Below are 288,358 nucleotides of genomic sequence, written 5' to 3'. Positions count from 1 at the left end.
CAGAGTAAATAGGGACAAACTTTTTCCACTTGTAAAAGGATCATGAATAAGAGGGTATTGTTTGAAAGCGATATGCAAAACAAGTAACTGTAATGTGAGAAATAACACTTTCACTCAGTGTGTAGTTAAAATATCCAAAGATGTGGTGGATACTGTTTCAATTGAGGCATTCACGACAGAAGTAACATGGAGACTGGTGGGGAAAGGTCAGGAGAAGGACACTACATTATGATGCTCATTTGGAGAACCACTGTGGCTATGATGGCCCTCCTTCAAAAGCAGGAAAAATAAAATCATACTGACACTCATGGATTGTATGAAGGGTAAATCAGGTGTAACAAATTTGATAGCATTCTTTAAAGATGTAACAAGCAACATGGGTAACATGAATACTGTAGATGTAGTGTGTCTGGACTTCCAGATGGTATTTGATGAGAAGCCACACAAACTTAGTACAAAAACTAAGATCACATGAGGTTAGGGGTAATTTATTAGCTTGGATAAAAGATTGGCTAGCTAACAGAAAGCTGAGAGCAGGACTACTTTTTAAATTCTGATTGGCAATATATAACTAGTGGGGTGTCACAGGGTTTAGTCTTGAGCCTCAACTATTTACAAACCATATTAATGACTTGAATGCAGGGATAGAAAGTAGTATAACGGAGGTTGCAGATGATGCAAAAAAAAAAGGTGGGAAAGTAAATGGAAATTAAAAATTACAAAGTTTATAAATTGATATGGATAGATTATGTGCATGAGCCAAAATTTGGCAAATGAAGATTAATGTGGATAAGTGTGAGGTTATTCATTTTGGTCAGAGAAATAGAAAAGCAACTTATTATCTAAATGAAAACAAACTTCAGAGTTTTTTAGCACAGAGGAATCTGAGTGTCCTCAAACACGAATCACAGCTGTAGCAGGTAATAAGGAAGGCAAATGGAATTTGGGCATTTATTGCTAAAGGAATAGAGCGTAAAAGTAGGGAAGTACTATTGCAGCTGTACAAGGCATTGGTAAGACCACCCCCTGGAGGATTGCACACAGTTTTGATCCCTACTTGAGGAAGGATGTAATTGCATCGGATGCAGTTCTGAGGAGATACACTACATTGATTTTAGAGCTGAGAGATTTGTCTTATGAAGAGAGATTGAGTAATTTAGGCCTATACTCTTTGGACTTTATGAGAATGCCAGGAGGTATATCAGATGTTAAAGAGGATTGACAAAATTGACAGAGAAAATTTGTTTCCTCATGTGGGGCAATCTAGAACAAGAGATCATAGTTTTAGGATAAGGAGGAGCAGATTTAAAATAGAGCTGAGGAAAACTAACTTCTCTCAAATGGTCATGAATCTATGAAATTCACATTTCCAGAACTTGGTGGATGCTGGGACATTGAGTAAATTTAAGGAAGAGATAATTTGTGACAGATTGTAAGGTTGTGGAGGGCAGGCAGGGAAGTGAGACTGAGACTGAGATAAGATCAGCATGGTAGTATCAAATGGCAGTGCAAGCTCGTGGGGCTGAATTACTGACTTGCGCTAGTTCTTGTAATTTTACTCCATAACAGTTCTACACTTTCATGATAACATTCTAATGAGGTGCTCTGGCACACTTTATGATGCTAAATGTGCAATATAAAGACAAGTTTAATTTGTTTCTGCTATTGTTTGACTTAGATTTGCATTTTAAATCATCCTATCGCTTGACTTGTTCCAGCAGCCCAGCTCTAGGCTCAAGAAAGCATTGTGATGGCACCAAGACAGGAGATAATGGCAAGGCATTCAGTCCTTGCCAACTATTTTTGGGGACTGCCCCATTGCTGTCAGATGGCAAGCCTTAAAATTCAACATCATAAAGGTTAAAGAGAAACTCAGCTTGATTACCCAGTGCAATCTCATGGGCCATCTTGAATTTGGTTCACACTCAAAGTTGTGACAGTTCAATGCTCGCCATCATGTTTAAAGGGTGATTGGGAGTGAGCAATAAATGTTGACATTTCCAGGGATCCTATAATCCATGGATGAATAAACACAACGCTTACACCCCATTTTGGTGAAATTCATCTCATCTTGCTTAATAACAAGGCGAAACCTAATTTTTCTATTTTGAATTTAAATAGAAATTCAGCCACTAACATGCTGAAAATACCTACGCTCATCAAAATCGCTGCTGGCCCATCTGTAAAAACATCAAGCAATGCAGGCTCAGTCAGTGCTAACTCATTGTTTGGACACATCGATGGAGCATTAAGTCATTGCAGAGCTGGCTGAAGAATGATCCAGTATAAAGTAGGTCACTGCCTTATAAAAGTGTTTACATTTAATAACTGTCCAAAACATTTGCTTTATTGTATCCTTTTATTTATTATTAATAAAAATGAGCATTACAGAGCACCAGAGCAATGTATCCCAGATATCCTACTGCTTAATTTAAAATAAAATCTAACTATTTTTCCAAATTGTCAACACATTTTCATTGCTTCTGGTCATAGCTGACAGATTAGAATTGATAATGGTCAGTCATTTGCTGCCCTGATGAAAGGTATGCTACATTGAAACTCGGTTCTTGTCTTTTTCAGGGAATCATGATTAACACTCCTTCACTAGATCTCACATATTGACACTTGTGAAGTAGAATTTCCCAATGCATAATGCTCTGCTTTGTCCTGCTCTTTCTCATTGCTTTTCTTCCCAAGCATATTCCACTTGCTCTTCTAACTGGCCAATTCATACAAGGTGAGAGGAACAAGGAGTGAGGGGGTTGGGGACATGTTAATAACACATGCTAAAATAGCAATTTTAAAAAGGTAAAGCATCATGAAATGTTTCACAGAGTCATAATTTAACAAAAATTAACCATATAAGGAGATATTAGGACAGACGATAAAATGATTGCTCACTGATGCTGGATCAGATTTCTATCTCCAAGTGGAATCAAGAAACAAAATGCAAAACACTGCGCTGAAGTCTTTTTCTGGAAAAAAAAATTGTCCTCTGCTTTTCCAACCATTTTCATGTGGACTTTTCACAGCTCAGCAAGGTTGTTGTACAAAGCACACTTGCATGTCTTATGAGGTTGTGGTCCCCATTGTAATGGCCAGAGGAAATTGTGTTTTGCCCTGCACCCAGTTTTTGTTTGGTGGTGCCGGTCTTATAAGACCATCAGAATATTTGACATAGGAGCAGGTGTAAGCCATTCAGCCCATCAAAACTGCTTTGTCATTCAATGAGTTGATGGCTATCTGATCGTCTTCAAATCCACTTTCCCGCCTTATCTCCATAACCCTTGATTCTCCTTTCAATTAAAAATCTATCACAGCCTTAAATAGACTTAAAGGCCCCCCAACCTTGAAAGTTTTCTCTGTAAACAATTCCACAGATTCACTATACCCTGAGAAAAGAAATAACTCCTCATCCGATTGTTTGAAAATAAAAGCCAACATTTAATTTGCCTTCCTTGTCATCTGCTGAACATTTATGTCAAGATTAGGGTAGTGCTGGAAAAGCACAGAGGTCAGGCAGCATCCAAGAAGCAGGAAAATCGGCGTTTCGGGCAAAAGCCCTTCATCAGGTATCCTAATGAAGGGCTTTTGCCTGAAACGTCAATTTTCCTGCTCCTCAGATGCTGCCTGATCTGCTTTGCTTTTCCAGAACTACCCTAATCTTGACTCTAATCTCCAGCATCTGTAGTGCCCCCTTTCGTCTTGCTGAACATTTATGCTTACTTTTTGTAATTCTTGCGTGAAGATGCCACAAGATCCCTCCGAACTGCAGTTTTCTGCAGTCTTTCTCCAATTAAATAATATTCAGCTCCTCTATTCTTCCTGCCGAAAGTAGAAGCTCACATAATATTCCAAGTTCTGTCCATTTATTTAATCTGTCTGTAATCCCTGTAGCTTTGTGTGAGGCTTCACTAATGGCCTTCTCAGCTCTTTTTTTAAATCATCTACAAATTTGGTGATAGTACAATCATTTCCCTCATTGACGTGATTAATATATAGGAAACACCCAAACAAGGTCTCCTTTGAGAGGTCATGACTGGTATGAGGGTGGGATTAGCATGCCTGCTGCGAAGTCAAGAACATTGTGACAATATTTGTATGCAGTATTTTAACACTTTTGAGTATAATCCTTACATGCTGTATTATAATGTATTATTAATGCAAAACTTTATCAATGGGGTTGGTAAGGTAGTTAATTCAAAGTTTGTGCGAAGATTTGTAGCTCGGGTGCTCGTTGTGGTTCTGTTCGCCAAGCTGGAAGTTTTTGTTGCAAACGTTTCATCCCCTGGCTAGGCGACATCATCAGTGCTTGGGAGCCTCCTGCGAAGCGCTTCTTTGAACATCAACTAGCCACGAAACGACACGACCAGCTATTCTTAGTAGCCACACACGCAGACAACAAGCAACATGAATTCGACTGGGACAACACTACTATCATAGGGCAAGCCAAACAAAGAACAGCCAGGGAATTCCTAGAGGCATGGCATTCATCCACAAACTCCATCAATAAACACATCGACCTGGACCCAATATACCAACCACTACAGTGGACAGCTGAAACTGACAACCGGAAGCGGCAGGGACAGACCACTATAAACACCGGAGGAAACATCAAAGAAGCGCTTCGCAGGAGGCTCCCAAGCACTGATGATGTCGCCTAGCCAGGGGACGAAACGTTTGCAACAAAAACTTCCAGCTCGGCGAACAGAACCACAACAAGGTAGTTAATTGTTATAATGAACAGTGTTCTGTATTTATTATCAAATATTATGGTCCTTTTCCAATTGTCAAAAGTGCCAGAATACATGAAGAAATGTCAGTTTTAGGCAATGTCACGAGAAGGTTGCGTTATGACAGCTGCAGCCATTATGAATGTTTAGCTGGGTTTCAAATGTTGTAAATCACTTAACTGAGCAATTGGTCTATTGATTCAAGAATGATCAATGTCTCCACCATTGCTTTACCATTATCGTGGTGCTGATTAAAACAGTTAGAGACCATGCATGGTGCCCGAATAATCACCCTCCCCCACCCATCCCCACTTGTTAACCCGCACTCAGATAGTCCATAAAAGTCACCCAACAAGCAAAACTGTTAAGTCCTTTATATTAGTGCAGGAAAAGGAAGCTGTGTTCCTGAAGATACCATGTTACACAATCTGATACAAACAAGTACCAGCTCAGAATGTTGTACCATGCATACTTGAGAGATTAGGCTTTAGAAACATTTTTAATGTGGTAAATCACTGGCCATTTTAGGGCATTGGGATAGGATGCCATAGATGCCTTGCTCTGCTGCAAAGAACTTTTAATTTCAAGGATGTAGACTGCTGTAAAAGACAGATCAATAACTGTTTGTAGGAAGCCAAGATCACAACACATGTGACTGGATTGAAGAAAAATAATGAGTTCGCAATTGTGATCAAAATTGTGAGACCGTTGGGGGAGAGTGGCAACAAAGAGGGTTTAGGTACTCTGAGAATTTCTGGAGCTAAGGGTTCAAATGAACATTGCTGCTGCTCCTCTTCCACTTCCTGGCTCACTTCTTGCTGCCCAATTAGTACTAAGAGCTGCTTTTGTTTAGTGTTATGCACATTGCAATTTATTGCCAGAGTTTTGTCCAGAAGTCAGTAGCTAGTCAATGACTCACTGTCTTGGTTGTAAATAAGGCAGCAGAAGGAACTGATAAAGAATGAATGATCCATTGACAAATGCCAGGAAATCAGACAAAAACCAATGATCATAAACAAGTTAATAAGTTGCATATTCAGCAAATGATATCCCTTTCTAATGAGAACTTTGCCAGACTGGTGATAACATGCACACAGGGCAATTTTAGTTCAGCCTTTAGCTCCTTAGATTCTGCCTTGGATAGCCGAAATTGTAGATAATTCTGGCTTCATTCCAGCTGTAGGAAATGTGCAGTTTGCGTTCCTCCTAGCATATAGTACCTGGGTCACCATTCTAGTACAGTGGTGCACATCAGACTGTGGGATGTTGCCTACTTGAGTCTGGAGTGGCTTGCTTAGCATGAGAACCTTGCCAACCTTAGGCAGGATTGTCCATGCCCCAGTTTGGAGCTTTCCAATTGTGGCTGCAGTGGATGGCAGAGCTCAGTCACTGCCTCCTTGGTGACATGAAGGTGGCTCATAAATTCCTCCTCCCCAGTAATGTTGATCTATGAAATGTTCCTGCTGTGGTTATGGTCTTCAATGTTTTCCTTCTACCTCTTCTAAATGCTCTTGCTAACTCCTTTAGTTCCACGGGCAGATTTTTGGAAACTGTCTTCTCTTGCTGACTATAACTTGCTGCCAAAAATCAGACAAAGGTAGACCAGCAGAATTCAGAATTTACTGTGGAGTCAGCAACAATTTCCATAAAAAGACCTAAAGACTAATTTGCAGCCTTAGGAGAATATAGCAGCTAACCAATATGGCAGCAAACTTTTTAATGAGGACTCCTGTTTGCTTCTTGCTGACCATTTTGTTTGGGATTTTTTTTGCTTTTTTTTCCTTGTTTTGATCCATTATTTATTTATTGGTATTGCTTTGCGCTGTGTTATGTTTATTGAATGGCAAGTGACAGAGAGAGAGACCAATTTCACAAAATGGCCTTACAATCAGAATAGAAGCTTGTGACACCATGGATGTCTACAGAGCTATCTCGTCAAATAGCTCACTTCTGCCAGGGAATGAGTATATATGTGCCACCTGCCACTAGATGCCAATCTTCTGCCTGAAACATGGGCACACACAATCAAATTTCTATAAGCAACTTATGCTGGATGAAAAGTGGGGGGTGAAGATGGGAAGAGATTTTTACACGACTGTTGCTAAATATAAAGTCAAAGGAGAGTTGCTCTTTCCAAATCATTATTTTAAGTTATGCAACTCAAGACTTCACTGACTGTTTAAAATCCCACACTGTCTTTCACTGCATCAAGGCATGTGATCCAGTTTTTGTTTCTGCAATATATCTGCATGAAATCATGATTAGACTGTTTTAGGAGATGTGTGGATCCATTAATAATTAATGGCTTAGTAACCGGGATAAAAGACCGGGAGAACACATCATGCAAGCGTCATTTGACTTTTATCATTAAAACTGATTTCAGGTGATGTTTCCCATCTTTGTATCTTCCTCTCATATGTTTTTGGAATAAAATCAGCAATGATTTTCATGGATTTTATACACAGTTAATGCTCAAACAATATTCCACTTTCCAGAAATCTCAAAACAAAACCTCCAAGTCATCTCCTGGAAAGTGATTCTGTGCTTTTTTTCCTTTAAATTTCCACTTTCCTTTCACTCAAATATAGAGTAGGCTTGAAGGACCTCCTCTGCTTACAGACACCAGAACTGATTTCCATGACACACCTTTAATGCCCTTTCGGTTAGTGCCCTCTATCGCCTCCTGGGTGGCAGGGCCTGGCACGACATTAACCGGTTATGTGAGGTCTGGGAGCAAGAGCTAGGAATGGAGATCTCTTCTGAAACATGGGAGAACATATGGGAGAATGCACGAAAGATCTCAATCTGTAATAGGACATGCGCTACGCAGTTAAAAGTTCTGCACAGGGTTCATCTGGCACCAGACCATCTGGCGAAGTTTTAAAAAGGGGCATCTTCAATGTACCCCAAATGTAAAATAAGTGTAGGTATTCTTACCCATTGCTTCTGGATATGCCACAGGCTCCTTGTTTATTGGAGCACCATGACGGGAGAGATAGGGAGGGTAAGGAGGACTGAAGTCAAAGTAGACCCGATATCTCTTCTCTTAAGTCTACCGAATTTACTATCTTTAGATGGGCATGGGAAGAAACTATTTAAATTCTTGCATCCTGTGCATGGCAGAATATTCTGGCGAACTGAGTGTCTGACAACCCGCCAAGCTTGCTGGGATGGCAGAAATTAATTATGGAGCACATTCCCTTGGACTTGTTTACAAACATGGTGCACCACACAACAGACAATTTTTATAAGACATGGCAGCCCTACTTGAGTTATTTGGATATAGAATTGTCAGTTATCTTAACTAGAGTGTTTATTTAAACAGGATGGTTAGGTTTGTCAAGCTCTGGGCCCTGGAGGTGGGTCTCCTGAGTTAATATGGATATCTATACAATGCTCCTGTTCCTTTGTTTGGGAGCTTTGTGCCGAGCAAAGTTGTTCTGTATTCTGTATTTTGTTTGGGATTTTTTTTGCTTTTTTTTCCTTGTTTTGATCCATTATTTATTTATTTATTTATTTATTGGTATTGCTTTGCACTGTGTTATGTTTTGTTTTGTATTATAGGGTAGGTTAGTAGTTAGTAGACAGTAGTTGTATTGTAATTTGTGTTTTTTTTATTATACTGATAATTGTTGTTGATTGTATTTTTTCAATAATTTTATATGTTTGTAAAATTAAAACATTTGCTAATAAATATATTTACAAAACAAACCACATCAAGTTAGACCCCATCTACCCCCCTGAGAAAAAGAACAGGAAATGACATCACCACAGGAAATGACATTACTAACCCAAAGAAACCCAAACATATAATAGAAAGCAGGCATTATCAGCAGTGCTTCACCCGGAGGCCCACTGAAGATGTTACCTAGTATGGTGACAAAACGTCTGGAAATGAACCTTCCACCTCAGCAAGCAAACATACATCCAGAAAATGAGAATATTTTATCCAGTCACCCAAGATGACCAGTTAAATACCTTATTGTCATAGACAAAGGGGAACAGAGGTGAATAAATTATGATTGCTTTCCCCTTCTTAAGTTTGAGACTGCAAAGTATTATTTGGTTTACACCTTTTCCTTTTTACTCCTATACCCTACTGAAGTATGCCAAAGCTTGCCCTCCACCACCCCCCCCCCCCCCCCTCCCCACACACACACACATTGATTTTTGAAATAAACCCACAGCAAAGACCTTCAATAAACATCAGCTTGTATAATTCATCATAGGTGTGCTCTGTTTTACAGAGTGGACCCACTTGTTTGAAGTGATTTGATTTTGCCTATTGAACTCCAGATAACTATACATGGGTTTCTTTCAAGCACTCCTGAACTGCTGGTGATATGCCTCCAGGACCAGTGCATATGCAATGAGGATCATCGACTTTGTCTGCTCATCAAGAGACATTTCAGGGGCAAGCATGGATTAAAACTCTTGAGTTTTCCCTGAGAGTTTCCAACTGATATCTTTCTGGACCTGCAATTCCATTTCCAAAGCTGGAATCTCTCTCTCTCTCTCTCTCTCTGTCCTCAGACTCTCGCCATCCTGCTCTAGCTGGATGGCGAGATGTGGCTTGATTCCACCTCTAACCCTCCACCTAACTGTTCCAATTGTGAACTGAGGTCAAGATGCTCAAACATTCTGGAACATTCCAGTCCATTGGACTTTGCTACATCATTTTAATTGTTCATCCCTGGCAAACTCTTAACTGGACTATATTCGGGGGTATTAATGGTTCACTTATCAGATTCCCTTTAGAAGCACCTTTGCATCAAAATTTGCCATTGTTCTTGCGTTAGAACAAAAAGGGCTTGCTATGGTTCCTGTTTTCGTTTTGTGAATAATTTGAGCCATTAACTTTTCACTTTTTTTGGTTTCCAATCAATTTCTTTCCGTCAGTTCAGGTTTGTTTTAAAATTTGGGGCTCTAGCTATACTTTCATACTTTTGATCAACTTTTTTTTGTATTTTGACTCTTGGAGGTGGACTATTCTCAAACGTGAGCTTCTAGTTCTGTATTGGACAGGGGATGAATTTAAATTATGATTGTTTTCTCTCCTTAAAGCAAGAGGCAGCAAGGTACTGTATCATTGACTCTTTTCCCATTTTACTTTCACTCCTTACTGAGGTAGACCTAAGGGTGCTGCCACGTCTTAATTTTCCGATTCTAGTTTTTGAAATAATCCAATAACAATGGGATAAGCTCAATGATTAACTCGACTAAGAAAGGGGACTGCTTCCCTCCTCCATTCACACACACATGCAGTCCGCAAAATGAGGAAATCAGGATACAAGAGGTGATAGGTCATAAATTGCATGTTTTTGAAAATTCAAAGATATGAAAATATTATTCTATCTTAATTACAACTTCATACAGGTCAGTGTCTAATAATGCCCTCAGTGAGCTTGGCCCAGTAATATTTCTTCTTGAAGGCAAATTTTCACATCCTGCAGCGTGGTCAGGTTTGATAGTTGGACAAGGGGTCTAGTCATGGGTAATGTCATGTCTGGAGCAAGGGGAAGTCAGCATCTGCTGGCAGGGCAGGAAAAAATGTGTCTTGCAGCAGGAAAAGAAGGTCAGATCTGGCAGGAGGAAATCTCAGGGTTGTAGGGGTGTGGTTTTGGGTCTTGTGAATAGAGGAAGTTGTCATGTCCACTGGCAGTGGGGTAGTGCTGTTTTCTGAGAATAAGGAGAGGTGTCAGGTTGTGGGGGTTTTGTGTGTGTCAAGTCTGGTGGCAAAGGTTGTCATATCTTGTGGGGAGAAGCTGGTGCTATTGCAATAATCATGGGGGACTTCAATATACAGGTAGACTGGGAAAATCAGGTTGTTTGTAGATCTTAAGTAAAGGAATTTGTGAAATATCTAGGAGATAGGTTTTTTTGGAGCAGCTTGTGGTAAAGCCCACGAGACAACAGGCATTCTAGATTTGGTGATGTGTGAAGAGGCAAACATCATTAGGGAGCTCAAGGTGAAGGAGCCGCTAGGGGTAAATAGCCATAGTATAATAGAATCATAGAATCTCTACAATGTGGAAGTAGGCCATTTAGTCCATCAGGTCCACACTGACCCTCCGAGGAGCATCGCATCCAGACCCACCCCCACCCCTATCCCTGTAACCCTGCACTTCCTATGACTATTCCACATAACCTGCACATTCCCAATTTAGCATGGCCAATCCACTTAACCTGCACATCTTTGAATTGTGGGAGGAATCTGGAACATTCAGAGGAAAACCATGCAAATGCAGGGAGAATGTGCAAATGCCACACAGACAGTCATCCAAGGCTAGAATTGAACTGAGATCTCTGGTGCAGTGAAGCAGCAATGCTAAACACTGAGTCACCATGCCACCCACAGATGTGATAAAGTATGATGATGCGAATTCACCCTGCAGGGAGAGGGAGAAGCTGGCCAGAGTTGATTGGAAGGGGAGCTCAGCAAATCAAAGGAGATGAAAATCAAAGAAGACAATAGATCGGCAATGGCAGGAGCTTTTAGGGTAATTAAGGAGGCACAGCAAAATTTCATCCCAAGGAAGAAGGCAAGCATGGCTGACAAGGGAAGTTAGGGACATAAGATTAGTGGGAAGCCAGAGGATTCAGAAGTCTTCAAAAACTAGTAAAAGATAACTAAAAAAACATTAAGTGAGAAAAGATGAAATATGAGGGTAAGCTGGTAATATTAAAGAATATTGCAAGAGTGTTTTTAGACATTTTAAAAGTAATAGAGGTGATGGTGAACATTGGACTATTGGAAATGAGGCTGGAGAAGTAGCAATGGGGAATAAAAAAAGGTGGAGAAACTGAATAGGAGCTTTGCATTAGTTATCCAGCAGCATACCAAAACTTCAGGAGAGACAGGGATAGAGGTGAATGTAGTGACCATGACTATGGAGAAGCTACTAGAGAAGCTGAAATCTGTGGAACTCATTGTCACAGAAGGCTATGGAGGCTAGGTCATTGAGTATATTTATGATACAGATGGACATGTCGTTGATGTGTAAAGTAATCAAAGGTTACTGGGAGAATTCAGGAGATTAGGGTTGAGAAATCTATCAGTCGTGATTGACTGGCAGAACAGATTCAATGGGCCAATTGGGCTAAGTCTGCTCCTACATCATACAGTCTTATGGAGTCAAGTCAGGACCTGGGAGTTGTTGAGGCCCTGGGAGAGGTATATTTGGTGAAGTAAGTTACAGGTCAAGTTACAATTACACAAGAGTTAGACTAGGTATTTAATAGTTTAACTTTCCCTCTGTATCTACTTAACTTTAGCAGAACCCTCAAAATTCGTTGATTTCAATGGATACTTTAGGAAGGTTCCGGTTCCCTGCATAGGGGAATCTTCAATTTCCAGGATAATTCCTTCAGATCCTGCTGCCTTAGGCATTCCACAGTGTCTGCATGTGCAATGTCCATCTGTGCCTCACAAACAACTACCTGGCCACTGAAAAATCTTGGCCAAAGTATCTTCATAATAGTCTACAGAGGAAATAGATCTGCCACATACTGTAGAAGATTGAACAAAAAAAATTGGAAACTAAAAAGCACAAAACTGACTGTTGAAGAATGGATTGCCGTAAGATTAGGTGGTAACTTCAACCTGAGCTTTTTACACAGACCAATATGTTTATCTTTGAACTGAATTTTCAGAGCAGGATATTTCTGGCTGACTGTGGAACTTGACTTGCCAAGTATTCCCTATTATGACACTCCCTTGAGACTAGAGAGAGAAATACCTGTCATACATCACAAAGTGTCACTGTGACAAATCTTTATGACATTCATCAAAAGAAATTTTGCATACCAAACAGGATAACAATGTTTATGGGGAAACTAGTATTTATTTCAAGATACATTCATTAAATGTGACCATTTATGTTGCTTCTGTGTGATGGCTTAGGATCAAGTATTTGGAGATTGATGGATTTATTTGATCGTTCAACATGAGTTATATTTCAAATTTGATTTCAGTCTGTCTGCAAAGGAAATATTAGTTCAGTTGCCATATTGTCCTATTAACATGAACTAGCTTGGAAAAAAAACTTGAATTTTATAAAAGATCTTTCGTGACCAAAATGCTTTAAGCCTGTTAGTGTAGTTTTTTGAAGTTCTGTCAATGTTACTATGCAAAAGAAAGTATGCCCAACATGCATACAAAAGGTCCAATAATTAACAGCGAGAGTGTGTCATGCATTAATTATGTTAATGGAAGGATACATTTTGGCAACATCTGGGATTTACTTGGAATTGCGCCATGGAATATTTCATGTCCATTTGATATGCAAGACAGGGTCTTGATATAACGTCTCATTGAAAAACACTGCTCTCTCAGTTTCTGCATGAAGTGGAAAGCTAAAGGTAAGTACTTTACTGAAGTATTAATATAAACTGGAATGATTATTAGATCCCAAAGATCATCATATTTCAATGACAGATACATTAATAAAAACAAATTGTATATCAGCATTTTGCATGTTTTCAGGCTGACCATTTGGTTATTTCTCAATTTCAAGTAGATATTTTTTCTGACCACTCACACAAGCATAAATACAAGGTAAATGCAAAGGCAAATGATGAATCCAGCGTACTCATTTTAGATCATCCATTCAAAGAGATCATCCAACGTATAACTTGTTCAGAAATGGTTCCTGGTTTTGGTCTCTGCTATCTGCAAGTCCATTCTATGTATTGGTCGCTCTTTGTGAAGACAGTTCTGGCATCACTGACTCATTAATATTTTGTTTTTCACATGGTATTTTATTGGATATGCAGCATTTAAACAGGTTATTTGATCTAACAAACCCAAGTTGGCTTTTATGCTACTCAAGCCTCCTCCAAGCTTTCCTCATCAAAATCCATTATAACCCTCATCCCTTCTATTTCATATTGTTGTCCATGCTTTGGATACTTTAATCAGTTTATATATTAAAAACACTTAACCCAAAAAGTCTTGTCAAATGGTTTGTAGTTCAACTTGATTTTATTAGCAAAATATTCTTATTGAAAGTGAGCATTATCCAAATTCCCACAATATTTACTCTTTATCTAGCCCTATCCATCTAAGAAAAGATGTTATTCGCAATGATCCGTGTGTTTGAGCTGGGCTATTGGAATCATCTTCCTCTCTGATGTAGGGTTGGCACTCTTCGAAGAAGGTGGTTCTTGCAGGTGTTATGGACCAGGCCAGACCCTCTCAAACATTCCAAGAAAGCAGTCCAGACCCTAACTTTGCTCGTTATTTTAAGCAGGTGTAATGTGGATATTCCAGGTGTGATGCAGCTGGCCCAACCACTTAGTTTGAAACAAAACAGAATTTATTTGTAAGATTACCGAATGAAACACAAACAAAAGAGAACAGAATAGAGAATAACGTAATGGTTTGGAAATGCAATCGACTATATCACAACTTAATGGTACTATTCCAAATGCTTGCAACAATTCCCATAAACACCCCCTGGCAAGAAAGGTGAGTTCAAAGGGTCTTACAGGAGAGATATCAAAGAGAGAGGATATCAATATGGAGCTGTTTCTTTGACCAGCAGCCTCAAAAAAAACTGACTGATTGCTAAAACCAAACTAAAGTCAAACCAGAGTAAAGCCAAGCTGGGAAAACTGGCCACTCCCCTTTCATTGTCTTTTTTTAACTTGAAAGCCTTTTTCCTGAGGCGGTATCTGTTAGCTATAATCAAATTGGCCCTAAAACCCATCCAAACCAGATACATCAGAGCCTTTGCATTTATGACCCACCTGAAAAAGAAAGTCTGAGAACATACCAAAACCTTGTTAAAGAAGCAGTATCATCACACAGGGGAAGGCAAACCTTCTTCTGGGTCTTCCTGGGTTGTTGCATGCATTTCCGTCAGGAGTCTTACAGTAGGTCTTCATAGTGAGTCTTTGCTGAAGATGTGGCTTCCAGGTGTATGTTTTTATTTCCCACACCCCAGACATTCCAGAATATTCTGTAGCCTTTGGCCAATGGGGTCATGAGTTGGGATCAAATCATTTAATGGGATTGTACTAACACCTCACTGTGCCAACAGATATAAAGTGCATGTCCTCAGGTACTGATTAGAAATCAATCAATGCTTCTCTGATACAGTACAGTTGTAACTGGTTGCCCCTGAGCCTTTGTAACCCCGTTGACCTTGGTTTCCACTGTTATCTGTTACTGGAAGCTGCTATTCGATTCAGTTTAGCCAGTTCTGAGGAAGGGTCACCAGACCCGAAATGTTAACTTTGATTTCTCTTCACAGATGCTTCCAGAACCAGCTGAGCTTTTACAACAACTTCTGTTTTTGTTAGCCAATTTTCTGCTGGGCCCAATTTAGAATATCCAATTTTGGACCAGTAGTTGCTTGATCATAATAGCTTTGTCCTATTTCCTTAAATACCTCTATGTTTACTTGCATCACTCCTTTTGGCAGAGACTTTCACATTCTCATTACTCTTTCAATGAAGAGCTTTCTTCCAAATTCTTGATTGGATTTTTTTGATAGCTATCTTACAATTAATGGTCTCTGGTTATGAATATATTCCTTTGTCCTACTGTAATGATTTAGTTCTGAGTCAAGATTTTCTTCATAATTCATTATTATTCTTAACTTTTTAAGGATCCACTCAGTCTTCTTTCAAATTTAGTAAATCTAAGATCTAGATATTTGATTGTATCAGAAAAGAAGTTTAATGAAGGTCGGACGTACACTGTGCTCACTTTGATGATGTCCGAGGAAGCATGCAATATTTATTGTGTGAGCTAGTTATCATATAAGGCATGTAGCTAGCTCAGTCTGCATCATTCCCATTTTCAAGAGCTGCAAGTCATGTATCTTGATACCACTTTAAGGAGGCGAGTACCTGAAAGGTGATGAGCATTCTGAGGGCAGAACAAGAAAAATATACCTGGGTTTTCAAAAGACTGTTTTGGAGGTTACCAACAGGAGAGTAAGATTCAATCCTTCCCAGAGTTTAGAAAGTCCTGCAGACAATTTTGAAGATTTTCTTGGCTTTGTTAGTAGCAAATACTTGGGAATGTAGATCAATTGATATAAATGCTGCATTTTTGCAGAGACATCAGCTCAAAAGTGAAGCGTTTCTTCACTTTCCAAAAGAGATGCCAAACACAGTAGGGATGCTCTGGAAGATATAAACAAAGGCGTATAGGCTTAAATGGTGCATCTACAGTATGGTACTTCTCAGTAAGGGCTGTCTAATTAAAATTGGCCTGTTTTCAGTTAAAAGCAAATTCTGGTACCATGAGAGACAGATTTTGGGCATCTATATAATGTGTCCAAATTATTTTTTGTGGGGTGTGAGCAGTGAATTTGAAAATATTACCATAGATGAGCTGAAAGCGGAAGTCAAAATTGATGGTCAGACATCTGGGGCTTTGAAGTATATTAGTTTGGAAATCAGATAGAATGATCAAGTGCTACTTTGAACCAGAAATCTTACTCAGAAAGTGTTGATGCCAAAACAATTAGTCAAAGTAGTGTGTTACTAGAATATGCTGAATATTCTAAAACGAAAGAGAGATTGCAATATCTAATTGGGCAACTGAATTGTTGAGCATGCAAATGAGAACAAAGAACAAAGAGAACAAGGAACAGTACCGCACAGGAATAGGCCCTATGGCCCACCAAGGCTGCATCAACACATGCTGCCTTCTTAAACTAAAAACCCTTTGCCTCTACATAGTTCATATCCCTCTCTATTTCCTTCCTATTCATGTACCTGTTAAGATGCCTCTTAAACATAGCTATTGTATCTGCCTCCACAACATCCTCTGGCCGCACATTCTAGGCACTTACTACCCTCTGTATAAAACATTTGCCTCTCAAATTTCCTCAAACTTACCCTCTTTTACCTTAAACCTATGTCCCCTAGTAATTGACTCTGTTTAATCATTCTATCCATATCTCTCAAAATTCTGTAAATTTCTATCAGGTCACCCGTCATCCTTCGATGACAAGAAGCTAATTTAAAAGTGTGAAAATGGAGTATGACAATAAAAGTCCCAAGGTTGGAAAATATTGTTCAGGCAAAACTATTGAACAAAAATAAAACAAAGCTTTCCTTTTTAAAATTTCCATTGGTGCTAGATGCCATGAACATGAAACTTCCAGGGCTAAATTTTCTGAGGAATAGGATTCAGGGCTGTTTTTACTTTTGTCCTTGATATCAAACACAGTGACACTGCTTTTGATCAATTTCTTTTTCTAGCCTTGCATTTGGTGTTAATGTTAATATTATTATGAATTCATGGTGGAATGCAGCATTGTTGGATTGAAAGATCGTCAATGATTGGAAATTAAGGATTTTGATGACTGTGGCAGGATTGATGGTGTGACTGAACTCTTCAATGAGTTATCCTCTCAGCTATTTCCTGATATGTGTGATGCTTCACCAGCTGTTCCTCTTCATCAGACTGCTCCTCTTCCTCCAGTTGCTCATACTACATTTACTACTATCCAAACAGTGGAAAGGTCTGCTTCTTCATGACACAAAACATGCAGCAGATGATCACAGATCTGAATACAATTCACAAACCAACTCCTGAGTGGTCTGGAATATTATTTACTTGATGTTAGTTCTGCTGGTGGAATGGTTTTCATCCTTGTCACCCAGCTAACCAGTCTGTAACTTGATAGCCTAGATGGAATAAAGGCTCCTCAGGGAACTGATGCAAAATGAAGGAATCATGACAGCTTCCAGGAAGTAGGGCATGGACATAAATGTAGTATGGTATGCTGCCTGGAGTTGCAAATCAGATATACAATGGGTGAGTGAATTACCAGGGATTACCTGTCTGGCAATGCTCTAAGAGAATCTGCATTGTGGGTGATGCTCCATGCTCTGCATCATCCTATCCATGACAAAAAGAATACAACTGCTCTTCCAGGGGTGCAGAGCCCCAGGGATTTCCTTGATCCAGGAGTGGCCTACTAATTGTCAGATGTTGCTGATGTTACCTGCTGTACCTTGAAAGGTCATTGAAGTTAAGGGCCACAGTTGCCTTGACAACTACAGGCAGTGTTGATATGATGCTTGAATTGAGTCTCAACATCCTTTATTATATGTGCCTCTTACCTTGCTGCTTTAAAACACTGATAGAGAAGTTTGCCTGAGTATTCATTGTAGGCACCAATTCCTGTGCAATGCTGTGATGAAAGGCTGTGATGTTTATGTGAATGGATCTCTGAGATAAGCAATGACATAACAGTGTCCTCAGTGGTCATGTATTAGTACTGGAGTAAAAGGTTGAACCCTATAAGAAGGCTCCCGCTCCCTTCCAGTGTGTATATTGTGTATGTATTAACATAGATTAACAGCTACGAAGAAGACATGCCTGAGTCTGTATTAATTTCTGAGGAACCCACACAAGAGCATGATCAATCAAGTGTCACCCTCTTATTCCTACTGTCTGGTGTCTCCCCTCTATAATTTCAGATTAACTTGTTAGAACTTGATTAAATGCAGTGCAATCTTCTCAGTTAAAAATTATGGCCTAGACTTTTTGTTGGCCAGGCAGTAATTTCTCCGGCATGAGTAGGAAACGCATTGGGCGACCCTGCAAAATCCCAGTTGTAGTGCAATCCAAAAGAATTGCCCAGGACAATAAAATTTAAGTTGGACAGTCCCTCTACACCAAGGACTTTGGATGGTTCTGATTAAACTAAGCAAAATAGTTATTCACGAAAAGTTAGACTATTAAATATACCAAATACTTGCTCGCTGCAAGGCATCAGGGCACCTCCTGTGGATGACAAAGTACACAGATACCCCACCGATATAAGTCCCCTATCTACTGTGAGGGACCACATGATCAGACTGAATGAGTTAATGGTGAAAAAGAGATGGGGTCTAGGGGCCGATCTCACAAATATTTTAAACTGCGGGTAGCTAATTCACAGATACTGAAGAGTGAGGGTAGGTAGTCCTGAGTAACTATTTAACTGAGTCCATTTTTATTGCACACAATATAACTACACATTCCTCAGACCACTTCGAGCACCCAGACCCTGACATGACAGCCCTCCCCAGAGACCAATAACCCCTCACCCAGAAACCCCAACCCCCACCCCCACTATTAGATGCAAATCTATAGATTTCCCCCCCCCCTCCAATCCCAGTATGGAGACAACCCAACCCGACTTCCTTCCACGAGACCTAGCATCCTCCTTGCTGGGTCTGGACCCTGCAACAAGTGTAGTACTGAATATTAATACTGCATAATACCGTCCTCTGTAGACAGGTTAGGAGATAAGGGGTGGAGGGAGTTTGGTGTACAATGATGATGAAAAGGTTGGGGGAATATTTTGCCAGCAGTAGGGAAGGTGGGGGTGACCTCCTGCCCTCAGGTCAATTATATGGACAGTTATGGGCTTCCTTCCACTGCCATCTGGTGAACTTTTACTAGCAGCAGGTGGGAAGAGCTCTCAGCCACGTTGGGGGATCAGCAGATGAAACCTGGTCATGGCCTTCAGTTTGGACACATTTTGGCCCATGCTGGACCTCCTAGTGGCAATGGCCATCCATATGGCAAAGACACGAGTGACCCTCACCAACCCCAACCCCATTGTTGAGGCCTGCCTTACATCACGACTGGTTGTGGGAGGGGGAAAGCAGCAGTGACCTTCTATGGCACCATATTCTTTCAAAGGGTATATTATCAATGATCATCATTCACAGAGCTTTAAACCCCCCCACCCGAGCCCCACTCACCACCCACTACCCACCACCCACATTTGTATGGTGGGCCACAAGCTTCTGTGGGACATGTGGCTGTCCTTTAAAGAAATATCAGCCTCGGCAACAACTAAGTAGATGCCTCACTCCCTTAAAACGTAACCATTAGTTCCACAGCTCGCCATGGCGGAGTCATTCCTGGCTTTCAGTCCTATCAACTGGATCCTTGCCAAAAAATGTCTTTTAAATGAGTCAGGCATTCATTATGACTGCCAATGAAGCATCCCAATCCAATATGGTGAGTGGTGCATGTTCATCTCACATTTGGCTCCTTTCTCCTGCCAGCTACATTGAATGCTTATGCACCCATTCAGATGAACCAAAGGTGTGGCGCAAATGAATAGGTTTTCCAGTTTTTTTCCAAGACTCTTTCCAATATGCCAACTTGATGTAATTAAATATTGGATTCCTATCTGTAATTTGTTAAAATAAGTCACAAAGATGTTTGGAATGAATAGCAGTCAAGGATTTTCTGTCAGCACATGACCAAGTATGCTAAAATAGAGCACAGAAGGAGTTACACCTCAAGCTGTTTATGTGCAAGATGGCAAATTTGACTTTGTTGAACAGGTTTACAATTTTGATGAAGTTTAACAACAATGCAGGAAAAAAAATCACAGCTGCCATTGCTGAAAACAGAAATAGCACCCTCTTTAAGATATTTCAACATATCAACATTATTGCACTCAACTGGCATTGCGTTTTGGAATTCATAATTGAAGACATCTATAAAGTCTACTTAGCAAGACTTAATAGTAAGTCACCCTCCTCCCAAGAGTTATATGACTGTGTTCATCAATATACCTCTGAATATATCTCAATAGGAAAAGTTTGATGTTCAAGAATAACCTTAAAAAAGTATGTGAAGCTTTCACTCAAACTTTAAACTATTACATTCAGGGTACATTATTCAAAATGAATTGAGTAGTCCAGTAATATAGAAGATAGATGTATTAATCAACTAAATCATTTCATGTCAGAAAATTGACTCCTACCATCAATTTTTCAAACTGTAAGATACAGAGCTGAGTTAGATTATTTAATGTTAATTAGTGACAAGGCACTTTCTATTTGGAATGAAGCAGGAATCACTGCATCTTAAGATGCTCTTTTCCCAAGCCAACAGAAAGTAATAGAAAAATAACAGAAGGCTGGGAGAAAATACTTTAGAATGGTCAGTATTCTATACAATAACGATAAATACTGCTTGGCACAGTAGCTCAGTGGTTAGCACTGCTGCCTCATAGTGCCAAGACCAGGGTTCAATTCCTGCCTCCTGTGTGGAGTTTGCACATTCTCCCTGTCTCTGCATGGGTTTCCTCTGGGTGCTCCAGTTTCCTCCCACAATCCAAAGATGTGCACGTTCAGTGAATTAGCCATTCTAAATTGCCCACAGTGCTAGGTGGATTAGTCAGGGGTAAATGTAGGGGAATGGGTCTGGGTGGGTTGCTCTTTGGAGGGTTGGTGTGGACTTGTTGGGCTGAAAGGCCTGTTTCCGCACTGTAGGGAATCTAATCTAATCTAAAAAAAAGGTCTTAATTTAAAATAAGGAACTTGAACTGGATCAATCTTTAAAGGTCTGTTGCAATTGCAATTTGGTCCCCAAGGTCAGAGTTTCACAAACAGAAGCATTTGTAGTTAATATAAATAGTTATCTCCTAAGTAATCACTTAAGTGGCATTCCAGTTTACACCAGACAATCAGATACCAAACATGAAGTAAATATGAATTCCAATCTCCCAAGTCACTTCCAGCTTGCTGTTATGGAATTCAAAATGCAGGCACAAAACTGTTTAAAAGACCCAAGGAAAACCATTTCAATTACCCAACGCCACAACAATCTGCAAACCCTAATCAAAAAATAACATGTTGAAAGGTTGCTCTTTTTTATGGAGACACCTTCCTGTCTAAGATTTTAGTGAGATATTTTGTATTAATTTTAATCTATACATCAGTTGGTTAAATGCACTTGATAGAAATTGTGGCACTAGGACATTCAAATAAGTGTACCAATTTCAAGGATCCACTCTGTACTACATCCTCAGGAGAATTCATACTCTCAACAAACAGTATTTCAACTCCATCTCAAACATCAAAAACTGTAAGTACAACAAACTTTTATCTACCCACCTCCATAACCAGCGCTTCTCAAACATTCCAGAAGATTCCCCCGGCCTCTGGAACTGCTTGGACTCCGTTAGCCATGCGGCTGGTGCAGCTGCCACCCCCAGGCTGATTGATGATGTCACTTCCACCCCCATCATGGCCACTCTCACAATCACTTCCACCCCTCACAATTCCTCATACATCACACATGACATCACTTCCACCCCTCACATCATCGCTGATGTCACACACTCAGTGACTTCCGCCACACCTACTGCCGTGTCTGCCACCACTTCTGCCCCCACCAACACCACTCACCTGCATTCTGCAGACACGCCCCCCCCCACAAATCCCACTGTCACCATTCCTGGCCCCCAGACCCCTGAGGGGAGCAGCACCCCTGCTCATGACTCCACCCCCATTCCTCCCACCATCACACCCACTCCAGTTACTGGCTCCATCCCCACTCCCAACTCCACACCCTCACCAGGTCCCAGCTCCCAGCCCTGCCAAGTTTTCACCATCCCTCCAGACCTTCCCCTCACTGAGGACAAACAATCAGTCCTCAGCAAAGGACTCACCTTCATCCCCCTCCGCCCACGCATCAATGAATTTAATACACGCCATGACGTCGAACACTTCTTTCGCCGCCTCCGCCTCCGAGCTTACTTTCACAATCAGGACTCCTGTTCACCTTCTGAGGACCCCTTCGCCCACCTCCAACACACTGCATCCACCTGGACACCCCGCGCTGGCCTATTACCCGGCCTCGACCTCTTCATTTCCAACTGCCGCCGGGACATTAACCGCCTCAACCTGTCTACCCCCCTCCCCCACTCCAACCTCTCACCGTCACAACGCGCAGCCATCCAATCCCTCTGCTCCAATCCCAACCTCACCATTAAGCCAGCAGATAATGGGGGCACAGTGGTAGTCTGGCTCACTGACCTCTACACCGCTGAAGCCAAATGCCAACTTGAGGACACCTTTTCCTACCGCCCCCTTGACCATAACCCCACCCCCCATCACCAAACCATCATCTCCCAGACCATACCTCATCACCTCAGGGGATCTCCCATCCACAGCTTCCAACCTCATAGTCCAGGAACCCCGCACTGCCCGGTTCTACCTCCTTCCCAAGATTCACAAGCCTGACCACCCTGACCGACCCATTGTCTCAGCATGCTCCTGCCCCACTGAACTCATCTCTACCTACCTCGACACTATCCTAAGCCCCCTAGTCCAGGAACTCCCCACATATGTTCGAGACACCACCCATGCTCTCCACCTCCTCCAAGACTTCCGTTTTCCCGGCCCCCAACACCTCATCTTCACCATGGATATCTAATCCCTCACCACCTCCATCCGCCATGACCAGGGCCTCCAAGCCCTCCGTTTTTTCGTCCCCAACAGTACCCTTCCACCGACACTCTCATTCCTTTGGCGAACTGGTCCTCACGCTTAACAATTTCTCCTTCGAATCCTCCCACCTCCTCCAGACCAAAGGGGTAGCCATGGGCACACGTATGGGCCCCAGCTATGCCAGTCTCTTTGTTGGCTACGTATAACAGTCGATCTTCTGTAATTACACCGGCACCACTCCTCACCTCTTCCTCCGCTCCATTGATGACTGCATTGGCGCCACCTCATGCTCCCGCGAGGAGGTTGAGCAATTCATCAACTTCACCAACACATTCCACCCTGACCTTAAATTTACCTGGACCATCTCTGACACCTCCCTCCCCTTCCTGGACCTTTCCATCTCCATTAATGACGACCGACTTGACACTGACATTTTTTACAAACCCACTGACTCCCACAGCTACCTGGATTACACCCTTTCCCACCCTACCTCTTGCAAAAATGCCATCTTGTATTCCCAATTCCTCCGCCTCTGCCGGATCTGCTCCCAGGAGGACCAGTTCCACCACAGAACAGACCAGATGGCCTCCTTCTTTCAAGACCGCAATTTCCCTTCCCACGTGGTTAAGGATGCCCTCCAATGCATCTCGTCCACATCCCGCATCTCCGCCCTCAGACCCTACCCCTCCAACCGTAACAAGGACAGAATGCCCCTGGTGTTCACCTTCCACCCTACCAACCTTAGCATAAACCAAATCATCCGCCGACATTTCTGCCACCTCCAAAAAGACCCCACCACCAGGGATATATTCCCCTCCCCACCCCTTTCCGCCTTCCGCAAAGACCGTTCCTTCCGTGACTACCTGGTCAGGTCCACGCCCCCCCTACAACCCACCCTCCAATCCTGGCACCTTCCCCTGCCACCGCAGGAACTGAAAAACCTGCGCCCACACCTCCTCACGCACCTCCATCCAAGGCCCTAAAGGAGCCTTCCACATCCACAAAGTTTTACCTGCACATCCACTAATATTATTTATTGCATCCGTTGCTCCCGATGTGGTCTCCTCTACATTGGGGAGACTGGACACCTCCTAGCAGAGCGGTTTAGGGAACATCTCCGGGACACCCGCTTCAATCAACCAACACTGCCCTGTGGCCCAACATTCAACTCCCCCTCCTACTCTGCCGAGAACATGGAGGTCCTGGGCCTCCTTCACCACCGCTCCCTCACCACCAGATGCCTGGAGGAAGAATGCCTCATCTTCCGCCTCGGAACACTTCAACCCCAGGGCATCAATGTGGACTTCAACAGTTTCCTCATTTCCCCTTCCCCCACCTCACCCTAGTTCCAAACTTCCAGCTCAGCACTGTCCCCATGACTTGTCCTACCTGCCTATCTTCTTTTCCACCTATCCACTCCACCCTCCTCCCTGACCTATCACCTTCATCCTCTCCCCCACTCACCTATTGTACTCCATGCTACTTTCTCCCCACCCCCACCCTCCTCTAGCTTATCTCTCCACACTTCAAGCTCTCTGCCTTTATTCCTGATGAAGGGCTTTTGCCCGAAACGTCGATTTTGCTGCTCCTCGGATGCTGCCTGAACTGCTGTGCTCTTCCAGCACCACTAATCCAATTTCTGGCTAATACATTCTGCACCTATTGTCCTGCCATCTTAACTGTAGGCATTATGCCAAAACCTAGACTGCTAACTGTTAGCAAAAATATGTACTGGAAAGAAATATTCAAAAAATTTCAAGGTAACCATTGCCAGGAATTTCCTAAATCACATGTGGAATAAGTGTTCAACTGATAAAATTTCCTCTCATTTTCTATTTGCAGCAGTATCATAAATGCAATAATAGGAAATCTATGTGTAGAATATGCATTTCTGTACAAACTTATGCATCCAGCTGTGACTGTAAATTGTCATTAGAGATATTGTTTATTGTATAAGTAGCAGGTAGCAATAAGTAGCAATAAAAATTAGTCCAGCCATTTGACCTCTACCTATTGAGGTAAAGGCAATAAATTAGGTAGCGCTGACCTGATGCTGTGAGCTGGAATGGAGACATTTCCTGAATCAGATAAGGAAGATCCAAAACCCAACCAATATTCTGCCTCAGGCTTCTTTGAATTAGACCAGCAAACTGTGGATATTGCCTGCACGCAATGTTCTCCTCCCACATACCACCCTCCATGAACTTGTATTCAACATAAGCTTCCAATTTAGCCACAGCCCAGTATTAAAATTTAATTCTTGTGTTCAAAATCCTCGATGGTTTTGTCCTTTCCTACTTGCTTACCCTGGTTTGTAACCTTCCAATATACCTGCATCATCTTGTTCTGAGCTTTTGTGCGCACTTAATTTTCACAATTTCGACCGTGTTTTCACCTGCCTAGCACTTACAAGTAGCTAAGTCCCTTTCTAAATCTAAATGCATGGAGTCACATTTTGTTAAATAATGCTCCTGTGAAGTGCCTTAGCATGTTTTACTATGTTAAATGTATTTACTATTGTTGTTGTGTTGCTGTTGCTGCTGTTGCCCCTGCTATGGTTGTTCTTATCTGCAGCCAGCTCACCAATGATGCAGATTTAAATTCCACACTGCAGCAGCAGGAAAGCCATGAAAGGGATGTGAGGTGATCAGGTTGCAGAGGCAGTCAGAATGAGGAATTTATGGGAATAGGGGAGACCATCAGGATGATGGAGGTGAATGGCTAGGCCAGGCAATTGGCTCATGATCCTTCTGTCAACATTTAGGGAAATATGTTTCTTAATGCCTTTTCAGAGTCAGCCTCCATTAGCTGTCTTAACAATCACCGGTTAAGCCAAATTTGGGATGGGTACAGCACTCACAGAATAGGCACCTATTCTTCCATATTAGACCTGGAGCAATGTTTTTATGCCTGCACGTGTCCAGCATTAACAGATCAAGCTTTTTGATCTGCAATATACTCTTTACTCGGTGTCTCAATTAAACATATAGATGAATGAGGCCAGTTTTTCATATCTTTTGAAAAAAAGCAATTTCACTATGTTCTTCTTACACTTTTAATACCTATTGGAGCCATCAGGTAGGATATTGGTTTAACATTTTATCTCAGTACTGCATTGGTGTCTCAGTCTAAATATGTAAAGCTGTAGTGTGCATGAACCTTCTCACCTGCAGAAAAATAAAGAATCAAATATCTTATTTTGGCAATAGTATCGAAATACCACAACTTATAGCTCTTCTTCAAATTGTGTCTATATGGTCTTTACTACCACTTGAGTTGACAGTGGTTGCCTCAGTTTACTGGCTCATTAAAAGCTTCCACAGTACTGCTTGGAATCTTTCAGCTTCTCTGGGAGATGTTTTGCACTGTACCTTTCAGACTGACTACTTCATTGGCAGTGTATTAAATCAAGTCAGCTGGAGGTTTTAAATGTTGATGAACGTAAAGTAAAGAATCCCCACCTCACTTTCTGTGATTTTGACACCTATGGGCCAATGGGCTGAGGAATGGCAGGTGGAGTTTAATTTAGAAAAATGTGAGGTGCTGCATTTTGGAAAAGCAAATCAGAGCAGGACAAATACACTGAATGGTATGGTCCTAGGGAATGTTGTTGAACAAAGAGACCTTGGAGTGCAGGTTTATAGCTCCTTGAAAGCAGAGTCTCAGGTAGATAGGATAGTGAATAAGGTGTTTGGTATACTTTCCTTTATTGGTCAGAGCACTGAGTATAGGAGGTCACATTGCAGCTGTACAGGACATTGGTTAGGCCATTTTTGGAATATTGCATGCAATTCTGGTCTCCTTACTATCGGAAGGATGTAGTGAAACTTGAAAGGGTTCAGAAAAGATTTACAAGGATGTTGCCAGGGTTGGAGTATTTGAGCTGCAGGGAGAGGTTGAGTGGGCTAGGGCTGTTTTCCCTGGAGTGCTGAAGGCTAAGGGGTGATTTTATAAACCTTTATAGGTTTATAGGGGCATAGATAGGATAAATAGACAAGATTTTTCACTGGGATGGGTGAGTCCAGAACTAGAGGGTATAGGTTTAGGGTGAAAGAGGAAAGATTTAAAAGGGGCCTATGGGGCAACTTTTTCACTCAGAGGGTGGTACGTGTATGAATTGAGCTGCAAGAGGAAGTGGTGGAGGCTGGTACAAGTATAACATTTAAATGTAATCTGGATGGGTATATGAATAGGAAGGATTTAGAGGGATATGGGCCAAGTGCTGGCAAATGGGACAATAGGTTAGGATATCTGGTCGGCATGGACGAGTTGGACTGAAGGGTCTGTTTCTGTGCTGGTACATCTCTATGACTCAATGACTCTACAGACCTGTTAGCATTACATCAGTAATAGGGGAAAATGCTAGAATCCATTTTAATGGATTTGATAAATGAACACTTAGATAAATTGACCTGATTGGCATGGTCAGCATGGAATTGTGAACAGGAAATCATGTTTTATGAACCTAGAGTCATAGAATCACAGAGTCATTCAGCATGGAAACAGACCCTTCAGTCCAACTCATTTGAACAGTACATGAATAGGAAAGATTTAGAAGCATATGGGCCTCGTTTAGTTTGGGAATCTTAGTCAGCATGGAAAAGTTGGACCAAATGTCTTTTAAATGATGCAATTTTGAGGATGTTACTAACAAAATTGATAAAGGAAAGTGGTATACTTTAATTTTCTGAAGGTTTTTGAGAAAGTCTCCCGCCGGGGGTTGGTTTGCAAAATTAGAGCATGTGGGACAGGGGTTAATGTGCTGACATGCATTAAAGATGTGGATAGTTGGACCGAAGGGTCTGTGTCCATGCTGTATGACTCTTTGACTCTAATTTGAATCACTGGGTCATTCTTGCTTTGGTATGCTGTAACTAGTGGGATGCTGTGAGAATGCTTTGCCGGGACCCAGCTATTCACAATATATACCAATGATTTGAATGTGGGGGTGAAATGTAATATTTCTAAATTCACAGATGACACAAAGCTGTTTGGGAATGTATGCTGTGAGAAAGGTAGAATGTGGCTTTAATAGAATTTGGACAGACTGAGTGAGTGGGAAAGAATATGGTAGATGGAATATAATGTGGAAAACATGTGAGGTTCCCATTTTCTTGCTTGTCTAAGTGTGTCTAGTAACCACAAATATGAGGCTATCCACTTCTGGGAGGAACACTCATGCCGTGTGTTTCTTAAATGACAGACAATTGGTTCGGTGTAGATGTACAAAGGGTCTTGGATGCCCTCATCAATAACTCTCTCAATATCAGCAAAACAAAATAACTGATCATTGACTTCAGGAAGAAAGAAGGAGGATACACCCCTATCTACATCAACAGAGAGCAGTTGGAGAGGGTCGAGAGCATCAAATTCCTCGGTATGACGATAAACATCAATCTGTCATAGACCTCCTACGTATGCGTAATGGTCAAGAAAGCACAACAAGCTCCTCCTTCCTCAGGTGGCTTAGAAAATTTGGCACATCCATAAGGACCCTTGCCATTTTTCACAGAGGCACCATAGAAAGCATTCTCTTCGAGTGCATAATGGCCTGCTATGGCAACTGCTCTGTCTGGGACCATAGAAAACTACAGAAGGTTGTGTGCACAGCCCAGACCATCAGGAAGCCAACCTCCCATTCATGGATCCAGTTACATTTCCTGTTGCTGCAGGAAGACTGCCAACATCATCAAAAGACCTCTTCCACTCCAGTAATACTCTCTTCCATTAGGCAAAAGATGCAGAAGCTTGACCACATGTACCAACAGGTTCAAGGATAACTTCTTCCCTGCTGCTAATAGATGCTGAGTGGAACTCTCTTATTTCAATGTTGATCTTGCTTTGTGCACCTCCTGTGCAGTTGTAAACTTGTTATGCCTCGCTCTGTCTAAACATCCTATGATGGAAACGTCCTTGTTTGCTATGATCTGTTTGTACCTAGGTACATGTGACAACAATAAATCAAATCAAATCAAATCAAACACAGGTGCAGCAAGGCAAATGGAATATTAGCCTTCATTGCAAGAGGATTTGAATATAAGAGTAACAAAGCTTTGCTCTAACTGAATAGAACCTTGATTAGAAAATGTCTGGAACACTGTGCACATATTTGGTCTCCATTGCTTAGGAAAGATATTCCTGTCACAGAGAGAGTGCAATGAAGGTTCACCAAAGTTGTTCCTGGGTTAGCAGGCCTGACCTATGAAGGGTGAATGGTGAAAATGGGCTTGTATTCTCTACAATTTCCAGGAATGAGATATGATCCTTAAGGTGATAGACAGGGTCCATGCAGGTAAGATGTTTCCCCTGGTTCAGGAGTCTAGCATCAGGCTGCACAAATTCAGAATTTCTTAAATGGTAAGCAACTAAGCAGAGAAGATACTTAGGATCAAGATGAAAAGAAATTTTTTTTAGTCAGATGGTTATGAACTTTTGGAATTCTCTCCCCACGACAACAAGGCAAACTCAGTCATTGAGTGTGTTTAAAAGTAGAGATTGACACTTTTCTAAATGTCAGTAATGTTAAGGGATGTGGAGATAATATGGGAACAAGGCAATAATCTGCAACAATCATATTTGACACACAGTACAGGTTCAATGGGCTGAATGGTCTACTCCTACTTCCTATCTTGTAATGAGAACTAAATATTGGAAAGATGATTGCCAGAGGTATAATATTGATAATGTTTTTATGAAAGAACCCTGACCCAGAGATCATGAACTTGGCAATGCATGTAGATTGCATGGCTGCAAAATGGGCTCTGAGACATCAATGGTGTCACTGCATGAGGGAAATCTCCAAAGCCTTGTTCACAGGAGGGATAAGTTCGGAGTATCTTCTCAAGATCAGAATTGCAAGAGCAATGAGCACAGAGGTTTGCTACTGTAGCCAGATTCCCAATAGTGCAGGGAGTGATAGACAGTTCATGTGGCTCTGGGTGCTCCATATCACTGAGGAAATGCAACAGAATCTCAAAGGGTACTGTGTGCAGAGCATTTATAAGTGAATGTCTATTATCTCAGAGGCAGCTATAGTATTTTTATCCTTTGTCAGTCAGCCAGACCTGCTGTATTTGAATCATTATGACTAACCGACCGCTTCCTCAAAACCCAGATGATGTGCGACGATAGGCAGTGAGTTAAACAGGTGAATGCTCAATGTACTTGCATTAGCCCTGATACCTTCACTTAGTGGCAAAAAGCACTTGGTCCTCCATGACAAAGCAGAAGGTGGAGATATTTTGCCAATTGTTGTCACTGAAGACATGGTTGATGTTTTACATTAAGTAACTATTGTAGATAAGCACTGTATGCATACAATGAAAGCCATGCTGCCATGTGAAATAGGTTGGAGCAGTGACACACTGAAATAATGCTTCTGCTTCCTGGACTACAGTGGTGAAGTTCTGCAGCAGTCAACAGAGCAGACATCACTATTTGTAGTAATTTCCTGTATCCTGCACAATTGCCAACTTGAGGGTATAACAGTTGCCACAAGCTGTACAATAAGCAGCTGCATGATGTATGGATATGTAGAGGAGGAGGAGCAAAGAAAGAGAATAAGGAAATGAAACAGGTGCAAAAAGAAGAACCAATCTAGACAGTCACTTTCTGCCCACGGCCATCTGGGAAAAACTCATCTAGGTATTATACTGGAAACCAAACCTCCAATCCCCATTCAATAACATTTCCCTCTCTCACTGGGCCACAGTACAAATGATCACGACAAAATAAATGTGAGAAAGTAAATGTATAAATGGATTCATGTCATGCTATGGTATAAATTTATAAATGAAAGCATGTCATATCCTTATCTGAGGAAGGATGTTCTGGCTATGGAGGGACTGTGACACAGATTGATAAGACTGATTCCTGGCATGCCCGGACCGATGTATGAAGAGTAACTGGATCAGTTAGGATGATATACACAGGAACTTAAAAGAAGGGGAGGGGGTTATCTCATAGAAATTTATAAAATTCTAATAGGATTAGACACGGTAAATACAGAAAGAATGTTTCGAATGACTGGAAAGTCTAGAATCAGGTATCATTGTCTAATGATACAGGGTAGGCTATTTAGGGCTAAGATGGAGAAGTGTTTTCACCCAGAGAGTGATGAGCCTCTGGAATTCTCTTGCACAGAAAACGGTTGAGATCGAAACATTGAATGTTTTCAAGGAGGAGAAAAATCTAGTTCTAAGGGATAAAGGGAGCAAAGAGCATGGAGTTGGATGATCAGCTATGATCATATTGAATGGAGGAGCAGGCGTGAAGGGCCAATTCCTGCCCAACTTCTGTGTTTCTATATTGTAGAAACTATCCTTGTATAATTCTTTAGTGCCTGCATTCTGTGTGCATTTGCCTATCCATGTGTAGTTATGTGTTTGCAGCCTCAGCCATGGCAGTATGGCTGGTGGAAAATTGCTGACTGTCAGTGGAGGCAAGTATAACTGGCTTTGGAGGATAATATTTAGCTCAGCTGCAGTCATACTACACTCATAGACAATAGAAGTTTGGGAAGCTGTTGGTTAGGCATCAATGAAGGTACTGGTGCTGTGGCGGGGATAGGAGGACAAATGTTATCGCCTAATAATGCTAGCTTCCATGGAGTCAATATCATGGTCTTGGTGCTGCACCTCAACAATCCGGGTAGTCTGTTGGATGACAGCTTACAGGACTGCTGCAAGAGCCCATTTGCACGCTATAATCCATTGCCATGATTGCTGAAAGCTGACCTCATGTCAGAGTAATCTGAGCTTTCATTGCAGTACTCAGCCATTGTATGTCTTTTATTAGTGCTGCTTTGTAAGCTGGAACATCCAGCAGACACGGTATCATCATTGCATAAGGAGTTGGCCACCTTTTCCACACTGGAAAGGCTGAACTCTAAGTTCCATGCAAAATCCTATTCCAAGTTGGACATTGGCCGCAGACTTTCTGGCAGATTTTCTGAAGCCCTAAGCATTTTATTGTTTTTACCAACCACCTTGGTAGATTTCAACATCAATATGCTCATTTGAGTCCTCCTATATTCGACTCCAATCTGATCTCATTCTCAGGTGACATGACACCTCTCAGGCATGACCCACCATATCCAGTACCTCACCATTTGCAGATCCAGTCTCTAACCTGACCTCTAAACAGTGTCTGGGCTGTTAGCTGTGTGGGTGAGACTGAGTGACAGTGCTGTGCCTTCATCATCATTCTCATTTTAGAGTCCCTCCACTTGGGGCATCTGAAAAGAAGGGAACACAAAGGTAATATAGTTGTGAGGGCCAAGATTCACATGTGATTAACATGCTTACATCATTGGCAACTTGTATTTCACAAGGGATAGTGGGCTGAGAAGAAAGGTGGATATGAAATGGAGGATTAGGAAAGACAGCATCATCACCTTTGATGGTTTCAGCTCTGTCACTGACCATAGGCTCAGTAATGACAGCCCAAATAATGTCCTGCATTATTTCCTCCTCTGGATTAGGATATGAAGACAGATGTGTTCTTTCCAAGTTGTTCCTACTGCCTTCAGTTTTGTACCATCTTCAAGAGAGGAAGATGCATCAGTGTTTGTGGTGTAATATGTTTGATTGATGTGGCTGTCATAGTTGAATAAATGACAGTGTATGTAAGTTGTGAGATATGAAAGTGGAGCTTGCAGCAATGCTATATCTGTGAGGGTGAAGTGAAGCTTATGAGTTTCATTGTTTGAGGTTGTTCATAGGAATCATCATGAAATGGCAAGTTGAGATGTTTATTAAGTTAGTGATGCATTTTGCGGGCTATGATATTTGAAGATTCATTCATTGACCTTGACTGCTTGTGTCAGATCATTGAATCTCTTGCAGTTTTACAAGTCTTAGGTGCAGTCCTGGCACTGACTAGCATGACTATCTACTCTCGCTGACTTCAGAGCATATGTCTAGAAGACCTCCAGCCTATCTATGGGGACAGAACATTTATCCTACTTTCTAACTTATCCATGGATGAACTGTCACTAAGAGGTACAGTCTAGTTTTAAGCAGTGCTGACTAGTTTTAAGTTTTACTAGAAGTCACGTTAGTGAGCCCCTGCCAATGTGTGAAGCCAGTTAGCCAATTTTTAGTGCTGGTTAGAGACAATAATGATTCAGATGACAGAATATGCTATTATGTTTAAGGAGAGTGGGTAATTGCACATCGTGATCTCTGAGTCCAAATAAATCCATATTTGTTCAGGGCAGCAAATTTAACTTCATGGGTCAGAAGAAGAGACAAAATGGTTTAGCATTGAATACAAAGAGATAATTAAACCTCATTGACTTCTTAATTTCAGAGAAAACTTTTATAGGGATTTGGTAATGGTCTAGATGAATCATTGTTATTTGAAAACATGATCAGCATAAAGCAAAACTATTAGTTTAATGGGTGAAAAACAAACATGAATGGTGTGTTTATATATCTAAGTGTCAGCTGTTAAGAATAACAATGAGAAAATCTCAAATTTGAGCTTATTTAATGCCATGCCCTGCAGTGGACTGGAAAGGTTTTGCAATCAACTAGGCCACCCAGTCCTTCAATGTTTAGCTCATGTTACAAATAATAAGACAGTGCAGAATGATTTCAAGACTAGAATCATTTGCTTGGTATTTTCAATTCATTCCTAAAATTATAACTATTTTATGAGCCCAGAAGGTTATGCAGAATACCCTATGCTGAAAAATTGTTGACTTGAAATATCTGTACTAAGAGGAATGTTCATCTTTATTCCACAGGATTTCCAGAATTCATTGTTTTAAGGGCATTTAAGCAACTTTGTTTGTTTGAAATGTAATAACCTTTTCAGGAAACTATACTGAAATAGTGTCCAAAAAATGTGAGCATACAGTGCTTTCACAGGAAAGACAGAGGCTGAGGGGCGACTTGATGGAGGTCTACAAAATTATGAAAGGCATTGATAGGGTGGATAGTCAGGATGGAAAGGTCACCTACATCAGCATACAGATTTAAGGTGAGAGGGAAAAGGTTTGGGGGAGACGTGGAGGGAACATTTTTCACAGAGGGTGGTGGGTTCTTGGAACACACTGCCAGTGGAGGTGGTACCTTGCCAATACTTAAGGTGTATCTTGATAGACATATGAACAGGAGATGAACAGAGGGATAAAAACCTTGCATGGGCTATAAATAGCCGGTCTAAATAATGATTATGAATCAGTGCAGGCTTGGGAAGCTGAAGGGTCTCTTCCTATGCTGTATTGTATTCTATTCTATTATATTTTTAGTAATTAATCAATAATTTATGTTCAGTGACTTGAACTAATTTCAGTCCTTGAACTTCCAAAGCTGCCAACTAATCCACATGCTTTTGGTTGTCAGATGTTCTTATTTGTTATTGCCATGCAAGAACATTCAGGATGCTGGAACTTTGCCAAGTATAAAATATAATAGATTGTACAATTGTTCTGTGTCTGAAAGTCTATTAGCTTTGCAGACAAATAAGAGTCTGTGATAGGGTGTTGTGAATGAAACAATGTAGTAATTTGTCACTGGGTAATGTTATGGACCAGACCAAACTCTTTCAAAAGTATATTAACAAGACCCTAACTTTTTTCTTATTTTAGAGATAAGTGTAAGGTGTTGTGTTCCAGATGCAATCTGATTAGTCAAACTACAAAACATACTTTACACATATACTATAATTAAAATGCAGGCAAAATAAAAATAAAATAATTGGTTTAACTGTAACTCGAAATGCTTAACAAATTAATATATATTGGCTACACTACTATTAACTGTTCCAATGTAGTAACATCCCTTAACAAAGGCAAATTCAGTAAAATAGTTTATCTGACATGCAATTCTAACAGTAGGAAGAAAACCCCAGCTTTTAGCTGTAACAGAGAAAGGAATAAGAGCTTCCACATCCAGCTTCAAGACCCCAGCAACTAAAAGTAAAAAACATCCTGGTTCTATGGGAGCATGACTCCACTCATTCAAGCTGCTTCTATTGTTCTAACTTTTAAAAAATGCTCAAGGCCTCACAAGCTGTTTATTGGTTTTGGAGACCACAGTCCCATTCTTTCTTCATTAAAAAAAGGAGAAAATACACCTCTTAAAGCCATAGTATCATTAGAGTAAATTTTTCTCCAATATTATTCCCTCTGGGCTGATGGGTTTAATGAATCAGATACTATTAAAATATTGAATAAAGGCCATACATTGGATAAAGCAAGTCTCAAATTTTATTTATGTCAGTTCCTGATATTTCCATCAGGAATTTAATCTAGGATCTAAATAAAGAAGAAATATTTTATAAGAATTAGTTTAGTGAATTTTATAGTCTGTGATCCTTACTATAAAAGACCACACATTGATAGAATAATCTGCTCTTTTAGTATTCTAGATAACGAATGGCAGCGTTCAATCTTTCTCAAGGAAACCTATGAAAATAATTAGCATGTTTCTTATCTTTGGTCCGAAATGTTATGTTCAGTCTTAAACCATGAATGTTCCAAGATGGCAGTGGAGTAGGACTCCTGAGCCAAAACTCATCCACTCCGACCACTTTTCTTTCTTCGTTTCTCACCATTTTTCTTTTTTCTTAGTTGTTTTTCCTCTCAGCTTACCCTCCGGAGGGAGCTTTGTTATGGAGGCAGCGGGGGTGGGTGACGGTAGCAGCTGGGGGTCAGAGTGAGGAATTTGCCAGTTGGCCACGAGGTGGTTGGTGCGCCCAAGCAGAACCCTGGTGGTCAGCAACATTATGGAAGCAGCTAGAGTCCAGGAACGGCCAGAGTAACTCACTTCTTGACTCCTAAAAATCTGTCCACCATCTACAAGGCACAAGCTAGGAGTGTGATGGAATACTCCCCATTTGCCTGGATGAGTGCAGTGACAACAACATTTTAGAGGCTTGAAACCATCCAGGACAAAGCAGTCCACTTGATTGACATCACATCCACAAACATCCACTCCCTCCAACACTGATGAATAGTAGCAGAAGCAAATACAATTTACAAGATCTATTCTAACTCAGCAGGGGTTCTTGACAATATCTCCTGAACCCACAACTTCCACCTAGAAGTAATGCCACCATCTGCATGTTCCTTCTCAAAATATTCATCATCCTGACATGGAAATATATCACGGTCCCTTCAGTATCACTTGATCAAAATCCTGGAACTCCCTCCCTAATTGTGGGTCTAACAAAAGGGATGCAGCCATTCTAGAAGGCAGCTCACCACCACCTTCTCAAGTGAATTATGGATTGACAATAAATGCAATCCCAGTCAGCAACTGCCACATTCCAGGAATGCATAAAAACAATCAGGAATGTGACGGAATCCACTCCACTTATCTGGATGAGTAAAGCTCCAAAACTAAACATTCAAGCAACTTGATATTATCCAAGTCAAAGCAGTCCTTTGGATTGGCAACCACATATCATCTTAAACATTCACTCCCTCCACATTGGCATGCATAGGAAGCTGTATGTATCATCAACAAGATGCACTGCAGCAAATCACCAAGCCTCTTCCAATAGGACTTGTCAAAGCTGTAACCTCTGCTACTGAGAAGAACAAGGGCAACTGATACATCAGAGCACTACCGTCTGCAAACTCTCCGGGCAGCACTTAAAAGGCATCTGGATGGGTATATGAATAGGAAGAGTTTAAAGAGATATGGGCCAAGTACTGGCAAATGGGAATAGCTTAGGTTCGGATATCTGGTCAGCATGGACGGGTTGGATCGAAGAATCTGTTTCTGTGCTGTACATCTCTGTGACTCTGTGATCACACACCATTTCTAACTTGGAACTATATTGCCAACCCTTTACTGTTGCTGGGTCAAAGTCACAGAACTTACTTCCTCTTACCTCAATTTAACTGCTATTGGGGAAATGGCCCTTAATTTGCCTTTAAATTATGCTAATAGGCAGTCCCTCCACTAATAAAATGACATGGAGAGGTTCTTAAGGTGCAACGGAGTGTACCGACCTCTGACCTGGGAGGCCTAGGTTCGAGTCCTACCTGCTCCAGAGGTATGTAATAGAATCCCTGCACAGCTTGATTTTAAAAATGTTTCTTTGATAAAGGAAAATTACTAGATGGGAGGATCTTTATGGTGCTCCCTGTGATTCTGCTGCTGTCCTCTATCCTCTACCCATCGAGAGATCATCACCTGAAAGTTAGTAACATCTATGCAAAGGGTGAGACAGATTTGTGTTTTCTACCAGGTCTCTTCATGATATTGGAAATTTGTCACATTACTTAACACTTGCCCTTCCAATAATATATTACTGACATTCTGCATCATCGATCTTTGTTTCATTGAAATAGTTCTGAAATTCATTTCAGCAAAGCATTTCCTTGGCCTTTACATTTCTTTCAATTATGAATCAGGCTGTTTTTTTTCCTGTCTCCCAGCAGTAGCTACTTGGATGGAATTGTTTTGGAGAGTTCTATGGGAATACTTCAGTTCCAAAATTCCAATCTCTAATTTATTTTAAAAGAACTTATTAAGTGTTTGTGAAATAAAACATTCACCCAATTTGGTGTTATAATTCTTGGAAACACTAGCTCCCAAATGTATAACAAAGAACACGCTGTTTTATATAATGATCAGTGGCCTCAATTTATATTCTTTATTTATCAAACAAAAAGATTAACCTGATCAATCTTTAAGGAGAAAAATCTCACGATTAATGTAAGCTATAGTCTACAAACAAAAGTATTTCAGCAACATCATATAGTTCTACAATCATTCCAACAATCTTTTTTTTAATGTTTATAAATATGATATCCATGTCTTAGTATTGGCAAACACCCTGACATCTAAATAATTTGTTCCCTGAAGAATGTGCGTTGTTTTTATTGCGCATTGCTGTAAACTGTTGCTTCTGTCGAACTGGTAATTTGATTCCAGAAGCTACTGGTGCACCATACTACGTTGAAGTGTTTGCAAGATTCCTGCATGATGAACAGGCAATGGAGCTGTTGTAAGCAATGAGGTTGGTGAAAAATAGTTCATGTGCCTTTACTTTGAAGAAGCCTACTGTCAGAAAAGTTCAGAATTGTCTTTATGTTGCCCCTTTTCCTAGGGACTGCACATTAGATCTTAGCTTTGTTAGTTTTTGCACATAAATCTCTCACGATCAAAAGCTTAACAGGAGACGGTAGAGAAATTTCTACTGGCATGTTATATAATGATTATTGGAGCAAGGATGACAAAGAGACTTGTTCATTCATGGCTGCAACACTTGTTCTTTGTAACTTGTCTTTGTTTTTCCATTCAGCAACTTACTTGGAGCTACTGAAAAAGTAGGGATGAGGAAATTAGTGCTGGCAGATTGACAGGGGGCGTGGGGAGTTGAAGAAAGCTGACTGTTTCTCAGTTGAGGTTTCAAAGGTGTTTGCCTTTATCTGAGGAGCCAGCAAGCTCAGATCTCATGGTAGTTACACATAAACAAAACCGGTTGTTCTAGGCCTTAGCTGTTATGAGATGAAGGCCACCTTGATCCAAATAAACCAATTTTGCAATAGAGTAGCTAACCATCTCTCACAACATTGGCCTTTAGGTAGCAGCCAGAAGTAATAAAATAGACCATTAATAAGCATTACTGGGTATTGGATGATATGAAATATTGAAATGTAACAATGGAGAAAATAATAAAATAGCTTTAGACATTTCAGTTTGACTCTATTGTTTAATAAGATTTTCTTTGTGACTTCTGAGGCCTGGTTGAAGGAATGTGTTTATTTGGTGAGGTAAGACTCATAAGAACAAAAACATTGGAGCAGGTGTAGGCCATTCAGACCTGAGAACTACCTCTGCATTCAACAAGATCATGGCTGATCTGCCCCAGGACTTAATTCCTCTTTTGTGCCAGCTCCTCCTAGCCCTGAACTCCTTAATATTTCAAAAATCTATCTACTTTCTCCTTAAATACTTTCAGTGTCTAGCTTCCACAACTCTCTGGAGTACTGACTCTTCTGCTATAATGCAGTAATTGCTTTCTCGTGTGACCTCGCATTATATAAAATCATACAATAGAAATAACGGGGCCTATGGGAAAAACAGGGTTAAGAGCAGACCATCAAAGATATCAGTAAAAATCGAAACAAAAATAATAGTTAGCCGAACACAAATGATTGCACCGACTAAGTAAATGTTAAAATCATATATTTAATGAAATAATACAATAAGCTTAACACTTTGCCCTGAAAAACTGGAAGGTAACTTTAAAGAGTTTCTGAGTTTGCTGAGTTACAGTACTATATTACAACAGGGGCTGAGGATCATCATCACTTTCAGGTGTAGTTCTAGATGCAGGGTTACAATGAAAGAAAATATTTCATCCAGAGATGGATAGCTGTGGTGCATTGTTCTCAGACTGTTTCTTGGGGATTGGCTTAAAAAAAGGCATCTGGGCTTTGCTGCTTGTCATCTTTCTTCTTTCATGAAGGAGCTCTTCATAGGCTGCCAGATAAGACTTTATGCCATGAAGTACTATCCTGCTGCATTCTGCATTGTGGTCATTGTCTTCTAAGAGCTGCAAATACTTCTCAACTTCCCTCAGGATAGAAGACAAAACAGAAGTGACAAGTTCTCATGGTGCTGCATCCTGGACTTCACAATCTTCATCATGAGCTTCAATTTCCCCCACAGAAACAAGTTGTTGTAAATCAGTTTCCACTTCTTCAAATCCAATGTGTTTTGCAAGAGTGACACAATGTTCTTCAATTGCTGGAAGTGTCTCTAACAGTTCAACGCCTTTAAAATCATGAAGAAAATCTGGGAGAAGCTTCTGCCAAACTGCATGCAAGCAGTCCTTATTGACATCACCCCAGGCCTCCACAATGATATCAAGAGCATTGTTAATGTTAAAGCTCTTCCAAAATTGAAGAGCACTGTCTTCATTATCCCCCTCAGTAGCTGCAATCAGCTTCCTGAATATGTGTCTTAAGTAATAAACTATAAAAGCTGCTATTGCACCCTGGTCTATCGGTTGAATGAGAGTGGTTGTGTTTGGAGGCAGAAACAACACTTTGATGTTTTCAGAAAGCTCACCCGTGGTGGGAGGATGCCTTGGTGAATAAGGAGAATCTTGAGATCCAAGTTTCTTCTCCTGCAATAATTTCTAAAAACATACTCGAAAACAACAACAGTAAGGTCAGAAAAAATTTCATATTCATGGAAAGCATAGTGAGATTTGTGAAAAACAGGACCAAGAATTACTGAGTACAGCATTGTACCGTTCAGGAAGTACTTCACCACAAAACACGCGAGCTGACTGACCATGTGATGTCAATGCGAATCCAATCATCAGCTCCTGCGGCACCTAGTGCTGGGGATGGAATCACATATTAGCCAACGGGTGTTCGCATTTTCCCAATTAACCAGTCGCGTTACAGCCAAACGGCATTATAGGAGAACAGCTTGTACAGAATTCTAGACATTCACTACTCTCTGGGAGGAAAAAAAAACACATCGCATTTCAACTTTAAATGAGTGTTCTCTTATTCTGTAAATTTGTCCCCTACTTTCCCAAATGAAATGAAAATGTTCATCAAACTTAGGCAATGCTTTGACATATTTAAACAGACTCCCCACCAGGCCTTTGGCTACAATGGGATTGCTGTCCATCACTGTCTTCATCACTGCTCCTACTTTTTACCTCTAACTCTGCCATTTTAGCTCAACTTTCAGTTTTCAGTTACAGTTTAGTTTACGAAGTTTAAAAAGTCTCTCTTCCCTTCTTCTCCTTCTTTCTGCTTTTCTTCTGCTTTCAATCTTCACTCGAATTGTTTTCATTTCCTTTCATATTCACGCTGCTTCATTTGCAATTGAGTTTTAGCCATTTCCAAAGATTTTGATTGCATTTCTGACTATTGTAAATGTTGAGCTACTGCTATATTTGCCTCCCTTTTCCTCATCGGCAAAGGCAAAGGCAATTGGCATGTTTGCCAATGCTGAAAGCTTTTCCTTGCTCATTTTCTGTAAAGCTCCTGAAGTGACTTCTTCCACCCGCAGGAAACTCTTAGTGACTAAAAGAGCCATGACAACACAAGGCACAGCCTGTTTAAACCAACTGAATACATTAGCTGAAAAGAAAACTAACACGCATCACTCACCATCCTTGAATCCAACAATCCTAAACCCAACTTGACAAGACCACCCCAGATTGTTATGGACCAGACCAAAACCCCCTCAAATAATCAAGGAGATAGCCTAGGCCCTACCCTTTATCTTATTTAAAGGCAAGTGTAAGGCGTTCTCTTGTAGATGTAATTTGATTGGTTACACTCACTCCTGATGAAGGGCTTATGCCCGAAACATCAATTCTCATGCTCCTCGGATGCTACCTGACCTGCTCAGCTTTTCCAGTACCACACTCTCGACTTTGTTTACGCTATTCTGCCTGAAGGAAAACACAGTTTATTCTTACCCTAGAGTTAAAATACAAACAAAAGAAAGAAGATTGATATAATTTTAACTCTTTTGGAAAGCTTAATAGAATAGTAGATAATTTAACTACTAAACAACAACCCTTCCAATTTCATAATATCCCATTAACACACCCTTAGCAAAGACAAATTCAGTAAAATAGATTGTTTCATGTGCAATGTTTCTCCTGTGGAGGTGGAAAGAACATCAGGAGAAAATCCTGGCAGAATGAACTCTAGCTTTTAGCTGTAACAGAGAGAGGACTAATTGCTTCCACATCCATCTACAAGACCCTAGCAACTGCTGAAAGCTAAACCAAAACTCTAGTTCTGTCAGAACCTAATTGCATCCATTCATGTTGTTTCTATTGTTGAAACTTTTAAAGTGAACCAAAGGCCTCACAAGATACCTACTTTATTAACTTGGAGGAGATAGATTGTCACCAATGGTTCAAAACCTCTTAAAAAGAAGGACAAAATACACTTCTTAAAGCCATAGTATTGTCACAATATATTCACAAATCATCCATCATGTTCTGAATCTTGCAACATATGCCTGCAGTGCAAATTTTAAAAGAAATACACTTTTCTCCTTTTAGGTACATATGTGGAAAAGAGCAAAACTAGTGGAAGTCCAGCTTCAATTGGCTCACTGAGGATATCCTGAACTAGATACCTCTATCTGATCCACCCACAGCAATTTTATTGGTTTACATATTACCATGTTCTCAGCTAAGTTCTAAGTGAAAGTTCAGAAGTTAGTAGAATCCCTCTTCTAATTATTTTCAGAAGTAAAATGACACCAAGTCATAGTCCAATAGGTTTATTTGAAATCACAAGCTTTCAGAGTGCTGTGATTTCAAATAAATCTGTTAGACTATAACCTGGTGTTGTGTGACATCTGACTTTGTCCACCTGAGTCCAACACTAGCACCTTAACTCATGGCTAATAATTTTCCTCATTAGGACAGTCAGCATTTGCAAGAATTGTTGATTGCTTCACAGAAATGAGGACTTCTTTGGATTCTGCTGTGGGGTCTGTTATTCTGACCATATAATCAGGCTGCTTCTCAAGGTCTTCAGTATCAGTTCATCGAAATGTGTTTACATTGATACTGCCAAAAATTCATATTATACATCAGTACTTAATTCTCACAAAATGAGTTTTGATTGAATACCAAAAAGTTAAACCTGATATTCCCTGACTGACTATGTAGAATTCACTGCTGGTATATCTTGTCACATGCATTAATTCACTTCTAATCAGCTTTTTGAAAAACAATAGGAAGAAATCATTTAAATAAGTAAAAGTATGTGCTACTCATTATTTTGTTTTAGAAGGAAAATGCACACTTACAATGATTTTAATTATTTAACGTATTGCATCATTAGTGTTACAAAGGTGTAAGAGCGTACTGTATCTTTAAGAGATAGAGGAAGCTAGCAAGGGCTGACTGAAAGCACAGAGTCTCCTCAACAATTTAGAAATGTAACAATCGGTTGAAACAAATAGCTGGAGTTTCATTGCCATGGAACAAAAACAAATTCAAATTCAGCCAATCAGTTTATATTATGCCCCAGATACCAAAATTCAATTGAATCTGTATTTAATGTTTTAATGACATCAAACCAATTAAATGATCTGATGTTTTGGAGTCTAAAACTAGACATTTTAAACAGTTAGTGGGAGAACTGCCAAGAACTTCAACAAGTATAGACTGCTAGCCGAATTGCTTTCTGAAAGGTACCTGTCCATAAGAAATTTGTGCAGCAGAACACCAAAGTGGAAATAGAGAAAAATCTGCAGAGGAAAATCTACAAAGAAGAATGGACAAAGCTCACTGGTTTAGAAACTTGCTTTTTTTTTGTAAATCTTAATCGGGTTTTTTCTTTTATCAGACCAATATTGTAGAGTAGGAGGTAAAAGATAAGTTTAAGAGAAAGGAGTTCTAAATAGTTGTTTAATGTTCTCTTTTGGACTTAATAAATAAAACTGTTAATTTTACTTTAAATAGTGACCTGTGGGGTAGTTCTTTGCACCTCGAAATTTAACAGTGTGAGGTGAGCTTCTCTGTATGTCAGGTTTACCCCATGTCATAACATTAGTTTATAAGTAGAATTTACGCAGGATGAAAATAAAAGTAAACAGCATATGTTTAAAGAATGTACTTTGGACTTTAGTTGAGACAAGAATTGCTTGGTTTGATCCATCAAATTTAGCACCTTGCAACTTGTCTTCTCACCCTTTTTTTTTGCAGAGTCACAATCACCTGGAATGAAATGCCTGGTAGTTTATTGGAACCAGATTCAATTGTAATTTCCAAAAAGAATTCAGATAAATACTTGGAGGGAAAATGTTTACAGGCTATAGGAAAAGGACAGAAGGATGAGACTAATTAGATAACTTGTTCAGTGGATGTGATGGGTTGAATAGGTGAAATGTGGTGTTTACTTTGGGAAATCAATTTGGAATAAACAAAGCTGTCCAAACTGAAATTAATATTTTTATCAAAAGATACTGAAATTAGTCCACCTGATCAGTCATGAAGAAATCTTCAGCTCCTAGTGATTTACATCTGTAATGTAAGCATCGCATTTTTGAAATGAAAGGTATCATCTGCAATTATCAACTTGGAAACAATGAATTCAGACATGGGAAGACACAAACCAGCTACATTTCAGGGAGCCACTTTTGACAGAGCAAAGGAAGATTGATTTGCAACTGGAACCAGCTGGGAAATGTTCTGTCTCTGCTTATTGAGAACAAAGCACCTGGTGACCATACAAATTGTAGAAAAGTATCCTAACACCAAGAACGTAAAGAGATCTGAATCTGTTGAGGATACAAGTACCAATTAAACAATCATAGTCTTAGGTTTACATCGTTATATCTCAAGGACAGACTAAGGATGTAAACTGCAACTTATATTTCTTTTGAACTGGACACTTTTCTTATTTTTTAACTTTGTACTTGTGTATACCTGATATCCCATTTTTTGGCACTTAACAAATAATAAAATGGCCTATTCTTTCACTCCAGAAAATGTAGCAGTTGGCTACTATGGACAGTGGGTAATTGTATTTTTATTGAAGAGAGGTATATTCTTGATAACAGGAACATAAAGTTTTTGCTGGGGCCAATCATAGAGACTATTTACAAAATGTTTCAACTGGGCAACTATATGTAACTATCTTTCTTGAAAACTAGCACACATAGGTTAAAAGTACATTGAGCATGAAATAGTTAAATTCAAGAAACAAGAATTAGTTACGAATTGTCCTAAATGTGATCTCTGGTCAAAGTCACCTCACATACAAGCTCTTGGTTTGGAGGGAAGTAGGGTGGCTTCTTGGAATAGTTCCAGCTAGCTGAGCACACTTTTCTGGAGACAGTGGTGTAGATTCCAAATTTTCTTTTAAGAATTCTTCACTTGTGGTAGTGTGGTTTTTGGTAGGTTCCAATATCATAAAATTTGATGAAAGGGATTTCAGAAAAAAAGAGACAGGGCAAAATGTTTTGCTCCTGAGGTAAGTTATCTCAAATGCCACATGTTCCAATCTGAGCTAGTTCACCCACTAACTGGGTCATGCAATCTCTCTCTGTAAGTTTCAAACACTCCGTATCACCATCCAAGCAGCTTGTTTTCTGCAAATGCTACATTGTTGCTGCTATAACCACATCTTATTTCTCTACTCTCCTTTGAACAAAGTTCAGAGCAGTGCAGAAAAGCTACCAGAAATACTCAATCCATTTCCAAATGGATAAGTGTTTAAGGTGTATTTTGTCTGTGCTGCACTGAAATATATATGTTATATCTATGTATGTTTAACGTGCAAATGGCAATACTGTTCAATTGCACAGGTAATGAATAAGGATTCTTAGCAAAATATTTTTTGATACTTGAAGAAGGGAGAAAGCTAAAATATCGTCTTTTACAATTGAAGCACATCTGTCATATCCATTTAATTCATTAAAAGAAATTAATAGCCATAAAATCATGGAGTCGTACAGCATGGAAACAGACCCTTTGGTCCAATCAGTCCATGCCGAACATAATCCTAAACTAAACTAGTTTCATCTGCCTGCTCTTGGCCCATATCCCTCCAACCCTTTCCTAATCTTGTGCTTATCTAAGTGTCTTTTAAAGGTTTGACTGTGTCCATATCCACTAGTTCCTCAGGAAGTTCATTCCACACATGAACCACCCTCTTTGTAAATAACCTTATCTAAACCTCTCATGATTTTATAAATCTCTATAAGGTCACCTCTCATTTTCTTTGGCTCCAGTGAAAAAAGTCCTAGTCTATCCAGCCTTTCTTGAAAATTCAAACCTTCCATACTTAGCAACATCCTTGGTAAATTGCTTCTGAACCCTCTCTAGCTTAATCATATCCTTCTTATAACAGAGCAACTAGAACTGGACACTGTAATTCAGAAGAGGCCATACCAATGTCCTATCCAAACTCAATGTAACTTCCCAACTCCTAAACTCAAAGGACTGAGCAATGAAATGCCTTTTTAATTACCCTGTCTATATGTGATGCAAACCTCAAAGAATTATGTACCTAAGCCCCATGGTGCCTCACTATCCAAGGCCCTACCATTAATCTTCTTTATGGTGTTCATAAAGTCTGTTTGTTATGTGATTTACAAGAGTGTTTACATTCTGAAGTGGCAAACAATTCAATGCTTAGGATTAATGGTAAATCTGGAGGCAGATTTGGAAGCCTCTCCTGCAGCATGTCATCTGCTCTTAGCCACTAAGGTCAGTGAAGATAAACAAAGGTTCTTTGAGTAGCTTCACCTAACCACACAAACAGAGTAGCTTGAAAAGAGTGTGGGAAATGAAAATGTCACATTTGTAAGAGAGGGAAAATGAATTTAAGTTGAAAGCATTCCCCAAAAGATGGAAGATATGTCCTTTGGTAAATACAGTATAACTAAGAAAATATCCCCTTAAGAATGTCATTGAAAGAAAAAGGCAGGTCAAACAAGTGAGACCCTACAAACCAGTGCCAGAATAAGCTTGATAAATGAACAGTAGTTAATGAAAATATTTGGACATAGTTACATGCGTCTCCTTTGTTTTACAGTGCTGAAGAAACATTAACATGACATGCTCTACTGCTTGGGTGGAAGACGTTAAACCACGTTGAATTAGGTACATTAGTTATGGGCAATTTGATATTCAATACATTTCATAACATAACAAATGTGTATATTTCATCATGCTTGGTGGTCTTTAGAACAGGAGAATCTCTGAGCTATCAATCATCCCATTTTTTTAGATTAGATTAGATTACTTACAGTGTGGAAACAGGTCCTTCGGCCCAACAAGTCCACATCGCCCCGCCGAAGCGCAACCCACCCATACTCCTACATCTACTCCTTACCTAACACTACGGGCAATTTAGCATGGCCAATTCACCTGACCTGCATATCTTTGGACTGTGGGAGGAAACCGGAGCACCTGGAGGAAACCCACGCAGACACAGGGAGAATGTGCAAACTCCACACAGTCAGTCGCTTGAGGCGGAAATTGAACCCGGGTCTCTGGCGCTGTGAGGCAGCAGTGCTAACCACTGTGCCACCGTGCTGCCCACCTTTGTTTCATATTCTGCAATAACTTTCAAATAAGTATCCAGTAATTATTTTCTACATGTTATTTAGAATGTGATTAGCAGATAATTACAGAAAACAAATACATTTTTTAAAAAATGTTAATTTGGATTTAATGTTTAGCAATCCTTCAGCACCGATTAATGAACAAAATGTTTATGTATTGTTCCATTAAGGTCTATTCAGAATCTCCAGCTTCAATCCACACATAAATTGCTTGAGGAGGTATATAACCAAAGTGACCAATACATTTCCAAGCAAGATAGGGATACCTGGAAGGTGAGTAGGGAAAGCTTCCATGACAAACTTGTTGCTTACTTTCAAGGCCCAAAATTGGCCTTCTTCCTAATAATTCTTATGGAGTTTATCTGGTTTGATGTCATAAAGGAATGTGGCTGTTGATTGAGGCAGCTCATAGTACTCAGTGCCATGTTAATGATATTCAATCATGCATTGGAGAAATTGATGAGTGCATGACAGAAGGGTGATTTAGAAAGCATTCAATCATTTGAAGGACAAATTAAAAGCATTGGTCTTATTGTGTAATGTTGATAAGACATTGATAACATTTGCTAATGTAGAGGAATAATGAATAACATCCATTAATGTAAGAGAGGAATTGACTATATTAAAACAAGCAGTTATGCATTACCATAGAAAAACAAAAACACCTTTATGTTAGAAATAACCAAATAAAGACACATAGGAAAGAATTACAAATCATTTATTTTAAAAAATTATAACTTCCAGACAGAGATTACAAAAGTATGTTACTATAATAGAACAAGTTCAACAAGTTCATTAAAAATTGGAGCTTTTGCAAAGAAAAAAGTCATTTAATGAATTGTAATAACTAAAATCAAGCAGAATTGCAGTAAGTACAAATAATTCTGACAAAATGCACCTCCTTGAATAGTGTGAAAATAAAGTTTTGAATTGTGTCTAAAATGACAGACACCCATGGTCAATTCAGGATTTCAAAAACGTATTTTCTAGATCAATTGATCTAAGTCTTGGTTATTGCTGGCACTAATTTATACGCAAGATTGATGGAAAAATTTACATTGTGAATAAACTAGTAAATCTTTAAATGAATCCAAGTGGATCACAAAACACGAGCAAGGCCCAGAAACAGACAGAACAAACAGATTCTTGCATTCTTCAATGAAATGTAAATTAACAGAAGCATTCCTCTGGCAAGGAGTTATTCAGTCTCACTGTCCTGCAGAGTTTGGAGCCTCGTTTATTAGATTATGTGAAACGGTAAATTTTAATGGCTTTCCAAAAGATTTCATTCATACCCATTCTCAGTATTACTCCTGAAATCTTATGGAACCAATTTGAAATCCAGTCAATTTATGGAAAAATAACTTTATCTTGGAAAAATACAATCAGATGCATCAAACATTCCTGTTCTGCTATAAGAGATATTAGCCAAAGTTAAACTTTGATCAAAGATATTTATGAATGCACCTTATCGGAATTCTCTGCCTTAGATTGTAGGGGTAACCTTTCCAAATTTGGGAAATATAGTAGCAGAAAATGGAGATTGTATTTCTTTATTTCAGTTATCTCAGAAATGATTTATCAAAAGCTAAATAAAAAAGGCTTTCCCAAGGTCCACTACTTCATTTCTTTGTCAACCATGATATCCATTGCCATAAGCATCTCCATTCTCTCAACATACTATTGGGTTCTCATTGTTGTCAATGAGAAAAATCTCACATGCTATTTTCAGATATACTACCATTTTGCAGTAACATGCTATCTGTATTAGGTGGTTGCACATAATGAACTACTCTCTTATTTCACCAGTTTATCTCCTTGCTCTGGAGAAGACAGGTTTTAGTATAATAATGATGGTTAAATAGAGCTAAAGTATTTTACAAATAAAATCAAGCATGCAAAAACAAAAGAAAACATATCACCGCGTAAAATTGGTCAGTCTGCAGTAAGTCTTTTTCAGCTAAGACCTATATGTTAGAATGAATTTGATAAAATTAGTTGTCATAAATATTGCTCTATTCCAAAAACCAGAACAAATATTAAATTAAAGCAATTCTCTCGCATAACTTTATTTCACCTTTTCATGTAACTAATTTAATTAGTTGCATTCACTGATTTTTCATTGTCAATATTCTATATAAAGTACATTTTGTGGTCTGATTTCCCATTAATCCAAATTTAATGACATTACATTGTAGAAGCAGCCATAGAATACATTGACCTACTTTTGCTCCCAGTCGTAGAGTCATAGAGTCATAGAGATGTGCAACACAGAAACAGACCCTTTGGTCCAACTAGTCCCTGCCAACCAGATATCCCAACCTAATCTAGTTCCATTTGGCAGCACTTGGCCCATATCCCTCTAAACCCTTCCTATTCATATACCCCATCTTTTAAATGTTGCAGTTGTGCCCTTAAATGTTTTGTATTTACAATTTTATCCTCAAGGCTTACATTTCCACATTTCTGGAGTAGCCTTCTGGAGTTCTACTACGCAACTGTTCACCCCCTTCCCCAATACGCTTATCCACATTATATTTGGTGCTTAATGTAACTTGAATGTAAACGTTAAATAAAAACTGCCACGTTGCAATAGTGTTTGAACTCAGCTAGCTCTTGCCCAGTTATTTGTATGATTTAATTCAGACACTGCCACGCCTCATCCCTGATTGAAGAGTTGTAACTAACTAGGTTTTTATGCTCATACCAAAGTTAACAAAGATCCAGACAAAGAAAGAGCCAAACTGTCAGGCTGCATGGGCTACTATCCATGATCTCCAACTGTGATTATTTTAGCTATCATAAAACTGTTACTTGATATTTGCAAAGTCTTGATTAATCATGCAATCTATTAGATCTATACTCGGGAATGAAGTTTTGATTGGCACACGAATCTCCAGTATTTCTTGTTTTCTTTAAAGAAACAGTGAAACACAGCCATATTCCATCATTAAATATTACTCCATCCCAGTGCCCAAATAATCAGCTCTTCAGATTAGATATAGATATATATTTTAACTAAGGTTGTTTTAGACACTGGGAAAGACATCTGTTCCTAACCAAGCTGTAGACATGTATCCTTTTGGAGACTTTTAAATGGTTTCCTTCCAATAACAGCTATCAACATAAAATCCTGAGTACGTAAGTTTGCCAACATCAGTTTTAACATTAAGAACAAGGAAAGATTTCGTTATTTTAATCTTTTAATTGGTGATTGCATTCATAGTTCCATCCACACTAAGATGTAAATAACATACATTAAAACAAGGTTATGTATAAACACTAAAAAAGGCCAAATGATTTTCTGCCGCCATGTGGCAAAAAATTATGGTAAACATTTAAAGTTATGTCACATTTTAATATAGATTTTTTTCTGGTAGTGAATGACTTTGAGAGTTTCTTATGGTGTCAAATCATAAATCATTTCCCTGTCACATGTTAAGATTTCACTGTATATGTTTTGCTTCCTTATTGCAACAATACTGAACTATTTTCCTGCCCAACAGAGCAGAATCTGCAATAGGAAACTCAATTAACATTAAAAATACAATATGATGTCAAATATTCCTTCAGTTTGCTCTCACAACACGTGCCTTCACTTTGTAATTCAGACAACTGTATCTTCTCCTCTATTTGCCTTCAGTTGACATAGTCCTATATGCTGAATAAATTAACTTTACAGATGTATTGTTCAGCTTGCTAGGTGTCTGATTCTACATCCCCTTCTCTTCTTCTTTAGATACTTCATGATGTTAAAGCGTCATAAAAGTGGAATCTGTTGTTGTAATTCGATATCAGTGAAGGCCACCAGTACACTCAGTGTGACATTATCCTTGTATTACCCTATGGAAGATTGCAGGATTAAGCCATTTTGCTTGACCTTTGAACAATGATGGTTTCTGCTTTGTACAGTGGAAGAAACAGAGATGACAAGGCATGCTAAAAGTAAATTCACTTTGTTAATCATTATAGTGGACTGAGTGTGCATTTTTGGTTTTTCTTGTTGAATGTGCTTGCCTGTGTCCATCGTTTGTGTCTTATGAATATCTCTGCTTTGGTTGTGTCGGTGTAGAACTGCAATAAAGTAGCAGCGATGGCTACTGTCAAATTGTAAGGGTTACACAGAATGTAAGTTATTGCATCATAGAGTAATTGTGAGTGAACTGTATTAGTGCCATCATTATCTTGACTGTAGGCACTTTAGGAGGTCACTTTCAACAGTGTATTGGTTGGTGATAAAATACAGCTGCCAATTATTTGCTGACAACACAGGTAATGCAGAGACATAAACGGCCAGTGTTATGGAAGAGGAGATAAAAAATAATTCATGAGAAATTGGGGTACCTCATCACAAAATTAAGGCAAAACTATGTCAGACAAACTCTCTGAACTGGTGAAAATGGTGGATGTGCCCTAAAATCCTGTTCCTAAACCTGGATATTCCCATTTCCATGAGGGTGGGAATATAGTCAACTCAGATTTTATGTGTATGTGGTTCTCAGAGACAACTAACCATTTTAAAGGTCTGCTGTCTCCATTCAAATGCCATTTTGAAAACCCCAGTTGTATTGATCCGAGAGTGCACAGACAGACCAGCTTAAAGTAGGTCTCCTGTCAGTGAACCTTCTTTGGATGGCCAGAGTCAATAGTCCCAGGCCACCTTAGGGATGTAGGTCAGGTATCTTTTGAATGATACTGTGGTCAGGTGGCATTTTGGAAAGGGGTTCAGGGGCTTTTGGCATTTGGGAAACTTGGAGTCAGGTAATCTTTGAGGAGGGGTTGGGAAGTGATTAGAGATACTTTGGAATTGTTGACTGTCAAAAGGATTGTGTGTGATCCCCTTAGAGCTATCAAACCTGTAAAAGACTAAGCAATATTTATCAATATTTCAAGACTTGTCAAAAAATGTCAATTTTACTCTGACCAAATCTGTCAAGAACTGTCAACCTAACCAAGAACTGTCAAGTAATATCAATAAACATTAACCATGTCAAGAGGGAGAGATAGTGATGGTAGTGATAATTGGTGATGAGTAATAAATGCTTGTTTGCCAGAGACACCCAAGAATATATTTCAAAGGCTAGCAGTATGAGTTTCACAAATGCGACTGCTTTTCTTGACAGTGTAGTCTGCCATATAAACTTTAAGTAATTGAATTTTATTTCTTTCTCCCGTGTACCTTGGTTTGTGTGGACATGAGGCGCATCAGTATAGCATATGAAAGGGGTAAATGTGATAGAAAGAAATAGGCATAAAGTTACTAAGGGGATATGAGGAGCCGAAGGTTGTTTAGAGGGTATTAGGTTATATGAGTTGGCATAAATAGGGCATAAATAAGATGTGGAATTGAGGAAGTGTGAAAATGATGTGAGGTGTGAATGCTTTATTGTTTTATTGTAATTTTGAACACCGTGCCAGAGTCTCAAGGCAGATTTTCCATCCAGTCTGCTTCCATATTTGAAAATCTCCGCTTCCCAGTTTAGCCAAATTGACATCCAATCCTGCAGCATTCTCACCCCACCTCTGCACTGAAATAGAGAGTGCAGGTGATTATTTTTACAGGTCACTTTCACAAAGTTGGGAATTCTCTTACTTTTGCATACCTGACTTCGGAACAAAAGTCATAGCACATGATGATTACAAATCAAAATATTGCAGGTGCAGACAAACTAAAACAAAAGCACTTTAAGTTACCCAGCATGTCAGGCAGCTTCTGTGAGGACAGATAACAGAGATAGCTTTCATATAGGCCCATTCTCCACTGCAATCTCAACATTCATGTACTCACCAAATAGATTTAAAAAGCTTTCTAATCTTGGTACTATACAGTTTTTTAAAATTTTATCTCCAAAATTGCTTTCTCAGGAATAAGAAGCTGTATTTTCTTTGCAACCTCATTGGTTTTAGCAATAAGTTGTAGTTTTGTTCATTTCTCAGAAGTACCATTATTTCAATGGGAAAGTAAGTTAACTCAACGGGAAAAGAATAATAGTAATCCAGAATTTGCAAGCATGACACATTTCATAGAATACGCTGAATTGGGTTTTTTTCTCACCTTCCTTGTTTCCAATTATTTTTGCCTCACTGGTGGCTGGAAGTGGAAATTGGCAATGGCATACTGAGATCATTAAGATATCTAGAACTATGGAGAACCATGAATTGATTGCCTTTTTTAACCATTGAAATGTGAAAATAAAGAAAGAAACTGTGTGCTGTGACTAAAGATATGGAATTAGGTGAATTAGAAAGGTATGAAGTGAGGTGATCATGATTACATCATAAACGTGTAAAAATTATTCAGAAAATGGACACCATGTTTGAAAGGCAGCATGGGCAGCTTACCTTATCAAATGGACTCCAGAATGTCAGGTGACTTCTTTTCTGATTTTGATAAAGACAAGGATTATTTCATTTCTGAATATGTCTCTGGAAAGTCATTGGAATTTAAAGGTTTTCCTGGAGGATCTTCCATTGAAGAGACACTACTTGTAGACTGTACAGTTATTATTGTCTGGATGTTTACAGAAACGCTAATATTATAGTTGACTCAGACTTGGTGAGTGCATCTGAAATTTAATGAGGAAGTTGAAGTAACTCCAAATTGGCCAGTATCCCATCCTCAAGTCACCCTTTATTTACAGGCGGAGAGTCTTCAATGCTGATCCAGCTCCCTCAGAGCCAGCTCTCAGAGTGAACAGAACTTTGACACTTCTGTTCTTCTCTGTAAGCCAGGGATCCCTGATTAAACCAGGTGGACAGCTCCAATCAGGGAATTCATATTCTATGAGGTCCACCTGGTTAACCTCATTACAATCACAACAAAAGTGTGTGAAGGAATCATTTATTACAAGCTGCTGAGAATTATGTCCTTCATTTCCCACTGTGTGACAAGTACATGTATCATGAACACATTGTATGGACAATGGAGATACACTGATATGGTTATCACATCACACTTGTGATAGAAATACCTGTACGTACTGTATTAATGCACAAGGAATGGGCAGGGCAAGTCAGTATGGATAAAGATCTCAGAGGGAGACCATCTTGAATGACAAAAGAAAGAGCCTGCCTTGATAAGTGATCTCAGGCAGAGAAGTGGTACTAATTCATATTACCTCATATTATCTTCAATTTAGAAGCTTGGCCACAACTTTGATGGGAAAAGATGGAAACATCCAAACCCTATTGTCTGCAGTGAATTAAGTTGAGTCATTCAAACCTGCCATGTTTAAACCACCACCCTGAGGACTGGAAATTGAATTGACCTTTGTAAAGTAAGCTAAGTGTATGTTACATTGTTGTGTATATTGTCAGGAGTGGATCCTTGTTGAGATTACATTTCATATTTGTGAAAAATATACATTGATCTTTTCTTCTGATTTAAACGTGCAAAAAAGCCTAGTTCTTTAAAGTCTCAATACTCAATGGATTAAAACACTCCTTTAAAAATACATTTAGTTGCAGTCAGTCAAGAGGTGAGATAAAGGACAAATCATCTCTCCCCATCTGTAATAAGGAACAGAAAGAATGGATAAAGAAAGAAAGCAGAGAAAGTAAAAGTAAGGAAAAATTAAAAATCTAAACTTCAGTATTTAAGAAACCTATAAGAACAATGTACAGTCTTCAGGGAATGACAGTTCATGGAGATACAATCTGTTACTTTTAACTGAAGTTCCTGTCACTCAACTGTGCCATTCTATCTCTCCCTCAAATAATTCCAGTAATGTGCAATTCTGTAAATGGAAACCTAATGCTTTCCCCAAAATCACGTGGTTTTGATTGAATAAAATCCACATGATTTATATATGCTGTTGGTTTTCCAACAGCCACTTGGGACATCGGTGAAACCCTGAGTATTTGGTACCAGGTCAATTAGCAGAAATCCTGGACCTTCTCTAGCTTTTCCTTCCTTTCTATATGTTGGCTTTGGTCAATTCAGCTGCAATGGCCTGACTGTTGCATCAATGTTTTGGATAATTGACTGAATGAATGGCACATATCACCTGTGGCAGCTTAGAAGCAGCAAATGGTAAAATAAAGTTTGTGTTGATGCTGAACCTACACTAATCTGTATTCATCACCTTCCCATTCTCATTCAATCTTGCAGTTTCTCTAGCTGGCATAGTGCATATGTGTCTCGAATCTCTACTCAACTAATCAATAGCTATTCAGTTGCACCTTCTCTTACTGCAAGGAAGGACAACTCTTAATTCCAAGGAGAGGACCAAGAATGGGGTGGAATACCATTATTATAACCCTCACACATGCAAAACAAGATGTCCAAGAGCTCAACTCTAGGCAGTGGCAGGAGTATCAGGAAGATTAGAGTTGGTGGCTTATCAGGTTAGAGTTGCAACAAATTACTCTAACCCCTCATTCATCTCAACAATTTCAAGCTTCATTGTCAAGATGGTCACCTGCTCATATCCAAGTCCTCTGTGTCATCCTAATTGCTGTCATTTTAGTCTAGGTCCTTTCTGGCAATGAAGAGCTCTAGCAGGTGGCACCTCACAATGGGATACATTCCCCTGAGGATGCACTGCCACATGTTCCATCCCTCAAGCTGTCAGCTCAGACATTAGCAGTTTATATAGGTTAGATTGTGAGGAATTGGGGTGTATATGTGTTAAGCATGCAGAACCTATTGGTGGAATGGACATTTCAGGAGACAGTATACTGTACAACTTAGTCCTCTTCCTAAGCAAAGCACTGATAATGATGCAAGAGGCTCCAGCACCCAAAGCTCACTGAGCATGTGCATTTGAAGGGTGCAAACATGATACTAATTTTTTGGAGCATGTTGTAGGAGTATCGGAGATAGCAAACCTTTTAACAAATGCGCATGGATAGATAGTAGGAAAAGAATTAAAGTTTACTAATATGTATTACACCAGACTAAACCTATTTGGCACTTTGGTCTAACTCTGTGCTGCAGAGTCGGAGATGATGGCTCTGTAGAGTTTGGAAGGATTCAATGGTACATATGTTAAATGCTGTGTTTTCTTTGACAGAAACAAAAAGACTGCAGATGCTAAAATCCAAAGTTGACAAGCAGGAGGCTGGAAGGACACAGCAAGCCAGGCAGCATCAGGAGTTGAAGAAGTCAAACTTTTGGGTGTAACCCTTCTTTAGGACTGGGGATGGGTATAAGGGGAGCTGCAGATAAAGGTGGGGGGCGAACGAGTGAGGTGGAGAGGGGTGAACACAGATAGAGGGTGTCATTTGGTCGATGTGAGGAGTGAATCCAGTTGACGGCTGGAAGGAAGGGTTGACGGGAGGAATGGAAGGGAGGGGGCGGGGCTGGGAAGGGATTTTGGCTTGTAGGCCTTGAGGAATAAGATGGTTGCAAAGACAGCAATTGAGAAACATTATGTGGCTCTAGTAGCGAGTTTGTTTCATCGTGTGGTCAAAGAGCTGGAGAGCTGAAGAGGTCACTGAGCAGTGAGAAAAGGACTCCATTCCCAGCCCCTCCCCTACCCTTCCATTCCGTTCATTGACCCTTCTAGCCACCAACCGGATTCATTCCCCCAATCGACCAACCAAGCTGCACTCTCTACCTGTGTTCGCCTATCACTACCTCACCACCTTGCCCCCCCACCCCTTTTATCTGCAGCTGTCCCCACACCCACCCCCCACTTCTGAAGAAGGGTTATACCCAAAACGTTAACTTCTCCACCTCCTGATGCTGCCTGGCTTGCTGTGTTCTTCCAGTCTCCTGCCTGTCTACTGTAGTTTATTTGACAGCCATCAGCAAAGTACAGGGTCATTTCTGAACAGGCAGCAAGTTCTGGTACAGGAGTCTACAGCAAATATACAACAGCCTGATTAGAGAACTTCAGGTTCTGAGAGCACTGCTTTTCTCATGAGTCCATGAAAGTGATTTGGGCTTACTCACCTTGCATACTGAACGTGGTCTTTCACATTGCCTGTTACCATTTTTTGGGCCTAGCTGTTGCTACTACTGGTTGGTTTGAGTTGAGGAAGTTGGCCATGGAAGGAGGTTCTGCACCAAAGTCTAATCTGCCCTACATCTTAGGCTTGGTTTATTCCCTTTCATTTAGTTTTTAACCCTTATCAGCTCCAGTAACCTGGACTAGGCTTAGTAAAGTAATCCCAACTCTTCATTCAGATAAAATACATTATGACAGTCAAGTACAAGTGTGGCTTCCTTCTCAAGCGCCATCTCAAGTCTCTCTCTGATTGTTCTGCTCATGCCATTATTCCATCATCAGTTAACTCAATGATTGATTTACATTAACCCTTTACTTCACAATGATCCATAATCTTATCTCCCCTTCCTGTAGATCCTCCACCCTCAAAACACAACAGAAATAACAGTGCCCATCATAAGCAGATAACATTTACTTTTGTTGGTAAGCCAAAAAATAAATGAAAATGAAGCAACTGGAAATTGGCATCTTGCTTGCCATGGAACCGATAATCCAATATGCTGCACGTGAGTGCCCCTTTAACTGCTGTTTCAGAAACTCTGAGAGAATAACATTGCCTGCTTTATCAGGCAGGTTAGTCACTGAAACTTCTGTGATGTTTCAGGAAAAATGGCACACATTCTGACTGCGATATAGGCTACTGAACCTTCCAGCTCAGCGAGCAAACCTATATCCAATAGGCTACTGACTTTAAAAGTGCTACAAAATCCCCACTTGCCTGTGGCTGGTGCCTCTGCCAACTGTATGAAAGAAATATGGTTAACTTAGTGCCAAGTCAGCTCTGTCAGGGAAATAACATTAATTGTATTACCAAACTTCTAAACACTCACCCAGTCAGTTCTTGTTGAGTGAATAGTGTTAAAACCAAGATCCTGAAGCATTCAAAGGAAAGAAGTCACTAAAATCAGCAGGTCGTTAGGAAACACCCATGATGCTACACATTGCCTGTAATAAATTAAAGAGATTATCCACATTCTGTATGTATCCTTCAAACAAACATACATCTGTATCTTATTAGGAAAAGTTTCGATACAAGCTATTCTAGGTGAAGAATGTTTATTTTGTAATTTCATGAAAAAAGCCTTTCATTTTTGTGTGTGTGCCAAAACCAAAACTTAAGAGCTCAATCATTAACTTTAATTTGCAAGGTATCAAATTGTTTGGCCCCAGTTCAGGGCCTGGGAAGACTGGAAATTCCTTTTAGATTGTCAAACATGAATGTTGAGAAAAACACACCCAGTTCCTGAAATAAAAGCAAATTATCTTACTGCAGCTGTAACAGAAGAATTATTCTTCAATATTGGTCATTTTGAGAACTGGACCACTTGAATTTTGATATAATCCATAAGGAGATTTTAATTTAACAATAACATCTTCCTCTTTTATTATGTGGTAAGGGTGGTATCTCATGTCAATATTGGCTTTTCTGTCAAATATCAGTTGAGTAGTTTTAAAATAATCATTTTGATTGTGCCAGTTAAGTATTGTAACCCTGTCTATGGTCACCAATTTTCCATCCACCATTGTTATTTTTTTCCTCAATATAAGTGATTGTAAAGTAGAATAATATTTCTGTGTGGTAAAGAAAAGCAATGCTCCATTTAGAAGCCTATAGTAACTTATTTCTAAATGAATAATTTTAGCATTAAATGTAAATTAAGTGGTTCTGTATTCTCCTACTATAATCTATCAATGAAATGAAGGGCTGTATTTTGCTAAAAGATCAACTGATGTCAATTTCAGAAAGTTATATGGAGCATTTCTCTCCATGAACTCCAGCACATTCCCATTATGTATGCATCATTATGTACTCATATTAACATGTGATCACCAGCAATGGAAACACTGCCAGGACCTTCTGGGATACATTGAAAATGTAATTTTGAAGTGGTAATCAATATTATTAGTGAATCCATGACATAGCATGATGATGTATTGAGGCAGGTGCATGTCTGAAGTCAACCTCCTGGGATGAAGAATGCAGGTGGCTGCTGTCTATACAGCATGTCTTGAGATGTTGGAGAATTCTGGTGACCTGAAACTCAGAAGTGTGAGGAATGAGTTTAAACTGCCAGGTAGCAATTCTATGTTTTATTTTTGAACTTTGCTCTCTAGTTTCCACCGCCTGGGAAAATAACAAACTGCATATAAATTAGGTGAGATTAGGTAATTACGAGTTATTAGCACATGCAAGAAGGCCTTTCACTGCTTACTAACAGGATTCTTGTCTCATCATTGAATCTTTGGATAGAAAATCAGGCTACTTTTTCTTGACATTGAGAATCTCATTTTTCCAATGACACCTCAATTTCCATTGGCCGTGATGTTTAGGGCTGGGAAGAATCTACACATATTCATATGAGGCTGCAGATATACTTTAACAACATAACATAGGTTTATTACACAAAGGGAGAAATAAGCAAAGTGATATGTATATAGAAGACCATTCAAAAGATTGTAACAGAAAGATTAAAAAAATTCCAATCCTGTTTCCCAACCTGGTCTGTTATGGAGGATCAATCTCTACTTAACTGACTGCAATTTGTTTTACTTGAAGTGCAGAGACAATTTTACAATTCTTTTCCAAGTTTGCTGATATGAATCTTTCACAGTTGGCATGGCCTAAATTTTCTCAATTCTAAGCTCTTGAAGATTGCTTGTATTTTATTCCTGTAATGGGAATATGAGCATAACTGGCAAGGCCGGTATTTGTTGTCCATCCCTTGTCACCTTTAAACTATTTAAATATTTCTGAGGGCAGTTAAGAGTTAATCAACTTTCTGTGGGTCTGGAGTTGGACCAGGTAAGGACTTCAGACTTCTCTTCTTACAGGGCATTAATGCACCAGATAAGACCATTAAATGTAAAAGCAGACATAGGCCATTCAGCGCGTTGAGTCTACTCCATTTTCAAAGAGATCATGACTGATCTTATAATGGTCAACTCTGCTTTTCTGCCTTTTCCCCATCACCCTTGATTGCCCCTACTGATTAAACGTCTGTCTATCTCAGCACTGAAAATACATTAGTATGGGTCTCTGTATTGGTGGTTGAGTGATAAACCAACACATCACGATAATTTATATCCACACTCTTCTGGCTTGGAAGCTCCTTAGATGAAAAGGAGAATGGTTACTCTGAACTACTTCATACTCCTACGAGGAGAAACGGTTCAAAGTTTGAACTGAACTCTGAGTTCTTCTGAATGTGTTAATGCATTGACTCTCCTTTCATAAACCTAACAGTATGAACATTTTATTCATTAATATTTGAGAGGTTCTTCCAAGCACTGGACTGCAACTATATCCTTTCCTGGAACTGATGTAGTTAGGATACTAAGTCCAAATGACTTTCTGACCTGTTTAACTCTAATTTCAAATAATGCTGATTGCGGTAACATTGATCTTGTCTAGCACACATCCTGTGTGGTGTATTCTGTACGCCTTACTCTGTCAGAGATTTCTTTTCAGCCTTTTATCTGTATGTCCTTGCCAACAATGGTCTGCTTGTACTGCTTGAAAATAGAGCTTTTCAAATAATGTTGATCTTGCTTCATGCACCTTCTGTGCAGTGTAACCTGTCTGCCTTACTCTGTCTAAGCATCCTGTGATCTGTATGACTTTGCTTGCTATGATTTGCCAGCACTCTTTGCAAAAAAAGCTTTTCACTTGTCTTTGATAAATGTGATACAATAAATTAATGAATAAAGAGATCAACAACTGTACAGTGACCTACTGGATGAACAGAGGAAACAAGGAAGATCTTTACCATAGCGATCTTGGTGCCAATTTTTAGACCTTTACGCCTCAACCTTTCTAACTCTTTCTAACTTTTCTGCTTTTAAAAATACGTGTTGATGTGTGTTCTGTATTGCTTGAACCATCACATTTCAAATTTGGAGAAATGAGAACTCTATCTTCTTTAATTCTCTGAGGCTGCTAACACGTAAGAGATCATGACTCAGCTGATTCCAGACTGCTTCCTACTGGTTCTGTTATAGATTACACACTTATCTAGTTACAGCTGTAAAATGTTCCTTACTGAAACACACACAATGCTTTAATTCCTCTTTATAATGTATATTGGAAGTGGAGGAAGTTGAATAAATAGAAAGATTTTTGTAAGGACAGTGTTCATGCTTCCCCACAGCATGCATTTCCTACCAATGAACAGATTGCCCCACCTGAGGGTCAGAAGAAGCTATTTTGCAGTCAAATGGTAGGTCTCCAGAGCAGGAAGATGCAGTCAACAACCCAGCTGGCAGGAGCAGGGAGGAGTCAATCTCGAGAAATCCTGAGGATCCAATCCTAAAGGAGGAGGAGGGAATCTGATCCATATAATTTGATGGTTGCATTATTGTGCACCCTCACATTATAGAAAAATTGCACTTTAGAAACTGTGCTTAAAGTGTTGGGGATGTAATCGTTTTACAGCCAACAAACATTTTAAATGTTCACGTTTGAGAAACAGTGTCCCGAATTCGTCAATCACATTTCAGTAAATTCACGTTATTGAAACACGCATTATAGCAGGACAACCTGTATCTCTGTGACAGTGGAGGACAGTGGTGAGGAAAGTGATTTCCTTTGTGGTAGTCCAATCCATTGGAGGAAGTGTGGTTGATCTCCAACCCCAGAAGGAGCTCTGAATCTAAGAGCCTTTTTACGAGGAGAATGGAAGTGGCATGTAAATTTGAAGGTTGTGAGGAAGCACTTACGTTTTTCTCGGACCACAAGAACTGCTTTAATTGCACTTATACTTCCTTCATCTGTGTCCTCATTTCTCTTCAACTGCTGCATTTTCAAGAGGTGGTGAACCCATTCCCACTTCCGCCCTGTTTCCTACCTTCGAAGAAGCTTAAATTAGAGTCGGCACAGCATGTATCCAGCCTCCATTAAACCTAGATGTAGCTGATTTGGAGATGAATTGGTGTCAAGGTTCAAGTTTTAAATTTGTAACATTTGTCCCAACCCACCTGCTAGTGCCTCTAAAATTCAGTCCATTAGTTTAATCCACAACCAGCCCTATTCATTTCTGCATAAGGAATAATCAGCAATGCTCTGAAGAAAAGGGAAAATCAAAAAATCTGAAAAAAATTTTGTTGCAAACAATCCTTGTGTCCAGATTATAATCAACTGGAATTTGAGAAGAAAGATTGTCAAATCAGTGTCATAACTTCTGTAAAGGTAATAACTAATACTAATACATGTGACATTATAAATGGACAACTATCACAAATAAAAAGATAAAAAAATTAATATAGCTTACATAAGTAATCACATAACATTGAAATAAATTAAGATTAAATCAGAAGAGACGTAGAGTTTCATTAGATTGCACATTCCACATGCCCTAAGGTTGCAGAGTAACAATTACAGTGCTACATCATTTGCCAAATCAGTAGACTATGAACTAAACGAGGTCACTTGCAAGCTGCAAATTGATTTTGTCAGATCATGACCTTAAATTTCAATCACTATGAAATAAGGAGAAACCTGATCCTCAGCAGCAGGGGGTTCAAATTATAATGGGAGACTAAAGTGTGCTGCAACCTAGAAAATAGGCAAATAAGCAAGATCTCATAGAGTTATGTTAGATAATAATTAAAGAAGGCAACTCTGGAACATTTCCACAAACTAAATCTAGACAAGAAAATCCAGTTAAAATTAATGAAAGGAAAATTGAAGGTTATTCTTATTTAAACAGTAATCAACAAAAACACTTTCATGTGGAGTCTTGTGGCTGAAAACCTTGAAATGTTTATTAAAATCAATTAATGCAGCCATCGGGAGCATTACCTATTCTTTCTGGATGTTGGGCCAATGACTTTCCTCATCTTGTGATTTTATTTGGGGCCACTGCTTGTGCATAAGAGTAGCATCAAATGTTCATATATTGAAGAGAGAAGGCCATGTCCTCCAATCTCATCAGATACAGGTTTCTTCATACTAATGAGAAGCAATTTAAATGCTCTGACTGTGAGCACATATGATGTTACTATAGGCAAGAATTTTAGAAGAATGATTTAGGAGCAGCAATGATTTGATGAAATACCAGCAAACACATTCTGAGGAGGGGCCGTTCACCTGCACCATGTGTAGCAAGGGATTCACTGATTCATCCACACATCTGAGACACCAGTGAGGTCACGGGATTGTATTCTGCTGCTATTGCATCCAGAACTGAACTGTGTTCAGTTACTTCATTGGATGTGAAAAATCCCTTTAACTGAACTGGTGTTTAGTTGTTCAGGTATCAATCACATTAAATACACAGCTTGTTTCCCTGATTTCGCTCAGATCTTTAAATAAAATAGGTTGAATCATTGGTAAGGAGAAAGTTAATTAACAACTATTGTTAAACTTTTGGTAAAGGACATAAATGAAGAAATGAGTACCATAGACAACAGTGTAACCAAATGTATCATTTTGACAGCAGAAGGGTTAACTCTTAGATATTAAGAGTATGTACTATATCATAACATTATCAAAATGATAGCTTGATAGAAGGACATTGGGAACTGTTTGAAACATTCTTCTAAAATTCTCACCTATGGTAACATCATATGTTTTGGGACACTTTTGACATATGTCCATTGAATTGCAATTCAAAATCGGCACAATTTCTTTTGCATGATGCAGAGGCAAAAGGTGATTTTACATTTTAATATGTACTCTAAAAGAAGTTCATGCTGACAAAGGCAACTATTCACAAAAAAAATGATGTTTTTGGATCAAGTCCGAACAGATGTTAGCCGACAGCTTCCAAGGTACAAACTAAGTGCAAAGAATGTTATGACAGGAATGCTTTTCTAGTGAAATATAGAAATAGAGACCATGCTTGGCTGTACATTCTGCTTGTTAAGCCAAAAAAGAACCAAGAGTGAACCAAGCTATGGAAAGGAGAGAACTGAGATATTTAGCACGTACCTGGCCTAACTGCAAATTGAATTAGATCATGCATATATTGACATTTAATATGAATGAGAATGGTGACTGAAATGGTAAACAAGTTACACAAAGTTTAATCTGGGCTAAAATAGACAACCTCAGCTTGGCTGCTATTCTGAAGCACCATATTTGCCTCAATGTTGTTTTGCCAAAGGAGGAAGTAGATTAACTGAAATTCCCAATGGCCATCCAACCAATGATCACAATGAAAGTGTACAATGAATGTCAGAATAGTGAATGACCAGGTTGGATCACATTGCCATCTTTAATGAATGAGACACTTGCTATCCAGGTTTCCACATTCGCAATGTCAATTCTATGGAGTGGTAGAGGGCTGTAAATGTTCATGAAACAGTACTTCAGCAAAATTCAGTGACAATTAGAAGGGAAGCTACTGGAAGAGAAGTGAACATGGAACTAGAGATTTTTTAACAACACTTATGGGAGTGGGGACGGAGGATTCTGGACATGATCTGCCAACTGTGTTGAATGTGGGACAGGTCTGCTGGATCAGCTTGTCAGCAGGTCAGCTTGAACTCCATGTAGTACACGTACAAACGTCAGGCTTCCTGCTCATCTCCATGGTTACAGTATTCATCCCATTGCTAAATGCATTGTTGCATGGCTGCATGTTCAGCAAACAGTTAGCATCAATTAAGGTTAGCCAACCACTTTGGTAATTTCAGTGAAGCATACAAAACTCTTGCAGGGATCAGCAGAGAATATGCGGGAAGGATGTTTCCCCTGCCTGGTGAAGTGTGGAGGGAACGGGGGTAGTAATTCTAGAATTGGGCACAGTCTCACTGTAAGGTGTAGGCCACTTAGAACTGAGGTGAGGAAATGTATCTTCACTCAGAGTTGGTACATCTTGGGGACTCCCTACTCAGATGGCTGTGGAGCATAGGTATAAGCATATTCGTGACAGAGATGGATAGATTTTACACCCTTTGTTAAGGATAGTTGGGAAAATGGTTTTGAGGGAAAAGTTCAGTTTAGTTGAGTGGTGGAGCAGGCTCAACAAACTGAACACCCATTCCCTTCCCTATTTTTCATGTTCCTGTGTTCTTAAAGCCACCCTACACTTTTAAATGTATTGGCTGCATCTGGTGATAGAAATGATTAAGGAAGACATTCTAAGCTGGAAGAAGTTAGAGCACTGGAGCAGCATGCTAGTTGGAGGCCTCCCATGTACTCAAATACAGCACTGGAAACCTTGGCTAATTCACATTGCGAAAAAAGAGAAAGCTCAGCTTTCCACAGGTGCTCTGGCCTTGAGGACCTAAAATATAGTATTGGAAAATGCTGAATGACCTCACAGAAGTGGTCAAAGAAGGTGAATGCAGCTTGAAATGCCATTTCTGACCAAGTGCACAACCAACCTCCTACATTGCTCAATGCAATGTTTGCACATCACACACGCATCAGCACTTTGTACCATGCAGAACTAATGTTTAACATTTATATGCTCCATCTCAACCTCACAGATTTACTACTGCTCCAAGTTTCATACCCAACTCTCACAACCTCCACATAGTGCCAAGTATTTCATGATGACACAGTCACATTACCCAAACACATTGCAATACACTGCCTGACACATTTCCCTCCCTGTTGTTGGACAAGCTAACAGGTAACAAGAGGCAGCTCTGCAAAGCCAAAATTTGTAACCTTTAACTTAATATGTCTTTAGGCCAACATAATAGCATGGTCCTTCTTTACATTTCAATTTATCAAAAATATGAATCTACCAATCAATGCAGTGGGTGGGAAATCATACTGTGAAAGTGCTTACAAATACTCCCAGCACCACCCATGGGATAACTTTTACAGATGAGTGGAGAAATTCATTGCAATGTAACAAATTCATTCATTTAATTTTAATAAGTCGATGCATATTTTCGTGACATCCTTGAAAATTCAGACCATATCAAAACACATTCCAGCAACAACAATGAATGGACTTAGAACAAGCTAATTAAAATCAGTCCTCAGATAATCTGGTTCTTACACCATGCTTTTGGAATTCCAGTAAAGTTTTGAAATTATTTGCCAGAAGGTCAACAGAATATTTTATGAACAGAATGCTACAAAAATATTGCACTCTATTGCGATCATATTTCATAATTGCTACTGTTAACTAATTTATTTATTTCTGTACAAGTCTTTGCTACCAAGCCATACACTTATACTCATTATGGGAGATTCTCACTCTAACCCATTAAACAATATCTGATAAAATCAAGAACATTGTGTTTATTATGGCAACTGTTTGGGTTCCAGGTTCTTCAACAATTCGGGCCTGGTTTTGCAGTGAACCCTGCTTTTTCTTCAGCATCCAAAAGAATGCATGAATTTTAATGTCACTTCCTCATCTCCATCCGTGCCTGAACATAAAAAAATTTGCTGTTGTCTCTCATCTTCCAGACCTGGTTTCTTAAATCTCCCCCACTACCACCTAGTTCTTGTTTCACTTTTCCTGCAATATCATATTACCATAAGATCTTTGAATGAATATTTATGAGGGTCAATGTGACTATTTAAGTATTCCAGGGATAATACAAAATTCTTAAATGAAAGTCATCGATGTTGGAAATCTAAAATAAAAACAAAAAATTGTTAGAAATGTATTGCCGATCCACCAGCATTTATGAGAGAAAGAAAAAAGCATTGCAAAACTGCTGTAAACTGCTACATTTCTGTTTGCGTTTCATATTTTAATTCACAGCAAATTAGCAGAATCAAAGCATCAAGTGTGAACTTTCCAACAACAAATGAATGTTAATTTCCCGAAATTATTTTATTTCCAAGAACGCTGGTATGGTAAATGTTCCATTGTTTTTCAAATTAACACTCTTTGAAGTTATGCAATAAAAGTAAGTGTGTTCCAAATATAAAATATTTTCACTGATCAGCTCATGCAACTCTCTTGTTATTCAATTCTACTTGACGAAGGAGCACATTAAAAAGAAAACTACATATTATTGAAAACTCATTCTGTTCCACCAAACAATAATCAGAAATTTCAAACACAGAAAGTACAGTCTGTTTTAATTGGGACCAACTCCTAATGCTTGCAAAATACGATTAGTATTACAATGTGTCTTCTTGCAGATTTTCATGCATGATCCCTATAGCTTGTGCAGTGGGTGGAACATGTGGCATTGCTGCCTAATACTCCAACATATTTTAACATGGGGCATCAATTTAATATTAGATTAGATTAGATTACTTACAGTGTGGAAACAGGCCTTTCGGCCCAACAAGTCCACACCGCCCCGCCGAAGCGCAACCCACCCATACCCCTACATTTACCCCTTACCTAACACTACGGGAAATTTAGTATGGCCAATTCACCTAACCTGCACATCTTTGGACTGTGGGAGGAAACCGGAGCACCCGGAGGAAACCCACGCAGACACAGGGAGAACGTGCAAACTCCACACAGTCAGTCGCCTGAGGCGGGAATTGAACCCGGGTCTCTGGCGCTGTGAGACAGCAGTGCTAACCCTGTGCCGCCCACTGATTTTTATCGCAGATTTTTCTTGTTCAGTTTCAGGTTCATCTGGAAAACTTCCTTTAATAGTCTTACAGGACTCTGAGAGTGGTCTTCATTAGCTTTCTATATTATATCACCACATCCATGTATCATGGTTATCCTCAATTGCTTTCAGTCCCAGAAGATCATTGACTATTTCACATTGCCTGCTTTGATATTCTTCTGGTGCAGTAGAAAGGCCAAATAATTTGTTCTATATCCTTTCATTGGATGGAGTTATCTCTTACAGGGTCAATATTTGATGCTCATCCCTAATTGCAGGAAAGTAAAGCAGATTTTCTTACCTCTCAGGCACAGAGAAACTGAAGGGTCTTTATGACAAATGAGAATAGTTTCATAGTCATCATTACGCAGACTAGCTTTCAATTCCAGATTCACTAATTGAATTTAAAGTCTATCACCTGTCATAGTGAAATCTGAATCCAATGTCCTCAGAGTATTTGCTTGGATCTTTGGATTACTAGTTCAGTAAAACTACACCTTACCAAAAAACTCCATCTCCCAAACGGTGCCCAGAATTTAGTCAGAAAACTGCTGCTTATATCCAACTTCACTTGGTGTTTCCATCATTTGTACCCAGATGGTAAAGAGCTTGGCAAGCAGCAGCAAAATTTCTTCAATGGTTGGCAATGGGCTAGTGATATATTTTCAAACCTTCATGGAGGTCTTTTAGATCATCGCCCATTCTCAGCTTTCCAGGTCTTTTCACTGCTACCAATTTGCTAAGCCAGTCTGGAGAAGGTGCCACTTCCTTAATTACTACCAGCTTTCAAACTCCTCTATCTTGTCTTTTAGGCTGAACTCAAGGGCAGCTGGATCATTCCTTGCCAAATGCTGAATTGGTCTCACACTCTACACTCTGCTGATAATCATCAGGAAGACCTTCAGGACTGAGGAAAAGCATTTTGTAATTTGTTAGAATCTGATCAGCAGTTAATGGCTTGATACCGTGCAAAATCTCTTCTTGCACAGCTTTCGACTTGCCTCATTGAGATTAGGGCATTTTGCTCGGTGTTTACTTTCTAGAACTCTAGATGTTTACAGTTCCCATTGCATTGGCCTCTGATCTTAGATTTTTTTTGGGATGAGCATTTTCCATTATTTAACCTTACAATGACCTTCAATAAATTCATTTGTGGGTCACCACTTTAAACAAATTGACACAGGTCTGTGGAATCCATGATGTTGCACATAGCACCAGTGTCTTTTGTATACTGTGACTTGCCAAAGTCATGTGACTTCTGAGGTCATCTTGGGTAAAACAAATTATTGAGGCAGAATCTATTTTACCCACAACCTGGTCACGGTGTAAGGAATGTACATCTGAAATTGAGTTGGGTGTTTTGTGGCTTTTATACTACCAGCCATTTTAAGACACAGAAAAGAAGAATTGAAACTTGTCTGCAAATTTGTACAGAATATTCACTGCAGCATGAATCAATACAGCTTTGAAAAATTCTATATCTGCTTCCTTTCAAGGCAAATTTGAGATTTGAGAATGAAATGGAAACAAGTTCAGCAGGGAAGTGGAAATCGAAAGAACTTATCAGAGAGAAATATCAAGGTGCACAGCAATAGACAGCATGATGGAAAGACTAGGTGGTGGCAGAGTACAGTAGAAAGTAATACCATTTAAATCAGTGTCACTATGTACGTATGTGAATGCAAGGACTGCGATAAATATAACTGGTCAGTTATAAGCACAGATTGCCAAGCTGAACTGTGGTATTGTGACTGCAAGAGACCTGGCTCAAAGAAGGGCAGTGCTGGCTGTTAAATGTTCTTGGATACAGGGTGATCAAGAAAGCTAGGAAGGGAAAAAAAAGAGGGATGGTGGTATTGATTCAGGAGAGACCTGCAGTCCTGGAAAAATGTATACCCTGCAGGGAGTCTATCTGGCAACAGTTAAGAAGCAGTAAAGATGCAATGACATTACATTGATTTAATCCATAGGCCACCAGAAGTGGGAAAATAAGAAATGCAAGAAAATGCAAAAATCATTGAATAGATATAATCAGGAAATGTAACTGTACAAATATAGTCTGTGATAATATTCATGCATAAGACAGAGAGGGACAAAGAGCGTGTGCACACTGTAGGGAAGGATTATGTAGTATAGACAAGTAGGAAGGAAGGAAGGGGAACTGTCTCCTTGGGAGGTGCCCCTGATGAGCAAAGGTGACCTTCCAAAGATAGCAAATGGCATCATTACCATTGTTTTAAAAACTATTATTTTATAAAAAGCCTGCAGACCTTCAGGCATAGCAGGGTAATGTTGGCATCACTTGAGCTTTTAACATATGTGGGCTGGTGACTTTGGCACCTTACCACCCTCCATATTATGGAGGAGTGCTTGGGGGTGGGTGTGAAGATGGTGACTCCCCCATCTTGCATGCAGCCCTGACAAAAACACATCTGACAGAGGCATATAATATCCAGCACAAAGCAGAAATGTGCAGATGATGGGTATCAAGTAGAAAATACAGCTGAAAACCATACTAAATATAGAATGATGAGAGGGAAGGTGAGAGAGTAAATAAGAAAAGCAAGGACAGAGAATAAAAAGTTGAAAGGCAGCTAACAAAAAGGGTCAAAACGTATGGCGCTGGAAAAGCACAGAAGGTCAGGCAGCATCCAAGGAGCAGGAATGTCGACATTTCCGGCATAAACCCTTCATCAGGAATGTTGTTGTAGGGGTGGGGGGAATGGGGAAGGGGACTGAGAGATATATAGGATGGCAGTGCTGGGCTGGGGAAGGGGATGGTAGCAGGGGAGGCAATAGGTGGATGCAGATGGAGGGGGGTGATTGTGATAGTTCAGTGGGAAGGGTGGAGCAGACAGGTGGGAAGGAAGATGGGCAGGTGGGACAGTTCAAGAGGGCAGTGTCGAGTTGGAGGGTTCGATCTGCCGACCACATCTGCGGGAAGTGCACCCAACTCCAACTCCTTGAAAACCGTTAGGAAACTGGAGCTGGAGCTGGATGAACTACGGATCATCCGGGAGGCTGAGGGAGATATTGAGAGGATGTACAGGGAGGTGGTCACTCCTAAGACACAGGATAAGGACAGCTGGGTTACAGTCAGGGGGAGGAAAGGGAATCAACAGATAGGGCAGGGATCCCCTGTGGCCGTTCCCTTCAGCAATATGTATACAGTTTTGGACACTGCTGGTGGGGATGGCCTACCAGGGGAAGCCATAGTTGTCAGGTCCCTGGCACTGAACCTGGCACTATGGCTCAGAAGGGAAGGGGGAGAATAGAAAAGCGCTAGTGATAGGGGACTCAATAGTTAGACTGATTGACAGCAGATTTTGCGGTCAGGAACGGGACTCCCGGAAGGTATGTTGCCTCCCTAGTGCCAGGATCTGGGATGTTGCCGATCCGGTTTACAGGATTCTGAAGGGGAAGGGTGAGCAGCCAGAAATCGTGGAACATATTGGCACCAATGATACAGCCAGGTAAGGTACTGAAGATTTGAAAAGTGACTACAGAGAGCTAGGTCGGAAGCTGAAGAGCAGGACAAGTAGAGTAGTGATGTTGGGTTTGCTACTGGTGCCACGAGACAGTGAGATGAGGAACAGGCAGCGAGTGCAGCTTAACATGTGGCTGAGAGGCTGGTGCAGGATGGAGGGCTTCAGATACCTTGACCATTGGGATGCCCTCTGGGGAAGGTGGGACCTGTACATGAAGGACGGGTTGCACCTGAACTGGAGGGGCACTAATGTCCTGGGTGGGAGATTTGCTCATGTGTTTCGGGAGGGTGTAAACTAGCTTGGCAGGGGAGTGGAAATCAGAGCTACATATTTGAGAGGGGGACAGTTGTAGATGGGGCAGTCACAGATATAGTGAATCTATTGGAAAGGTTTTTCACGTGATGAAACAAAGGGATCAGTTAAAGTGAGTCTGCTTTAATGCAAGGAGTGTCCGAAATAAGACTGATGAACTTAGAGAAGGATCAGTACTTGGGACAATGATGTTGTGGCCATAACAGAGACGTGGGTTTCACAGGGGCATGAATGGTTCCTAGATATTCCAGGGTTTAGAACATTTAAAAAGAACAGGGAGGATGGAAAAAGAGAAGGGGGTGTAGCATTGCTAATCAGAGAGTGCATCACAGCTACAGAAACGAAGGTTGTTGAGGAAGGTTTGTCTACTGAGTCAGTATGTAGTAGCAGTACAGAGATCAGAAAACTCATGGCCGGCAGATTTTGTAAAAATGCAGATGTAGCTGGGTTGTTGTTATGGGTGATTTCAACTTTCCCAATATCAACTGGAACCTTCTTATGGTTTGGATGGAGCTGTTTTTGTCAGGTGTGTTCAGGAGGGTTTCCTTACTCAGTAAGTAGACAGGCCAACGAGGGGAGAGGCCATTTTGGATTTGGAGCTCAGCAATGAGCCAGGACAGGTGTCAGAGCTCGCAGTGGGAGAACACTTTGGTGACAGTGACCACAACTGCCTCACATTTACCATAGGGAAAGGAGCAGTCACTAAGTGAAGATATTTAATTGAAGAAAAGGAAATTATGACACTATCAGACAGGAGTTGGGAAGTACAGACTGGGAGCAATTGTTCCACAGAAAGGGCACAGCAGACATGTGGAGACTGTTTAAGGAGCAGTTATTGCGAGTGATGCATGAATTTGTTCCTGTGAGACAGGTAAGAAGGGGTAAGATTAAGGAGTCTTGGATGATGAGAACAGAGGAGCTTCTCATCAAAAGGAAGAAGGCAGCTTACATAAAGTGGAGGAAGCAAGGATCCACCACAGCTTTAGAAGATTACAGACTTACTAGAAAGGAGCTCAGAAATGGACAGAGGAGAGCAAGGAGGGAGCACAAAAAAGGCTTAACAGGAAGGATTAGGGAGAACTCAAAGGCATTTTACTCATACATGAGGAATAAGAGTATGATCAGGGATAGCGTAGGGAACGTGTACGTGGAGTCTGAGCAGATAGGGGAAGCCCTAAATGAGTTTTTTGCTTTGGCTTTCACTAAGGAAAGGGACGTTGTTGTGAATGAGAACTTTGAGATGCTGGGATACAGGCTTGACCAGATCAAGATTGATGAAGTTGATGTGCTGGAAACTTTGGCAAACATTAAGATGGATAAGTCCCCAGGGCCCAAACAGATTTATCCTAGGCTGCTCCGGGAAGCAAGAAAGGAGGTTGTTAAGCTGCTGACAAAAATCTTTGCTTCCTCACTCTCCACGGGAATCGTACCAGAGGTTTGGAAAGAAGTGAATGTTGTTCCTCTTTTCAAGAAGGGTAATAGGGAAATCCCTGGCAATAACAGACCAGTCAGTCTTACGTCTGTGGTCAGCAAAGTTTTGCAAAGGATTCTGAGGGTTAGGATTTATGAATATTTGGAAAAGCGTAGCATGATGAAAGACAGTCAGCATGGCTTTGTGAGGGGCAGGTCATGCCTCACAAATTTTATTGAGTTCTTTGAGGAGGTGACAAGACAGGTCAACGAAGGTCGAGCAGTGGATGTGGTGTATATGGACTTCAGCAAGGCATTTGATAAGGTTCCCCATGGTAGGCTCATTCATAAAGACAGGAGGTATGGGATACCGGGAGATTTGGCTGTCTGGATTCAGAATTGGTTGGCTGATAGAAGGCAGAGAGTGGTTGTAGATTGAAAGTATTCTGCCTGGAGGTCAGTGTTGAGTGGTGTCCCGCAGGGCTCTGTTCTTGGGTCTCTACTCTTTGTCGTTTTTATAACTGACTTGGATCAGGAGGTTATGGGATGGGTTAGTAAATTTGTAGATGACACAAAGGTTAGAGGTGTCGTCGATAGTATTGAGGGCTATTGCAGGCTGCAGCGTGACATAGACAGGATGCAGAGCTGGGCTGAGACATGGCAGATGGAGTTCAACCTTCATAAATGTGAAGTGATGCATTTTGGAAGGTCGAGCTGGGAAGTCATGTTGCAGCTGTACAGGACATTGGTTAGACCACTGTTGGAATATTTCATGCAATTCTGGTCTTCCTATCGGAAAGATGTTGTGAAACTTGAAAGGGTTCAGAAAAGATTTACAAAGATGTTGCCAGGGTTGGAGGATCTGAGCTACAGGGAGAGGTTGAATAGGGTGGTGTGTTTTCCCTGGAGCGTTGGCGGCTGAGGGGTGACTTTATAGAGGTTTATAAAATTATGAGAGGCATGGATAGGATAAACAGACAGGGTCTTTTCCCTGGAGTGGGGGAGTCCAGAACTACAGGGCATAGGTTTAGGGTGAAAGGGGAAAGATATAAAAGAGACCTAAGGGACAACTTTTTCACACAGAGGGTAGCATGTATATGGAATGAGCTGCCAGAGAAAATGATGGAGGCTGATACAACTGCAACATTTAAAAGGCATCTGGATGGGTATATGAATAGGAAGGGTTTGGAGGGATATGGGCTGGGTGCTGGCAGGTGGGACTAGATTGGGTTGGGATATCTGGTCGGTATGGACAGGTTGGTCGGAAGGGTCTGTTTCCATGCTGTACATCTCTATGACTCTGTGACTCTAAATGCAAACAAGCAAACTGAGGGAAATGACAATGTAAATCATTGGAAACACTAATTATCCAATTATCAAGACTTCCTTTGACTCAGGTGAAATGTCAGAGGACTGGAGAACTACAAATGTTACACCCTTGTTTAAAAAAACGTATAAAGTTAAGCTTACCAACTACAAGTCAATTATTTTAACCTTTGTAGTGGAGGGTGCTGGCAGGTGGGACTAGATTGGGTTGGGATATCTGGTCAGCATGGACGGGTTGGACCGAAGGGTCTGTTTCCATGCTGTACATCTCTATGACTTTGTGACTCTAAATAGTAATTTGCAACAAAATTAATAGTTGTATGGACAAAACCAGGTTAATTAAGAGAAACCAACAATGATTTCTGAAGAGAAATTCACTTTTAACTGATATGGATGTTGTTTGAGGAGGTCACTTTTGTCGCAACACAGAAAGGCAGATTATTAATGGTGGCAGTTTAGGAAAAGTTGAGGTGTAATGACACCTGGGTGTCATGGTGGAGCAGTTGCTGAAGGTTGGCATGCAGTTACAGTAGGAGGTGAGGAAGATTAATGGCATTCCGCCTTCAAAGTGAGAGGATTTGAATACTGGGTTAGGGATGTCTTGCTCCAATTATACAGGACCTTGGTGAGACCATACCTTGAGTATTGTGTGCAATTTTGGTCTGCTAATCTGAGGAAGGACATTCTTGCTGTTGAGGGAGTCCAGTAACTGTTTACCAGACTGATTCCCGGGATGGCAGGACTGACATATGACGAAAGACTGGATCAACAAGACTTGTACTCTCTGGAAATTAGAAGAATTAGAAGAGGGGATCTCATATAAGCATATAAAATCCTGATGGTATGGGACAGGCTAGATGCGGGATGAATGTTCGCAGTGTTGGAGAAGTCCAGAACTAGGGGTTACAGTCTAAGAATAAGGGGTAAGCCGTTCAGTACTGAGATAGTTGTGAACCTGTTGAATTCTCTCCCAAGGAACGCTGTTGGGCCAGTTGATATGTCTATTCAAGAGGGAGCTGGACGTGGGACTCCTGGCTAAAGGGCTCAAGGTGTTTGGAGAGAAAGTGGGAGAGGGATACTGAAATTGCAAGATCATATTGAATGGTGGTGCAGGACGGAAGGGCCAAATGGCCTACTCCTGCTCCTATTTTCTATATTTCTGTGTAACAGAGAAGTTTGATGAGGACAATACTGTTGAGGTAGTGTACATGGATTTCAAAAGGCTTTTGATATGGTGCCTCACAACAGATCTGTGAGCAAAGTTATAGCTCTTAGAATAAAAGAGACCCAGTAGCAACATGGTTACAAAATTATTTGAGCTACAGGAAGCAAAGAGTAATGATTAGTGGATATTTTCATGCCGGAGGAAGGTTTTTGTCGGAGTTTCCAGTTGTTGGGATGTGTGTGTGTGTATGTGTGTATACGCATAGTATAATGTAGAACTTCAAAAGAACATTTTCAGGTTGGTGGAATGGAAGGATGCACAGCAGATGAATTTTAATAGGCGAAAGTGAGGACTGCAGATGCTGGAGATTAGAGTCGAGAGTGTGGTGCTTGAAAAACACAGCAGTTCAGGCAGCAGCTGAGGAGCAGGAGAATCAACGTTTCATCAGGAATGAGGCTTGTGAACTGAGGGGGTAGAGAGATCAATGGGGGGGGTGGGGCTGGGGGGAAGGTAGCTGAGAGTGTGATAGTTAGATGGAGGTGGAGGTAAAGGTGATAGGTCGGAGGGGAGGGTGGATAGGTGGGAAGGAAGATGGACAGGTAGGACAGGTCATGAGGGCGGTGCCAAGTTAGATGGTTGGAACTGGGAGAAGGTGGGGGGGGAGGGGAAATGAGGAAACTGGTGAAATCCACATTGATGCCATGGGGTTGAAGGGTTCTGAGGTGGAAGATGAGGCGTTCTTCCTCCAGGTTAGGGAGTGACGGTGGAGGAGGCCCAGGACCTGCATGTTATTGGCGGAGTAGGAGGGAGAGTTGAAGTGTTCGGCCACTGGGCAATGGAGTCAGTTGGTGCGGGTGTCCTGGTGATGAATTTTAATGCAGAGAAATATGATTTACTTGGTAGGAAGAATATGGAGAGACAATATACATAAAAAATGGTACAACGCTAAAGTTGGTTCAGGGTCAGAGAGATCTGGTCTTTTTATGCATAAACTGAGGGCAACATGACAGCTTGAGAGAAGTTAATAAAGTATCCTGGATTTTTAACCTCAGCGAGTGTTTTACATCCAGTTCTGGGCACTGCACTAGAGGAATCATGCAAAGACATTAGTGAGGATGCAAGATTCATGACAGTGGTTCTTGAGATGAAAGACTTTAGTGATGAAGTTAAATTGTTTCCTTTAGTGAAGAAAAGGTTGAGGGGGTTTGTCTGGGATATTCAAAATCATGGGGGACAGAGTGAATAGGCAAGAACTGTTCCTACTTATGGAAACATCGAGAACATGAGGGCACAGATGTAAAGAAATTTGCAAAAGAAAAAAAATGTGATATGAGGAAAATCTTTTACAAGTGGTAATTAGTTATGATCTGGAATGCACTGCCTGAGGCTGTGGTAGCAGCAGCTTCAACTGAGACGTTCAAAAGGGAGTTCGACAGCAATCTGAAAGGGAAAAAAATGTTCATGGTTTAGGTGAGGGAGTGGCACAAAGTGCAATGCTCATTGAAGAGGCAGAGCAGACACAATAAGGCCAAGTGTTGCTGTCTTGTAAAAATTCAATGGTTTTGATTCCTCCAATCCTCCTGTAGGAAACTTGTAATTCCTACTGATTTAAACAAGAAATCAAAACAAATAAGACTAGCAACTCTGTACCACCAAATGATTCATAGCAAATCCATGATTAGCACTGTGGAAAGAGTTCTACAGGCTGTGTTGCACCCTGGACCTCAACTAAGAGGAGAAAAGCCAGTGTCATTAAATTTGGAAGATCCTATTTTCAACCCTTGATGAATGTTGTTATGAATGCTAAGCATTCAGCACTGAAGGTCAGGAAGAGGGGGAATATATTGATTCAGAGACTTCACTGAATTGCCTAGTCGAATCGTGAGAGATTATGCAACTGAAGGATGATTTAATCAAAGGTATAGGTGCAGTGTGGTCGTAATAGTGCTGAATTGAAAAGGGACCGGAAATGTCAGAGGAAAGCTGATCAAAGAACAGATTGATGGTAGACAAAAGAAGATATTATTTTTCTGGGTTAGAGTTTCTGGAGTTCCTTATCTTATAAGCTGCGGTCGATTCTACCAGATTTAAAGTAAATTGTATATTGTATAGCAGTTTGCATAACTCAAAATATTATTTGAAGTCTTTACTTTAGTTATGAAGCAAACAATAAAAACGCACTGGAGAATTCTATGACCTACATGTTTTTCTTTGGGTGACGGATGGAAATATCACAGCTTAATTGAAGTAATTTTGTTTAAAATGGAACATTACCCCCAGTTCTATCTGCTTGTTCCTAAACATCCTTAGCTGCAGATGATCTTTGATTATCAAATCAAAAATATACAAGCTGAACAAAATGGTTTATTTTATTTTGAGTATAAAAGGCCAGATGAATACATCATGTCAGAAAGATGGAATGCTTGTGCTTCAATCAGTTTTTAAAGATCTTCACAGACTGGAGAACATAGACTGAACAATGTAAATGTGGCTTTAAAAATTGGCAGAATAATAGTGCAGTACAGTAGGTGCCCAATAATATAGTTAGACATAAATTTGGCACCAAGTTCTCATTCTCAAGAATGCCATCAAGATGAAGATAGAGATCAAGAATTAATGTCTGAAAAAATTCTGGATTATTTACCCTGTCCACTCGACATGCTCTTGCACGAGTATAAAATAAGGACAGTCAGAGAGGAGCATTCTAAGCTACCTGACCGTCCTGCAGTTAGGGACAAGAGGCCAGGATTAGAAGACATAAAGAAGCTGGACATTTGTGAACTGTTGACAAATCCCTTGCTTAAATGAAAGTTTAAAACTATGTTCTTCTGAAAAGACTTAAGTCCTGATAATACATGGAAACAAATTGCCTTTAACTAAGATATTCTTTTAAAAAGGATACATATGTTTTTCTCAATGTGGAGGGTGCAGGTTTTGGACTGGGGTGGACAAGGTCAGAAGTCACATGACACCAGGTTATAGTCTAATAGATTTATTTGAAATCACAAGCTTTCAAAGCGCTGCTCCTTCATCTGGTAAAGTGAGGGGAAGTACACAGTCACAGAATGTACAGGCAGAGAGATGAAAAGGTTTTACAAATGGTGTGATTGGAGTGTCGACAGGGTGAATAACAAGTCTCTGTGGTGATCACCTTATATTTTTCTTTTATATTCTGCAACTTCAGGGATTTAGGTCTGTGTGCAATAATTACAGTAGAATTTAGTGCTCTCCCTGAAGTGAGTTTGGATGTGGGAAGAGAATATATTCGGGTGGGATGGTGCCAGAAATAGACCACGTTGCTTTCCTGCTTCTTTCCTGATTAAATCACCTGGACAGCCTTCTCATTTAATGAACAAAAGAGTCATTCATTACCCACTGAGGTATCTCTGATTGGCTGGTATCTCCTCCTAGGTGCAGGATTGCTCAAAATCAATCTGAATCAACAACATCTCACATGCAATTAATTGTTTCCGTCTTTAAAGATTAGATTAGATTCCCTACAGTGTGGAAACAGGCCATTTGCCCCAACAAATCCACTCCAACCCTCTGAAGAGTCACCCACAGAGACTCATTTCCCTCTGACTAATGAACCTAACACTACGGGCAATTTAGCATGGCCAATTAACCTGATTTGCACATCTTTGGACTGTGGGAGGGAACCAGAGTACCCGGAGGAAACCCACGCAGACACAACATGTAAAAGACTCCGAGGCTGGAATTGAACCCAGATCCCTGGTGCTGTGCGGCAGCAGTGCTAACCACTGTGCCACCATGCCACCTTTTAAGGTGGGGATGCACCCACAGTGCTGTTAGAAGGGGAGTCCCAGCATTGCAGGAATAGCAATATATTTCCAAGTCAGGATTGTGTGTGCCTTAGAGGGGAATTTGCATGTGCTGCTGTTCCCATGTATCAGCGGCCCTTCTCCTCTTAGGTAGAGGTACAGAATTTAGAAGGTATTCTTCATGTAGCCTTGGTGAGTTGCTGCAGTGTTGCACACACTCTTCCACAGTCCTTCAGTGGCAAAGGAGTGAGTATTGAATGTGACAGATGAGGTGCCAATCAAGCAGGCTGCTTTGTCCTGGATGGTATCAAGGTTCTTGTGAGAGATCTACTCATCCAGGCAAGTGGACAATATTCCATCATTCTCCTGACTTGGTCCTGGTAGATCTTGGATAGGCATTAGTGGATCAGTTAGGTGCCACAGAATTCATAACCTCTGACCTTCTAGTATAGCCATGGTGTAAGGCTCATTTAGTTCAGATTCCAGACAATGGCAAGCCTCCAGAATGTTGTTAATGAAGGATTCAGTGATGGTAATACCATTGAATATCTAAAGGCTATTGAAAATGAAAAGGAATAACATTAAGTGCTTTAGATATACAGCAAATCTGATACATCCTGTCAAGAAGGAACTGAAAAGCAAGATTAAAAATATTTAGATTTCAGTAAAAGACATATACTTAACCTGTCCTTTTACAATTGGTGAAGAAAATTTTATATATTTTTTGCATGTTGTGTGACAGATCCAACCTAGGCCTAACATTTTACAGCTAAACCTGTATGGAATTTCAAATAAAAAATCAAACGCTGATTTTGATAGTCTTAAGAAACGCTCTTCATCTGGGCAGTTTACAAATGTTTAGTCTGGGGTATTTACTACCTGTCACCCTCAAACATAACAGCTGATACTCAACCTGCCCATTTTTGAAGCATTTTGTAATTTATGATTAAACATTCCAGTGCGAGCTCTGCTGTAAGGCTGTTTTTTTTAAAACATTGAGCAAGAATAGAAGTCGATCTTCAGAGCAGCCAGATGCATTGAACTGTGCACTGTGTGGCCACTGGGCCAGAATTTTATGCCAAGTCATATATTTCTGATGGGACATTAGTGGAGTTACCTCTAACATGCTTGGATCAGATCATTTTGTCAAATATTTGACTGGACTCCTTAACACACTTCAAATAAGCTGTTTAATACTGTGATAAACACAAATGCATTAAACATGTATCTATTGCTCCGACAAGTAAGACTTTCTTAATATTTTCCTACTTAACTAAACATATTGAGTCAGCAAAACTGTACTTTAATTACAGTGGAAACATCTTTGGGTGCCTTTGGGAATATTTAATTAGAATTATAATCGGAAGAATGCATTACCTAATTTCTTAATTTGTGATGGAGCTATAAGAAATGAACATGACTTCTTTCCTAATGTGGAACTGTTTTGTTCATGCAATCAGTGTCACATACCATAGGACATTTAAAACAGCTTGGGATAGATTTTGTCACTATTGCTTGGGCAGAGTTGAGGGTAGAAATGAAAATTCACTGAAAAATGAAAATGAAGGGTCAATCTCATTTTCCTCACAGAAGTTGCTGAGTTCACCTTCAATTCAGTTTGATAGAAGGAAATAGGTGAATCCTATTATTTTGCTTGACTCTCTCCACCAGAGTTTGTTTCATATCAAAGCAATATTTAATATTCAGGATGGAAAAAGTTCAAAAGGAGGTAAGTTTCAGCTACTGAGGAAAAGATAGTAAATTTACTTTTATAAGTCCTACTGATAGGTTATAGGATGTGGAGTTGTACCGCTTGGAACAGAAGACATTGACAAGAAATCTGTCTGAGAAGGTATTCAAGATTATGACCAGCTTAGATAAGAAAAAGGATTCCCATTAACTGTATAGGCAGGTGTTGAGTATCAGGACTGTGTGTAGTCCTGGCTACAAGTTAATTCCCCTCCCCCTTCCTCAGTGGTTAGTACTGCTGCCTCACAGAGCCAGGGACCAGGATTCGATTCCACCTTCGGTCGATTGTCCAGATGGAGTTTGCACATTCCCCCAGTGTCTGCATCGATTTCCTCCGGGTGCTCTGGTTTCATTCTACTGTCTAAAGATGTGCAGGTTGGGTGGATTAGCCATCCTAAATTGTTGATAGTGTCCATGAATCGGAAATGCAGGATTATAGGGATAGGGTAGGGAGCGAAATGCTCTTTGGAGGATTGGTATGGATTCGATGGGCTGAATGGCCTGCTTCCATAGTGTATGGATTCTATAAAGGAAGAACAATCCACAAGAACAATAACTAAAGAATGCATGAAAGTGCAACATATCTTATGCACAAAAATGTCTATCCTCAGCTCCTCTTTAGGCTTGTCATTGGGAGAAATACAGGATGGGTCCTGACCCTTTCATTTGATATAATGATGGAATTGAAAGCAATATCTCCAAATTTGCAGATGACGCTAAGCAGGGCAGTGGTGTATTCTTTGAGGAGGATGCTAAGAGGCTGCAGGGTGACTTGGACAGGCTGGCTGAGTGGGCAAATAGTTGGTGAATGCAATATAATGTATATAAATGTGAAGTTATCCACTTTGGTCACAAAAACAGGAAGGCCAATTATTATCTGAATGGTGGCAGTTTAGGAAAAGGTGGGGTGTCATGGTGGAACAGTCGCTGAAGATTAGCATGCAGGTGCAGCAGGCAGTGAGGAAAGCTAATGGCATTCTGGCCTTCATAGCGAGAAGATTTGAGTATCAGAGTAAGGATGTCTTGTTGCAGCCACACCCTGAGTAATGTGTGCAGTTTTGGTCTCCTAGTCTGAGAAAGAACATTCTTGCGATTGAGGGAGTCCAGTGAAAGTTCACCAGATTGACCCCCGGGATGGCAGGACTGACATATGAAGAAATTCTGGGTCAACTGGGTTTGTACACATTGGAACTTAGAAGAATGAGGGAGGGGAATCTTACAGAAACATATAAAATCCTGATGGGACTGGACAGGCTCGAAGCGGGAAGAACGTTTCTGAGATTGGGGAAGTCTAGAATTAAGGGTTACAGTCTGAGAATAAGGGATAATCCATTCAAGACTGAGATGAGGAAGAATTTCTTTACTTAGAGAGTTGTGAATCTTTGGAATTCTCTCCCTCAGGAAGCTGTTGGGGCAAGTTGATTAGATGTATTCAAGAGGGAGCTGGATGTGGCCCTTGCGGCTAAAGTGATCAAGAGGAGTGGAGAGAAAGCAGGAATAGGATACTGAAATTGCATGATCTGCCATGATCAGATTGATTGGCAGTGCAGTCTCAAAAGGCCGCATGGCCTACTCCTGCTCGTATTTTGTATGTTTCTATGTAACATGGCAAATCTGCAACACTGTTTACTAAATAGATGATCTAAAGTGTGCCCTGTTCTTTATTATTGGTAATATACCAAATTTAGCTGTTTCAGTGCATCACATGCCTATTCATATCTAAGGAAGACTTCAAGATTCAGTATACAATTGAATGCTTCATTTGAGTCAATTTCTAAGAGCTTCGGACTTTCGGACTGAATCTTTAAATATTTGTTGGAGTTGTTACCATTTTGAGCCTCCTAGGATATTGTAAATATATTCATTCATGAGATATGTATGCTGTTTAGCCAGCATTTATTGTCCGTCCCTAATTGCCCAAAGGCAGCTGAGAGTCAGCTGCATTGCTGTAGGTCTGGAGTCACATGTTCACCAGACCTGTAAAGACAGCAGTTTCTTTCCTTAACGGACATTAGTGAACTAGATGGGTTTTTCCTGACAATCGGCAATGGTTTAATGTCATCAGTAGACACTTAATTCCAGATTCTTTATTGAATTCAACTTCACCATCCCTCCAGGTGGGATTCAAGCCTGAGTCCCCAGACCAATACCTGGGTGTCTAGATTAATATTACTAGTCCAACATCTCCCCAATTTAATAACAGTGTCCATTTAAGAGGCCCCTAACCACTGAGGCACAGCAGGAATGTTATGCAGAGAGGATGCTGAGTTTGTGTGGAAGAATGTACAACCAGCCATAAACGTTTGTTATGTTGCCTCTGGAGGACAGCCATTCATTATGGGCCAGGAAAGGCCGAAACACAAAGAGTGAAATGGCTGGAGGCAACAGCCATCACTTTCTCTCTGTTAACATTTTTTCATTCTGCAGGAAATTACAAGTTGAAACTTACAGAGGGCCTCAGTCAGAACTCACACGACACCAGGTTATACTCTGACAAGTTTATTTGAAATCCACAAAGTCCATACTTCACCTGACGAAGGAGCAGCACTCCAAAAGCTTGTGATTTCAAATAAACCTGTTGGACTATAACCTGGCATCGTGTGAGTTCTGACTTTATCCACTCTAGTCCAACACTTGCACCTCTACATCAGAGGAGCTCAGGCTAGACAATTTAGACCTTAAGATAGTAGTTTTAATTTATTTGTCATGACGCTCTGATTTCCTATGTTACATGAACATCCTGTCAGCTTCCAAGCTGCAGACATAAGCAATGCTGGCAAAATCTTATTTACACCAGCAAATTACTGCACATTGCTTGCCTGAGCTGAAATATTAACTTTGTTTCCCTTCTCAGATGCTGCTGAGTTTTTCCAGCAATATGTTTTCATCTTAGGTATGATTGGCTTCCCACTGCAGCTGTTGGGGTGTCATCATTGCATTGACACCATCTTTGGTAATAGAGAAACAGAAACACACTGAGGGACAGACACTACTGTCTTTTCCTGTTTATGCCCATCCCCAGACACTACCACCCACTACCTCTGCCTCCAAGTGGGCTCCAATTCCCAGGAACATTTCCCCATTATAACTCAACCTATTTGCACAACATATCATAAACTTAATAATAGCCAGGATGGACAGCACCTTCCATCCTTCAATTTATAGTATCTCTACTACTTGCATTACAGATGACATATTATTCATGGGACCAGACCTTTAATTGTAACTGATCACAAAATGCAGGGATTAGCACTCTGAGAAAGCCAACTTCAACATTGATATTGGTCCAAGGAAGAAAGTCCAGATAAACTCTATCATAGAGTTAGCTTTAACAAATACACTGCCAAATACGCTGAAGCTCACATTTATTTGTGAAAGTTAGTATCACACAGAAAGAAAGTTGTCGGACGTGTAAAGCACTTTCCATGACCTCTGGATGTCTAAAAGTACTTCACAGCCAATGATGTACTTTTGACATGTAGTCTCTGTTGTAGTGTAGGGAAATGCTAGAGATATTTTTTTGTCTGCTCTCACACTGAAACTTGTCAATGCCTCACTTACAGTCTGCTTCTTGGTAATCAGATAGCAAAGAAATGCTTTTGTCAAACCTGTTTAAAAAAAACCTCCAAGAATCCAAATATTGACCTAAATTATGTATTTGGAATCCTAGAAATAACTGTGGTATTTTCTTGAATCCCATTCAAAGTAAGCGAGTGTAGCTTCATTCTTGGTCACAATTCTAAATCCTTATTGGGATTCTTAATAAATAAAAGAGAGACTGATAATCCAAGTGAAAGCTATTGGAAAATCTATTCCATTTGAATATTATTTTGAATAACAATTTAATTACTTTTTTTTTTAAAGGGCAATGATACAGGAGTAATTACAGAACATTTACAGCACAAAATCAGGGCATTTGACTGAACAAGCTAAATGCCATTTTTTATGCCTCATGTTGATATCATCCATCTAACACAATCAACACATTCTTTGTTTCTGTCTCCCTCTCTCATGTGCTTATCAAGTTTGCTGAAATGGATTAATGCTATTTGCCTCAATCACTCCTTGCGTATACTACTTTCTAGTCACTGTGTGGATGGGGAAGTTTCCTCTCATCTCCCTATGGTATTTATTAGTGACTGATCGACCCTTGATCTGCTCTATCTCACAAATGAACACAACTTTGCTAAATCTACTCCTCCAAATCCTTTCAAAAATTTTAATTCCCCTGTCAGGTCAGCCCCCAGTTCATTCCCTTTTCTAGTGAAAGGAGGACCAGTGTGTTCAATTTTTCCTGAGACTTATCACCTCTTACCTCTGGCCTCATTCTGGGACATCATTTTAGCATGTTTTCCAGTACCTTAATATCCTGTTTATAATGTAAGACCAAATGTGTTTGCAATACTCCAACAGTAGTGTCCCTGAGATGTTATACAAGTTTAACATAACTATCTCCTTTTTTTGTCTTAGTCCTTTAGAAATGAACAATTATGTGGAAGCAATATTATATAGAATTGCTAATATTTAAGTGTGTTGTGTTTTAGTATAACAGTCTTTCATTCATGGGCCTGAAATTTAACACCATCCCACAACACGTTGGTGGAAGCTTCTTCTTTCTACTACTCTCAGGACACAATATAAACTTACCTTAAGTTGTCTTAATATATTTTTAAATAGGCAGATGCTCATTTTGTTGAACAATTTAATGAAAAATGACAATCTTGGTGATTTTTATTAATAATTTTTAAAAATGGGAATATACAGGGACAAAAGAGTTTACAGAGAGCTTTATGTTTCAAAAGACCAAACTTCAATTGGTCAGGAAATGTTTGCCACTGATGCTAAGTATCAAAATTGAAAACTGCCGAAGTCTAACTCCACTGCATACAAAAATAAGTTAGAAATATGTAAATTGTTAAATCTTAAAGTTTGCTTCCATATGGTCTGGTAATTCTAGACTGATGAGGCAAATTGTTTAAGAGATGAAGAGTTGAAGGCTTCGAGTTACGGTTTATAGTTTTCACTCAGTCTTTTGCTTCTCTACCAGATATTAGTAAACAGTTGAGCACAACTTGAATCAGTGGCTCAGTTGCCAGTGCAGTATTTAGTCTTGGTGAATTGAAGCCACACCTTAATGAAACAAGATTTCGACATTTGATTAAGCATGTCCCTTTTATGTTGGTGTTTTTGTTTAATCTTAAAAATTGCTGTCCTCTTTCAAGTATTTATTAAACCTCTACAATTGGTGACATGGCACATAGATTGTTGTTTGTGGGTTGTAAGTACTAACATTCCAAGGAAATTAGATCCGTGTTTTTATTATTTGTGATTAAAACATCCAAATATTTTAGACATGATTTGTCTCTTTAATATATGTATAGTAATTATATTATCCTTTAGGAACTGGAATTCTAGGAGAGAACTGTGTTTGAGCACACCACCAATCTGGCCTATTACTGGAAAATAACATAACCCACAGATGATTAAAGTTATATACTTGAGCAGATTATAATTCAAAGTGGGGAGGAAAATGAAGGAAATGCAGAGATCCATTGATATGATAGGGACTGTTTTCAAGGCTTGTAAAGACTAGCATGGAAGAGACTGGTGAGATGTGGGTGAGATGTAGAGGTAAGATTATATGCAAGCCTACCACATTGTGAATACGCTTCATGGTACTAACACTGGGGAGCTTTCAGAAGAGTTGCTGGAATTTTTCAAGTGCATTGAGCAAGAAAGATGTTATGAATAGCTGTCAGGTTAAATATATTGTGTAAGTAATTTAAAGGATTAACTGACATCACAAGATCAACTCCACACACCAGGACATAAATGATTATTATTGGAAGGAACTAATTGGTTCCAAATTCGGTACAAGGCCCTGTTCAAATTGAGAACTAACTTCTGTATAGCTCAGCTGTAATGCAAACAAAATGGAGAGCAGAGTTCATCATCTGAACTTGTTGAACGCAATGTCAAGACCTGAAGGCTATAAAGTTCCTAAACGTAAAATGAAGTGTTATATCTCTAGCTTTTGTTGAGCTTTAATGGAACACTGCAGCAAGCCAGGACTGAAATATTAGCATAACAGCAAGATGGTGCATTGAAATGACAATTAAGTAGAGGTTAGGGTTGTGGACAGAGTGAATGTGTTCTGCAAAACAGTCACCTAGTCTGCATTTCGATGTGAGGAGACTGTGCTATGAGGAGTGACTAGACTGAAAGTAGTACTCCTGGAAGATGTATTTGGTGTCTTTACTGTGAGGAAGGAGGACCTTAAAGAACAAGAGTTACTCTTTCTGTGTTTGCATGGGGAAAGGTATCAGCAGTGGCAAAGAGATATTGGGAGTGTTGGAGGAGTGGACCAGGATGTCTTGGAATGAACAGTTCCTGCAGAACAGAGACAAGGAAGGGAGGGAAGATGTGTTTTTGGTGGTAGCATCTTGCTGGAGACAGTGCAAATGGCACAGGATGGACTTTGAATGCAAAGGCTGCTTGAGTGGAAAGTAAGGACCAAAGTGAACCTTACCTTTGGAAGCAGAGGATGAGGTGTGGGCAGAAATGCAGGAAATGGACTGAACATGGATGAGGGTCCTGTCACAGTGGGGGTCAAGAGGTGGGGAAGTACATAGGATTTCCTTAGGTGTGGAAAGGGGAAAACATGTCATACAGACCCCTGTGGAAAATGGCATCATCTGAGCAGATGTGACAGAGACAAAGAAAGTGGGAAAACAGAATGGAGTCCTTACAGTAAGCAAGGTGGAAGGAAGAAGTGTAGTCAAGTAAATGTGGGAGTCATTGGGTTTGTAGTAGATATCTTAGGCCAGCTAATCCCAGAAATAGGAACAGAGAAGTCAAAAAGGGAGGACAAGTGTCAGAAATAGACTAGGTAAAGATGAGAGAAAGAGGAAATTGGGAACAGGGAGCATGGGCGTCATTCACTGGGCCAACATTTATTGCCCATCCGCAATTGAATTTGAGATGTTCATGGTGAGCTGTCTTTTGAACTGCTGCAGTCCATGTGCTGTTGATGGACCCACAATGCTCTTAATGAAGGAATTCCTGGATTTTAACCCAAGGACAGTGAAAGAATGGTGATATATTTTTAAATTGGGATAGTGAATGGCTTGGATGTATCTGCTACCCTTGACCTTATAGGTGGAAGTGGTCATAGGTTTGGAAGTTACTCCCTAAGGAACATTGATGAATTTCTGTGGTGCATATTCTGAACGGGACACTCTGCTGTTACTGAGCACCAATGGTGGAGGGTGAATATTTTTGGTTGTGATGCCAGTCAAATGAACTGCTTTGTCCTGGACAGTGTCAAACTTCTTGAGTATTGTTGGAGTAGCACCCATCCAGGCAAGACTGGAGTATTCCTTCACTCTCCGGACTTGTGTCTTGTCGATGATGGGCAGACATTGGGGAATCAGGACTTGCTGCAGGATTCCTGATGTCTGACCTGCTCTTGTAGCAACTGTAATTATATGGCCAGTCCACTTCAGTTTCTGGTCAATGGTAACTCCCAGGATGTTGATAGTGGGAGATTCAGGGATAGTAACATCATTGAATGTCAAATAGTGGTAGTGTGATGATTTTTTTATTGGAGATGGTTATTGGCTCACATTTGTGTACTATCAATATTACTTGCCACTTGTCAGTCCAAATTCTGGATTAATGGTGCTGGAAGAGCACAGCAGTTCAGGCAGCATCCGAGGAGCAGTAAAATCGACGTTTCGGGCAAAAGCCCTTCATCAGAAATAAAGGCAGAGAGCCTGAAGGGTGGAGAGATAAGCTAGAGGAGGGCGGGGGTGGGGAGAAAGTAGCATAGAGTACAATAGGTGAGTGGGGGAGGGGATGGAGGTGATAGGTCAGGGAGGAGGATGGAGTGGATAGGTGGAAAAGAAGATAGGCAGGTAGGACAAACTTGTCAGTTCAAGCCTGGATATTCTCCAATTCTTGCTGCATTTGAACATGGACTGCTTCAGTATCAAAGGAGTCACAAAGGATACTGAATGTTGTTTGACTATCAGCAAACTTCCCAACTTGTGACATTATGATGGAGAGAAGATGATTGATGAAGCAGTTGAAGATGATTGGGCTTCGGATATTACACTGGGAAGAACACCTGTACAGATATCCTCGAGCTGAGATGATAGACATCCAACAAGCAAAACCATTTTCCTTTGTTTCAAGTATGACTTCAACAAAACAGAGAGGTTTCCCTCTGATTTCCATTGACACCAATTTTGCTAGGGCTCCTTGATGCCACACTCGGTCGAATGCAGCCTTGATGTCAAGGCTGTTACTTGCATCTCACCTTCAGAATTCAGCTCTTTTGTCCATGTTTCAACCGAGGCTGTAATGAGGTCAGGAGCTGAGTGGCCCTGGCGGAACCCAAACTAGGCGTCACTGAGTAGGTTATTGCTGAGCAGGTGCTGCTTGATAGCACTGTTAATGACACCTTCCATCACTTTACTGATGATCAAGAGAAGACTGATGGGGCGATAATTGGCCAGTTTGAATTTCTCCTCCTTTTTTTATGTACAGGACACACCTGGGCAATTTTCCACATTGTTGGGTAGAAGCCAGTGTAGTAACCGTACTGGCATGGCTTGGCTAGGGGTGCAGCTAGCTCTGGAGCACAAGTCTAGAATGTTGTCAGGGCTCATAGCCTTTGCAGTATCCAGCACCTCGAACCATTTCTTGATATCATGTGGAGTGAATAAAATGAAAACCTGTCATAAAGAAAATGCCAGAAGTTATGATTAAAGATAGGAGGGCACTCAAATAGGTTTGTAGTAAAAAAGCTAGGCTTGAATCTATTGGAGTTTTGAAGAATAAGAGACCACTTGATTTAAACATAAAAGGTCCCGAGGGGCCTTGACACGGCCAATGTGGCAAGGAGGTTTTTTTTCCTTGTGGAGAATTTAGAATTAGGGGTGACTTTTTAAATATAAGAGTTCACCAATTTAAAACAAGATGAGAATTTTTTTTCCCCTCATTGAGTTGTGAGTCTTTCAACCCTTGTCCTCAAAAGACAGTGGAGGCAGAGTATTTGAATATTTTTAAGGCAAAGGTAGATAGATTCTTGATAAGCAAATGGGAGAAAGCTTGTGGATATGCAGTGTTGATGCTACTCCTAACTCATATGTTTGCATGTATGAACGTATGACATCGCCTACAAGAGGAACTCAGCTTGATTAAGTATAGATACTAATACTGGACTAGTCACCTTCTATCATGCACAATTGGCAATGTGACCCTCCTAAAATCAGAACTAGACTCCACTCAACTCTACCCTGGGGATCAGACTCCTCACCTGCAAAATGCATTGTCGTGGATCAGACTTACCTAGTCCTGTGGTCTGCTCTGGCATGTGTCCACTGCCTGCCTGGATGTTGAGCCTGCCAAATAGGCTGACTTCCAGGCAGTGAAGCTATCTAGGCCAAAAGATGCAGAACAAAACTCTACAGTTTGTGAGGAAAGCGAGACTCCTGGGCTTTCCATACAAAAAGCTAAATTCCTGTTTGCAATTTAAAACTCTTTGGACAGGAACATTTTATTTACTTGTTCGAAAAAAATTGAGCTTTGCATTTATATGAAATATTGCTCACTCAGCAATTTGTAAAGACAAAAAGTTATGAGAAGTTTATTAAAAAGGCTTTTTCTGCAACAAAGGAGAATACATATACAATCTTGTATTGCCTGGGATAGAATGAGAAGAAAAACTCAATTCAGAATACAACTATATGACTCCTTTTTCTTCATTTGTATTTCACTTGTTAGAAAATACATTGTAATCTTGTTAACTTTATTTTAATCCACTTTGTCCATTGATAATATGACTGCAATGGTATATTGAGTGTGAATCATGTTCAACACTGCCCCCATGTGTGAAGTCTGCTTCAGCTATTTTTGTATCCAGTCTTTCTGCAATAAAGTCTAATTAGTTATGAGGTCAAATGGAATTGTAAATGATAAAATGACTTTTCAATAGTTTCAAAGTTTCAATAATAACAACATTACCAAGTCTTACATTGTTTTAAACAGAAAAGCATTTTTTTTTATTTGGTAGGTACATTTAAATTATCATTATACATTTTTTATGGTTTGGCTTAAACAACTTTTTAAAAGTCTATATCAAGAACCTAACTCACATTAAAACTAAAATGTCTTACACAACATATGAACATTACCTTCAAATATATAGTAAACTTGAGCATGTAGCTTTATAGACCAGCAGAGCTGCTGCTGGTCATCCACATAACTTTTATGGAGTTGACAACAGAAATTCCAGTTGGTCGCAGGGTTTACATCGAAGTCGTTGGCAGCTTCCTCTATTAGCTCCCTCAGTTTCATGAACAAAACTCATCAGCTTTTGGTTTCCTTTAGTCTAATTAGCTTGACTGAAATTTTCACAGAATCACGGAATTGTTACAGTGCAGAAAAGGCCATTCAGTCCATCATGCCACACTGGCTCTTCAAACAAGCATTCATACCTACTGCCAATCGCCAGCTTTATCGCCAAACACTTGCACATTATTCCATCTAGATAATCATCAAATGCCTCTCTTGAATGCCTCAATTGAATTTGCCATCATCACATTTCCAGGTCTTCATCACATTTCCAGGCAGTTCATTCTATACTCTTACTACTTGCTGTGTGAAAATCTTTTTCTCATATCACCAAGAGACCTAAGAGGCAACTTTTTCACTCAGAGGGTGGTACATGTATGGAATGAGCTGCCAGAGGAAGTGGTGGAGGCTGGTGCAATTGCAACATTTAAAAGGCATCTGGATGGGTGTATGAATAGGAAGGGTTTGGAGGGATATGGGCCAGATGCTGGCAGGTGGGAGTGGATTGGGTTGAGATATTTAGTCGGCATGGTCGAGTTGGACCGAAGGGTCTGTTTCTGTGCTGTACATCTCTAAGACTCTATGACCCTTGCTTTTTTGCACATCATTTTAAATCCACACCCGCTTGTTCTTGTTCCTTTTATCAGCTGGAACCGTTTCACAGTATCTAATCTATTCAGTGCATTTTGAGAATCTCTGTCAAATCTCCTCTCAGCCTTCTTCTCCCCAACGAGAACAGTCCCAACTTCTTCAATCTATCCTCGTACCTTAAGTTTTTCATTCCTGGAGCCAATGCTGTAAATGACTTCTGCACTCTCTCCAATGGATTCACATCTTTCCACAACTGTACACAGGTTGAGGTCTAACAAATGTCTTATACAAATTCCACATCACCTCATTGCTGTTATATCTTATATGCTCCTATTAATAAAGCTGTGGACATTGAACGTTTTATTAACAGTCCTCTCCACCTGTCCTGCCACCTTCAAAGATCAATGCACGCATAACCTCAAGTCCTTTTGTTTCTGCATGTCCTTTTAAACTCCAGTTGGCCCTACTCCCCCTTCAACCACTCTTTTACATAAGAAGACTTTGAGATTTCCCTTCAAGTTAGCTGCTAGCTCAAACTTCCTCTTTGCTTCTCTTATTTTCTTTCTCATCTCTCTCAACCTTCAGTGTTCCTCTTGGTTCTGAATTGAATTTTCTACACATGCCATAAACACACAATTTTTTTCTAATGTCAATTTCTATGTCCTTTGTCATCCAGTGAATTCTGAATTTGTTTGCCCTACTTTTCCTATTTGAGGACACTTACTTCAATAGTACCTGAATCATCTGCTCTTTGAAGATGGTCTATTCTTCAGTCACTGTTTTCCCTCCCAACCCTATGTTCCAGTTCTGCTCAGCTCTGTTCTTGCCTCCATCGAAGTCTCCACCAACTGATTTTTCTTACTTTGGCTTATTGCTCATTGTTTTCCAACATCATTCTAAATGTTACAATACAAGGATCATCATGTCCTAAATGCTCCTCCATTGATGTTTGATTCACTGGGATCCAACAAACGTCAGTTCAAGGGCCAATTCTGTTTATGTTGTATATTAAGCAATTGAATGTAGGCCTGTACCAAAATTTGCAGATGATACCAACATTTATAATAAGAACAACCCAAATTACAGAGAGATTTTGATAAAATAGGGGAATAAGATAAAAAGTGGAAATGTCTTGGGAAGCGTATGTGTTTGTTCTGAAGAAATTATACTGGGTATGTAGGTGTCCTTCTGGTGTGAACTAGCTCTAGCCTGCCATCCAGCATATCTATCATGTAAAATAGGTTTCCCATTGGGAAGAGTCAAGCTCAATAATTGAACTGGAAGAGATTGACCAGAATGCATATTTATTGCAAGGTGTAGAAGAAGGCATCCTAAAGTTGACAGAAAAAAATATGCTTTGTTATACCCGGAATCAATCCCAGGATATGGTCAAATCTTCACAAGTATTCTGAGTTAAAATATTTTCCTCGAACCAAGAACTTGTGCTTGTTGATTCTCAAGTACAAATACAAATGCAGAGGTCTATTGACTTATGGATGATTAATGTAATCTCATCTTAACTCTGTTAATATTTTACTGCATATAACATATATGTCTTTCAGTTTGCATAATTTGTGGCTTTCATTGACTTTGGATGGAGCAGGATTTGGCTTGCTTTTTCTTGCGTCTACCATTATGAATATGGACTCTATGTGCACCCTGAAAAGAGTCCCTGGTGCTACTCTAGCAGGAGACTGATATAAATCCATCTTTTGTGGCCCTTCAGAATGCTGATATCCTGCTTACGCCTTCTCATCAACTTCAGATTCATAGTCTACTTTCATTTAAACCTCTACTCCCACTATCTCCTCAAATCTAATGATGCTCAAACTTTCGCCACTGTGACATTTTGAGACTACTCAGTAGTCAGGAAGTGCCTGCATGACTTTGTGAAAGGGAAAACATGTTGAATCAATTCATTGAAGTTCTTCAAAGATTACTATGAGTTGTTGGTAAAGGGGAGCCTGTAGATGTACTATATTTGAATTTCCAAAAGGTATTTGACAAGGTGCCATTCAAAGGTTTATTGCACAAATTAGAAGCTCATGGAGTAGGGGGTAACATATCAGCACAGACAGAAGATTGGCTGGCTGGCAGAAAACAATGAGTATGCATAAATAGGCCTTTTTTTTCATATTATCAGGATGTGACAAGTAGACTTCCACCTGGGTCTGAGCTGGAGACTCAGCAGTTTATAATGTATAAATGGCCTATGAGAGGAGGAAAGCTGTGGTTGCTAAGTGTGTAGAAGACAGCAAAGATAGGTAAGCAAATACATTGTGAATGGGACGTAAGGAAGAATCACACCAGTACAATTAAGGTTGAATGAATGGTCAAACATAGAGTCATAGAGTCTTAGAGATGTATAGCATGGAAACAGACCCTTCGGTCCAACTCGTCCAAGCCGACCAAATATCCCAACCCAATCTAATCCCACCTGCCAGCACCTGGCCCATATCCCTCCAAACCCTTCCTATTCATATACCCATCCAGATGCCTTTTAAATGTTGCAATTGTACCAGCCTCCACCACTGTCTTAGGCAGCTCATTCCACACACGTACCACCCTCTGCATGAAAAAGTTGCCCCTTAGGTCTCTTTCATATCTTACCCCTCTCACCCTAAACCTATGCCCTGTAGTTCTGGACTCCCCTACCCCAGGGAAAAGACTTTGTCTATTTACCCTTTCCAATCACCTCATGATTTTATAAATCTCTATAAGGTCACCCCGCAGCATCCGACGCTCCAGGGAAAACAGCCCTAGCCTATTCAACCTCTCCCTCCAACCCTGGCAATATCCTTGTAAATCTTTTCTGAACTATTTCAAGTTTCATAACATCTTAGCTGGCAGATTTAATGTGGCATATAATATGGAAAGATGTGAAGTTGTTCATTTTTGTAGAAAGAATAAAGAATCAAATAATTACTTGAATGGGGAACAACTGCAGAATTTCAAGGTGCAGAGGAATCTAGATGTCCTAATACATAGTTCACAAAAGTTAGTTAGCAGGTACAGCAATTAATTATTAAGGCTAGTGGGATATTTTTTATTACAAGAAAAATTGTGCATAACAGTAAAGATTTTATATTTGTTATATAGGTCATTGGTGAGATCATGTCTCAAACATTATGTGCGGTCTCCATATTTAAGGGAGAATGTAAATTGGTTAGAGTTGGTTCAGAGGAGGTTTACTCGATCAATACCTGGATTGAGTGGGTTGACGTATAAGGATAAGTTTAACAAGATAATTTTGTTTCACTGAAGTTTAGCAGAGTGAGAGGTCACTGGTTTGAAGTATGTAAGATAAAACAAAGATTTGCAGATGCTGGAAAATCTGAAGGGTCACTGAACTCAAAATTTAACTCTGCTTTCTCCCCAAAATGCTGTCACACTTGCTGAGTTTCTCCAGAAATTTCTGTTTTTGTTGAAGTATATAAGAGTCTGGGCAACCTTGCTGAAAATGTGTTGCTGGAAAAGTGCAGCAGGTCAGGCAGCATCCAAGGAGCAGGAGAATCGACGTTTCGGGCATGAGCCCTTCTTCAACCTTGACAAAGTGGACATGGAAAGGATGTTCTCTTTTGTGGATGAATCCAAAACTAGGAGGCACTATTTAAAAATGAGGGGTCGCCCATTTAGGACAGGGATGAGGAGTACTTTTTTCTCTGAATTTTGTGCAACTTTGAAACTCTGCCACAGAAGGGAGTGATTAGATTAGATTAGATAACATTACAGTGGGAAAACAGGCCCTTCGGCCCAACAAGTCCATACCGACCCGCCGAAGTGCAACCCACCCATACCCCTACCCCTACATTTACTTCTTACCTAACACTACGGGCAATTTAGCATGGCCAATTCACCTGACCTGCACATCTTTGGACTGTGGGAGGAAACCGGAGCTCCCGGAGGAAACCCACGCAGACACGGGGAGAACGTGCAAACTCCACACAGTCAATTGAACCCGGGTCTCTGGCGCTGTGACGCAACAGTGCTAACCACTGTGCCACCATGCCGCCCACTTCGTTGATTATTTTTAAGGCAGAGGTAGATGCATCCTTGTTAGGCAATTGTTGGGCAGAGGTAGATAGGTCCTTGATAGGCAAGGGAATCAAACTTTATTTAATTTGGCTTACTTAGGAATGTGGACTTTGGAACCAACAGATCAGGCATGATCTTATCGAATGGCAGGACATGCACAAACACCCCACTTATTCTGTTTTGTATGTTTGTATAACTGTGCTGCCTCCTACATTGTTCATAGGTGGATCTAATTATTACTTTTAACAGAAATATGACCTCATGCCCAACTGATATAATAGCACACTCATAAGTAATCTTTCCTTTGACCATTGACCTTTGCAAGATATTTCAATCATGAATTTGCTGATGCTATGGCTTTTCTCTCATGTGAAATGTGGAATAAAATATTTTAGTGGGCTTTTTGGAATAACTTGAGTTAGAAAAGGATCACGAAATAATCTGCAAGCAGAAACGTTTTCTTCTATTCGGTAAGTATGATAATCACTACAGCAATTAACATTTGCAGAGCTTACATACTAAGATAAACTAAATTAGAAAAATGCCTCATTTGCACAGCAGCTGGAAAGAGGTCAGAGGGTTGTGACCAGCTTTTCAAACCAGATACTTGGCACACAGAACTAGCCTTTCAAACCCTTCATCCATCAAACTGTCTTACCTAAAGTAATTACACCATTCCTAGAATTCCACAAACCTGGAGGGCAGTTAAGCCAGAAAAGCACGTAATACAGACCTTTGAAGAAATCAATGTTACTCACACTGAGGTGTCTCAACCAGAAATAGAATGGTGAATTCTACTGCTTTCAGTTAGCACAAAACTGTGAAATAGCAGAAGTAGAAATAGATTGAAGAATTAGTATTCCAGGTCTCTGAATAATTCAAGAAGATCTCAGATGCTTTGGTGTGACAGATAAAAAGAAATAGAAAATAGTTTGGGCGGGAAGAAATTTACAATATTTTCATCAGAATAAAATGCTGAAATCTGTTTGAATAGATTAGAAATTGGGATGTAATCTTACCAGACTCTGAGCAATGTGGGTTATCATGAGATGAATGTTAGGATTGGACAAGCCCATTTTGATATTGTAATCATCTTGTTGCACCTTGTTTGCTTTTCTCAAGTGTCACTGAAAGATTCTCAATAGTCAGCAGAGAGTTCCCAATTGATGCTCATCGTAGTTTGTTAGATGATTTATTGACACTTCAACTTACCACAGGCTGCGATTTTATCAAACTCACCTTCAAGAAAATTCAATATGGAAGCTGCCAGGGTTCTTGCTGCCTGACCTGCTGTGCTTTTCCAGCACCACACCTTTTGACAGGTTCAACTCTCCATTGACCCAAAGGATCTCATTCTTGCCCACTAATAAACTGTAATAACCCCCTGCACCTGCTGAACCTACTTTTTGTATCAGGGATATTGATAATCCACTTTCAAAGAGTCATTTCCATCATCATGGCATCCTCCAATGCACTGTCAATACACTCCTCAAGGGCAGACTGGTCCGGGATGCACACCTACAACTAGCAGTGTACGGCTGCTTTAGGTACTACACAGGAAGAGGAATCTATTACATGACATGGACCATGCTGCCCACCAAGACTGCTCCCTTGCTCTTCAAGCACATGTTCACTTTTACCTTATTGGCACACCCAAAGTATGCCTTGCCTTGCCCTCCCATGCTGTACATTGCCAATTGGCATAGCTACCCAAGTAGGCAGTGGCTGTGCTGTGCAACAATCCTCAGATGATTCACCATACCTTACATCAGTGCATGTCATCCTGGTACCTGTACCACTGCTCTGCCAGCAGCAACTATGCCAAATGCATGGCATCTGCAGCAAGTGATACGACGTGCAGCGAGTCTTGGGGGAGTCGTCCCCAGTGAAATCTATGGGGGCACCCATCAGCCAAGGTGCTTCAACCATAGTCAGTCATCTGGTCAGTGATGCCTGGCAGAAGAGGTCCATGACTCCATGCTCCAGGGACCTGGTCAGAGACAGGTGTCTCTACAGAAGCTGGTGGTGTGGGGATGGAGATGGTACGATGGCGGAATGCCACAACTGGGGACATGTTTGATTTGATTTGATTTATTATTGGCATATGTAGCGAGATACAGTGAAAAATATTGAGTGCTATTCAGGCAAATCATACCACACATAAGTTCATCAGGAACTGAATACAGAATATAGTGTTACAGCTGTAGGGCAGGTGCAGAGAAAGATCAACTCTAATATATAAGAAGTCTGTTCAGAAGTCTGATAATAGCAGGGAAGAAGCTGTTCTTGAACCTGTTGGTGTTTTTAAACTTTTGTATCTTCTGACCGACAAAAGAGTGTTAAACATCTGAAGGCAAAACAGATACAGGGACAACCACATGAACACTGAAATGCAAAGGTTTATGAAATGTAATAACTTTTGAGCTAACATATGAAAACAGGCAGGGAGGGGGTCTTCGATTATGTTGGCAGCTTTCCTGAGACAGTGGGAAGTGCAGACAGAGCCAATGCATGGAAGATTGGTGTGCACTATGGGCTGTGCTGTGTTCATCACTCTCAATTTCTTGCTGTCTTGGGCAGAGCAATTGTCATACCACGCTGATGCATCATTAAAGGTTGCATTCTATGGTGCAACTATAAAAATGGATACGAGTCATTGTGGACATGTTGAATTTCCTTTGACTTCTGAAGAATTAAAGGCATTGATGTGCTTACTTGACAGTAGCATCGACATGGATGGACCAAGATAGATTGGTGATATTTACTCCTGGAATCCTGAAGCTCTTAGCCATCTGCATCTCCGCACCATTGACACAGACAGGGGTGGGTCCGCCACTCTGCTTCCTGAAGTCGATGACCAGCTCCTTCGTTTTGCTGACATTTGAGAAGACCCAGCAGCCACAGGTCATGGTTCAAGTCAGATTTCTAGAAGAGGTGCACCATGGTTGTTGCATTGCCTTGAAGGGATCTGTGTGAAAGTAGCAACTGAGAAAACAGCAGATACTACAAACTAGAAACAAAAATAGAAATTGCTCAGAGCTGCTCTGAGAAAGGGTCATTCGATCTGAAATGTTATCTCGGATTTCTCTCTACAGATGCTGCCAGACCTGTTGAACATTTCAAGCAATTTCTGTTTCTGTTTCTGGAGGAAGGGGATTTTGCGGAAGAGGGGACAGGTAGCCAGTTGGAGTTATATGTACATGGCGTGGCTGATGGCTGTGCAAGTGTAAAGGCTGTCAGGCTGATGGAGTGGACATCTTGAAAGTAGACGTCAATATTGAGCAACTCGGCAGCATGCAAGTACAGGGGACCACTTGCTGTCAGTCTAGTCATGAAGCACTTAGACAGGGCACATTTTGAGGAGAATAGCTGAGAAGAGACTTACAATGGACTTACCACTCGATGGGCGTTCATATGGGAATAGCATTATCTTGCAATACATGTTCTCTTGGCAACATAGGCATCAGAGTTACAACTCCTTGGCCATCTTGCAGCATTGACTATCTCAGTTCCACCTCCCTGACATTCAGTGCTAGAGAGCACACAGCCAGCTGAACCATATCCAACAATGATTGGGAGTGCAGCCCGAGGTGTCTAAGTGAGCCAATCTCATGCACACATTCCTCAGTCTGCTGCCAGAGGATGTGTTAGGTGATCATCGTCCAACCTCAACCATTATACCTTGTGGCCACAGAGTGCTGCCACAGGGCACTATGAAACATCTACAGGCAAAACAGATACAGGGATAACCACATGAACACTGAAATACAAAGTTTTATGAGATGTAACAACTGTTGAGCTAACATATGAAAACCAAACTTTTACCATAACATTTGGATAAAACATACATGCATTATATGCCAGATGAAAACTATTTACATCACATTGTCTGCTGTACAAAATATTTACTTAGGTTTCCCAGCCATCGCCCTTATGTACCATTAGTTAAGTTTTCTCTCCCTCTCCCTCCTGCTGAGACATGCTCAGCTCCTCTGCTCCATGGATGGAGTGGAGGGAGCCTGTTCTACAGTGATCCCATTGGCCCTGGGGATTTTGTCAGGCAGTCGTGGAAATGTTTGGGCCTGAACAGGCCGATGGTATTCTTGCCTATGCAGCTGTTATTGACTTTACAACAGCCCTGGAGGCTGCTGGGCATGTCTCTGCATGCCAGCTGCCAACATGTCCATGGAGGCAAACAGACAGACACAGAGCTTGAGCAATTACAGATAGTGTGTTGCTGCACTGCTGCACTGCCTGAGCAATTGCAGGCAGTGTGTTGCTGCTCTGATTGCACTGCTGCATGTCTGGATGATGACAGGCAGTGTGTTGCTGAAACAGCTGCATTGCCCCAGCTTCTCTGCTATGAGGGCCAACGCTTGCTATACACCGGCTTCCCATTATTAATGACAAGATTGCAGTGTACTTGGTAAAATGGTAAAGTAAGGCTGTAGGAAGCTTTGTCAAGGGGAGGTCATGCCTGACAAGTGTGTTAGAATTCTTTGTGAAAGTAATCAGCAAGTTAGTTAAAGGAGAGCTAATGGAAATGATCTGTTTGGCTTTCCAGAAGGCCTTTGACAAGGTGTCGTATAGGAGTGTGTGAAATGAGACCATTGTATAAGGGGCATGGATCAAAGATTGGATGATTGGCAGCAGGCAGAGAGTAGGGAATAAAGGGTGCCATCAAGTGACCCTTCCTCAGAACAGCTCTGAGCAATTTCGCTATCAGAGTAGCAGCCAATGGCTAGTGGAGTTCCACAGAGGTCAGTATTGGAACCAGAATTATTCAAGCCAAATATTAATAATCTGAATGAAAGAAATTGTTGCTAAGTTTACAGATAACATAAAGATAGGTGGAGATAAGGTACTGTTGAGGAAGACAGGCTAAGCGCGTGGGCAAAGAAGGAGCAGATGATATACAATGTGGGAAAGTGTGAGGTTATGCATTTTGGTCAGAAGAATGGAGGTGTAGACTATTTTCTAAATGAGGAATTGCTTTAGAAATCTGAAGCACAAAGGGACTTGGGAGTCCTAGTTCAGGATTCCCTTAATGCTAACATGCAGGTTCAGTTGGCTGTTAAGAGGGCGAATACAATGTTAGCATTTGTTTCAAGAAGATGAGAAAACACAAACGGACATGCACGGCTGAGACTGTGTAAGTCTCTGGTCAGACTGTATTTGGAATGTTGTGAGCACATTTGGGTCCTATATCTAAGGAAAGACATGCTGGCATTGGAGGGTTCCAGAAGATGTTTATAAGAATGATCCTGGGGATGAAGAGTTTCTCATATGAGGAGCAGTTGAGGACTCTGTACCTGTATGTGATGGTGTTTAGAAGAAGGAGAGGGGGATCTGACTGAAACTGAGAGGCCTGGATAGAGTGGACAAGGAAAAGATGTTTTTACTAGTAGGAGAGGCAAGGATCCAAAGGCATATCCTCAGAATGAAGAGATAACTCTTTGGAATGGAGCTGAGGGGGAATTTCTTCAGCCAGAGGGTCTGAGTCTGTGAAACTTATTGTTGCAGGAGTCTGTGATGGCCAAGTTATTGAGTGTATTTAAGACAGAGATAGATAGTTAGTAAGGGGATCAAGGATTATGGGGAGAAGGCAGGAGAATGAGGTTGTGAAACATATTAGCTATGATTGAATAGTGGAGTGGTTTCAATAGGCCAAATGGCCTCATTTTGCTGCTACATTTTATGGCATTTGCTGCTGCTGTTACTGCCTACATCTGGACAAAGTACATCATCACTGAAACCGTAGAGTCACCTCCTGCCAGAGGATCAGCAGGTTATCTGATTTTCCAGCAATCCTCTGGCGGCCCATGCTATAGCTCTGAAGAAGGGTCACTGGACTCAAATCATTAATTCTCTTTTCTCCCCACAGATGCTGTCAGTTCTGCTGAGTTTCTCCAGTCGTTTCTGATTGTGTTGATGGATCATAATTATTCTTTTTCAGTTTGCTTACTGTGGTGGTCAGTTACTGGATATATTCACATCAGGCTGTCAATTTCTTTTAACAAAATAACATAAGTTTATTATACAAAAGAAAAGAAAACAAAATACAACATATATCATTACATAAACAGTAAAATGAAAGATTCAGCCCTTTTCACAACAAACTATTTTACATTCACTTGATCCCCATGAAGTATTACTCCTATCTTAACTCTTTAATTTATTGTTTAACCGACAAGGTCAGAAAGCCTGGTCTGTCACAAACTAAACTGTCCTTCTTCTGGTATGAAACTATTCTTCTCAACTGAAACTTAATTGTGGCCCTGATCTATTTTTCTGTATATCATAACAGTTCAACTTTGTAACCTTTCATCAATTAACTCCACAGCCAATTAGATTAGATTTGATTAGATTACAGTGTGGAAACAGGCCCTTCGGCCCAACAAGTCCACACCGACCCGCCGAAGCGAAACCCACCCATACCCCTACATTTACCCCTTACCTAACACTATGGGCAATTTAGTATGGCCAATTCACCTGACCCTGCACATCTTTGGACTGTGGGAGGAAACTGGAGCACCCGGAGGAAACCCACGCAGACACGGGGAGAACGTGCAAACTCCACACAGTCAGTCGCCTGAGGCTTATGTTACATGTTTTCTTGGAAATAATGTTTGAACTCGGTGTTCAAAAATGCAGTCTTCTGAGCTCTTAAGACAAATCATGTTCACAGGGTGCTTTTGATGTTATGAGTACCATTAGTGTATTGAGGGAATCCTATCAGTCTGACCCGGGTTGTATTCCCACCCGGTCCAGATGCCATATTGCCATACAGTCATATAGCCATATGGTGTGGAAACAGACGCTTTGGTCCAAATTATTCAACTAGATATCCTTAATTAATCTAGTCCCATTTGCTAGCATTTGGTCCATGTCACTCTAAACTGATTTATAAGCCCATCCAGCTGAATTTTAAATGTTGTAATAGTGTGTAATAATATTGCTGAACAAGTTTAGATTAGATTCCCTACAGTAGAAATGATAGTAAAAGTTTCTTTCAATACATAAGAAACAAACAACAGGCAAGAGTAGACATTGGACCACTTCAAACTGATGCTGGAAGCCTAGTGATGGGAGATAAGGAAATAGCAGGAGAACTTAATAAGTCCTTTGTGTCAGTCTTCACAGTGGAAGACATGAGTAATATCCCAACAATTAAAGGGAGTCAGGGGGCTGAGTTGAGTATGGTTGCCATTACAAAAGAGAAAGTGCTAGAAAAGCTAAAAGGTCTTAAAATTGATAAATCTCCTGGCCCCGATGGGCTACATCCTAGAGTTCTGAGGGAGGTGACTGAGGAAATAGCGGAGGCGTTGGTTGAGATCTTTCAAAAGTCACTGGAGTCAGGGAAAGTCCCGGATGATTGAAAGATCGCTGTTGTGACCCCCTTGTTCAAGAAAGGATCAAGGCAAAAGATGGAAAATTATAGGCCAATTAGCCTAACCTCAATTGTTGGTAAAATTCTAGAATCCATCATTAAGGATGAGGTTTCTAAATTCTTGGAAGAGCAGGGTCGGATTAGAACAAGTCAACATGGATTTAGTAAGGGGAGGTCATGCCTGACAAACCTGTTGGAGTTCTTTGAAGAGGTAACAAGTAGGTTAGACCAGGGAAACCCAGTGGATGTGGTCTACCTAGACTTCCAAAAGGCCTTTGATAAGGTGCCACACGGGAGGCTGCTGAGCAAGGTGAGGGCCCATGGTGTTTGAGGTGAGCTACTGGCATGGATTGAGGATTGGCTGTCTGACAGAAGGCAGAGAGTTGGGATAAAAGGTTCTTTTTTGGAATGGCAGGCGGTGACAAGCGGTGTCCCGCAGAGTTCAGTGTTGGGGCCGCAGCTGTTCACTTTATATATTAATGATCTGGATGAAGGGACTGGGGGCATTCTAGCGAAGTTTGCCGATGATACAAAGTTAGGTGGACAGGCAGGTAGTACTAAGGAAGTGGGGAGGCTGCAGAAGATCTAGACAGTTTGGAGGACTGGTCCAGGAAATGGTTGATGGAATTCAATGTAAGCAAATGCAAGGTCTTGCACTTTGGGAAAAAGAATAGAAGCATGGATTACTTTCTAAACGGTGAGAAAATTCATAAAGCCAAAGTACAGAGGGATCTGGGAGTGCTAGTTGAGGATTCTCTAAAGGTAAACATGCAGGTTGAGTCCGTGATTAAGAAAGCGAATGCAATGTTGTCAATTATCTCAAGAGGGTTGGAATATAAAAGCACTGTTGTGCTACTGAGACTTTATAAAGCTCTGGTTAGGCCCCATTTGGAGTACAGTGTCCAGTTTTGGTCCCCACATCTCAGGAAGGACATACTGGCACTGGAGCGTGTCCAGCGGAGATTCACACGGATGATCCCTGGAATGGTAGGTCTAACATATGAGGAACGGCTGAGGATCCTGGGATTGTATTCATTGGAGTTTAGAAGATTAAGGGGAGATCTAATAGAAACTTACAAGATAATACATGGCTTGGAGAGGGTGGACGCTAGGAAATTGTTTCCATTAGGGGAGGAGACTAGGACCCATGGACACAGCCTTAGAATTAGAGGGGGTAAATTCAGAACAGAAATGCGGAGACATTTCTTCAGCCAGAGAGTGGTGGGCCGCAGAGTGCAGTGGAAGCTGGGACGCTAAATGTCTTCAAGGCAGAAATTGATAAATTCTTGATGTCACAAGGAATTAAGGGCTACGGGGAGAATGCGGGTAAGTGGAGTTGAAATGCCCATCGATGGGCCGAATGGCCTTACTTCCGCTCCTATGTCTTATGGTCTTATAGTATGGAAACAGGCCCTTCAGCCCAACTAGTCTTTCGAAGAGTAACCCACCCAGACCCATTTCCCTCTGACTAATGCACCTAACACTATGGGCAATTTAGCATGGCCCTGACCTGCACATCTTTGGATTGTGGGAGGAAACCAGAGCGCCCGGAGGAAACCCACACAGACACAGGGAGAGTGTGCATACTCCACACAGACAGTTGCCCACGCTGGAATTGAACCTGGGACCCTGGTGCTGTGAGGCAGCAGTGCTAACCACTGTGCCACCATGCCACCCTAGTTGATTAAAAAAATCTATAAATGTTAATGACATGCTCTCCCTGCTCAGAGGATTCTTTTGTGAAGCTAATAAATTTAGATACTTACCTAAGCAGTGGATCTTAATACAATGGTGCAGGGTGAATCGATTGATTTCACTCAAAGCAACCTAATGACATGTTAATTCAACACATGGTCACTTTAATAGCTACTAACAAAGTATTGCTCCTTGCTAAGCTGGGATACTAGTCTGTGGCCAGCAGCCACCAGAAATCCCCAAAATACCGCTGAGGCAAAGTTCCCTACTCTGGCTAAGGATTGATATTGACACAGCATTATTTCTTTTATCTTCTACACTTCTCAAGATAAAATCTAGAAATCTATGAAATTTATCACCTGAAGTTGCATTTAACTCTTCTAATGGACAATGTATCTCACAAGATCTTTGTTTCCAAATGACCATAACTTGATTATTTTTGAAGTGATGAAATTCTTCAAGTGTGATAAATGAGTTTTGATAGAGTAAAATGGCTGGACATGCAAGTAAGACCAGCTACAGTCAATGAGACAATGAATAACCAGCCACCATAAAAATGTACATGCTTTGTTAAAAAATAGTTTGGGATCTTTTAATTTCTATTCACATCACAACATATGCTAGTTGCTGACGTCACTGGCAATGCAGGTCTGTACTTGCCAAATGCTTGCAAAGTTCATCAGAGAAATGGCGTGAGGATTGTGTGGGGATTGGCAAATTTTGGATGTCAATGTCAATGGATCTGTGGTCTGTGCAGTTAGTGGCCACCGTTGTGCCCTGAGATTCAGCTTCACGCTGAGCAGAATGGAGGTTCCTTACATCTACTGGTGAGTTGAAGTCATGGGTAACTGCACTGATCTCCATGTCGAGAATTCTCAATGTCTAATTTGCTTGACATATTTGATGAGATAGGAAGCTGACTATTAATGAGTCTTTTTGTGGAGTTAATAAGACATTTGACAAATAATAATCTCCTGAATTGGTAACTCACTGCTACATCCACTCAAAACTAGGTAGGTGCATAGAAGATGCAGCGAGTTGTTCCCAACAGTAAGATAGGCCTAAGGACTTCTCACCTGATTCTGTCATAAATGTTTGCCTTAGCTCATATCACTAGGACCCTTTTAAGATTCCACCCACCATTTTTAAATCTGCCAGAATTCTTAGGCTTCATACAGAAGATCTCAAGTATTGAATTATAACAGCCAAGGACCCCTAAATTCCATTTAAAAAGGCAGATGGTTCAAAGATCCATCCCCTTTCTTTTACTTGTTAGTTATGATGACATTCAGCGTTTTCCAATTCTACTGAGTTCAGCTTCCCTGCCACTGAGCCAAGACCATCAGAATGACTGCGGACATTAGAAATAAGTGCACAGTTTAGTTGGACTGTTGCCTTTAAATGTGTTATCCCATTTAGTGTCTTTGGTGTACGTTGTCCTACTTTTACGTTAAAATGTATGATCAGGCACTGCTTGTACTGTTGAAATCATTAGGATACTGACATCTCAGAAGAGCTGAAATCAGTAAAAGCATGACAGCACAACTTTGCTAGCTGATGCACAATCCCTTAACTGATAGATTTTTGGAAGATTTTTGACTCAGAGAGAGGTGATGATCATTCAAAACGTTCTTATCCATAAGGATATGGTGTGAATATGGTGCAATTGAAATTGAGGGCCTGTCAAAACTCAAGACTGGTACCATAGTCCTCTTATATCTTGTCTAGCTCACTGGATTTAGAATATTACATTTAAAAAAAAGACACACAGCAATTTGCAATGCAAACTTTGTTTGAAAGTATGCCTTGAGGTCAATATTCCAACAAATTTTCTTCCTGTATTATTTGAAGCCTCAATATCTGACCTTCCCGTATAGCCTGTGGCCAAGAACAAGGCAGCACTTCATAACAATTCTGCTTCTTTTTTCAAATCATCCTGCTCAGACATGTTATGTCACACTTCTGAAGTAGGTGGGACTTGAACACAGACCTCCTGTCTCAGAAGTAGGGACACTACCACTGTGTCACAAGAATCCGTCAAACAATTGTGTTTTGTTTTCACATTCATTGCATTTACTGTTCACCATTTATTTTATTTTGCTTTGTAACCAATGGCTCATTTCACAGTTTTCACATGTGTTAAAACACTCACATTGTGTGAGGTACAGACATAATCTCTTTCTCTTTACTAATTTCAGACTGAATCTGTTTTATTAGGAATAAGTCAAGGGTTTCTGTTCAACAACAATTGTGTTTCTATCAACGTGTGCAAACACAGAGCAGCAATACACATCCCAGAGAAATAAGTTATTGAGGTTGGGTATTAACACTTATTGAGGCAGAAGACACAGCTGAAGAGAATCATTTTACACTGTTAGGAGGAGCAGGGAGCGCTTGGCTTTTTTTGGGAAATGCAGATGTTGAACAACAGTAATATATGCTGCTGCAGCATTTCAGTGGGATAGGAAGTGAGCATGCTGGCCCTGCATAACCATGCAGGACTACAGACAGAAAATTGGCAAAGTCTTCAAATGATCTCTATATTTTTCTAAAAGGATTGAAAGAGATAAAAGTTGAGGAATGAGGTGATGTTTTTTTCCACTTTGTCATCCCACACTGAAGACTGGAAACAAGTGCCTTTTCAGCAAGCAAGTCGTGTTTGTACATTGCAAAACTCAAAGTTAACTTCAAACAGCTAGATATAGCAAACTATTGCAGAGCGATCTCCATTCAATAATGCGCACTGTGATGTTGAACTAAAACTAGTCTTTTCATTTCCCTTCATTCATCAAGAACTATTATCTTGTTTAAAATTTTGCCTTTGGTTGTCCGGTTAATTTAAGTCAGTGAGGTATTCAATTACAGTCATAAAGTCGTAGCGATGTACAGCAAGAAAACAGACCTTTTGGTCCAACTCATCCATGCTGACCAGATATCCTAACCTAATCTAACTCCAATTGTCAGCACTTGGCCCATATCCCTCTAAACCCTTCCTATTCATAGGCCCATCCAGATGCCTCTTAAATGTTTGTGTGAAAAAGTTGCCCCTTCGGTTCCTTTTATATCTTTCCCCTCTCGCCCTAAACCAATGTTCTGGACTTCCCCACCCCAGGGAAAAAACCTTGTATGTTTATCCTATCCATGCCCTTCATGATTTTATAAACCTCTATAAGGTCACCCCTCAGCCTCTGACACTCCAGGGAAAACAGCCCCAGCCCAACCAGTCCACACCGACCCTCCGAAGAGTTACCCACCCAGACCCATTTCCCTCTGACTAATGCACCTAACACTATGGGCAATTTGGGAGAATGTGCAAACTCCACACAGACAGTCGCCCGAGGCTGGGATCAAACCTAGGATCCTGGTGCTGTGAGGCAGCAGTGTTAACCACTGAGCCACTGTGCCACCCCACCTGATCAGGTCCTGGGGATTTATCCACTTTTATGCCTTTAAAGGTATACAGCACCTCCTCCTCTGCAATTATTTTGAAATTCCTTTTTGTGCTTTTTCCAGTGTATTCAAGCTTCTCTGAACTGTCCATCTAGCTTTGTTTCACACTAATCATTTAGGTTGATGTTGGCCCACTTTATGATTTGAGGATTCTATAAAAGAGCTTTGTCTGCTAACTGTGTGCACTCAGACCCTTAAATGACCTTGTGTAATATTATGTATGCCCAGACAAAAGTTCTGATGCAGGAATTACCTAATATACAGATATTCTTTTAAAATATTACAGCAGCATAAATGCATGCCATCCAATATGGATTGTAGTAATGCTTTTGTTGGATTCAAGCTACTTTTTCTCAGGTACAAAGGGTCATCAATGCTTTAACAAGAGGTATTTTCTAACATAAACCTGCTGTGTCATTTCATCTCAGACTTATTAATCATAAAAGCCATCTGATTTCACAGTGTGATAGATAAACCCAGACAGTAAGGCATTTCTGCATTCTTAGATAGTAAACATATTTCTTCAGGTTTTCTCCTTCAGTTCATATATAACACAGAAACTCAGTAAGGTTTCATTGTGAATACATTCTTGGTGTCATTCATTTTAAATGAGATTTTTTTCTAACAAGTCACCAAGCTAAAGAAATGTAAGAAAAACAGAGAAAAGAAGATGTTTTATATTTGGGTTTCTAGAACAACTGTACCAAGAGTCATGCAAGGATAAAAAATCTTAAATTGTTGGCAGATCTACATTCCAAATATTAACAGCTAATAAATATGTTAAAAAAGGAAGAATGTTTCACCCTATCATGCTAACCAATAGATTGTGTAAGTATTGCAAGATATAGGGTGGATTAGAGGGAATTTCCCCTTATTTTTTGGGGTAGATTTAGTGCAGTGAGAAAGTAAGATGAGTTGTTTGAGCCAACGCAAAAACTACACCTGCCTCTCGTCTCCAAAAGGCTTCCTTTAATGTCCGGTGAAAGCGTTCACCATCCAATGTAAGTAGGATTAAAAGTACGTGTTTCAATCACTCTCTCTATTCCCCCAAATAGTAAATACCACTGTTAGTGTGCCAATAGTAGGAGGCCCTGAGATCATTAAAATGTTGATGCTTGTATAGCAACTTCTACCTAGATCTGCTCAAAGTGCTTGGCTCTTTAGATTAGATTACTTACAGTGTGCAAACAGGCTCTTCGGCCCAACAAATCCACACCACCCCCCGAAGAGCAACCCACCCAGACCCATTCCCCTACACCTAACACTATGGGCAATTTACCATGGCCAATTCAGCTAACCTGCACATTTTAGGGAGGAAATCAGAGCACCCAGAGGAAACCCACGCAGGCACAGGGAGAACGTGCAAAGTCTACACAGACAATTGCCTGAGGCGGGAATTGAACCCAGGTCTCTGGCACTGTGAGGGAGCAGTGCTAACCACTGTGCCACTGTGACACCCATAAATGGCCTTTATTTTTGTGGTACTAGCATAGACTCCCTACAGTGTGGAAACAGGCCATTTGGTCCAATAAGTCCACATCAACCTTCTGAAAAGTAACCCACCCAGCCCCATTCCCCTATCCTACTACTATACATTTATTCCTGATCATACATATAACCTACACATCCTTGAACACTAACCTGCACATCTTAGGATTGTGGGAGGAAACTGGAGCACCTGGACGAAACCCACGCAGACATGGGGAGAATGTGCAAACTCCACACAGACAGTTGCCTGAGTATATAAAAAAGCTAGATTAACAAGTCTTAGATTCGGACATCATAAAAATCTCTTCCCTACTTATAGATATTCACCAGTGGAAACTGAGATAGCCTTACTTCAATTCCTCTAAATGTTTGTATTTCAGGAATTTAGAGAAATATACCAACAATGCCAAAATATTAAATGCTATTTTCACTTGAACTACACTATCTGTTAGAGTTCAGGTCAGCTATCTTAAACTTCTTTACATTTGGATCCTTCCAGATAACATATGTGTTCTGTACCTTACTAAATGGTCAGTCATTCACCACTGCAGTAACAATGTCACTTCAAGAGGGCCTCACAATTTATACTCTTTCTAGTGAAGTAAAGAGAAAGAATTATCGAGTTCTTATAGGCTGGAGGGTTTTCCACAGATGAAGGGGCCATCCAAAACTAACTGCGAACAACCCCTACTATTTAATTTCATCAACTTTAGAGAGTGTGCAGTCTTAATCATATATTACAACACATATTCACCAGGTACCCTGGTGATGCTTTGACTTCGCCAGATTGCAGCAATCCATTATCTCAGCCCTCATGATCCAAATCATCTGTCAAGCCAGGTATTTGGTGACCAGAGCTCTTTCACTTTTGACCAATTCCAGTGAGACTGCTATTGAAGCTAGGTGGAACCGATCAAGTTAAGACATCCTGAAATCCCATTTTAGTTACCTGGATAAATTCAGGTAAGCACAGCAATAACGTTGAGTCAGAATCTGCGGGATTATTGAAACATATTCTCTGCTTCACAACCTGGTTATGGTGGATGATTTTCTACTCCTTGAACATGAATACAATGATGCTATTGACAAGGGAGTAAGAAATATTTCTGGCCTCTTAGTGCAGAAGACAGTCAAGCAGGAGAGCCAACAACCCAGTCCAAGTAAGGAGAAAGCAGCTGAGAATGACTATGCACCCATGGGAAAACTTGGTTGACATCATGGAAACCACCAATGTCTGTAGGAATTCTTCAATGACAACTCTCTCTGACTAAGTAACCCTGATAAGTTGGCAGTTCAATGTTGGTACTTGTAAGATAAAATGAAGTAATTGATTCATTGAGGATATTTGAAGAACGGCAATTCCAGAGGTATTAGTGACTGTTTCTTTGGAAGCATAACAACTGTGAAACTGTTTGAACTAGTGTTAAAATAGTTCACCAACTACTTCTAATTTGGAACAAATAGTCTTTATTCTGGCATTGAAATAGATTTTAAGGTATATAGCAATCCAGTCACACCCAACTTGGTGTAAACCATTTGATTTTATTGGAACCTCTACTGGTTTCCTGTTCTGTCTGACACATGAAGTATGTGCCTTGGGCAAGCAACTGAATACTTTCTAGCTCATGCCCTGATTTGGTACTGTGGCAATCTTAAACTTGAAAAAGATAAAATCCAAATTAGAACAATAAAGATCAGTGTAGATCATCATCTCTCGAATCAGTCAGCCAAAAGTCTTCAACCACAATACATTCTACCATCATCTGATATCATGCAACAATGTCCAAGAGGTACTTGAGAGAGTCTCTGTGCATATGCTGAAAGCAATTAATTCAGTAATGAGATAAAAATAAACACACCAAAAAGCATCGTTAATGTATTTCCAGGTACTGCAACAAACTGTGCTGGTAAGCCCCACAATATCCTTCTTAAATTATGAGGAAAATTCTAAATGTAACTATGATCAGGTTAGATTAATGGAAGCTAAATGAATGTGAAAAAGTAATGCTGGTGGAGCAGTGTCATAGCTAAATCATATCAATCTTTACAAAGAATGGCATTATATATATATCTGTGGAACCACCTCAAATATAGAAATGTCTTCATTCTTTTCAGCCTAATATGGAGGTCGCAAAAACTGGGGAGTTTGAAAGCTGAAATATGTTTATAAACTCCTGAAACCATCAAAGATTGCTTTGTTGTTGAAAGTCTCCCAGTGTTTGAATAGCTTTGGTGCATGCCTATGCCACTAGGGGCTTATCAGGGTTTTCACCAAAGAAACTGGGCTTGAAGCTTCATTGGTCATAAGTCAGACAGGAGAAATCCTTCCCCTTCTAATCCAGGAAAAATTCTGCACCTTGCAATTTCCTTTCTTAACACCACCAGGGCCACACAATTATCAATTGTTGGAGAGTTGCTCCTAGCCAGACATGAATTTCTCACTGACCATGTGTCTTCCAATTAAAGCTTCAGCATATGGGCATTCTAGCACCACTAGCCCTTTGCTGTAACCCAACCCAAGTCCCACTCCCATAGGTGATTGGAATGAAGAAGAATTTGAGGCTTACTAGCCAGATGTAAACAGGAGGAAGAGGAGTTGGGACTAGAAGAGGCATTTCACATTTCATGATGCCCTTTGAGACCATGGTAACCCTTAGGTCCCTGCAGGAAAACATAAACCTTCCAGACTCTAGCTTGTTTCCTGATGCAGGCTCCTCCGTCAATCCTATCGTCTTTATAACTTCTTGATGCCATTAGACAGCCTCTGGCCCAATAATTTTCTGCTACTTCAGTTAATTTTTCATCCATTTCTAATGGAAAGCAGCTCAGAAGGACTTAAATGAGCCTCAAAAGTTAAAACAGCCTGGGCCTCAATTCTGGGGTGGCAGGTGAGTTTCTAACTCACTTTCCTGCCAAATTGCCCAAAGCCCAATTGAAATAAAGATCAGAGCCTTGAAGTTTTCATGCCATTTTAGACGTACTCATTTACTGTGTGGCTGGGTCAAAATCCTGGAAATCACTTTCTAACAACACTGTGGATGTACTTACACATCATGGCAGGCAGCAGTTTAAGAAGGCAGCTCACCACCACCTTCTCCAGGGCAGTTAGGGTTGGGCAATAACTGTTGGCCTTGTCAGTGATGATCACATCCCAAGACTGTATTGAAAAGGTGTGAACTTCGGCAAATAACTGTAGCTAAGATATAGGTTCGCCATGATCGAATTTAACAGCTTCAAGGGGCTGGGTCATCCACTCTTTAGATTAGATTAGATTCCCTACAATGTGGAAACAGGCCTTTCGGCCCAATCAGTCCACACCAACCCTCCGAAGAGAAACCCAGCCAGACCCATTCCCTTCTAATTAATGCACCTAACACTATGGGCAATTTAGCATGGCCAATTCACATAACCTGCACAACATTGGACTGTGGGAGGAAACCTAAGTTCTTACTATTTGTTTATCTTCTGATTCTCTCTGTTTTATTTCTGCAATTCAGTACATCTCTGCTGGAATCTCCAAATCTGACATTCATACCATCATCAGATGATCCATTGCAGCCATAAAATGCTCAGCATGGGCATTCCATTGGGCTTGCTAATGACTGTCTGGATTCGCAGGAAACTAAAAGAAAAAACTAATTCATGTTAATTCCAAAACAAAGTAACTGGAGTCCAACCATAGTGAAATGCATCACTGCAATATGAAAATATCTAAAAGTAACATTCATCTTTTCAGTAATGTAAACCTAGAAATTACCAGTCTTAGCAGATCAACAGGGAACATACTCATCAGACATTCCTCTGTCTGAGGTGTTAACGCCACATTAAAATCGTAAACCTGGGGAAATGTTATTTGACTGCATCTGGTGCTCATCTGCTAATATCTCCAAGATGCATTTCTGCCTTATACACTCAGAAGTAGTATCATTGCTCGATGTCTGTTTTCTAACCTACATATTTTTGTTTTAAGTTTCAGAATGTCCAAAAAGTCTGTGCGTCCTTGCCAGGGGCTTTACAGAAATTCCGCAAATGTAGACGAGCAAAGGACCTCTTGTTAACAGACTGTGTGTCATCGAAGTGGTGGTTACTGAGACTGGTCATCAATGAGACTACTCTTTGATTCAACCACATTCTCGGAAGTTGAGCGTGTCAGGATATTTATTTCATGTTGTAGGAATGATCTTGGTCTCTTTGTTAGAGTTATTTCCACAGGGACTGAACTCTATGTGAGAAAACCAAACAATGAAACAAAGCAAATAGAAAAGGAGATCAATCTGTCTGTAACATGCACAATGTGGCAACCATCTGTCCAAACATCAATGAAGCAGACATTCTGTTGCAAATTTATAATTCAATTGAGCTTTGGCACTTGAGATAATGCATGCAATTATATAAATTTCTAGCTATTTACTTCAAAATAATTGCTATGAATTTTTTTTATTTTCCGTTAATAATCATATTACCCTGGTTCTGTGTTGACCTCATCCTAAGGCTTGCCCGGGAAATAGAAAAATGTTTAATAACAGATAAACTTACCAACAGCCTAGAATCCAACAGTCCCTGTTGTTCCTCACCAAGAAAACAACCCCTCCTAAGAATGACTATAAAGATAATAGAGTAACATGTTCTAATAAGTAGAGATTGAAATATATCCAGTTAGAAATAGAAGTCAGAGTAATGAGGTTGTGGTGGAATTGATCACAACCTGGATGCAATTTGTGACCTTCTGGAAGGATGATTCCAGGATGATAACTAAAATAGGAATTGTAGCATGGAATCCTGGACCATCACTTAACTTACTCCAAAGGGGAGAGAGAGTGAAAGAGAGAGGAGCTTTGCAGCAGGTAAGTGAAATGCTGACATAAACCACATTCTTCACTATGACACCTGAAATTTCATGAGGAACTGCGCTCTATTCCCAGCTGCATGCAGAAGCTTTTCTTTGATTGTCCCTGAGGAAAAATGCATTTCTGAAATTGCACGTTCAAAGTACCAACTGGTTAATCTCTGCCATTCCAGTCATTATGACATTACTGCACTGTTTTTCTCTCTCCAATGAGGTTGCCTGGCCTGCTGTATTTCTCCAGCACTTCCTGTTTTACGTTTCAGATCCAGCCGTTATTGATCAATCTCCAATTAAGTTACACCCAAGGAATGCTTCAAAGAAATGTTGGAATTGCGACTGGGTTGGGCATTGTAACAACAATAACCACCACTGCTGTCAGGCATAGAGACCCACCATAGAGACAGAGGGTGGTGGTGGAGGGTTGCTTTTCGGACTGGAGGCCTGTGACCAGCGGTGTGCCACAAAGATCGATAGCAATGGCTTTCGTTTCTTGTCAGACATTAAGACTGTTGGCTCTGCTGCTGAGAGTTGGCAGGAGTTTCTTTAATGATGAGGCACAGTATTATGTAGAGCGATAAGATGTTGCCCTCCAGTGAGTTTGAAATTTGGCAAGATGGAAGCCTTGTGCTTAATTGACATTGAAGTGAAGGTGTCAGCCATCAATCTGTGAGGATCTTGCTGACCAGTGTTAGCAGATCAACTTCTCTTCTCGCATCCTTTACTTTGCAAGGGTTGGACATGTCTTACCATAGCTTCATTGAGTTCTCCCTACTTGTCCTCAATTACATCTTTCATATCTTCGAATTTCTAGATTTTTCGTGATCTGAAGGAAAAGGCCAATAGTGTTTTTCTATAGGTTGATTATCCTAATATCTATTTGTTGGAAATGTACTGCGATCAATTATTAAGGAAGTAATAGCAGAATATTTTGAAAAAATTGGAAACATTCTTCCCACAGGTGGCAAAGTGGTTAGCACTGCTGCCTCACAGCGCCAGAGACCCGGGTTCAATTCCCGCCTCAGGAGTTTGCACGTTCTCCCCGTGTCTGCGTGGGTTTCCTCCGGGTGCTCTGGTTTCCTCCCACAGTCCAAAGATGTGCAAGTCAGGTGAATTGGCCATGCTAAATTGTCCGTAGTGTTAGGTAAGGACTAAATGTAGGGGTATGGGTGGGTTGCGCTTCGGCGGGTCGGTGTGGATTTGTTGGGCCGAAGGGCCTGTTTCCTCACTGTAATGTAATCTAAAATCTAATCTAACCAAACAAAGTCAGCATGGTTTCCTGAACAGGAAATCATATCTGACTAATTCATTAGAGGTTTTCAAGGCAGTCTCAACCATGGTGGATCGTGGGGAATCAATAGATGTGTCATATTTAAGCTTTAAAAAGGCATTCGACAAGTATTTCACAAAAGATTAAGTCATAAGATAAGAGCCCATGGTGCTAGAGATAGTATATTGGCATAGATAGAGAATTGGCTAAGTGCAGGAAACAGCAAGTGGGGAGAAGGGGTCCTTTTTCAGATTGGCAACCTGTAACCAATGGGGTTTCACTGGGATCAGTACTAGGACCACAACTGTTTATCACCTAACTTAGTGGGAAGGGAGGAAATGTACTGTAGCCAAGTTTGCAGATGATATGAAAACATGTGGAAAGGCAGGTTATAAGAGGAATACAAACTGTTTGCAAAGAGATATTGATAGTTAAGTAAATTGGCAAATTGAGAATAAATGTGTGAAAATGTGAAGCTGTTCCTTTTGGAAGGGAGAACAAAAGAACAGCATTAGTTAAATGCAAAAAAACTGCAGAAAGCTGCAACGCAAAAGGGCCTTGGGCATACCTGTGTATGTATGAAGCACAGAAAGCTAGCACACAATGTGCAGCAGGTAAGCAGAAAGGCTAATGGTACATGGGCCGTTATCTCTACGGGGTTGGAATAAAGAGTAGGCGAAATCTTTCTTAATGCAACTAGTCTATGTGCTGATGAGACCACATCTGGAGTACTGAGAACAGTTTTGTTCCTTCATTTAAGAAAAGGTATCATTTAATTGAAGACAATTTACTGACTTAAAGGTAGAAGACAGAGGGTGGTGGTGGAGGGTTGCTTTTCGGCCTGTGACCAGCGGTGTGCCACAAGGATCACTGCTTTTCATAATTTATATAAATGATTTGGATGTGAACATAGGAGGTATGGTTAGTAGGTTTGCGGATGACACCAAAATTGGAGGTGTAGTGAACAGCAAAAAAGTTACCTCAGAGTACAATGGAATCTTGATCAGATGGGTCAATGGGCCGGGGAGTGGCAGATGGAGTTCAATTTACATAAATGTGAGATGCTAGATTTTACAAAGGCAAATCAGGGCAGGACTCATACACTTAATGGTAAGGTTTCAGGGAGTGTTGCTGAACAAAGAGACCTTGGAGTGCAGGTTCATAGTTCCTTGAAAATGGAATCCCATGTAGATAGGATAGTGAAGAAGGTGTTTGGTATGCTTGGCTTTATTGGTCAGTGCATTGAGTATAGGAGTTGGGAGATTACTTTGCAATTGTACAGGACATTGGTTAAGTCACTTTTGAAATACTGCATTCAGTTGTGGTCTCCCTGCTATATGAAAGATATTGTGAAACTCGGATGGGTTCAGAAAATATCAACAAGGGTGTTGTCAGGGTTGGAGGGCTTGAGATATAGAGAGAGGCTGAAAAGGCTGGGGTTATTTTCCCTGGAGTGTTAGAGGCTGAGGGGTGACCTTACAGAGGTTTATAAAATCATGAGGGGCATGGATAGGGAAAATAGAGAAGGTCTTTTACCTATGGTGGGGGTGTCCAAAACTAGAGGGCATAGGTTTAGGGTGAGAGGGGAAAGATATAAAAGGGACCTAAAGGACAACGTTTTCATGCAGAGGGTGATGTGTGTATGGAATGAGCTTCCAGAAGAAATGGTGGAGGCTGGTGCAATTATAACATTTTTTTAAAAATCTGGATGGACATATGAATAGGAAAGTTTTAGGGGGATTTGGGTTAAATGCTGGCAAATGGGACTAGATTAATTTAGGATATCTGGTCAGCATGGATGAGTTGGATCAAAGGGTCTGTTTCTGTGCTGTACATTGCTATGACTCTATGACAATTCAGAGGAGGCTGTTTAGTATGATCCCTGGGATGGAGGGGTTGTCTTATGAGCAAAGTCCTAAACAGATTGAGTCTATACTTATTGGTATTTAGAAGAATGAGAGGTGATCTCATTGAAATGTACACCATTCTTTAATTAAGGGGCTTGACAGGGTAAGTGCTGAGAGGATGTTTCCCCTCATGAGAGAGTCAAGGTCCAGTACGCATAGTCTCAGAATTAAGGGGCATCAATTTACAGGTGAGATGAGGAAGAATTTCTTCTCTCAGAGGGTTGAAAGTCTTGGCACAGAGAGCTATGAGCGCAGAGTTCTTGCGTATATTTAAGGCTGAGATAGGAAATTCTTAATCAGTAGATGAATCAGGGGTTACAGGCAAAGGGCAGGAAAGACGATCTGAGGAATATCAGAGCAACCATGATTCAATTGTCAGGCTGAGCAGCCAACTGGCCTATTCCCATTTCTATTTCTTATGGTCTTACGATCTTATGATACTATTGCGGAAGTCAGGAAGTTGAGAATATGTATTAAGGGTTGAACATATTAAGAGATATCCTGGTGTCTTTGGAAGCAACATCAGAAGATAGGGCTCAGTTTGTACAAGACCTGAGAAATTTTTGAGTAGTAGGGAAGTGAGCTGAATGTTTACCTCCCCAAACCATCACTGTTCCTGAAGGTTCATGCCAATCGTCACATAATGGTTGACATCAGTATGACATGCCACATGTGGCAGAGCTCCCATTTGATGTAACTCTGGGAGCCAGTCTTCTCACTGTGGAGGAAAGGGCAGGGCACCCTTGTAGATTGCCAATGTCAGTAATACAAATATTTACCTCCAACCAAGAAAGCCCATTGGTGTCCTTAAATCTACCAGTATTGTGGAGTGTTGACTGACTGGACGAAACATCACTACTCACATTTCAAAGTTGAACATTGCAAGTTGGAGGAGAACCAAAGAAGGCAGCTTGTTTCTACTCTCAGCAAGTCCAGGATGACGTTCAGTAAAGATGGTGATGTGATCAGATTTTATGACCTGGTAAATCATAGGACTGTGACCAAAGATGACCCATCCAGTAAAGAGGAATTCTGGAACTACTTGCAGAGAACTTTGAAATGAGGCATCATCTGAGAATTATCAAGGAGCTATGCCTCCTCCTTACTCCTTGTGAGGAAGAAAACTGAGGGTGTGCGTCAATTACCCAGCACTCAATGCAAAGACTCATAAGGATGCTTACCCTCTCCCTAGGATTGAGAAGCATTGCAAATTCTCAGAGATGCAAAGTATCTCTGCAGTCTCAATTTGGCCACAGTTATAACCAGTTACCAATTGCAGAATAATACGTTGAAAAAATAACATTCTAAATGGACACTGTGGGACGTTACAAATACACATGAATGCTGCTTGGGTAATGCCCCTGCCACTTTCATTTGAGTGAATGAATAAAGGTTCCAGTCTGTCCTTGTGTACCTGGACAGTAAACTCATCTTCAGCCTGGCATTCCAGGACATCATGAAAGACTAGACACATGTCATGGCTCACTTGTCGCAAGTTAACTTGAACACAGAGGGTGGTATGTGTATGGAATGGGCTGCCAGAGGATGTGGTGGAGGCTGGTATAATTGCAACATTTAAGAGGCAGTTGGATGGGTATATGAATGGAAGGGTTTGGAAGGATATGGGCCGGGTGCTGGCAGGTGGGACTAGATTGGGTTGGGATATCTGGTCGGCATGGACAGGTTGGACCGAAGCGTCTGTTTCCATGCTGCACATCTCTATGACTCTACGACTCAAAGATGTGCTAACTTTTCTGGATAAAACTACAGAACATTGGGCACTTCATTAGCCAGGAAGGCATTGCTCCTGATGATGAAAAAATCCATGGGGTACAGGGTTGCCAGCCTGAGTTGGGAGGGATCTGTGTGGTTTTCCTGGTTTAGTCAGTTACTGTAGGAGGCTTGTGCAAGGTTTTGCACAGTTGGTTGTCTCATTCCATGCTTTGCTGAGGATATCAGGGAATGCTGGAACAGCTAGTAGAAAAGTACATTCGAGGTGAAATAGTTCATGGTGTTGCGTCCCAGAATGTGGAGGCTTTACGGGATGAGGGAGAAGTCAAAGAAGGCAGCAGGGAAGGATGCTCCAGTAGGAGCTCCTCTGCTTGCCAGTCACTTCTCTTTTGTTTCAGCTTCGTATTCATTTCTTACCCCACCTCCCAAACTACGTGGGAGTGGAGCCGAGAAGCAGAGTAAGTAGGGGCCGGGTGGCGCAGTGAATAGGTATACATGGGCAAAGCTCTGCGGTGACAGAGTGAGCACAGGCCGGCTCCCGTGGTGACAGTGAGCACGGGCCGGGTCCCCCGGTGACAGAGTGAGCACAGGCCGGGTCCCGTGGTGACAGTGAGCACGGGCCGGGTCCCCCGGTGACAGAGTGAGCACAGGCCGGGTCCCGTGGTGACAGTGAGCACGGGCCGGGTCCCCCGGTGACAGAGTGAGCACAGGCCGGGTCCCGTGGTGACAGTGAGCACGGGCCGGGTCCCGCGATGACAGAGTGAACATGGGCCGGGTCCCATGGTGACAGAGTGAGCACAGGCCAGGTCCCGCAGTGACAGTGTGAGCACAGGCCGGGTCCCACGGTGACAGAGTGAGCACAGGCCAGGTCCCCTGGTGACAGAGTGAGCACAGGCTGAGTCCCACGGTGACAGAGTGAGCACAGGCCAGATCCCACAGTGAAAGAGTGAGCACGGGCCGGATCCCACGGTGACAGAGCGAGCACGGGCCGGGTCCCGAGGTGAATGAGTGAGCACGGGCCGGGTCCCCCGGTGACAGTGAGCACGGGCCGGGTCGTCCGGTGACAGTGAGCACGGGCCGGTTCCCCTGGTGACAGAGTGAGCATGGGCCAGGTCCCCCGGCGACAGTGAGCATGGGCCGGGTCCCCCGGTGACAGAGGAGCAAGGGCCTGTCCTGCGGTGACAGAGTGAGCAGAGGCCGGATCCGACAGGGACAGAGTGAGCACAGGCCGGGTCCTGTGGTGACAGAGTTAGCGTGGACCGGGTCCTACAGTGACAGAGTTAGCATGGGCTGGGTTCCCCGGTGACAGAGTGAGCACAGGCTGGGTCCCCCGGTGACAGAGTGAGCACAGGCTGGGTCCCACGGTGACAGTGAGCACAGGCCGGGTCCCACGGTGACAGAGTGAGCAAGGGCCAGTCCCGCGGTGACAGTGAGCACGGGACCGGGTCCCGCAGTGACAGAGTGAGCAAGGGAACGGGTCCCACGGTGACAGAGTGAGCACAGGCCGGGTCCTACAGGGACTGAGTGAGCACGGGCTGGGTCCCGCGGTGACAGAGTGAGCACAGGCCGGGTCCTACAGGGACAGAGTGAGCACAGGCCGGGTCCCCCAGTGACAGTGAGCACGGAGTGGGTCCTACATGGACAAAGTGAGCACGGGCTGGGTCCTACAGGGACAAAGTGAGCACGGGCTGGGTCCTACAGGGACAGAGTGAGCACACGCCGGGTCCCCCAGTGACAGTGAGCACGGAGTGGGTCCTACAGGGACAAAGTGAGCACGGGCTGGGTCCTACAGGGACAGAGTGAGCACGGGTCGGCTCCCCCAGTGACAGTGAGCACAGGCTGGGTCCCGCGGTGACAGAGCGAGCATGGGCCAGTCCCATGGTGACAGAGTAAGCACGGGCCAGGTCCCATGGTGACAGAGTAAGCACGGGCCAGGTCCCATGGTGATAGAGTGAGCACGGCCCAGGTCCCGCGGTGACAGAGTGAGCACGGGGGCGGGTCCTACAGGGACAGAGTGAGCACGGATCGGCTCCCCCGGTGACAGAGTGAGCACAGGCCGGGTCCCGCAGTGACAGAGTGAGCATGGGCCAGTCCCATGGTGACAGAGTGAGCACGGGCCGGGTCCCAAGGTGATAGAGTGAGCACGGTCCAGGTCCCGCGGTGACAGAGTGAGCACGGGCCGGGTCCCATGGTGATAGTGTGAGCACGGGCCAGGTCCCACGGTGACAGAGTGAGCACGGGGCGGGTCCTACAGGGACAGAGTGAGCACGGGGCGGGTCCCACGGTGACAGAGTGAGCACAGGTCGGGTCCTGCGGTGACAGAGTGAGTAAGGGCCGGTCCCGTGGTGACAGTGAGCACGGGACCGGGTCCCGCAGTGACAGAGTGAGCAAGGGACCGGGTCCCACGGTGACAGAGTGAGCATGGGCCAGGTCCCGCGGGCAGGTCCCGTGGTGACAGATTGAGGACGGAGCAGGTCCCATGGTGACAGAGTGAGTACAGGCTGGGTTCCCCAGTGACAGTGAGCACGGGCCGGGTCCCACGGTGACAGAGTGAGCACGGGCTGGGTCCCGCGGTGACAGAGTGAGCGCAGGCCGGGTCCTACAGGGACAGAGTGAGCACAAGCCGTTTCCCACGGTGACAGAGCGAGCATGGGCTGGATCCCACGGTGACAGAGTGAGCACGGGCTGGGTCCTGCAGTGACAGAGCGAGCATGGGCGGATCCTAAAGTTTTAGATCAGCGTGGTGCTGAAAAAGCACAGCAGACCAGGCAGCATCCGAGGAACAGGAAAATCGACGTTTCGGGCAAAAGCCCTTCATCAGAAATAGGGGCACCGAGCCTCCAGAGTGGAGAGATAAATGAGAGGGGTGGGGCTGTGGAGAAGGTAGTAAAGAGTACAATAGGTGAATGGGGGTGGGGATGGAGGTGATAGGTCAGAGAGGAGGGTGGAGTGGATAGGTGGGAAGGGAGATTGGCAGGTAGGACAGGTCATGAGGACAGTGCTGAGCTGGAAGGTTGGAAATGGGGTGAGGTGGGGGAAGGGAAATGAGGAAACCGGTGAAGTCCACGTTGATGCCCTGGGGTTGAAGTGTTCTGAGGCGGAAGATGAGGCGTTCTTCCTCCAGGCGTCGGATGGTGAGGGAGCGGCGGTGAAGGAAGCCCAGGACCTGTATGTCCTCGGCAGAGTCAGAGGGGGAGTTGAAATGTTCAATCACAGGGAAGTGGGGTTGATTGGTGCAGGTGTCCCGGAGATGTTCCCTGAAGCGTTCTGTGAGGAGGCGTCCAGTCTCCCCAATGTAGAGGAGACCGCGTCGGGAGCAACGGATACAATAAATGACATTAGTGTATGTGCAGGTGAAACTTTGATGGATGTGAGAGAGGAGGTGTGGGTGCAGGTTTTGCAATTCCTGCGGTGGCAGGGGAAGGTGCCAGGACAGGAGGGTAGGTTGTTGCGGGGGTGTGGACCTGACCAGGTAGTCACGGAGTGAACGATCTTTGCGGAAAGGGGAAAGGGGTGGGGAGGGAAATATATCTCTGATGGTGGGTCCGTTTGGAGGCGGCAGAAATGTCGGCGGAAGATGCGGTTAATGCGAAGGTTGGTAAGATGGAAAGTGAGGACCGGGGGTTCTGTCCTTGTTACGGTTGGAGGGGTGGGGTCTGAGGGCGGAGGCGCGGGATGTGGATGAGATGTGTTGGAGGGCATCTTCAACCACGTGGGAAGGGAAATTGCGATCTCTAAAGAAGGAGGCCATCTGCTGTGTTCTGCGGTGGAACTGGTCCTCCTGGGAGCAGATACGGCAGAGGCAGAGGAATTGGAAATATGGGATGGCATTTTTGCAGGAGGTCAGGTGGGAAGAGGTGTAATCCAGGTAGCTGTGGGAGTCAGTGGGTTTGTAAAAAATGTCAGTGTCAAGTTGGTCGTCATTAATGGAGATGGAGAGGTCCAGGAAGGGGAGGGAGGTGTCAGAGATGGTCCAGATGAATTTGAGGTCAGGTGGAATGTGTTGGTGAAGTTGATGAATTGCTCAACCTCCTCGTGGGAGCATGAGGTGGCGCCGATGCAGTCATCGATGTAGCGGAGGAAGAGGTGAGGAGTGGTGCCTGTGTAACTACGAAAGATGGACTATTCTGTGTAGCTGACAAAGAGCCAGGTATAGCTGGGGCCCATACGGGTGCCCATGGCTACCCCTTTGGTCTGGAGGAAGTGAGAGGATTCAAAGGAGATTCTGGAGGAAGTGGATCCTACAGGGACAGAGTGAGCACGGGCTGGGTCCCGCTGTGACAGAGTGAGCACGGGCTGGGTCCCGCTGTGACAGAGTGAGCACCTGCCGGGTTCCGCGGTGACAGAGTGAGCACGAGCTGGGTCCTGCAGTGACAGAGTGAGCACGGGTCGGGTCCTGTGGTGACAGAGTGAGCACCGGCCAGGTTGCGCAGTGACAGAATGAGCACCGGCCGGGTTCCGCAGTGACAGAGGGAGCAAGGGCCGGGTCCCACAGTGACAGAGTGAGCACAGGCTGAGTCCCGCGGTGTAGCAAAGTTTTGGATGGAGGCCAGCATATAGTGGCCTCATGCTCTGGGGTTGGCATGGACAGGAACCTATGTACCTATGTTATCATTCTAAACTTTTTCAACTGTTTCATGCTAATCTATTTTTTACTCTGTAGCAACCCTTTTTTTTTACTCTAACAACTCTTGAAAATTTTCTGTACCTAAGTACTCCACATCTAAGATGGTGCCGAAAGGCAACATTACACATTTTTCACTGCCCTCGTTCGAGTGCATGTGGCAACAAAGGCTATTCTGATTCTGATTTTGTACAGACCTGTCTCATCTCCTGAGTTTAGCTACCCAGATTTCCATCTTCCTTCCATACTGGAATCCAATATTAGTCTCCTTGGCCTAGGAGCAAGGCTGTCACACATCCAAGGCTAGAAAAGCTATTGATTATGCCAGTTGCAGTCTCAAGACAAATGAGAGAAATATGGAGAAATCCAGTATGAACTCAAAATTGCTTTGAGCTGCTTGATTTCCCAGAAGTTCAGAGACATGCAGAGGCTGTATGTTTTAATAAGGCCTTCTCTCATTCTTCTGGACTCCAATGAGTATAAGCCTAACCTACTCCCCATATCAAACCAGTGACCTTTCTCCAAGGGGACCAAGATTGTTCACAATACTCTAGCTATGGCCTGATTAGTGCTTTGTATGGTTTAAGCAAGACCTCTCTATTTTCACAATCCGTTTCCTTTGAAACAATGGCCAACGTTCCATTCACCTCCCCCTTCACCCACTGAACTTGTACGCTAGCTTTATGTGATTCATGCATGCCCCAAACACCTTTGTACTGCAGTGCTCTGCAGTCTCTCTCTATTTAAATAACTTCCAGCCTTTCTACCTTCCTGCCAAAGTGCATAACCTAAATTTTTCCACATTGCCAAGCTGTTCCCCAAGCCATTACCCTGTCTATACCTCTCTACAGACTTTCTGTGTCCTCCTAACCACAAATATATTGCAAGTAATTGAAGGCAGAGGATCACAAGCCTTTAGTCACAATATGCAAAATGACCTCTTCAATCTGTTATGCATCTCAAGGGTACCTTACAGCTGCTTTTACTACCTCTGATATGGTGAGGAAGGGATGTGACGCAAATAGAGGGTAACAGGGCAGAGATATTTGCTGTAATGTCCTGACCTAAATTAAATGAGATGAATATGTTTGTGCCAGACCTTAATGAGCACTACTGTTATTTTTGGAGTAGAATTCAGATTCAGTTTTTTTCCATAATGAGTTAGAGGCCTTTAACAGGTCATTCCCTTATGATTACTATCCCGCATAAAAGTAATCTGGAGGAGATTTCACGCCTGCATATTGTAAGGGATAATTCAATTAAAGTTTGCATCAGAAGAAAATATAAGCCTATGAGGAGAAAACAGGCCAATGGGATTAGTTTTGAATTGCTCGGCAAAAATTTGGCTGACAGAAAAATAGCTAATGTTGCATTCTATCTTACAGATAATTAGCAGAATACCTTTAAAGAATATGCTCATGATATCATTTTTGTACCATAGCATGTGACCTGAAAGTATAAATGTCTCAGACTCCATTTTGACTACTTGAAGGATGGTGTGTTGGGTAAGAAGCATGCTACTGTTTGTAAACAAAAAGCCCAGGTACTCAAGTGTCTCTGACTGTATATCAAGAACTTAATAAGCCTGTTTTTCAATTCCATTCTGCCCATGCCTAGTTCTAAAGTTATTAATATAAGCGAATATAAGCATTGACAGATCAGATTCAAGGACACTGCTGGAGGCAAAGCCCACAACTTGGTAAGCAGCAACTTATAGAAGAGTCCGAGTTCTCAATGGCAGGTACTTGGAACTCTCATTAAACATTAACTTGTGTTAATGGCTTTCAAATGAATTCTTGTGTGTAGAGATCTGTAAATTCAATAACCTGAAAGGAAAAAGCTTTCCATATCATTAATGTCAAACAGCATGATGACAGCACCTGATTATTGTGTTAATGACCATTAACATCATAGGTCCTGAAAAGGCAGATTAACATCCTAAATTCTGAAATGAATACAGGAACTAATGCAATAAATTATGACCACATATCTGGAAAGACATGTACCTCAGCAAGTGGTGCTTCATGGTATGAGAGACCATCTCACACATACAATGGATGACCAGTTTGTACATTGGCGGAGTCAAACTGCAGCGCCAATGCACAAGCTATTTATGGTTTTCTGAAAGGTTTAACCTGGTGGATACCAATGATCCAGCAGTGACAGGACAACCACCATGCATGGATCTCAGTAGTTACAGTTCATGGAAGTCATACCACATCCACTGTGGTGGAATGGGAAAACGCATGACACAATTAAATGAGTTGAAATTGAAGACATTCTCTCAGTAGATCTGTTACACTTAGGCCAGAGCAGGGTGAGCAGTAGCAAATAGCAGATGCCAAAGTTGAACAACTCCGAGAGTTGCAAATGACTGTTATCCAGGAATGGCCTGACAGTAGTAAAGACAGTCCTGAGAAGATTTGTTCACTTTGACTATGCAGAGATTAACTTGATTTATCACAGCAAGTTGTTTTCAAGGGCAAACAAGTCCTAATACAGAGATCATTACACCAGGACATTATGACCATGCTATACCAAGGCCACATGGGTATTGAATGTACAGACAGCCAGCACATGAATCTGTGAATTTTCCTGATATTCAAAGACTGGTGACTGTATGGGAGGCATGTCAAATGTACCATAGAGTCATAGAGATGTACAACACGGAAACAGACCCTTCGGTCCAACCCGTCCATACCGACCAGATATCCCAACCCAATCTAGTCCCACCGGACAGCACCCGGCCCATATTCCTCCAAACCCTTCAAATTCATATACCCATCCAGATCTCTTTTAAACATTGCTATTGTACCAGCCTCCACCACTTCCTCTGGCAGCTCAGTCCATACACGTACCAGCCTCTCCATGAAAACGTTGCCCCTTAGGTCTCATTTATATCTTTTCCCCTCACCTTAAACCAATGCTCTCAAGTTCTGGACTCTCCCACCCCAGGGAAAAGACTTTGTCTATTTATCCTAGCCATGCCCTTCATGATTTTATAAACTTCTATAAGTTCACCCCTCAGCCTCGATGCTCCAGGGAAAGTAGCCCTAGCCTGTTCAACCTCTCCCTATAGCTCAAATCCTCCAACCCTGGCAACTTGTAAATCTTTTCTGAACCCTTTCAAGTTCACAACATCTTTCCAATAGTAAGGAGATCAGAAATGCACTCAATATTCCAACAGTGGCCTAACCGATGTCCTGTACAGCTGCAACATGACCTCCCAACTCAGTCCCAGCAGTAGAGGAAGCCTCTACATCCAAACCATTTTCCATTTAGTCCTTGGGTAAATATAGCCACAGAGAGCGGGTTTTGAGAAGATTTGTTGCTCAGGTTGAAGTTCTGGATGCAGGTTTGCTTACTGAGCTGGAAGGTTCATTTTCAGATGTTTCATCACTATACTAGGTAACATCTTCAGTAAGCCTTCGAATGAAGCACTGGTGGTGTAGCCTGCTTTTTATTTATATGTTTGAGTTTCCTTGGGTTGGCAATGTTATTTCCTGTGGTGACATCATTCCCTATGGTGATGTCATTTCCTGTTCTTTTTCTCAGGGGTGGTAAATGGGCTCCAAGTCAATGTGTTTGTTGATAGAGTTTCCATTTGAAATGTCCTGCTTCTAGGAATCCTCGTGCGTGTTTTTGTTTGGGATTTCCGGTATCAGGGTTCTTAGCAAAGGCAGTAATGCAGAGACTTGAACAAACAGCTCTGCCAACCATCCAACCCAAACTTTAGGTCTGCTACGTGGACCTTTGTCATCACTAAACGAAACAAATTAGTGGAAACCTTGAAGACCATCAATAAAACCCTTACTGGAATAAAATTCAATAAAGAGGAGGAAAACAACAACAAACTGCCATTCCTAGATGTCACAGGAGAACGAACAGCCAATGGGGACCTTCAAACCAGCATCTACAGGAAAACGAAACATACTGACCAAATATTGAACTACGGAAGCAATCATCCCAATATCCACAAACGAAACTGCATTAGAACATTATTTCAATGAGCGACCACACAGTGCAGCACAGACGAACTACGCAGAGCAAAGGAAAATCACCTGTACAGTGTATTCCAAAAGAACAGGTACTCAATGAACACAGTCCACTCCCGATTTCTGAGCAACAAACCCAAAAAAGCAGACAAAATACATCCAGAAACCTTACCCACTCTCCCCTACATCAAAGACATCTCAGAAATGACTGCCACACTATTCAGAACCCTTGGCATCATGGTAACCCATAAACCCACCAACACATTAAAACAGCAGCTAATGAACTTGGAAGACCCTACACAGACAACAAGCAAAGCTAATGTCATTTACAAAATAGCTTGCAAGAACTGTAACAAACACTACATTGGAAAAACAGGCAGAAAACTAGCCACCAGGATACATGAATATCAACTAGCCACAAAACGACATGACCCGCTCTCACTAGTATCCTTACATATAGATGAGGAAGGACACCACTTTGACTGGGACAACACATCCATCCTAGGACAAACCAAACAGAAATATGTACGAGTATTCCTAGCATTCCAACCTGAACTCTATCAACCAACACAATGATTTGAATCCCATTTCCCGGCCCCTGAGAAAAAGAACAGGAAATGACATCACCATATGAAATGATGTCACCACAGAGAATGGCATCACCGACCCAAGGAAATCAAACATGTGTATGTCAGGGGTAAATATAGGGTAGGAGGAATGGGTGTGGGTGGGTTACTCTTCGGAGGGTCGGTGTGGACTTGTTGAACCAAAGGGCCTGTTTTCCACACTGTGATGATTCTATGAACCTAGAGACTAAGGTTCCTGTGACTGTAATATATGTACATATCAGAAGTTTACAGGAGCTAGTGTAAGTTTTGTTGTATTAGAACATAGAACTTTATAGCGCAGTACAGGCCCTTCGGCCCTCGATGTTGCACCACCCTGTCACACTAATCTGAAGCCCATCTAACCTACACTATTCCATGTACGTCCATATGCTTGTCCAATGACGACTTAAATGTACTTAAAGTTGGCGAATTTACTACCGTTGCAGGCAAAGCACTCCATACCCACACTACTCTCTGAGTAAAGAAACTACCTCTGACATCTGTCCTATATCTATCACCCCTCAATTTAAAGCTATGCCCCCTCATGCTCACCGTCACCATTCTTGGAAAAAGGTTCTCCCTGTCCACTCTATCTAACCCTCTGATTATCTTATATGTCTCAATTAAGTCACCTCTCAACCTTCTTCTCTCCAACAAAAACAGCCTCAAGTCCCTCAGCCTTTCCTCGTAAGACCTTTCCTCCATACCAGGCGACATCCTAGTAAATCTCCTCTGCACCCTTTCCAAAGCTTCCACATCCTTCTTATAATGCAGTGAACAGAACTGTACACAATACTCCAAGTGCGGCCGCACCAGAGCTTTGTACAGCTGCAGCATAACCTTATGGTTCTGGAACTCGATCCCTCTATTAATAAAAGCTAAAACACTGTATGCCTTCTTAACAACCCTGTCAACCTGGGTGGCAACTTTCAAGGATCTGTGTATCTGGACACCGAGATCTCTCTGCTCATCTACTCTACCAAGAATCTTACCATTACTTTGCATTCCGGTTACTCTGACCAAAGTGAATCACCTCACACTTGTCCGCATTAAACTCCATTTGCGGGGGATCTAAGATGGCAGCGATCATTGAAGATCGCACTGCTGAGCTTCACATCGCAGCAGGAGCAGGACGGTCCTTTAACCCACCCAACACAGGTCATCAGGATTTCTTGGGGCGTTGAAAAGATTGTGGAGCCCCAAGAAACATTTAAAAATTGACTTACCTGTATTTTCAGCTGTCCAGAAATGCCTAAAAAGGGAGGAGGAGCATCCGAGGCTGGGTCTACAGCTCAGCCTGCTGCAGCCTCGGAGCCAATTATTCTCCAGGACCTGATGAACCAGCTCTCGAAATCCCGCGAGATGTTGGGGAAACAGATTGAAGAGAAACTGGCTCCAGTCTCTCTCATGCTGCAGAAGCATGAGCAGTAGCTGGGAGACCTGGAGAAGAGGACGGATGAGGTGGAGCACAAGGTCACAGTGGTGTAAGCTGATACCAGTTAATTCAAGGAAGAGATCCAAGCCCTGAAGACGCAGCTTCATAATTTGCGTGACCAAGTGGATGATCTTGAAAACAGGGGCAGGAGAAAAAACATTCGGATCATCGGTCTGCCCGATGGTAAGGAAGGTGAGCAGCCTGCGGAATTTGTTGAAGATTGGCTTCCGAAATTTCTTGACTTAGAGACTGGCATGAGAGGATTGAAGATAGAGAGGGCTCACCGGGTCGCAGCACGGAGGTCGGGTCTGGGTCAACACCCTTCTCCTTTCCTGGTGCAGTTCCATCATTACCAGGATACGGAGAGAGTCATGGAGGCCTCCAGACTCCAAGGGAAGGATCCAAAGGCCCTAATTTACGAAGGGTCTAAGATCATGTTTTTTCAGGACTTTTCAGAGGCAGTGATCCAGAAACAAAAATCGTACGATGGTGTCAAGAGAAGATTGAAGGAACTTGGGATTCAGTACTCCCTGAGATATCCGGCAGTGCTTCGGATCACCTTAGATGGATCCATGCATCTCTTTGACACATCAGAGAAGGCAAGAGACTTTGTGGACAAACTAATCTAATTTAGACAATAGTAGTATGTATAAATATCATTGCTTGGGTATGCGTTTATCATTCTGTAAAAGAAATGGAGGAAATCCGGTTGGAGCTTTGTTTTTCCCCTTTTTTTCCTCTATTGATAATAATTTGGTTCAAACTATGTCTGGCGGTGGTTAAGATGTACATTTTAAATTTCTAAGTTAGGACATACCAAAGGATGGATGAGGTATTTATTCCCCTTTTTTTAAATAAAAGAATTTTTTTTATTCCTATCGATATTCTATGGGGTGTTTATTCTTTTTAACTTGTGCTTGCGATGCGGCTCTAGCTGGGAGAAGTGAAGGTGGTTAAGATAGTTAGATGCCTATTTATGGGCAGTTCGGGACTGGTAGTTGCTCCCTCCGGGCAGGGGGTGAGTTCCCCGACTCAGTGCTATTGGCGCTTTATATGTTGGTTTGTTTTCTGGTTTTTGTTGTTTTTTATTTTTAATAATTTTATATGTTTGTTAAATGTAGTGGTTTTAGTTTATGTAGTTTTTATATTTGGTGGACCATGCGACACTAAGGCTCAGCAATTTGTGGTTCGGGTTCCTCCTCTCTGGAATTTAAATATAATTGCAGAAGATTATGGCTAATGATTTGATTAAATGGTGTACCTGGAATATCAAGGGAAGTCACTCACCAGTTAAGAGGAAGAAGGTAATCTCTTGAGTCTTAGAAAGGAGAAGGTGGATATTGCTTTGTTACAGGAGACACACTTGGATGACAAGGAGCATCTGAAATTACAGCAGAATGGCTTTGACCGAGTTTATTTTTCATTATTTAATACCAGAAGTAGGAGAGTGGCTATATTGGTAAGGAAAAATCTCTAATTTAAATTGTTGAAATGTGTTAAAGACACATACGGGAGGTTTGTAATTCTTAAAGCCTTAATAAATGGGGAAGAATATGGTATTTTAAATGTTTATTGTCCCCCAGCTCATCCTCTTAAATTCTTGGTGGATGCTTTTTCTAAACTGATAAGTCAAGTCTCGGCACATCATTATAGGGGGAGATTTTAACTGCCTCATGGACCCCACAGTAGAGAGGTTGCCTAAAGGTCCCTCAATACCAAAGTTTGGGAGCAGATATGTAGCTCGGGTGCTCGTTGTTGTGGTTCTGTTCGCCGAGCTAGAAATTTTTGTTGCAAACGTTTCGTCCCCTGTCTAGGTGACATCCTCAGTGCTTGGGAGCCTCCTGTGAAGCGCTTCTGTGGTGTTTCCTCCGGCATTTATAGTGGCCTGTCCCTGCCGCTTCCGGTTGTCAGTTTCAGCTGTCCGCTGTAGTGGCCGGTATATTGGGTGCAGGTCGATGTGTTTGTTGATGGAGTTTGTGGATGAGTGCCATGCTTCTAGGAATTCCCTGGCTGTTCTTTGTTTGGCTTGCCCTATAATGGTAGTGTTGTCCCAGAAGGGTGAGCAGCAACGTCTCCTTGAAGCACGGTTGAAGGCAGCCGAGAAGGCATATTTTGACAGACCCTCGTTGGTCAAACTACAGAGGATTATGGCACTGCGGTCTACACTAAATTCCGTGCTCACGCAGACGGCAAAAAAGGAGCTGGCTTTTGCAAAGCAAAGGTTATACGAGCATGGTGACAAGCCAGGCAAAACTTAGCATACCTTGCCAGAAAGAGAAGTGCCCACAAACCATTACAGCGATTAGGGAAGGGTCTGGGAACCTAACATGTGATTCTAAAAAGATTAATGTGGCGCTCCAGAGATTCTACTCTAAGTTATATCAGTCTGAGAATTGTGAGGAGGGGTAGGCCAAAACGGAATCCTTTTTTAGAGATCTGAAGCTCCTGGGTGTGACTCCCGAACAACAGTCCTTTCTCAATGTCCCATTATCAGAGCAAGAAGTGCAGGAAGCTGTGAGGCAGCTTCAGAGTGGAAAGGCGCCCGGTCCTGATGGACTTCCCAATGAATTCTATAAGGAATTTATAAGTATACTATCAGGCCCGATGCTCAATATGTTTAATGATTCATACAGTCATGCTTGTCTCCCACCATCTCTGAGAGAGGCCAATATTTCACTTATCCTTAAAAAAGGGAAGGATCCAGAAGACTGTGCTTCATACAGGCTCATCTCGCTCTTAAATGTGGATTTTAAGATCCTCTCTAAGACTCTTGCGTTAAGGCTGGAGACTGTGTTACCTTCTATTATTAAAGAGGATCAGACGGGCTTCATCAAAGGTCGCAGATCCTCCAATAGTGTTAGGAGGCTGCTTAATGTAATTCAAGCATGCCAACAGCAGTCAATACAGGGATTGGTGATTTCTTTAGATGCAGAGAAAGCATTTGACCGAGTTGAGAGGCCGTATCTTTTCTATACTCTAGACCGGTTTGGTCTGGGCGAGGTTTTCATAATTTGGGTAAAGGTTCTCTACAGTGTATCTCTCGCCGCAGTCATTACCAACGGGGTACGATCAAGCAATTTTAATATTTCTAGGGGCAGCCGGCAGGGCTGTCCCCTTTCACCATTACTTTTTACGTTGGTGATTGAACCGTTGGCAGAGGCCATTCGTGGGGATCTCAATATATCAGCTCCAAAGTACATAAGATCAAAATTACATAAGATCTCGCTGTATGCAGATGATGTTCTAATTTTCTTGACAAATCCAGCAGTCTCAGTGCCTTGCCTGATACAATGAATTCACACGTTTGCCGCTTTTTCAGGGTATAAGATTAATTTTGCTAAATCAGAGGCTATGCCTATAGGTGGTCTTACAAAAAGAGTTGGCTCTTGAGAGTGACTATAGATTCCCATTTAGGTGGTCACTTGGGGGTTTGTGTAATTGGGCCTATTCATTACTCCAGTTCTGGATTGGCTGTTCAAAGCCAATTTTACTCAATTATTTGAAAAAATTAAACAAGATCTCCAAAGATGGGAGGCACTTCCAGTCTCATGGTTGGGTTGGATAGCGCTTATTAAGATGAATATTCTCCCTTGTTTGCTATACCCTATACGGATGCTCCCTCTGATTTTCAATAAACAAACACTCAGGAGACTGAATGGTTGGTTCACCTCCTTTATCTGGCACCGTAAATGGCCCCTCATTAAATTAGCCAAACTGCAGTTGCCTCACAGATTGGGGGGAGTAGACCTTCCGGACATTAAAAATTACCAATTAAGCTCGCTTTCGACCTACGTAAGTGATTGGGCTTGCGGGGACCCTCTTTCAATACGGCTAGATATCGAAGCCTCCCAGGCAAGTGCCCCCTTACCAGTTTGCTGTTTTTGGACAAGGTGAGGACAGTTAGGGAATATTGCCATAACCCAATAGTCATCAATACTGTTAAAGCATGGAGGGCAATTCGGCAGAGGGAAGGTAATATTGGCAAAACATCTTTGTTTACACCTTTAGTGGGTATAAAGAGTTTTCAACCAGGTATGATAGATTCAGGATTTAAACGTTGGGTAGCTAGGGGTGATTTATTTGAGGGAGATGTAATAATGTCCTTCGATCAGTTAGTACGGAAGTACGAGTTACCTAATAGAGACCTCTTTCGTTTTTTTCAAGTTAGGGATTTTCAAAAAGACCACACTTTTGACTGATCCCTACAAATCTGACATAGAAAGAGGAGTACTAAGGGCTAAGAGTACACTCTCTGTCATTAATTATATATCACCAATTGGGGGGTGCCACCTCAGATGAGTCTGATCGACTCTGCAAGATGTGGGAAAGAGAGCTGGGTGTTGAAGTTTCTTCAGAGGCATGGGAGGATATTTGGGAGAATGCAAGGGAGATATCAATTTGCAATAGGACCCATGCTTTACAGTTGAAGATTCTCCACAGGGTCCACTTAGCCCCAGACCGTTTGTCAAAATTTAAACCAGGTGTATCTTCAGCATGTCCCAAGTGCAAGGTCTGTACGGGTACTCTTACCCATTGTCTTTGGTCTTGTGTCAGGCTTCAAACATATTGGAGCGCTGTGGTGGGTGCAATGGAGAGGATATTAGGTGTAGGGGTGGAGAAGGACCCTATTTCTCTCCTTTTGAGCCTACCCATTGTATTTCCTGCAGACGCGCACAAGAAAAACTTTTCAATATTCTTACATTCTGTGCAAGGAAGAATATCTTGCTCGGTTGGATATCAGAAAACCCACCAGGCCTGTCGGGTTGGCGGAAGATTGTTATGGAATTTCTCACAAATATGGTACACCACAAAACTGAGAATTTTTACAAGACATGGCAACCCTTTTTGAAATACCTGGACACAGATTTATCTGCCACACTAACAAGGGCTTTTATATAGGCGTAACAATTGTGTTTCATGAGTCCAATATCCAGGGAGGAGGAACTGTGAATGTATGAGTGTTTTGTTTGGCTGGGCTGAGTTATTACTATTTATTTGTTTGTTGTTAGGTATTTATTTATTTAGTTAAATAGCTAGTTTAGGTTTTTTTTATTTTATACTTCTCTATATATGTTTATACATTCGTATAGGAGGGTGGGTTGGGGAATTTTTTTTATTATTTGTGGGTTTAGTTTTGTACTATTTTTGTACTGTTTTGAATTCCATTGTTTTGTATTTTTTGTAATATTTAAAAATCTATTTTTCTTAATAAAAATATATTCTTAAAAAAAACTCCATTTGCCACCTCTCAGCCCATCTCTGCAGCTCATCTATGTCTCTCTGTAACCTACAACATTCTTCACCACTATCCACAACTCCACCGACCTTAGTGTCATCTGCAAATTTACTAACTCATCCTTCTACACCCTCATCCAGGCAGTTTATAAAAATGAAGAACAGCAGTGGACCCAATACCAACCCTTGCGGTACATCACTGGTAACTGGACTCCGGGTGAACATTTCCCATCAACCACCACCCTCTGTCTTCTTTCAGCAAGCCAATTACTGATCCAAACTGCTATATCTCCCATAATCCCATTCCTCTGCATTTTGTACAATAGCCTACTGTGGGGAACCTTATCGAACGCCTTGCTGAAATCCATATACACCACATCAACCGGTTTACTCTCATATACTTGCTTGGTCACCTTCTCAAAGAACTCAATAATGTTTGTGAAGCACGACCTACCCTTCACAAAACCGTGCTGACTATCCCTAATCAAATTATTCTTTTCTAGATGATTATAAATCCTATCTCTTATAACCTTTTCCAACACTTTACCAACAACTGAAGTAAGGCTCACTGGTCTATAATTACCAGGATTGTCTCTACTCCCCTTCTTGAACAGGGGAACCACATTTGCTATCCTCCAGTCTTCTGGCACTATTCCTGTAAACAATGACGATTTAAAGATCAATGCCAAAGGCTCGGTAATCTCCTCCCTGGCTTCCCAGAGGATCCTAGGATAAATCCCATCCGGCCCAGGGGACTTATCTATTTTCACACTCTGCAGGATTTCTAATACCTCTTCCTTGTGAACCTCAATCCCACCTAGTCTTGTAGCCTGTATCTCAGTATTCTCCTCGACAACATTGTCATTTTCTAGAGTGAATACTGTCGAAAAATATTCATTTAGTGTTTCCCCTATCTCCTCTGACTCCACACACAATTTCCCACTACTATCCTTGCTTGGCCCTAATCTTACTCTCGTCATTGTTTTATTCCTTAATTACCTATAGATAGCCTTAGGGTTTACCCTGATCCTATCCGCCAACAACTTCTCATGTCTCCTCCTGGCTGTTTTGAGCTCTCTCTTTAGGCCTTTCCTGACTACTTTGTAACCCTCAAGTGCCCTAACTGAGCCTTCACATCTCATCCTAACATAAGCCGCCTTCTTCTTTCTCTTGACCAGAGATTCCACTTCCTTCGCAAACCACGGCTCTTGCGCTCTCCAGCTTCCTCCCTGCCTGACAGGCACATACTTATCTAGGACACACAGGAGCTTTTCCTTGAATAAGCTCCACATTTCTAATGTGCCCATCCCCTGCAATTTCCTTCCCCATCCTATACTTCCTAAATCTTGCCTAATCGCATCGTAATTGCCTTTCCCCCAGCTGTAACTCTTGCCCAGTGGTATACACCTATCCCTTTCTATCACTAAAGTAAACATAACAGAATTGTGATTGCTATCACCAAAGTGCTCACCTACTTCCAAGTCTTAACACCTGGCCAGGCTCATTACCCAGTACCAAATCTAATGTGGCTTTGCCCCTTGTTGGCCTGTCTACATACTGTGTCAGGAAGCCCTCTTGCACACACTGGACAAAAACTGACCCATCTATAGTACTCGTACTATAGTGTTCCCAGTCAATATTTGGAAAGTTGAAGTCCCCCATGACAACTGCCCTGTCTCTCTCACTCCTATCGAGAATCATCTTTACTATCCATTCCTCTACATCTCTGGAACTATCCGGAGGCCTATAGAAAACTCCCAACAGGGTGACCTCTCCTTTCCTGTTTCTAACCTCAGCCCATACTACCTCAGTTGACGAGTCCCCAGACATCCTTTCTACAACTGTAATACTGTCCTTGACCAACAATGCCACACCTCCCCCTCTTTTACCATCTTCTCTGTTCTTACTGAAACTTCTAAATCCTGGAACCTGCAACAGCCATTCCTGTCCCTGCTCTAACCATGTCTCCAAAATGGCCACAACATCGAAGTCCCAGGTACCAACCCATGCTGCAAATTCACCCACCTTAGACTAGATGCTCCTGGTGTTGAAGTAGACACACTTCAAACCAACTTCTTGCTTGCCGCTGCCATCTTGCGTCCCTGAAACTTTATTTCGGACCTCCCTACTCTCAACCTTTTCTATACTTGAACTACAATTTCGGTTCCCATCCCCCTGCTGGATTAGTTTAAACCCACCCCAATAGCCTTAGCGAATTTCACCCCAGGATATTGGTACCCCTCTGGTTCAGATGAAGACCATCCTGCTTGTAGAGGTCCCATCTACCCCAGAAAGAGTCCCAATTATCCAAGAATCCAAAACCCTCCCTCCTGCACCAACCCTGTAGCCACATGTTCAACTCCTCTCTCTCCCTATTCCTCACCTCACTAGCATGTGGCACGGGAAACAAACCAGAGACAACAACTTCATTCATCCTAGCTCTAAGCTTCCATCCTAGCTCCCTGAATTTCTGCCTTAAATCCCCATCTCTCTTCCTACCTATGTGGTTGGTGCCTATGTGGACCACGACTTGGGGCTGCTCCCCCTCCCCCTTAAGGATCCCAAAAACACGATCAGAGACATCACGAACCCTGGCACCTGGGAGGCAACACACCAACCATGAGTCTCTCTCATCCCCACAGAACCTCCTATCTGTCCCCCTAACTATGGAGTCCCCAATGACTACTGCTCTGCTCCTCTTCCCCCTTCCCTTCTGAGCAGCAGGGACAGACTCTGTGCCAGAGCCCTGTGTGCCACTCTTTTCCCCTGGTAAGTCGTCCCCCTCAGCAGTATCCAAAATGTTATACTTATTGTTGAGGGGAATGGCCACAGGGGATCCCTGCACTGCCTGCCGGTTCCCTTTCCGTTCCCTGACTGTAACCCATCTGCCTTTTTCTTGTACCTGAGGAGTGACTACCTCCCTGTAACTCCTCTCAATAACCCCCTCTGCCTCCCGAATGATCCAAAGTTCATCCAGCTCTAGCTCCAGTTCCCAAACATGGTTTTCAAGGAGCTGGAGTTGGGTGCACTTCCCGCAGATGTAGTCAGCAGGGACACTAGTGGTGACCCTTACCTCCCACATTCTGCAGGAGGAACATTCAACTGCCCTCACCTCCATTCCCACTAATCTAAATCCTCAAAGAGACTGTTGAAAGATAAGGAATAAAAAATAAATTTGTTACCTTATCAATCTGGCGCACAGAACCTTTTTTTTTGGTTAAAGGAGGAGGTTGGGTGGGAGACACTACGCGAATAGTGTTTCAGGTAACGTAACCACACAAATATATGACTTCCCAGAAATCCTTCGCTCCTCCCTCGCACCTCTCAGCAAATGGAGGTCTGACTCCTGAAGTCCCTTTTAATGCGGGAAACTGCACCCTTCTCGGCAGCCCTCACTTCACCATTGCTTCTCTCCTCGCCGCTCTGGGAAGATGGAGGCCCGACTCCCGAGGTAAGTCCCTTTTATATACACATTACTGATGAGAAGCAAAGCCTACATCCTGCTGGCAGATCAGCTAACCGTGAGGTTCTCAAGTGTTACCAGCATCTCTCTGTCTCACACACAATTGCTGCCTGATGAGTGTTTGCAGTATCATCTGTTTTTGGGAAGACTTAAACCATTGACTGTATTTCTCAAATTGATTACGCTCCCTGGTAACCATGAGATTAAGTCAGTCTGTTCAGAACCTTAGAGTCACAATTACCACAAGATGAGATTTTGATTTAATTTTCACCCGATCACTGAGGTAATAAACTTCCATCTGCACAGCATTACGCCTTCCCCATTTCTTAACTCACTTCATGCTGAACCCATGCCTTTGTTACCTCTAAAATTGACTATTCAAACTCCTGCCTGGCCTTTCACATCCTACCCTCCGTAACCTGAGGTCATCTAGAACGTTGCTATCGAGTCTTAACTCATCTTAACTCACATTCTGCCATAAGCCTCTTCTGGCTTCGGGTCAAAGAATATCTTGCATTTAAAATTCTCATCCTGGTATACAAATACCTCCATGGTTTCCTCCCTCCCTATCTTTATGATCTCCTCTAGCTCCAAAACTGAGATAACTGTGCTACTCAAATTCTAGACTCTAAACCATCCTTGATTTTAATTGCTGCACCTTTCTGGCCACTCCTTCAGTTGCCTGAGCCTTAAGGTCTGGAATACTCTCTCCACACATTTTCACCTCTCTATTCACTTTCCATTCTGAAGGCAATCCTTAAAACCCATCTGACATGACCTACAACTCAGTGCCATACCTTTCTCAGAATGCACAAATGAAGCACTTTGGAAAGAGTCACAGTTTTCCTGCTGTTGAGAACAGTCTCATGTCATGTTTGTACTATTCATGCATGAGACCTGGATCTTGTATTCCTTATTGACCTTAACAAAATTAGCCTTTGCCTGCAAATCTATGCAACCCTCACAGTCAGCCAATCAAAACTGTCAGGGACAAACTCACATTGGGTGAGTCACAACAAATTTGATTTGTGAGTGAGCAAAACCTACATATGTAGAAATTTATTTTAAAATTCCATGGCAATAATTGTACATTGGTGCAATGGTGCCCTATGAATCAAACTATTTTCCACTAGTGTACTAGCTATGACTCAGTTGGTAGATCACATGCCCCTAAATCAAAGGTCCTGGATTCGAGTTCCACTTCAAGTCTTCAGTATATAAGGAAAGGCTGGCACTAGTGTGTTATTAAGGGAGTGTGTGTATTTCTGGGGTGTCTTCTTCATGATGAAACATTAAACCAAGACCACATCCACCAGTTCCAATGAATGAAAATGTAACCAAGGCACTTCTTTGAAGAGCTGCAGGTAACATTATCTCCAGCGTCCTGCACACTATTTATTCGTCGGTTGTTTGTGGGACTTTGCTGAATATAAATTGGTTGCCACTTTTTCTCCATTCAGACAGAGACCACATGTCAAAAGGTGCACCATTGGCTGTAAAGTGCTTCAAAACATCTAGTGGTCATAGAAAGTATGATATAAACGTCTAGGTAAAAACGAGGACTGCAGATGCTGGAAACCCGAGTCTGGATTAGAGTGGTGCTGGAAAAGCACAGCAGGTCAGGCAGGATCCAAGGAGCAGGAAAATCGACCTTTCGGGCAAAAGCCCTTCATCAGGAATAGAGGCAGGGAGCCTCCAGGGTGGAGAGATAAGTGAGAGCGGGGTGGGGGAACTCTTGTAATGGGAAAGTCCTCCTTTATACCAGGAGATTTAATTCTTGTAATTGTCCCATTCTACCACAAGATGGCAGACCAATTTTGAATCATTCAGAGGGACATTTACATAAATATTAATTGTATGGCCAAAGATTGCACTAATTTGAGAATGAAAATTAAATAAAAAGAACAAACTTTGAAAAATCTTTATTATCCATCCACGTACCGGTAATTAAATGCACAAATGTGCTATGAATATAAGAGTTTTTTTTAGGGAAGATATTTGAGAATGTTTCATGTATATTTATGAGGATTATAACAATTATCATATGGCGTGTTGGCTAAGTTTTAATTTTTGTACCCCATGGTGAGTATTGTTAATATGCTCAGATAACGTACTATTGCTAGTAATCACAAATCACTGGCATGATTCCATTTGGCCCACTCACCCATAATAGCTCTGAAGTCCTATCAGTGAAACACCAAATTGACTTTTCAATGCTCTTCTATTATATCTTTGTTTGACGAAGCACTTTTCGTCCTAAACTTGTGTCTATACTAGTTAAAACCGTATCTTTCTTCTCTTTTCACTTAATTTAACGTCATTTCCTTGATTTACCCATCATACTTTTTTCCAGTTCATTCTTAAAACTCGGAGTTTGACCAATAGCAATTAGTCTTACGGAGATTCTCTGCACTACATCTGGTTCTGGGGTATCCCTCAGTGTCTTTGTGATCAGAGTGAGATACTAAATGATCAGCTCAATGATGACTTTCTCCAATTTATTTATTTATAATTCTACTGTTGGGGCCAAATAGCTTAGCATTCCATTGAATGCTGATTACTGCTACACGTAGATAACTGTCTTTAGCTCTACTGTTCATAGCAATCCTATTTCTTCTCACCTGTCTGTTGAATACATGTCTTGGCTACATATGTGAATTCTCCCTCCTTCTACTGTCTACCTTCCTTTTACATGACTACATGTTCCCACCTTTCTGTAGAGAATTGTAAACAAGGATATATTATGCATGACTACTCTTCAAAAATACTTGTTATAAAGTTCTTTAAAATATCCAGAGATCATGAAAGGCACAGTATAAATACAATTTTTTTCAATTAATTAGTATGAAATGATATGTACCTCACCCATTAACACTATCTTTTGAGTATATTAGACAGAGATTTTGTTGAACAGCATAATCCTGAAGCAATATATGTCAGTTTAACTTTCATCCAATACATCTTTTAATAACTATCAGGACTCTGGGAATTATTTTAATCTCCATCTAGCTGCAAGTGTCAGGGTTGGATTGGTAACCCCTTTCGCACCATCTCAATTTTACTTTCTATTGAAGTCAATACATTTAGTGAAAATGAGGTTTCCAATGCTACAAAACAATTCGTTCCCCTGGACTGAACAAGATTATGTTAGTGGAATTATGAAACTACCCCAGAGATAAATTTGATAGGAATAGGTTGAGTGAATTTACTTTTTGTATTATAAAATGAGTTGCTTGTATTTCCTGCCACGTCTAACTACTTTGGAAATCTACATTAGCAAGGATGTCAATTTTAAGTCTGAAATAGATTCAGTTTTGTTAAGCAAAGGTATTAAGGGATATAGGACAAAGGCCATAGATCAGCCATGATCTCATTAAATGGCAGAACAGGCTCAAGAGGCTGAATGGCCTACTCCTGTTCCTCTGTTCTGATGTCCTATGTTCCTGTGCAAACACATATTCCTTCACCTGTCCATAAAATCTTTTCAAAATCTGTGTAGGTCCTGAAACTAGAAGTGTGCAGATTGACTAGTTATAATTTTATATCGATGAAACACTTTCATAATATCAGGACTATTGACAAAATGTGCAACCTGGGGAGAGGAACATACCAAGAATTTAATTAATTATCCAGGTAAAATTGCTTTCTGTACAATGGCCACTAGATGGAAGCATTATACAGAGATTAGATGTGTTTGCAACCCTGTACATTTAAACCCAACATCACATTCACATCAATTGATTCAATAACAGTAGCCTGCTTGTCCATGGGTGTCTGCTACCAACGGTGTTTGTGAAAAAGAAAGATGATAATAACTGAATGGAAGTGTTCCATTAATTTTCTCTGCGTATATTGCTATGAATGATGTACAAGCTGGAGCATGTTTCAAGAAAAATCATTAATGTGCTATTTTCCTGTGACACAATTCACCTAATGGTCAATGTTTAAGTCTGCAAGGGACCACGTTGGTTCAGAATGTACTTCTTCCTTCTATCAGTATGGTGGGAGTAGTCATAGTTAGGTTGTGCTCCAGATTGATAAACCATGCCTGGGCTTTATTAGCAAGTGAAAGCTCTGACTACTGTTAATGATTCAGGCTGGCTTTGTGGTGCTGGTGTTTTATTGACTTCAAAGTTGTCAACCAGACTGTGTGACATATCAAAAGCAGACCTTTTGTCACGCCTATCAGTCAGACTGATCAATAGTAATTGATGTATTTGTGATGCTATAGATGTCAGTCCTCGGGCTTTAGTCATTAGTTCAATTTTTTTTCTTTTAGATATAGCAAATGTAGTGATTTCAATGGAAATAATAATTGACAGATATAAAATGAGTGGTCGATTCACTACCACCTCTTTTACTCTATCACACAATGTCAAATGTTTTTTTAATTCATTCATGGAGTGTGAGTTTTGTTGTCTGGGCCAGCTTTTATAAATGCCCGAGAGAAGATGGGCAAGGCCTCAAAAATATTGTCAGGAAGGTTTCATTTCAGTGATGGGTGAAGTAAACACAAAATTAGGAATCCCAGGGAAAATAATTCTGGGGGTATAGAAAAGATTTTAAACTAAGTCAGAGACTGAACAAGTATACTGTACACGCTTCATTTCAAATTTGGAGTATAGTAGATGATGTTACAGCTCACCGGTGGGTAAAAGAAGAAACAGACTCTAAACACTGTGAGTATTATGAAATAACACCCCTTAGTTGGCAAAACATTGTTCACAGCTAACTGAAGTTAAACTTTTGGATCTCAGTGACACTATTAGATTAGATTAGATTACTTACAGTGTGGAAACAGGCCCTTCAGCCCAACATGTCCACACCTACCCGCCAAAGCGTATACCACCCAGACCCATACTCCTACATTACTATGCTTAATATGCAAGCTATGCCACAAGATACATTCTAACGAGAGACACCCAATACCAATGTAAGCTGCAAAACTAAGAATTCTCACTCCTGAGCAGTACACTGATCAACTGGTTATGACAAATCTGGGCCACACCTTAAATGCTGGGATTACTAGGAAAGGCCACCTTCAATGAGAATATCTGATCTCCCTACTTTCCAAAGAAGAAATCTCAACTATAAATCAATATCACATCAAGCAAGATGGACTGTTTGGATAACAAAATTGAGGCAGTGAACAAGTTATTTTTAGCAATAGTTCAGTATTGAGGATGAATGAGAAAGTCTAAACTAATCAACAAGTTGAAGTAATAGTTCTGTCTATTTCTGCACAAATCTACAATCAGATTGAGAACATGAATCCACTAAAACAAATTGCAGACATGGTGCATACAACTCTATGAGAGACATCTCTCAGAAGAGCTAAGCAAGATAGCGCAAGTAGAAAATGTATGTGCTCTATTAGGACCAAGTCTGCAAAACACTTTCAAAACATGAAAGGTCCTCCAGTTCAGAAGATTTCAGACCTGAAGTCCTTAGGAAGACAGTCCATAACATGTACCTTCCACCCAACAAACTGCCATTCTTCCAAGAAAACACCTTCTGGAAGAATAGTGAAACCTTTGATCACTTGAATTGGTAAAGTCAAAGACTTGGGAAGAAATGGCAAAATGATTACATAAATAACTGTGTAAAAATAATAATCAGACAGTCTTGGTTGAGATATTGTATATAAGTCTGAAAGGGGCAATACTTGGCTGAGTGCAATAAGCATCACCCATAGTGATGATGTCATGAGGACTGAGTGGGAGAGTAAAGTAGGATCTTATAGATGACAGACCCGAGGTAAGGTCTTTCCAACAGTCTTAATAGTCATGCAGAGCCTATTCTCATAACCTGTTAGTAGTTGCCAAGATACAATAAACTACATCCTGTTTACTCAAGAAGACCCTTCTCATTTGAACATTAGTGGCTACACTCACGCACTCATACACACACACACACAGAAGTCCTGAAAATACCCATATAATTAGAACGTCCATAGGGGGACACACACAACAGAAGTGTATTTCTGATGTGCATTTACAAACGGTGCACACTGCTGCCATTGGAGTGGGGGGAACGAGTGTACAAAGTGATGGATGTGGTACCAACAAGCAGGCTACTTCTAAAGTGTTCTTGGAGCTGTGCTTATCAAGGTAAGTGGAGAGTATTCCACTTTATTCTCAAGTGGCACCTTGTAGCTGGTGGACAGACCCAAAAGGTGAGTTACTTGGCAGCAAATTCCCAGCTTCTGACCTGCTTTTGTAGCTGTAGTATCTTCTCAGATACTCCCATATTTTCGCATTTACTTTCATCTTCTTTAAACACAGAAGAAAATATTAAGAAACTCTCTGTTTCTCATTATATTGTTCTGAACAGAATATGCTTATGATATTAGGCTACCAGAATTCTCTAACTTTTTTTCTGTTGCAAATTATAGACAAATGATATCACATGAAATCATGTAATCTAATTCTTCATGTGCCATCGTTCAAATTGAAACAATGAAAGAGACATCACATGGACTTAGGGAATAGATATTGTGGTAATCCAATTAACTGAGCACAGAGCACTTTAATGAGTTGAATAAGAAACAGCTGAGAAATACACACAATAATCACAAGCAATAAAAGTTCCTTGTTTATTACTTAACTTCAACTTGAAAAACAAATAGTGGAATCCATTTAACATTAGTTTCATGTGTTTTTCATTTATGAAATACTACAAATGAAAAATTTGATGAACTATACAATGAACAAAACTTACATTTTATAAGGCTTCAGAAGAAAGCCTTAGAAAATATGTTGATATTTTGATTATTTACTTTTTTGCAAAATAATTCCTTTTGTCTTTCCCCACATTGGATTTTTCTTTACTGCTATAATTGGCCAAAAATTGGCCATGGAACTTATTGCCAGGTCTCTGTAATGCTGCCTAGAAATTTGTACTGCAACATATACCCACAAATACTCAGACTCTAACTTTTAATTCTTTATCACAATTACCCAACCATTTGTTTGTCACCTCTTCATAGTACCCTTGCTGAGATCTGGAAGTAAAAGATAGTTTTAACCTTATGAATATGTTTGTGTGGAGTGGAGGCAACAAGGTGAAGACGTATAAAAAGAACCCATTCAAAAATGGAAGAGATCAGACATCAAAAGGTCAATGAAAAGCTGGTCGAAAATTTTGCTGGGGTCCACAGGCTCATACCCGAACCTTTAGCAGAATCTCCTGAAGTTAGTTATGTCAAAGCGAAAAGTTTATTTCATACCATCATATATAATTATAGTTGGTTCAAATGTTTTCCACTGAAGAAAGTTCAGATTCTAGGTTACAACTAATTTCAAAACCAAGTGAAAGCAAAGAGACAAGTCTGCTGTTGGTGCAGAAATGATTAACAAAGGACAAGTTGAACCAAAACATCTGACCTCCCCAACAACAAGATCAGATCAAGCAAGATTGAATCTCCAGATAAGACAACTGTGAAAATTTACAAACTGGTTTCAATCATGGAGAGAGAAGGAGAAAGATCAAAATATTCAAGAAGTTGAATTTATAAGTTCACTTACTCCAGCACGGATCTGGAGGCAGAATAAGATTCAAATATCATTGATGCAAATTGAAGATGTGGCATATGCAACTCCATGGATGATATCATTAATAAGATATAAATAAAGTACAAATAAAGGCCATCAAGGTACTGCCAAAAGGAGTGTCTGCCAAAGCAGGGTCACATTGACAGTTATAAAGCCTTAGATGTATACCACCAAAATCTTCCATGAAATAAATAAGAAGTTAAAGACCCTTCAGATCAAAAGAGAACAAAGACCTCAGGCCATCAAGAACACAGACCACATCAACTGTCTTATAGAGTCATGCAGCACAGAAACAGACCCCTCGTTCCAACGTGTTCATACACACTAGATATCCCATTTGCCAGCATTTGGCCCATACCCCTCTCGAACAGAACTGAATAGCAATTCATTGTCACTTCTTTTTATGAAAAATACCCTGGGATGTATACACATCACCTCAATTTGGTGCCACTTTAATTACAGAAATTATAAAAAGAAATAACTGAGACAAAGTTAAGACTAAGTTCATCTTTTGTTCCCTCCACGGTAGTTTGGGTTTTGGGAGTGGCCCCAGGAGCATCCTGCTAAAGCCATCTCTGAGGCCACAAATCAAAGATTTCTGGACTGGCCCAGACCCAACACATTGTCCAGTAGTGAAGCCGACACCAAAGCCACTGTAGCAAGGAGGGACAGACCAAATAACCGATGCCAAAGCTGTCACATTACTGCCATAGCCACGTGGAATCAACCAGAACCACTATGCCTAGCCCACCACTGAAACTGCCAGACCGCCAACCAGACCCACTGATGATGAAAGTTTCAACAAAGCCACAGCCACTATGGCCACAAAGAATGGATATCTGGGTCCACCACACTGCTGCAACAGGCCCTCGCAATCACCTTCCTCCACCACAACCACAGGAAAGAAGAAAAGGTAAACTTTGATACAAGAGAGAAATGAAAACATGAAGAAACAAAACAAAAATAAAAATAAAAAAGAATGCAGCCAGTCAGATGAGCAGGATCACGCAGGCACTGAGCTTGCACACTTCCTACCATGATACCACCACATCTTGAAACATCTCTTACCCCCTTCCTACTCATGGACTCATCCTTATGCCTTTTAAATGTTGTAATTCTACCCGCATCTCCCACTTCCTCTGGCAGTTCCTTCCATACGTGCACCACCTTCTGAAAAGGTTGCCCCTCAGGTCACTTTTAAATCTTACCCCTCTCACCTTAAACCTATGCCCTCTGGTTTTGGACTCCCCTACATTGGGGAAAAGACCTTGGCTATATCCTATCCATGCCCCTCACAATTTCATAAACTTCTGTAATGTCACCCCTCAGTCTCTGACACTCCAAGGAAAAAAGCCACAGCCTGTTCAGCCTCTCCCTACAACTCAAACCCTCCAATCCTGGCAACATCTTTGTATCTTTTCTGTCGCAGGAAGAGCAGAAATGAACGCAATATTCTGTAAGTGGCTTCACCAGTTTCCTGTACAGCCACAACATGACATCCCAACTCCTTTACTCAATGTTCTAACTGCTGAAGGCAAATGTCTTCTTCACCACCCTGTCTAGTTGCCACTCCACTTTCAAGGAATTGCACACCTGCACCCCTAAGGTCTCTTTGTTCGAAAAAAACTATCATTAACTGTATAAGTCCTGCCCTGATTTACCTTACCAAAATGCAGCATGTCACATTTACCTAAATTAAACTCCATCTGTGACTTCATGGCCCACTGGCCCATCTGATCAAGGTCCCATTGTACTCTGAGGTAACCTTCTTCACTGTCTGCTACACCACCAATTTTGGTGTCATCTGCAAACTAACTATACCTCCCAGGTTCACATCCAAATCATTTATATAAATGGCAAAAGGTAGTGAACCCAATGCTGATCCTTGTTGCACACCTCTGGTCACAGGCCTCCAATCCAAAAACCAACTCTCCACTGCCAACCACGGTCTCCTTTCTTCAACCCAATTTTATAACCAATTGGCTAGTTCGCCCTGGATTCCATGTAATCCAACCTTGCTAACCAGGCTACCATGTGGAACCTTGTTCAGGGCCTTGCTAAAATACATTTAGATGGCCTCCACCACTCTGTCTTCATCAATCTTCTTTGTCACTTTGTCAAAAAACTCAACCAAGTTAGTGATACACCATCTCCCACGCACAAAGCCATGTTGACTGTCTCTAATCAGTCTTTGCCCTTCCAAATGCATGTAAATACTGTCCCTCAGAATCCCCTCCAATAACCTGCTTACCGCTGATGTCAGGCTCAGTGATCTGTAGTTCTCTGGCTTTTCCTTACCACCTTTCCTAAATAAGGTCACCGCATTAGCCACCCTATAGTCCTACGGGACATCATCTGTGGTTACCAATGGTACAAATATCTCAGCAAGGGGTGCAGCAATGTCTTCCCTTGGTTCTCAAAAATTCTGGGATACACCTGATCAGTCCCAGGGATGTATCCACCTTTATGCACTTTAAGACATCCAGCTCCTCCTCTTCGATAATACGAAAACTTTTCACGATATCATTATTTCCTTACCTAAGTTCTCTAACTTCCATGTCCTTCTCCATAGTACATACTGAATACTCTCGGAGGAAGTGAGGACTGCGGATTCTGGAAATCAGAGTCAAGAAGTGTGGCACTGGAAAAGCACAGCTGATCAGGCAGCATCCGAGGAGCAGGAGAATCGACGTTTCGGGGATAAGCACTTCATCAGGAATTTGGGGGGGAGGGGGCTGAGAGATAAATAGTTGGAAGGGGTGAGGCTGGGGGGAAGGTAGCTGGGAAAGCGATAAGTAGATGCAGGTGGGGGTGATGGTGATGGGTCAGAGGGGAGAGTGGAGCAGATAGGTGGGAATGAAGATGAACAGGTAGCACAGTTCAAGAGAACGGTGCCAAGTTGGAAGGTTGGATCTGGGCTGAGATGTGGGAAGGGGAGATGAAGAATCTGGTGAAATCAACATTGATCTCACTCATCTCCTGTGGCTCCAAACACAGATGGCCTTTTTGAACTTGAAGAAGCCCTATTCTCTCCCTAATTACTCTTTTGTCCTTAATGCATTTGTAGAATCTCCATGGATTCTCCTTAACTCTAAATGCCAAAATTATCTCATATCCCCTTTTTGCCTTCTGATTTCTCTCTTAAGCTACTAATACTCCTACTGAGCTTATACTCCTCCAGGGATTCACTCAATCCCAGCTGTCTATACCTGACATATGCCTCCTTCTTTTTCTTGACCAGAGCCTCAATTTCTCTAGTCACCCAGCATTCCCTACATCTATCAGCCTTACCCTTCACACAAACAGGAACATCCTGTCTCTGAACTCTAATTACCCCATTTCTGAAGGCCTCCCATTTTCCAACCATCCTTTTACCTGCAAATAACTTGTCCCAAACAACCTTTGAAAGTTCTGTCTAATACCATCAAAATTGACCTTACTACAATTTAGAACTTAAGTTTTTAGATCAGGTCCATCATTTTCCATCACTATTTAAAAAAAAACAGAACTATGATCACTGACCCCAAAGTGATCTCCCACTGACACCTCAGTCACTTGCCCTGCCTTATTTCCCAACAGAGGGTCAAGTTTCGCTCCTTCTCTAGTTGGTACATCCACATAATGAGTAAGAAATTTTTTTGTACACACTACACAAATTCCTCTCCACCTAAACCCTTAACACTATGGCCGTCCCAGTCTATGTTTGGGAATTTAAAATCCCCTACCATTCCAGCCCTATTATTCTTACAGATAGCTGAGATTTTCTTCCACTTTTGCATCTCAATTTCCCGCTGACTATTGGGGAACTACAGTGTAATCCCAGTAAGGTGATCATCCCTTTCTTATTTCTCAGTTCCACCCAAATAACACCACTGGATGTGAAATCTCCTGCCAAAAAATAACCATTGTTCCAAGTCCAAACCAAAATATTTGGGGAGAATGCCACAACATCTAGCTTATCTGAACTTGTAAGATGGTGCATGAGATAGTGGTAAGTCTAAATATATAAACAAAGATATAATGTTTTAATAATTATGAGGATAAAAAAGACTTTATGCTCAAATAGGGCTGATTATGTTAATATTTCATCAAGTGCAGCAAACACCACCCAATGTAATGATGGCAAATTGATCGGAGTAAGGAAGGAGCTGGTAAGAGACAGTCTTGGGCTAGTGTGCTCCTATCAGTTTGCATGATAATGTATGTAGTCCTGGCATCCAACTTGCAACCTGGCGTCCAACTAGTAATGGCGTCCAACTAGCGGATCGTTTCAGAGAACATCTCTGGGACATCCGCACCAACCAACCCCACCACCCCGTGGCTGAACACTTCAACTCCCCCTCCCACTTAAGGACATGCAGGTCCTGGACCTCCTCCATCTCCATACCCTTACCAACTGATGCCTGGAAGAGGAACGCCTCATATTCCACCTTGAGACCCTGCAACCACGTGGGATCAATATGGATTTCCCCAGTTCCCTCATTTCCCCTCCCCTCACCTTATCGCAGTCCCAAGCCTCCAACTCAACACTGCCCTCCTGACTTGTCCATCTTCTTTCCCATCTATCTGCTCCACCCTCCTCTCTGACCTATCACCTTCTCCCTCACCTTCATCTATCTATTGCATTTCCTCAACCCCATTTCCCTCCCATTTATCTCTCAACCCCCTGGCCCACAAGCCTCATTCTCGATGAAGGGCTTATGTCCAAAATGTTGATTCTCCTGCTCATCGGATGCTGCCTGACGTGCTGTGCTTTTTCGGCACCACACTCTCAACTCTGATCTCCAGCATCTGCAGACCTCATTTTCTCTTGGAAGTGTATTTCGATCAGGGATTGGCTACCTCATCTAATAAATATCTGAATATACAGCTGCTAGTTATTGTTTGTTGGAGTTTAACATTTCACAATCGGATTGCTCTCCCCACACTTACGTATAGTCCAGAGCTCTACTGACTTAAACCATTTTACCCTGGGTCCTACATCTGTCCACTGAAGCTGCCATTCATTCTCCTCATAGAATTTCTCAATTCAGAAAATGGAAGTTAGGATGATTGCCACAATACAAGATGCCTGCCCAAACGTTTATGAAGCAACTAAAGTGTACAGAACATGTCTGGAAACTGAAAACCCCGCTGAAAATCCACACAGCCAATAATCCAGTGATCTGCAGCTGAGAGGCCCTCAGACAGATTTCAACGTCCAACTTGGTAAGCTCATGTTGATGGATTTGAGACAGAATGTGAAAAGATGAAGTTAAAGTGCAGAGGTGGGGTTGGAGAAAGATGATGATGAGCATGACTTTGACCCTTCAATTTGAATTCTGATTGCCGTGGGGTTGAAGCATGACATACAGCTACAAGCAGACCAATTAACATGATGAAGAAAGGTGCAGGACTATAGAGAGGCTGCTTAAACTCTGCACTGTTCACCCAGGGGGAGACAGCCTACAAATATATGGCCAATGAAAGGCTCAAGCTCAAGCAGTTTTGAGCAGTGCAGCCCTGGACTATCTGTTACTATGCAAAGAGCAACCAGATTGTGTGAGATATCCTTCCAAAGACAACTAATGTATACTGGAGCAGTGAGACAACAAAGGTGAGGAGGAAGCACAGAAATTCACAGTACACAGATGAGGTTAAGCAAACAATATTGGTAGCTCAAGACCAGGAACCCACAGGCTGGAGGGAATGGCACTCTCCCCAGCCCTGCTGCAATGTGAAGAAGGGCTTATGCCCTTCCTGAAGAAGGGCTGATGCCCGAAACGTTGATTCTCCTGTTCCTTGGATGCTGCCTGACCTGCTGCGCTTTTCCAGCAACACATTTTCAGCTGCTGCAATATGTACCTAATTAGAAACAAAAACAGAAATTGCTGATAGAGCTCAGCACGTCTGACAGCATCTGTGAAGAGACATCAGAGTTCACAGTTCAGATCTGGTGACCCTTCCCCAGAACTGTAACCATACTAGGGTTCTTTACAGTGGTGAGTCCATTTGAGCAGGATGATGTGCATCAAGAACAAACTCTATAAGGTCAGGACACAGGGGAAGATCCCAACAATCTTGAACCAGCTTCCTGGTCTTGGAGGTTTAAAAGAAGTAAAGTCGACAATTACTGGAGAAGTCTCATCTGTTTCCACATAGAAACATTGATGAATCAACTTTTCTTTCCATTCTTCTTGTGATTGTGTCTGACTACTGAATCAACCTATTTTTAATTTCCTTTTTATTTGCACCTGTTCAATGGCAGTTCCACTGCTTTGTTATGTAATAAAACCATAAGAGCAGAAGTCATTCGGAGCAGGAATTAGGACATTCAGACAACTAAGTCTGCTCTGCTATTCAATCATGGCTGATAGGTTTTTCAACCCCATTTTCCTGCTTTCTCTGCATAATGTTTGATTCCCTTGGCAATTGGGTCTGGAGACTGATAAAGAGTCAACAGACTCAAAACATTAACTCTGCTTTCTTCCCACAGATGCTGTCAGAACTGCTGAGTTTCTCAAGCAATTTCTTTTCTGCTTTGATATGTATTGTGGTGTATGTATGAGCCAGACAGTGTTGCTGTGATACAATGAAATGTTTTACATTTAATGGCATGGAAATGTATTGTTTAACTGGTAAAAAAATCTTCATCAATTTTGCCTGGTAACAGTTTTCCATAAATATGTGAGGTATTTGTTCATACCACGTGTGTGAAAAAGTTATTTGGATCCTAGTTTTAAGATTAAAAACTGAGAGTCTTTTTAAAAATCATACTTAATTGCCTTGCCATAAGTAGTGGCTTTTTACAGTCTACTGTTACATTACTTCCCCAATTTGATTGCTGGTGACTCTGCAGTGAATCATTTGTGGTAGTACTGCAAGTAATTGCCTGGCCAATTGTATGATAGCCTTTGCTCGTAACTGCTGAGTACTCAGCTATTATAGGTTATTTTGCTGGTTCTACACAGCAACTTAATGAAAAACAAAACTTCATTTGCTTCATCTTTGTAACCCGTGCCAAATATTTTCTGCCAACGTTAACAAAATAAAGACAACATGCTGCAGACCAAATAGAAACTGCCCACAAAAGACATGGTAGATTTAATGGAATCAATGGAAGTTGAAAAGGTCAAGCTACCCTCTACCAATGTGAAAGTGATTAAGTTCAGAGGGACTGGAATGTTAAGATGTTTGTACTGTAGCAGACACAGGGAATGCACTCCTGAGAACAATGGTCTAACACTCGAATCTTCCGACAGAGGCTTATTGCAATGCATGTTTGCTGGTCTATTTAAAGCTCTCCAATTATCGACTGAATTGTTTCACTAATCCAGGGACTACTGGAAGTATTAAACATATTTATTCTCTCCTTGACATATATTACTTATTTCTTAGTATGACTTGCCGCTGATCTTTCACCCAACAATTGGTTTGTTCAGGTGTCAGCCTTGAGAATGATACCAATGACATTCAACCACAGAAAACATCACAGCTAAACCTGATCGTGTCCTCAATCAATATGCACATGCACACACACCTATAACAATGGTTATTGAATAGAAGCAGAAATGATCAGTTCATTTCTATGTCATTCTTTAGATTGTTTAATCATTAGCAAAGTTGGCCTCTATTGTTCATCCCTGCCAGTTTTGATGGTCATGAAACTACCAGATAGTTGGGAAGATCCCACTGGTTCACCAAAGTCCCTTTGAGAAGGAAATCTGCTGTCCTTATCTGCCCTCAACTGTAAGTAACTTCAGAGCCCCAGCAACATGATTGACTTTTAATGAATGACCTGGCAAACCTGTCCATTGTATTCAAGAAGGTGACTTACGAGCACCATCTCAATGGCAGTTAGGGATGTGTGACAAATTCTGCCTTAGCCATCAATGTTGACACCCTGTGCAGGAGATCATTAAAAAAAAGTGAAGAATTGGGCCTTTTTCTTGAATGACTGCTCAGTGTCCTTACAATGCTGTTAGCAAAGGTGCTCCAGGATTTTGGCCCAGTGAAGATGAAGGAATAGCAATATATTTCCATATCAGGAAAGTGAATGATTTTGATGGCAACTTGTGGATGATGATATTCCATGCACTTGTTGTCCTTATTCTTGTAGGAATGTTAAGGTAAAGGTTCCAGATAAATATTCTGGGGATTATGAGTTCAAATACCACCCCAACAGATGCTTGAAATTTGTTTTCAATAAAATCTGGAATTAAAAGATAACCTAATGTTGGGCAGATAATTCGCAGCACGGTGGCTCAGTGGTTAGCACTGCTGCCTCACAGCGCCAGGGACCTGGGTTCAATTCCAGCCTTGGGCGACTGTCTGTGTGGAGTTTACACATTCTCCCCGTGTCTGCATGGGTTTTCTCCGGGTGCTCTGGTTTCCTCCCACAGTCCAAAGATGTGCAGGTCAGGTAAATTGGTCATGCTAAATTGCCCATGGAGTTAGGTGCATTAGTTAGGGGGAATGGGTCTGGATGGGTTACTCTTCGAAGAGTGGGTGTGGATTAGTTGGGCTGAAGGGCCTGTTTCCACACTGTAGGGAATCTAATCTATATTGTTGATTGTCATTGTTCACTATTACCCTTTAGGGAATGAAATCTCTAAGATTACTTGGTCTGGCTTACATGTGACTTTACACCCACAATATTGTGGTTGCCTCTGAAATGGCCCAGTGAGCCACTCAGTTGGAAAACTGCTATGAAGTCTAAACAAGGGAATGAAATAGGAAGAACTATCTAACATTGACTGAGGCACCAAAAATGACAACAGCAGATATATGATCTTGCAAAGTTCTGCGTACCAACATTTGGGATATAGAATGCAGGGAAATAGATGGTGACATCTCGAAAAATGTCCATATAAGAGAGGAGGAAGTGCTGGATGTCTTGAAATGCATAAAGTGGATAAATCCTCAGAACCTGATCAGATGTACCCTAGAACTCTGTGGGAAGCTAAGGAAGTGACTGCTGGGCTTCTTACTGAAATATTTGTATCATCAATAGTCACAGGTGAGGTGCCGGAAGACTGGAGGTTGGCTAACGTGGTGCCACTGTTTAAGAAGGTGGTAAGGACAAGCCAGGGAAATAGAGACCAGTGAGCCTGATGTCAGTGATGGGCAAGTTGTTGAGGGAACCTTGAGGGACAGGATGTTCATTTATTTGGAAAGGCAAGGACTGATTAGGAATAGTCAACATGGCTTTGTGCATGGGAAATCATGTCTCACAAACTTGATTAAGTTTTTTGAGGATTGATGAGGGCAGAACGGTGGACATGATCTATATGGACTTCAGTAAGGCATTCGGCAAGGTTCCCCATGGGAGACTGATTAGCAAGGTTAGATCTCATGGAATACAAGGAGAACTAGCCATTTGGATACAGAACTGGCTCAAAGATAGAAGACAGAGGGTGGTAGTGGAGGGTTGTTTTTCAGACTAGAGGCCTGTGACCAGTGGAGTGCCGCAAAGATCGGTGTTGGGTCCTCTACTTTTTATCATTTATATACATGATTTGGATGTGAGCATAAGAGGTATAGTTACTGAGTTTGCACATGACATTACAATTGGAGGTGTAATGGACAGGGAAGAAGGTTATCTCAGATTACAACAGGATCTTGATTAGATGGGCTAATGAGCTGAGAAGTGGCAGATGGAGTTTACCTTAGATAAATGTGAGGTACTGCATTTTGGGAAAGCAAATCTTAGCAGGACTTATACACTTAATGGTAAGGTCCTGGGAAGTGTTGCTGAACAAAGAGACCTCAGAGTGCAGTTTCATAGCTCCTTGAAAGTAGAGTCACAGGTAGATAGGATAGTGAAGAAGGCATTTGGTATGCTTTCCTTTATTGGTCAGAGTATTGAGTACAGGAGTTGGGAGGTCATGTTGCAGCTGTACAGGACATTGGTTAGGCCACTGTTGGAATATTGCATGCAATTCTGGTCTCCTTCCTATTGGAAAGATGTTGTGAAACTTGAAAGGGTTCAGAAAAGATTTACAAGGATGTTGCCAGGTTTGGAGGATTTGAGCTATCGGGGGAGGCTGAACAAGCTGGAATTGTTTTCCCTGGAGCATCAGAGGCTGAGGGTTGACCTTACAGAGGTTTACAAAATTATGAGGGGCATGGATTGGATAAATAGACAAAGTCTTTTCCCTGGGGTGGGGGAGACTAGAACTAGAGGGCATAGGTTTAGGGTGAGAGGGGAAAGATATAAAAGGGACCTAAGGGGCAACTTTTTCACGCGGAGGATGGTGCATTTATAGAATGGGCTGCTAGAGGAAGTGGTGGAGGCTGGTACAATTGCAACATTTAAGAGGCATTTGGATGGGTATATGAATAAGAAGGATTTGGAGGGATATGGGCCGGGTGCTGGCAGGTGGGACTAGATTGGGTTGGGATATCTGGTCGGCATGGACGAGTTGGACCAAAGGATCTGTTTTCGTGCTGGACATCTCTATGACTCTATATGGGGGTTGTGGCAAGATTGGGAGAGCTACAAAACAGTCAAGTAAAAGCCTGACATTGACATACTCAACAAATCATATTTGAGGTGGCAGCGCAATGGTATGCAGTTAGGGGACAGCTGCCCTGGAGTCCTCAACATTGATACTAGATCATTACATCAAGCTCGGGGATCAAGCATGGATCAATGAAGTATGCAGGAGGGCCTGCCAAGAACAGCACCAGGCATAACTAAAAATGAAGTGTCTACCTGGAAAAGCTACAACATAGGTCTACATCTATGCCAAACTGTAGGAGTAGCATGCAATAGACAGGATTAAATGACCTGACAACTAACTGATTGGATGTAAGCTCTGCCACGTCACCATGAATTATGGTGAAAATTAAACAATAGGCAGGAGGTGGAGGCTCCACTAATATCTCCATCCTGAATGATCTGTGCAATAGACAAGGCTGATACACTCGCATCCATCTTCAGCCAGAAGTGATGAGCAGATAATTCATCTCAGCCTCCTCCTGAAGTTGCCAGCAGCACAGATGCCAGTATTTAACCAAGTTAAAAATCACACAACACCCGGTTATAGTCCAATACTCATGAGTCCTTAGATATAGAAGAGTCTGTGATCATATGCAACAATGCATGGCACTTTCCCCACACAAATACCAGGAAATGACCAATTTCAGCAAGACAGAATTTAATCATTGCCCCTTAACATTCAATGGCATTATCATCATTGAATTCTCCCACAATAAACAGCCTTGAGTTTAGCAATGGCTAGAAAGTGAACTAGGCTAGACATATAAAAGCTGAAAATGTGCTGCTGGAAAAGCGCAGCAGGTCAGGCAGCATCCAAGGAACAGGAGAATCGACGTTTCGGGCATAAGCCCTTCTTCAGGAATGAGGGAAGTGTATCCAGCAGGCTAAGATAAAAGGTAGGCAGGAGGGACTTGGGGGAGGGGCGTTGGAATTGCGATAGGTGGAGGGAGGTCAAGGTGAGGGTGATAGGCCGGAGTGGGGTGGGGGCGGAGAGGTCAGGAAGAAGATTGCAGGTTAGGAAGACGATGCTGAGTTCGAGGGATTTGACTGAGACAAGGTGGGGGGGGGTGTGGGAAATGAGGAAACTGGAGAAATCTGAGTTCATCCCTTGTGGTTGGAGGATTCCCAGGCAGAGATGAGGCGCTCTTCCTCCAACCGTCGTGTTGCCATGGTCTGGCGATGGAGGAGTCCAAGGACCTGCATGTTCATGGTGGAGTGGGAGGGGGAGTTAAAGTATTGGGCTACGGGGTGGTTGGGTTGGTTGGTCTGGGTGTCCCAGAGGTGTTCTCTGAAACGTTCTGCAAGTAGGCGGCCTGTAAGGTATATAAGAGGCTAGAAATACTGTATCCCCACTGCTTGTCCACACAATCTCGAAAGCACAAGTCAGAATGTGACAGAATACCCTCCACTTGCCTGGACAAATGTAACTCCAATAACATTCAAGAAGCTTGATACCATTGATGACAAAGCAGCCTGCCTGGTTTCATCCCCTGTCCTCCATCTTCAACGTCACTCTCTTCATCATCAACATACTGTGGCAGCAGTGTGTACTTCCTACAAGATGCATTCCAGAAGCTCACCAAAGATCTTTCGAGAGCACCATCTAAACCTGCAACCTCTTCCACCTCGAAGGATATAGACAGCAGATGCATAGGAACACTATCACCTGAATTTTCATAGAATCATAGAATCCCTACAGTATGGAAACAGGCCATTTGGCCCAATAAGTCCTCTGAAGAATATCCCTCCCAAACCCAATCCGAATCCCCTACATTTCTGTACATTTCTCATGACTAATGCACCTAACCTAAACATCCCTGAATACTATGGGCAATTCAGCATGGCCGATTCATCTAAGCTGCACATCTTTGGATTGTGGGAAGAAACCGGAGCACCCAGAGGAAACTCATGCAGACACAGGGAGAATATGCAAACTCCACACAGACAGTTGCCTGAGGGTGGAATCAAAACTGGGTCCCTGGTGCTGTGAGGCAACAGTGCTAATCACTGATCCACCGTGCCACCCTATGTTTTATACTTATGATGTAACCGTTCAGGATTAATTGTCACATTAAAGAAACATTGTGTGTTAATTTGCATTAAGCATTGTAAGCTGTGGATTTCCAACTTTCTCATGTCCAAGGACTGGTACAATGTAACCCACAATCTGACTGCATACTTCAAGAAAAGATGTAGATATGTAATCAGGATGCACTAGAGGGACCCTCATAGTACAAATCAAATGTAAGCATGCATTTCTTGGACATTCACTTTAATGATCCTGACTCCTGATCCTTCCCACTCGCATTTCCAATCTCTGACCTCCACAATTCCCAACATTTCCCTCCCCATTCTCAACACCAAACCCTGATCTCCTTCCCTCCTGAGCTCTATATTTCCTTAACACCACAGCCAATGTTGGTCTTCCCTGATCCAAATTGTGTGTCATGCCCCATAACCTCACCTACTACCAGTCCTAACCCCTTATCTCCCCATTGCCCAAAATCTCATCCCTGACCTCTCCACATCCAGTTCCAACCATCAATCATTGTGCGATATTGTCAAATGGATGATCACAAATCAACACCTGATTTACCTCTCTCCTGATTTTCGTTTCCATTAAAACCAATGGAAATAATGTTGAGACAGATGGAAAGCTGAGGACAGAAGGACATGCACTGAGGGTCATGCCTCCAATCAAGTTCTTGTAAAAGATATCATTATGGTGCTGAAACAGCTTGTACAATGTATGATCGGGTCAACTGGGGCACTACTCAACAATCAGATTTAGGTTTCTGTGTCCTGCATAACTTTGCTAATAATAGAATGCTCCAAGAGATACTGGAAGATGCAAGGTAATCAACATTTCTACTGAAAAAGATAAAGAGGAAAAGAAGAAAATGAAAGAGGTTTCATTTAATACAAAATTAGTTTGGAAGATGATTGGTGAGATTTTAATTATAAACACCATAATGATCCAAAAGAAGCACTCTCATGAACCACTCTATGTTTCACTAGTGTCAATAAGCTGGTCAAATCACAACTGCCTTCACAACGATATCTTCATCTTTGCCTTCAACTCTAAAAGTCTCATGTTGCCTCTCATCAATAAATGTATTTCAATGAAGCTTCAATGATTTAAGCCCACCATTCTAAATGTGTCTCCCTATTCTACAGCTGAAAATGTGTTGCTGGAAAAGCGCAGCAGGTCAGGCAGCATCCAAGGAGCAGGAGAATCGATGTTTCGGGCAAGAGCCCTTCATCAGGAATAAAGGGTGGAGACCCTTCAGGCTCTCTGCCTTTATTCCTGATGAAGGGCTTTTGCCCAAAACGTCAATTCTCCTGCTCCTTGGATGCTGCCTGACCTGCTGCACTTTTCCAGCAACACATTTTCAGCTCTGATCTCCAGCATCTGCAGTCCTCACTTTCTCCTGGAAGATCCTCCCTATTCTACAGTAATGTTTGCATCCCAGTACTTCCCCACAGTGAAACTGTAAGCTGCATGTTCTCTCTCATTTCCAGGCTTTCTAAATGCCATCAAACTGGGATGTGTAATTACTGTATTGAGTTGCTGTTTCTCAGAAGGGATGTGATGACTCACCTATGGAAAATGCTGCATTCTGCTGTGTGAGAAGATGTTTATATCAGGAGCTCATTCCTAACCAGCTGTTACTTCATTTCAGCAGTTGTATCGTGATGTTTACTTGACAATTTTCAGATCCAAGGTTGGTTGTTTCAAGTCAAATTTCCCTTGGTTGCCTCTGATTTACAATCAGCTGTGGAAACAAAGGAAAAGCAAGAAGGAAAAATTTCGCATTTAAATCAGCAATGGCAATCATTCCCTAATGAGTATGATTGTCCACCTTGGAAATTTTGTGTCACTGATCATGGGTTCTGTGTGTCCTCATGTGGCTAATGAACCTGACCCTAGAGCCACATCTCCAACCCCCCATTTGGCAGGTACTTCCAGAAGGTAAACTGGTCCTTTAGCCTCAAGATCGCCGGCATTCCATTGTCCATCTCCTTTTCCATAATTCCTCTTGAGGACGAGGCTTCTCAAAGAATTATGTACATTCACATTGGAGCTTCATGTTTCTGAGTACATTTTTCATCTGAACACATTCCTCATGCATTGACATTTATGTTGCATTTCTTGGAGGAAGTCTTCATGGAGCCTTTGAAATGCATCTTTTGTATTTCGCTCGTTCAAGTGCCTTCTTTCTGGTGAGCAAAGAAGATTTGCTTTGGCAATCGAAACCGGCTATCCTATGAACATGGCTAGCACAGAGGAGTTGGTTTTGGATGAACATGGTCTCTTTTGAACACTTAAGGATGAACCTTGTATTTAAGGCAAACACTCTTCTGATTCTTCTTTATGGCTCCAAAATTTGGACTACAAGTCAATACTACCTGAAGGACCTTGAGAAGTACCATCAACACTGCTTGAGAAGGATTAGCTGCATCAACTGGGATGACAGGCATACTAACATCAGTGTCCTTGAAGCAACCAACTGCATTTAAATATGGTAGTGCTAAATAAGCAAAACGTATTTTCATTTGGCTGACATTAATCCCATCTCTGTTCCATCTCCTAGACTAGGAAAATATACACTGGGGTGGAAAATCTGAAACTCAGAGTTGTGACCATCAAAAGAGTCATAAATTATGCTGAGACTCAAACATGCTGGTCTTACACTGTCACTTCAGGCCAAGTCTGTTGAGGTGAATAGTCAGAGTTGAGTTTTCTCAACTCTTGATTCTCAACCTTGGATGCTTCCTGACCTGCTGCGCTTTTCCAGCAATACATTTTCAGCTCTGATCTCCAGCATCTGCAGCCCTCACTTTCTCCTTGAGTTTTCTCTAGTCAGGAGTACTAACTTTTCTGTCCCTGGTCAAAATTATATTTACTTTCTCCATAGAAGGACATGCACAGGACGTGGCTTTTTGATGATTTTGGAGGAGACCCCAGACAAGTGCCTGTGCTCCCACTGTGCTCAACCAGACTCCCACTCACTTTTATCACCCTGAGTGGACCACTCTTCCTAATCTTATGTGCGGGTGAGTATCATAAATACAGATGGTGCTAACATATTGGTGCCCATCAATGGAGATCTGGCAGAAGGAAAGGGACCCCCGGCCTGGTAAAAAGGAAAGTTATTGTGACTAGCAGATCTGTCCAATGGCTCGAACAAAGAATTTGGGAATATACTATTAGCAGCTTATAGGAACATGCAATTGAATTCACACAGGCATGATGCCAATTCCTGCTATTGCTATTATTTCAGCGAGTACAATTTTAACATAAGTAGATTAAACAAAATTTTAAGCAATGTCACCAGCTCTATTAATCCAAAGAGTGTACAACCCACCCCTACCTTGCCTAATGCAACCATTGTGAAGGAAGCAGATAAAAAACTTTTGAATTAAAATTTAATTGGATTAACTTAGAAATATTAGTGATTTTACAGGAAGTAATCAATTTTATTATGCCTTTTAGAAAACAAAAGCTTTCCTGTATTACTCTGCAGCAACTATGGTCAATTGTAAACAGTAATTGAGAAAGAATTAGACTCTAAAGATATCTTCAGAAATGGCTTGGAAGTACCGGTGTTGGGCTGGGCTGGACAAAATTTAAAAATCACACAACACCAGGCTATAGTCTAACAAGTTTATTTGGAAGCACTAGCTTTCGGAGCGTTGCTCCTTCAGGTGCTTGTCCTGATGAAGGTGCAGCACTCCGAAAGCGATTGCTTCCAAATAAACCTATTAAACGATAACCTAGTGTTGTGTGATCTTTAGAAACGGTAATGGAAAATGCCAGAAATCCTCTGCAGTGGTGGCAGAATCTGCAGAGAGAGAGAGATAGAGTTAATATTTCACATTGTCGATGAAAATGTCATGGTTCTGAATCATTCTCTATTTCCTTCTCTACAAGTGCTGCCAGATTTATTGAGTATTTCTGTTTTTATTTCAGATTTCTAGCATCTCCAGTATTTTTCTTTTGTCTTTCCAAATATTACTTTGTTCGCATACAATGAGATGACACAGAGCATTCAGATCATGACTTTTCAAGATCTAGCATTATGTGTTACTAACAAATCAGCCTGTGTAAATTTTCTTCTCTCTAAGTATGGTGACTCATGTTGGGCTACAATGCTCAGCAAGCTTTTCCATGAGAGCAGCTTGCAAATAAAACCCATCCTTATCCAGATGTGCATTTTCCAGCAGCAGTGATTCGTGGAAATGGAAATGAGGATTCAGGCTGATTTATTTTTTGTAGCATGAGGGTACTGAGGCTGGTTCAAAAGCCATAATGCAACCAGCCCCCCCCCCCCATCCCCATCCCCACGTGGCATTGAGATTAAGAATATTTGCACTTTGTCCTTGAGTTTTCTCTTGGTATCACTGAACTCATTTGTCCCTCAATGCATGTGAATAAAAGCAATAAATAGAAATATTGTAATGAATTTTGGTTGTCCAAGCTAAGTTCAGGTGCAACCCAACTGCAGGAACATCTTGACTCAGTTCCCGAAGTGTTGGCGAGGGGGGTAAAGTCACTAATGGTGTTAGGGGGGGAGGGGGGAGATGCAGCTGAAAGAGGCTGGAAGGGAGTCAAGGGAGAGTACATAGAGCAGCCTTGCCCACCCAGGGGAATGTGTCCAACAGACAGGCTGCATTGTGGGATGAGCGGAAGCGGAGGAAGTGGTTGACCAGTCAGTGAATGTGGTTGAGAATTGGCTCTTAATCGCGACAGAGAGAGAGAGAGAGAAACAGAGAGCCGGAGTGCGATCGTTCAACAACTCCGCCACATTATGCCTTCCCTTCTCATCTCGGCATGGAGGCTGGGACGCTGAGAGGAAAAGCCATCAGAAAGCTCGGCATCTTTTTCTACTTGCTTACAGCATTAAGCAGCGCGATCGGACAGAAAGGTGGGTTACAGAGACGGCGGTAGCGGCAAACTCTGCGATTTCTCTCTCTCTTCACAGTAGTTTCTCTCTCGGTGGGGAGAGGGGCTTTCCATGCCTCTTGTTGAGTTAGTTTGTGCTCTTTAATAAATGTTTAGTTCGTTTGTACTTTTTCTCTCCCCTCGGGCCATAAAACAGCGAAGTGAAGGTTTTCTGGAGTAGTTCAGAGATTGAGTGGAAAGCTGGGGATGGGGGATGGGTTCCCATCAGGTTTCTGGTGAACATTTTAAAGAGGCAGTTTTTTTTCATACATGGCCTACAGACTAATTCTCCTTTTATAGGTGTTAAGCTTCGTGCCTAACCATAACATGAATGCTAAAGCCAGTCTCTTTTTGAATGTTGCAGTGTGTCAAAGTTTGCAGTTGTCATTGTCTTATTTAATGGTTCATTCGTGTTACTTTCTGAACTTTAGTTTGTAGTTGTGTTTGTAAGAGGTGTGTCTGAAGCCCCATGCTAAACTGAGATAATTTTGAAATTGATTTGGTAACATTGGAGAGGAGGAATAAAAACACATTTCCATGTTGGATACAAATAAATCCTTTAAATTTATTGTCAAGAATATGCAACCCGTATACAAACGTTGCCAATCATCTCTTGTTTGAGTTCTGCCATGAGTAATAGTTCAGGCTAGGTTTAGACCCAGTGGTTATAGATAAATAGTTCTGTTCTCCAGAACTAGGCTCATTGGCAGTGGGTGTCTAATCATTGATAATGTTATATCAACAGACACAAACTAGACACTATTTATCTTGGCAATTTTCAAAATGTAAAAAAAACATTTCTCATAGATGAAAAATCATCATATATTGTAGGCAGTCTTGAGTTAATTGAAATAGCAACAAGAGTGAAAGTTTGTCGTTTGCCTTCATGACTATAAATAACTGATTTAGAATTTGCATTGCTGCCATTTCTTCTGTTTAATCCAAGATGTCCAAGCTTCCCTGTAACCTCTAATCCTGTACACGTATGTGGGTGTTAGACATTGGTTTAGTCGTAGCATTGCCACTTCTGAGACTGAAGACCCTGAGACTGAAGACCCTGGGGTTTAAGTTTCAGTCCAAAGAATGGAAGGCAAAATTTAGGCTGACAGTTTGAGTGCATCCCTGAGGGAATGCTGCGCTGTCAGAGGTGTTGTGTTGCAAATGGAACATTAAATCAAGGACCCCATCTGTCTCCCTGGGTACTCCATTTTAAAACAAAATCCATGATGTTGTGTGAAGAACAACCATGAGGTGTTCTGGCCAATGTTTGCCTCTGAGTCAACACCATCAGTACAGATTATCTGATTATTATCACTGTTTGCTATGTACAAATTGATGGCTGCACTTCCTACAGTACAGCAGTAACCATGATCCAAAAATGATGGTTTCAGAGCACCTTACAACATCCCTGTAGTTTAGTGTATCTGATCTGAATGCAGATTTTTTTTTAAAAATAGTATCCTAGTTCAACTGCAGGTGCTTTTTTGATATTAATCATTTCAGATTCATGTGCTTCTCTCAGTTATGACACTGACTAGTAGCTTCACTTCAAAATACCATCTATGTCCTCAACCAGCTCTCTCTTCATACCACGGAAACATGGATCCACCACCCCCACTACCCCCACCAACACCTCCATTTCAGCCAGTGTAGTAAGCCAGAGCCAGTGCAACTGCTATCTCCTTGTTAGACCGATTATGCCGCAATCCACAGTAAATGCAAGTGCTGTAATGTTGCCTCCCCTGTTTGTGATCCTTTGCAATTAGCGTTAAGGTTAACCTGTACCATTTACAGTATGTCAGTATCCCAGTGCGAGATTAACCTTAGCTTTCATGATCACGAGCTTTACGACTGAAACTCAAGAACCCTTAAAATTCAATGAAACTGCCCCATTCAGCTGAAAGTCACAATAAAGTATAAGATTATTACCTACTTTTCAATAAATAATTTCCTCACAAAATAAGTCTGACATTTCAAATAAAAATGCAAAACAACTGCAACATGTTTGTTCAGAGCCACTACCATTAAAATGCAGATCCAGGATTATAAACTTAGTAAATGTTAAAATCAACCTGATCTATATTGTTCCTCCTGCCCCAATCACAATCCAGATCAAATTTGAGGTGTTCAGAATTACATGCATGCAGCTACCGTGTAGACAATCCTTAAAGACACATCAACAATTTCTGTCTATACTCGATTTTGAGGAAGTGACTCATAGCATTCCAATATATTCAATACTTAGAAATCTATACATGAAGTACGTTAACCACAAAATTCCTGGAACTAGTCATCACCTGTCATTAGTTAGACATCCCCAAGACAATTTAATTTCTGTGTTAATTTGTCTTGCCAGCTGTTGAAAGTATGTGATGGAAACAGTGTGGCAACCTCTACAGCGCATTTAGGATTGAAAGGAAGTGGGCAAACAATTGTATATCATCTTAAATAATCAGATTGTAGGATTGTGAAGTGAACATGAAAGTGTAAATTATGGTTGCAAAAGCATGGGGATAGAAAAAGATACTGTTTGTTTCTTGCTCTCTCTCGCTCGCTCTCTCAATCAAAAGTGAAAAAATATTTCAATGACCTCCAGCAATTTAAACCTAAATTAATGTGATTACACCCCATTTTGTAGTTTTGATCCCCTTACCTAATGAAAGATGTACTTACACTCCTTCTATGCTATCAGATGTGCACGGGTGATTCCTGCGATGACGTTTTTCATATGAGGAGAGATTGGGTCGACTGGGCCTGTATTTACTGGAGTTTAGAACAATGAGCAGGGGGTCTCATTGAAATCTAAAATTCTGATAGGGCTGGACAGACTGCTTGCAGGGATGATGTTTTGCCTGGGTAGGAGTTCCAGAACAAGGGCCCATAGTTTCAGAATATGCAATAGGCCTTTTGGACTGAGATGAGGAGAAATTTATTTGCACAATGAGTGGTGAACCCTCGGGATTTGTGGAGGCCAAGTCACTGAATATATATATATAATAAGGAGGAAATAGATTCCTCGAGGCTAAAGGTGGCAAAATGTTCGAGAGAGAAAGTGGGATGGTGGCGTTGAGAGACAGTCAGCTATGATCATATTGAAAGGCAGAGCAGACTCCTCCTCCTCGTTTCTCTGTCACACAGTTGTACAGCACCGAAAAGGATTCTTCGTCCAACTTGTCCACGCCAACCAGATATTCTAAACTAATCTAGTCCCATTTGCAAGCATTCGACCCAGATCCCACTAAACCCTTCCTATTCATATACCCATCCAGATTTCTTTTAACTGTTGTAATTGTACCAGCCTCTACCGCTTCCTCTGGCAGCTCATTCCATTTCAGCACCATCCCCTGCGTGAAAATGTTGCCCCTTTGGTCCCTTTTAAATCTTATCTCTCTCACCTTAAACCTGTGCCCTCCAGTTTTGAAAATGTGTTGCTGGAAAAGCGCAGCAGGTCAGGCAGCATTCAAGGAGCAGGAGAATCAGGAAGAAAGGCTCGTGCCCGAAACGTCGATTCTCCTGCTCCTTGGATGCTGCCTGACCTGCTGTGCTTTTCCAGCAACACATTTTCAGCTCTGATCTCCAGCATCTGCAGTCCTCACTTTCTCCCCTCCAGTTTTGGACAGTCACACCACAGGGAATAGACTTTGGCTATTCACTATACATTCCCCCCCACTCCATGATTTTATAAACCTCTATAAGGTCACCCCTCCGCTTCCAACACTCCAGGGAAAATAACCCCAGCCTATTCAGATTCTCCCTATACTCAAACCCTCCAACCCTGGAAACATCCTTGTAAACCTTTTCTGAACCATTTCAAGTTTCACAACATCCTTCCTATAGCTGGGAGAACAGAATTATATGCAATATTCCACAAGTGGCCTAACCACAGCCGCAACACGACTTGCCAACTCCAAATTCAGTGCACTGACCAATAAAGGCCGCCTTCAGTATTCCATCTGCCTGGGACTCTACTTTCAAGGAACTATAAATCTGCATTCCAAAGTCGCTTTGTTCAGAAACACTCCCCAGGAACTTGCCATTAAGTGTATAAGTCTTGCTTTGATTTGTGCTACCAAAATGCAGCACCTCTGTTGGAATTAATTTTCTGTCCGGGAGATTGGTTGAAAATAATTAAGACTTATCAGGTAATTAAAAAGTTGCTTAGACTGAAATGTCATGAATGATCTGTCTGTGAATAATCTACTGTGCAAGGCCAGCAACTTCACACGACTTAAGAATTTAATTGGACAGCCAGACCACATGATACTCTTAGTGAAGCAAGTATGGAGTGCCACATCATGGGCTGCAATTTTTCAATTTCTGTGTTTAATTGCTCATTCGCCTTTGCCTGAAGTTACTGTGATGTTTGTGGTTAAATAGTGCAGAGTACACATGGCCTTACCATTATTTTAAGTGTTTGGGCCATAATTACCTACAAACAACATTGATCTCCTCAGCAAATTTATAACACATTCTCTAACAAAAGGCAGTACTGAAGAAGGGCCACTGGACTGGAAATGTTAACTGCTTTCTCTCCATAGATGCTGCCATACCTGCTGAGTTTTTTCCTGTAATGTTTTTGTTTCTGATCTCCAGCATCTGCAGTTCTTTTTTGTTTTTTGTACAATGCATCCTCTCTCACTTCAATAATATGTCACTTCACATCTCCTCTGATTACCTGTATGGGTGGCATGGTGGCACAGTGGTTAGCACTACTGCCTCATAGCACCAGAGACCTGGGTTCAATTCCCACCTCAGGCAACTGACTGTGTGGAGTTTGCACATTCTCCCCGTGTCTGCGTGGGTTTCCTCCAGGTGCTCCGGTTTCCTCCCACAGTCACAAAGATGTGCAGGTCAGGTGAATTGGCCATGCTAAATTGTCCGTAGTGTTAGGTGAAGGGGTAACTGTAGGAGTATGGGTGGGTTGTGCTTTGGCGGGTCGTTGTGGACTTGTTGGGCCGAAGGGCCTGTTTCCACACTGGAAAGTAATCTAATCTGATCTAATGTTTTCTGCGTGGAGGATTAGTGTATAAATAAAAATTGTATAACCATCACATTCTTGATGTATGCTGTTACAGATGGAAAATAATTTTGAAAGAAAGCAAATGAAAGGCAGACATTTCAGACTGGGATTCTCTGACTTGGAGCCTGAAATCTATAAGCAGCCACAGGGACCACTTGAGCAGTTGCTTTAATGTGACAGACAACATTTATGATAAATACCAATGGCCTTGTCCCAGATTACAGACTAGCAAAATCAATACTACAAACATTTTGTTGGTCAAATCATTGCAATCAAAAATGAGCAGGATTGATTGAGTTGGTATGTGTGTGGCGGTGGTTAGATGTGAGTGGCTGTTTTTTGATTGACGTGCCAGTGGTACATTGGTCTGTTGGATGATATTGCAAAGTCTTTTGTCCGCTTTGAGATAAATTAGGACCTGATTCATTCTTCATCTCCTGAGCTGGTAGTTGACAAGCAGATAATTGTACAGGGAGCAAAAAGGAAGTTGAATTATTTTTCCTACTAGTTGATGGTGCCTACTGTGAAGAGCAGGGTAAAATCAGAAAACTGCAACACTAGTTTCCAATGAACTGATCAAAAAGACCATAAGACATAGGAGCCGAGATTAGGCCATTGAGTCTGCTCTGCCATTCAGTCATGGCTGATAAGTTTCTTGACCCCATTCCTCCGCTTTCTCCCTGTAAACCTTGATCCCTTGATGCTCAAGAACCTATCTATCTCTGTTTTAAATATACTGGATAATGTGACCACATTGACAAGTATTATAGATTTATATGTATACAGGAGCAACGAGGACTCATTAACACAGAATATAAAATAGACCTGTAATTTCTGTAATAAATTAAGTTGAATTTTTGTTGGTTAATTTGCAATGTAGTATATATTAAATTAGAGGAAGCTAGATCATTGTAGTCTTTTTTTAAAATTTATAACATTGAATCCGATACTGAGCCATTTGGCTCATTGAGATTATTAAACATGTCAAATTTGAGGAGTATACATTGTGTTTAATGTGACAAAAAAAATGTTAACTTGTTTCTTTAAGCATTCCAACTCTTTGCAGTTATAAATAAGTTTTACTCCAATTTTCTCCAGAAGAAGAGAATCATCAGTGGGATGAAATAAATCTTTGATCAAATCAGTTGGATATGGAAGAGCAATAAAAGGCTTTGAGTAACCAGTAGAATGGTTTTGGGAAACTCATGAAATACCTGCAGGCTGACAGGTTGCTCTACTTGTCAACTGATCAAAGCTGAACAACACACTGTCACATTTCACTTAATGCTGGAAAATGTCCCAAGCTGACTCTGGCTGGTGTTATGAATTGATCAAGTGCTCTGTTTCCAGTATTGCTTCAGATTGCTGGGAGTATACTTGGCATCGAGGATAGTGGCGAATATCTTGACCCCAGCATATTAGACAATCCCATTCCTCAGTGCCAAAATGCAAGTTTCTGGCTATACTTGGCATCTAAGTTGACCTGTAATTTTCAACAGTTTTTGTCAGTAAGTCCCATATGGCTTCTTAACCACCCTTATTAGCCTGTCCTGGTGCCTTCGGGGATTTGTGGAAAGCACTCCAATACGACACAGTGGATAATTAGGATATAGAATGCATTGCCTGGAAATATGTTGGAGGCAGGTTGACTTGAGGCATTCAAAATGACACTGAATAATTAACTCAGTACAAATAAGTTGTATGAATAGGGGTGGGCGGAACCTGGTGGTTACCTGTGTCAATGAGACTCCTTTTGAAGAGCCAGTCCAGTTGTGCTGGGCAAAATGGCCTCCTCCGCTGTAAGACTTCTGTGATTGTTTGTTGGGCTGTAATTATTGAAGAAGCAGGGAGGAATGAGGTGTTGGAGGAATCTGAGTGAACAAAAACAATGATAATGTCAAAATCAATGCATTGCTTAATGGGAGCCGCTGTAGATCAAAGAACATGGCCGTTATGTGTGGTTTAAGAAAATTACTTGGGATTGAATACAGAGACCTGACAAAAATGCATTGGATTAGTCAAGTCAAGAGCTGAAAAAGGCATGAATAAGGGTTTCAGCAGGTGATGAGCTTAGATCTAGACCAGGTTGGGCAACTTTGCGGAGATAGAAATAGGCAGTTCTTCGTGATGATACGCAGATACGGTTAGGCTGAATTTAGGATCACTGACACGAAGGTTGCTTTAGTTTCAGGCTATTACCCTGGAGTCAGGTTGAGCAAATAACTGGAGAACTGAGTTTGGAGCCAAGACTGAAAACAGTAGCATGTTGATCTTTCCAATATTTATTTGGATGAAATCTCTGCTAATCAAGTACTCGATTGGAAAGGTGTCTGATAATTTAGAGACTGTGCAGGAGTCGAGAGATACTGGTGCTGTCGTCAACATACAGTTGAAAGTTGTCTTTGTGCTTGCATATGATGACAACAAAGGCAGCATCAAGATGAGAAATAGAAGGGCCACCATGGATTAATATTTGGGAGACCCTAGAGATTACAGCTTGGGTACTGAAAGAGAAGCCATTGCTATAATTAGGTAGATAGAAACAGATGGGTGCTGTCCCATTCCTCTGAAAACTGGTGGAGAACTGTTGCACAGAATTGTACAGGACTAGGAGAGGATAGTGGGGCAGTCGGGTGAGGAAGAAGAAGCACTGTAATTCATTGCTCTCATAGTCACTTGGGTGTCACTTTACAAATGTGTGCACTGTTCTTGTTCTGTGTCAAGGCAGAAATCTGATTAGTGATCAGACATGGAGTTTTTGGAAAGACTGGTGTGCAATTTGGAAGCTTCAGTACATTCAAAGGTTTTGCAGGGGACAGGGAGGAAGTTTAGAGAGTTTACAAGGACAAAGGTAAATGATTATTTGTGACGGTATCAGCTGCTTTTGGGGTAGGAATGAAGTTGGGTGGTCAGTTTAGTGGGCGTAGTGTCGAGGGAGAAGGCTCTGTCTCTTATTGACATGGTGAGCTCAAAGAAGGGATGAGGGAAGATGAGAGAGGTTTTTTTAGAAAAAGCAAAAAAGTTCAAGGTTGGCGAAGGAGGGGTACCTCCTTCGAGAAAGTTTGGTCAGGTGGGTTCAGAGAGGAAGTGAAGTGATCTGATCATCTCAATTGTGAGGCCAAAGATGTCCATGTCCTTGCACTTGTTGTCAAGATGAGAAATGGTATGCACAAAGGAAAGGAATTTAACAAGATGACTTAGAATGGAGAAAAGAAGACAAAGATTTTCTTGGCATTTGGAGATGATCCTGGAATAGAGTGGTTCCACTTAAATATTTGCTGAACATAAGTGAAAATTTCTAAAAGTCACAACCATTCAGCTTTTATTTTTTTTCTAATTATAAATGTACTCCTTACCTTAATGCTTAAATTCAATTTACTACCAAATGGAAAATGTGCCTTTTGGATAGAGGGAGGATTGCTTTGTGAAGTTTTTTATTAAAAGGCAAGGAAAGTGCTGTGCTAGGTATTCTCTCTCCATCTGCTCTGTTTGCATTGATTGCAGGCTTTATTTAAAATGCAAAAACATTAAAATGTAATCATGCACAGATGCTTCAGCCTTTTTGATGTTTTATTTCTTAGATATTTAAATGCTCAGAACTTTATAAAACAGCTTGATGCATTTTTTCTTAAAATCTTTTATATGAAAACGCTACTAATTTTGAAAGCAAATTTTAAATACAACCTAATTGGGGAAATGATTTTGTTTTCTTTAGAACTAACTTGCAGATATGATACATTTTGTGAATCAATATATTTCTCTACTTTTGGGGATTTTTGTTTGGTTCTTAGCTTTTAACTCAATCCATTATTTTTAAACTGCTGTGGCTCATACAGCTTTTCATGGTATTGACCATTCAACAAAGTGATTAAAATTGTATAATGTCTAATAGTGGTGAAATGACATTAATGTTTTGCAGAATTGTCTGGTGCTTCTGAAAGAATAGTTCACAGTATATTGAAATGGAAGTGTGTTCTTAATGTTCAGGTTTTATACACTGCAGGTTATGGTGGTTGCAGTTCAGAAAATGTACTTTTACTTTTGATATCTTGGTTGATGTCATGGAGCTGGTTTAGTCACTTTTGGTTTGAGATTGTAAAAACATGTCTTACATTTACACAGTCAAAGCATAATTCTGTATATATTGGAAATCAGTGTTAAAACAAAACGGCGAAAGAAACTCAGCAGTTTAGGCAGCATCTTTGTAGAGAGGGTGCATCTGTGTATTTCTATAGTACCTCACATAACTTCAGGACATCGCAAAATACCTTCCAGTTAATGAAGTATTCCTGTTATGCAATTGGGCATGTGCAAGTTTTACTTACTCCAGAAACATTATGCTTAACAAATTATGAAAGCAGAAAATATATAGCAATTTCTGATTTTATTTCTCATTTCCAGGATCTGCAACAAACTCAGAAATTGCTGGTAAAACTCTGGTCTGGCTGCATTTTGGAGAGAAAGCAGAGTTAACATTTTGGGTCCGGTGACCCTTCTTCAGAACAGATCTGCAACATCTTGCTTTTATGTCTGTCTGGAGTTTGTTGGGCATGACTTGGGTGGAGTGGTAGTGCGTACCTTTTTAGGGCTTTCATGGAGTTTAGTATACCCATTGTACTTTATGGAGTCTGATAAACCGAGTCTCCTAAAGGACTAGGAGAAAGTGAGGATTGCAGATGCTGGAGATCACAGCTGAAAAATGTGTTGCTGGAAAAGCACAGCAGGTCAGGCAGCATCCAAGGAGCAGGAGAATCGACGTTTTGGGCATAAGCCCTTCTTCAGGACTGACAGTGATAATCTGCAGTGACGTAGAAAGAACTAACGTAGACTCGTGATGTGAAAATCTTGGAGAAAAGAGTATGGGAAGTGGCTCGCATAAGGGAGTGTTCTTATAACAGTAAATATGTTAAAATTATTGTTTACAGCCAGCAGTCTGAGAATTATTTGAAACTATTCCAACCTGATAAAGATGGTTTCAACAGCTGAGTAGCGAATGATTCCGAACATCGTGCAATCATCCACGAGCATCCTCACTTCTGACCTGAAGATGGAGGGAAGGTCACACCCAAATATTGAATTTGCTTACAACACAGTAAAACCAATACTGGAAACAATCAAATCTGTGGCACACACATTGCTGGATTCATTCAGCAGTGCAGCAAGATTATCGTTCTTTTGTGCAACTTCTGTTGTATTTTCTATTTTCATTTTGATGTGGACATGAGTATACAACTCCACTGGATCCTTGTTCTTAAACACTTAGCTCACAAGTAGCCAAGTGAAGTATTACTGGGTATGGAAGTTGATAGATGGGAATGTATGAAATATTCACTTCAGAAAAATTATATAAATTACCCTGCATTAGAATAAGACACTTCAAATTAGCATTTGTTTTGGGAGTATAATACAATATTAACTGTTGAACTTTTAAATTTGATTGAAAATTACTTGAAGTTGGCTCCACCCTTCTCCAACTGTCACTTTATCGAGGCAAAGAGAATTTTTATTTGGGAATGTAGTCCCTGATTGAGACTATCACTACGATCAGCTGGAGGAAATTTTAGGCGCAAAAGCACAACCCTTTGAGTCTTCCCTCATAAATTGGATGGAGCATGTATAAGTGAACAATGAAAGTAGTATCTCAAGGGATTAAAACTGTGCAGTGGTTATTTAATCCTAATTAAGTGCATCATTAATTAAATGAAGATTTAATGCTACTGCTACTGCTGTTGGGTGGCAGTAACTAATGTACTGTGTTTAGCAATTAATAGGTATCAGGAGTTGATAAGTGGTTACTTTTGAGACTTAAATCTCTCGATGTAGAAGCTTTCTCAAGAGACTGAAGATGGTAAAGGTGACAAAGTTTCACTGTTGCTTGTTTAGAAGAAAGCAAGATTGAAATAATAATATTCTGCACTTCCTGGAGAAGATGCTGGTGAGCTGCTATCTTGAACCTATGCAGGTTCAAGTGCTGTTAAGAAAGTAAGGTCCTGCATTTGGACATCATTGGTATTGAAGGAATGGTGATGTAGTTCCAAGTTAACGTGGTGTGTGACTTGGAGGGGAATGTGCAGGTGTTGATTATTCACGTGCATCTGCTGCCCTTGTCCGAGGTGGTACTGGTCACCAATTCTCAAGGTACCATCAAAGGGACATCACAGTATTATTGCGTGCATCTTGTAGATGGTACACACTGCTGTCAGTGTGCCTTAGTGATGAAGGGATTGAGTGTTGAAAGTGTTGGATGAAGTGCCAGTCAAGGAAGGTGTTTTGGTCTGAATAATATCAAGCTTCTTAAGTGTTATTGTACTCTGTTGCACTCCTAATGCAATGCCTTGTAGATGATGGACAGACAATGAAGAGGCAAGGGGTGAGTTACTGTCTGTAGAATTCCTAGTTTCTGACCTGTATTTGTAGCCAGAGTATTTAAACAGCTCTCTCATTTCACTGTGTGGTTAAAGGTAGCCCTCAGGATGTTGGTCATGGGGATTTGTTGAGGGTAGTGCCTTTGTACATTGTGGAGTCATGTTTAGATTCTCTCTTGCTGGAAGTGGTCATTGTCTGCCACATGGCTCAAATGTTACTTGCCACTTCTCAGCTTGGACCTGAGTATTGTCTAGGTCTTACTGCATGTTGTCATAGGCTGCTTTGGTATGGATATGGTATGCAAGAGTGCATGGTGGTAGTGTCACTGGACTAGTAATCCAGAACCCAAGACTAATGTTTGGAGGGCATTAGTTTAAATTCCATTGTGGTAGATGGTGAAATTTGGAATCAATGGAAAAAACATCAGGAAATAATAAAAAAACTAATCTAACAGTCACCATGAATCCGTTGTTTATGAAAGCCCATCTGTTTTCCTAGTGTCCTTTAGGGGAGGAAATCTGACTTCCTTACCTGGTCTGGCCTACCTGTGACTCCAGATTCACAGCAATGTTGTTGATTCTTAACTGCCCTCTGGGCAATAAATGCTGGGCAATAAATGCTGGCAAAAAAACTCAATGTACATCATCACAGAAAGTGGTGCAATGACGCATGAAGCTTCTCTCTGTTGTGCTCTTGTGGCAAGACGAAGCTATAGTTTGATGTTTTTTGGGAACTTTATCTCGGCAGACCCTAAGTGTTCTTTTATAACATCAGCATGACTTTCGAAAAGGGTTTCCCATGAGTCTTCCAAAACATTGCAAATTATTTTTTTGCCAAGTGTATTCTCTTTGGCAAATTTGGTTCTGATTGATGGAGAAACATATTTTATCCTTAGGGCACTCTTAAATGGGCCACAGATTGGACCAAGCTCCTATTGGGACTTCTTGGGAACTTATTATTGACAGCGTTGGGCTGAGAGGGTTGTAGGCAGACACTGAGTGTGCTGGGGCACACCACAATTCTGAACAGCTTTGTGGCTTTAAATCTCAGGACTGTAGCAATTTCTCAGGAAAAATGCAGGTTGTTGGAGAGGGAGCAGAAGTCACCAGTAATAGGCAGGCTTGTTGTGTAGAGCCTACAACAACAGCTGAAAAATGTAAAAGTTAATTTGTTAGACAGCTCTTTGACTGGCCTGCCAGCTGTAGTGGTGAGCAAAGGGTGCAATAGTTCATTCATCTGCAGCTGAAGTACTCTTCTACGTGTACTTTTCATCGCCAGATCTGCCCATTCCCCGAGTAGCCCCCTGTTTTACCCTCTCTGTATTTATTCCCATTTAAAGTCTCTGTCTTTTTGGTTTACTTGCACCAAATCCTGTTTCCTCATTTCCTGCTGTGCTACCTGATATTTATTGATCCCCAATTTGTCATGCTTCCACTTTAAACGTTTCACCCCTCTCCTCATGGTCCTGTCCTGCCACAGCAGTAATCTCAGCCAGCCCTAGAAGTGAGATCTTTTGCACTTCTCCAATTCTTCGCACAACCGTGATTTTGCCATGCCACCATTGACAGCTGAGCTTTAACCTACAAGGTCTAAACCCTGGAATTCCCCATCCCACCCTACCCCCCCCCCCACCCTACCCCCCCCCCCACCCTACCCCCCCCCCCCCCCCCCCCCCCCAATCACTCAGTCACTATCGCTCTCTTCTTTAAGTCACACCTTAAAAGATATGCCTTTTGGGTTAGCTTTTTTCTATGTGGTCTAATGTCTCTTTATGTAGCTTGGTGTCCAATTTTATTTGATAAGCGCTCTTGTAAGGTACCTTAAGACATTTTAAGATTAATGACTGACAAAATGTTGTTGGTTTGTCACTGGTCAAAAACCGGAGAAAGTGAATTGGCGGCCTGGTTTGCAACCTGCTCATTTTTTATTTTTACTTTATCAATTCCTATCAATAGGGAAAAAAATGAGATTTTTTTAGATTAGATTAGATTAGATTACTTACAGTGTGGAAACAGGCCCTTCGGCCCAACAAGTCCACACCGACCCGCCGAAGCGCAACCCACCCATACCCCTATATTTACCCCTTTAACCTAACACTACGGGCAATTTGGCATGGCCAATTCACCTGACCCTGCACATCTTTGGACTGTGGGAGGAAACCGGAGCACCCGGAGGAAACCCACGCAGACACGGGGAGAATGTGCAAACTCCACACAGTCAGTCGCCTGAGTCGGGAATTGAACCCGGGTCTCTGGCGCCGTGAGGCAGCAGTGCTAACCACTGTGCCACCGTGCCGCCCACAAACCTACAATGAGAAGTGTGTACAACTCATCCTCAAGCCAGTACTGTCCTAAAATGACAATCAGGCTTTTGCTTCTGGGTAAACACATGTTTAGTCCTTTGACTCATATGTTTCAGGTTAGGAATATGGGGAGGAAGCAGTATTTGCCTTAAGCATCATTCCAGCTGGAGCACACCCAGCAACAACAACAACATATTAAAATTCATCAGGATAAAATGTCTTGTTGAGTATGATACTGCCATTAAACACTAGCACCCAACCACAAAAAACATACTGAAGGTCTCTTTGTTAAATATATATTGGATATACCATGGCTGTCATGTTCTAAACAGTGTCAATGAGTCCTCAAGTCATAAGCCTGATTCCCATGAGTTGATTATCTTCAGAGAGGTATTTATTGGCAGAATTTACAAGGAATTTTAATCATAATTTAGTAAATGTAAAAAAAAAAGTAATTGGTCATTTTCATTTTTGTATAACCATTAACTGTATTGTTCAGTTCGTGATTTTTATACCTTTTTTTCTGTAAACAAATTTCTGTAAGTTTTTATTTGTGGGGAAATGTACAAATAACATTTATCCATGTGGATGGAGGAATACTGGTCATATAAGACTGATCATACTATGCATTACTTGTCAGCAAGTAAGCAGCTAAGAGTCAAAGTTAATGTTTATTCACAGATGTAGTTGTGATTTGTACATTAGCAAGTACAACAAATGGAGTAAACCATCAGAATAAAAAGAAACCTTCAGCTATCTGGTGTTAAATATGGCAAGAATTAGGTGATAATTTATGACAGAAAAAAGTTCAGTAACAATCTAATTGATAACATCCTGAATGATCATATCATGTTTATATTGTATTAATAATAAAGTTACACACTTACTGCTCAGATTTTCATTCCATATGCAGTTTTAACCTGTTTAAAACACTAAAATGTTTGATCGACTAGTTAATGTATATTTGTTAACAGATTCCATTAACTTCAAAGGATAAAAAGAAGATGGTACGATTACAGCATTTAAAAGGCATCTGGATGGGTACATGAATAGGAAGGGTTTAGAGGGATATGGGCCAAATGCTGGCAAATGGGGTTAGGTTTACTTAGGATATCTGATTGGCAGAGACGAGTTGGCCCGACGGGTTGTTTCCATGCTGTGTATTTGTGACTCTTAAAAGCATCTGCTTGAGAAGACCCTGCTCTTTCCAGAAACATCTGCCACTTCATTGCCAGATGTTTACAGCTATATAACTGGTCCCACAATTTCAAGCTGTAAATAATGTACTTACTGTCAAATAATTATCATGGGCTCATCTTTCAATAAAAAAAAGAGAACCCATTAAATTTTTTCAATTCCCGCCTCAGGGGACTGACTGTATGGCGTTTGCACATTCTGCCTGTGTCTGCGTGGGTTTCCTCCGGGTGCTCCGGTTTCCTCCCACAGTCCAAAGATGTGCAGGTCAGGTGAATTGGCCATGCTAAATTGCCCGTAGCATTAGGTGAAGGGGTAACTGTAGGGGAATGGGTCTGTGTGGGTTATGCTTTGGCAGGTCAGTGTGGACTTGTTGGGCCGAAGGGCTTGTTTCCACACTGTAAAGTAATCTAATCTAGTCTCAATTGTTTAACCAGTGACCTTCCAAAGGATAATAAGGTAAATCATTTAAAAATGTCGACAATGTTAATTCCTGTAGATTTGTTTATTCTGAGGTTTCCAACAGCAGCATCAGGTTTTTGGATCACTCTTTTTCTTCCCCCTCCCCTTGCAAGTAGGAATTGTTAGATGAGAAGAATGACAATCTTCATCTTGTTTGATTTTGACCATTTGGTTGTTGCATAATAAAATGTTATCGAAGTAATTGAACAATCATAGGAGTTGGTCTTAATCCATCTGTTTACCACAGGCCTAGTTATGGTGTGAAGAAAATCACAATGGTAAAGTATTCTGGGAGCTACAGAAGTCAGCTATTCCTCCCAAACATGCTACAGTTAGCACATGTCATGTCTCCATTTACTCAATGTATCCCAAAGAGTTATTTCTTGGAAAAACAATACAACCATACGATGTAGGAGCAGGTGCAGTTCATTCGGCCATTCAAGCTTGATTTATTATTCGTAAAGTTCATGGCCGATCTTATACCTTTGCTACACCTCCTCATGCTGCGCCCACAATTCTGGATTTCCTTTTATCCCAAAATCTACTGATATATCTTAACTGTACTCCATAACTGAGTTTTCACTTGCTCACTCAGGTTTATAATTCCATATATTCACAACCCTTTGAATGAAGGCATTTCTCCTCATCTTGATCCTATATGACCGACTGTTAATTTTGAGACTGATCCCTTTTCTTGATTCCCCAGACAGGGGAGTTGGTCTCCTAGCAACCTGAAATCCTTTAAGAATTAAATACATTTCAATAAGATCACTCTCTAGAATTCAGAAAAATGCACAAAACTTACCCTGACCAAATTCTCCTCCTCCTCTGCCAATTCATTCATTCATCCAAAAATCATTGATTGCACTCTATCGAGGAAAAGTATATCCTCCCTGAGGTAAGGAAACTAAATCTGTCTAATTTTCATTTGAATGAATCAATACTAATTGTTTCCACTGGCTCCCCAGGGAGTCTGTTCCACAGATTGATCATTTGCTCACCAAAATATTATTTCCGCAGATTACTTTTGAATTTGCCTCCCTTCAGGCACAGATCATGTCCTTTCGTTCTACAGTTCTCGTCAATCTGAAGCAGCTTTTCATGGTGTATGCTGTCTAGTCCCTGTAGAATCCTAAAAGCAGCGATTATATCACCTCGAAACATAATTGCTCATCATAATCTAATCCTTCCATCATCTCAATCATTCTGGTTACTCCCTTCTATAGCTGCTTTTAAACCAGGACTGCCAGAGCTGTGCCCAGTATCTGCAGTAAGACTGCAATTATAACCTTACAGTTTGTAAATTATCTTCCTATTGAGAGTCAAAATTGTCCTTTTTATTGCATCTCAACATTTGTTTTGTGCTCACTGCAGTTGACTGTCATTGCAATAGCTTAGTCAGAGACAGAAAATAGTGTCCATGTTCAACATGTTTGTAATCAAACATGTGCATTTTTTTACCCTGTGTATCCCCATTAAAATAATTCCAGTAATTAGGTTTTTGAGAGTTTTAAAGCAAGTTGTTTATTCTCATTACTATTCCTTCACTGTTGTGGGTTCAGATGTGTTTTTAAAAAATCATTTATAGAGGTGTTAAAATCCTGAGATCTTGTCACAGCAGAAAAGGAGAAAGTGTCCCCAACGGTGGTAGGTTTGAGATGCAGATTTGAGTTGATTGGCAAAAAAGACTAATGGAAACTTGTGGAAAAGCATTTTTTTTTTTAAAACACAACATGTATTTAGGATCTGAAGTGCACTACCTGCATATGTGAAATTTGGTTTTCAAAATATAATTAGGTAATTGTCTGAGAGAGAACATTGTAAGGTCATGGACAAAGGATAATTGACGTCAGGTGAATATTTAAAAACCAAGAATAAACTGTGTGTCTGATATAGTTTATCAAGCAATGAAGAGAAAGAAGTACATTTTATGGGTGTTGATGTTGACCCCAGAGGTATAGAGTGACATGCACCTTTCTTCTTGGTTTATGTTAAGAACATAAGAAATAGTAACAGGTGTAGGTCATTTGGCCTCTCAAGCCTGCTTTGTCTTTCAGTGGCTGATTTGACATTCCTCATCTCCATTATCCTGCCTTTTATCTGTAAGCTTTGATTTCCCTTACTACCCAAGAATCTACCTACCTCAGCCTTAAATGTACACAAGGACTTTTCTCCTGCAGTTTTGTGGCAAGGATTCCAAAGACAACCATCCTCTGAAAGAAGAAATTCTTCCTTATCACAGTCCAAAATTGATACTCCCATTATTGAGAAGCTGTGTCCTTTGGTCTGAGACTCTCCCTTGAGGGAAATAAGAAGTCCAAAACTGCTCTCCGTTTTCCAGGTATGGTCTCACCAGCACCTTGCACAGCTGCAGGAAGACTTAATACGCTTATACTCCAACCTCTCTTGAAATAAGGGCTAACATTCCATCAGTCTTCCTGACTACTTGCTGCACTTGTGTGCTCATCTTCTGAAGAAGAGTTAAATACTTTGATTTCTCTCCACAAATGCTCCCAGACCTGCCGAGTTTCTCTAGCATTTTATGTTTTTGTTCCAGATTTCCATGATTTGCAGGTTTTTTTTCTTTTAGTTTATGCTAGTTTTGTGCACAAGTACTTTCAAGTCCGTTTGGTGTTGCAGCTTTCTGCAGTTTTTCTTTGGTTTTTACATTAGAACTGAGCATTATTTAAATAATGTTATAGAGATTAGAACAGACAATCTGACAACAACAAATGGACATTTACAAGAGAACAATAGGCCTTTTAGAAATGAAATGAGCCACTAACAGCCGGCAAGGTACAAACATTATTTGTTTGAATTTGTAGTAGTTTTATTTGATGGATGCTTTAAATGCAAAAGGAATTGTGTTAATCACATCTTTAGAGAAAATGTGGAAAGATGTAGGGAGAGTTCTGGTGTAGAGTCATAGAGATGTACAGCATGGAAACAGACCTGTTGGTCCAACCCGTCCATGCTGACCAGATATCCCAACCCAATCTAGTCCCACCTGCTAGCACCTGGCCCATATCCCTCCAAACCCTTCCTATTCATATACCCATCCAGATGTCTTTTAAATATTGCAATTGTACCAGCCTCCACTACTTCCTCTGGCAGCTCATACCATACACATACCACTCTGTGTGAAAACGTTGTCCCTTAGGTCTCTTTTTTTATATCTTTCCCCTCACCTTAAATCTATGCCCTCTAGTTCTGGACTCCCCCACCCCAGGGAAAAGACTTTGTCTATTTATCCCATCCATTCCCCTCAAAATTTTGTAAACCTCTGACGCTCCAGGGAAAACAGCCCCTGCCTGTTCAGCCTCTCCCTATAGCTCAAATCCTCCAACCCTGGCAACATCCTGGTAAATCTTTTCTGGCATGTTGTAGGAACATTCTTTTATTGTTTCCTTTATGTAAGGTTTCTTTGAATAGTAGTGTTTTTTTCCCTCGTGTTTCCTTCTCTGCTCTCCACTGCTGGTGAACTGTTCTGCCTAGCATCTCCCGGCATGAGAACAGGAATTTCACTAAGACGTTGTCCCAAATTGGTAACCTACCACACTGCCACAGTGTGAAACCTTCCACTGATGTGCTTTTGCCTTTGTATGGGTTATATCTGTTCTTTATCTTTAATGTTCACCCAAACCAGCTATCTCGTGACCACTATAAAATGTGCACATGGGTAAAATAAAGTCAGTATTGTCATTGGCCTTATTTAGCATATTAGCTGATGCACTGTAGGAAAATTTATTTTGACCTGATACTAGTACAAGTTCTACAATGTCCTTACTGTGTGATATTCTTGACTCATCATTTCATATTGCCCTCACCACCCATACTTCACCCTAGTAACGTTCTATCATAACACTCAGACAGTCCAGGCACTATTCAGGTTTGGCAAGTAACTCTTAGCAAAGTTTCTTTGACCCTCAAACCTACGATCCCCCACACCTGAAACAAAACAAAATACTGTACATGCTGGAAATCTGAAAGAAAACAGAGTTTCGGTGGAACTCGGCAAGCTGTTAATGTTTTGAGTCCAATATGGTTTTCCTTCAGAACCTCAGTCACCTGAGAGACCAGAGCCTGTCTCAGTTTACAGGAGACAGAGGGTTGTTGTTCAGATTGTCAGTCTGTGACCAGTAGTGTGCCACAAGGATCGGTGCTGGGTCCACTGTTGTTCGTCATGTATATAAATGATTTGTATGAGAATATAAGATTGTGATTTAGTAAGTTTGTGGATGACCACAAAATTGGTGGCATAGTGGACAGTGAAGAATGTTATCTAAGAGTAAAAAGGAAGCTTGATCAACTGGCTCAATAGCAGATGGAGTTTAATTTGGATAAATGCAAGGTGGTGCATTTTGGTAAGATAAACCAGAGCAGGATTTACACAATGTTAGGGCCCTGAGGAGTGTTGTCAAACAGAGATCAAGGAGTACAAGTATGTAGTTCCTTGAAAGTGGCATCGCAGGTAGACAGGATGGTGAAAGAGGTGTTTGGCATGCTTGCCTTCATTGATTTGAGAACTGAGTACAGGGTTTTGGATGTCATGTAAAAGACATTGGTATGGCCACGTTGGAGTATTGTATACAATTCTGGTCACCCTGCAATAGGAAGGATGTTTTTAAACTGGAAACAGTGCAACTAAGATTTACAAGGATGAGGATTTGAGTTTCAAGGAGAAGCTGGATAGGTTGGGAATTTTTTCCCCTGGATTGTCAGAAGCTGAGGGTAGACCTTATAGAGATTTATAAAATCACGAGGGGCATAGATAAGGTGAATAGCCAAGCTCTTTTCCACTGGTAGAGGAGTTCAAAACTAGAGGGCATCGATTTAAGTCGAGAGGGGAAAGATTTAGAAGGGACCTGAGGGGCAACCTTTTCACTCAGAATGTGGTGCATATATGGAACAACCTACTAGAGAAAATGATAGAGGTGAGTACAATTACAACATTTTAAAAGTCATTTGGACAGGCACACTGATAGCAAAGGTTTAGCGGCAAGTGGGACTAGTTTATTTTAGGAAACCTGGTTGGTGTGGATGAGTTGGGCCAACAGATCTGTTTCTGTGTTGCATGATTCTAACACCCCTTCAAAACTCAATACCTCCAACACTGAAGCACTCCCTAAGGACTGCGCTGTGATATCAACTGTTCTCCAGTGAGACTTGAGCCTACACACTTTGACTTGAATAGTACTCCTGTAAAGACTGATAGCTATGTTCTGCACAATTCAGGGTTACAGAACAGTCATTGGATTTTTGTATACTGTACAAAGCTAATATAAGAGTTCTCAGTGATGTTGATGGTACTATTGTTGATATATTCAAATTCCGAAAAGTTTTGAAATGCTTCATCAAAGCCAATGCTTCATTATTTAGAAATGTTTTTGCCAAGTTATATTTTGCTTATTACAACTTAATTTTTTAAATATTCTTTCAGGTGATGGTTGTGGACACACAGTTCTTGGCCCAGAGAGTGGAACTTTTGCATCAATAAATTATCCTCAGACATACCCTAATAATACTGTTTGTGAGTGGGAGATACGGGTACAGCCCAGCCTGAGGATTATATTTAAATTTGGTGACTTTGATATTGAAGACTCTACCTCTTGTCACCTGAGTTACCTAAGACTGTATAATGGCATTGGTCCGGGCCGAACTGAATTTGGTAAGTAAATAATCATTTTACGATAGTTGTAAGGTAATCCATGAATGATGTTCAATATCTGGGATATACTGAGTACATATGCTTGCTTATTTGAGAGTGTCTGGGCAGTTTCACTCTAACTGGAATGAACTCGTCAAAACAATGAAAGCTTTGGGAGAATAAAGGCAATTGTGAACCCATGATCCTCATAGAAATAAAATTGTATTAATTTCCTCAAAAAATGTGCACTTGGGTAAAATAAAGTCAGTATTGTCATTGGCCTTATTTAGCATATTAGCTGATGCACTGTAGGAAAATTTATTTTGACCTGATACTAGTACATGGGAGAGCTCATCATTTTATTAAAAATTGAATTATCACATTAAGGACTTACACACCTTAATGGTAAGGTCCTAGGGAGTGTGGCTGAACAAAGAGACCTTGGAGTGAAGGTTCATGGGTCCTTGAAAGTGGAGTCACAGGTAAATAGGATAGTGAAGAAGGCATTTCCTTTATTCGTCAGAGTATTGAGTACAGGAATTGGGAGGTCATGTTGCAGCTGTACAGGATATTGGTTAGGCCACTGTTGGAATATTGCGTGCAATTCTGGTCGTCTTCCTATCGGAAAGATGTTGTGAAACTTGAAAGGGTTCAGAAAAGATTTACAAGGATGTTGCCAGGATTGGAGGATTTAAGCTATAGGGAGAGGCTGAACAGGCTGAGGCTGTTTTTCCTGGAGTGTCGGAGTTTGAGGGGTGACCATTCAGAGGTTGACAAAATTATGAGGGGCATGGATAGTATAAATAGGCAAAGTCTTTTCCCTGGGGTCGGGGAGTCCAGAACTAGATTAGATTAGATTAGATTACTTACAGTGTGGAAGCAGGCCCTTCGGCCCAACAAGTCCACACCGACCCGCCGAAGCGCAACCCACCCATACCCCTACATTTACCCCTTATTACCTAACACTAAGGGCAATTTAGCATGGCCAATTCACCTAACCTGCACATCTTTGTGACTGTGGGAGGAAACCGGAGCACCCGGAGGAAACCCACGCAGACACGGGGAGAACGTGCAAACTCCACACAGTCAGTCGCCTGAGTCGGGAATTGAACCCGGGTCTCTGGCGCTGTGAGGCAGCAGTGCTAACCACTGTGCCACCGTGCCGCCCACCAACTAGAGGGCATAGGTTTAGGGTGAGAGGGGAAAGGTATAAAAGAGACCTAAGGAGCAACTTTTTCACACAGAGGGTGGTATGGGTATGGAATGAGCTGCCAGAGGGTGTGGTGGAGTCTAGTACAATTGCAACATTTAAAAGGCATTTGTATGGGTTTATGAAATAGGAAGGGTTTGGAGGGATACGGGCCGGGTGCTGGCAGGTGGGACTAGATTGGGTTGGGATATCTGGTCGGCATGGGTGGGTTGGACTGAAGGGTCTGGTTCCATGCTGTACATCTCTATGACTCTATAACTTGTAAAGGAATTTGTATGAAAAAAAATATTTGTGGAAAAATGTTGTGGTATTTTTCTGCAATGTTAAACCCAATTTGTGCAAAAATGTCACGTTCATTCTTCCATCTGTACTACTCCTGGTTTCCAGTTAGGAAGAGGGCAACGATGGACTTTGACTTAAGGATGCAGAATGGGGTGGTACGGTGGTCAGTGGTTAGCACTGCTGCCTCACAGTGCAAGGGACTTGGGTTTGATTCCAGTCTCAGGTAACTGTCTGTCTGTGCGTAGTTTGCATATTCTCCCCATGTCTTTGTGGGTTTCATTCGGGTGTTCCAGTTTTCTGCCACAGTCCAAAGTTGTGCAGTTTAGGTGGATTAGCCATGGGAAATGCAGGGTTACAGAGATTGTGTAGGGCGGTGGGTCTGGATGGGGTGCTGTGGACTCCATGGCCTGCGCCCACACTGTAGGGATCCTATAATTCTGTTTTGACCTAGATGATGTGGTAATGTTTTTCTCTCCTTCCTGACCCGACCAAGTGTTAGGGAAGTCTAAAGTACTGTAGTGAGTATGGTGGAGAGATAGATAGAAAGCTAAAATTGAAATTTTCTAATGATTTAGCTTAATGTAGTGATAGAGGGGAATGTAGAGTGAAATAATGCTGAACTGAGTATTCTGAGCAAATACTGCTAAAACATCGGCCGAGATTTAAAATTTGCTATCATTACTCTTCAAAAATGGACATCTATCTCTGCCGCCTGCATGCGTGGTTAAACACAGAAATACAGAAGAGGTTGTAAGCGATTCCATACTCCTTCTCAGCACGTGATGTTGAGGTGCCTACAAGTTACAACTAGAGATCACTGGCCATCACCTTTCAGGCTGCAATGCTATTATTAAACCCACCCCCACCTTGTCAAACAAAAAGCCTTATTAAGTGAGCTGGAATGTCGGCCAAGTGTTGCAAGATCACTGACAATGTCGGCTTTTATCAGAGAGATTATGCAGGTTACCTTGTAGTATTTTCCTAAGTAATGTCTGCTTTGAATGTGCACTGGGGCTGTGTGCAGCTGCAGGGAAATTAGTGCTGAATTCTGATTCTGATATTTCCCATACATACTCTCCTTGATGAAATGATTCCCTGATGGTATTATGTCTTGTACTTTTCCAAGGGCTCCTTTGAAAAATGTTGAAATTCCATGTTGCATTCCCGTCAAATCTGAGTGGAATTCTCATCTCTGCATTGTCTGTAGGAAGCTGGCTTCCTCCAACTGCTGAATGACAAAGCAGACCTTCAAGTTCTGCTATTGAAGTTTTGTTATCTTTACTGTTAGGGTAGAGGCAACCAAGATTGTTATTCACTTAAAAAATGAGTAGCACATTGTAGTGCTGCTGTAAAGTAGATGCAGGTGCATTCAGAAATCTGAGCTGGGAAAATGGACCAAAGCAGTAAATGGATCTCGTGCAGAAGTAATTTATTTGCATTTAGTTTGTGCCTTTTTGGATGAAGGGGATTTTTATTTTATTCATCTGTTGGATGTGGACATCATTGGTGAGGCCAGCAATTGTTGCCCATTCTTCACTGTCATTGAGAAGGTGGTAGAGTTGTGTCCTTGTTATCATTGCGGTTTGAGGGATGGAGGTGCACCCACAGTGCTGTGAGGAGGGGAGTTCCAGGATTTTGATCCTGAATTTGCAGGGTTCCAGTAACGATGATGTAATCAAATAGGTTAACCAGCTAATCAAATTGAATGCACCTAGATAGCAAACTAAGGAATAATATGAACTAACAATCCATCAATTTTATTATATTTTATAGAGAGCAATGTAAACAATTGATGCACATACATTCATGCTACAACATCATAACTTTTTCATGTTTTCATATGAAGTTTTTATCAGCATGGGAAAAGTTGACATGAGATGAGCATAAAATTAGTTTTCCAGGGTCAAAGAGGTTCAAAAATAATGGTCATGACTTATAGCACTGTTGAAAAACAGTTACACCTCACTTAATAAGGCTTTTTGTTTGGAAAGGTGGGGGTGGGTTTAATAACCGCATTGCAGCCAGAAGAGATGATGGCCTGTGATCTCTAATTGTAACTTGTAGGCGCCTCAACATTACGTGCTGTGAAGAAGCATGGAATCGCTTACAATCTCTTCTGTATTTCTGTGTTTAACCACATATGCAGGCGGCAGAGTTTGCTTTCCATTTTTGAAGAGTAATGATAGCGAATCGAAGCTGATGTTTTTAGGAGTATTTGCTAAGAATATTTTGCTGCCTCTTGTATATACTGGCATCTGGTTAAATGTTCTCCTGGGAACTGGGTAGTACACTGCATCAGTACATTCTTCTTTGGAAGTAAAAGACTAGGTTTTGCTCTTAAACAAGGATCTGAATCCTAAATAATATTTTGTATAAAAGCATTAAATCATGTAGTAATTTGAATTCAGCATTTCCAACAAACACCACGTGAGACATTTTTTGCCTGAAAAGAAATATGATTGAGGAGATTTGAATTAAAAGTGGCAGACAAAGCATAATCTGACCTAAGCAGAGCTGTCATTGCCTCATTGTGTAGCACTGGTTTAAGGCGATGGATGACCTTAACGTGATAAATGAGAGTTGAGTGTTTGAAAAGTTCCAAAGCATTTCGACTGAGAATATTTGATGGGACCTGTTCAATTTAGATTTCATCTTTTAAATGAAGCAAGCATGAGTAATGCAATTCACTGTGATGTGTCAAATAAACTCTGGAATCAGTGGTTTGCCTGTGTGGTGCAGAGTTGGTCACCAAAACGCAATTGATGCCTTATTTGGTCAGATCACTGCTTGATACCGCAGCATTCAGACTACTTTGTTCAGGTACAATTTTTACACATTGTCAAGCAGTTGATCTCAGCTGGGGCAGCAGTTAAAGCATTTCAATTGCACTAAACTATGGGATGTTAAGTGTCGATTTGAATTTCTGATCTTAGTTGCTGCCCATTGATCTCTCTTGGAAAAGTACTCAGCTTTCAAACACATTCTGTTTAATTTCAGAGGAGAGCTCAATACAATTGGCCAACTTTCTGCCAGAGATTACACTTTAAAATGGCTACAGAAAGAAGTAAATTCCTCTGAGAATGGAGGGAAAAATGTTAAGATGGGATGGTTGATAATCTTTATAACTGATACTTGTGTTTTTAAATGACCCCTCTTTGAACTTTTTAGCCTGAGCTCTAAATTTTATCTGTACAAGCTAACACAAAAGAATAGCCACATTAAGTTTCTAATCACTATAACAATAACTGATAAAACTGTTCTTTCTTGCATATTTTATGACACATAATCCAAGTAATGTTTTAAAAGCTTATTAACGTTATGCTGGTTTTCCAGGTAAATATTGTGGACTTGGAATTCAGTGGGACAAGGTTATTGAGTCAGAAAGCAATGAAGCCACTGTTCAGTTCATGAGTGGAATTCACGTCTCTGGTCGAGGCTTCCTTGTATCGTACTCTACATCAAACATATCAGGTGTTGTATGAGGGTTGCATGTTTCCATATGTCCTGTTTGCACAATTTTCAGGAAATTCATTCACTTATTACCAGCCGAGTTCTGTGGACACGTCGTTCCCAGCTCATGAGCATTTCAGTCAAGCAGCAGTTTGTTCAATTAATAAATTCTAAGAATGGTGGGATTCTAAACTAGAAAATTCACAATAACTTGTTTATCTTGATGTGCTTGTAATGTGATCTGCTGGCCCTGTGGCAGAGTAGGGTCTGAGGAGATAAACGAGAATTCTGTGCAACATGCTAGAGATTACATGAGAGCTACTAATAAATGATGGTGTTTTAAAATAAAAACTGCCTTCTTGGAACATGAAATCCAATCAGAAAATAAAGGCAAGTGGGACTTGCGGGTTAAGTGGGTTAAACACACGCATAGGAAGGGATAATTGTTTTATTGCAAATGTGTCTCAAAAGTGCTTTACCCAATTTATTTTTGACATGCATTATATTGTTACGTGGGCAAACACAGTAGCTATTTTGTGCTAGCAATGTTCCACAAATAGCAGTGAGTGAACTAAATTACTAATTATTGTGTGACCTTTTCGCATTTTTTGAGTGAGGATTGTTGGTCAAGACAATAAAAAATAAGACAATAATTTAGTCTCTTGTCATAAATGTTGATATTCTATTCCTATTTTGTCTATTTTAAACCTGCTAATTTAAAACAGCAAAATGTTTTTTTTTGGAAAATTTCTAATAGAACTTCTAATTTACTGCAGTCTTTATTCAAAGAGAGCTAATTCAAATTATATTGTTTACTGATTCACGAAGGTTGGGCATCACTGCCTTGACTAACCTTTTATTGTCTGTCCTTTGTTCGTGAGAAGATGCTGGTTAGTGACCTTCTTGAACCATGGCAAGTCCATGAGGGGTAGGGTTTGCTCACAATGCTGTTGAAAATGGGTTCCAGGATTTTGACCCAACAACGCACTAGGAATAATCTGGTCCCATGTCAGGGTTGTGAAATTTACAGGCAGTCGCATCTTCTGTCCTCTTCTTCATTAGTGAGAAAGCTCAGGTTCTTTCAAATCCATATCAAAGGATGTACTCTAGAATATCTGGTTGTGCACTGTTGGCACTGTGTGTTGGTATGGAGGGAATGTATATTTAAGGCCGCAGATGGGGAGCCAATCAGTAGACTGCTTTTGTTCTGGATAGTGTTATGTGTTGTTGGAGTTGTACTCATCCAGGCAAGTAGAGTTAGGTGGTGAGTTTTTTATCCCCCAGTTCCCAGCCTGCTGTTTTAACTAAAGTATTTATGTGGCTGTCCAGTTCAGTTTCTATTGAATGGTAACCCCTAGAATGTTGATAGTGGAGAATTCAATGAAGGTAATGCCATTGAATATCAAAAGATTCTCTTTTATCAGAGATGGACAACGCCTGACATTTGTGTGATGAAAATATAACTTGCCACTAATCAAACCAAGCCTGAATGTTGTCAACATCTTACTGCATTTGGGCATAGATTGCACTTGCATGCTGAAATGTAAAATAGCAGCTCAGTCTTTCCTTTGCTGTGGTATTTATATCCATGATTTGGAGGTGCCAGTGTTGAACTGGGGTGGACAACGTTTAAAAATCACACAACACCAAGTTAAAGTCCGACTGGTTTATTTGGAAGCACTAGCTTTTGAAGCGTTGTTTCTTCATCAGGTGGTGAAGAAGCAGCTCCTTGAAAGCTCATGCTTTCAAACAAACCTATTGGACTATAACCTAGTGTTGTGATTTTGAACTTTATTTACATTCCATAATATAGGTAAATTGAATAGTCTAATTTATTTTGTGCCAAAAACAACATTGTCTTATCATGAATAAACTACTTTCTGCAAATTAACAGCCTTTCATGTGAAGAAATTATTCCTTTTGTTATATTCTGCTTCTTGTTTATTTAGTTTCTAATTTTGGCCTTTAATAATACTGATTCTGAACATTCTGTCCCCCAGTTCTAAGTTTGGCTTGGTGTTCACTTAAGAATGTAACTTTTTTAAAAAAAAAAAGTTTTGAGATTTACAAATGAAAGAACTGAAACCAACATCGTCATTCTAAAAGATGAGATTTAACAAACAAACCAGGTCTTTTTCAAGATATCATTTCAGTTACATCACACTGTAAACTTTTGCTGTAAATTCTATGTCTTACAATCTTATTCTCCACAACCAGTTAATGAAGAAACCGTGCTCTGAAAGCTAGTGTTTCCAAATAAACCTGTTGGGCTATAACCTGGTGTTGTGTGATGTTTTATTTTTAACTTTGTACATCCCAGTCCAACACCGGCGTCTCCAAATTATAACTCCCATTACTTCCCTCTAAGTTGTTACCTTCAAATGTGGAGTGATGGAATGGTACAGTTCTTTTCTCATTGATTGTAACAGAGTTTTTGAATTTAAAATGCATGTGTTTTCCAAATTGTTGTATACTCATCTGTTTATCTGCAGATGGTAAAGAACTAGCCAGACAGAATTTCTTGAGTTAAACAAACAAGGGATTTGCTTTAATCTGCTAAAACCCACTAAAAATATTAAAAAGGTGCAACTACATTCTGACTTCTGCAACTTGCTTGCAAACTTGCACTCTTCAACCAAACATGAAAATGTACAAATTACAGAATAGAAGAGGTTAACTTTAGCTAATTAAATTTCAGTAATAAAACAAGACAAGAGTTTACTAGTGTATTACTGCTTGTGACTATCTAAAGGTTTTGGTTTTCATTTAGCAGTTTTAGGGTTGTAACTGATGTTGTCTTCTAGAAACACTGCTGTGGAAACTGAAGTGTTCTATTAGATATTCTCTGTCTGCCTGCAGTAACACGGAGATAGTTGTTGCAGCTAGTTTGATCTCCTCTCAAATCCCAATCTTGACAAAAGATTGTATTACATGACCTTTCTCCATGTTGGTTGTATATTCAAATAAATCAAATATTCAATGTCTGCAGCTTATTTAGTCATTGTGATTTATAGCCAAGGTGATGATTTTATTTAAATGTCCCGTTTCCAACAGTTGAAATTCAGGCATTTGCCTCAATCATTTCATAGCACGCAAAGTAGAATTTTTCACTTTTCTCGGGGATATGTTGTTACTGCTGAGATTTTTGTATTTCATGAAATGGAATGTGGTTACTTTGTGATGCTAATTGACAGCTGCTTTTATGTGAGCCAGTGGCCCCTTGTTTATGAAATGCCCTTTTCTTTCAGTTGGAATTGCCTTTTTTAGAAGTTCAATATGTGAATCCAGCAGATTAAACTAAAAATTAACATTTGTTACAGCACTTTTTTATTTTTGTGTATTTCCCTGAGCAAATAGTGTGGAATAGTAATACTGGAGAAAGAATGTAGTAGGAGTAATGCTGTAAGTGGGAGGAAAGGCAGGATTCAGAATCAATGTGTACTTAGCTTTTCCTAATCGATTATTGCATAAAGGATAATGTCCTTGGACTAAAATGTCATAAAGGTGGCTGTGCAGAGGCTAATGTTATCTACTGCAATTTGATTTATTTTTGCCCTTTCTAGATCCTTTTGTATGTTTCCTTTTCAAATTGGTACTCCGTTCCCAAGTAAATTATGCTATAATTAGTGCCTCAATAATCTTTTATGATTAAGCATTCCATGTTCTAACAGCCCTTTCTACTGTAACAAACAAATCACTTCTACCTTTTAATCACTGAACAATAATCATTCATCTTTGTGTATTATCAACAATTACCAACTACTGGAAACAACCTTCTGAAACATGGTTGTTTTAAAATCATTTTCTTAGTCTTTCCTGTTCACATTACCTTCTCTATTCATGTCTGCAGCTTATTTAGCCGTTGTGATTTCTATGGCTGTAAAATCCTTCCCATAAGAATCATATGCATTACCCTCAACAATGGCTCAACTCGAGCCTTGTGCAAATTCTATAGCTCTTCCTTGCTTCTATATTCAGTTTCTTATATGTAAAGACTTGACTCCTACCTGTCTTTCATTTGGTCACTTCCTATCTTTGCATTTGTATCCATGGGTGTTCCTCCACCTAAGTTAATAGTACTGTTCAGAGTATGTTTCCTCGCAACATTCTTTGAATTCACTGGCAACTATCCCCCTTTTGAGGATGGTGCCAATTCTGGGTTATGAGTTTCTGCTATGGGTCTTCATGTGACCAAATATGTTGATGCTCAACCAAATTCTTTTGACTAAAATGCACTGCTCCACATGTTTCTGGGAAATGCAATTTATTCCATGCATTTGAAATTCCCACAGTAATTGAAGCTCCTGTGGAAGATTGGTGTAGAGCCTGTAAGAATACATTACACTATGTATTCTACAGCTTTTTAAAATGACACAGTCTATTAGTGGAATGTGCAGTCTGTAATCTATGCTGGCATGCAAGTCTAGCTATTTTATCTATGTGCGTTAGTGAGTCAGTATCCTGGCAGACAAAGCATTTATTATAAAAAAAAATTTTAAATTTTACGAGAATGCTCGGCTTTTCTCGAGTCATTATCTGTCTTAACTTTCTGGATGATCCTGAAGATGCCCAGTCAGGAGTGTGTTCTGCACATTCCAGTCAGACACCTAGTATATCGTGTATTTATTTACAGGAATAGAAGTGAGGCTAGTATTCTTGGAACACCGCATACTGTTGACAAAGAGATACTGGGTAAAATTTTCAGTAGATTAAATTGTACAACTTATTTCTCAAATGTGAATTCTTGCTGTATTTTTTTTAATAAATGCAAAAGGCATTTTGTATATGTCAGAAAATTCTTTTCTAGAGAGTAGGGGAAAGCGACTCAATTCAGAACTCAACTATTTGAATTCCGTTGTGTTTTCTCATTCTTAGACCTACTGTTATTCAAGTAGTAACTCGCCACAGTAGATTACTACTTTTAAATTCTATTGACTGGATTATCTACAATTCAGGCAATAAAAACTCACCGAGGAAGTAAAATCTATTGAAGACAGATTGCACAGTATGTGTGCTTGAAGACATGAGTGTACTTGTGGTGCACCACATCCTTACATGTATCTGCTCAGTTATGCTGTAACTCTAGCCACAATTACATGCTGTGTTGGACTGAACTGTAGCTGCGTTGATCCAGCTGGTTTTGCTTCGTTCGAGCCTGTTCCCCTTCACCCCGGTATCCAGTTGCCTCATCAGCAAGCTCCAAGTGTCATTAGGTCACAAGTTACATATCAGCACTTGCAGATTCAATCCACTGAAAGAAAACATTGACCTATTATTAGCATTGTACCACAGTGTGACAAAATGCTGTGAGAATCTTTTTCAGCTAACTTGGAAGTGGAACCCTTTGGTATGACAAGCTCGATAATCCACCATCCTTATGATCTTCAAACCTAGCGTTTGAAAATAAAACCAAATAGCAATTGGTCATTGGCCTGCAGGCCAGTGAGAACTTCAAAATCCAATTTAAGGTTTAGACATCACACCTTAAGATTTACTGAGACTTTAGAGAGAGAATTGTTAGATCAAAGGCATTTTAAATTACTTGAAAATGTTTCGTATTATATACTCCACTGTGGGTGCATGATTAAATTATAGAGAGAGAAAACATCACACCTTTCTTTGTTCTCATCAGTTTTCTTTATTTCTCAATTTAGTATTGGTGTTTTATATTGAAAGTCTTTTCTGCAATCAATAGGCTACAGTAGTTTTCAGAAGATAGGATTAAGGTTCATTAGAATGTGTCAATGTTTGCACAGGGTACTTGCACAGACAGGTACTTTGGGCAGATAATTTAAAGATTCATCCTCCCAGCTGCAGTGTTCTTTTCCTGAAAGCTTTGTCACTGGATAATATGCTGCTGTTTGCTTATTTGGTTCTGGGAAGAAGCATCAGTTTGGTGTAGTTTCACTGACATTTGAACTCGCATGTCTTATGATTATTGGATCCACATTCTAATTTTATGACCCAAATACACAAGTATTTTTGTTACACTAGTTTGCAGTGTAGTATATACCTTTATCGTGCGATGTCCCTCCTCCTCTGAAGCTTTTGCTTCTTACCGGCCCTCTGTCCCCTTCCCAAGTTACCAATTTTGCACTAGCAAGCCTGTGTATACATTATTTCAAAGGTAGATATCATTTAGGGCTAACCCTGAACAAATTTTCCCTTTGTCATAATTTTATGTGCAAAGCCAAAACAATAAGTAATTGGCCTAAAATTCGAAAGGCCATCTCTTACCTTATCTTTTTTAACACTCCTTACAACTTAGTTTCTTTCTGGATTTGACTGGGGAGAATTCTTTTCCTCCAAATTACTAACTGCTTCAGTTTCAATCCATTTGTGGTCCTTCACATTTTATTTTTACAATTTACAATATTTCTGCAGCCATCATTGTGATCAAAAGATCACTTTGCACATCTTTTAGATTAGATTAGATTCCCTACAGTGTGGAACCAGGCCCTTCGGCTCAACAAGTCCACACCGACCCTCCGAAGAGTAACCCACCCAGACCTATTTCCCTCTGACTAATGCACCTAACACTATGGACAATTTAGAATGGCCAATTCATCTGATCTGCACATTTTTGGACTGTGGGAGGAAACCAGAGCACCTGAAGGAAACCCACACCGACACTGGGAGAATGTGCAAACTCTACACAGACCGTCGCCCGAAGCTGGAATCGAACCTGGATTGTCACTGGAAAAGCTTTTATAGTTTTCCAATCAACCATCATGGAATGCCCTGCCAGTAGCAGTGGTGGACTCTCCCTCATTATGGGCATTTAAGCGGGCATTGGATAGGCATATGGAGGATAGTGGGCTAGTGTAGGTTAGGTGGGCTTGGATCGGCGCAACATCGAGGGCTGAAGGGCCTGTACTGCGCTGTATTCTTCTATGTTCTATGTACCTTCAAAATTTTGTTTTGTGGTAGGCTGTCATTTAAGTAATTGGGCCCTTAAGTTTTCTGCAGCGTAACTTGAAGCAGCCAACTTGTTTATAGTCTGCGCAGTGCTTTGGAGTCACCTGGATTTGCTACTTTAATGCAGCTTTGGAGGAACATTTGTCTCAACACCGTCATTCTGTCTGCTGTGCTTGTCATTGGTGTTCCCTGAAACCTACTGGGGGCAGAGACTTAAACATCCCTACCACACAATCTGTGTACTAATTCTTTGCACCACATCAAAGTTAATGTCTCTCACATAGTTGTGCCAAAACTATCCAACACTCCACACTTAACTTTCCTCTCCAAGGTAATACAGAGCTCCGGTTTTTCAAGTAAAACGTCTCCTTAAATCCCTAAGCTCACCTCCACAGCAAATGTGAGGGGCTTATGAGATTTTTTGAACTAAATTCAAACCATCTACCTGTTCCTTAAGTTCCCAGTATATGCCAAGTCAAATCTCACCTTCCACTCTGCTCCCTTTTGCCTGAACCCACGTCTTTCACAGGCTTCTCTTGTTAGTTGATATAATAAGACCATAAGACATAGGAGTGGAAGTAAGGCTATTCGGCCCATCGAGTCCACTCCGCCATTCAATCATGGCTGATGGGCATTTCAACTCCACTTACCCGCATTCTCGCCGTAGCCCTTAATTCCTTGTGACATCAAGAATTTATCTATTTCTGCCTTGAAGTCATTTAGTGTCCCAGCCTCCACTGCACTCTGTGGCAATGAATTCCACAGGCCCACCACTCTCTGGCTGAAGAAATGTCTCCGCATTTCTGTTCTGAATTTACCCCCTCTAATTCTAAGGCTGTGTCCATGGGTCCTAGTCTCCTCGCCTAACGGAAACAATTTCCTAGCGTCCACCCTCTCCAAGCCATGTATTATCTTATGAGTTTCTATTAGATCTCCCCTTAATCTTCTAAACTCCAATGAATATAATCCCAAGGATCCTCAGCCGTTCCTCATATGCTAGACCTACCATTCCAGGGATCATCCGTGTGAATCTCCGCTGGACACGCTCCAGTGCCAGTATGTCCTTCCTGAGGTGGGGGGACCAAAACTGGACACAGTACTCCAAATGGGGCCTAACCAGAGCTTTATAAAGTCTCAGTAGCACAACAGTGCTTTTATATTCTAACCCTCTTGAAATAATTGACAACATTGCATTCGCTTTCTTAATCACGGACTCAATCTGCATGTTTACCTTTAGAGAATCCTCAACTAGCACTCCCAGATCCCTCTGTACTTTGGCTTTACGAATTTTCTCACCGTTTAGAAGGTAATCCATGCTTCTATTCTTTTTCCCAAAGTGCAAGACCTCGCATTTGTTGTAATGTTGTTTACGGGACTCCTTCTTTGACTCTATTCTGACCAATCTGCTGATCACTAAACATTTGGCCTCCGTCACAACTAGCATTGAGAATGGTTCCCTGTTTTCCCGTCTTCTCTAATACCCTGTCATCAACCCCTTCTCAGAAACCCATTTCTGACTACTTCTTCCTTGCCACGATTCTTGAGCATGTTATCACTTCTTAAATCCACGCCTGTCTTTCCCCTCACTCCGTGCTTAGGTACGGACTCCTCCCAAAGAAAGAAATAGCTGCTAACATGTTTACAAATACTTTCCTCTGTGTCTTTGACCATGCTGCACAATTAAGAGATTGAAGAAGGGCCAATAATGGTTAGTATTTAGAAGAATGAGAGAGGACCTTGTTCAAACATACCAAGGCTCGATGAGGTATATACAGGAAAGATGTTTTCCTTGGCTGGGAGTAGGGGACAGTTTCAGAATAAGGTTTATGCCATTAGTACTGTGATGAGAGAGAATTTGTTCATGCAGGAGAGTAGTGAATCTTTGGAATTCTCGACCCCAGAAAGATGTGGATGCTCAGTCATTGAATATATTCAACATAGATCCAGTAGAAGTAAAGGTACTAATGATAATAGGGGTATAGACTAGCGTGGGGAACTGAGGTAGAAATATCAGCTATGATCTAGAACAGAGGTCAGTGGCTGAATGGCCTACTTCTAATGTATCCCTGTCCCTCCATGGCCTCTTGATATTTCTGGTACCTCCAAAATGATTGCCCACACAATCTTGCTCCAACTTGAGCTCCTCTTTATTTTCCCTCCTTTGTCTAATGGATTTGTTTATTGCTGTGCTGCTCACTCTTCTCCCAGCCCTTGAATTAAGTCATTTCTTCTCCTCCCAGACTCTTAGGGATAGCAATTTGTGCTCTAATTGCAATGTGTTCAGCTGAACTGTCGGAAACTCCACAGGGATTGCTGTAGCTCTAAATTGTGTAACTCTGTTCAGCTGTTGCTGAAGAAACAGCTGGACTTCACTCCCAACCAAATGTCTTTTTTTTATTGTCTTTTAGTGTCTCACTTTAATTTGATTCTTTCTGTGCTGCTGCTTCTGCTGTGTTGCTTAGTCTTATCTTATGTTGGGTAAACAAGGTTGACAGGAATATGAGACTCTGCCAGTTTCTTGTTTTATGTAAAGCCCAAAGTGAGTATCAAAACAGCTGCAGTTGGGAAAGAGAATCACCACAGAATACTTGTGCATTATTTCTCAACAGTTGACTGCCCCGTGCTGCCCATTATGATACCCAATTGGTCTAAAAGGTTCTTCTGTTAATGGTCAGTTCGTACCACATCATCTTCCTGTGCAGCGGAGCTCTCAGGCGGAGCTTGTCTGTAAATAACTATCAGTGAATTATAAGAAATCGTGTGACTTCTCAAACTTGTATAAAAGAAGGATTTCAGATGAAGTAGTTGAAAAGTTATGGGTGTGTGCAATGCTTTGTCCAGCAGGTTGAGAAATGATTGGCAAATGGTTACTCAAAACTTCAACTTTGACATTAATATTTTAACAGTTTAATATTGTCCCACTTTTATTTGCATCAGCATCTATTAAAGTATTTTTTTTGAACATATTTTGTTCATGTAGTTTTCTCTTTTCAACCCTGAATTGAATTGTAATTAGAAATAAGGGATTATAATTAAAGCCAAACTGGTCTCAGTGGATATTTAAGATTTTGCCACTCAAATATTTTCTGTTCTTTTATTTCAGGGTATCAGAAACATTCTGGGTTTGTCAGAGTCTATGAAGTTAAAAGCTAATTTAACATCTAATTTAACATTTCAGCATGCACACCTTGTTAGAAAACTGTATTGTTTAGTCAGAGAACCAAATTCCTGTTCACTTTTAAGGTTATGATCACAGCTAACGTTTCCAAGAAAACTGAAGAATGGTACATGTAATTGAATTTTCTTCCCCAAATTTCAAAATACTGTAGAGCCATCATTAGACTCATTGTCTTCTATTTCATTGTAGAATAGTTTTGCTGATATGGTTTAGTTAGGGGCCCTAGTGTTTAGCATTCCGCTGAATGTTTCTTCTAAAGGTGGCATTGAAATTAAAGGCACAAAATTAATTGAGGGTTGGGGTTTCCCCACTACCTGACATTATTCCTGATGAAGGGCTTATGCCCGATTCCCCTGATCCTCGGACGCTGCCTGACCGGCTGTGCTTTTCCAGCACCACACACTCGACTCTGATCTCCAGCATCTGCAGTCCTCACTTGCTCTTACCTGACATTATGGCATGTCTGGCAAAATTTGACACAGGGTTCTGTTTTTAATTCAGTTTTTGAGTACCTTATTTAATAGAACATTTTTAATTCTGAATCCGTTAATGACAATTCTATTTAAAATGGGCTAAATCTATAATATTTGTTGCGTGTATTTGTGTATACAGGGGAGCCTCGATTATCCAAAAGGGGTGGGCGGGCACTATTTTGTTCAGATAATCGATCATTCAGTTATCAATTAAATGCCTTTGCTCTGGGGCTCAGAGTTTTCAAAGTCTGCTCTCCGTTCAGGAGACTGCAGCAGCGCACAACGCACGAGACTCCCCGCCCCCCGATCCCATCCAATACTCCCCCCCCCCCCCCCCCCCCCGCCCCCAACCTTGTCCAACACTGGCTCCTGATCCTGCCCAACACTGCCCCACAACCCCATCACTGCCCCCAACCCCACCCTACCCCCAACCCCGCCCTCTGCTCCCAACCCCGTACCAACACCGCCTGTGACCCCAACACTGTCCTCCTGCCCTCTGCCCCAGTTCACCACTGCCCCCTCTCCTGCTGCTGCTGCCGCCTTTGTGGGGCAAGTCTCCAAATAGCGCGCGTGCACTCGCAACTTTTCACTGCAACTTTTTGACAGATTCCACATTTGGAGAGATTGTTGGAGAGATTATCTGGGGCAGGAGGGGCGCTTAGGCTACACTCCTGTGTGGAATTCCAGGGAAAGTGAGGGGAGAGAGAGAGAGAGGGCAGAAGGTCAGTCATTTGGAGACAGTGCCTGTTTAATCGCTGTAAACAAAATACGCAATCACTGTTGGAAACACGTCTTTGATGTAATGTTTCTATCGGGACCTCGAGATCTCCTTTGGATAATCTGATTTTCAGATAATTGGTATTCGGATAATCGAGGTTCCTCTGTATTATATGTGCTTATATATATTATGCCTTAATTCTTTTGAGTTAAATTTTTAAAATTGTATCTGATAACTACATTTCCAAATCATTTCCCAGTTTCATTAACACTTTTTCTTCCTGCTTAATTTGATGAGCCTAAGATATTGTCACAGCACGATCTGGAAACAATCCAGGATGTTTCTCATTATATTTCTGTTTCGTTTATTTCCACTGGTTGTTTCATTACCCTTAGAGAGCCAATATTCTTAAACCTGCCAGATCATTTCCCGAAATAAAATCAATTCCATCAGAGGAATTTGTTTCGCTACTACAGTTACTCTATAGCTGACCTCTGTATAATGAGACTAGTTTGTAACTTTCATGTATATCATCAAGTAATATTTGCTGCTTCATTAATCCTTCTGAAGAACTAATAGTAGCATCAGTGACTGAGTTGCTCCAGTGTGTCTCAGTATTTTATATTGATTGACTTGCTTGATTCAAAGCATAAGGAAACACCTCTTATTTTGGGTGGCCCAATGGTTAGCACTGCAGCCTTGCAGTGCCAGGGACTCCGGTTCGATTCCAGCCTCGGGTGACTGTGTAGAGTTGCACGTTTTCCCTGTGTCTATGTGAGTTTCCTCCCACAGTTGAAATTGCCTATAGGGTTCAGGGATGTGTAGGTTAGGGGAATGGGTCTGGGTGGGATACTCTTCGGAGGGTCAATGTGGACTTGGGCCGAAGAACCTGTTTCCACACTGTAGGAGTTCTATGATTTTAAATACTCAAATCTACAGCAGTCTGATTCTCCTTGACAATCTTCAGAAAATAATTTTCATGATTGGCCTTCCTTAGTACATTCTAAGGAAGCATTATTCTTTTTGTATTACCATTTTACAAAACTACAGTTTTAATACCTCGATCCTTTTCTGCTCCCTCCTTTTTCAGAATATTCCTGAGACTTTCCATCTACTGCGATCAGTCTCCCATTTAACCGCTAGCAATTGACTGTGGTATGTCCGGTGTTATGACAGTGGAAGCATGTAAATTTATTTCTGTCACTTTTTTTGGTTCCAGCCTTTTTTAAAATTAGTTTGATTTATTTGTTTTCTCGACTTCTATTCTTTGCTCTAAGCTGGTCCATGGGCAACTCATGTCCTCTAATTTCCTGATCACTTTGGAATTGATGGTTTTGTTTTAAAATTCTATCTCACTTTAGTTTGTCTTTCTCCTCTAAATCCAGTTTCTTATCACTGATTGTATTTTGGTTCATTTCAGTTGGGATCCCCATCATAGACGCATAGAGATACACGGCAGTGAAACAGACCGTTCAGGCCAACTCGTCCTTGCTGACCAGATATCCTACATAAATCTGGTCCCATTTTCCAACATTTAGCCCACATCCCTCTAAACCCTTCCTATTCATATACCCATCCAGATGCCTTTTAAATATTGTAATTGTACCTGTCTCCACCACTTTCTCTGGCAGCTTATTTCATTCACGCACTATCCTCTGCATGAAAAAGTTGTCCCTTAGGTCCCTTGTAAATGTTTCACCTTTTACCTTAAACCAATGCCCTTTAGTTTTGGATTCCCCTCAATCTAGGGTAATGACCTTGTCTACTTATCCTATCCATGCCCCTCCTGATATTATAAAGTCACCCCTCAGCCTCTGACTCCAGGGAAAACAGCCTCCATCTATTCAGGCTCTCCCTCCATCTTAAATCCTCCAATCCTGGCAACATCTTTGTAAAACTTTTCTGAGCCCTTTCAAGTTTCACAACATTCTTCCTATAGTAGGGAGACGAGAATTGAATGCAGTTGAACCAAAAGTGGCCTAAACAATATCCTGTACAGCCACAACATAGCCTCCCAACTCTTATGCTCAACGCACTGGCTAATAAAGGCAAGCATACCAAATGCCTTTTTCACTATCTTGTCTATCTTGGACTACACTTTCAAGGCATTCCATCTAAGTTGCATGGCTGTGCAGCTACACTGAGGATCCACTCACTGCAATCAGTGTGCTGATGCTATTTGTAGCATTGACATCTGATTCTGGAAGTTGTGGCCATGCACTGACCTTCGAGATCCATGCAATAGAAGAAAAAAGTTTTCTTCCACTTCTAAGTGTTGCATAATCACGAGAAGCATCCCTTCCTTATGAGACCCTGCTTTTACTTCTACCTTCAATTTATCTTCTAACTTTCTTAGTTTAGCTTTTGTCAGCGATTTCAAATAATTCACTGTTCTATCTTCCACTCCTAGAAAACCCTTATCAACTTTGAAAGTCATCTTAAAATTCTGTGGAGTAAACTTCACCACAATTTAGTTATTTTATGTCCAGAACCACTAAGTAACTGCTACCTTAAGAAAAATGCACATCCTTCTTAAATGCAGTGAATTCAAATCCCACCAAGAGCCCCAGTATTTATAATCCCAACTGATATTATTACTGGACAAGTCAGATCACAGACTGAAATCTGGCATCATCAGTTTTATTTTTGATAAAACAAAGCGGTCTTGAAGTGAAACACAAATATGCAATGTTCCAGAAAGAATAAAAAACAAGTTTATTAGCAAAGAAAATTCAGATTAAATAGAACAAATCAAATTATTTACATATAACACAACTTTACAGATTCAAAAGCCTGGTAAAATACACTTCCATTAATCACAGAGGGACAAATTTCCAGTACTTGCGCTAGAAACTTCTCTTTCAGATCTGTAGATCTGAAATATAGCTGAAATATATCTTAATATAGCTGTGGCTTTAATTCCCCACCTTGAAAATCAAATAGCCTCTTCCTGGGACATTGATATAACAGAGCTGAGACTGTCTCAGCATTGTATCTAAACACTTCTAGTCTGGAACGTACAAGTTAAACTGCTTACACTGATGTAACCAATTTCTTAACAGCTCTAAACCATTTCCTTTCTTCGGAAGCAGCTGATTTAGACTTCTAGCTTCAGCCAGAGCTTCTGCAGAACTGGCAAACTGAATCCAAAAGCTGCATACTTTTCACTTGCCATTGTACTTGTGTATTCCTATACTTGAGTACACGTGACAATAAAATTTAATTCTAAGTTCTAATTCTAAATTTATCCAGCTATGAATGTTTTCCCTAATCAAAAGAAAAAGAACAAAGCTCTGATCTAAGCTGAAAGCCTAGTGTACAACTGTTTACTTTGTTTCCTCAAAATATTCCAATGAAATATAAACCCAATTACACAACAGGAACACTTTCACATTTAAAACACCATGGCTGCAAAAATATCTACAAGTTAATCATTAAATCCCTTAGATAAATCACACACCTTGGATCACACGGTGACCTTTTTTTTCCCAAAAATCAACAATGCTCTGATATTTATGGGAAAAGATGGAGGAGTGGGAGGGAAGGGTGAAGATGTGGAACATCAGCGGATTGTGCCAATGGATGCAGATTGCCTAGTGGAATTGGCAGGAACCCAGCTGCTGGGTTTCTTGAGGTTTGGGAAAAATGACCCGCAGCTGTTCATTCCAAATGGCTGCTAAAAGCTGACACAAGCTGCCTCATTAGTCAATTGTAATAAGTGATCACGTTTTTAAAAGTGTATTGGGCATCGGGTTTTCATTCTTTTATAGTTTAACTATCCCAGTTTCTGTTTACCTTCCTTGGGTGTAGGACACTGAATGGTGTTAAAATGCAATCCATGATACCATTGGCAGGTACTCAAACAATCAGTGAAATATTGCAAACGTGTAATGGTTTTGTCTAATACTATCTTGCATGTAATGGTCACATGACTTTTGGTTCCATCTCTATCTCATACATTGAGGTTATTTTGACATTGTGCAATAATGGAAAGTGGGTTAAAGCAAATTGGCTAGCTGTTTCACATCTCTCCTGACTTTTATTTTCATGCACGATAATGAGTAATACAAAACAGACACCCAATCTGCTGCTCATCTTTCACAATAAGACACAATCCGATCAACCCCCATTTTCTTCAGTGCTTGATGATTGTGGTTAGTTGCATGCTATTTGAATCTGGAAATGTTATTTCTTAGCTGGTGCTGCATTCCTCAAATTATTTGCAATCACTCTGCTTGACTCAAGTGTGCCTATTTATTGACCATAAACTTTTAATTTGCTTTCAAACATTTCGCTTGCTTGTTTTTGTTTAAATATTGTCTTCCATCAGGATGCCAGATTCCTGAGTTTGGTAGAAGGAATAGAGAGGGTGCTACATAATTAGTTACCCAGTTCTGAAGAACATATATGATCAGTTCTGGGTTTGTGGGTAAAGATCTTTGAAGGTGGTAGACGAATTAAGAAAGCCTTTTAACAATAAATTGTGATATTCAGTATAAAAGCTGAGAAGTTATCTTGAACCCATAAAAAATGTTATAGCCCACTTGAGAACGTGCATTGATTCTCACACCCCTGGACTGGCCACAAAGGTTTATGATTTATTCAAAGCACATAAAGTCTTGAATTTACCTGTCTGTTGGAAGCAAATTAACAAATAACACTGACCAGGTCCGTATATTTAATAAGAACTGCAGTTTACTAAAAAATAAGCACATTCTAATCAAAGTAAACAGCTACAAACTATCAACGCATGGCTCAACTAGTTAAAATTCTAATTACTTCCCACCCCCAAAAGTAATTGGATTAATGGGTGGAGGAGAAGAAACTAAAAAACACAATAGCACAAGTCCATGAGGTCCATTGAAACATTTCTTCTGACTTTCTGTCCTTAAGTCTGCTTTCTCCAAGTTCTTTCGCATCCTTCACAAGAGGCATATAGTGATGGTAGGAGAAAGTGAGGACTGCAGATGCTGGAGATCAGAGCTGAAAATGTGTTGCTGGAAAAGCGCAACAGGTCAGTCAGCATCCAAGGAGCAGGAGAATCGACGTTTCGGGCATAAGCCCTTCTTCAGGAATCCTGAAGGGCTCATGCCCAAAACGTCGTTTCTCCTGCTCCTTGGATGCTGCCTGACCTGCTGCGCTTTTCCAGCAACACATTTTCAGGATATAGTGATGGTAGACTAACTACAAAATCTTTTAGTCACTGGTTAAAGGCAGTCGCTTACAGCAACTGGTGGGGGGAGATAACTGGCTTTCCTCAGGCTTCCGGTATTTTACCGCAGAGGGAGAGAGAGAGAGAAAAAGTCTTTTGCCCTTCCTGCAACATTTCTCCACGTACTGTCCACAGCCTCAAGCCGTGTAGCTCCTCAGCAACCAGTCACAGTTGTCATCAAACTTTGGTATCCATGACTTTTCTTTGTTGGACAAACCAATCATTTGAATCTCTCTGTGCACACATGTCTAGTACTGTGCCATTTAAAAGCATCTCCCCACACTGCTTAATCAAAGCAGCAATGCAAACACCTTGTACAACGAGTTTCAGTAACTCACTTTAAAACCATTCTTTTTCCATTTTAGTCCACACTGTCAAAACAGAAAATGATAGGATATAGACTTTACAAAAGCTCTGTCTCTGCCACAACTCGTGTATTGAGTCCTGTTTTAGTTTCAGCCTTTAGGAAGGGAATAGCAGAGATTTAGGCAGAAGTGGAGATTAGAGTCCAGATTAGACTGGTGATTATTCCTGATGAAGGGCTTTTGCCTAAAATGTTGATTTTCCTGCTCCTTAGATGCTGCCTGACCTGCTGTGCTTTTCCAGCACCACTCTGATCCTGCAGCATTTGTCAATGGTTCTTGCAATTCCGGGGGTTGGGCTAGGATACAAAATTGGAGGAACTGGTGTTATCCTTGGAGCAGCAAGAGGATAATGATAGATTTAGTTAAGGTGAACAAAAAACAGCTGTTTCCATTTGCCGATTGTGCAAGGATGAGGGAGGATTTGAGCAAGAGATACAGCTGGGATATGAGGAAGAACACTTTTAATGCAGAGAATTATCTGAATGCACAGCCTATGAGAATGATGATCTATGATTTTGTAAGAAATTTGCATTGGTGTTTGTAAGAAATGAAATTGCAGGGATAGAGCCGAGGGATAGAAGTGGTAACGGTGAGACGATTTTCAGCAAAGTGGGTTTGTTACCGAATGGGCAAGCATGAGATTTTGACAGAATGCTTACGTGAAGGCATGCTGCAGAGCTAAATATTAATTAGTAATTGCATTGAGCTTGGTCTCTGATCAAAATTAACTTGAAGGTCTTCTGTGTGAACTCTTCCTGTAAGTAGTTACTGTTTGGGATGGAAGGGAACCATGATCAACCAACTCACCAACAATTACAAACAAGGAAGTATTGGTACCAGCAGGCATAGCTTGGAGATTGCTCGTATTTGTAGAGTCCTAGAGATTTACAGCATGGAAACAGACTCTTCAGTCCAACTTCGCTGACATCCACGTACTGGGTCTGCAATTAGGTACAAGAACTTGAGTGACCCAAGACAGAATGTAATAATTTCTAAAGCCTAGCATGCAAACATAATACTTTTTAAAAAGTCCAAACTAATGGTTGCAAATTGAGTTTTAAAAGAAATCTCTTTCCCTATCCTCACTACACCGAGAAATAGAATTGAAATAGCTAAAGTGATTATTCAATTAGTAACAACTTAAAGACTAAAACAATCGAGTTACCAGCTTTTATTTTTTAATTCATAACATGTGGGCGTCACTGGCTGGGCCAGTACCTATTGCACTACCTGAATTGTCCCATAATTAACTGGCTTGCTAGGGTCATTTTGAGGGGTAGTTGACAGTCAACTATTGTGAGGCTAAAGTCCCATGAAAAAGAAGGAAGCCTATGCAAGGTATAGACAGGTTAGATCGAGTGAATCCTTAGAAGAGTATAAAGGCAGTAGGAGTATACATAAGAGGGAAATCAGGAGGGCAAAAAGGGGACATGAGATGGCTTTGGCAAATAGAATTAAGAAGAATCCAAAAGGTTTTTTACAAGTACATTAAGGACAAAAAGGTAACTAGGGAGAGAATAGGGCCCCTCAAAGATCAGCAAAGCGGCCTTTGTGTGGAGCTGCAGAAAATGGGGGAGATATGTAACGAGTATTTTGCATCAGTATTTACTGTGGAAAAGGACATGGAAGATCTAGATTGTGGGGAAATAGCTGGCGACATCTTGCAAAATGTCCATATTACAGAGGAGGAAGTGAGGGATGTCTTGAAACACATAAAGGTGTATAAATCCCCAGGACCTGATCAGGTGTACCCTAGAACTTTGTGGGAAGATAGGGAAATGATTGCTGGGCCTCTTGCTGAGATTTTTTGCATCATCAATAGTCACAGGTGAGGTGCCGGAAGACTGGAGGTTGGCTGGCGTGCCACTGTTTAAGAAGGGTGGTAAGGACAAGCCAGGGAGCTATAGGCAACTATCCTGTCCTGAGGTGCAGGATGTACTTGTATTTGGAAAAGTAAGGACTGATTAGAGATAGTCAACATGGCTTTTTATGTGGGAAATCATGTCTCACAAACTTGACTGAGTTTTTTGAAGAAGTAACAAAGAGGATAGATGAGGGCAGGGTGGCAGATGTGGTCTATATGGACTTCAGTAAGGCGTTCAACAAAGTTCCCCGTGGGAGACTGGTTAGCAAGGTTAGATATCATGGAATACAGGGAGAACTAGCCATTTGGATACAGAACTGGCTCAAAGGTAGAAGACAAGGGTGGTGGTGGAGGGTTGTTTTTCAGACTGGAGGCCTGTGACCAGTGGAGTGCCACAAGGACCAGTGCTGGGTCCACTACTTTTCTTCATTTATATAAATGATTTGGATGTGAGCATAAGAGGTATACTTAGTAAGTTGGTAGATGACACCAAAATTAGAGGTGTAGTGGACAGCGAAGAAGGTTACCTCAGATTACAACAAAATCTTGATCAGATGGGCCAATGGGCTGAGAAGTGGCAGATGGAGTTTAATTCAGATAAATGCGAGGTGCTGCATTTTGGGAAAGCAAATCTTAGCAGGACTTATACACTTCATGGTAAGGTCTTAGAGAGTGTTGCTGAACAAAGAGACCTTGGAGTGCAGGTTCGTAGCTCCTTGAAAGTGGAGTTGCAGGTAGATAGGATAGTGAAGAAGGTGTTTGGTATGCTTTCCTTTATTGGTCAGAGTATTGAGTACAGGAGTTGGGAAGTCATGTTGCATCTGTTCAGGACATTGGTTAGGCCACGGTTGGAACATTGGGTGCAATTCTGGTCTCCTTCCTATCGGAAAGATGTTGTGAAACTTGAAAGGGTTCATAAAGGATTTACAAGGATGTTGCCAGGATTGGAGGATTTGAGATATAGGGAGAGGTTGAACAGGCTGGGGTTGTTTTCCCTAGAGTGTCAGAAGCTGAGAGGTGACCTTATAGATGTTTATAAAATTATGAAGGGCATGGATAGGATAAATAGACAAAGTCTTTTCCCTGGGTTGGGGGAGACCAGAACTAGAAGGCATAGGTTTAGGGTGAGATGGGAAAGATATAAAAGAGACCTAATGGGCAACGTTTTAGAACATAGAGCATAGAACAATACAGCGCAGAACAGGCCCTTTGGCCCTCAATGTTACGCCAACCTGTGAACTATTTTCAGCTCGTCCCCCTACACTATCCCATCATCATCCATTTGCTTATCCAAGGATTGTTTAACTCTTCCCTAATGTGGCTGAGTTGACTACATTGGCAGGTAGGGCATTCCATTAACTTACCACTCTTTGAATAAAGAACCTGACTCTGACATCTGTCTTATCTATCACCCTTCAATTTGTAATTATGCCCCCTTGTACAAGCTGACGTCGTCATCCTAGGAAAAAGACTTTCACTGTCTACCCTATCTAATCCTCTGATCATCTTGTATGTCTCTATCAAATCCCCTCTTAGCCGCCTTCTTTCCAATGAGAACAGGCCCAAGTCTCTCAGCCTTTCCTCATAAGACCTTCCCTCCAGACCAGGCAACATCTTGGTAAATCTCCTTTTCACCTTTCCCAATGCTTCCACATTCCTCCTGAAATATGGCGACCAGAATTGTACATAATATTCCAAGTATGGCCGCACTAGCATTTTGTATAGTTGCATAGTTGTACATATATATAGTTGTAAAGTCTATCACACAGAGGGTGGTACGTGTATGGAATGAGCTGCCAGAGGAAGTGGTGGAGGCTGGTACAATTGCATTTGATGGGTGTATGAATAGGAAGGGTTTGGATGGATATGGGCCAGGTGCTGGCTGGTGGGACTAGATTGGGTTGGGACATCTGATCGGCATGGACGGCTTGGACAGAAGGGTCTGTTTTTGTGCTGTACATCTCTATGACTCTACAACATGTAGGCCAAACCATGTAAGGGTGACCAATTTCCTTCCTGAAAGAACATTGGCAGATCAGGTTGTTTTTTTTTTTACAATGTTTGACAGTGGTTACCTGCTTGCCATTAGACTAGCTTTTAGAAAACAATTCAGTACAGAATTTAAAAATTGAATAAAAGTTTCATCATCTGCCATGGTGAGATTCGAACTGATGTCTTCAGTATATTAGCCTGGAATTCTGGGTTACTAATCCAGTGATATTATCACTACACCACTGCTTCCCTGTTTACCAATCTGCTGGTGTTAATATGGAGCCTTGAATGTTGGAATTAGCAGTCTGGGATTTATTTGTTAGGATGGGTTGATTGACAGACCAGCTGCTGAGGGGTTATAGGCATCTTCTTCTCTTTTAAAATCCCTTCAAAGGTAATTTGAGGAGGTCTTATTGAAGTGTGATTTCAGCTCTACAGTCTTGACAAAAGACATTATTTACTTGGGAGAGTGCACAGATACACCTGTCAGAGATGTTATGAAGTTGAAGGTGTGTACTTTCACTTCGAGAGAGGTGAATGCTGTTTTGCACTGAGTTGACAAGTACCTGTCATATGATGAGCTAGCAGTCTCCGTGAACTGGAAAATTGAAAAAATGTAAAATGTGAAATAGATACCACAGTTAGTAGCTGTTTGACAACAATTTGAATTTAACCAATCTGTTTAAATTATGTCCAGCATACTAAAACCCAAATAAGTTTGAATTTATTGTTTTTGCCCACATCGAACCGATGAGACAAATTGAATGAATTGAATTTATTGTCACATGTACCGAGGCACAGTGAAAATCTTTGTCTGGTGGGACTACAGGCAGATCACAGAGTTAAGTAGCATAGATAAGTAAATAATAGGTAAACAGCAGCGAAAACAAAAGCACAGGTACAGGCGAATGTTAAGAGTTTGTGAATCCATTCAGTATTCTAACAACAGTAGGGTAGAAACTGTTTCAAAACCGGCTGGTGCTGTGTTCAGGCTTATGTACCTTCTCCCCGATGGTAGAGGTTGTAGAAAAACATTGTCAGTGTGTGATGGATCTTTGAGAATGCTGGCAGCCTTACCTTGACAGTGGGCCTGTTAGATGGATTCTATGGATGGGAGGCTGGCCTTTGTTATTGTCCGGGCTGAGTTCACCACTCTCTGTAACCATCTCCAATCTTGAATAGTATAGTTGCCATACCAGGTAGTGATACATCCAGACAGAGTGCTCTTGATGGTGCACCTATACAAATTGGCAAGGGTATTCACCATCATGCCAGATTTCCTCCGCTGTCTGAGGAAGACAAGATCTTGTTGGCCTTTAACCAGTGCATCCACATGAAGAGTGCAAGAAAGCTTGTTGTGGTTGACCACTCCCAGGAGCTTGACACTCTCCACGCGTTCCACCTCTTTGCTGTCAATGTGTAGCAGGGTATGAGTAACATCCCACCGAAAGTCAATAGTGACTTCCTTGGTTTTGCAAACACTGAGAGTTAGGTTGTTCTCGGTGCATCATTTTTCCAGGTCTTCCTCCTCCCGTCTGTAGTCTGTTTCATCACCATCTGAGATTTGACCAACTATGGTGGTGTCATCAGCGAACTTGTAAATGGCATTAGTCTGTTATTGGCGACGCAGTCATGGGTATACAGTGAGTATAGTAGGGGGCTGAGTACGAACCCCTGGGGAGCTCATGTGTTGAGTGTTAGTGAGGATGAAATATTATCCCCAATCTTCACAGATTGTGGCTGTGGGTCAGGAAATTGAGGATCCAGTTGCAGAGAGTTGGGGTTAGTGTCCGAGATCACTAATTTAGTAATAGTGGATAATAGTGTTGAAGGCTGAACTGTAGTCAATAAGTAGGATTCTTACATAGCTGTTCTTGGTGTCAAGATGTTCTAGGGAGGAATGAAGGGCAAGTAATATGGATCTGTTGGTCTGATATCAAATTGGAATGGGTCAAGAGTAGTGGGGAGGCTGGAGCTGATTAATGCCATGACCAGCCTTTCGAAGCACTTCATGACCACCGAAGTTAGGAGTATTAAAAAAAAAATCAGGCATTTTGAAAGTCAGGCAGAGTAACTCCCATCCAAAAACACACACTATCAAAGGTACCTTTCTCCTATGAAAAATATTCACAGTAAAAGAAAGATGACGACCCAGGGAGATCTTTAACCGAAAGAAGACTACAGCCGCTTGACTATGGTTATGAAATTAAGTTGATGTAATTTTAATGCATTTTTAAAAAATGGAACAGTATATTGTTATAGGTATTATAACAGGAGGCAGATAATAAGCAGTTAAGAGAAAGGAGGGCTTAGAGTTGTGAATAGCTGTTGTTTAATGTTCACTTTTAGAGTTAAGGAATAAATTGATATTATTTCTTTAAATTGTGGAATTTAGGAGATCTCTGTCACTCATTTTAACAGATTACAATGCGAGATGAGTTTTTCTGGGTGTTTGGTTTAATTAGCAGAAGGGTTCACTGCCATGTCGTAACAGAGACTTTTTCCTTATGCACCCCAGAGTTAGGAGTGCTGATTTTGCCTGTAGATGTGGTTAACAGCAGTGCTGACCCCCTTAACTGTTTACAGTTTCAAAATTATGTGGTTAAAAGGGCAGTTGCATACAATACTGTGAAGGGAAGCAGTTACCTTATTTTGCAGAAAGGTAAATGCCCATATTCCTTTCCAGGGGTCAATGTAGAATCAATAACACAACTTTGTATGATGGGTCTAACTCACAATTGTATTGTGTAAGAGTTTCCTTGGGGATGTTCATCTCTGAAGGAGACTATAACTGAATTATTAGCATTTCTGACCCACCAAAAGGTACCTGATTATTGCTCATCTGATGTCAAAGAAATTTAAAGATTATTGCTCACTAGAGTCAAATGATTATAAGCTGTCACCTTTGGGTTGTTCATGGTTTTTAATAGTCACAAAATGTACAGACATACATCTGTATATTGACAATTGCTTTTAACTCCATTTGTGAAATACTTGTAATTTAAAAATCATGACATTTTGTTTTCATCGTTTGGAAGTACCTGGAAAGAAAGTTAAATAAAGTTTCAAAGATCTTGAGGAAACCTGCAAAATTAGAACAACTGAAGTATACTTCAAATAATGCAATCAAAATACATAGCTGAATCTCATTGGAGTGAGCAATGAAAATACCTCCAGCTCCTTCCCTATCTACCACTCAAGTCAAGTCTTAAACTCTCCCTTTTTTGCTGTGTCTGCTGCTGGTAGAGGAAACAAAGAATGGGGGAGGTGGGCGGGGGGAGCAATCAGAGCTGCAGAAAACCACCTATCAATCTTTTTATACAAGAGGTTATAGTAACTCAATATCTACAGTTTCTGCAGTGATGTGTTACTGATGGGCCACAAATTCTCAATTTTGCTCATGGTATAACCCAAGTATCTCCATAACCAAGTGATCAAAGCAGGGGTGAATCCAGCCTGGTTATGTCTGCAACCACACAAATCCATGAATACTTTGACAGCCTGCATAAATCAATGTTTCTACTTATCAACAGGAGAGCTAACAGTACATTCTTGCACTTTGAGCTCATGGCAGAATCAGACACTTCTGGGTTATCTGTAGCATTGGTTATATAGTACAGCTGTCATATGATTACTTAGACCTAAATTGATTCAACATTAAAATGGAATCTTTGCTGTGACACAATGTCTTTGCTATTTCCTGTATTGACTGTCCTCTGACCTCACAGAGCTAGACTACCCTATTAGTGTTATTTGTGGCATATTTAACGACAAAGTTATGAACTGATGTCTGCTGAGAACTGCATACAGCCTGACCAAACTCAGTCTTAACAGCTGCAAGGAAGAGAGCAGATTCCATCCCATCTGTTGGTGCTATGGTCAATTGCCTATTCCCAGAGACTAACCAAAACTAATTGAAAAAAAAACATTCACAATACCCTTCCCTTTTTCATTTTATTTTACTTTCCTTTTCAATCGTGTAATGCAATGAAATGAATTTATTAATTATGAAAAAGTTCATCCTGCTGCTTGAAGAGTGTGTTTAACTGTGCAACTACAAAATGTTAAAGAGCTTGAAATTCAGAGCCGGGTAATTAGCATATGAATAAACAAGACCATTAAACTTTTCAAGTGTGACTTGTTAGTCTACTGCCTTGAAATAAAAGGTGTCACCTTAAGCACCCTTGCACCTGAGTTACAATGTTGGGTTCAAACTGTTTTTCAAAAGGGTGAATCATTATATAGCACCAGAAGGTACATTATAAGAGGTAAAAACAATGACTGCAGATGCTGGAAACCAGATTCTGGATTAGTGGTGCTGAAAGAGCACAGCAGTTCAGGCAGCATCCAGGGAGCTTCGAAATCGACGTTTCGGGCAAAAGCCATTCATTATAAGTGCAGGCTGTTATCGCATTAACTTGCCCTTGCATTTTCCACCTCTCTTGACTCCTGCACTGTCACTGAATTGCCAGACTGCTTTCAGGAATCTTATATTGGATAAGCAAGAAAATGTTGTGAAGATGTTATTTACAGTCGCTACTACAAACTCCATCCCTAGCTCCAATACCTTGATAACTCTGTGAGGCAGAACCAGACTGTTAATTTTTGACCCCAAGTTGAGTTTCTGACTCTCACTAAGACCAGCTATTACCACCACTATTACAACAGCTGACCTCACTGTTTTAGCTCATCTGCTGCTAAAACCTCATAGTCCTTTTGCTAGCTGTAGACTTTTCCATTCCAATGCAGTCCTAGCTACTCTCCTGCATTTTATCCTCTAAACGTTGAGGTCATCCAATACTCTACTGCCCTTAACAAGCACCAAGTCTTGTTCAACCAACCTCCTCTATAAACTAATTTATATTGGCTCCCTGTTAAGCCAAGTCTTGATTTTAAAATGATCATTTCTATTCTCAAATCTAGACATGGCCTTGCCCCTCTGTAACATCCTCTAACCGCTGCAACCTTCTTAAGATGTGTATTTATCTCTTTCTGATCTCTTCTTCATCGCTGATTTTTAATTGCTCCACTAATAGTGGCTACGCCTTAAACTATCAAGCTAAAATCGCTAATTAACACTGATCTATACACAAATCGATTGAGTTGTTATGTCTGCTTCAGTAAGTATAATGTGCTTTGCTATGTTAAATAAAATTAACCCAAGGAATTGAGCTATCCCTGATGTATGATTATTAAACCATTACTAACGTTGCATGATGAACAGTGGGAGAAAATATTGTGGTGTTTAAGCCCATCATTCTTGATTAGCTAGCAAGTGATTTAATCTGGATGTGAGACACACCATTACTATAGTATACTGAAATACATAAGCCAACCCCATCTGACTTTGTTACAGTGTTGGAGAGTGTTGAGAACATAACTTGCTGACAAATTATGTCAAGAAGTCACTACACACAGTTGTGAAAGACAAGTAACCAAGTTGTGTTCTTGCTCATTGCAAGCAAGGGAAAGTGAAATGCATATCAGCAAAATGTCCACAAAACTCCCCAGTTTATATTGGGGTACAGCAGATCTCCTAACAGAATTCAAAAGGTTTAAACCATGTTCACAACTATGCTTTCAAGGTTTGAGTACATTCAGTGCAAAAAATAGAGCCATTGAGATTTTTGTAACAATTGAGGATGAAGTTAACATGTCAGAGTAATACCTGAACAGCTAATAAGTCTCCATTTTTACAGATCACATTAGAAGACCAATTCAGAGTCCATTTAGAACTAGAATTTATGTCATTTAGTGAAAGACTGTGGGGAGATGACAGCCGAGAGGTATTATTGCTGAACTGTTAATCCAGAGACCCAGGTAATGTTCTGGAGGGGAGAAAGATGAAAGAACTGCAGATGCTAGAAATCCGAAACAAAAATAGAAATTGCCAGAAAGGTTCAGCAGGTCTGGCAGCATCTGTGGAGAGAAATTGGGGTTCATGTTTCAGGTCCAGCAACCTTTCTTCAGAACAGGGTATCTGTGTTCAAATCCCACCATGGCATATGGTGGAATCTGAATTCAAGAAAAATCTGGAATTAAGAGCTTAATAATGAATCCCATTGTCGATTCTTGGACTGGTTCAGTAATGAATCTGTCATCCTCACCTGGTCTGGCCTACATGTGACTCTAGACCCTCAGCAATGTGGTTGATGCTTAATTGCCCTGCAGGCAATTAGGGATGGGCAATGAATAAACAAAAAAAGGTGCAAAAATGAAAGTTCAAGAAGGAAAGGCTGAACATTTGGTTCAGGATAAATTCAAACTTGCCCACCACCGACGTCAGGCTCACCGGTCTACAGTACTCTGGCTTGTCCTTATCAGCTTTCTTAAATAGTGGCACCACATTAGCCAACCTCCGGTCTTCTGGCACCTCACCTGTGTCTATCTCAGTAAGGGGGCCAGCAATCACTTCCCTAGCTTCCCACAGAGTTCTAGGTTACACCTGATCAAGTTCTGCAGATTTATCCACCTTGATGCATTTCAAGACATCCAGCACTTCCTCCTCTGTAATATGGACTTTTTTCAATATGTCACCATCTATTTCCTCACATTCTATAACTTCCATGTCCTTCTCCACAGTAAATACTGATGCAAAATACTCATTTAGTATCTCCCCCATCTCCTGTGGCTCCACACAAAGGCCGCCTTGCTGATCTTTGAGGGGCCCTATTCTCTCCCTAGTTACTCTTTTGTCCTTAATGTATTTTTAAAAACCCTTTGGATTCTCCTGAATTTTATTTGCCAAAGCTATCTCATGTCCCCTTTTTGCTCTCCTGATTTCCCTCTTAGTATATTCCTACTGCCTTTATACTCATTTAATCTCTCCTGTCTATACCTGACATATGCTTCCTTTTTCTTAACCAAACCCTCAATTTCTGTAGTCATCCAGCATTCCCTATACCTACCAACCTTTCCTTTCACCCTGACAGGAATATACTGTCTCTGGACTCTCATTATCTCATTTCTGAAGGCTTCCCATTTTTCAGCAATCCTTTTACCTGCGAATGTCTACCCCCGGTCAGCTTTCGAAAGTTCTTGCCTAATGCCTTCAAAATTTGCCTTCCTCCAATTTATAACTTCAATTTTTAGATCTGGTCTATCCTTTTTCATTACTATTTTAAAACTAATAGAATTATGGTCGCTGGCCCCAAAGCACTCCCCCACTGACATCTCAGTCACCCACCCTGCCTTCATTCCCAAGAGTAGATCAAGTTTTGCACCTTCTCTGGTAAGTGCACCCACATACTAAATCAGCAAATTTTCTTGTACAGTCTTATACAATTCCTCTCCATCTAAACCATTAAGACAATGGTAGATACAAAACCAATTAACAGAAGTGCACAAATTGGTGGAGAATGTACAAACAAGTGAATAGGAGATAGAAATTGAAATGAAGTGGTTCCTTCAGAAGTAAACGTCAGCATTGATACTCTATTGAAATAACTCAACCAGAATGCATGCAATTCTGGTCTCCTTCCTATTGGAAAGATGTTGTGAAACTTGAAAAGGTTCAGAAAAGATTTACAAGGATGTTGCCAGGGTTTGAGGTTTTGAGCTATAAGGAGAGGCTGAACAGGCTGGGGCTGTTTTCCCTGGAGCGCGGAGGCTGAGAGATGACCTTATAGAGATATACAAAATTATGAGGGGCATGGATAGGATAAATAGACAAAGTCTTTTCCCTGGGATGGGGGAGTCCAGAACTAGAGGGCATAGGTTTAGAGTGAGAGATCAAAGATTTAAAAGGGACCAAAAAGGGGCAACTTTTTCACACAAAGGGTGGTACGTGTATGCAATGACCTGCCAGAGGAAGTGGTAGAAGCTGGTATAATTGCAACATTTAAGAGGCGTTTGGATGAGTATATGATTAGGAAGGGTTTGGGCCGGGTGCTGGCAGGTTGGACTAGATTGGGTTAGGATAACTGGTCGGCATGGACGGGTTGGACTGAAGGGTCTGTTTCCATGCTGTACATCTCTATGACTATGAGAATCTAGAGCCAAGCAAGCAACGACCTAAGCACAAAATAGAAGTGCACCAGGCTTCCAAGAAAGCAGAAATAAAACGGATTTGGAAAGACTGGACTTATTTCAGAGGAGATTACAAAGAAGAAAATTATATTGGACCAAAAGAAGGTTGAAACATTGACAGAATTTGAAGAATCCAGGATGTAAAACCAGAAGCTCCAAAATGAAGTGAATGTGCTGAAGGAACAAAACAGCACACACCAAGAAACCTTGAACCATTTGCAATAGCTTGAAGACTGAGATCAGCCAGTTGTCAATCTGAAAGAAAGCTTGACTATGTGCATCAGGATAGGTGCGTTCTGAAACAGCAGCTGCAAAACATGGTGAGAAAAAGCTTGACAAAACAAACAGGGACAACTAGCAATATTACTGACTGTGGAAATCAACAACATCTCAGGACAGAGTCACCATCATGAGATCTGAACCCATCAGCAAATTACCTATAGAGTGTTGCAATTATTCTCATTGTAATTGAAAATATATGCAACATTCCCCTATATTCTAAGAAAAGGTGTGTATGTTCCTGGCCTTTTAAGAGAGTTCACCTTTAAAGACTTAGTGGATCTACAAGCTGCACTCCGAGAAATCAGTTGGCTTGCAGTAATGCCTACTTCATAATTTGTAATGGGGTTCATTATTTCAAATAAACTATCCCACAGAATTAATCGATTTCTGATGAGCAATTGATTATTAACCTTATTATTAACGTGATCATATTCCCTTGCTAGACTTCTCTGCCTCTCTTTTGTCCTTTAATTATGCTCTTTAAAACCAATCCCTTTTTGGCAAACTTTTTGCCATCTGTCAAACATTGCCTTGTTTGAACTGCCTTCAGATATTTTATTACTTTAAATGTTAGTAGGGTTATTATATAAATGCAACTTGTTGTTTGTAGTGCTGACTGAATTGCAATCCATTTTAATTTCCAGCATTCTCTATATTCAATTTGGGCTTTTTAAAAATCTTCCATTCATTTTCGTCCTTCACATCCCAAAGGCTTTAGCTCTTTGCTTTTTGGTTGTGGGACAGCCTTGAGAGTATTTGATAAAATGAGCTCAATTTAGACTGCACTAGGTGGCATTAGCTTTTTAGCAAGGGTTACTGGATAATGGCCAGAACTGACAATCGTCCTAGCTGATGGTGTCCTGAACTTCAGGATGTTGATAACAGTGGCAATGTTTTCACTGCCATCTTCTCTGATGGTTCACTCACACTTCAGTGGCATGTACTCTGCACGAGTAAACATATTAGGTAAAAGATTTAAAAGTGTGTTAAATACTTCTGTAAATTTCTCCACCTAAGATCTAAATCACCCTTTAGTCTGGGTGTTTATTTTGTCTTTGCTAATTTTTCTGCTGGGAAAAGTACCTTTTTGATGCTTGACTGTAATCCAATACAGAAAACCACTGTAATTTTAAAATTTGGCATTGATTTAAACTGTTCACTGGAAGAATACATTAGCATTCTTAATGGGCTGCCTGGAAGAGTAGAATGCAGTAATGCTGTTTTCCCAAGGAGAGCTGTTGTGCTGAGACCAGGCATTTGATCACAGGGACAATTTAGTGCAGTTCAAGACTATTGAGGACTGATGAACTTATTTGTTTTCTTTCTGCACCCTCCTCCTTTTTAGAAATGTATTTCAGCTCTTCCTGTAGCCTTTCCAGATGTCACAAAGCAGCAAAGGGCCTGCGAAAGTTTGAATCAGAGCAGAAAATCAAATTTTACCCCTCCGTTGTAGCATGAATATTGCAGTGATAATTACATTGATGTATATATTGTCACATAAGAAACATGGGCAAACATGTTTAGTGCAAAGCCATCCCTTAATGTGAATCATAATTCTTGATTCAACTTTCTTCTGTCAGAAATGGCAGTAATTTGCACACCAGAGCTTCTTTGACAATAATTATGAACTCTGCACAGATGTCAGGCATTACACTGAGAGAAGTCAGCTTATGTTGGTTGGTTAGTGATTGGCAGATGAGAAATAGAAGTACATCCAGACTTTTCATGCAGCATGCTCACGTCAATCCATCTTAGCCACTCTGATATTGATCGGAATGTAGGAAATATGAGTAGATATAAATTTCCTCCATTAGTGGTGTAATCTAAAAGCCCTGGCTGACCTTGTGTTAAGAGCTATTGGTTGCCTGTCATTTTAGTTAATGTGCTTCAATTTATTAGATGGATCTATGCTATCTTAGCCTTTCTGCTGGGAGATAGAATTATATTGTGCACATATAAGAGGGATTGGCAGACATGTTGAAAAATGGTAGCATTTAATGTTAGCAATGTGGTTTGTGGTTGTTGCGTTTACAATAATCCCTTCTTGAAACATTTATTTTAGTTTGCAAGCTACACAACAGTCTCACGACAGCAATGGAAAGGCAAGACGTTCATTGTCAGCAATCACTCACTAACAAGTAAGATTGTGCACCCAGGAAGTTCCCTGTCACTGGTCATGGGTTCTGTGGGTCCTTGTGTGACTGATACTAGAGTCATATCTTTGGCTACAAATTTGGCAGATGTTTCCAGCAGGTGGAATTGATCATTGGCTTTGATTGCTGACTTTCCTTTTCTCGGGCTCCTTTTCCCTACTTCCTCTTGCCACTTGGTGTTCTTGAAGAATTGTGTTCCTCCAAGTTGGTTCCTTTTGAGCAAGGATCTTCCAGGTGTTGTCACCTCCAAGGGTTCTCTCAGGCCTGGTATTACAGTGACATTGTGTGTGTACTGTACTGTTGTTTGTCTTGTTGTGCTGAGTAGCTCAAAATGATGGTGCAAGACAAGCTGGAAACTGATTTGTGTAGATTATTGGAGCCTAAAGTTTGGTCCAGGCACTTTAGTTCAGATATTACCATAGGACTACTGAGACCCAAATGGCAGCAGGAAATATACATGTTCCTAGCTGGATTTCACCTTCAATTACATTGGGTCAGGGCAAAATCAGTATCTTTCAAACAATCGTTGGCCCTTTTGTGTCTAAAACAGGGATTCTAAAATCTATTTGAATGACCATTCTGTAAAATAAATTTACCAAAGGTTGAGCAATTGCCCACAACAAATAAAACTTTCCTGAAGGTGGAGCTGAGAGTAGTGGAAGTAGTACTCTGTCATATTGCCAAGGAATTCTCTATTGCCTTGATTCCACACTGCATTAGATTAGATTTTTTTTTATTAGATTCCTACAGCGTGGAAACAGGCCCTTTGGCCCAACCCTCCGAAGAGCAACCCACCCAGACCCCTAACACTGCATTCTGGATCAGTGGTGCTGGAAGAGCACAGCAATTCAGGCAGCATCCGACGAGCAGCAAAACCAACGTTTCGGGCAAAAGCCCTTCATCAGGAATAAAGGCAGAGAGCCTGAAGCGTGGAGAGATAAGCTAGAGGAGGGTGGGGGTGGGGAGAAAGTAGCATAGAGTACAATAGGTGAGTGGGGGAGGAGATGAAGGAGATAGGTCAGGGAGGAGAGGGTGGAGTGGATAGGTGGAAAAGGAGCTAGGCAGGTCGGACAAGTCCGGACAAGTCAAGGGGACAGTGCGGAGCTGGAAGTTTGAAACTAGGATGAGGTGGGGGAAGGGGAAATGAGGAAGCTGTTGAAGTCCACATTGATGCCCTGGGGTTGAAGTGTTCCGAGGCGGAAGATGAGGCGTTCTTCCTCCAGGCGTCTGGTGGTGAGGGAGCGGCGGTGAAGGAGGCCCAGGACCTCCATGTCCTCGGCAGAGTGGGAGGGGGAGTTGAACTGTTGGGCCACGGGGCGGTTTGGTTGATTGGTGCGGGTGTCTCGGAGATGTTCCCTAAAGCGCTCTGAACACTGCAGGCAATTTAGCATGGCCAATTCACCTAACCTGCACGTCTTTTGGATTGTGGGAGGAAACTGGAGTACCTGGAGGAAACCAGCGCAGACACATGGAGAATGTGCAAACTCCACACAGACAGTTGCCTGAGGTGGGAATTGAACCCGGGTCTCTGGCGCTGTGAGGCAGCAGTGCTAACCACTGAGCCACCGTGCCGCCCTGAATCTGACATCACCCCTGCAAACTCCAACTCCTAGCAGAGTTAATGCCAAGGCACCAATTCCAGTGCCTGTAGCAATTACCATGGTGGCAGTGGAGAATGGGGCAAGAACCCTACTCTCTCATCAACAAGCTTAAAGTGACGATTGGGTTTCAGAAGGTAAGGGGAGGTGGCTACAAAGTTGGAAGCATGTCAAGCCTGCTCTGGTGCATGATCACAGGCCTATAAGAGTTTTGAAAAGGGCAGAGGTTGCTTTTGGTGCATCACTGATTGGATGCCGGTGCCCACTCTCCTTATGAGGTCAGAACCCTGGCATGGTGGGTCAGAGTTGTAGGAGATTAGGCTGCCAAGACAACTTGGTGTGCTGAGGTCTACCCACAATGGATACTGGTGAGTGGCTGTGGAGGTGGCATGCCCACCTTCCGAGGACCCTTTCGCCCACCTCCAACACACTGCATCCACCTGGAACCCCGCGCTGGCCTATTACCTGCCCTCGACCTCTTCATTTCCAACTGCCGCCGGGACATTAACCGCCTCAACCTGTCTACCCCCCTCCCCAACTCCAACTCCAACTCTCACCCTCACAACGCGCAGCCCTCCAATCCCGACCTCACCATCAAGCCAGCAGATAAAGGGGGCGCAGTGGTAGTCTGGCGTACTGACCTCTACACTGCTGAAGCCAAACGCCAACTCGAGGACACCTCTTCCTACTGCCCCCTCGACCATGACCCCACCCCCCATCACCAAACCATCATCTCCCAGACCATACAGAAGCTCATCACCTCAGGAGATCTCCCACCCACAGCTTCCAACCTCATAGTCTGGGAACCCCGCACTGCCTGGTTCTACCTCCTTCCCAAGATCCACAAGCCTGACCATCCTGGCTGACCCATTGTCTCAGCATGCTCCTGCCCCGCTGAACTCATCTCTACCTACCTCGACACTGTCCTATCCCTCCTTGTCCAGGAACTCCCCACATACATTCGAGACACCACCCACGCCCTCCACCTCCTCCAAGATTTCCGTTTCCCCGGCCCCCAACGCCTCATCTTCACCATGGATATCCAATCCCTCTACACCTCCATCCACCATGACCAGGGCCTCCAAGCCCTCCATTTTTTCCTCTCCTGACGTCCCCAACAGTACCCTTCCACCGACACTCTCATTCGTTTAGCCGAACTGGTCCTCACCCTTAACAATTTCTCCTTCGAATCCTCCCACTTCCTCCAGACTAAAGGGGTAGCCATGGGCACACGAATGGACCCCAGCTATGTCTGTCTGTTTGTTGGCTATGTAGAACAGTCGATCTTCTGTAATTACACCGGCACCACTCCCCACCTCTTCCTCCGTTACATTGATGACTGCATTGGCGCCACCTCATGCTCCCGCGAGGAAGTTGAGCAATTCATCAACTACACCAACACATTCCCCCCGACCTTAAATTTACCTGGACCATCTCTGACACCTCCCTCCTCTTCCTGGACACCTCCATCTCCATTAATGACGACCAACTTGACACCGCCATTTTTTACAAACCCACTGACTCCCACAGCTACCTGGATTACACCTCTTCCTACCTGACGACCTGCAAAAATGCCATCCCATATTCCCAATTCCTCCGCCTCCGCCATACCTGCTCCCAGGAGGACCAGTTCCACCACAGAACACACCAAATAGCCTCCTTCTTTAGAGACCGCAATTTCCCTTTGCATGTGGTTAAAGATGCCCTCCAACGCATCTCGTCCACATCCCGTATCTCCGCCCTCAGACCCCACCCCTCCAACCGTAACAAGGACAGAATGCCCCTGGTGCTCACATTCGTCCCTACCAACCTTCGCATAAACTAAATCATCCGTTGACATTTCCGTCACCTCCAAACAGACCCCACCACCAGGGATATATTTCCCTCCCCACCCCTTTCCATCTTCCGCAAAGACCGTTCCCTCCGTGACTACCTGGTCAGGTCTACGCCCCCCTACAACCCACCCTCCTATCCTGGCACCTTCCCCTGCCACCGCAGGAATTGCAAAACCTGTGCCCATACCTCCTCCCTCACCTCCATCCAAGGCCCTAAAAGAGCCTTCCACATCCATCAAAGTTTTACCTGCACATCCACCAATATCATTTATTGTATCTGTTGCTCCCGATGTGGTCTCCTCTACATTGGGGAGACTGGACACCTCCTAGCAGAGCGCTTTAGGGAACATCTCCGGGACACCCGCACCAATCAACCACACTGCCCTGTGGCCCAATATTTCAACACCCCCTCCCACTCTGCTGAGGACATGGAGGTCCTGGGCCTCCTTCACCGCCGCTCCCTCACCACCAGACGCCTGGAGGAAGAACGCCTCATCTTCCGCCTCAGAACACTTCAACCCCAGGGCATCAATGTGGACTTCACCAGTTTCCTCATTTCCCCATTCCCACCTCATCCCAGTTCCAAACTTCCAGCTCAGCACTGTCCCCATGACTTGTCCTACCTGCCTACCTATCCACTCCACCCTCCCTGACCTATCACCTTCATCCCCTCCCCCACTCACCTATTGTACTCTATGCTACTTTCTCTCCACCCCACCCTCCTCTCACTTATCTCTCCACCCTTCAGGCTCTCTGCCTGTATTCCTGATGAAGGGCTTTTGCCCGAAACGTCGATTATACTGCTCCTCGGATGCTGCCTGAACTGCTGTGCTCTTCCAGCACCACTAATCCAGAATCTGGTTTCCAGCATCTGCAGTAATTGTTTTTACCTAGTTGGGTTCACAAGTTCACATGGAGAATGTGATTGTCAGGGTGCAGGGGTTTGGACAAGAGTAACTTGAAACATTGCACAACTGAAACAAAGTCACAGCAAATTGAGGTGGGCCTTCTAACTAGCCTACTTTGGCACAGTCCTGGCCCAGTGGCAGCCTGTGCTGTACTGCTCCCCATACACATCATCATCATGCCCATTGATTTCAAATTGCATTTCTCGCAGTATGTTTTAGCATGATGGTTTCAGCAATTTGGAGATTTCCAAATTCAACATATGTGGCTCTTTCCACCTTTTTGATTTAATTGTCATTGCCTGTGCAAAAGAGACATCTTTCCAGCATATGAAACCGGTTCAACAGGCAAACTGAAGCAGAAACCTGCCATATTCACAGAAATAGTTAGGAAAGCACACAGACTGTTATAGATTAGAGCGGCATGGTGGCTCAGTGGTTAACACTGCTGCCTCACAACTCCAGGGACACTGGTTCGATTCCAGCCTCAGATGTGTGTGTCTGTGTGGAGTTTGCACATTCTCCCCGTGTCTGCGCGGGTTTCCATCGGGTGCTCTGATTTCCTACCATAGTCTAAAGATGTTCAGGTTAGGTGGTTTGACCATGCTAAATTGACCATAACGTCCAGGGATGTACAGGGTAGCCATAGAACATAGAACATAGATAGAACATAGAACAATACAGCACAGAACAGGCCCTTCGGCCCACGATGTTGTGCCGAACATTTATCCTAGCTTAGGCACCCATCCATGTACCTATCCAATTGCCGCTTAAAGGTCGCCAATGATTCTGACTCTGCCACTCCCACAGGCAGCGCATTCCATGCCCCCACCACTCTCTGGGTAAAGAACCTATCCCTGACATCCCCCCTATACCTTCCACCCTTCACCTTAAATTTATGTCCCCTTGTAACACTCTGTTATACCCGGGGAAAAAGTTTCTGATTGTCTACTCTATCTATTCCCCTGATCATCTTATAAACCTCTATCAAGTCACCCCTCATCCTTCGCCGTTCCAATGAGAAAAGGCCTAGCATTCTCAACCTATCCTCGTACGACCTATTCTCCATTCCAGGCAACATCCTGGTAAACCTTCTCTGCAACCTCTCCAAAGCTTCCACATCTTTCCTAAAGTGAGGCGATCAGAACTGCACACAGTACTCCAAATGTGGCCTAACCAAAGTCCTGTACAGCTGTAACATCACTTCCCGACTCTTGAATTCAATCTCCCTGCTAATGAACGCTAATACACCATAGGCCTTCTTACAAGCTCTATCCACCTGAGTGGTAACTTTCAAAGATCTATGAACATGGACCCCCAAGATCCCTCCGCTCCTCCTAAGAACCCTACCGTTAACCCTGTATTCCGCATTCTTATTTATCCTTCCAAAATGGACAACCTCACACTTGGCAGGGTTGAACTCCATCTGCCACTCCTCAGCCCAGTCTGCATCATATCTAAGTCCCTTTGCAGCCTCCTCACTATCCACAACTCCACCAATCTTCGTATCATCTGCAAATTTACTGACCCAACCTTCGACTCCCTCTTCCAAGTCATTAATAAAAATTACAAACAGCGATGGGGAATGCAGGGTAATGGGTAGGGAATAGGACTGGGTGGAATGCTCTTTGGAGGGTAGGTGTGTACTCATTGAACTGAATGGCCCGCTTTCACAGGGTAAGGATTCTATGATTATAGTGAAAGGAATTCAGGACAAAAATCAGGAGATTATGTTTCCTTTACATAGGGCTGATAATGATTGATACCACAGCAGTCATATACAGTATTTTAGTACAATGTACAGGTTGATCTCCTAATTTTATGGAGGATGTAAATGTGTTGAAAGCAGTTCAGAGAATGTTTAACAGACTAATTCCCGAAGTGGGCATATTGCTTTATGAGATCAGAAAATGCCAGGCAAGGCCTGTATTTGCTGGAGTTTGAAAAGTAAGAGGCAGCTTGATTAAAAGCAATGAGATTCTGAAGTGACTTGACAGAGTGGATATAGGAAGGAGAATCTTAAATGTGGGTTTATAAACAAGAGGTCAACAATCTAAAGCAGATTAGGAGAATTACTTTGAGGTTTGAGTCTTTGGGCAGATTAAGCAGAGTCCTTGCATATTTTTAAGCTAGAGGCAGGAAATTCTTAATGAACAAGAGTATGAAAGATTATTAAAGATAGGCAGAAATATGGTGTTGAAGTGAAAGTCACATTAACCATGGTCTAATTGAATGAGGCTGGAAGGACTGAATGGCCTACTTTACTACTCCTCTAAGTTCTCAGTTCTTCAGGGGAGATATTTTCTAGTTCCTTGGGGTAGCGTCAGAGGCCCAACCATCTTCAGCTGCTTTATCAATTACCAATAATCAATAACGTCAGCGTGGGGACATTCACTGATGCTTACTCCAATGTTCAGCACCATTTGAGACTGCTCATGCTGAAGCTCTCAATGTGCAATGGCAGCTAGACCTGAACCGTAACCACGCTTTGGGCTGACAAATGGCAAGTAATATTCACACCCCACAAAGGGTGGGCAATGAGCATCTCCAGCAAGAGATAATCTATCACCCTTTGACATTCACTAGCATTGAAATACCACAAGATTAACATCCTCAAGATTACCATTGACCAGAAACTAAACTGGGTTAACCATATAAATACTGCGACTGTAAGAGCAGGTCAAAGGCCAGGACTCCTGCTGCAAGTAACTCACCACCTAACTCCCCAAAGACTGTCTACCATGTACAGGCCCCAGATCAGAAGTGTGATGAAATACTCCCTACTTACCTGAATAAGTGCAGCTCCAACAACATTTAAGCTTGACACCATCCAGGACAAAGCAGCCAACTGACTGGCACAACATCCAAAGCATTTAGTTTTTCCACCACCAAAACAGAAAAGCAGCAGTGTGTACCTTCTACAAGATGCACTGTTAAGAACTCCCCAACACTCCTTAGACAGCACTTTTCAAATCCACGGCCATTACTATCTGAAGAATAAGGGCAGGAGATACGTGAGAACATCACCACCTGAAAACTCCTCTCCAAGTCAAGCACTGTCCTCACATGGAAATATATCATCATTCCTTCAGTGTCACTTGGTCAAAATCCTGGAATTCCCTCCCTAACAACATTGTGCATCTATCTATACAAAATGGACTGCAGAAGACAGCTAACCACCACCTTCTCAAGGGCAACTGGGGATGGGTAGTAAATGTTAGCCCAGCCAGTGATGCCCACATCCCATAAATACTTTTTTCAAAAGTTCGTATGTTTGTACAGTTTGAATCCACCAGTCATTTTCTAGCTCAGTTACATGACGTTGCTTGCACTCCAGGTTGCAGTCACTTTTTGCTGGTTTAAACTTTGTTGGCTCTTGCTATATTAAAGTGGTGCATTCACATCCTGACCTGCTTAGTACTCACTAAATGTGTCCCCAAAGATTATGGGGCATTTTGAGCTCATGTCCACCCCTTGCTCTTTGGCAGCATCATCCAATGAGTACAGTGTTGCTCTGCCAGAGTCTTTAGACTGGATAATCTCCTCTCCACTGTCACTAAAAAGGGGCACTCGTGACTTACAGAAGCTATTACTTTGACTTCATCAGGTGTTGCAACTTATGATTTGGGAACTGCTTCTTCAGTAGCATCTCCAAAGTAGTTGCTCAGTACATCTCGCTGATCACTGATGTCTTGTTTGCCAGAGATGGACAGTACATTCATTTAGCACCAGAGGGCCATTGGATTCCACTAAATTCCCCATTGGGTACAGTGCATCATCAGGGTACACAGCGCCCGGCTCGTGAGACATGCAGTGATTGGAACCGTCTCAGCCAGGTGGATCTCATCGAATATGAGCTCCTGATTGGAGCTGTTAACCTGGTCCAATCAGGGAGCCCTGGCTGACAGATATAAACAGGAATGTACAAATGTCATTGTTGATGTCTCTTTATATTTTTATATGTGAAACTGGCATTTGAGGTTTGCCCTCATGTCCCTGTAAACTGTTTGAACGGTAGGGTTTGGGGCCTGGCTTTGCTGCTCCTCTCCCTTGTAAAATTGCTGTCTTTTGTATGCAGCTGTAACTGTTTGTTGTAAACTGTTTTGTAATTTGTTTAATAAAATAAAAAAAAATAAACAGGAGCTTAGGTGGGAGGGACGGGGGCTTGCTGAGTCTGTATTGTCTGCACTTTTGTATGTAACAGTATTGTCTAATGTACAAATGTCGTTGTCGCTGTCTTGTCCTATGTGGAACTGGGATTTGAGGTTTGTCCTCCTATCACTGTAAAATGGTTGAACGGTAGGGTTTGGGGCCTAGCTTTGCTGCTCCTCTCCCTTGTAAAATTGCTGTCTCTTGTGTACATGTTTTCTGTAAACTATTTTGTAATTTGTTTAATAAAACAAAATAAAAAATATAAACAGGAAAAAAAAATAAACAGCAATGTTGGGGAAAGATAAAAGATAAAAAAAAAGGAATGTTGGGGTTTCTGGTCACTCTAGGAACCGGCTCTGTGCTAGCTGAGTCAGTGCCACGTACTGTGCACTTGTAAATAAGGGGTGACTTTGTCACTGGACACCGGCCTTCATGGAATTATTTCAGGACACATCAGCAGAAAGTGATTAGCTTCCCTCAGCATCCAACTACAACCAGAACATGTACCTGTTCCACATAAATATGTGCTCCCTGGAAATTGTTATGATTATTTTAGCACTGTCAGTCAAGGTTACTTGCAAACATGACTTCATTCCCGAGAGAGCATGGGATGGATTCTAGGGAATGAGAGAAATTCCTTGCAGAAGAGTCTGGTAACCCTTATAAAGAAGCAGCCTACAGCCTCCATTCCTGGGAAGACCACTGGACTGAGGTCTCCACTTCTCTGATGACTTTCTCACCTTCGGAGTAGCTGAGTCTGTGTGTATTTAGACAATGAGCCAGTCTAGTATGTAGAATTGTACTTGAATCTGCTTGTTAGTTCCAGTGGTTATAAGAAACTTTGATCCCAACAGCCACCACAAATTACGTCACCTTGTGTTGTTATTGAAATTAATGTCCATGTAATAAAAATGAGAAACGATTTGAATACCAACAGTAACACATTCATTTGGAGGAACACTTTACTGTTATAGGAGAGCAAAACTGCTCACGTTCTCCCTTTAAGTCTGGTTAGGGCTATCCCTAGGAGGTGTCTCCATTGAAGAATGCATGTTTTCCCTATAGGGAGAGAGGGGAAAATGTGTTGACCTTCCTAACTGTAACAACATGAGAATAGAGCATGTCCTTCAGCTGCTGTGTTATCAAAGACTGTATTCTCTTACCTGCTAATAGGAAGTGAAAGACAATTATTTGTTTTTCAAATTCTTGAATGGTGAACAAGCAGTTTGACCATTTCCAGCCCCAAAGATTTGGTAATTTTGTGCTTTTTTTTTTCTTGTCCATTTTTCTTTTAATTAGCCCTTAAACTTTATTCTCTTTGTTTAACAGTAAGTGCTTTCTGCAGGGTTCTGCCCCCTGTAAAAGCGAAGAAGTGTATGTAATTCCTGAATACTTTAGAATCCGAGCACACCAAAAAAAAGCCAGACTTTATCTCCTGTGGTTCTCAGTTCAGATGTGGAATGACAACTGGATTGTTAACGTAGTGAATCTGCTGGCTGGGAGACCAACTGAGGTGTTGCCACAGTAAGACCTTGTCTTTGTTAGGATCTCAGGATTTGCCAAAACAAGAATTTATGATCAAACGTGGGCCAAGTTAAGCAATACCTATAGATTTTTTTTTTGGTGCAGAAATGTGTGTTCCCTTTCCTTCTTCCACTGTCGGTATAGCCCCACTCCCAGTTACAGGGCTGGTTTCAGTCTCCTTCTTCTTTCTATCATCTCCTCTGCTAGTGGTTCCAATTCTGCATGTAGCCTGAATGTTAGAGTATTATTGTATGTGTTACTTTTGAATTCCTTCGTAATATTTCAGAAGACTGTCCCGTTCATCTATCTGGCCTATGTCATAATGTCAATGGAATTTCAGTATATGATTCCCATTATTGATCTCCTGATCTGAGATTTGTCACCAGAGTGTGTCTGGTACAAACACAACACATTCCCACTGAAAATAAATTATTATTGAGGGATTTTCTTATTTACTGACGGCTAGCTGCTTTAGTGTCACTAATGCAGATTTGGGAGTGTATGACAATCTCTGTGCCCCCAAGAAATGGGAGGGTCGTATAATCCACGTGATAAACAGGAGAGGATCAAGAGAATACAATAAATTAGTAAAAATGTGAGACTTAAGCCGTACCTGCCTTGTGTGACCCTTACTCCCAATTTAAAGGTTGAGGTTGGCTGAGTTATCATTTTTATATTAATTCAAATGAAATACTTATCACCTTCACAATATCCCACTCTGCCAGTCCTACACACAAAACTGGAAGATGCTTGACATCATTGCCAAAGTTGGCTCTTAAATCATTGGAACTGAACTTAAATTAAAACCATACAGACTATTTAGACTCTAAATAACTGTAATCAATCCCAAACCCTGTCAGTTTTACTGTCATAACCCTATTTAAGAAAAAAAATCTATTGTTGCCTAATGCCAAGGAATCAAGTGAATTGTGTGCCTTATAGGTGAGAGGTAGACAATGGAGTGAAGACTAAAGAAGAAACAACATGAGCCATTCGTTGAAGGGGTGGCATTTCTGAGAGAAGAGTTTTCAACATTATTACATACTAAGATCCTGACCTTTTCTAATTTAGCTCAGTCCCTTTCATTTATGAAGAAAACTATCTAGTTAGACTATTTGTGTGATCAGAGTGCAGACACACATTCTGAAAGTCTTCTCTAACAAAGTTCCTTCTACTAATCATTACAATATGGCCCATATTAATTTCACTTCATTGGTTTATCCCAATAGCTAGGGATGTAGTAGAATGCAGTTAGATTATCCATGCTGTGACTGGCATAAGGTACCACATCAAGAGCCAAGCAGGTGAAGTACATTATCACTGGTAAATGGAAAATTAACTGTGCAAGGCTACAAATCAGTGGTGTTCACAGTTCCTTTCTTGAGCAGAAACCGAGTAAGCTGAAACAGTATGAGGTGGTTTAAAGACTTCATGAGCAGGTCCTAATGCCTGTTTTATGACTCGGAAGATTATATTGCCTTGAGTGGAATATGTGCCAGGACTACTCTGCTGAGATTTTGCTGCTGTAGGCCTTTCCTGAAGAAGGGCCTGTGCCCGAAACGTCGAATCTCCTGTTCCCTGGATGCTGCCTGACCTGCTGTGCTGTTCCAGCAATAAAGTTTCAACTTTGATCTCCAGCATCTGCAGACCTCACTTTCTCCTGCTGTAGATACAACCTAGTAAGCAGTTGCAAATATGGAGGTACATTCTGGAAAAAATTTTTTTTTTAAAATTTTGTTGTGGAGAGGAAGAGCAGGATATATATCTCAGGAGCACAAACACACAAGATGCACAGGATAATGGTTTTCCGTTTAAACTTTGACTGTTTATTACCATATCTACTTCTGTTTTGAGGCATTTAATGCAGGTTTGATCTGTGCCCTCAGATGTGTGTACTAATACTTCAGTTAGCTGATCCATCATTAGTATAAAAGTGGTAGTCATTCGCTACCTCACATTTGAACTGTCTTGAGCACTGGAAAAGATTGCTCTCCATTGAAGGAATGTCTTACTGTGGTGAGCACTTCTGTGTTCTTAGCTCCAGGCAACTTGATTTCAAAATATTTCTGTTGGTTAGCTTGTCACCTTGTTGCACTGAATGGAATTGGAATTGTTCCTCCATGTTCTCAAGGGACAATTTGGAATAGACATTAAATGCTGGTCTTTGTATGAACCCATCCAAAGGACAAATTGAAAAAAGCTGCTTTGTCTGAAAAAGAAAGACAAACCAACCTTCACTGATCCTCTTCCCTACCTTAAATCTGAGAGGCTAGGACTTTGCAGACACATGAAGCTTCTAAATGTCAACTCTGAGTAAACTTTTGACTTGCAAATGGAATGAAAAGAAATGTGGGCCTTTTTAATGGGGACTCAGGCACTGGAGGCAATGTATGTAAGTTTTTTGTACCTAATTCCTACTACACAAGAATGACATAATGTCAAGAATAAAACATGATCTCCTTGCAAAATAAAACCATGCCCTGTGTTTTGAGAGCTTATTCCTGCCTTCTTGAAGAGACAAAAATCTGGCCTGTGGTTTTGAAAAGCATATTTGACTGCACATAGGCTGAAATATTTGGAATTGTGTATATATAAGTCTCACTTTTTGTTTACTTATTGACACTAAATGATTGTAGTAACAGCCTCAGCTCAACTGAAATTAATAATTTCTGAGGAAAGAGTGCTGCAGTTAACGTCAAAGGAATATTGTCGTTGAAAAAAAACGAATTCAAGCAAAAAATAAAAATCAGTGTTGCCATCCAACATTAAGAGAAACTCCAGTAGGTTACATCGAGAGACAATTGTAACATGGACAGTGCTTTTCAAGCCTCTCTACATTTGTTGCTACTTACAACAGGCCAAGAGAGTTTGATAGGTCATGCTCTTTGCACTAATTTGTTCAGTTCAACTCACCAATAACTCTTCTGTGTTTTGAACATTCAGTCAGTCAGATTAATCACAACATATCTATTGCCACTTTGACCTATGTCAATAGCCAATGTCTTGGGCTAGATTGCAACATAATAGTATTTTTGGCATGAAATCAGAATGTAAATCTGAATAGAAGAGCAGCTTTAGCACAGGTGGTTTTACTGACTGCACCGACTCACCAAGTTTTTGTTTGTGTCCTGGAGAGAAAGTAATTTTGAATTGAAGTCAAAGTCAATTATTATTTTATTATTCTTTTTCAATGATGGGTCTAAACTGTGGTAAGCATACAGCAGAGTGCTCTAACAGTTTTCTCTCTACTCATACTCCTTAGTTCCAGTTTGAATGCAATAGTTATGATGTAATAATAGTTTAGGGTCCACAATAACCCTACGGATCAGAGCTTCTATTTCAGTTACAGGCTGTTCCCAGTGATAAGGCTACAGCTTGAAATATACCTGCAGTTGAACAGTAGAGCACCTTACTGGTAGTCCATCAGCATCACGGCTGCCTACACCATAGTGATGTTGTCTGTCTAAGTGCTGCTATCATCAGCTCATTGACCAAACTCACAGGTATCCATATACCATACTGCAGTCCATAATATATAATTTCCCTCTCTGTTGAAAACATAGTTAGCTAGTTAAAGTTCTTATCTCATTTCTCTGCTCCCACCTCCTTCACCATGGGAAGTCTCACTCCTTGGAGATGAGATTGTGCAGGACCTCCACTATTTTTCAAATAATCAAGAGCAGCACAAGAATTCATATTCTTAATAAAAGTTCTGAATCATTTTTTGATCTGCTTGTTCTTTGGTACAGAAGTGATAACAGTTCCCACAGTGGGAGTGGCTGAGGGCAAGGAGAGTGTGGGAGTGCATTCCATTCATGCTCAGTGATGACCTTTTACATGTGTTTAGGGAATAACCAGCTAGCTGTTTTACAGCTGATCATGATGTCAGTTGCATATAAGTAAGCATTTACTGTTGTATTCTACAGTTGCATAGATTAAGCTCAATGTATCATCATTTGTCTTCCTCCTTTTCTTGGCATTTTTCAAAATTCTGAAAAAAAACCTACCAAACAGGAAGTTGTGTGGCATCTTCTCTGAATTTATTTTAGACTGTTCTCTCTTTTTTTTTCCTTATACTGCAATTGGGATTATCTGGTTGAAGTAAACTGGAAGTCCATTCTGTTCTCCATTTTAGTTCAGTACCACTGTATTTCCTCCTTTGTTAATTTTAGACATTTATAGTTTATTTTCAGCCACATACTCCATCCTTACCCTGGCCACTGTCTGAGCCTGAACCATTTTCAACCTTGTTAACTTTTTAAAATCCTGAGTTGGACTTCTGAGCCCATCTCCAGTTCGTTATCAAGACACATGTTTCCACTTCTGTAACATTGCCCTCCTTCACCACTGCCTTTGGATACCAGCTGCTGAAGCCCTCTTCTAGGCACTTTTTAAATCTCTAGGCTTTGCTCTTCCAATGTTCTGGATAATCTCACATCTGTTACCCTTTGTAGACTTTAGGATCATCCAAAGTTGCCCATAACCTAAATCACAAGTCTTCATCATTGATTGCTGACTGATGCTGGCTCCCAATCCAGCAACATTGCTATTTTGAAATTTTCAATGGTTTTTCAAATCCCTACATGCTCCCCTTCTCTGTAATGTGTTTCCGTACTGCCCTCAATGTGGCTTCTGTGAGGAAGAAACCTTTGTCCATCTCCTTGTGACGTCTGAAAAGACATACTGAGTAACTCCATCATATAGGACTCTTGTGTTCTGTGGGTTGATCAATGGAGGGGCACAAAAATAAATTTCAACAGCTGAGTGAAAGAGGCTCTTTAGCATTCCTGTAATTTGCTGACAACTAAGTGTTCACCACTGGCACATTCCAAAGTCGGAGACTGTGTGATGAGGGATTCAGAAAAGCAAAGGGCAGCTATCACAATGGAGTAGGCCACTGTCAGTGCTGAATGGGAAATGACCCTTCAGTAGCCAATAGTTGCTATGCCTCACCAACTTGTAAAATTGCAGAGAGGTTGGTGAAGTGTGTGAGGATGGCACAATGAGCACCCGAGGAATTTTACAGGTCAACTCCTCCCTGTAAACACACCAGTGGGCAGCATATTTGAATTGTTCTGCATGTATCTTTGTTTTATGAATAATGTATGTTTTGGGGATTAAAGGGATTCCTTGGTTAATTTAGTGATGTTGAGATGATTATGAATGTGCATAAGATATTATATAGGAACGTGGGGCCTGAACTGGACAAAACAACGTACAGTTGTAAATTTCACTTTTCTCTATATAATGCGGGTTAAAAATGGAAGGACTTAGGTTCATTGTTAAATTCTGAGTGTGTTGTACAGGGTGTTCTGAAATGTCATGCATTCAAATGAGGCCATCTTTAAAACCCTAGGGATAAATCATCTTTCCACATCATGAGGTGACAGGATGGAAAACATATTGGGTGTCCTAAATATTCCTTAGATAGCGATTCAAGTTCATTGCTCGGTATGGATTCCTGTTTCTAAAAGCCCGACCATGAACAGAAGAAAGTGTTAAACATAGTTAAGAAAGCCAGATTGTAATTTGTGATGAGAATATTTTCACAATGATTCTTATTACAGAGTCATTTTCTTTATTTATTACAATACCAACATGTTTAAAAAATAAAACTCAAATTGAAATGTTTGAAAGGGTATTTAGTGTCGTCAATTCTTTGTGATTTTATCTATGCTTTTATCAGTGTGAACTGTTTAGTGATATCCAATATTTCTGTTGACTAGGTTTGCATTTTCTCCTAATAGAGTTAAGTTGTTTTCAACCTCCTAATCCAGCCAATTCATTTTCTCAGCTTGTTCCTAAACATCCACACCTGTTTTTCCAACTTCAAGTATATATAGCAAGGAAAAAAGGGAGTCAGATTCATCAAGTTGGATGTAATTTATGTCTTGTAGTGTGCATTGATTAATTTTTTAAAAAATCTTGCAAATGTCATTGGCAGCTTCCACAGATGTCACTATCCTGTGAAAGCGCACTGTGATTAAAGAGATGCAGGGGTCTCTATGATGTGGAAAGTAGGAAGCCAATATAAATATTTTATGCTTTAAGTCAGAGGTGCCTCTCTGCAATCTCCTTGTTGGCATATACATACAGTTCCACGTTGCTATGCTATGTGATAGTAAATACTAACATCTTGATACATTTTTGTAAAGTTCTCATTTGGACCATTTTCACAATTTTTTTCTATAGGCATGGATTTGTGATTGTTCAAAATTTAGTTGATCCCAGCAGCCCACTTAAAACTTGAGCTGGGGCTTTCCATCTAATTTTCTAAGACATTCATATTTGGCTACTGGTTCTGAGGTTTGCGGTGGTCATAATGTGGCTCAAGTTGGTGTCACTAAAGTGCAGAGCTGACCTTGCTATATCATTAGTAGTAATGGAGCACATTGATTAACTGACCACAGCAGCCAGGCTTGCTGCGCTTAACAGAAAGCTCCATTTTCTGTCACAGCAGCTTTGCATTCTGCACAAAGGAGATCTGTTAAAGTTGTCCTTTAATGTAAAGTAATCAGGTAAATCTTTCAACTTACGCTGAGGGCAAACAGCCTCATATGGCAACATTTCATATATTGTGTCTGATAATATGGTCATTCAGTTAAATGGTCAGGATATGTGTACAGCATGCATCAACTCTTCTGATGTACAGAATAAAAGTGGAATAGCTGCTGTATCAGTTATGGAAAGAACCTGACTCCAAAGCCTGGAATGTAATGGAATACTCTTCACTTGCATGGGTGGGTGCATCTCCATCGAGACTTGAGAAGCTTGATGTCATCTAGGGCAATGTAGCCTGTTTATCCAGCACTCACCCCACACTGCTGCACACTGACAACATTACCTACTCTATACAAGGTGCATTGCAGCAATCAGCATCATCTTCCAGTTTCTCAACTTCTTCATTCACAAGGTCAGCAGAAGCATGGGAACCCCATCACATGCAACTTTGCCTATTAGGTTATACACCATTCTGACTTGCAACTGTATTGTATTTCTTCACTGTAGCTCAGTCAAAGTCCTAGAACTCCCTTTCTAACAACACTATGGGTGTACCCTCACTGAATTGACAGTTCAAGAAGCTGAGCAATTATTGCTGCCTTACAATAACTGTTTTTGTAGAAGTGAATAAAGGAAAACTCATGAATTAGAACTCGCTGTGGTCAAGATGCACACAATAGTTATCTGATTGCATTTCCTGTGACATATGAAATGTATTTGCCTATTTGTATTATAAAGTTTGATATTTGATCCTGCTATATATTGTAAATGGTTTCTATTCTATAATTGTGTTTGGCTTGCAATGAACATGTAGCAATTCTGCAAAGTCGCACGTTCTCCAAACTGCTAATGTTCCATCTGTTTGTCAAAAAAATGGAGAAAGTAGACTAAGAGCAAGCAGTTTATATATAAAATGACAGTGAGAGCTTCCTTAAATTTGTAAAATGGAAGAGAGGCCAAAGGGAAAGTAGGTTATAGATTAGGGAAACAATAATAGGCAGTCAGGAAATGGCAGAGGAGCTGAATTAATAATTTGTAATAATTTACATCTAGAACACACAAGACTCTTCAGGGGCATGATTGCGTAGATGCAGAAAGATTTATGTCCACTTGTCAGAGGGATTGGGAACAGAGGGCATAATAATTTGCATCAGGTTAAGGACATCCAATTTCAAGTTTAGCATTCCAACATTACTAAATTGTTTAAGTATATCAACTGGTCCAAATAGAACATTACTAAATTGTCAAGTAGAGTCAGCATGGCTTCAGGAAGAGTTATCAGGTCTTCCAAATCTATTTAAGTTCTTTGAGGAGATGACAAGCAAGATAGATAAAGGGGAAACCAGTAGATATATATATGTGTTTTATATAAAAAATGGGGAACTAATAACCAGTGGAGTGCAACAGTGATCAGTGCTGGAGCCACAATTATTTACAATTTATGTTAATAACTTTGAAAGCAAATGTACTATTGCCAAGTTGGCAGATGATACACAAATAGGTAGGAAGGCAAGTAGTGAGGATAAGTGAACAGAGAGATATAGGCAGGCCAAAAGGTGCTGTACATCGCTGACTAAATGAGTATGCAAAAATCTAGTAGATGGAATGTAATGTGAGAAAATGTGGCAGGCAAAATGGAGGAGCAGAACTTTATTCACAAGGAAAGCTGCAGAGAGTGATTTGGCAGTCTTTGTGCATGAATCAGAGAAAGGTAACATTCCAGTTCAGTGGGTAATAGAGATGGTATATGGGCTATTGGCTTTTATTTCAAAGAGAATGGAATTTTTTTAAAAAGGGGAAAGATTTTGCTGAAACTACACAAGGCACTAGTCAGACGACAGCTAGAATACTGTGAACAGTTTTGGGCTTTTTATCTAAGGAACAACATACTGACATTGAGGCAGTTTAGGGAGGTTTCACTAGCTGTGATTCTGAGTATGGAGTTCATTTTTGCTCAAGGGAGAGTTTGAGTAGGTTAGACTTGGAATCTTTAGAGGTTTGAAAAATGAGTGGAGACCTTATTGAAATGTATAAGAGTTTTTTTGAGAAGATTGTTGAGGTTCTGGATGTAGGTTTGCTCGCTGAGCTGGAAACTAATCTTTCAGCTCAGCGAGCAAACCTACATCCAGAACACACAAGACTCTTCAGGGGCATGATTGCGTAGATGCAGAAAGATTTATGTCCACTTGTCAGAGGGATTGGGAACAGAGGGCATAATTGACCATTTTCAAACAAAGTTGAGGAGGAATTTCTGTTCTCATAGGATAGTGAATATGGAAATCTTTAGCATGTAGGGTTGTCAAGGCCATGTTATCAAATGTACTGAAGGTGGAGATAGCTGTTTAATCAGTAAGGGAATAGAGGCATGTGGATAAGGCAGGAAACTGAGCAGAGAGTTATCAGATCAGTCATGATCAATTGATGAGCCACATAGCCTACTTTGGCTCCTCCGTCTTATGCTTAGTTTCTGTGGAGTCTGATTCCAATTTATCAAAGTGGATGAGAAAAACAGCTCCAGGTCCAAAACTAGTAAAGGTGTGCAAGATCAAACCTGTTTGTCAATTATTTGTAATGTCTGTCTTTTTGATTGGTATTGGCCTAATTCGCTCTCAACTTTTCTCTACAGATTTAATTACTTGTTTGGACAAAGGGAGCCACTTTACAGAGCCTGAGTTCAGGTGAGGATTCAAACACGTTAGGTTTAGAATTTGTTTTAGTGAAGTGAACAAAGGACACTTTGAAACTGTGAAAGGGTTTCCTTCATGTTTTCTGTATCGAGTGCAGGATTTTAATCTGGATAGAGTTTCCTTTTCCTAAAACACAATAATATTGCCTTTTAACAGAGAAAATCAAGTTTGATCCAAGATAAACAAAGTCCAAAGTATTACTAACAAAACGTTCACTAATTGCAGAGACTTATAGTACAATAAAAGGATGCTTGGTTGGTGTTTATCATCTTTGTGAGCAGTAATTTCCAATCTCATTGGCCTCCTCTGTGCCATATCCTGTATTTTATTTTCCTTTGCACCTATCAAAATGGTTGCATGGTTTCTGCATCAAGCTGTAACTCTGGCAATGAATGTCACCATCACTTTCAAGAATAAGTTTCCGCAGTCTCCTAGCCTATTAGACTTATTCTTGTAAGTATCCACCTATCCTAGCTCCCTCAATCTCCCTGTTTTGATCTACTGTGTCCCACCCTTGTGTGTGTGTGTTTTTAAGCCTTATTTCTGAACAGATTGATGCATCAGACAGTACAAGGCATATTGTGTTGCACAAAGACATTGCTACTGTTGGACACTAACTCAAGTTGTGAGATGAGAGGACTTGGCCTTTCTCAAGGAGAAAGAGAAAATCATGCATCGGTGTTTAATCATATTATGCAGTGATGGTTCAAAAGCACTATTCTCTGATTTGGCGAGGATAGAGAACACTAAAGCAGGATGATTTATTTATGTGCTCGATTAACACATGGGCAGTAATAATATTTAAGGCCTTAGTTTCCGTGTCATTTTGTATAGCTTTCTAATATTCTCTTTCACTTATTATCTTTTACTGATATCCAAGTTACTAAGTTACTACTGAAATGTGTTCATGGTTCAAATTCTAATGAATTTACGCCAGGAAGATCATTGTTACCAACAGATTATGTTTGATATGATATATATGAAGTTTGATGTTTGCAATTCCAATCTGCAATTCGACCTGTGTGCTAACTTTGTGCCACTCAGTTATTTTGCATTAGGCTGTGATCAGAACATTGGATCCTCATTCCTGGTCTGCAAGAGTTTCATAAAGGCAGCAAGAATTAGCAAAATTGGACCAACTTGCAATATTCTACTGTTTACTTTAGAAATGTGTAGAAACTGCTAAAGGGCCCTATAAGCTAGTCAGAGCAAAAGGACCTTTCAACTTCCACTTTCGAATTTCTTGAATCTGGCTTATGAAACAATTTTAAACATACATGTGGCGTACCTTTGTTTTAGACTTTTGGAAAATTTGTTTTTACTTTTACTACTTTTATTGCTTTTTCTTCTACAGCAATGCATTTCAGAGGAATGCAAAATTCACTTTCAGCAACCTGAAGTCATGCAAGCATTTCTCTGGAATTCATCCTTGTTGACCTTAAGGATGAGAAGTTACAGAGAAATAATCAGAGAGAGATCCATTTGTCTTAGTGTGGATTGCATAGACTTGACATTAATTCTTGATCCCTCCTGAACTACAGAGAACATTTGCCTTTGCAGCTACCTCATAGGAGCAGTGCTGGATGGAAGCAAATTGGGTTTTTGCTCACCTTCTACCAATGGTTACAGTTGCATGATACAACAAGAGTTATTGACTAATCATAGCAATCAATCTCAATCAGTTGGTCTTCATCAGACAAAGATGTCAGATGAGGAAGCCCCCAGAGGTTCAGAACTTTAGGAACCTGATGTCTAGAGGCATTTCTGCAAGTTAGAGTTGTGTCCCCTTGTTATAAAAGCTGAAACCTAAACTTGAGGTAATGGAGCACTGCTCAAAATTTGTACTAACCTGGGTATCAGTATATAACTGTGCCAGCTGTGTTACACTGACAGATTTTGTGGCTTTGGAAAATACAGTGGTATCAGTGAACTCGCAGTAGGGTTCCCTGCAGCTGCTTCAGGACTGTAACATTTTGGCACAGAAACAGGCTCTCTTGTATTTCACCTCTTTGTTGAGGTATTCCTCAATTTGATCTACACTCTACAAACTCTGCAATATGCAGTTTGTTTAAAATAACTCTGTTAGGAATTCTACTAAAGCAATAGTTTGTAAAGGTGGTTTTTATATTTTGACTCGCCTCCATAAAGAATAATTTTCTGATCTACCCTTTTTTTCTGGTTATATTAAACTTGCGCTCAGTCATTGTTGCCTCCTTGACTCTTTGTCCTTAACACACTAACGGGAGTAGGTTATATTCACAACTTGACTGACTTCGTTTCTTATTTCCAGCAAGTATTGTCCTGCAGGATGCTTGACCCCTTTTGGTGACATTTCAGGAACCATCCCTCATGGCTATCGTGATGTAAGTAGAGAGAGATTGACAGACAGCAAACATGTTGTTGAATATTAGCCTAATGAAAGTCTTTAATTATGATGTACTTTATGCAGACCGATGTGCACCCTGAGATCCACAGCTAATTTGATGAATATTGTAAGAATTTAGATGTCACCCAGTTATTACAATTTGTTATCTGTGGTTGACTTCTGTTATCTGTTGCTTTACAAATTGCATTTGTTAGTCTTATGGGGCATAATTCTCACTAATATATCACTCCCGTCTGTTCTACTTAATTACCTCTTTTAAGGCATTTTTGACTTCTCCATATTATGAATAATAGAATACAACTTTCAGAGTTGCAATCACTGAGGAACATGGTTACAATTTGTCTGATAGAACATTTCAGAGAATCAGTATGCTATTGGCATTTTTACAATTTATCATTCTTTACTTCATCTCCATTTAGTCCAAATTAAAAAGGAAGAAATACTTCACAGGCTCACAATATAGATCACTTTGTCCCACTTTCTTGCATCCATCCAGAAAGATTCCACAGATCTCCATTTTACCAATACCATCATAATTTAAAGGTTTCACATCTTCCTCGAGTTGCTTTATCTCTGCAGAATTGAATTCTGACCCGCCTTGATTTCAGCAAAGGGTATTTAATCTAGCAAGAGGGTAGTGAGTGAGGATTCTGCAGGTTTTCCTTCCCATCGTCAGTTGGAGCCTTTAAGTGGAGAACTTGGGGCTTGAGGGAAACATGACAAGCAAGCCTGTGTAACAGTCCTTGCAGGTTCAGAAGTAGATTAAAAAGCATTTAATGCCTTATCAAGAGGCCCAGCATCTCATGGGTGGGGCCTGCTAAGAGACAACTCCAGTCCTTGCTACTGGCCTTTGTTTCCAGTGAGCACTGTCCTGCCCTCATTCACTCATTTCTTGGAATCCAACAATGTTCCATGGCTTCACTATGTCCTCAGTGGTGCTGTTGCTCAGCAGAATTAATGGTCTCTGATTAGCCAGCAGCTCTTGACATAAGCTACATTTGACCATTTGTTCATTGATGTTTGTGGGATCTTACTAAGTGCAAGGCAGCTGCCACATTAATCTTTATAACAGCAGTGACAACCTTTCAAAAATAGTGTATTGCCTGAGCTGCTTTGAGAGGTTATGCATGTACAAACAGTGTATTTTAAATGTAATTACATTACATAGTCTAGTTGGAGAGCATATCAAAATAAAATGTTTTTCGGGTTGGAGCCTGACAATAGTAGAATAGTTCATGTAGTGTACTTCAAAATGGTCAGATGTTTACAAGCATTCACTCAATGCACCATTTTATGTATTCAGCTCCAAATAGAATTTCTGGAAGTAGAGTTAATATTTTTAAGATGACAAATTATTTGAAGCATTTCAGTTTTGTTAAATAGTAACTTCTCTTATTCCATTAAGTAGTCCAGGATAAGGATGCTTCCCTTTCCCTCCAGCCTTGGCATTAAAATAAAATATCCTCCAAGCCAATTTTCCAACTTTTAAGTTTTAAATTAGGATGTAAAACGTTTTTGTTGAAAACCACACATGGTGAAGACCAACCTTTTCTTGCTAGACTGTTGAAATCCAAGTCTTGGTGAACAAGTGTTAGTATTTGACTATCAGCTCACAGAAACAATACCTGTCATAGAGTCATACAGCATGGACTGTGTGGTCCAAGTAGTCCACACCAAATTAAACTAATCCCACTTGCTTGTGTTGGCCCATATTCCTCCAAAACCTTACTATTTATGTACTTATCCAAATGTCTTTTAAATGTTGTGACTGTACCTGTAACCACCACTTCTTCTGGTGAACCACACTGTGTGCTTTAAAAAACAAAGGTTGCCTCTCATGTCCTTTTTAAAACTTACTCCTCACACCTTAAGAATATGTAGACAGGCAGACTAGAGGGGAGGCCATATTGGATTTGGTGTTTGGCAACGAACCATGCCAGGTTTCAGAACTCTTGGTGGGCGAGCATTTTGGTGATAGTGATCACAACTCCCTGACCTTTACCATACTCGTAGATAGATGGGAGCAGATGGTATGGGAAAGTATTTAATTGGGGGAGGGGGAATTACAATGCAATTAGGCAGGAAGTGAGGCACCTAAATTGGGAACAGATGTTCTTGCAAAGGCACAACAGAAATTTGGACAATGTTTAGGAAGCATCTGCTGATTGTGCTGGACAGTTTGTCCCACTGAGGCAAGGAAGGTTGGTAGGTTGAAAGACCTTTAGGTGACAAGGGATGTGGAACATCTAGGCTAGAGGAAGAAGGAAGCTTACTTAAGGTTGAAGAGGCAAGGATCAAACAGGGCTCGAGGGTTACAAGGTAGCCAGGAAGGAACTGAAGAATGGACTTAGGAGAGCTAGAAAGGGGCATGATAGAGCTTTAGCAGGTAGGATTAAGGAAAATCCTAAGGCATTCTACACTTTTGTGAAGAAAAAGAGGATGGTCAGAGTGAGGGTAGGGCTGATCTGGGATAGTGGAGGGAACTAGCGCCTGGAGTCGGAGAAGGTAGAGGAGGTCCTTAAAGAATACTTTGCTTCAGTATTTATTACTGAGAGGGAACAGCATGAAACAGACTGATATGCTTGAACAGGTTGATGTTAGGAAGGAAGTTGTGCTGAAAAGTTTGAAAAACAAGGACAGGTAAATCTGCTGGGCCAGACAAGATATACCCTAGGTTACTAAAGGAAGCAAGGAAAGAGATTGCTACACCTTTGGCAATGATCTTTGCATCCTCACTGTCCGCTGGTAGTGCCAGATGTTTGGAGAATGGCAAATGTTATTCACTTGTTCAAGAAGGAGAATAGGAATAGTCCTAGGAATTACAAGTCAGTCAGTCTTTCGTCTGTGGTGGACCAAGCATTGGAGAGAATTCTCAGAGACAGGATTTATGATTACCTGGAAAACCATTGTTTGATTAGAGATAGTCAGCATAGCTTTGTGAGGGGCAGATCATGCCTCACAAATCTTATTGAATTCTTAGAGGATATGACAAAACACATTGATAAAGGTAGAGAAGTAGATTTGCTGTACATGGATTTTAGCAAAGCGTTGATAAGGTTCCCCATGGTAGGCTCATTCAGGAAGTAAGGAGGCATGGGATACAGGGAAATCTGGCTGTCTAGATACAGAATTAGCTGGCCCATAGAAGACAGAGGGTGGTGGTAGATGAAAAGTATTCAGCCTGGAACTTGGTGACCAGTGGTGTTCTGCAGGGATTAGTTCTAGAACTTCTGCTCTTTGTGATTTTTATAAATGACTTGGATGAGAAAGTGGAAGGGTAGGTTAGTAAGTTTGCCGAAGACATAAAGGGTGGTGAAGTTGTGGATAGTATGGAGGCTATTTTCGGTTGTAATGGGATATTGACAGGATGCAGAGCTGGGCTGAGAAGTGGCAGATGGAAGTCAACCTGGAAAAATGTGAAGTGACTCACTTTGGAAGGTCAAATTTGAATGCAGGGTACAGGGAGGCAGGATTCTCGGCAGTATGGAGGAACAGAGGGATCTTGGGAACCATGTCCATAGATTCCCTCAAAGTTGCCACCCAAGTTGATAAAGTTGTTAAGAAGGCACATGGTGTGTTGGCTTTCATTAGCAGGGGAATTGAGTTTAAGAGCCACGAGGTTATGCTGCAGCTCTATAGAGCCCTGATTCAACCACTCTTGGAATATTGTGTTCAGTTCTGGTCACCTCATTATTGGAAAGATGTGGGAGCTGTAGAGTGGGTGCAGAGGAGACTTACCAGGATGCTGCCTGGACTGCAGGGCATGTCATTTGAAGAAAGGTTGAGGGAGCTCGGGCTTTTTTCATTAGAGTGAAAAAGGATGAGAAATGACTTGATCGAGGTGTATAAGATGATGACAGCCGTAGATAGAATGAATAGTCAGAGACTTTTCCCACTGGGGAAATGGCCATCATGAGGTGGCATAATTTTAAGATGATTGGAGAAAGGTAGTTTCTTTACACAGAATGGTTGGTGCATGTCATGCACTGCCGGCAGTAGCAGTAGAGTCAGATGCATTAGGGACATTTAAACGCCTCTTGGATAAGCACGTGGAAGATAGTACAGTGAAGGGTATGTAGGTTAGTTTGATCTTCGAGCAGGATAAAAGATCAGCACAACATCGAGGCTTGAAGGGCCTGTGCTATGCTATGCTGTTCTATCTTCCAATATCAGAGGACTGTTGAGAGCATCAAATGACACCATTAAACTAAACCTGAATGTTTTTACAGTTTGATGTATAATTGAAAAGTTACCATTTTACTGCGTAGTGGAAGATAACAGTTTGTGTGGGTTTGGAATGTTGGCAAGCAACATATGCGACTTTCAACATACGGACCCTCCGGTACCTTTCTGCAAAATACCCCTATTGGATTGTATATTCTCTAACTTATTCTGATACCAATCTATTCAAGGAGGAAGGCAAGGTGTAGTTAGTAGGCTTATTTTTGGTGAAATGATCACAAAGTGTTGCTTAGATCTTGACTGATGCGAAAGTATTAACAGTATTTTAAAACAAAGCCTGGGTGAAAGTGTTACTTTTGTCATAGTTTTGCTTTGTGGTAACAAAAATTGTATTGTTAAATAAATGCTGTTCTAATTGTATTTAAATCTAACATGAGTCTCTACATTATATATTAAACCACAAACGTGTCTCAACAAAATTAATTTTTCATGAAAGTGCATGTCCGATTGTGTTAATTTCTTGATGTACAGTATTTTTTAAAACGCATGATACTACAGAACAAGCACAATGTATGATGACAGTCTTTCCCATAAATGTCCTTTGACACATTTCTTAATGCTTAATTACCAAAGCAATGTTCCAGGTTGTGGCAGGCAAGCCTTTGACACCAACCATTTGTTACTCTGCTTAGGGAAAAAGCACTTAATTGATGATAAAACTCTTGGGGACATCTTGAGGTTATGAAAAGTTGCATGTAAATGAAAATCCTTTTTTTTCCAATTAGCTAGAATGAGACGGAATTCTAACATTGTTCTTTACGTAAGATTCCTAGACTGAAAAACATATTTGAACTGAAGTTTTTTTTTTGTTTGATAATGGGAGGGTCTGGAGTTTAGTCTGTACTACAGTGAGTTGCAATCACTCAGCTGCGGGTAAGTTATTCGGTAATTCCCTGCTGGAGATCACAGACTTCACGATGAATTGGTCTAGAGTTAGATGTACCCACAGCACTGTTAGTTGGTGCCAAGCTTAGCTGTTGGGAAACTTCTTTCAACTATGCAGAAATATTCACTTGATGAGGTTTACCGGGTCTTGCTTTAGAGCTTACACAGAAACAGCTGGGTTCCAACAATCTGCAGGAATAAGTGGGACAGAGGGCACAGAGTGCACCCAGCCACTTCGCTCTTTAGCTTTACTGAGTGCTGACTACATGCATTCCACAAAGTGGACTCATCGGGTTGATTTCATTGAATACCAAAGAGAACACAAAGGTTAAGGAAATATGAAACCAGTAATGAGATTTGGATAAAACTTGTTTATTCAAAGGCTTTGTGGAATACCCCCCCACTGAATTCATTTAGTAGTACTGATTTTTGAGAATGAGTCAAACAAAAAAAAGACACGGATAAAACTTTGGGAAAAAGAATTAAAATTCCTCAAGCCTTCAAAAGTGAAATCAAATAAGTAAAATTGATTTAAACTTCTGCCCTCCTGCACTGTGCTTGTCTCTTCCTCTCATTGTCCCTACACCCACTCCCACGAGCCCTTTCACCTCCTACAACTTCCTGCAGCTGCTGACTGAGACAAATTACTGACTTTCGGATAATTGAGGGTCACTCCTCAGCCAATGGAAAGTGCATTTCTAGCAGGAATATGTTGGGGCCTCTCCTCCACAGTGATGCACTACACTACGCGGCGTTATTTATTGCACTGCAGGTCGTGGATCCCTATGTCAAGACAGTCTGACGATTTAACTCCTTAGATACTGACCAGGCTAAGCCTGGGTATAGTTCAAATAATTTGTATTTATCTAACTCCTCATCATATTGAAATGTTCAAAGTGCTTCACATGCAGTGGGTTACTTTTCAAAGAAAACTGACAATTATCTCACAGTACAGAAGCAAGCCATTGAATCTTTTAAAAGAGATGATCTGCCAGTCCCACTTTTCTGTCTCTCCCAGTTACTCTGAAAATTCCTCCTTCGTGAGTATATATCTAATATATTTGAAAGTTACTAATTACTTCTGTCATCTTTCCAAGCAGTGCATTTCAGATCTTAATGACTTGCTGCAGAAAAATATTTCCCTGTTAATAATTCTGAGGATCCTTATACTTTATGAACAGCCTTCTCAACTTGTCCTGCCACATTGAAATCCTTGTGTAGTGAACTCGCAGCCCTCTCTGCTCCTCTTCATAATTTTAGCATTCATCTTTTCTATTAGGTAGATATATTAAAGCTGCGTATCGATTATCATTTGAGGTTGAATTACCATAGCCAGGGAAAGATATCTTAATGCGTGACAATGGGGCATGCGTACCTCCTCGAAGAAATGGGGGACGAGCTTAAATTGTAATGGTAAGCTACCCCATCTTCACATCTGAACTAACCAACTGCAAACACACTCACCCACACAATCCAGCCATCAGAGTCCTTTTACCCTCCTCTGCAGGTTGACCTCCAATGATATCCAGTTCAAACTGATGTCCTAACTGATGTCCTAAGGCCACAATTTATATTTATTGATGAAGCCAATGCCACCTTTCATCAGAAAACACATCTGTATTAAAGTGCCTATTGACAGGTTTCTGACAACAGCAAGGCAGTTTTGGCTGTTTATCTGCCCCAAACCTTAATTTTCATTAAGTATATTCAAGGCTGAACTGGACAGATATTTAATCAGCAAGGGAAGTAGTGGTCATAGAGTCTATAGCATGGAAACAGACCATTCAGCCCAACTTGCCCATGCTGTCTGGTTTCCAGAATTTAAACTAGTCACATTTCCCTGCTTGTGGTCCATATCCCTCCATATCTATCTGTCCCATCCATGAACCTGTCTAAATGTTTCATGAATGACAAAATTGTACTCGCTTCCACCACTACCTCTGGCAGCCTAGTCCAGACACTCTCCACCCTCTGTGTGACAAAATTGCCCCCGTAGACTCTATTGTGTCTCTCTCCTCTCACCTTAAACCTATGCTCTCTAGTTTTAGATTCCCCTGCCATGGGCAAAAGCTGTCACCTTATCTATACCTCTTATGATTTTATATACCTCTGTCAGGTCACCCCTCACTCTCTGATGCTCCAGTGAATAAAGTCTCACCCTCTCCAACCTCTCCATAAACTCGAACCTTCCAGTCCAGGTAGCATCCCAGTAAATCTTTTCTGCACTATTTCAAGTTTAATAATATCCTTTCTCTAGTAGGGTGACCAGAATTGCACACTATACTCCAAATGTGGCCTCACCAACGTCTTGTACAGCTGCAACAAAATGTCCCATCTCCTATACTCAGTGCTCTGACTGATGAAAGCTAGCATGCTGAAAGCCGCCTTGACTGTCCTGCATACCCGTGACTCCATTTTCAAGGAGCTATGAAGCTGTATCTTGAGATCTCTTTGTTCTATAACAATTGCTAGGGCCCTCCCATTGACTGTCTAAGTCCTGCTCTGGATTCGCTTACCAAAATACAGTGCCTCTCACTTATCTAAATTAAATAACGGTACGGTGGCTCAGTGGTTAGCACTGCTGCCTCACAGCGCCAGGTATCCAGGTTTGATTCCAGCTTCGGGCAACTGTCTGTGTGGAGTTTGCACATTCTCCCTTTGTTTGCATGGGTTTTCTCCGGGTGCTCCGGTTTCCTCCCACAAAATCCAAAAAAAGATATGCAGACCAAGTGCATTGGCCGTGCTAAATTGCCCATCGCGTGTGGTGTATTAGTCAGAGGGAAATGGGTCTGGGTGAGTTGCTGTTTGGAGGATCAGTGTGGACCTGTTGGGCTGAAGGGCCTGTTTCCACACGGTGGGGGATCTAATCTAAATTCCATCTGCCATTCGTCAGCCCACTGGCCCGGTTGATCAAGGTCTCATTGCATTCCCAGCTAACCTTCACTGCCCACTGTATCATCCAACTTACTCACCATACCTCCTAGATCGTCATCAAAATCATTTATATAATTGATGAATAATAGTGGACCCAGCACCAATCCCTATGGCACACCGCTGATTACAGACCTCCAGTCTGAAAAGCAACCCTCTACCATCACCCTCTGCCTTCTATCGTCAGCCAATTTTGTAGCTAATTGGCCAGCTCTCCTTCTTCAACAACCTACCATGCTGTACCTTGTCAAAGGCCTTGCTAAAGTCTATGTGGAGAACATCAACCACACTGCCTTCGTCTACTTTCTTTGTCACCCCGTCAAAGAATTCAAATCAATTTCATGAGACACTGGGTTTCCCATGCACAAAGCCAAGCTGATTATCCCAAATGAATCTTTTCCTCTCCATGTCTGTAGGTCCTGTCTTGCAGAACCCCCTCAAACAACATACCCACCATGGATGTTTGGCTCATTGGTCTGTAGTTCCCAGTCATTTCCCTGCACCCTTTCTTAAATAGTGGCACAACATTAATCACCCTTCAATTTTTGGGCCGTTAACCCATGGCTGTTGATGATGCAAATATCTCTGCTAGATGCCCTGCAATTTCCTCCCTAGCCTCCCACAAAGTCCTGGGAGACACTTCAGGTTCCAGGGATTTATCTACCTTAATGCGTTTTAAGACTTTCAGCACCACCTCTTCTGTAATGTGGACACTCCCAGGCCGCACTGTTTATGGAGAAAAACCAGGAAAGTTGAGCCATCAGATCAGCCACGATCTCAGTGAATGGCAGAGTAGACTCAATGAGCTGATTTCTGCTCTTACATCTTATGTTCTTATGTTTCATAAAAGCTACCTAACTAAAACCTTGCAATAGTAATGTTAAATTTTTTTAAAAAATTAATTGCATGTAGAATTCCATAATGTTCTTTTGAAGAAATTGCCTTGTGACCATTTTTGGAAAGAACATTTTTGTGGGGAGACTGATCGGGAAGCAGACACTAAATACAGCAGAACCAGCTGAAACCAACACTTCGCAACTGACGAATGGGTCACTTTCAAGTGGAAAATGCAATATTGTACATTCCACATTCTAGCTTTTATTCACTTCAATTCAGTGCTCATTTATTCCAGTTGTGGTCTCTTATTAGATAAAGTGATTACACATTGCCTGATACTGCACTGACTCGTGATTTGCGGTCAGACACCCACACATGCAGGATTCAGAGCAGACCCTGTTTCAGTCATTCCAGTGGTAAGGCCCAATGCACTCATTCAACTTACAGTTTGAAAATATTTTTGCAGATGGTGGTTTGTGGAAATCTGTCAAAGATGCACTGTGGCTTACATTTTTTCATGGTGTTATTAGTGCTAATGTCAAGTAGCTGGTGACACTGTCACTGCTTCAGAGCAGCTGGAAGATGTCAAAGAAATACCAGTTCCCAGGAAACAAGAGAAGATAGGGCTGAACTTTTGCTCCCAGATTGGGGCCACCATGCCCTGTTGTTTCCTGGCTCTGTAAACATAACCCAGGAGAAAATGCCCTGGAAATTGGCATTTCATTCCAGGATTGGGTGTGGAGTTGGTTGGGATGTTTCTGGAAGTCAGCCTCAGAATTAGTGCGGAGGTGTGTTGTCAAATGGCCTGTCTCAAGGCTTCGCAAGTTTGTTTAAAAAGCAATAAACAACAAAACATCCCTCCAGCCCTCAAAGCGTCTCACATTACTCACGCTCCATCAATGCCAACTTGTGCTGTCTATCCACTGGAGAGCCCTATACCCTTCATGCCCATCTATGCCACAATGCTCCAACACACACGCATATACCGTGTGACCTTAAACGTAACTTGCCGAATCACTCAGTATCTATCATGGGCCTGTGCTGTAATGAGGTTTTATGAAGTTCTCAGTCTCTAATGCAGAATGAAAAATCATGTCATAAAAATAATAGTTCCATTTAAATACCTTCAACTATAAATCCCAATGACTGTATGCACTGTAATTCAAGGCCTTTTCTCTCAGAATCTGTAATTATTTTGACTTGCCAATCAAACTGAAATGGCAAGCGTTGACAATGAAGGGTTGGGTAATCAGTCATATTGCACTATTTCTTGGGATCTGCCCACCCTTTATTATGGGGACGAAGACAAGGGTCGAAAAAATGACAGCTTTTAAAACATTAGTTGCTTTTAAAATCGATTTTTAAAAACTCTACACATGTTGGGATCCAAAGTAGATAGACTTAAGCCAGCAGACAGAATGAAATAGCAAGCAATGATTTGTTTTTTAAAAACTTCAGACAATTATTTTCACAGGTTTGAATGGCTGGAATTTTAAATACCTTCACATATTTGACAGATTTTCCTGAAACGTTTGGAAAGTCCTATCAGCAGTTCCAATGATTTTCACAGTTCCAGTAGTCTGGATATTGTGTACCACCTCCAAGTGTTTATAGGGCTGGGTGGGGGCTGCGCATATGAAGTAGGTGGGGCAGCTTATCCACTATCATCTTATTCCACCCTTGCGTTTGTCCCCATAATTGAGGGTGGGCAGATCCCAAGACTGGCAGCTGGGTACCATTTGTAAGCAAATAATTAAGGGTCATTTGAGCTTTCCTTCAGTAAAAGTAAGGATGTTATACTTCAGTTGTTCAAGGGATTGGCGCAATCATGTCTCTGTGCAGTTTTGGTTTCCTTATTTATGGCAGGATATAAACACATTGCGAAATAGTTTAGAGGAAATCCACTCAATTGATAGCTGGAATGAGCACAAATAGAAATTGCTAGAAAAGCTCAGCAGGAATGGCAGCATCTGTGGAGAGAATCAGAGTTAACATTTCAGGTCAAGTGACCTTGCATTGTGTTCTGAGGAAGGGCCACCTGACCCGAAACATTGACTCTGATTCTCTGCAGAGATGCTGCTGGACCTGCTGAGCTTTTCCGGCAATTCTGTTTGAATCTCTGATTTACGGCATCTACGGTTCTTTTCGGTTTTTACCTGGAATGAGCAGATTGCCTTGTGAAGAAAGGTTGGACAGATGATGCTTGATGGTACAGCGATTCAGAAGGACAAGGGGGTGACTTGATTGAAGGAAAATAGATCCTGAGCGTTCTTGAAAGGTTGGACGTGGAAAGAATGTTTCCTTTTGTGAATAAGCCCAGAAAAGGATGAGTCTAATAAATTAAGATTTTCACAGTGGTGATGAGGAGGTTTTTTTTCTTGAAGGATTTTGCAACTTTGCAACTCTGCCCAAGAAGATAACGGAGGCTGGATCATTGAATACTTTAAAGTGGAGGTAGACTCTTGTTTGGTAAGGAAATCAAAGGATATTAGGGTGGATGGAAATGTGCAATTCAAAACACAAGCAGATCAGCCATGATCATATTGAATGGTCCATTAGTACATCTAATTCATATGGTCGCTTAATAAATTTTAAAATAGGCTCTTAAAATAGATTTTTTTATAAAAAACTTGCAGTGTTGGAATCCAAAGTAGGCTGGAAGGGACATCAGACAGCATCAGGACATGGCAAAGTCAACATTTCGGGTATAACCCTTCTTCAGGATGGAGGTGGGGGTAGGGGAGGTTGCAGGTAAAGTGCTAAATATAGATACACAATTGCCATCCAAATGTCTAGGTTTCTGTCTGCATCTGTAATTTCTCACTTGAATTAAAAGAATCCAAGGAATTGAAGCATGTTCTTTCTCTCCTGGCATTTTACAAAAATTCAACAAATCTGGTGATCCCCGGTTAATCCTGATAGAAATTAGTGTGCATTTGCCCCTTTGCCTTATCTCAGTATGAATTGTGAGGTTGCCAGGTTCCCTACATATTCTGTTGATTTTGTCAGGACAGTTTCATTGTCTGCAGACTGTAAATATGAGCAGAAATTGAGAAATCTGTACGTAATTGGGTTCCAGTATATAATGTTCCATGTTTTCATGGATTCCTTTAAACAAACTAGTGCTTACCTTGAAGCTAAACAATATTACAACCCTTTAGAATGAATTCTGCTTATTTTATTGTGACTCCCTTGATCTTCAGTTGTTTATTTTCATAATTCATTATTGATCCATCAGAAACATGGTGCATCATATTATTCTTGTAGGAGAAAGTGAGTCTGCAAATGCTGGAGATCAGGGTTGAGAGTGTGGTACTGGAAAAACAGCAGGTCAAGCAGCATCCGAGGAACAGGAGAATTGAGATCTCAGGCATAAGCCCTTCATCAGGACTTCCTGTAGTTATTAGCTCCATATTACTCCTGTAGTTCTATTTCTCATAATTTTCCAGAGTGTTTTGAATAAATATGAATCCCTATTGTCACCACTTACCATTCAGTGTAAGCGCAGTTATTCTGTGCCTACATTGTGTTAAGGCCCTCTCCACAGTTAATCAGTGAGAGAGCAGTTAAAACAGTTTAGACCAAGAGACCCAGGTCCAAGGCTCCATAGGTCTGTAACAGAATCACTGGACAGCTTGATTAGAAAATATATTTTAAAAGAAACTTACCTCAAAATGGCATACAACTATGGACTTAGAAGTTTGAGACTTCAATTGGAGGCAAACAACTAACCTGTTTGTAGGCCAGGTACAATTGGGCAGTTATTTACTTATTTCTCTGTCCACAACTTCCCATTAGGGTGTGCAAGTTTATTTTGAATGAATTGCAGTTCTAAGCTTGAGGTAGGAAAGTCTGAGCAGCACCCTGGTGTAAAAGACAGTCATACCAAGAAAGCTGGATGTGCTAGAGTACTCTTCCATCAATTGTGCAGTCAAAAGATATATATTAATGTGTAAAAATATACAGTTGTTCATAAGTGGAAAAATTATCAACCATTAAAAGTTCTTTTACTGTCAGCTCAACACCAAAGTAATGGTTAACAATTGAAGTACACAATCATTTTTGAAAATCAGAAGAAGATAATAGAACCTTTCAGGATTCCACATCTTGAATTCAGTGGAACGTTGATAGAAGCCATGGTGAATCAATGTAAATACCTGCTTCTCACCACATATGTTGGTAAACATTACACACAGTTAGTGAGATCACACTGCAGTTTCAGTGGAAAATTGGGGAAAGTGATCAGAATTCGATCTTGCTGTGAAAAGTCTATCCTGGTAACATACTTCTTAAATTTGTTATCTTCTGATGAAAACAAAAAGCTTGATTTCCTTGCTTAAACCTGAATACCCAGTCTTTAAGTGAACTGCTTCAAGTTTGAACTCTTGACCTTAACCATAGCAATCAATCAGTTGAAAGTAAAACAAAAACTGTCTTTGAAAAGAAAAGTGAAAACAGACATGATTTGGCTCCTTGAAATGTTATTTGATTTTGTAACTATTTAGTGTCATTTCTTTTGCAGTCGTCCTTGCTGTGTATGGCTGCTGTTCATGCTGGTGTCGTGTCAAACTTCCTGGGTGGCCGGATCAATGTTGTCATGAGTAAAGGCATTCCGTACTATGAAAGCACTCTTGCAAATAATGTCTCCTCAAAACTGTAAGCTCATACATTGAGGGGGAGGGGAGAAAAGTATTTAATGCTGTGACCATTTGTTTATGAGATTTGGAGGAGTGATAAATACATCTTCTGAAGAAACTCTAAATGTGACATTCACGGATCCACAGTTTCATGTTAGCTTCTTTTTGAAAATCCACCATTGCGCCGCCTCCTCCTCCTTTGTTGGCACAGGTTCATGCAACTGAAAAGGCAAAACAATCCTGACTGCACAACACTTGTGCAAATTCAGCCTTGCTGAAAGCTTTGCGTTTGATTTACTCATTATTTCCAGTTTCTTTCATGAAAGTGGCGGGAGACAGAGATTAATTAATCTTTAGCCTGATACTTCATTGCGACAGTGTCGCTGAAATTGGGAACTACAAAGCTGAGATAAATAGAAGAACAAAATGTGAACGTTGGTCAGCTGAATAAAAATGAGAATAGTCAGAAACGCACAGTAGTTTGATCAACACCTGCAGGAGAAAGGTTAAGGCTTTAAATGTAATCTTGCATCAAAACCATAGCTTCCATCTCATTTACCCAAAATATATGGATTCAGGTAAAGTGAAATCGAATATTTTGGAAGTGTGAAACTTGGTCCACCATTTTAGGGTCATATAACCAAACTATTTCCAGGACCACATAGGACTCTTAAATATCTTAATGAAGCTCCTGCCTCAGATTTAGATGAACTTCCAGAATGAAGCCTGATCAGCTTCTTGTGGACTAAGAGTACTATAGTAAGAGTGCTGCTTCATGGCTCACTAAATACTTCTTCCTTGCCTTTTGTTATCGACCATACCAAACCACCTCAAACAAGAAAAGCAGGTAGCTTTGACCCTTAATTTTTCTTTCTTTAGTGTAAGGTGTTGTGTTCCAGATGCAATTCACTTGGTCAAACTACTCAGCTTTAAGCAAAGCATTCTTTATTCTTACACTGCAGTTAAAGTACAGAAATAGAACAAAGTGGCTCAACTGTAAGGTATAACACACTCAAAATGCTTAACAAAGTAATGTATATATTAACTACTACTGATTAGCTGTTCCAATGTAGCTACATCCTATAATCACCCTTGGGAAAGGCAAATTCTGCAAAATCTCCCTCCTTTGATCTCCAGACCAGGAGAAAGGAAAAGAAACTTGAAAGCAGAAAAGAGAGAACTCAAGCTTTTGCAGCCGTTAAGACTGGATCTTCCTTTGAAATCCCAGTTCACCAACTGAGAAACAACGTGCAAACCCTGGATCTGTGTGTTCTTGTCTGCATATTAAAAAAACAAAACTCGCTACATTGTCTGCTCTGAGCAGCTCTGCCCCAAGTTTACAGCACTTGATTTCAAAAGAAACATGAAAGAAGAATTCCTGCTTAACAGTGCATTTCGAAACACTACTCCTGTCTGTGCTTGGAGTTCAGCTCCTCCCCAAACCTTGCTTACATACTCTCACAATCCAGCCTGTGGAATGCTGTCCCCAAAGCAGGTAGCCACACCCTACCATGTGGGAACCTAATGATGTCAGGATAAAAGACCTGTGCTGTAATGTTAAATCTGCACAACATGTGGAGCTGGGCAAAACTGGCCCCAACCCCACTCTTAAATATTGGGAGGGCTTATGATTGTGATATATCTGCCCTGCTTTAACCTCTGTGATATGGTTGGCAATATCATTCACATTATCTTCCTCCAATACCTTTCCTCCATTAGTTAGCACAGCTATTGGAGTTTTACCTTCCAGTTGTATGCTGAACATCACCATCAGAGACTTTTCTTACTATTTCTGCCAATAACTGCTGCCTGGAAACAGCATTGTGCATCTTTTACTTATTGATACCTCTGTTATTCTGACAGACCAGTGAGATGTCATTTCCTTTATGTATATAATTTCTTAAATATTCTATAGAAAAGTAATGGAATTATTTTAACACAGTATAATTAACATTTGGTAGCTTTGTCAGAATGTGTAAAATGATAAATTCTGAGAAATTGTCCTTCACAGTACTTATAATTTAATCTATTAGTTTCTTTAATTTTACAGTGGACCATTATCAGCTAGTCTGTTCACGTTCAAGACCAATGGTGAGTATTCAGCCAAGGATGCCTACAGTGACTTTGTTTGCATGTTACCTTCAGTATTAAGTGTCTCCCAGTTCCTAAATACAACACTCAAGTAACATTAATGTCTTTGCAAATTGCTCCTACTGCCTGGTGACATAGTACACCTTGGTTTCAATGCACTCATCTATATTTATGGGTGTAATATTCCCATTTTCCTCAGTTCGCTCCAAGAATCCATAACACATGCTGGATACAGTTCCAAAGGTTGGGGCAGCCCTTATGTTAATAGCCATTTTACATCAATAAGCCTCCAGTGTATCTGGAACCAATCAGGCATCACAGCCCCACTCGATTTTGCCATCACATATATCCATCTTCCAACAAAGTGGTTGGAAGCTGACAAATATTTCTTTCCCACTCTGCAGCACTGGAAAACAGAGGCCAATTAAAATGTTGTAACAACTTCCTCAGCTGGGATTAGCTGACTCAGAACAATGGTCTGCAAACATTCAAGTCTTTCTGGGTCAGTACTTGATCAAATGCTGCTCAAAGGATTCTGAAAAGGCTTGGCAGGATGAGCATGAAGGGGTTGTTTTCCCATGCTAGAGAGTCTAGAACATGGGTGGGTTCATTTGGGATTGAGGTGAGAAAAAATGTCTCCACTGAACAGGTGGTAGATGTTGGAAGTAAGGTTATGGATGCTCCATTGTTAGACTCATTTAAGGTGAAGCTACATTTTAGGCCGTGGTGGAGATCAAGAAATATTGGGTTTGAGCAGTGAAAAGGAGTTGAGGCAGAAGGTAGACTATGATTGTTTTGAAAGGCAGAGGAAATTTGAGGAGCTGCATGGTCTAATCTTGCCTCTATTTCTTGTGTTCAATCAAATCAAATCCTCCCCTTCTGTGTGTAGTGATTGGAATGAAGTTGGCCAGGTGGACCTCATGGAGTGTGAGTTTCTTGATTGGCCCAGGTTAACCACCCCAATCAGGGAGTCCTGGCTGACAGATATAAACAGGAGTCTCGGGAATTCTCCCCATTCTTGGCACTGGCTCTGAACTAACTGGTCAGAGTCTATGTACTGTGCACAATAAAGAGTGACTTGATGATGGGATACCGGCCTCTCTAGATACTGTGAAAATTTGGAATTTCTAAAACAAAAGCACACCTCAAAGGCATTTAACATTTGAGTTGTTTCTGTTCAATTGTCATTTGAAGGCTTAGTTTAGTGAGATGTCAGAGAAGAGGATACAGTGGATTTTAATTAGATGATGTGGGAAACATTTGTGTGTTTCCTACTCTATGAACTGAACGTTGTTATGGCTAAATAAAGTACTGCCATATTGGGTATATTGTTTAGTAACAGGTCACCAAAGATCAGAATTTCCCAACATCTCAGATGCCATTCTTCAGCCAATTCTACGGGCTATCAAAGGCTATGGACACTGACAACAACTGAAGACTGGTGCTCCCGTATTTACTGCACCACAAGTACAACTATTACTTTGGCATCTAGCCAATTGTGTGGAACATTGGCCAGGTGTATATTGCTCATAAAAAGCATGACAAATTCAGTTTGGCCACTTATCACTCCATTATCACTCCACAGCCTTTAGTTTATTATACATTAATGGAGCGTGGGCATTGTTGTTTGGACCACAATTTATTACCCAATCCGAAACTGCCCTGGAGAAGGTAGTAGCGAGCTGCTTTTTTGTATTGCCACAATGTTTGGGTGTGTCGGGGCACCTAAAATACTGTTTGGGATGGAGTTCCAGGATTTTTACCCAAGAACAGTGAAGTAACAGCAGTTCCATTCCAAGTCGGAATGGAGTGCAGCTGAAAGGGGAAACTTGCTGGTAATGGTATGCCCATTGCATCTGTCCTTGTCCTAGATGGTGGAGGTTAAGGGCTGACATGTTGCTGTTGAAGGAGATTTGGTGAGTTACTCTGTGTTGGTGATGAAGGACAGGACTGTTGGATGTGATGAATTGGATGCCAATCATGCAGTATGTTTTGTCCTGGTTCGTATTGAGCTTCTTGAGTGCTTTTGGGTCTGTACCCATCCAGATAAATAGATAATAGCCCATCAGACTCCTTATTTGTTCCATGGAAATGGTGGACAGTGTCTGGATTGACAAAGTGAGTTACTCGCTCAGAAATGCCCAGCCTCTGACTTGTATAGAAATCACACACTTTTTGTGGCTAGCTTCTGGTCAGTCATAACCCCCAGGATGTTGATATGGATGATTTAGCAATTAAACATGCTTCTAAATGTCAAGAGGTTCTATTTAGTTGGAGATGGTCATTGCCTGACACCTGTGTTGAGATTGTGGTGCTGGAAAAGCATGGCAGGTCAGGCAGCATCCAAGGAGCAGGAGAATCAACGTTTCGGGCAGATGCCCTTCATCAAGAATGCCTGACACCTGACTGACACAAATACTATTTGCCCCTTGTCAGCTTAAACAAGGCTATTGTCCAAGCCTTGCTGTATTTGGGCACAAACAACTTAAGTATGAGGTATCGTGAATAGTGCTGAATATTGCGCAGTCATCAAGTATACCCAGTTCTCACCATGTGATTATTGAATCAGCTAAAGGTGGTTGGTCCTGGGACATTACCCCAAGGAATTAAGGGCTCCTGTGACACTGTGATGGTGTCCCTACCTCTGAGCTGGGAGACTTAGATTCAAGTCCCACCTGTTCCAGAGGTGTGTAATAACATCTCTGAATTGGTTGATTAGAATTATCTACTTCTGAGGAACTTCTGCAGAGATGTTCTGGAGCAAAGTTGATTACTGATGACTGTGTTTGTTGTTGCTGGACATCAAAGCGATTGCAAGCGTAATCAGCAACAATGCCAACTGGTACTTAATTAGCAGCAAGGTGCTATACTGGTCAGAAGTGGGATGTTCATTGTTAATTGCCTTCAGTTTGTTGCCATTACTTTGATGCTGTAGTGGTCTGAAGTGCGCAGTAAGACCTAAGCAATGTTCAGGCTTAGGTGGTCAATGTCATGTAGAGATAAATTGTCCTCCAGCTCTTTGGTTGCCTGTTGAAATTTGTCTCCATCCTGTCAGCATGATGATATAAGAGCTACTGCCCTGAGTGGAGGATCTAAAACTGAGACCTTTCACATCCTTGCATGAGACCTCGCTGTGTGATCAGCACCACTTTGTTTGTCAACTGTCTAGAACACAGAATGTAGAAAAGTACAGCACAGAACAGGCCTTTTGGCCCAAGATGTTGTGCCGAGGATTATTCCTAATGTAAAATAAAATAATGTAACCTACGCACCCCTCAATTCACTGCTGTCCATGTGCATGTCCAGCAGTCGCTTAAATGTCCCTAATGACTCTTCCACCACCACCGCTGGCAATGCATTCATGCATTCACAACTCTTTGAGTAAAGGTTCTATACCCCTCTATACCTTTATCCTGTTATCATAAAACTATGACCCTCTCTTGCCAGTAAAATCCTGCCCTGGGTAAAAGTCTCTGGCGATTGACTCTATCCATGCCTCTCATTACCATGTATACCTCGATCAGGTCACCTCTCTCCCTCCTTCTCTCCAGAGAGAAAAGTCCGAGCTTAGTCAACCTCTCTTCATAAGGCAAGCCCTCCAGTCCAGGCAGCATCTTGGTAAACCTTCTTTGCACCCTCTCCAAAGTCTGTATCTTTCCTACAGTAGGGCGACCAGAACTGGACACAATATTCCAAGTGTGGTCTCACCAGGGACTTATAGAGCTGTAGCAAAACCTCTCGGCTCTTAAACTTGGATCTCCCATTAATGAAAGCTAAAATATCTTTTGCTTTCTTAACAACCCTATCCTCTTGGGTGGCAACTTTGAGGGATCTATGTACTTGAATGCCAAGATTCCTCTTTTCCTCTGAACATCATAGTCCAACCCAGCCAAGGTGACATGCCTCTCATTGTCAGTGTTTAATATCAAACTGATGGAAAGCTTTTCAATCTTGATTACAGCCATGCAAAAGCCAAACTCACCCCCACAAACATCCACAACCTTTGATTTGTAGATCACCGTTTGATGATGGATCACTCTGCACGGGATATGCAAAAGATGCTCACACCATTTTCAACATCACCTACATGTTTAAAGTGGTAAGGGAGTCCTCCAGTGACCTTCTCTGTGCTATCCACATGGACAGGTGACTGGAGTATGTGCAGCACTTCCTGTTAGCCACCTCTCTCAAGGAAGTACCATTGATGAAAAAGTCCAGCACAAGACAGTGTGTCTTTGATAACAGAAACCTCAAAGTCCATGAAGTCCTGGTCTATAAGAGTGAATTGACCACCTTCCTCTGCTGCATTAGGATCATTGAGAGCAAAGCTAACTTTAAATCTTGAGGATCATATAGGACAATGGCTAGACCAGCACAAATGTTCTTCATGGAATTGCATCTAGCAGCATAGAAGCTCTACTCTTGGTGAACCAACTCTGATGGACAGGCTAATGTATTTGGTCCCTGATAACCTCTTCCGTGAGCACTGTGTTAGCCAACACTCAAAAGGATTGCCTTCTGGGGTCAGCCCAGAGAAAGTGGACTGCAGTGTTTCAGAAGGCAGCTCACCACCACCTTCACATGCTCAAGGGCAACAAGGAGCAGGCAATAAAGTGCTAGCCAGCGACGCGCACATTCCACAAATACATTTTAAAAAGTTCAGTCAGAATACTGTCGCTATTCCATTATTGTTGCTCAATACAAACTCTCTGTGCCAACCTCGAAAAACACTGCAGGTATACCAATGCTATATGGCTCCCAGCACTTCAAGAAGGGAGCTCACCACCATCCTAAATCTCATGTCTCATCATGAAATTAAAAGGAACAGATAATACTGAAAATAAAAATTCTTATTTGATACGCTGCAAGCTACTGGTCTTTGCTTTATTTTTTTAAAAGTTGTGTGGTTTTACTCTCTGTATGTACTTGGCAGTTAACAATCTGATAACTTCAGATGTTTGCTTTATGATCTATAGGTTGCTATGGAACCCTGGGAATGGAGTCTGGTGTCATTGGCGATAGCCAAATTAATGCATCCTCTGTACTACAATGGCATGACCCTTCGGGACAGTTTCACGTCTGGGGACCAGAAAAGGCTCGCCTGAAAAAACCTGGTTCACCCTGGGCTGCATTTCACACTGATGAACCACAGTGGCTACAAATAGACTTGAAGAAAGAGAAAAAAATAACCGGTAACTTGACTGTCTGAAACTTGTCATTGGAAGAGATTGATTTTATATGTAGACCGATTAAAAGTTTCAGGTTGGTCATCATGGTGTTGGGAGCCTTGTGGCACATGCTTTCTTTATTTTATCTGGTAGCCCTTAGCCGTTACTCTGTGTGGGGAGCCTGGCTGCAAAGAGTGATACCTGGAGTCTGGTTCCTTTATATTTTGCTGGTGTGGAGGATAGGTTTATAGAGAAGGATCTCAAGGTTGGGTTTTTAAAATAGGTTGTTCTAACAGCCTAGATCTCAACCCACTTTGCAGCAGATTCGATTTCTGATGGTGGGAACTATCAGAACTGAATACATCTATCTCCTATTAAATGTTAATTTAGAGCAGGACATAGTCAGCATTTCATTGCAGAAAATCGTGGGGAGCTAGTCATCCATTTGAAATGGTCTCTGTTTAAAATGGGATTGCCGCCTTCTGCAAAGCCCTTGGCTGAAATCTGCCTGTGTTGACCTTGTCACCTTTACACTCCTCTCTCCTTGGACTTGCCTGTCTGAATCTCCTTATGTGACCCGGTCTTAAGTTCTGTTTGATATTGTTCCTGTGAAGTGTCTTGGAAAGCTATGTGAAAGCTGCTACATAAATGGCAGTTAGAGACAAAAACAACTGCAGAAACTGGGATCCAAGGTAGACAAACAGGAGGCTGGAAGAACACAGCAAGCCAGGCAGCATCAGGAGGTGGAGAAGCCAATGTTTCGGGTGCAGCCCTTCTTCAGGACTGGGTGAAACACCAGCCAATGTTGTTGGGTTGCTAGATTACCACAAAATAGATTATGGTGTGCACACATTAATGATAAGGCTATGATTAAACAACTTGCAATATATAGAAAGGCATACAGTGGCCTTTTGTAGAATGGCAAGGGAACAGAAGTGCTGGGAGAAAAAAGGGATTGGAAAACTTGGGTTAAAGGAGTGGGTTTTAAGGAGGTCTCTAAAGGAACTGAGGGACCGGACGTATTAAGTTTGAATTCCAGAGTAGGCGTCTAGATGATTTTTTTTTTTAACAACATTTGGGTGTCCAGAGCCCTCCACAGTTAATGAAATACATGGTCAGTGCAATCTCTGTTCTGCAGACTGCCAACAGTGAGGCAAGTGGAAGGGGCTTTGAGTGAACCAGGTTTATGAACCATCTGAAAATGCTAGCATATTGTCTTGGGATATACTTATTATCAAACCTTAAATTGACTGCAGATGTTTGCAGAATACTGTTGTAAGTATACAGATCAGGAATTTCTAATTAGTTTTACAAACTGAAATTATTGAACAGTAGACATTTCTAGCATGAATCGCAATGTTAATATACAAGTAATATGCAAGCAGTTATTGACCATCCCCAGTTATCCTTGAGAAGGTAGAAGTGAGTGGCTTTCTCATGGTGTAAGTGTATCTGCAGTGCTATTAAGGAGAGCGTTGAGAATCTTAGCCCAGTGACAGTAAAAGATAGTTCCAAATCAGGATGATGTGACTATGTATTTCCATGCGTTTACTATCCTCATTCTACTAATATCGCCTGAGTTTGGAAGATGCTGTTGAAGTAGCCTTGTTGAGTTGCTGCAGTGTGTCTTCCTGATGGTACACATTGTGGGGCAGCAGTGAGTGAGTGAATGTTTAAGATGACGGATTGGGTGTTACTCAAGCAGGCTCTTTGTCCTGGAGGTTTCGAACCTCTTGGAGCTGCGCTGAACCAGGCAAGTTGAAAGTATTCCAAAATACTGCTGACATGTTAGTTACTGCTGAAAATGTGTTGCTGGAAAAGCGCAGCAGGTCAGGCAGCATCCAAGGAGCAGGAGAATCGACGTTTTGGGCATGAGCCTGAAGAAGGGCTCATGCCCAAAACGTCGATTCTCCTGCTCCTTGGATGCTGCCTGACCTGCTGCGCTTTTCCAGCAACACATTTTCAGCTCTGATCTCGAGCATCTGCAGTCCTCACTTTCTCCTGACGTGTTAGTTATCTTTGCTGGATAGGCTTTTAGAAGTTGGGAATTGGGTTACTTGAGCAACAGCAACTGTCTTCACTTACAGGATCCATATCCCATATTTCCTTCCTATTCATGTATTCGTTCAGTGCTACTTGAATGCTGCTATTGTCTGCTTCCACCACCACCTCTGACAGCACGTTCCAGGCACTCATCACCCTTTGTGTGAAAGACTTGCCTCATACTCTGTTTTAAACTTCCCTCCTCGCACCTTGAACCTGTGTTCCCTAGTAATTTACCCCCTACACCCTTAGAAAATGCCTCATATGTTCCATGCCAGCAAGATAGATCCCATGACTGGAATCTTATAAACTCATATTAGGTCACTCCTCAACCTCTTGTGTTCCAGTGAAAACAATCCCAGTCTATCCAACCTTTCTTTATTGCTAAAATCCCGCACACCAGGCAACATTCTGGTAAACCCTTTCTGTACCCTGTCCAAAGCATCCACATCCTTCTGGTAGCATGGTGACCAGAACAAAAGCAACGTTCCAAGTGTGGCCTAACTAAAGTTCTATAAAGCTGCAGCATAACTTGTCTATCTTTATACTCAATGGCCCTTCCAGTGAAGGCAAGCATGCCATAGGCCTTTTTTACTACCTTTCCTACCTGTGCTGCCACCTTCAGTGAAGGACCTGTACTTGATGTTCCAAAATGCATCACCTCAAATTTGTCCGGATTAAACTCCATCTGCCATTTTTCTGCCCATGCCTCCAACTGACCTAAATCCTGCTGTATCCTTTGACAAATCTCCTCACTATCTGCAACTCCACCAATCTTTGTATCGTCCACAGAAATGACGATTTTTGTTTTTGTTTATGTCTATCCAACGCCAGTGCCAATGTATGTGAACTGCTTCTATACAAGACACCTCACTATTTTCTTCTCTGTTACTTTTCTTAAGTTTTTCAATTTATCAGTGAGAACATCCTGGGATTACATTGGAAATGGACAAAAATAGGGTCTTTTCCTTTCTAGATATGCATTCCAATCCCCTCAATTACCAATATTTGTTGTATCCAGGAAATCCAATTAACTTGGGAATAGAGTTAATAACATTTCCTCTTGACGTTTTCAAATTAGCATAAAATGCAAGCCAGTGGCAATACTTGGAATGGAGAGAATGGCTTTTAACAATGCAAATATGAATGTAAATATTTATATTCCATGCTACTGAAATTTGGTATAATGAATGAATAAATTGAGATTCATGACCATTGCAGACACATCGTGTCATTATAGACATGTTGCAGAGGTCCCATTTAGAAGTTGAGCTGTTTGAATTTATAATGCGTGTAGAGCATTTTGACAGCACTGACTGTATTACCAAATTACTGATTACATTACTGATATATATGTACAAAGGGTTGATTCTTATTATTTGTTGTTTATTTTCTTTTATCAATAATGTTTAAGATCAAACTCTGCTGATCCTGTTTTCTTCTAATTCAAAAGGCTTTACTGAAATGTGGTGTTGATCATTCTCCACCCAGTTCCCAGTATTAGATAATGGTATCAAGACAGTGAGGGTAAAGGAATGACATTGCTATGAACTGGTTTGCTGCAAGTCAATACATTTTCTAAAGTTTTTTTGCATCAGGGCCAACTGAGTCTCAGTAACTTTAACTGACTCCTAGTTTTAGACTTTTATGTTTAAGTATGTTGTTTCTGTCCTCAGGTATAATTACTACAGGTTCCACCCTGGGTGAATATTCTTTTTATGTCTCTGCTTACAGAATCCTGTCCCGTCACGAGGGGCAGGATTGGAAGGTATATAAAGAAGCCAACAGTGACCTGGACATGGTTAGTACACTAAAGTGAGTTGCTGTTGGTAAAGCAAAGTTTTTGATTTTTAAAAATCTCTGCAACAGCTCTCCACCATACTCAGTCCTAATGCTTAATATTTCTGAAATAGTTGTTTATGCCTTTTATTTGTGGGCTAATAAACATTGGGGTGTTTCAATAATACAAGTGCTGTTTGAATTTGAAACATTATAATATGTTTTGCTCTTTCAGGACTTTAAAGTGCAAGTGATATATTCATGGTTGTGTGGGAACAGTAGTAATTTAGAGTGTTTGATTCTCGGTACTTTCCACTGGTATTGTTTATGTCAGTATGTATCATTGCACATTAAGAAAACAATGGGTGGACCCTTCTAAAATCTAAGTCACCAATGAGGTTTTAAAATTAGTAGGTGACTTACCAACAAATCGCGAGTGCCTTCACTGCATTTTCCATTTGTTGACATGAATGGAAGGGAACTTCCAAGGCAATAAGCCTGTGGTTTTCTGACAAATCAGTCTTTTCCAATATATTATTACCAACTGGCCACATAGCTAATTTAGAATTTGGATGGCAGTTGCATTTTTGAATAGTAAATGGAAAACATGCAATTTTTGGTAATCGTTGGGTGTTGTGATCTCAGTATTTGTATTCATGTTTTGACCTCGATCACTTTCTGTGGCAGAGAATGCCACAGGTTCACCACTCTCTGGGTGAAGAAATTTCTCCTTACCCCTGTTCTAAATGAGACTGTGACCCCTGTTTCTGGATACAGGAGAGCTGCTGATTGCCCGGCTTGAAAGCTGGAAATTCCTCTGAGTCGGGATCTGTATTGTTCCCAAGAGGAATTTCTGGTGTTCAAGGACTCAGAGTAGTACTGAATGGTGCTGAAATTGTAGAATGGTTCGGCAGTCATTCCCCAGATAGTGAACGCACCTCCTGGTGAGAGCAACAAATTCCACTGCATATTTCACTCTGTGTCTGTAAAGATTCCGAGTCTGTACGAGAAAGTGATGTTCTGTTTAACTCTGAAGTGATTTTCACATCTCAGGGCAATATCTGCATGCCTGATATACACATTTCTGGCATTTAGGGTTTTGAGTGACAACCAGTTTCCTGACTAGGAGCGAATAAAATAATGTCACAACAGATGCTTCACCCAGGCTCGGTCTTGCCCTATAATTGGCTAAAAAGTACAATGGAGGATGATTAAATGTGGGTGCCAATGACCCCTCCCCCACCTTCTGAAAACCTCTCCCCATCTTCTGATCCTCTCAACCAGGAAAGAGTATTGTCACAATAAAAAAAACTTAGAAGAAAGGTACAGTGGAACGACAATATTTTCATAAAGATGGATTTCATGGCGGGGACAAAAACCATGGTTTACTTTTTATTAATTTCTACAGATATTCCGAGGAAACTCTAACAACTACCAAGAAGTTCGGAACAACTTTATCCCACCCATTGTTGCCCGTTACATCCAGATTAATCCAGTAGAGTGGCACCAGAAGGCAGCACTGAAAGTAGAGTTATTAGGTTGCCAGCTATACCAACCTTCATTGGGTAAGACCTCTTAAATTATTAGGTGCCAAAGTGCATATACATAAATGCAGTGATTCAAAGTGGCGGAAAGCTACCACTTCCTGAATTAGGGATGGATAATAAAATTGACCATGCCAGCAATGCTAAAATACCAGAAGGATTTTTTTTTTTAAATTGTTCAAAGGATGTGGGCACTGCTGGGTAGGCCAGCATGTTGTGTCGAACATGACACCAAATTAAACTAATCCCTTCTGTCTGCCCTAGGTCCGTATCCCAATAGTGCTTTGCAATGCAGTATATAATACCACGTGTGAGCTGTAACCATCAACTTCCCTAATGCTGCCATTGTCAGGAGTATGTGGGAGCTGGATCCAGTGGGTCCATCCTTATTCTGTGGATTCAGCAACAGCCTATTGACTGTAAAATCTTCACCCTATCGAAATATAGCCAGCAATGTAAGAGGTTTCATTGGTAGAAGCTACTGAATTTGGGACCATGCATTTACGCAGTAAATACATTTTTTGGTAATACCATAATGGGGACTACCTGAGCGGTCTAGTCAGAGGCTGAGACCAAGATACCTGAAGAAAAATTGACAAATACCACACATATCAATGTTGTCCACCCATCGCACTGGAACGTCCCAGGTTTTCCTCCTGTGGCACAGGTGAAAACATCAGTGTTGAACTGTGAAGGACCTTCACATATCTCTCTCAGCTTTGGTGGGGTCAGCAAGATAGATCCCACGAAGGCACATATCATCGCTTGCCCCAGGCACCGTCAATCGTGCTCCCTTCCAGCTTACTTCAGCCTTACTAACAATTTTCATGTCTGAATCAAGTCTTCTGCATTTATTGCAAGATGAATACTCTACACAGTGAAAACTGTAATATGTTTGGCACATTTCCAGGGCTCTACTAGTTGTTTAGATTGAAGAACTCTTGAATGTGTGATCAGTAAATGCTTTGTCAATACTCCTTTTTTTTAAACAGTTTAATTCATGTGACACTCACTGATACATCTAAACTCTACCAAGCTGCACTTCTCTTTATTAACTAAGAATTGAGATTTGACTGTTGTCTCTTAAAAGTACAATCCAATGCCTTGATAAGTGTGATACAGTTACTGCCAGTGTGTACAGTTCTTCTGCACTTAAGCCCTTCACTCCAGCTACTTCCAGACAATTGTTGCATGCAGATGACAGTGCAAGAAGCATTCTCATTGTTGTTGTGTTAAATTGAGTCTGTGTTATAGAACATAGAACAGTACAGCACAGAACAGGCCCTTCAGCCCACGATGTTGTGCCGACCACTGATCCTCATGTATGCACCCTCAAATTTCTGTGACCATATGCATGTCCAGTAGTCTCTTAAATGTCCCCAATAACCCTGCCTCCACAACTGCTGCTGGCAACGCATTCCATGCTCTCTCAACTCTGTGTAAAGAACCTGCCTCTGACATCCCCTCTATACTTTCCTCCAACCAGCTTAAAACTGTGACCCCTCATGTTAGTCATTTCTGCCCTGGGAAATAGTCTCTGGCTATCGACTCTATCTATGCCTCTCATTATCTTGTGTACCTCAATTAGGTCCCCTTTCCTCCTCCTTTTCTCCAATGAAAAAAGTCCAAGCTCAGTCAACCTCTCCTCATAAGATAAGCCCTCCAGTCCAGGCAGCATCCTGGTAAACCTCCTCTGAACCCTCTCCAAAGCATCCACATCTTTCTTATAATAGGGCGACCAGAACTGGACGCAGTATTCCAAGTGCGGTCTAACCAAAGTTTTATAGAGCTGCAACAAGATCTCACGACTCTTAAACTCAATATACCCCTGTTAATGAAAGCCAAAACACCATATGCTTTCTTAACAACCCTGTCCACTTGGGTGGCCATTTTAAGGGATCTATGTACCTGCACCCCAAGATCCCTCTGTTCCTCCACACTGCCAAGAATCCTATCCTTAATCCTGTACTCAGCTTTCAAATTCGACCTTCCAAAATGCATCACCTCGCATTTATCCAGGTTGAACTCCATCTGCCACCTCTCAGCCCATCTCTGCATCCTGTCAATGTCCCGCTGCAGCCCACAACAGCCTTCTGTACTGTCAACGACACCTCTGCAAACCTGCTGACCCATCCTTCAATCCCCTCATCCAAGTCATTAATAAAAATTACAAACAATAGAGGCCCAAGGACAGAGCCCTGTGGAACACCACTCACCACAGACTTCCAGGCAGAATATTTTCCTTCTACTACTACTCGCTGTCTTCTGTTGGCCAGCCAATTCTGTATCCAGACAGCTATGTTCCCCTGAATCCCATTCCTCCTGACCTTCTGAATGAGCCTACCATGGGGAACCTTATCAAATGGCTTGCTGAAGTCCATATACACCACATCCACAGCTCGACCCTCATCAACGTTTCGAGTCACATCCTCAAAGAACTTGATAAGGTTTGTGAGGCATGACCTGCCCCTCACAAAGCCGTGTTGACTGCATTTAATCAAGCCATGCTCTTCCAGATGGTCATAAATCCTATCCCTCAGAATCCTTTCTAACACCTTGCAGACGACAGACGTGAGACTTATGCTTATTGTTTCCCTTCTTTAGGAGTTATTCCTGGGGTGATTTAGAGAAGGTACAAAATTACATAGTCACATTACTGATTCCAGCTCAAAGAAGAGAAGACTGGTCCTCCGAAACAAGCCATCGCAATATAAGACAGTAAGACATAGGAGCAGAAATTAGGCTATTCAGCCCATTGAGTCTGCTCTGCCATTCAATCATGGCTGATAGGTTCCTCAACCCCAATCTCCTGCTTCCTCCCTGTAATTCATGATCCCCTTGATACTCAAGAACTTATCTATCTCAGTCTTAAATATACTCAATGACCTGGCCTCCACAGCCTTCTGTGGCAATGAGTTCCATAGATTCACCACTCTCTGGCTGAAGAGATTTCTCCTTATCTCCATTCTAAAAGGTCTTCCCTTTACTCTAAGGCTGTGCCCTCGGGTCCTAGTATCTCCTACCAATGGAAACATTTTCCCAACATCTACTCTGTCCAGACCATTCAGTATTCTATAAATTTCAATTACATCCCTCCTTATCCTCCTAAACTCCATCAAGTATAGATCCAGAGTCCTCAAACGTTCATCATATATTATGTTTTTCATTCATGGGACCATTCTCATGAACCTCCAGGGCCAGTACATCCATCCTGAAATATGGGGCCCAAAACTGCACCAATACTCCAGATGTGGTCTGACTGCATGTAAAATATTTCCTGAGGTATTGACCAAAATTACATCCTGTTTCTTATGCTTGTTTTTGTAGCTCGAGCTCCATCTCAGTCTCTGCCTCCACTGCGCAGCACAGGAAATCCTCCAAAGTTTACCGAAACTACATTTACACCAGTACTCAAGAACAATTCAGTGACTCCTAAGGTAACCAAAGGTATGCCAAAACCATCTGTGAGGTCCTTTACTTACTGGAGCATTGATAGCTATTCATCCACCAATATTAGTCAGCTGTATTACAGGAATAGGGGTCTTAATAATCCAATTGGAAATATTACGAGAATAGTAAGGACTTCGTTAAAAATCAAAATCATTTTAACTATACAGTGAGATACCTGCAATAACTATGTTATTATCTTGCCAAAAAGTGACGATTGTTATCAATTCTTAAAGTTCACTGACACAACTTCTCAGTGAAAAATGAATGGTGTGAGCATCACTAAGACAATATGCAAAGCTTACTTTAATTAAGTCAAATCATCGAATTAGTGAAAGGGGCTTTGTAATCTATTGCCAGACACAGCGTAGGAGAGCTATATAATACAATACAGCTGGAGAAAGATTTTCAATTTAACAGAAAAATGGTAAAATTGTGTATTGGGATCTATAACTTTAAATTTTTTAAAACAAAAGTCAAATCTCATCCAATTAAAATCAGCATTCGATTTTTTAAATTGCATCAGTGCTGCTGATTATAGAGTCTAATAGTTCCTTTGCGTGTGATAAATAAAGCTGTAAGTTTTGTGATTTGCTGAAACAAAAGGAAATTACAAAATTCAATTTTTTATAATTCGGGAAGTACATGTGATTTAATTTGTTCAGCCGTCATAAGACATTGATTGAACTATAAACGTAATTGAATTTACTTTTTTTTTGCAAAATAAAACTTAATCTTTCTTTTCGTCCTTTAAGCCGTCTGTCCTGAAGGTGGCGGTCTGTAGCTGGGTATGATTCCAACAGAATGGTGCTCCAGCCTTTCCTTGTGGTTGGTCTTTTATATATGAGTACTAACAATGATGGTCAGTTTGCCTTGTGGATCATCACAGATGTTGGAACTGTAAACATTTCTGTGCTATTTGTGTCAGCATTCCCAGCTGAGATCAATTTACTCTAATGTCATACCAGGATTGAATTTGATTCCTTCCTTATCTAAATTCTTTGTTATCTTAGGACCTTATGATGCATTATTCTTGACCTACCAGTGGGACTTAATTTATAAATGCTCGGTAGTCCTGTTATGAATCCTCTGACCTGATTACCCAGAAGTTCAGAGTGGAATTCAGTTAGTTACCATTAAACCATCGCATTGACAGATTAAGTGTTTAAATACCTTTCATTACAAAGCTCATAGCAGAATGATGACCCAGGGAATTCAATCAATTAAGAAAGTTACCTTTTTCTGTTACAGATCCCAAGTTAGCATTAGAATTATAGAAGTTCAAAAATAGAGTTAGCCATTGCATTGCGTTAGCTTAAGTTTGCTTCAGCCTATGATTTGTCTATTGATATAACAGCAAACTTTTCCCAAGGCATTCTGTGCCTCTGGTAATCAGCAAGCTAACATTTGAGCAACTTAAACCCTCTATAAGTCCTCTTTACAGTTTCTCCCATCTGCATTCTGTCAGCATGTCATATAATTTAAAACATGCTTCATAACAGAATCAGTTCTTCATTACCTATATGTGTATCCAGCTCACTTTTGATGAATAATTCACCTTCAGCTTGAAAGAGAAGTTAAAGATGATTGAAATAAACTGGAATAATTTTCTGGAGGACTTGCACATTGGAATTATTATTACCATTCTGATTTATAAAGATGAAAAAAAATTCAATATAAAACGTTAGCAAATACCTCTTGTATAATACCTTTGATACAAATACAACCAATATTATCGCACTGTAAGTGCACTGTGAACTTTTGAGAGGATAAATGTTACTGTTCACTAGAGATGTTCGAAATGTTTGCAAACAAATTTCAGTTTCACATTTCAGATTTAAACACAGAAATATGAGATTACTGGCCTAATGGATCTTTTTTTTTCAAAACGTTAGTCTGTACTTGGCTTTAGCTGAACTGCAGCTGTTTTCAATGGGTTTCAGATGTGGCGTTGGCAGCCGTCCTGGTGCCTGTGTTAGTCATGGTGCTTACTAGCCTTATAGTGGTCCTTGTATGTGGCTGGCATTGGAGAAACAGGTGAGCAAATGGTCAGCCAAGGAGTCGGGAATTGAATAAACATTATATTCTTTCTGGAAAAAGAAATGTCCTTGTTTAAACTTTTGAAATATTATTCCCAATAATTTAATGATAAAGTGTAATTTATCTATTAAATCAGGCTTTTGTATATCAAATGGTTAACACTGACTTAATGAACTTCAGAAATGTGTAAGCAAAACTTGGAAGAGTTTTTTTTTCAATCATTATCATTTATTAACTTATGCGTTATGGGGGTTTGGGCAGTCACAGTTCTTTCTGAATATATAACTCTTGATACTAAAAGCCTTTATTCCAGTTACACGTTGTCTATGGGGTGATATGCAAGAATTTACCATTTGGGTGCCATGCATTATCTATTAAGTATTACATCCCATCCATTCAACTACTAACTGAAGCCATTTCCATTGCAGAAAGAAGCCTGTAACAGGGCCATACAGCCTGCCCTACTGGGATCGAGTAGGTGAGTAACAATTTGGACCCTTTCGATCTGCTACCTCCAATTAGACACTTGGGAGCGTAGTTTAGCATCTCGTCCAAAAGACTAATAAAACTGCACTCACCTAAGTTAAGTGTACAAGTCTGGGAACTGACCTCTGAATGTAAACTGGTCCGTTTGGCAGTGCTATCAAGCTGTGATGGTCACAAAATGGCAGCAAACCTGTGATTGAATGCAGTGTTTTGAAAAGCCAGATACTGCAGGTGCTGGAAATCTGAAATAAGCACAGGGAATACTCAACAAGTCTGACAGGATCCATGGCGTGAAAAAGAGAGTTAACGTTTATGGTCAAGGACTTTCATCAAATCAGGAAAAATTATAGATGCATCAAGTTGTAAGCACATACGGCAGGAAAGGGCAAGGTGGAAGAATAAAAGGGAAGTTCTGTTTGGATGGAAGGCAAGATCTCTGAGCTATTCCTAAAAATTTAAAGGAAATCTCATGTCTCTAGCTTCTATAAAGTTTATCCGTATGATTTCCAGCATCACCTTTATTAAATCATGGAGCAAAATGCAAGTACCACAGAGCAAGCTTGGATGTTTATCAGGAAGTAGTGAACAGGACCCAGAGAGCACCAAGCCAGCTAACATGATTTTGTGGTTTAATGAGAATTTTACGATTGAGTAATTATTTCAGAGGTCTGTGTTGATGATTCTCCATATGCACAAATACAGTGCCATAGGGAAGCATGTCCGTTGCCAGCAAATGAATCACAGTTGGAAAATCCTGGAGTGATCCAGACCCCATTTACTGTTTCAATTGGAAGATGGGCTTTTAGATTAGATTACTTAGAGTGTGGAAACAGGCCCTTCAGCCCAACAAGTCCACACCGACCCTCCAAAGAGCAACCCACCCAGACCCATTCCCCTACATTTACTCCTTCACCTAACACTACGGGCAATTTAGCATGGCCAATTCACCTAACCTGCACATTTTTGGACTGTGGGAGGAAACCGGAGCACCCAGAGGAAACCCACGCAGACACGGGGAGAATGTGCAAACTCCACACAGACAGTTGCCTGAGGCGGGAGTTGAACCCGGGTCTCTAGCGCTGTGAGGCAGCAGTGCTAACCACTGTGCCACCGTAGTAGCTTTTCTTCTCCTTAGCATTTTCTATTTCAATTTTTCTTTTTCCTGAAATTGATTGAATAAATGTGTACTGTGACACTGGTTGAAATGGTAGTGTGAGCCGATTTAATTGCAGTTCCTAAATGGAGAGTGGATAAATCCATGATGGGGAGGCATGTGCAGTGCTAAAACAGAAAGAGAGGAGTGAAACTAATTGCTCAGCTCTTCCAAAGAGCCTGCTCAGGAACAATAGGTCAGAATTGTAATAGGTAACTCAGAAAGAGTTACTAGATGACCAAATAGATTCAAGAAGTGCTGGCATGAAAGTATGAAATAGCATTGCATCAGTATTTCTTGTTGGGAGAAAGAAATTTTCAATAGTTGGTGGGTTTGGCACAGAGTTATTCACTCTGCACTGATATAAGGTAAAACAATTTGCACCAATATAACTATCTGCTCTCGTGTTGGAATGCTGTTGGTTAACTAATCCAGAGATGTGTAGGGTAGTGGATTGGCCATACTAAATTGGCCATAGTGTCTAGAGTTGTGCAGTTTAAGTGGATTAGCCATGGAAAATATAGGGATAGGGTAATGGGGTGGGTCTGGGTGCAATGCTCTTCAGGGGGTAGGTGTGAACTTGATGGACTGAATATCCTGCTTCCACACTGAAGGGATTCCAGGAACTATCCAAGTATCAGCATTGCTGATAACATTCCAAGAATGTAGATCTCGTGTTTAGCTCTTCTGCCCAGCGGTACTGTATGTGATGATTTAACTAACTGGGAATTATGGCACAGGCTGGTGGAAGGGAATGAAGCAGTTTCTACCTGCGAAAAATGCTGAGCCTGATGACACCTCTGTGCGCTACAGCAGCAGTGAGATGAGCCGCCTGAGAGCCCGGAATGCCAGCACAATGATCCAGACAGAACCTGCAGGTATGCATCAGTGATTAACGTAGAGATTATTCGATTCTTAACAGCGGCAGTGACATGAAACCACTCAATGCAACACTGGATTAGTACAGGTCATTCGGCTCTAACATACGTTTAGTTAACGGGAATTCATTATAACACGATTGATGAACTGGGGACACAGTTTCTAAAGTGTGAATTTTTAAAGTGTGTAATGGTTTTAACATGATTTTGGCCCCATTAATTTGAATGGTGCTGCTATTACACGATTTTCTTATAACATGGGATTGCATGGGAACTGAACTACTGTGTTTAGCAGAACCGACTGTGATATCTTTTTATGGTCACAGCTACAGAATAAATTGTTACAAAGATGAATGGTTGGGAAGGTTTCAAACAAGTTCTTTTCCACATCAAATGCCGTAAAACCAGCTAAATATGAAGTCTTTAGATGGCTTAATGTGCTGACCCTTCACGTGACCGTTATGATTGTTTAAAATTGATGCCTTTTGCTTGTTCTCATTACTGATTATTTTTTCATGTGTGTTTTTCTTTGCTTAAATAATTCCTTCAATAACTCTTCCATCTCACGGAGTGCTTGTTATTCATTCTTGGGACACTGGCATTGCTGGTCTTGCCAGCATTTGTTGCCTGTCCCAATTGCCCTGGAGAAAGTGGTTTGTGAGCTGCCATCTTGAATTATTGCAGGCCATGTTGCATAAGAACACATGCGGTGCTGTTGGAAAGGGAGTTCTGGGATTTTGACCCAGTGACAGTGAAGGAATGGTGATATATTTCCAAGTCAGGAGGGTGTGTGACTTGGAAAGCAACTTGCAAGAAATGGTGTTCCCATACATCATCTACCCTTGTCCTTCTGAGAGGTAGTGGTTGTGGGTTTAGAAGGTTCTATGAAAAGAGCTCTGGTGAGTTGCTGCAGTCCATCTACAAGGTGCACAGTCACAGAATTGAAGTTCCAACAAATATCCGTTAAATATTGGCAACAGAGCTCCTTCAACTTTGAATAGAGTTTGTGGGTGAATGGTTTTGATGTTGCCCAAAATGCTGGGTTGCATGCTGGCAAGTTGACTCATGGCACAGGGGAGAGAACAAAGTCAGTTCTCACTGAGAGTGAGGGTAAAGTCACCATAGTCCTACCAGACCAAAGGGCTGCCCTTTCATTAGAGAGAGAGAGATAACTGGTGCTGGTTTAATCTGAGGGTCACCACACCTCAAGTGAGGGGTGGGTTTGAGAAGGAGATTCTTTCATGGTAACCTTAGTGCAGGAATTGAGCCCACCTTGTTGGCATCTCTCACCAACCATCCAGCCACCTGAGCTAACTGACTCGCTAAGATTGTGTTTACTATCAAAAAATAGTTGTTTCAAACTTGTCCTCCTTCCAGACCCCAGTAAATTGATTTTGCTAAGTAGTTCGAGAACGATTACCTTTAGTTTATTTGTCTTCCTGAATGTGGTCACTCCTGCTCTCCAATTTCCCAGTTGCTTCCATTCCTGCACTGTCCCTCCACCTTTTTTCAGTTCCCCCAGCCCAGCTCCCATTCTTTAAAGTTTTCTACTTCTAAGTTGCTTCCTTTTAAACCTCTGGTGTTGGTTTTCTCTGCTGCCTACAGTTTAAAGCTTGGAGTGGGCTCCTGGGCTCCACCTCGTGACAGATTTTGGTTGGTGCAAGTAGTTCTGCCTCCACTGACCAGCTGCTGCCACTAGATGGTGTCTGGTCAGTTATAACTTCATCCGATGAATTTGTATTTTAACATTCATTTGTAGTAATTACAATTACATTGTGCTTATTTTAAAATGTATATTATTTTAAAAGAGTACTTCATTTGTGTAAGTATTTAAGAATGTAACATCATTTCAACCTGATGTCTTAAAGTTGTTTTCTGATGATAAAGATCCTGAAGTACTGAACTAAAGTGTTTATTTTATACTTTGTAAATTACTTTAGTTTGCAATTTGTTTCAGCTAGAACTACACAGTATTTCTGTACTGTACTGTACGTACAGTATTTCAATTTATACATTTTCTTTCCAAGCAAATAATGCCAGCATGAGCCTAACTCTGGCTTTAACATTGATTTGGTAATCAGTGCTTCAGTTAAAGTTGCTCCACTTCAGGTCGCAATTTTTAGGAGTGCAACCATAGATTTTTAAGTGAGGATTTCCTGCATCCACAGGTCTGACAATAGCCGTAGTAACAATGTCTAACTTACCAACGAAGTATCATGCAATAAACTACACCCTCTTGTCATGAATTAACAAGTGGTGAGAGGGGAAAGATATAAAAGAGACCTAAGAGGCAAGTTTTTCACACAGAGGGTGGTACATGTATGGAATGAGCTGCTAGAGGAAGCAGTGGAGGCTGGTACAATTGCAACATTTGAAAGGCATTTAGATGGGTATATGAATAAGAAGGGTTTTGAGGGAAATGGGCAACAAAAGAAGGGGTGGTGCAGCAGTGTGGCAGTGAACTACCCCCAACCACTAGCTGGCATAGCAGGGCTAACACCACCAGAGATCTGCCTAGGGGTAGATCTTCTAGTTTTTCCATATCTCTTCATTCTCTCTGTTCAGTTGCTTGGCAGGGGGGGCCTGGTCTTTTGAGTTTCAATGGTCAGTCGGGAAAACAAAGTATGAGGTGGTTTCTCATGACCTTCCTTATGTGTGCTTCAAGAAAGCACAAAGAACCCTACCTCTGTCAACAGCCACTGTCCCTCAAGTCTAGCTCCTCTGCCATCACGACTGAAAATGTGTGTTCTGCCTGAACATAATGCTTTACCTGGGCCTGTGGCAACTTACTAAAGGACAGGGAAGACCACCACTCCTAATTAATCAAGTATAGATGTTTAAATATGAACACTCTATTTCCTTTTTGCCTATCCCTCCGAAATATTCAATATCCTTAAATGTTCAGATCACACTCTTGGTCATCCTGCATCCATGTCTCTGTAATGACAATTAAATCCTACTCGTTTACTTGAATTAACGCTGCCAATTTACCTATCTTGTGAATGATGTGAGTATTCGGATAGTTTTGAATTCTGGCTTTTTAACAATTCTATTAAATTGATCCTGGTTGATTCTCAGATTTGATTGTGCTGTTACCAACTTTAATAGGAGAGTTTTTCTACTTTCCATAATCAACTTTTATTGCATCAGAATTCCCTCTTAGGTTCCCATTTCCCTGAGACTGCAACAGTGTGAGCAAATCCTCCTCGAATCCCAACCAACATAGAGTCATAGAGATTACAACACGGAAACAGACCCTTCAGTCCAACCCATCCATGCTGACCAGATATCCCAACCCAATCTAGTCCCACCTGCCAGCACCTGGCCCATATCCCTCAAAACGCTTCTTATTCATATACCCATCTAAATGCCTTTTAAATGTTGCAATTCTACCAGCCTCCACTGCTTCCTCTAGCAGCTCATTCCATACACGTACCACCCTCTGTGTGAAAAACTTGCCTCTTAGGTCTCTTTTATATCTTTCCCCTCTCACCCTAAACCTATGCCCTCTAGTTCTGGACTCCCTGACCCCAGGGAAAAGACTTTGTCTATTTACCCTATCCATGCCCCTCATAATTTTGTAAACCTCTATAAGGTCACCCCTCAACCTCTGACACTCCAAGGAAAACAGCCCCAGCCTGTTCAGCCTCTCCCTATAGCACAAATCCTCCAACCCTGGCAACATGCTTGTAAATCTTTTCTGAACCCTTTCAAGTTTCGCAACATCTTTCCGATAGGAAGGAGACCAGAATTGCACGTAATATTCCAACAGTGGCCTAACCAATGTCCTGTACAGCCGCAACATAACCTCCCAACTCCTGTACTCAATACTCTGACCAATAAAAGAAAGTATACCAAACGCCGCCTTCACACATAGAAGTCTCAGTTTGGCTAAGCTGTAACCAAACTTGAGGGAGGTAATGGCCTACTGGTATTATTGCTAGACTGTTAATCCAGAGACCTTGGTAATGTTCTGGGGAGCTGGGTTTGAATCCTGGTGGTGGAATTTCAATTCAATAAATATTTGGAAGTAGGAATCTAATGATGACCATGAAACCATTGTTGATTTGACTATCAGGAAAAACCCATCTAGTTCACTAATGTGGTCTGGTTTACACATGACTCCAGACCCACAGCAATGTGGTCGACATTTAACTGCCCTCTGGGCAATTAGAGATGGGCAATAAATCCTGGCCTAGCCATGGCCACCCAGCTCCTGTGAATGAATATTTTTAAAAAATTGTGAGCAGCAGTTTATTTCAAAATGACCCTAAGGGGTGCTGGGTCTCTTGTCAATGTTGGTTCATTTGGTAGCAATATCACAAAAAAAGATGTCATAGCAGAGACTGAGAATAGTATCTGCGGACTGTGAACTATTGTTACTTGGACAAAAGTGCAGAGAAGGTCATGCCACCCATCACTCCGAGGGATAATGGTCTGATTTTGTGTGTTTACAGAATATGCCCAGCCGCTTGTGGCAGGAGTAGCCGGAACCTTACGACAGGGATCCACTTTTAAACCCGAAGAAGATCCGGAAGCAGGCTACAGTGAGCCGGATGGGGACGGTCACTATGATGCTCCTGTGTCAGAGATTTATCATGCGTACGCAGAACCCTTGCCAGTTTCAAGCCCCGAGTATGCCACTCCGATCATAATGGAAATTTCTGGTCATCCAACAGGAACCTTGGCATCAGCAGCAGCCTCCACCTTTAAATCAGTGGGGAGCACAGGGCCTTCAGTGGGGAGCACAGGGCCTTCAGTGGGGAGCACAGGGCCTTCAGTGGTGGGCAGTCTAAGCACATTATCGCCCATAACTGAGGGTGCTTCTTCGGGTCAGGCTGGCTACGATACACCAAAAGGAGTGGTAGTCCCAATGCCTGCAGAGGAACTTGGATACCAAGTACCAATTAGTATACCACAGATATCAGCAACATCAGATGCTAAGTGAACTTCTGAAAGGAGACCACGTACAGAGGACATTTTTGGTGGGGAGAACAGAATGCATTGCTGCAGCAAAATAACTAATTGTCCAAAGCAAATGGATAGGCAAGCTGGGGCCATGATGACTGTTAAGAAAGTGTTGCCTGTTACCTGGAATGGATTGAAGATGGATTCTTCTTGAATGTTGCCATTCAACTGCATGTGCCTGGAATGTAGAGGTTGATTCATACTGGTTTAATGTTTAATGTCACCTGGTACCAAAGGGTTAGATAATGCTCCACATTATGACAACATGTTAATTCTGGTCAGTTCATTGGCTTTAGCTCAGCTCATTTCCTGCCAGAACCTGTTCTACAATTTGCAGAAGAGACACACCTCTCTCATTTGCTTACAATCGGGCGGGTGTTCAGCTGGAGAGGCAGGAGCCAGCACTCTGGGTGGGGGGGGGAGAGCGGGGTGGGGAGGGGGTTGGTTAACAGAGTTTAACACTGCTGTTTTTCTTAACAGAGCTGAGAGCCTGTTTAGGTGGCTTTTGATGCAAGCCCTGAAATTCCTCAGGGATTCTGTCAACCTCCTGCCCTGACCCATAGAGTAACAGTGCACACAGCTGGCAACAGCAATTTACTGAAAACAAAGGACGCTAGCGATCATAGTGGGTCACGCAGCATCCATGGAGAAAGAGCAAGCTAACACTCGGAGTCGAGATCTCCCTTCTTCAGAGCCACCTAGACTCAAAATATTAGCATGACCCTCTGTGATCTCCAGCATATTTTGTTTTCAGTACAGATTCCAGCCCCCGCAGTAATTTTGCTCCTACGCTGTGTTTATTTAACGGCAATTTATGATATCTCTTCCAGATAGTCAGCGACTGTCAGTTTTCTCTAAAAATGCTGCAGCAAATTAAAATGAATCTTCAAATCACACATTTGATGGTATAATAGTGTTTTCTTTAATCTGTAGGTTGGGGTTTAACTTTCCAATGGAACACAGAGCAGCCATAATAGTTGTCTAACTGCTTCCTCAGACACTTGCTCAGTTAATGCAGAATTTTCCTTCAAAGGGCTTTAATGCAGGATGCGCACTATAGCTGTCTAGATATCCGCTGATTTATTTTCCAATGCCTTCATCCTCCTGAATGAGCTGGGAACGATAAGGGAACAGCTTTATGTGTTTCTTATACACAGTTATGTCTCTGCCGTTGGAAGCCTGGTTTTAATGCTATTTTGGCTGTCATTACCATAATTTGAGAGAGTGGTGATTCTGCCACTAATGTAGGTAGGTTCTGTTCGAAACTTTTTGCTCAGATCAATGGAAACCCTTGTCCAAGTGATCCAGCTTACATAGTTATTAAGTTTTATACAAGACAAAAAACAAAACTTGCAGCATAAGGCGGCACGGTGGCACAGTGGTTAGCACTGCTGCCTCGCAGCATCAGAGACCCGGGTTCAATTTCCGCCTCAGGCGACTGACTGACTGTGTGGAGTTTACACATTCTCCCCGTATCTGCGTGGGTTTCCTCCGGGTGCTCCAGTTTCCTCCCACAGTCCAAAAGATGTGCAGGTTAGGTGAATTGGCCAAGCTAAATTGCCCATAGTGTTAGGTTAAGAGGTAAATGTAGGGGAATGGGTCTGGGTGGGTTGCGCTTCAGAGGGTCGGTGTGGACTTGTTGGGCCGAAGGGCCTGTTTCCACACTAAGTAATCTAATCTAATAATAGTTGAGGGTAACTTGTCTAACCAATACAAAACCCATTTACAGTTGCAGGGACTCCTTAGCCAACACTGCATTGTTGCTAAGCGACTAGGATATCCTGCCAGGCTGACAACCAATATTGACCAGAATTATCCACCATCTCTACACTGAATCAAAGTTAGGTAAATTTTCAGCCATTCAGCACCTGGCACAGAGCTTTGCTGATCACAAGCACAGACAGAGGGTCAGCATTTCCAAGTTGCACTCCTATCAAGTCAAACTCAATCTCAAGAGCAGAGTTAAGAAAAAAACTTTTCCTATTCATCATTTTATTTATTTTTGTCTGCATCTCAGCACCTATTCCTTCCACCTGCCTGCCAATAAGAATGCCCTTTTATACTGACAGTAAATGATGCTGTGAATCTATTCGATATGCCAGCTTCTGATGGTAATTCGATCTCATGAGAAATACATCCAAATCTGAAAAGACATTTATTCATATTGAATTTTATATAAAACATTTGTCTACATTCAGTGAGGAAGGAATCTGAAAAAAGGCGTTTATTTTGTACTCTTGCCATTTGCAATTCCAATTTTATTATAAAAATGACTGTAATGGATCTCCATTTAATATTCCTGTCCCTTTGTTGTTCTTTGAGCAAAGCTGTAATGCATCACATTACACCTTAAATAAGATTGCTTATTTTCAGCCCAGCATGGTGTTTATCATTAAAACCCTGGTATGAGTCATTCTCTACAAGAATGTATTTTTTTTTTGGTTGTCTTACCTCAGCATGTACTGTAGTCAATTTATTGTTTGTATATTTTGGTAGAATTTAGATCATATGCATAGAGCGGAAGAAATTTTTTTTGATCTGCTGATTTGCGATTGAAATGTTTATACATAGGTTATCGGGTAACTGATGGGTGAGAAACAAATGGCACCCTCAAGTCTCAATGGTGGCGTTTACCTGGTTGAAACCAAACTGGTTCTCACATTACTGTGGTTCTAACAGTTCAGAGTGGGAAATTCATCCCACAGTCCTAAACTTGTGTTAAGCAGGATTGTTGCACATTTCATGATGCTATTGGGTTAAAGCCATTTATTTTGAAATGGAAAAAAAAAATCAAAGTTTATTTTGAATGTCCTCAATATCTGAGTTTCATTTAAATTTGACCTTTTTAAGATTTCATTAAACTTAATATATTATTAAATATATTATTTGCCCATAAGAGAGTCTGTAAATGCAGAGGGTTAGACTTTTACAACAAACTTAGGAACTGCAGTTCTGGTGAACGACCATTGGACTGAAATGTTAACTCTGCTTCTCCCTCAGCCTGATTGGTTGTGTGCCTCCAGTTTTTATCCAGTTTTATACCACTGAGTACAAAGTAATAATAAGCTTTAGGAGACACCCACTTGCTATTAGCGAGGTGCATTATTTGCTCCTTAATTATTTCATCCTAAAATTTAACATTTTTGACCAACTTAGAGGGTGATGATCAACAAATGCAAAGTTGCTCAGAATAGCAGTTTGAGAAGGGGCACTGAACTCCTTGGAGTTGGATTTTATATTGGATTGTTTTGTTATTCTGAAACAAAGGCAAACAGAGTGAATGGCTTTTTTAGCCTGACTCTCTCAGTCACTTCAAATTAAGTAGATTAAATGAGGTCACCCAAAGATTGCTCTCACTCAGTAAGGAGACCTGATTCTCTTCTCTTTAACTCTTTATTTTAGTCATGTGCACATAATCTAAACCAACTATTCTCTCATTAATATTTAATATGTAATTATGGGGAGAATGCGGCTGTAATCTTTGCGCATTCAGACTCTGTCGTTTCATCAGCTGAAGCATGATGTTTCTCAGAATCCATAGCCTGAGATTTGAAGGATGTACCTCTTAAAATTTCAAATTAATTTTAGTTTGCAAAATACAGTATTGTAAAAGAAAACCTGGTTTAATGTGAGCATAACTGGAATGGCCCTGAGGTTAGAGTTGAGGCTATTTCAAAATCAAGTGCTGGTGGGAATCAGGGCTTCAATTCGGAAGTATATTTGAGAATGACAAATATGTTGAAGCCTTTATCATTTCAGTATTGCTTCTGCAGTGAGGCACAGAAGTTGGGGGGGGAAATGGAAATTTCTTAAAAATGAAAACTGGACATAATTTTAAAATTTCCAGACACCCACTCACGGAGAAAAACACGGACAGTCCAACCCAAAACCACCACCATAATTGAAACAGTCGTTTGGTCTAGCTTGGTCTTGAACAGCCCCATTCAAGGACAGAGTTTAGAAACAATATGGAAAGAAGCAAATCTGAAATAACACTGGGTGGCTCAGCTTGCTGGGATACTTTACCCATTGGGACTGAGGATATAGCAAAATAAAATGAGATATGGGCAGTCTATAATGTTTGCAAGGTACCTTTTTCTGATGAATTAAGAGTTCCTAAATTGTCACAGATGGTTAGAACTACTGTCATTTCAAGAGAAGCTTCTTTATTCTAATATGTTTTATGTATTTTACTGTAAGGAATAATATGTCTCTCAAAATGATTTATTTCTGTGAAATAATAGTTTGAGTTAGTATTTCCTCCACCATATTACACTGCAAGGTGCATTTGTTTTCATTAGCATGTTTGCCAGCACAACAAAACGATTTCTTGTTTTAAAAATGTACTTTTTGAATTGTATCATGGGAAAAGGAGAGTCTGCTAGCAGCAATCTTTTAAAAATAGCTTTGGTGCTTCTCATTCCCCCACTTCAAAATGTAACCTTGCTTTTTCATCATCAGCATATCTCATCCCTTCTCAACTTCACCATTACTTAGAAGTCAGCTTTATGTGCTGATTTTAATTCAGTCATTTAAAGAGTGACAACAAACCAGAAAAAGAAAGGCTGAAGCTGACTTTAATCAGTCTGCGTTTGCCACATAAAATTTGAAGCAAACTAGAAGTTTACTTCGAACTCAAAATAGTCCTAAACCTGAGCACAAAAGCGGTTCAGTGCTAAAGGTCAATGTTTTTACCACCAAAGCTTGTTATGTGTGAATTGGTGACATGAATCCCATGCAAAGTCACCTATCACCCTTTGTCAAGACCATTTCTTAAAACGCACCTCAATTTATTTTTGTGGTAATCAGTTTTTATGCTGGAACTGCAGATCCTGCTCCTAAATAGATTTCACAGTTGCAGCCCTGTCAACACATCAGTGAAATGAATAAATGATCTTTCTTCGTTTACCTGTTACAGTGCAAAATTTGCATCAAGTTTCCTGTGTTCATTTTGTATGTGTCAGCAAAACTGCTTTATTGAATTTATTGTCGACAGTTCTACACAATGTAGAAGCCACTAATTTTGCTCCTTTTTACTTATAGTACTTTTTAAAATTATTTAGTGCGAGTACTGTACTGTCACAGTTAAAACAACTGTTGATTGAAGTGAAGTTCTATCTATAATAAAATAACACTGCTTTCTGGTGATTGGCTCATTATTTTACACCAGTCAGACAACAAAAGGGCAGTTTGCCTGCCAGTCATAAATAAGTGTGGAAAAGCATGCCCGTGGCTCAATTGCTAAATATACTAAAAGAGCTTAGGATGGAGGAGCAGACGGAGGCTGTTCACCCATTGGGTCTGCTCCACCATTCAATGAGATCATGGCTGACCTAACGTGTGGTACTTTCTCAAACACCTTATGGAAATACTGATATATTAGATCCACTGCCTCCCCTTTACCTGTCCTGTATGTAACCTCCTTAAAGAATTGTAATAAATTTGCTTTACTAGATTATGTTGTATTTTGAAATGTTCTATTCTTACATCCTTTGTAATAGATTCTAACATTTTCCTAATGGCATGCTATGCTTACTCGCCTATACTTACCAGTTTTTGTCTCCTTCCCTTCTTGGAATGAGTTTTACATTGGCAGTTTTCCAGTCCTCTGGCACTTTTCTAGAACCTAAGGACTCTTGGATATTCAGTCTGTTATCGCTGCAATTGCTTCCTGTATATACCCCAGGCAGCATCTCATCAGGTCCAGGAGGCTAATCGGTATTTAGCCCCATTAGTTCCCCAGTGATATTTCTCTCCTAATAGATATTGTATTTATTTCTTTTCACCCCTTGGTTCTTTAGAATTTTTAGAATGCTATTGATGTCTTCTACCATGATGCAACGTATTTATTCAACTCCTCTGCCATTTCCTGATTCCCCAATATTACTTGCCCAGCTTCATTCTCTAAGGGGCCTATGTTCACTTTGGCCAGTCTTTTCCTTTTTGTATATTTTTTAAAAATGCTTGCTATCCATCTTCCTGTTCCATGTCAGTTTCCCTCAAAGTTCATTTTCTCTTTTACTGTTTGTGTGGACATCTTTTCCTGGTTTTTAAAACTTTCCAAATCCCTGAGCTTGCCATGAATCTTGGTCACATCAGATGCTTTTTCTTTCAATTTGATTATATCCTTAACTCTCCTAATTAACCATGGTCCATTCTCACTTCACATTTATGTTGTGAGCCATGAACTATTTCTTAAATGTGTGCCATTGTTTCTCAGCTGTCTTTGCTGCTAAATTCCTTTCCCAGTCCACTGCAGTCAGCAATGCCCTTATTCCATTGCAATTACTATTATTTACATTTAGCAAAAGATTTTCCCATGTAAATTGAATGTCAAACTCTACCACGTATGTTCACTGGTTTCTAGGGGATCTTTATTAAATATACCTCATTACACAACACCAGATCCAAAACTGCCTGATCCCTGCTTGTACCTATAGCATTGCTCTTCCAAAACTACCTTGAGTACACCATGACTTCTGCCTAATGGCTATCTCTGACAATGTGACTTTTCCAATGTACATGAAAATTAAATTCACCCATAATTAATTAATTGAATTGAATTTATTGTCATAAGGTACAGTGGAAAGCTTTGTCATGCAAGCAATACAGTCAGACCACAGCGTTAAGTAGCATAAATAGTAAATAATAGGTAAACAGCAGCAAAAACACAGATACAGGTGAATGTTGAGTGTGTGAGTCCATTCAGTATTCTAACAATAGCAGGGTGGAAACTGTTAAGAAAACGGCTGGTGCTT

At 41.1% G+C, this 288,358-nt stretch overlaps 1 protein-coding gene and 1 long non-coding RNA gene across 2 annotated transcripts; both read left to right on the top strand.

The window, feature by feature from the left end:
* Positions 1-37,840: 37,840 nt before the first annotated feature.
* Positions 37,841-54,352, top strand: LOC122555568 (uncharacterized). Its single transcript, XR_006313304.2, has 5 exons — positions 37,841-37,931; positions 46,462-46,529; positions 47,164-47,266; positions 50,733-50,938; positions 54,133-54,352. It is a non-coding gene; the product is annotated as an uncharacterized LOC122555568 (long non-coding RNA).
* A 109,177-nt stretch (positions 54,353-163,529) lies between these two features.
* Positions 163,530-286,744, top strand: dcbld2 (discoidin, CUB and LCCL domain containing 2). Its single transcript, XM_043701145.2, has 15 exons — positions 163,530-163,750; positions 184,552-184,779; positions 189,584-189,721; positions 240,025-240,076; positions 242,376-242,448; positions 255,889-256,022; positions 258,054-258,094; positions 263,071-263,286; positions 266,982-267,106; positions 268,493-268,649; positions 271,956-272,075; positions 274,019-274,112; positions 274,544-274,593; positions 276,495-276,632; positions 281,090-286,744. The coding sequence occupies exons 1-15, from the start codon at positions 163,657-163,659 to the stop codon at positions 281,578-281,580; spliced, it is 2,151 nt and encodes a 716-aa protein (XP_043557080.2). The 5' UTR covers positions 163,530-163,656; the 3' UTR covers positions 281,581-286,744.
* The last annotated feature ends 1,614 nt before the right edge of the window (positions 286,745-288,358 follow it).

The sequence above is a fragment of the Chiloscyllium plagiosum genome, unplaced genomic scaffold, assembly GCF_037043375.1.
Source record: "Chiloscyllium plagiosum isolate Xiang-an unplaced genomic scaffold, Cpla_swu_hap1 HiC_scaffold_12, whole genome shotgun sequence".
Taxonomy (NCBI): Eukaryota; Metazoa; Chordata; class Chondrichthyes; order Orectolobiformes; family Hemiscylliidae; genus Chiloscyllium; species Chiloscyllium plagiosum.
Note: the sequence above shows the minus strand (reverse complement) of the source record. Positions and strands in the feature narration are given on the sequence as shown.

Bases quoted from the DNA above. Each gene is read 5' to 3' on its own strand.
- dcbld2 (XM_043701145.2), top strand. From the start codon at position 163,657: ATGGAGGCTGGGACGCTGAGAGGAAAAGCCATCAGAAAGCTCGGCATC. The intron at 240,077-242,375 runs GTGAGGATTCAA...TCTTATTTCCAG, and splicing joins TTTACAGAGCCTGAGTTCAG to CAAGTATTGTCCTGCAGGAT. The intron at 276,633-281,089 runs GTATGCATCAGT...GTGTGTTTACAG, and splicing joins GATCCAGACAGAACCTGCAG to AATATGCCCAGCCGCTTGTG.